The following is a 288,358-nucleotide window of genomic DNA, read 5'->3' on the forward strand; positions in this document are numbered from 1 at the left end:
TGATGCATCTTCGCTCGTGTGTTCCCTTCCCAGCTGAGTACTGTTACAGGTTGCCAAGGGGCACACTCATCCTAACCCACCTGTGTTAGAACCTCTCATGCACCTTCCTTGACTCACTGCAGTGGTCACACCCTTGCTACTAACAAAGTTATCTTACTTGCCTCTGTGCGACATCGCGGTCAAGGCATTTCTTTACAACCCACTGTTGGGACTCCTACACCAAACGATCTGAGGTCTAATTGGGACTTCTTACCAGGGAGATCCCCTTGACATGTTGGCGGGTCTAGCACCGTCAACAGATTCCTTTGTCGAAAAATGAGTAGAAAATCCTCCTTGGCACACAGTTGCATCCCTTCTTTGATAGGAGATCTGCCACTTGATTCTACTCTCTATAGACATTATTAGAGGCCAGTCTTTGAAAGGTATTCATCAAAGATCTTATGCATTACATCCAAAAAGTAAGGGAAGGTGGTCCAAATTTTGTTCTCAATTGTACCCAATCTAGGATCACCTTGGAATCTCCAAACATAGGTAAATCTTCCATTGCAAGCCAGTTAGCACATAGAAGGGCCCCCAAGAATATGATTAGCTCAACTCTATTATTTTACCTTATGCCACTATACCAACTGAAATGGAAGGCATTGTCTGGCTTCAAAACCAAATGTGTCTGACTTCCACAATCCCTGTTGGTGGATGCTCCATAAAAAATAAAAATAAAAAATAAAAAATAAAAAAATAAAGTATGACCATAGTTCCACAAGTCGAAAATGTCTTCTAGGTTGTTCCTCCTTCATTAACCATATCTCCATAAAATATGCAAAGATCTTTAAATATGCATCTCTAGTATCTAGTTTTGTTTGTTCAAAAATATTCTCATTCCTACTTCTCCATATGCCCCACAAAATATAGAAAGGAAAGGAACGATATGTCTTGAAACCTTCAAACCATTGAGTGAGACATCTCTAAATGGAAACCATGTTCTAGATTACATGTATTTTAAGTGTTTGAAGAACCCCACTCCATACCGAGATCGCAAAAGGACATGTTAGAAATAGATGTTCCATGTCTTCTAAATCTTCTTTGCATAAAGAGCATCTTCCAAGATCCTGAAAGCCCCTTTTATGGATATTATCCCAAGTTAAAATATTATTGTGGACCACCAGCCACATAAAACATTTTAATTTGAGAGGTATATCCCATCTCCACGTGTTATGAAACCAAAAATCATTATCATTCAAGCCACATCCATGAGAAATATGTTTATAAATCTCTTTAACCGAGATCTACTCATTATACATAACACCTTCCCATTTTAGCTTTTCTTTCTTCTCAGTGAGTTTTAAACTCGTTAGACTTAACTGTGTTGTGAAACATGCCCATTCCACAAATATATCCTCTGGAAATCCAAGTTCAAATGCATTAAGCCAATAACCTGTAATAGAAGAAGATCCTCAATCAGAAGAGATTTAGTTCATAAAGTAAAGCCTTTTCTTATGTAAATGCTCAAGCATGTGAATAGAAAGTGTATGTATTCCCTCCACTAATTTGATATCATCTAGTCCTATTGCTATCCTATTCCCCATTCCAACCTCGCATCTTAGATTTCGTAGTAGCCAATATTTGTTTCTCATCATGCTTCTCCATATATAAGATAACACCTTCTTCTTTGGAGCCACCTCTTTAATCCATTCCTTAAGCTGTCTATTTTTTAGATATTTCTCTTTAATAACCTATTACCAAATACCTTTGCCTTGGAAAGTTTTCCATAATTTCTTGACAATTAAAGCCTTACTAAAACATTGTGTCCTTTATACCCCACCCTCAATCATTCTCATGTCTCGCAAGCGCCTATAAATAGACCAAACGTATTCTTATTTGTGGATTTAGGCCTAGCCCAAAGGAACCTAGCTATAATATCATCAATTATTTTGGTCTAAAGATAAGGAGGGGGGGGGGAGATACTAAAGCTTGAACCCTCTAATTGCAATGAAATCACCTCCTCCCCATTTTTCATGAAATGCTTTGAAGATGTCAATTGTTTAGGGTTTTGTCAAAGAGTGTAGGAAGTAGGTTACCATGAGCATCTCATAGCTATATTTCCCCTCACCTTGAAGGAAGACAAGATCACCATTGCAAGTGTTAGCACCTAAATCTGCCCTAGGCTAAAGGAAGGCAAAATTCAGGCTAACCACAAACCATGCTCAGTCTGGTAGCTAGCCCTACCAGAACAGGAGAGGGCTCTCTCCGAGTCACGCTCAGTGAATAGATAGGCAAAAAATGGTCTGAGATGACTTACAGTGAAGTATTTATCTTAGGCTAGTAAGTGAATATGGATACAAGAAACAATTTTTATGAATGACTGAGCTTCTGGGATGATATGGGACCAACGGACAGCAATGAACAGAGAATTTAATACAAAGGCGCAGATTACTTCGTGAGGCAAGATAGGCGGAAAGTCTAGCAATTTAGTTTGAAGTAATGCGGAATGGAGGAATTGCTTAGGAGGGTCAAAAGGGCATAAGTACATGAATCCTTTTCAATAGAAGAAGAACACTGAACATGAAATTTTCCCACGGGCAGAGCAATAAAAATGAATTCTACCTTATCTAACTTAGAAAATTTCACTCAAAATGAATATGAAATGAACTTTGAAACATTACGAAATACATATGAAACATAAGAGACACATTTGCTACACTCACAACCACATGAATCTCATGAAACAGAGCCGCTGCCTTTCATTAATTCTCTATCAAAATATACAATGAAGAACTGAGTTTCTCTCCCACAGTCTCCCAGAACTTACAAGCCAACCAACCCTTTGCAAATGGTTTGCATACAATATATAAAATATGCCATGAAGAGATAGAACGCCCAAGGGTTGGGGAGTTACTCGAATCATTACAAAATGGAGGTGAAGAGCCAACCATCAGCTACAGGTGCAGTGTTACAAACATGACAAATGGCTTGGGTGACCGTTTGCCTTCCTTCGCCACTTGGATAGAAGCCAATCTGGAGAGAAAATACTTTAAATGCTGCCTTAGGTGCCAAAAAATTGAAATGTAGATGAGCAGGCCCACTTGGAGAAGTCGCGAATCGAAATTTCGTGAAACGGAAGCAAATTTGGCAATTTTTCCTGTGTGCGTCGCGCCATTTTCTCTGTGCGCCACGCTACTTTGGAGCCTGATTTGAGGCACTTGTAGGTGTCCAAAATGTGCCCAAGTGTGCTTGTTGGAAAGCCTGTCCTGTCTACTTTCTAACCCAACTAGAATTTCTGAATTTGGTGCTCATTTTCCCCTCCAAATCTTCATTCTCCCAAGACTGCTTCCTGTGTGTCAAAAAAGGGGCAGAGAGGCCATTTTTTGGGTGTTTTTGACCTCCTGGAGACTCAGATCTTGCCCAAATTTCTTGTCCAAGCACCAGTAGTCGTGATTTTCCATGCTGAATCCAAAAATGCAAACCATTCTTCATTTGGAGCTTCCAATTTTTAGCGCCGGGAGAAAAAACCTGTGTTTTGCCCAAAAATTTGTCATGTGACCAAAACTTCCCCAAATTCCTTGAAATTTGAGCTAGAGGTTCTCTATGGGGTGCTATGTTGTGCCAAGGAAGCTTCAGCCAAGATTCGAAGCTGATCCTACTCTTTTGCCTCTTTTGCCTTTTTTGTTGCTTTTCTCAATTTTGCCTTCAAGCTCCTTATCCGGGCCTTTGCACTCATGTTTTGTACTCTGTAACGAAAAGCCATGTGTCTCAATAAGGCAAGGTCCTTGTCGGCCTTGTCTAGCAGCCTCTCCAAGTGCATGTTCAGTCTCTCGAGATTGGCCTCCCAATCCTCATTGATTTCTTGCTCCAATGATGTGAGCTCAACTCTTCTCCTTTGCAGCTTGGCGATTCTCATGAATGTTTTGTAGCTCCATAATCGCCTTCTGATCCTCTAGCTATTTGTTTCTCTGCTCCAGGTACTTCATGTTCCACTTGGCCCTCTCCAAGTCAAGGGATAAGGCCTCAATCTCTGATTGCTGCTCTCGGATGATCTCTCTAAGCTCTACATTTGTTGGTTCTGTATCTGTCTCATCATCATGGAGGAGAACGAATTTGGTCTCTCGTTCACCTGATGGCCCTTCCTCCTGCACTGGCTCCTTACCTCTGCCCTGCTCCTATGATGCTGATGTCGGAAACAAGGCCCCTTCCACCCCGGGTAGAGATAACACTCGCTTTGCCGCTGCAAATAAATGTCTACTGCCTCTCTGATAGGTGATGAATACTGGCATAGTAGCAGTCTCATGGTGCTCATACTGATGTGAAGGACCACCTATCGCATGCTCTGCCTTTGATAATACCTGTGGAGCGCTGAAGAAGTCACGGGAGATGAAATCCTCCCAAGAAATTCCCTGCAATCCCAACTGATGATCCACCAAAATCCGTATAAGAGCAAAGTGATAAACACTGTTGAGCTGCTGCTGAGGGGTCTTATGTTGCATGAAATTTTTCATCCGCTCTATGTTCCCACAAAAGAAAAATGGGAGGTTCATCATCCGCACCCTGGTAAAGTACATGAGCAACCTGATGTGATAGGCATATAGGTGAGAAAACCTCCCCTCACAACTGAAGTACTTCATGATCAATTTCATGAGCGGAGCATACTCATCTTTCAAAAATCTGAATGGGAAGACTCTTGTGAGATGCCTCAAACAACTGGCCTTAATGTAAGGCTCATAATGATGCCTATCCACCTTCTTTTTCTTATGCCACTGTTCTCCAACATTTGGTATGCCTGTTGCCACTGAGATAGTTTTGGGTGTCAATGTGAAGGTGACCCCAGCCAAGATAGATTGACCTCCATGTAGGTGAAGCACAAACAGACGGGCCAACTCATGATGAACTCTGACATTTGCCACCCTTTGAAAAAATTCAAAACATGCTAGGTGCTGGAAATATGACATAGCAAGAGGGCATGCCTGCAATTCAGTGAGGGTTTTTGGCTCATCCCAAACATGTTTTCCACTCCTGTGATGTCTCCTGGGGGCCTGTTCTCCTGAAGCTGTATCACTGTGAGTTTCCACCTCATACTCTGATGAACCCTCAGATGCCATGACTGCTATTTATAAACTGTATTTAGGCTTCCCCTTTGATGATGGTGAAGCTGGGTGTTGTTTGTGATATCGGCAACCAAGGGGAACAATGAAACAAAGGGAGTATTAGGAGGGGAGTAATGTAATGGGAATAAGGGTTATAGGGAGAATTTTGTTTAGGGATATGTAGGGGTTTTGGGTATTTTGACAGGTTAGGGTTTGGGGTTTTAATTGAGCAATAGGAGGAAGGGAAAGGGAATATGAGTTTGGTAGTGTTAGGGTAGTGATAATAGGAAAAATGGCATAGGGGAATAAGGAAAAGTGGTAGGGCAGGAAAAATAGAGCCTTGGCATCAACAACACAATGGCACAACCCTAGCAAAACGGTTTTTTGGTGTCTTCTTGTGGTTAACTTTATGAAATTTTTTTCATTTAATCACAGGCAATAAACCACCATATCTTTATCAAATTTGGTGCACAAGTGAGTTTATGGAGCCTACCTTGCAATTTATGTGCTTCAAAAAAAAAATTGAGGGAGTTTGGCAAATTATGGGCGCCGCGCGCAAAACCCAGTGCGCTGCGCTCTGGGTGTGCGCCGCGCTAGTTATAACTTTGCACTGCGGGCGGGCTCTGTGTGCGCCACACCCTGTGTGTGTGCCGCGCCCCTGCCTGTGTGCGCCGCGCCCCTGAAACTTCCTCCAAACTGCTCCAAATTACGCGCTTGCACACCCACGACTTTGCAATGCTTTCCTTCTGCCTTTGATTGCACAATGACTTGGATTTAGGTGGGAGTTTGTATATAAAGATTTGGAAGTGATGGGTTACATTTTTGCTTTTTCAAAAAACCCATTTTCTAATGTTTATGTTTGACACTTTTTCACTGACTTTAAAACAACCCTGATTTTCACTTTTCCTCTGAATTTTGGCTCAAGTGATGAAATTTTTGGCACTCTTTGCAGGGATTGCTTGATAGGACATTTGGCCACGGAAACCATGACTGCACTTGAAGAAATCAACTGAAGACCTTTTTGAAAATTTTGTCACCAATAACACTGTTTGACTTTTCTTCAAAACATAGTTTTGAAGAACAGTCGAAGTTTATCAATATGACGATGAAACTATGTGAATCATTACTTTACAAGGAATCACTCTGGCCTGCATGGCTTTACTGGACATATTTAAAGACCAAATTGATTTAATCCCTAGACCTAATGACTGAAAATGACTTTTGTCCATTAAAGGACTAGACCTTGACTGTCATGGACTTTGGTGATCATTGACAAAAGACCTAAGCCAGCAGGAGCCAGACATGAGGGGAAATGACTAGCATGACCTTCTCCGTCAGATCATGGCATGCCCCTAGCGGAATGCGGTTGAGTGAATGGAGCGGGACACCTAAAAATGAAATGCATAAAGAGTTTTTATCTCTGACGGAGGACTGACCAGACCGACTCTAACAGTAGGGACTGATTTCATGTTTTCAGTGGATACCATCTCTCAAGCTACAAGCATACCAAACCATGGTGAAAACTAGTTCAAAGGAATTAACCTAGACCTAGAAGAGTACAAACCCTACTTGAAATCACAATACAAAGGAGCTCACTCACATGTTTTCCCATTCAGATACTTGTTGGAGAGATATGAACCATTGATGAAGGTTATCATGAAGTTCTTCACATGTGAGGGAAGATTTTCTAGGCTATATCAATACCACATAAGACTACTCATGCACTTTACAGCTCCCAAGTCTCAAAATTTGTCCAGCTACTTATATACGCACCTAACCAAAATGTCTGAAAGGGTGAAATTGAAAGGAAAAGTGCATTATCCTAGCCTCTTTCACCATAGCCTAATAAAGGTTATAGTACTCCATCATTTGAAAGAGAAGAACATGACATGGGACACCTTCATTGAGGAAGCCTTGAAAAGGCATCTAACAACTTCACCAAGCCAGCACCAAACCATGTCAGTACAACCAATGGAGGTGGGGTCATCAAGCAAACATGATGAGCCTAAATTTTCCAAAACCCACCTAACCCTATCTATCTAGCCTAAAATCATTTACATTCCAGTCATCTCTTGGCTGTGATTTCATAGAGAGAGCCCTCTCTGGTTTGGTAGGGCTAGCTACCAAACTAAAAGCTTGGTCTGTGGTTACCTCCATCGATCTCCTCATCAACCTGGGACATTGTGGAGGATAATAGAGGGCATGACAGCTAGGGAGTGTCAAGGTGTTCTAGTGAATGTAAGGTTCCCAAGTCATGGAAAAATGTAATGCTAGTTCTGATCTCATGACTTCCAAGGTGTGTTAGGGAATGCTAGGGCATGCTAACATGTGCTAGATAGTACAAAGACATGTCAAACAAGATAATATGTGCCAAGTGTTAAGGTATGCCAAGATGTAAAAGGGTCTGAAAATGCATACCAGGGACTCTCAAGGCAACAGAAGGGAGGAACAAGTTAAACTACAAGGAAATGAGCACATAATAGGGTTAATAAGTCATCAATTTACCTTTTCCATGAGGGGCATGCTAGGCATACCAGCACTAGGTGCCAATAGGTTCCAAGTTTCAATGCATTCTAAGTGCCAAATCTTCCTCTGTTTCTTCTCATCTAGTTTCCAATAATTGATCTCAAATAACTTTAATATTAAACCATGCCAAAGCATACCAAGTCATCTCAACGCATGCCAAACATGCTTATAAGACTTGCTAAGTGTCAATGTGCATTAGGGAATGTGATGCATGCTATGAAGTGGTAGAGCATATCAAAGAGTGCTAAGGCATGCTAGAGAGTGCCAATGCATGATGAGGAGTGTTAGGGAGTACTAGGAAAACACAAGGGAGAACTAGGTCAAAATACATGGAAGTGAATGAATATGAGGGTGTGTCGGGGGTGTCAATGAGTGCTAGATGTCATGCCAAGGAGGGAGTGACAAGGTATGTTAAGCATGGTTAAGGCATGCCAAGGAATATTAGGGAATGTCAATAAGTGCTAGAGTGTGCTAGGTAGTTCCGGGTGTGCTAGCATGTGACAAATAGTGCCGAGGCATGCTAGGTGCTAAGAAATGCTAGGATGTGAAGGGTGTCAGAGTATGCCAATATGCATCAAGGAGTTTCAAGCAACAAAAGGAATAACCAAGCTAAAATGCAAGGAAATGAACACATAAGAGGGTTAATAAGTTGGGACTTTATCTTTTTCAAAAGGGGCATGCTAGGCACACTAATAATATGTTCCAATACATGCCAAGTGCCAATGTGTGCCAAGTTCTAATGTTTGTCAATGAAATATTATGCCAATGTGTTCCAAGGAATGATAGGGACTACAGGGCATACCAACACATGTTAGGCTAGTGCTATGCTATGCTAGGGCATGCCAACATGTGCTTGGGCGTCCTACTCATGACAAGATGTTCTAGGTACAAAGATGTTCCAAGACATGCAAGGTGCCAAGGAATGTTAGTGCATTGTTCCAAAGCATGTTAAGGTGTGCCATGAGTGTTGAGGAGTGATAGGTATCTATCATTGATAGAATTGATAGAGCTTGATTATGTATTAAATAATATAGTTCCTACACACACTAGTGGAACTTTATTTAAAGGAAATTTGCTTGATAATAAACCTAATAAAGATGAATCATGTGTTGAATCATAGGAAAACTATATTCTTATGACTTGACAGAAATGATACACACTAATTACTTCTTAACAAATTGACTAACTATTATATCCACTATGACCTTGGACACATAATGAAAAAGACTCCACAAAAATGGTCTTAAATCATTATCTTTTGACAAAAAATATAGTAATAGGTACATAGTGTCATAAAAAACGCATTGGAATGATTAATGATGATGAACATTTATTTACCATCACCAAAAGTAACCAAAAATATCATTAGTAACGGTCAATAAAAGATTGTCACTAGAAATGACACCAAAGAGAGAATTAGTGATGGGCCTTTAACGACCCTCACCAAAAGTGTCACCAAAGAGATAATTAGTGATGGGCCTTTAACGACCCTCATCAAAAGTGTCATTGAAAATGGCTTTGGTGACAAACCTTAAAGGACCATCACTATATAGACATACAAACGTTTTTTTAAAGAGCATCACCATATGTGACATTGGTGACAGACCTTAAAGGTTCGTCTGATCTAGAATTTATCCAGGACAAATAATTAAAAGTATTACAGAATCATGTGCATGGATGTGCCGATGTTACTTTATGCCATGGATCGATAAGATTGCGAAATACATAGACACTGAAGCAGTTAGAGAAAACATAACAGGCAAACATGAAAACACAACAAGTTTAATAAGGAGTTCACCCAATGCTCCTGGGCTATATCTCCTGGTCCAGCCTTCAGTGGTGGCCTCTCTATTATGTTTCAAAGCAGAGTTTTTACAACAGTGAGCTCAATTTGAGTCTCACTTCAACAGATATAGATCAATAGGACTAGACTTGGATCCCCCAAGTCTCTGGAGTACACAAACTCTCCTTACTGAAACTCGACCTCTATTGGTCATAGTAGTATGAGCCCAATCTGAGACTCATACATGACAGGCATGTACAGAGGAGTTTGCTTGAACCTCTCAAGCCTTCTCTGGAGTACACAGACTCTCTGACTCTCTCTGGCTCTATCTGGCTCGATTCTGCCTTCAGGTCAGCTCAGCTTCTTCCCTCTGTTTTCTGCTTTCTTAACTCGCTTTTCTCACTACTTGCTTTATTTCTATCAGTTCTTGGCTTTAAAGCCAATCTACGTTCTGGCTGTTCATTTTTGTTTCCTGGCGTTTTGTTTCTCCTACCTCTTGTCCGTTTGAATTCCTTTATTCTGTGTCATCATCACTGTGTAACACCTCACAGCGAGGTGGCCACTTGTTTCATAATGAACTGAGTGTCAATTCTCTTGGAAATGTTTGAACTGTCGTTATTTCCATTTAACTCCCAGATTTCCCGCAAACATGGTTCCTCTACCAACTCATCATTCATGCTGGACTTCAAAGCTTTATACAACTTGGCCTATTTACTCCATTGAATCTGGTCATCCGTCAGATTGTATGTCTGCCGTCGATCTGGAGCCTCCAGATCCTACAGTCTCCATCCATATCAAGTGGGTAAGTTGCATGATGTTTACTCGTCCGATGTGAGCAGTTTTCTCTCTCTTCCACCAGACGTGTGGTGCCAGTGTGTGGCATCGAGTGGGACTCGGTTGAAACTACTTACCGCTCAAAGCCCTTCCGATATCTTGCTGGTTTTCGTGTGGGACCCGCCTCTGACAGAATCACTGAATTCCGTACAGTTTTTGACTTTTCGAGTCCGGGTCGCTTGGGGCTTTTCTCTTCTCTGAGGGGTTTGCCCAACGATATGCGATTAACGATTTGTCACTAATCGCATATCATAAACCTCCCCTATTTCTGAAAAAGGCTTCCCATTTTACTGTTTCATGGCAGCGCGCGTTACGTTGGGCCAACGGTCTGCGTGGTCAACTGAGGGTCCTCGTTGCTCAGCGCTGCTCACAAATTACAACCGTTCAAGGATATTTCTGATACGCTGGACCTTTGTAAGACTTTGAAACTTTGGCATGAATTTTACAGATTTATGAAAACTTAGAGAGTTCTTTAGGATCCAATTTGGATCACAGCCTTCCCACTAAAAATCTTTTGGACCACAAAATGTTGGTTTTTAAGCATCAATCAAGTGAGGGTACAAATTCCTTCTTGCCCAATTTCCACCCATTTCACACTGCTTGGTTTTGAACCTTTGAGTCCAATGCTCAGGTATTCAACATCCCCCCCTACGCGTAGTTTTCACCTTCCTGTCCAGAACTGTATCTTCCTGCAAGTCATTGAGATATTCAAGTAACAGATCATCAATAGAAGGCAATAGAATCTGCTCTTCGGAATCTTCAATCAATGAAGGTTAAAATAGTCTCAAGCTCTCTGCATTAACAACTGAGTAGATGTGCATGTAACCTGGTAAATCAAGGCGAAAAGCATTCTCACCAATTTTCTCAAGTATCTTGAAAGGTCCATACCTTATTGGCTTCAGCGTCTTACCTTCACCCTACATTTTGTCTTTGCTGATATACATCCAGACTTGATCACCAACTTGGAAACTATGCTCAGTCTGATGCTTATCATACCTTGCCTTGTACTTGGCTTGGCTCTTTTCCAGCTGTTCCTGTACTGCCTGGTGAATCTCTTGGATTTGTTCGATGAACTAGGTTGCCTTGTCCACATCACTATGTCCATCAACTGCTATGTCTTTACCAAAGATAGAATCCAAGGGATACCTTGGTGTGAAACCAAAACAGGTCTCAAAAGGAGATCTCTGTGTAGAAGAACGATTAGCTCAGGTGTAAGCATGTTGCACATAACATAAATGTTTATCCCAAATCTTGGGATGCTTGTTGCAATAGCCTCTGAGAAATTGGATCACTGTCCCGTTGACCACTTCTATTTGGCCATCTGTTTGCAGATGAAAAGTTGTGCTCTTCTTCAGTCTAGTTTCCATCAATTCCCACAAACTCGGCCAAAATTTCCCAACAAATCGGGTATCTCGATCAAATATAATGGAAGTGGGTAATCCAAAATGAACCCATACATGCTGAAAGAACAACTTTGCAGTTTGTTCAGCTGTAATATGTTTGTTACAAGGTATTAAAATACACATTTTGCTGAACCTATCCACAACAACATATAAATAGTCATGACCTTTTCTAGATTTAGGCAGTCCCCCAACAAAGTCCATAGAAACACTTTCCCAAGGTTGAGAAGGAACTAGTAGTGGAGTGTACAAGCCAAGTTTTCTATTGCTGGGTTTGCTTTTAGCACACTTGATACACCCTCTTACATATCTAGAAACTGTCTCATTCATTTTTGGCTAATAACAAAATCTTTGCAGCTGTGCAACTGTTTTACTTACCCCAAAGTGACCCAATATTAGAGAAGTGTGTGCTTCTCGAATTATCTTTACTCTTTCTGCCTGAGGAATGCATAGCTTTCCCAAATGATACAAGAGTTGGTCCTTAACATGATAATCAAATTCTTCTACTTGTTTGCCATGACTTAAAGTTGCATATACATCTTTAAAATCTATATCTTGAGCATATTGTTCAATGTAGCTTTCAAGCAATACTAAATTATGCTTAAGTATAGTAGATGCATTTATGATTGGTCTAGACAACATATCTGCAACTTTATTGTGTATGCCCTTTTTATATCTAATGACTAGATGAAACTGTTGTAGAAAACCCATCCACCTATAGTGTCTTGATTATTGCTACTTAGTTTGTGAGTGAAAATATTGAAGTCGTTAATGATCAGTATGTATAACTGTCTCTTTGCCCATTAAATAATGTTTCCACTTTTTCACACTATGTACTAATGCATATAATTATTTATCATATGTGGGATAGTTAACTACTGCAGAATTAAATGTCTCAGAATGATAACACATGGGTTTACCGTGTTGCATCAACACTGTTCCCAAGGCATAGTCACTGGAATCCGTTTCAATCTCAAATGGTCTTTGAAGATCGGGCAGTGCTAGTACTGGTGTTGTACTAATCTTTTCTTTCAAGGTGTCAAAGGCTTTCTGTTGTTTGCCTCCCCACTAAAACACCTTGTTCAATCCTGTTAAAGCATGTAAGGGAGCTGCAATCAAGGAAAAGTTAGAAATAAACTTTCTCCAATACTGTGTTGCTCCTAAGAAGCTTCTAACTTCTGTAGCAGATTTGGGTTTAGGCCAGTTTACAATGACTGCAACCTTAGAGGGATCTATCTTCAATTCACCACCCCCTACAATATGACCCAAATAATTCAAAGATGTTTTGCCAAATTCACATTTTGAGAGCTTAACATAAAGATTCTCTTTTTTTCAAAACATCTAGATTATGTTTGACATGCTTTAAATGTTCTTCCCATGTTTTACTAAATATAAGGATGTCATCCAAATATACAATGACAAAATCATAAATAAAAGGTCTAAGTACATCATTCATTATTCTCATGAAAGTAGCAAGAGCATTAGTTAAGCCAAAAGGCATAACCAACCACTCATACAATCCCTGCTTTGTTTTGAAAGTAGTCTTCCATGCATCTTGCTCTGCAACTCTGACCTAATGATAGCCACTCTACAAGTCCAACTTGGAAAAATAAACAGCTTCTTTCAACTGATCTAATAGATCATCTATGCAAGGAAGGGGATAATGATTTTTTATCGTTATCTTATTTAGTGCTTGGTAGTCAATGCACGTTCTCCATGAGCCATCTTTCTTTCTCACCAAGACAATTCGAGACCCACAAGGTGATGTGCTAGGTCTTATGAGCCCTTTCTCGAGCAACTCCTGTACCTGCTTCTTGATTTCTACATTCTCTAACGCATGCAACCTTTTATACCTATGGCTGCAATTGTTGTTTCATCTCCTGAGTCTGACCCCACATCCTTTTGAATAGCTGCAGTAGTCGTCTTCTTTTTTCCATCGTACTTCTTGGGTTTCAGCTCCGGATGTAGAATCCAGCAGTGTTCATCATCATGCCCATCCTTCTTATAGTGAGTGCATGAATATTTGGTCTTTTGTATAGTATTTGTCTTCCTCTCTTTCCATTTCTATTTTCTTTTCTCCTTATTCTTGCTTGCAGTGGGTTTTGATGGTCCCCCAACTTCTCGGTTCACATTCTTACCTCTAGCCTCTAGATGTGTAGCCTGAACAGATACCTCATCTCTGCTAGTGGGATTAAACATGAGAATAGTGTGCCTTAATTAGCTGTGTAGACCACCAATATACTTCAGCAGAGTTTCGGGTGAGTCTAAAGAAATTCCTAGAATCAAAGCTCTTTTCCTAAATTCTTGAGTGTAGCCTTGTACACTTTTCCCTTTTAATTGGAGAGTTTTCCAGCTCATCATGGCTTTCTGCATATAGGCTGGTGGATAGAATTGCTTTTTAATTGCAAAAACAAATTCACTCCAGACATAAAGAATTTTACCATGATTCTTCATGTCAGCTTGTGTCCTACCTTCCCACCATACCAAGGCAGTGCCTCCAAGGCGTAGGCTGGCTAGCTGAATCTTACTACTATCTAAATCAATGCTCTGCACTCTGCAATAAACATCAATCTATCTAATCCAATTATCCAGCTTCTCTGCATTCAACTCTCCATCATATATTGGTAAATCAAATTTAACATCTAATTTAATCAAAGATGTCTTCTTTTTGTTTTCAGGGCTACTAGGAGGTGTGGGAAGTTTTTCTTCTTTCCCTTTGCCTTTAGAGTGGTCATGGAGGAGAGATTCTTATACTCCATTATCTCATTTGGAGTTTGATGAATCTTCCTCTCTACCTTTCTTAAATTCCCTATACATTTCCTCTACCATGGCTCTCATGGTCATGAAACTATCCATGAACTCAGGGTCTGATTCCAAGGGACTTTCTTCTAACATTTTCCTCTTAGGATAGACTCTTCCAATTTTAGGGTTAGTTTCAACCAACTCTCCTTCTCCTAATTAAAGCTTTGATCTAGTTATCATCTAATAATAAAATCTAGCACAAGCTTGTCTAACCTTAGTAACCTAGAGCTCTGATACCACTTGATCTGGAATTTATCCAGGACAAATAATTAAAGGTATTATAGACTCATGTGCATGGATGTGCCTATGTTACTTTATGAAATGTATTGATAAGACTTCAAAATACATAGACACTGAAGCAATTAGAGAAAACATAATAGGAAAACATGAAAACACAATAAGTTTAATAAGGAATTCATCCAATGTTCCTGGGCTACGTCTCCTGGTCCAGCCTTCAATGGTGGCCTCTCTATTATGTTTCAAAGCAGAGTTTTTACAACAGTGAGATCAATTTGAGTCTCACTTCAACAAATATAAATCATTAGGACTAGACTTGGATCCCCCAAGTCTCTAGAGTACACGAACTCTCCTTACTAAAACTCGACCTTTATTGGTCACAATAATATGAGCCCAATCTGAGACTCATACATGACAGGCATGTACAGAGGAGTTCACTTGAACATCTCAAGCCTTCTCTAGAGTACACAGACTCTCTGACTCTCTCTGGCTCTGTCTGGCTCAATGATGCCTTCAAGGTCAGCTCGGCTTCTTCCCTCTGTTCTCTGCTTTCTTAACTCGCTTTTCTCATTGCTTGCTTTGTTTCTGTCAGCTCGTGGATTTAAAGCCAATCTGCTTTCTGACTGTTCGTTTCCGTTTCCTGACGTTCTGGTTCTCCTACCTCTTGTCCGTTTGAATTCCTCTATTCTGCGTCATGATCACTGTGTAACACCCCACAGGGAGGTGGCCAAATGTTTCATAACGAACTGAGTGTCAGTTCTCTTGGAAATGTTTGAACTGTTGTTATTTCCATTTGACTCCTAGATTTCCCGCGAACATGATTCCTCTGCCAACTCATCGTTCATGCCAGACTTCAAATCTTTATACAACTCAGCCTATTTACCCCGTTAATCTGGTCATCCTTCGGATCATATGTTCGTTGTCGATGTGGAGCCTCTAGATCCTATGGTCTCTGTCCATATTGGGCGGGAAAGTTGCATGTTTACCCATCTGATGTGAGCAGTTTTCTCTCTCTTCTGTCAGACGCATGGCACCCAATGTGTGGCATCAGGCGGGACTCGGTTGAAACTGCTTACTGCTTGAAGCCTTTCCGATATCCTGCCAGTTTTCGTGTGGGACCCGCATCTGACAGAATCGGCGAATTTTGTACGGCTTTTGACTTTTCAAGTCTGGGTCGCTCGGGGCTTTTCTCTTCTTTGAGGGGTTTGCCCGGCGATATGCGATTAGCGACTTGTCGCTACTTGCATATCAGAACCCTCCCCCGTTTCTCAAAAAGGCTTCTTGTTTTACTGTTTCGTGGCAGCGCGCGTTACCATGGGCCAATAGTATACGCACTTTACCGAGGGTCCTCGTTGCTCGGCGCTGCTCACAAATTACAACTGTTTGAGGATATTTCTGATAAGCTCGACCTTTGTAAGACTTTAAAACCTTGGCATGAATTTTACAGAGTTATGAAAACTTAGAGAGTTCTTTAGGATCCAATTTGGATCACCGTCACAGGCATGACCCACACCAATGACCTTTTTTCTTGTACCGTGAGGTGAAAACCACTTGCTGTCAGCCTTTTTGGAATATCTTCTTATCACTACAATTCTACTATTAGAACTATCCACAAATGGAAGAAAAATAATTAAACCTACCAATACTTGCAAATTAACAACACCAAAATCAGTTTGGCACTAACTATGAATATAACCTAAGCAGACATATACAATAAGAGGAACCTCTGCTGCTAGGGTTGCACCCTAACCCAAGAGCTTCACCCCTCTAATTCAAATCAGTGCTGGATCAAGGGAATGCTTCTCATTTTCATTAAAATATCATAAATACATAAGAGTGCTTGGTTACAATCCTTCAACTCGAAAACTACTTAGCTATCTTGAACAAAAAATCTGAATCCTAATGAGGCTCTAGGCCTCTTGATTTATACAACTGAAGTTACCAACAACATCCTGCTGTAGCGGCTACAACCACCCTCCAAAAATTTTGCCTGCACCAAATTTTAGAGCCTCCCTTGAGAGTTTCACTTGATGACTGCACACACTCAGATCACTCTGTGAGCTCATGTGAGTCCTTGCATCCACTTTGCTTGTTTATTTCATTGAAATTTCTGCACGTTGGTGTCTAAGTCATACTTGTGACCATGTTCTAGTTATGCTCAAAGTCTTCGCTTTGTATGTTTATGAAAGCATTTGTCGCACTCACACACAGAGAAATATTCATTGTCGTGCAAGCATCATCTCAATCAATGAACGGTCAATCACGAGTGTCATGCTTGTCACTTGCACCTTTGGTCAGTCATGTTGAACAGGTGTGTCTGGATGGTTTGGGTCGTTTGGTCGTTGAGTCATATGAGTGTGTGTTTGTATGATCACCTATGCATCTTTCGATCATTCACACACATAGTCATTTTTGTTGAAGTTCTGACGATTAAGCTCCCCTCAAATAGCCAAACCATCACCCAGCTTTTGACTCGGTCGACTATCAACCAGAACAACGTAGAAGCACCAGGCTAGTCTTTTCAAGCTGCGTTGCCCTCAAGCAATTCAATCAACTCTAATGCTGGCCACCCAGATAGTTAGACCTGATAGTCATCCCAGGACTGACTACCCTCAAAAATTGCGCAGAGGCCACTGACCTTACTCGCTCAGTTGACCAAGGAAATTGTGCAAAAAGGTTGGACAAACACCCAAGTGCTTGTCCCTGTCTCCCTCAGAAAATTGCACAGTTTTCCCAGTCATTCATCACGAAAGTTGACTAACTGTTCATATCATAAATTGCGAAGTGTTCATGAGCAAGCCTTTTGTTGCCCGTCAGTCATCTCAACTCAGAAACTGCACAAAGATGATCACCAAACTGGCCTCCTGGCCTAAGTGAAGTTTCCCTTTCCAGCAACCCCTAGCAGTAGACTACCAGTTCCCTCCAGGAATTGTGCAATTTCTGCTTGCTAACCCTTCATGCAGCTTGACCCGTTCCTCTGGAAAATTGTACAAATCTGGCTGTCCAGCCCCCACTACCCGTTTGTTCTGAAAATGTGCAGAGCATCCCTGGCTTTCCTTCCTATAGTCTGGACTATCCCTCCCAAAATTTGTGCAATTTTTCCTCCCAGCCAAGCCAGACCTCGCATACAGTCACAATCGACTCAGATTTCCCCTCTCCATCACTCAGTGACTCTTACGCAAATTCCATCAGCAGTGCGTGGAGCCACCATCCCACTTTGCAACCTTGCAGCCTCTCTCATTCACCTGCATCCAAAATGATCATGTTTCATGGTAGACCAGGAGGTTTTGGATTTGATGTCATCTCATCATGAGTGACTGCAGGTACAGGTATACCAATAAACATGGCAAGACGACGAATGGGATGAACGAAGGGAGCACATGAAAAAGGATAGGTTCACCAACAGACGAATGAACTAAGCATGCTAAGTGGATGAATGCAACGAACATGCACCTTCGCGAACATATGAGCCTATCAAGCCTTACAGCATGCAAGAAAGGAACAACATGCTAAAGCTTCATCAAGCAAAACAAGGACCATCGAAGACTCCGCGCACTTCACCATGTGGAGGTGAAGCTATGATACACCATGAAGACATCCATCACCCAGCAGCATTGTAGCTCAACATGGACCCCAGCAGCAGCACGAATGTTCCAGCACTGTCATGTCAAGTCATGCCGAGTCATTTCATGAGTCATGTCACCCACATCTCCACTATGGGCTACGTTGTCAATCAATGTGATGTAACATGGAAGTCCAAGAGACCCACTTATTGAACAAAGAGTCATGTAACGAAAATTCATGAAAATAAAACGGTCATGAGGGTAGTCAAACAGCCACAAGGGTCAGTTTCACCCTTGGCTATAAATAACCCCTCATTTGTACATTCAAAGCACATTTCACCTCAGCTCCTCCCACATAGCCAAGAGAGTCTGTAATATTTTCTTTGAAGAGTAATTAGTGGCTCCAATGCCCCGCACTCGGGGTTAGTGATGTATGGTGTAACGATGTGTCTTGGAACTTTCGCTTAATTCAGAACCCTGCTAACAGGACAACATGTTTTCACACATGTATTGTATCTGTTGTAAGACTAATCTTTAACACTTGTAATGCATGTTGCTTTAACATGTGTTCTACGTCTGAACTGTTTCATTTGTTGTAATGAATAATCTATTAATGGAAATGTGTTGTATATGCTGTTAACGTTGTCTCACTTGTGTAGATTGCTCTCCCGAACATTATACAAACCTTTCACATGAAGCTTGCTATAACAACCGCTGCACTCGTTCAGACTGTTCCGTAACTGTTATACATGTTATCTTACCTTGTATGTTGTGACTGCAACATCTGTGTGGATTGCTCCTCCGGAATTTGTGCATGCCCTGTTGTGTTGTGTGTTCCTAGCCGAGTTGGGACTGATCCCATCCAACCTAGAGCTCACTTTCACCCTCTCCCCTTCACAGTGAAAGAACCATTGACACAAGTACACTTACACTCACCAGGCATGCGAACCTCACTTCCCGAAGACAAAGCAGACCACTCTCCTGTGCTAACAAGCAAGAGTTGAGGCAAATCCTTAAGACAATTGCAACCAGACCATCATACCAGATGAGACTCCCACACCAAACGGTGTGAGGTCTAATTGGGACTTCATACCAAGGTGATCCCCTGAATGTTGGTGGGTCCAACACCGTCAACATTTCTGGTGATAGAAGGAGAGCAATTAGTTGTATATGGTTGAAATTCCCCTCACACTCATTCATCAATCATCTGTTCAAGGTAGTAACTCACACCCCCTCTTATCAACACGTGACTATGTGATTGGTTACTCCTCACCTCCTAGTGTTGAACAGGAGACTCCATATTAATACCTTCACTCTATTCGTCCCATCACTCTCCAGCTCGCAAAAGTAGTCGGACTAATCCGAGACAGATAACATCTTCCATGCGCAGCAAGGAAACCCAAAGCCACTCCCACAGGAGTTGTTGTATCATCGGTAGAAGAAGCATCCCTTGCCACACTTGAAGGTCTAGAAGAAGCTATCGAAGACAGAAAGGAATGTCCAATCATCTAGCAAGGCGAGTAAGACACTCTTGTGATCTTGGGATCAAACTTCAGTGTACGAGGCGGAGGGGAAGGCAGCGGAAGAGCCATAGGCAGAGACGAACCAACAGACTCAAAGTCAGAACCATCAGACTCCGAAAGAGAGGAAGAGGATGAAGAAGAAGAAGAGATTTTTGACCCAAATCTTGAATGGATGACTTAGGGACCATTGGCTCTCCCGACTGTTATGCACAATATGGCGAACCAAGCGGAGAGAATGAACATCAAGTTCAAACCTGAAAGCATGGTGAAGGCAAAATATCATTTGGACAACTTCTACCTGCAATTGCAGACCCTTGAGGTACGACATGATGACATAGCTTGTAGATTGTTCCCATGTACCTTGGACAGTCGTACAGCTATGTGGTATCACAGCCTTCCACCAAACTCCATACAGAAATGGGGTGCATTCAAATGCATGTTCCTTGAAAATTTTGTTGATGACAAGACCCCAACTATGTTACTGAAAGAATTGGGTAGCTTGAAGATGGAGGGGAAAGAAAAGGTAAAATATTTCAACCAGAGGTTTACACGCATATTGAAAAAATTTGCAGTGGACACCAAACCTCATGACTCCATCACTGTTGATTACTACACCTCTGCATTGCCGACCAGCATTGCACAATTCGTCAATCGGGATGCAAAACCAACACTCTTGGAAAACTGCGTAGAGGTTACTGTTGTCTAAAAAGACTGCGCGTGATTGGAGTCATCAAGGATGATGAACCAGCAAAGGACTCCAAAGACGCAAGCCAGAAGTGCCAAGCGATGGTGAGCAAGGGTAGAGACAAGGAAGCAAATGATATTGAAACCCTCACTCGCTTCGTCAAGAACTTAACAGCTGAAGTGTCTAAGCTTAATCAACGAAAAACAGACACATTTGCAAGGAGTTATCCACCTAGATAGAGATAGGGAAGCAACTCATCAAGTCTGCTCAAGAAAATTCGTAGATCTCTACGTCCAATGTCGATTAGTGCGCATATCCCAAGTTTTATTCGTTCCATGAAGAACATCACCCCGAGAACTTCTGTTCGGATCGAAAGCGAGTCGCAAACTTGTTATACAGTCCTACACTAGATGAAAAGAGACATATGTAGAAGCAGCCAGATGATAGAGATTATGATGAAGGTATTGCACCTATTGAAGCATCAAGTTCTAGGCATCTGGTGAATGCATATCAGTGCTCACAAGCAGTGTGAAAGACAGACACCGAGAAGCATCCCCCAAGAAAATGGATCGTTACAATCTTAGGAGTAAAGGGGCTCCCTCTACACTTGGGGAAGTGAAACAGAATATCATACTGCTGATAAGGAAGGTTGATCCACCGGCCACCCCAAAGCAGAAAACACAAAACAAGTCCGGGAAGACAGCCATAGGCGAAAGTAGTTCCATGAGCAGCAAACTGCAAAACACTATGCCAGACAACACAAACATTTATTCTTGATCAGATATTGATACATGACCTTAGTGATAGCTCAAATTTCAAAGTGTTCAAAAGAGTGTTGAACCTGAGCAACCAGATAGATCTCATCTTCTTGATTTCGGTATTGTGAACAGTTCGAAAAACTGATACCATATGAAGGAGTTATTGCAATTTGAAAAGTCCAGTAAACTGCAATTTTTGGAAATTTGACCAAGATTAATTTGGTTTTTGAAAATATTAAAAAAATATTAATATTCCCTGGAATATTCCCTTTTGGGGTAAGCTCTAAACCTTTCCTTAAGTTTTGTATTGAGCACGTGGGTAGTATTCGGAAAGTGGGAAAGAGTATCTTGAGCAGACTAAAAGTTGTAACCAGTATTTCTGAATTCTACGTGATTAACCTCAGTGGACGACACGTAACATGAGTAAACCACTTTTCTCATGCCCTCTCGATCTGATATCATTCAAGCAAGATTTCACGTGAGATTTTGCAACAACCGTTCAATTCGACAGGTCACATCGACGATGGAGATCGTTCGGGTTAGTTGGTGAGCGGATGACGCGATATCCATTGGATCGAGCGGGATAGATTGATGGTGGAAATTATGCTATTTGAAATTCTTCCGGTGAGGATTATGCCTAACCTTCAGGATTATACTACCTCATATGCATTCCCAAATAGTTATTGTAACGGCTCACCTCCAATGATTAGCTTGGTGGAGCGGCTAAAAAAAGGCGTTATGCTATATTTAATGGGATTTAAGTGCAGTTCACTAAATGGAGTAGAGTATCCCTAGGGGAGATTGATTAAATGCACTCCAGGAGAAGTTTTCAACCAGAAAGAGAGGGAGTGAAACAAAAGGCTAACTAGAAAAATTGGAGCCTTCTGAAGCCAATGGAACAATCCAGAGAAGCTGAAGAAGTCATCTTCATGGAGATTTTTATCCAAGGAGATTTTGGAGCTCAGGGCCACCAGGGGTTGGAGGCAGTTGTAGGAGCTACCAGTACTCATTCTCAGCAAACCAACAGTCATTCCTGACTATAATGAGCCTTATAAATCCATTGCAGGGATTTGCAGAATCATTTAGAGACTTCTAGAGGCCGAGATGCTACAAGGAAGTTTCAAGCAGCCTAGTGCCAACCATGGAGGAAGGCCTAGTTTGGGGATGCAATGCTCATTTTGAACAAATGATCAGTCTATTTTCAGTGTCTGATATGTGCTAGAGACAATAGATGAGGTTTCAGTGATAGTTGGATAATTCTAAAGGAGTTAGTGCCATCAAGAAGCTCAGGGTAGCTCAGAGCACTGATTGAAGGAATCAAGTCTAAGGGATCTTAGATCTGTTTCCAGAGTAAGGACAACCATGACAGGGATATAGATGGTATTTTAAGCCCATTGGTTCAGTTAATTAACCTTTGGAGTTAAGTGTGGAACTTGTAAAATAAACTTTTGCATAATCCCAAAGAGCCAAGTGAAGATGACAAAAGCTCAAGGAGACATGGCCCACGATATTCGGGTGAACTCCTATATTAAATTTGTTGTTATGTGTGGATGTTTATTTGCTGCATTATATGGTTGTTATATGTGTTTAATATCAGCAGAAACAAATGGACTTAAAGCACTTAAATAGTTAAAAGAAAACACACACCTGTTTCAAGTATTTAATTTTGCAAATGTCATATATAAGCTAGATCATTTATTTGTTTCACTGAGTGGGAGGTTCTTGTAAGCATAACAAGTTATCGAACCCCAATTTCTAATCAATTCTAGCCGGGACACCTCAGTAATTCTACCACCTCTAGACTACAACATTGTTGATATCACCTCTAGACTACCACCTCGAGATATCCTGATGCGCGCACTGGGATAGACAACAATAGACAGTGCGACCTCTACCAGTAAGGGAGCAAGCACACCTCCAGGATCACTTTCCACTGTGCTTAATACACTCAGGATGGAAGAATCATACTCAAGTTGCCACCCATTCCTGTTGTCTTTTAAAATTTTCAACTGCAATGTTCACAACTATCTGGTTCATTCTGGTGTGGCAGCCAACCTCATGCTGCTCTCCATTGCGAAAAAGATCAATGCACAATGGAGCAAAACATCCACGTGAATCATCCAACTTGATCAAACATCAGTACCAGCCATTGGTGAACTACGAGATGTGATCATCCAACTATCTCGTGATGGTCGAGTCCACCAATGCATCAACACAATGGTTGTAGACATCTCGGAAGCATACGATCTACTACTCAGTAGAGATTGGTCCAGCAAGCTAGACGGATATTTTGCTACAGATTGGTCTCACATATGACTTTCGTATAAGGACAAATGCAACCAAATCTGGGTAGAGTCCAAGAGGTACATGAAGCATAATGTCACTCCCCTCAATGGAGAGAATGAACCGTTGGCCTTCGCAGAAATCATGTTTGGCAACTGCCTTGTGGAAACAACATTGGAGTGTTATCCTGCATGGCCAACTCCAACCTCATCAGACATGCAGTTGGGACTCCTTCCTTTCCCAATTGATAGTAATGAAACTTATATAGCTCATTGTACCGATAGTGGCAGTAGTATTAGAATGACAAATAGTCCGTGTACGGATAAGTTGTGGGACATGGATTTTGACAAATCAAAGACACATGATGGCTCAAGGACCGAGTGTATCTCAGCCATCCAAAACAACAGACAATGCATGATCTCAAGCTGCTTGAAGTCTGAGTGCAAAAACAACGCTGCTAAGTATGAAGAACTGGTGATGAGCTTACAAAGGACCATCAACCTCTATGCATCCACACTCAAAGTGATATTGCACCCCACGGATAGTGTTGATGCTTTCAAGGACATAACAATTGATGAAGCTAAGCACGAGCAGCCCCTGAAAACTGAAGCTAAGGGCAAGGAAGGTAACTTCACTCCCGAGGGTGTGGTTTCCCTCAAGAAGCTCTATGGTTTGCATAATTTTTATCAAAGGTCGAGAAACAATGGGCCCACAGGACCACCACTACAAGCGAACAAAGCAACCTGGAAACCTATCATGATCTGAAGATAGCTAATCTTGTTACAAGCTACATACTACAACAATGACAAATCTTTGACCACTTGACTAAACAGTACCAGGAAGGATCTACAAGGGAAGATGATGAACTGAGTACACACTACACGTGAGAAACTCAACATGGAGGATGAGACAAGCCATTGCGACAAAGACCAGGTAACAAAAATATGTTGTTCACACTCCTTATACAAGAAAAATTTACTAACATTTTGGATGACTGGATTACTTGAAAAGTTCGTCATCATACTTGTTTTTATAATTTAAATTTTTCACGTAAGAAATCCAGGAAAATATGCTTATGCATTGATTTCAGAAACTTGAACCATTCTCGAAATAAAACAACTAGCCCATGCTATCATCCGAGCCCATGTTGCACACAGTACCTGAAACAGTGGTGTTGTCTTCACATAAAGTTATTTTGGAATGCTACTAGGTTCCGGTAGTGAAGCCTGGTGGACTTGCACTGGTCCACGAGAAGCTTGGCCCGCACACATATCACTTGCAATCACTTGATGGCAAGACTGACAGCCTTCCTGTTAATGGCCAAGATCTCAAGCATAACCTTCAATAGGCCGGGCCGCACCCATGCCATGTACATAGTCTGCTTTCTACTTGTTGTCTTCATCTTTCTTGCTTTGCTTATTATCTTTGTTTTACTTTGTTTGATTCTGCTTACTATTTTTGTTCACGTTCGTTTTATTTGCTTAATATATTACTATTTTTGTTTCTGGAAATAAGTGCTCCCAACTACTACGTTCTGGCTTTTGAATCGAGTATGTGGCTGAAATTTGAAGAAACTTATGACACTATAGCACTTGGCCAGTCTTATTTCTGTCTTCTTTGTGCTTGGTTGTAACCTTCGGCCAATGAAGTCTTGACAGAAAATACAAACTACCTATAAGGGAAGTTTTGGCCCAACCATGAATCTGTGTCCGCATTGGGAAGCCCCATGCCTATACTCAACCTTCCGCTCTATGTGCTCAAGCTCATACAACTAGTAGAAATGGAGAAGGGGAAAATCTAAATGAGAAAACCCATGTCAAAGGTCTTACATGCTTCTCTGAAGGAACAACCACTTCTACTCTCAATAAGTCGGTATCCCTCTTCTGCCCCAAAAATAAATAAGTGCCTATGCATAGTCCTCTTGAAAAATAAAAAGCGAAAGAAGAGAAAGGCTTCCTGCGCAGAGAGGTGAAGCATGCAACTCCACCAAGGTACTGACTAGGCTTCCTGGCAGTGGAGCAATGTGTGTGTTCTTGCGTGACTCCCTCTGGGTACTATCCAGGCCTGCTGGCAGTGAAGAAACACTAGAGCTGAAAACTTATACACTAGAAATTTTCAACTCACGAGCTAAACTACCCTTCCTAGATTCGAAACACTGTGATAAAGCTGAACTATTGATTATGTTTGACTGATTTGGAAAAGGGAAAACCATGTATGTCCATGGGGTAAGTGGGGAAGCCGAAGTAACCCACACAGTGATTTAATACTCCCCGAAAGAACAAGGTCCTATGCTAGTAATGAACTGAAACAAAGAAGCCAAAGTTCTACTAGTGTGTCGCCAAGTGTTGTAGCAACTACAACCACCCTCCAAAATTTTGGCCTACACCCAATTTCGAAGCCTCCCTTGAGAGTTTCACTGCACACACTGCACACACTCGGGTTCACTCCATGAGCTCGTGTGAGTCCTTGCATCTGCCTTGCTTTTTCATTTCATTTAAGTTTCTGCATGTTGGTGTCCAAGTCATGCTTGTGACCATGTTCTGGTTATGCTTAAAGTCTTCACTTCATTTGTGCTTGTTGTGTTCGCTATGAAAGCATCTATCGCACTCACACACGTAAAAACATTCACTGTTGTGCAAGCATCGTCTCGATCAATGAACGATCAATCATGAGTGCCACACTTCTCACTTGCACCATCGGTCAGTCATGGTGAACTTGTGTGTCTAGATGGTTTGGGTCGTTTCATCATCGAGTCATGTGAGTGTGTGTTCATATGATCACCTATGCATCTTTCAATCATTCACACACTTATAAATTTTAGTTGAAGTTCTAATGACTAGACTCCCCTCTGACAGCCGGACCATCACCTCGCTTTCGACTCGATTGATTGTCAACCAGAACAACGTAGAATGACCAAGCTAGTCTTTTCAAGTTGTGATGCCCGCAAGCAATTCAATCAACCCTTATGTTGGCCACCCAGACAGTCGAACCCAATAGTCACCCTGGGACTAACTCCCCTCAAAAATTGCGCAAAGGCCACTGAAGTTACCCGTTCAGTTGACTGAGGAAATTGCATAGACAAGCCAAACAAACACCAAGTTCCTGTCCCTGTCTCCCTCAGAAAATTGCACAGTTTTCCTAGTCAGTCATCCTGACAATCGATCAACTGTTCATCTAAAAAATTGCGTAGTGTTCATGAGTAGGCCTTCTGCTACCCATTAGTTAGCTCAGCTTAGAAATTGCGCAGAGATGATCAGCAGGCCAACCTCCTAGCCTCAATGCACTTTCCCTTGCCAGCAACCCTTAGCAACAGACTGCCAGTTCCCTCTAGGATTTGCACATTTTATGCTTGCTAACCCTTCATGCAACCTGGCCTCTTCCTCTGGAAAATTGTGCAAATCTAGCTATCCAGCCCCCACTGCCCATTCGTTCTGAAAAATGCAAGAGAATCCCTGCCTTGCCTTCCTCCAACCTGGACTATCCCTCCCAAAATTTGTGCAATTTTTCCTCCCAGTTGAGCCAGACCTCGTATACAGTCACTATCGACTCAAATTGCCCATCTCCATCACTCAGTGACTCTTGCACAGTTTTCATCAGCAGTGCCCAGAGCCACCATCCCGCTTCACAACCTTACGGCCTCTCCCGATCACCTACATCCGAAATGTTCATGTGTCATGGTAGAGTAGGAGGTTTTGGATTTGATGTAATCTCATCATGAGCAACTGTAGGTATAGGTACACCAACAAAAATGGAAAGACGATGAATGGGATGAATGGAGGGAGCATATGCAGAAGGACAGGTTCACCAACAAACGAATGAACAAAGCATGCGAAGCAGATGAATGCGATGAACATGCACCTTCGCGAACAGATGACCCTGTTAAGCCTTCCAACATGCAAGAAAGGAACAACATGCTAAAGCTTCATCAAGCAAACCAAGGACCATCGAAGACTCCATGCACTTCTCCATGTGAAGGTGAAGCTACAATACACCATGAAGACATCCATCACCCATCATCACTATAGCTTGACATGCACCCCAGCAGCAACACGAATGTACCACCACTGTCATGTCAAGTCATGTCGAGTCATGTCATGAGTCATGTCACCCACATCTCCACTATGGGCTATGTTCTCAATAAATATGATGTAACATAGAAGTCCAAGAGACCCACTTATTGAACAAAGAGTCATGTAAGTCGAAAAGTCATGGAAGTCAAACGGTCATGAGGGTAGTCGAACAGCCACATGGGTGAGTTTCACCCTTGGCTATAAATACCCCCTCATTTGTACATGCAAAGGAATTTTCACCTCAGCTCCTCCGACATAGCCAAGAGAGTCTATAATATTTTCTTTGAGGAGTAAGTAGTGGCTACAATGCCTCGCACTCAGGGTTATTGATGTATAGTGTAACGACGTGTCTTGGAACTTTTTCTTAATTCAGAAGCCTGCTAATAGGACACCACATTTTCACACATGTATTGTATCTATTGTAAGACTAATCTTTAACACTTGTAATGCATGTTGCTTTAAAATGTGTTCTACATCTGAACTATTTCATTTGTTGTAATGCATAATCTATTAATGGAAATGTGTTGTATATGTTGTTAACGCAGAGTCACCCATGTAGATTGCTCTCCCGAACATTAGATAGACCTTTCACATGAAGATTGATGTAACAACCTTTGCACTCATTTGGAATGATCTATGAGTGTTGTACATGTTATCTTACCTTGTATGTTGTGACTGCCACATCCATGTGGACTGCTCCTCTGGAAGTTGTGCATGACCTATTGTGTTGTGCATTCCTAGCTGAGTTGGGACTAATCCCATCCAACCTAGAGCTCACTTTCACCCTCCCCCCTTCACATTGAAAGAACCATTGACACGAGTACAATGACACTCACCAGGCATGCGAACCTCACTTCTTGAAGACAAAGTAGACCACTCTCCTATGCTAACAAGCAAGAGTTGAGGCAAATTCTTAAGACAATGGAAACCGAGCCATCATACCAAATGGGACTCCCACACCAAACGGTGTGAGGTCTAGTTGGGACTTCATAGTGGGGCGATCCCCTGAATGTTGGCGGGTTCAACACCGTCAACATTTCCGTCACTAGAAGGATGGTAGCCAGTTGTATACGGTTGAAATTCCCCTCACACTAATTCATCAATCATCTGGTCAAGGCAGTAACTCGCACTCCCTCTCACCTACACACGACTCTGTGACTGGTTACTCCTCACCTCCTAGGGTTGAACACGAGACTCCATATCAACACCTTCACTTTGTTCGTCCCATCACTCGCTAGCTCATGAAAGTAATCGAACTGATCCAAGACTGACAACATATTCCATGCACAGTGAGGAAGCCCAAAGCCACTCCCATGGGAGTTGTTGTATCATCGGTAGAAGAAGCATCCCTTGCCACACTTGAAGGTCTAGGAGAAGTTATCGAAGATGGAAAGGAACCTCCAATCTTCCAGCAAGGCGAACAAGACACTCTTGTGATCTTGGGATCAAACTTCGGTGTACGAGGCGGAGGGGAAGGAAACAGAGGAGGCAGAGGTGGAGATGAACCAATAGACTCAGAGTCAGAACCATCAGACTCTGAAAGAGAGGAAGAGGATGAAGAAGAAGAAGAGATGGATGACCCAAATCTTGAATGGATGACTCAAGGACCATTGGCTCTCCCAGTTGTTTTTCACAAGATGGCGAAGAGAATGGAGAGAATGAACATCAAGTTCAACCCTGACAACACGGTAAAGGCAAAACATCATTTGGACAACTTCTACCTGCAACTGCAGACCCTTGAGGTACGACATGATGACGTAGCTTGTAGATTGTTCCCATGTACCTTGGATGGTCATACAGCTGCATGGTATCACATCCTTCCACCAAACTCCATACAGAACAGGGGTGCATTCAAACGCATGTTCCTTGAAAATTTTGTCGATGACAAGACCCCAGCTATGTTACTGAAAGAATTGGGTAGCCTAAAGACGGAGGGGAAAGAAAAGTTAAAATATTTCAACCAGAGGTTTACACGCATATTGGAAAAATTTGCAGTAGACACCAAACGTCATGAATCCATCACTTTTGATTACTACACGTCCGTACTACCGACCAACATTGTGCAATTTGTCAAGCGAGCTATGAAACCAACAATCTTGGAAAATTGCAAAGAGGCTATTGTTGTCAAAAGAGACCTACGCATGATTGGACTCATCAAGGATGGTGAACTAGCAAAGGACTCCAAATACGCAAGCAGGAAGTGCCAAGCGATGGCGAGCAAGGGTAGAGAAAAGGAAGCAAATAATATTGAAACCCTCACTCACCTCGTCAAGAACTTAACAACTAAAGTGTCTGAGCTTAAACAACAGAAAATGGACATATTTGCAAGGATCTATCCACCTAGACAAAGACAGGGAAGCAACTCATCAAGCAGCAACTGGTCCACTCAAGGAAATGCACAAAGCTCTGTGTTCAATGTCGATCAGTGTGAAGATCCCAAGTTTTGTTCGTTCCATGAAGAACATCACCCTGAGAAATTTTGTTTGGACTGGAAGCAAGTCGCAAACTCGGTATATAGCCATACACTTGATGCAAAGAGCGGCATGAAAATGTATCAAGATGATAGATATTATGACGAAGGTATTGCACCTATTGAAGCATCAAGTTCTATGCATGTGGTGAACGCATATTAATGCTTGCAAGTAGTGCCGAAGACAGACACCAAGAAGCATCCCCCAAGACAAAATGAATGTTACAATCTTAGGAGTAAAGGGGCTACCCCTACACTTAGCGAAATGCAAGAGAATATCAAACTGCTGATAAGGAAGGCTGATCCACCAGCTGCCCCAAAGTAGAAAAGAAAAAACAAGTCCGTGAAGACAATGGCGGGCAAGAGTACTTCCATGAGCAGCAAACTGCAAAACACTCCGTCGGAAAACACGAACATCTATTCTACCTTTGAAACCTCGGTAAGTCTACCACATTTGGACTACAACATTATTTATGACATGAAGAAAACTCAAGCAAACATTAGTTTGTTCGAGTTGGCTAAGGTCCAGAGTTAGCGAGATATCTTGTTGCGCATACTGGGATAGATAGCAACAGACAGCGCAACCTCGACTAGTAAGTGAGAAAGCACACCTCCCGGATCACTTTTGACTATGCTCAATACACTTCGGATGGAAGAAGCACACTCAAGTTGCCCCCCATTCCTTCTATCTTTTAAAATTTTAAACTGCAATGTTCATAACTGTCTGGTTGATTCTGGTGCAACAGCCAACGTCATGTCGCTCTCCATTGCGAAAAAGATCAATGCACGATGGAGCGAAACATCCATGTGAACCATCCAACTTGATCGAACATCCGTACCAGCCATTGGTGAACTACGAGACTTGATCATCCAACTATCTCGTGACGGTCGAGTCCACCAATTCATCAACATAGTGGTTGTAGACATCCTAGAAGCATATTGTCTACTACTCAGTAGAGATTGGTCCAACAAGCTAGACAAATATTTTTCTACAAACTGTTCTCAGATGTGACTTCCGTACATGGACAAATGCAACAAAATCTAGGTAGAGTCCGAGAGGTACATGAAGCATAATGCCACTCCCCTCAATGGCAAGAATGAACCGTTGGCCTTTGAAAAACTCATGTTTGGCAACTACCTTATGGAAACAACATTGGAGTGTTATCCTACATGGCCAGCTCCAACCTCATCACACACACAATTAGGACTCCTTCCTTGCCCAACTGATGGTAATGAAACATGTATAGATCATTGTAATCACAGTGGTAGTAGTACTAGCATGCCAAACTCTCCGTGTACAGATAAGTTGTGGGCCATGGATTTTGACGAATTAGAGACACATGATGGCTCAAGGACTAAGTCGATCTAAGCTGTTGAAAACAACAGACAATGCATGATATCAAGCTTCTTGAATTTTGAGTGCACAAACAATGTTGCTAAGTATGAAGCACTCATGTTGAGCTTACAGAGGACCATCAACCTCAATGCGGCCACACTCAAAGTGATATTGTACCCCGGAGACAGTGTTGATGCTTTCAAGGACATAACAATTCATGAAGCTAAGCACGAGCAGCCCCTGAAAATAGTAGCTGAGGAAAAGGAATGTAACTTCACTCCTGAGGGTGGGGTTTCCCTCAATAAGCTCTATGGTTTGCAGAATTTCTGTCAAAGGCTGAGAAACAGTGGGACCCACAGGACCACCACTTCAAAAGAACAGAGAAACCTAGAAACCTATCATGTTTTGAAGATAGCCAATCTTAGTAGAAGCTACATATCACAGCAGTGACAAATCTTTTAACACGTGACTAAACACTACTGGGATGGATCTACATGGGCAGATGATGAACTGAGTACACACTACATGTGAGCAATTCAACATGGGATTCTTGGTAAAGGAGGAGATAAGCTATTGCAGAAAATACCAGGTAACACACACATTTTGTTCGCACTCCTTATACAAGAAAATTTGACTAACATTTTGGATGATTGGATTACTTGCAAAGTTCATCATCATACTTTTTTTTAAATCTAAATTATGCACGTAAGAAATTTGGAAAAATCCACTTATGCAATGATTTCAGAAACTTGAACCATTCCCGAAATAAAACAACTACTTGTGCCATCATCTGAGCCCATGTTGCACACAGTACCTAAAACAGTTGTGTTGTCTTCACTTAAAGGTCTTTTGGAATGCTACTAGGTTCCGGTAGTGGAGCCCGGTGGACTTGCACTGGTCTATGAGAAGCTTGGCCCGCACATGTATCACTTGCAATCACTTGACAACAGGACTGACAACCTTCTTTTCAATGACCAAGATCTCAATCATTACCTTCAATAGGTCGGGCCGCACCTGTGCCATGTACATAGTCTGCTTTCTACTTGTTGTCTTCATCTTGCTTGCTTTTCTTATTATCTTTTTTTTACTTTGTTTGATTCTGCTTACTATTTTTGTTCACGTTCATTTTATTTTCTTGATATATTACTATTTTTGTTTCCGGAAATAAGTGCTGCAAATTACTACATTCTGGCTTCTGAATAGAGTATGTGGCTGAAATTTGAAGAAACTTGTGACACTATAGCACTTGGCCAATCTTGTGTCCATCTTCTCTGTGTTTGGTTGTAACCTTTAGCCGATGAAGTCTTGACGGAAAATACGAACCGCCTGCAAAGGAAGTTTTGGTCCAACCAAGAACTTGTGTCCACACTAGGAAGGCACATGCCTATACTCAGCCTTCTACTCTATGTGCTCAAGCTCATCCAACTAGTAGAAACGAAGAAGGGGAAAATATAAAGGAGCAAACCCATGTCAAAGGTTGTTGGCTTAATGGGGCCTGACGTAGGTTCGAAGTTAATTAGCCAAACAAATCCCTACACTACTAGCTCTTTCAGTATCATCCCATAGAGCACGAACTGAAGTCTCACCCGTAGCAATATGGAGGGATGTTGGAACCAAGTTTCCACACCCTTGAGATGTCTGAGGTGTCGATTTAGTCCAACTGTGCCTACCTTTGCACAGGTCACTTCGTGCACTATACTAACCTACGAGACCTTCGCAATCTATTATAATTGTTTTTGTGCAACCTGAACCAGGAGCTGAGGTGCTTTCGCGCTACTATGGCAGTGATTTACGCTATTTCCCCAAACTATACCGTGGATCTCACTTATCTTCTTAAAGATCCTAGTTAACTTCGCGTAAACAAATACTTTATCTCACATTTATTTAATTAACACAGTCACATATGTTCGTGCATCATATAAACAGTAAAAATGCAATTCATACCCAATACATTCAATGCATAAAACAAGAAATGAATACACATAATAGATATGAAACTTCTATTTATTAATACTTCCAACTGTTACAAACTCAACTCACCCTGCGCACTAAACTGCAGGGGTCCACACACTTAGTTGTAGGCTACTACGCCTCTGCACACTCAACTGTAGAGCCTTCTCCTACTCTATGACCCAAACTAGACTTTACACTTCAGATATGACTCAACTCTCCTATTCCATGATCATCCATTGATTGATTTCATTATTGATTTACACTTAGAGCCTCGCTCTATTTATAAAATCCCATGGTCTGCGGACCATGGGTAGATCTCTATAGCTGACATTACATTACAAAATTAAGTGTGGACAGACTTTGCACCTCAGATACAACTCAACTCTTCTATTCCATGATAATCCAATGATTGGTTTTCATTATTGATTTACACTTAGAGCCTCGCTCTATTTATAAAATCCCATCATCCACGGACCATGGGTAGATCTCTACAGCTGACGTTACATTACAAAATTAAGGGCGGACAACCCTATGACAGATTTACAAGATACACGCTCCACACCCACAAAATGTGGAGACTTTAAATCGAATTTACAATTTGTGACCAAAATCTGGGCTCTAAGCCCCAAAACTTTCCTTGGGGGATCCTGCGCCCAACAGGCCCCCAACACAAACATCATGACTCACCCTCGAGTCACTCCGTTGTTGCGGATATCATTGCGTGAAGACCTACTAATTTTTCCTGGACTGCTACAAGATCAGCAACGCACTGAGCGGTTTCTTGCTGCACTTCCTAGACGCGTTGTTCAAAAACCATTGTAGCTGAACTACTTCCCTAAACCTGTTCCTGTGTTCCCTACATCTACACAAGTTTTGCTTCAATAGAGGTTGTAATGAAAAATGTGGGAATTTCTCATGTTCCACGAGATCCCTGTCTTCAATTTTTAATACTGGCACTCACCCCAAGTGCCCTCCGTAAAAAATAATGTCGTCAGGGAGCAGCGAGGTCTACAGAGAGCTTTTACTCTCATCTAGGTCTTTCAACACCATTTCTTTCCCCTTTCGCGATGATCTAAATATCACCCTTTAAGCGATCTCAGTTAAAGAATTAATGAATGAAGGTATTACAAACTCATGTGTTGGTGTGTGTCTATGTTATTTTAGGCAACGGATCGATCAGATTGCAAAATACATAGACACTAGAAATATGGAAAACAGCAGAGAAACATAGTAAGCAAATACAAGAACAAAAAAAATTAATAAGGAGTTCACCCTATCCTCCAGGGCTACGTCTCTGGTCCAGCTTTCAGTGGTGGCCTTCTTTAATTGTGTCTTTAAAGTAGAGAATTACAATGAGGAGCTCAATTTGAGCCTCCTGAAACAAAAATGATGCTTGGCAAGGTGGTTCTTGGATTCCCCAAGCCACTAGAGTACATAGACTCTTTGCCTTACCAGCTCTTTGACCTCTCCAGTCTACAATGGAAGGAGCCTATGTGGTGCTTAGTTCCTAATAGATCCTCTTAGGGATGGCTTGAACCTCTCAAGCTCTCTGGTGCTCGATGCTGGCTGTGGTCAGCTTGGCCCTCTGTCTTTCTGCTTTTTGCTTCACTGTCATCTTCTCTTTTTCTCTCTTTGTCTTTGTTTCCTTCTTTTTCTCTTCTTCATCTCTGGGTGTCCTCTACTTTGTCTGTTCATGGCTTTAAAGGCAGTTGATCTCATGACTATTTGCTTCCTCTTCTTCCTTTGTCGGATTGCCTTCTGCTGCTCGCTTGGAGTTCCCTGTCTCAGCGTCATCATTAGGCTCACAGGGAGTGGCCACTTCTCCTCGTACGAACTGCACTAGCTTTTTCCTCATCAGTTGGGTTCTTTGGTTATGTTGTGGAATGAGTCATCCACTACCTCGGCGATCAAATCAGACTTCAGAATTCTTTATGTAGTGGCTTAATCCCCAGTTAAATCTGGTCTCTCCATTGGGCGTGTTCTCAGCCATTAGATCTGGGGCCTCTAGATCCGATGCCATTTGCACATTTCGCGCGGTTGACTTGCTCGACTGTTAGCACGTGATGAGTGGCAATTTTCTCTCTCCTCTGCTTGCCACACGTCAGGCGCTGAGTGGAATCTCTAGGTTTTGGCCAAATCTGCTTATCGCCCAAGGGTGCCCCCGATAAATATTGTCGGTTTTGGAGCGCAGGTCCCGCCTTTAGCCTTTAGCATTTTCCCCCATGGTTTTCCCGGCTTCCATGCGACTGGGCACCTTGGGGCTTTACTTCTCGAGGGGTTTTGTAAGAGCTAATCGCGCATCAGAAACAACCTCTTTTTCCCGATCCGGGCTTCCCAAGTGCCAGTTTCGCCTCCTGCGCAGTCTCCATGGGCCTCGGTCAGTGCGCTTTGACCGAGGTCCTCGTCATTCCACGCTCGCTGCCAACTACCACTGTTCAGAGGTTTTTCTAATCGCTTTGTGCTCTTTGAATTCAAAGTTTGTCCTGATTTGATATAGTCATGATACTTTGATTTTTCTTTCTGGATCTAATTCAAATCACGACCTTCCCACTGAAAAAGCTTTTGGATCACCAAAAGTTGGTTTTCAAGCATCTACTAAGTGAGGGTATTGTTGTCTCACTTGTCCAATCTCTATCCACTTTTCACTACTCGGCTTTGAACCCTTGAGTCCTACTCTGAGGTACTCAACATATCCTCTATGCGTCATCCTCACCTTCCTATCCAAAACTGTGTCTTCCTGCAATTCATTAAGATATTCAATTAGCATGTCATCAATAAAAGGTAATTGACTCTACTCTTCGGGATCCTCAATTAGAGAGGGTTCAAACAATCTCAAGCAATCTGCATTCACGACTGAGTAGATGTGCATGTAAGCTCGTAGATCAAGGCGAAAAGCATTTTCACCAATCTTCTCAAGTATCTTGAAGGGTCCATACCTGATAAGCTTTAGCTTTTTACCTTCACCTTGCATCCTGTCCTTGCTGATATACAACCAAACTTGGTCACCGACTTGGAAACTATGCTCCATCCGATGCTTGTCATGCCTTGCCTTGTACTTGGCCTTGATCTTTTCCAACTGTTCCTGTACTGCCTGGTGGATCTCTTGGATTTGTTCAATGAACCTAGTTGCCCTATCCACATCACTGTGTCCCTCAATTGTGGTATCTTTACCAAAGACAATATCCAAAGGAGACCTTGGTGTGAAACCAAAACAGGTCTCAAAAGGAGATCTTTGTGTAGAAGAGTGTTTTGCTCTGTTGTAATCATGCTGCACATAACACAAATGTTCATCCCAAAGCTTAGGATGTTTGTTGCAATATCCTCTGAGTAACTGGATCATTGTCCTCTTAACTACTTCTGTCTGGCCATCAGTTTGTGGATGAAAAGTTGTGCTTTTCTTTAGTTTGGTGTCCATCAGTTCCCACAGACTTGACCAAAACTTCCCCACAAATTAGGTGTCTCAATCAGATACAATGGAAGTGGGTAATCCAAAATGAACCCTTACATGTTCAAAGAACAGTTTTGCAGTTTGTTCATCTGTAATCTGTTTATTACAAGGTATTAAAATACACATTTTTCTCAACCTATCCACAACAACATATAGATAATCATGACCTTTCCTAGATTTAGGTAGTTCTCCAACAAAATCCATGGAAACACTTTCCCAAGGGTGAGAAGGAACTGGTAATGGAGTGTACAAGCCTATTTTTCTGTTGTTGGGCTTACTTTTAGCACACATAGTACGCCTTCTTACATATCTAGAAACTGTCTCATTCATTTTTGGCCAATAACAAAATCTTTGCAGCTGTGCAACTGTTTTACTTACCCCAAAGTGACCTGATATCAAAGAAGTGTGTGCTTCCCTAATTATCTTTACTCTCTCAGTTTGCGGAATGCAGAGTTTCCCACAATGGTATAAGAGTCAGTCCTTTACATGATAATCCAATTCTTCTACTTGTGTGCCTCGACTCAAAGTTGCATATACATCTTTAAAGTCTATATCTTGAGCATATTGTTCAATGTAGCTTTCATGTAGCACAAAATTATGCTTAAGTATAGTAGATGCATTTATAATGGGTCTAGATAACATGTCTGCAACTTTATTATGTATGCCCTTTTTATATATGATGACTAAATGAAATTGTTGTAGAAAACCCATCCATCTGTAGTGTCTTGACTGCTGCAACTTAGTTTGGGAGTGTAGATATTGAAGTGGTTGATGATCAGTATGTATTACTATCTCCTTTCCCATTAAGTAATGTTTCCACTTTTTCACACTCTGAACTAATGCATACAATTCTTTATCATATGTAGGATAGTTAACTACTGCAGGATTAAAAGTCTCAGAATGATAACATATGGGTTTACCGTGTTGTGTCAACACTGCTCCCATGGAATAGTCACTGGCCGCATCTGTTTGGATCTCAAATGGTCTTTGTAGATTAGGTAGTGCTAGTACAGGTGTTGTACTAATCTTTTCTTTCAAGGTGTCGAAGGCTTTCTAATGTTTGCCTCCCCACTGAAACACCTTGTTCAATCCTATTAAAGCATGTAAGGGAGCTACAATTGAGGAAAAGTTAGAAATGAACTTCCTCCAATATTGTGCTGCCCCTAAGAAGCTTCCTACTTCTATAGCAGAATTGGGTTTAGGCCAGTTTACAATGACTACACCTTAGAGGGATCTATTTTCAATTCACCACCCCCTACTGTATGACCCAAATAATTTAGAGATGTTTTGCCAAATTCACATTTTGAGAGTTTAACATGAAGTTTTTCTCTTTTCAAAACATCTAATGTCTGCTTAACATGCTTCAAGTGTTCTTCCCACGTTTTACTAAAAATCAAAATGTCATCCAGATACATAATAACAAAATCATCAAGAAAAGGTCTGAGTACATCATTCAATAAACTCATGAAAGTAGCAGGAGCATTAGTTAAGCCAAAAGGCATAACCAGCCACTCATACAATCCCTGCTTTGTCTTAAAATCAATCTTCCATGCATCTTGTTCTGCAACTCTGACCTAATGGTATCCATTGTGCAAATCTAGCTTGGTGAAATAAACAGCTTCCTTCAATTGATCCAAAAGACCATCTATGCAAGGAAGGGGATAACGATTTTTTATTGTTATATTATTTAGTGCTCAGTAATCAATGCACATTCTCCACGAGCCATCTTTCTTTCTCACCAAAACGATTGGTGATCCACATGGTGATATGTTAGGCCTGATGAACCCTTTCTCGAGCAACTCCTGCACCTGCTTCTTGATTTCAGCATTCTCTAAAGCAGACAACCTGTACATTCCAATGTTAGGCAATGGAGCATCTTGATGCAAAATAATATCATGTACTATTTCCTTTTTGGGTGATAGACCTTTAGGTTCTTGAAACAACCTTTTCTATATTAGTTTGTTGTTTAGCATTACAGCCCTCAAATACATTGGTTTTATCAGGTTTCTTTTCCTTACAACCATCAGTAAGAATTGTTTGCATGAATTTATCATTCTTTTCATCTGCCTTGAGTTTATGAGAGTATAATTATTCTTGAGCTTATGAGCTCTTACAAAGTATTCGATTCCATCTTTAAGAAGTAGATACTTGTTCTCAGCTCTATAGAAAATGGCTTTTCTATCATACAAGGACTTCCTAAAAAAATTCCACATATATCCAAAGGAATTATTTCTAACTCAACCTCATCTACAAATGATGACCCAAAAGAAAACTTGAGTTTTCACTGTCTAGTCACTTGTAGTTGTGCTTTATCATTCAACCATCCTAATGGGTATGGTTTCTTGTGAGGTGTAGTTGCTAATCCCAATTTCTTTACAATTTCTTCAAAAATTAAATTTGCTTGTGAGCCACTATCAAACAAAGTATCAATATTTTGATATTTGGAAATAACTCGAATATGGAAAAGCTCATATATTTTTCTCTCATTTTCTTCATTAGTACTAGATTGTGCAGAATTACTAGTAGATGCTCCAGAATTCTTACCTTTTATATCTATGGCTGCAATGGTTGTTTCATCTCCTGAGTCTGACCCCAAATCTTTCTGAATAGCTACAACAGTCTTCCTCTTCTTGCCCTCGAACTTCTTAGGTCTCAGCTCTAGATGCAGAATCCAACAATGCTCATCATCATGCCCATCCCTTTTACAGTGAGTGCATGAAGCTTTGCTTTTTCGTGCAGTGTTAGCCTTCCTTGCTTTCCACTTCTGATTTCTTTTCTCCTTGCTCTTGCTTGCAGTGGGTTGGGACGGTCCCCCAACTTCTGAATTTCCATTGTTTCCTCTCGCTCTTAGATGAGTAGCTTGTACAAATACCTCATCTATACTGGTGGGATTAAACATGAGGATGGTATGCCTCATGTAGTTGTGTATACCACCAATGTACTTCAAAAGAGTCTCTAGTGAGTCTAATGAGATTCCTAGAATCAATGTTCTCTTTCTAAATTCTTGAGTGTACCCTTACACACTTTGCCCTTTTAACTGTCGAAGAGTCTGCCAACTCATCATGGCTTGTTGCATGTAGGCCAATGGATAGAACTACTTTTTGATTGCATAAACAAACTCACTCCAAACAGAGATGGTCTTACCATGTCTTTTCATGTTAACTTGGGTTCTTCCTTCCCACCAAACCAAGGCAATGCCTCCAAGGCGTAGGCTTGCCAGCTGAATCTTGCTCTTGTCTGAGTTGATGTTTTGTACTCTGCAATAAACATCAATTTGCTTAATCCAATTGTCCAAATTTTCTGCATTTAACTCTCCATCATATATAGGTAGATCAAATTTAACATCTAGTTTGATCAAAGATGCTTTCTTATTATGCACAGGGCTATTAGGAGGTGTGAGAAAGCTTTCCTCTTTCCCTTTCCCTTTGGAGTGGTCATGGAAGTGAGACTCATCTTCTTCTTTGTCTTTCTTAGAGCTTGATGAATCTTCATCCTTATGTTTTCTAAAGTCCCTATACATTTCTTCTACCATGGACTTTATGGCTACGAAACTTTATATGAATTGAGGGTCTGGTGCCATAGAACCTTCCTCTGACATTGTCTTCCGAGGATAGACTCTCCCAATTTCAGGATTAGTTTCGACCAACTCTCCTTCTCCTAATTTGAGCTTTGATCTAGTAAGCATTCACAGCTAAACCAACACAAGCTTGTCTAATCTTACAGCCTAGAGCTCTAATACGACTTGATCTGAATACCACCCTTTGAGCAATCTCAGTTAAAGAATTAATGAATGAAGGTATTACAGACTCATGTGGTGGTGTGTGTCTATGTTATTTTAGGCAACAAATCGATCAGATTGCAAAATACACAGACACTGGAAATATGGAAAACAGTAGAGAAAGACAGTAAGCAAATACAAGAACACAACAAATTAATAAGGCGTTCACCCTATCCTCCAGGGCTACATTTTCGGTCTAGCTTTTAGTGGTGGCCTTCTTTTATTGTGTCTTTAAAGCAGAGAATTACAATGAGGAGCTCAATTTGAGCCTCTTGAAATAGAAATGATGCTTGGTAGGGTGGTTCTTGGATTCCCAAGCCACTAGAGTACACAGACTCTTTGCCTTACCAGCTCTTTGACCTCTCTGGTCTATAATGGAAGGAGCCCAATGTGGTGCTCAGTTCCTGACAAATCCTCTCAGGGATGGCTTGAACCTCTCAAGCTCTCTGGTGCTCGATGCTACCTATGGTCAGCTCAGCCCTCTGTCTTTTTGCTTTTTGCTTCACTGCCTTCTTCGCTTTTTCTCTCTCTGTCTTTTCTTCATTCTTTTTTCTCTTCTCCGTCTTTGGGTGTCTTCTGCTTTGGCTGTTCATGGCTTTAAAGCCAGTTGATCTCATGACTGTTAGCTTCCTCTTCTTCCTCCGTCGAATCACCTGTTGCTTCTCGCTTGGAGTTCCCTGTCTCAGCGTCATCATCAGGCTCACAGGGAGTGGCCACTTGTCCTCCTATGAACTACGCCAAATTTTTCCTCGTTGGTTCTGTTCTTCAGTTACATCGTGGAATGAGTCATCCGAAACCTCGGCGGTCAAATCGGACTTCATAATTCTTTATGTCGTGGCTTAATCTGTGGTTAAATCTGGTCTCTCCATCGGGCATGTTCTTAGTTGTTAGATCTTGGCCTCTAGATCCGATGCCATTCACACATTTCGCGCAGTTGACTTGCTCGACTATTAGCACACGATGAGTGGTGGTTTTCTCTCTCCTCCACTTGCCATGAATCAAGCACTGAGTAGAATCGCTAGGTTTCAGCCGAATCTGCTTACCACCCAAGGGTGCCCCCAATAAATACTGCCGGTTTTGGAGCGCAAGTCCCACCTTTAGCCTTTAGCATTTTCCCCCACGGTTTTCCCAGCTTCCATGCGATAGAGTGCCTTGGGGCTTTCCTTCTCAAGGGGTTTTTCCCAATGATGCACAATTAGCGCTAAGTGCTAAGTGCTAATCGTGCATCAGAAACAACCTCCTTTTCCCAATCCAGGCTTCCCAGGTTCTAGTTTCACCTCCTGCGCAGTCTCCATGGACCTCAGTCAGCGCCCTTTGACCAAGGTCCTCGTCGTTCCACACTAGCTACCAACTGCCACTATTCAGAGGTTTTTCTGATCACTCTATGCCCTTTGAATTCGAAGTTTGTCCTGATTTGATAAAGTCATGGTACTTTGATTTTTCTTTCTGGATCCAATTCGGATCACGCGGAGGAACATATGTGGGTAGCCTGATCAGAGGATCTGCACCCTGGGTTTCCACCTTAATCTCTATGCCCTCCTCCTCTATCAGGATTTCTTCAAAGTCTTCCTCCTCATCATCGACTTCCAAATTGATCGCCTTCCCCTTTTCTTCCATAGTAAGCCTAGTTCTCAGTGGGTTTCTAGGGGACACATGCACTGGTACCATAGGTTGCTTGTCTTTCTTGGGTCTCGGCGTGCACGAAGATTTATGGATTTCTGCAACTATCCCCGCACTTTCTGAGACTTCTCCTACCATTATGGCCTGCGCAGCCTCCTCAACAGTCATTGCTCTGGTATCCATGGCTTCCTTAAGCACTGCCATAATGCTATTCCACAATTCTCTCAACGGCTCAGGTAAGTGCTCAAACAATGACTTCGACTTCAAAATAACAAACAAATCTGGGTTCATGAATCTTTGGGCGCGCAACAACTGAATTCTCAAATGGCCAAGTGTTGTTTGCTGGACAACCCTTTGCAATTTATAGCGCCTTTTGAATTCTAATTCGACCGTTCCCCCCACATTCGTTCCATTGATGCTCACTTGGCAGCAGATTTTCAAGAATCTAGCCCATAAAGCTCGCCTTAAATGCCTGTCACCCACTCCATTTGGTCTTAAGCCAAGCATCACATCATGAATGGTGACTGTAACAGTGACTTTCCAGCCAAACCGTGCAGCATCATAACTACCCTCGCGCTGTCACGGACCCTGTGATACTTCACTACTGCGCGCAGTCCTGACATCGTGCAGCTCTCGGGCAGAGTAGTTTATAGTCTCGTGCCTCCTTTCAGCTTCCTAGAGCGCTAAGACTGTGCTTCCTGCAGCGAGTCAAATGGTTGAGCCACCTATGTACGCCTTCAAATGACTTCCATTGACTTCGCCTGGGAAGAGTTCTCCATTTAACTTTACCAACTGCATTGCGCCACCATCTGTGATCTCCTTAATAACATATGGTACCAACCAATGTATTCTAAGCTTCCCTAGGAATTGATCAAAATTACTATCATATAGCAACACCAAATCATTTACCTTGAAGGTGCGCAACTTAATAAGTCCCTCGTGCCAAGCCTTTTCACGCTACTTTTGGACCTGCTAGTGAAATCCAGCCAAAACGCATTCTTCTTTGAGCTCCTCCAACTACACGAGCCTCTCCTCTAGAGCTCTGCGATCCATCATATCTGTGAGCACTGCTATGAACAGACTAGGTATGATGTACTCCATAGGCATGATAGCTTCTACTCCATAGACAAGTCGAAAAGGTGTCTGTCCTGTCAGTTTCTTGCATGTCGTCCTATAATCCCATAATACTACGGTATGTGCAGGTCCCAATCACTTTGTTGCGCATTACATACCTTGCTCAGCGCAGTCTCCAGTACTTTGTTAAACACTTCCACTATCCCGTTAGCTTGTGGTGATACAGTGTATTTTTCTGATGATACACCTGAAACTCTTCTGTCAGTGCGTTGATTGTCTCGTTCAGGAAATTTGTACTGCGATTGCTCATCAAGATATTTGGACATCCGAATCGCATCAATACATGTTCAAAAAAAAACTTCACGACCATTGCAACCTTGCGATCTTTTACCCACTGCGCTTCTACCCAATGAGTCAGGTACTCTGTCGCAGTGATAATATACCTCGTGCCTATCTTTCCTTGAGGTTTGATAGGTCCTAAGAAGTCAATCGCCCACTTTTAAAGGGCTACAATGTCATTTGTGGATTCAAAGGCATCTTGTCCCTCCGCGATGGTTTACTTATTCTTTGACATACATCATAGGCCTTGCAATGTGCTTTCGAATCTTAATGAAGGGTCGGCCACCACAACCCTGCGCGAAGAATCTTCTGCGCAGTTTCTCTCCCTGCATAATGTCCTCCCACAGCGCCCCCATGATCGTCCGCAAGGATATTGCTTCGTTCAAACTCAGGTACATACCTTCGCGGTATCTCATCATTCCCCATTTTGTATAGATGCCCCACAATGACAGAGAAATCTGTTGCGTGCACCACTAGTTCCTTCTTCTGTTGGATAGAGTACCCTTTCAGTGCAGTTCCAGTTGTGATAAAGTGAATTATATCTTCAAAATTTCCATCCGCTATGCGCACATCAAAGAGCTATGCATCGGGTAATCCTTCCTCCAGACTAGTAGGTTCCTCTCCTGTCTTAATGCATGATAGGTGATCTGGTTCCATGTTTAATCGTCGAGGATTCACAACAACTTCAAAATCATAGCCTTGGAACAACAAAAGCCATCCGCATATGCGCCCCCCAACACAGGCTTATTGACCAAGTATTTAAGCACAGAATGATATGTATACATCTTGAAGTGTCCCCCTAGAAAGTAGTGTTGATACTTCTAGAGTGCATACAACATAGCCAGTCCCTCACATTCAGTGGTGGAATAATTCTTTTTGGCTTTAGATAATCTGCGACTTGCGAACGCGATAGGGTGATCCAAGCCTTCTCCACCTTCTTGTGTTAGTACTACCCCCAGCGCTATACTTGACACGTCAACATGGACATGAAACTCTTTCTTCCAGTTCGGGAAGACCAGAATGGGCACAATAACCAATTTTTCTTTTAATACATCTAGGATTTTTTTACATTCATCGTTCCAACAGAACGTGACATCCTTTTTAAATAGCTTTTCCATTGGTGTGGTGATCTAAGCATAGCTTTTGATGAACTTCCTATAGTACCCCATATGCCCCAGAGTAGTGTGCAGCTGTTTCGCACTCCGTAATGTTTGCAAATTTAATATCACCGTGATTTTCACGGGGTCTACCATCAGCCCTTGTCTACAAACCACATGCCCCAACAGGTTCCCAAAAGGAACGAGAAATGTACACTTCTTGAGGTTGAGTGCGATTTGGTATCTTCAGCATGTATCTAGCATCAAGTGCAGGTTCGCTACATGGCACCTAACCAGCCCAAATACAGTCCAGTCATCAAAATAGACCTCCAAGAACTTATGAATATATTCCCTGAATGCCGCAACAACTACACACAAAAAGATAGCAGGGGAATCCTTTAATCAAAATGGCATGATGATTTATTGACAGAAACCCCACTCAGTTGCAAATGTTATCTTACTCCTATCCTCTAGCGCGATTTTAATCTGGTGGTACCCTGAGAACCCATCAGTGAAAGAATATGCTTCCTGACCACCTACATTGTCCAACACCTCATCTGTGAACGGAGTTGGGAATGGATCATGTACACACGCATCGTTCAACTTTCTGAGATCCACGCATATTCTTATTTCTTCCAACTGCTTCTTCTCTTGTACCACCATCGAGCTTACCCAATCGGATTCCTCCACAGGCTCAATGATGCCTGCTGTGAGCATCTTGTCTAGTTCTATGCAGACCTTCTCCTTGTATTTCAGATTTAAGCGATATGGCCTCTACTTAACTGGCTTCGCATTGGGTTTTAACGTGATCTTCATTACCCCTAAATCTCTGATTATTCCCTTCAAATCCATAAACTTGGTCGGGAATACGTCCTGATATTCACGGAGTAATTCAGCGACCTTATCCACCGTAGGGTCATCCCAATAGTCTCCAATCTTCACAATTTAGGTTCCGCTTCCATATCAATATTCACCTGCTTAGTCTTCACCGGCGTAGTTATGTCAATGTTCTCAATCTGTGGTCCTTGAACCTCGTGGTGGCCTTCTGTCTCTGGAATGTTAAATTTCCATGGATCTTCATCTTCTTCTTCGGCAATTACATTATAACATTCCAACGCACAGCTCAACTGAGTAGCCCACTCAGGCTGAATCAATGCTACTGACTCCTATGGTATTCTAAAGATGGTGACTTTTACCTCTTGTAGTGCTTCATCAATATTGTCCCACTCATCCTCAAAACTGAAGTTCATCATGAACCCTTCGCACAAAACATCCCATTCAACTATCCCATGGTGGAGCTCTGTTTCTCTATACTAGTTCATTGGTATAACATCCAAGGTATGACAGAACAGGTGTACCCACTCAGGCTATGGATTTTCCCCATAGGCCTGTGTCCATTTCTCCAGATGAGTGTGCGGATCATCCTACCAATTGTACTTATCTGTCAGTCGCGCCCTAGGCTTCCAAAATCATAAGCACATCATTCCCCTACACTCGCATCAGTCGTCAAAGCTCCCTTTGTGTGTACCCCACCACCTCACGGGTGTAGCACACAATAACCAATCCAGGGCTTGGAAGCGTTGCTTTTATGGCACCTCCCTTTCAAATTTATTCAAGAAGGTATCTATCTCACTGAGGCCATCATAAGTAGGCAAGTCTCTTACTTCTATCGATTCCCAGCGTAGTGACCTTGTCAACATATTACAATTCAATGTAGTTACTTCATGTAACTGAATCTGCCATCGCTCTGTCTCCTTATCTCAATCCGAAGTACAGGAGCTTTCGCGCTCCCATGCAATCTTCCCATCTGCCATGGGATTCACTCAATCCTAGTTTTGCGTTGTTATCTAGTTCAAATCATCATCACTTTCATAGTCACGCATCGGCTTTGTATAGCTTGATCCTTCAACAGGGTCCAAGGGTATAATTACACGTAGTGACTTCTTTTCAAAAATCATCTTGCACTTCTTCAAATTAATCACCCTGTTCATGTCAGTGGCCCAATCAATTCCTAAGAGCACGAGGTATGGATTTCTGTCATCAAAAATCTCTATCACTTCAAAGTCTACTAGCGCGCTCAGTCCTTCAATGTCCACAGTGATTCCCTGCAATCGCCCTAGGGGTATTATCTTCTATTGGTTCACCATTCGCAGCTGAATAGGAGACCACTGCAGTGTAGGTCTACCCATTCGCTCCCATGTCTGCTTCGGCAAAACATTCACATCCGATCCTAAGTCTAGGATAACTTGATCCATCTCATATTCTCCAATCTATGCGGGTAGTCTCATTTCTCTTCCTGTCCTTGTCTTGTGTTTTCCAATCTTCTTGACTACACATGGTTCTCCTGGGGCGGTCCAAGTGCATCTATTAATGAGTTCCTATAACCCTTTTAGCACCTTACTGTCGAATAGTAGCTTCATACATGTCTCCAGGAACGTTGTGAGCATATATGGGTCCATCTCCAGCTCTGGTTTATCCTTTCTTCCTGAAGTGGAGGCCTCAGTGAAGCTCTTCTTAGCTTCCATGAAGGTTTCCCGGGTGCCCTCCAAATCAAACTTTGCTTCATTCACCGGAGCTTTGTGAACCCAAGTATTATCCTATGGTTGTTTGCCTTTGTCATCTCCCATCGCGATACCACTTTGGAGAAAAATGTTTACATTCAGATCTTCCTCCCATGGCTCAGGCCTCATCATCTATAGGTTCTGAGTTGGGGGAGGCGGTAGCACTCCTTTGTCGCGTATCCTAGCTATTAGTGTAGGAAAATATTCGGTCTCATGATCAAACAAGTTGCAATACAAACATGATGGTCACGTTGGATTTGTACAATCGTTGGCATAATGTCCTGGCCCTCCACAATTGTATCATATCAATTGTCTGCGACCTCTTCCAGGTCCTCCTCCGCCTTTGCCTCGTCCGTGCCCCTGAAATCTTGTTTTAGCCATTCTTGCATTCTGGTCAAAGGGTCACGTTTCAACCTGAACTCTGTAGGTGGGAGTTCTATCCATTATTAACTCATAGCTTCTACAAGTGCACTCATCGTGTCCTACTAATCTACAAAAGTTGCAGAACAATTTTTGTGAATTTTGTGTATACTTCTATAACAAATGACAGTTGTCTATGGCATGTTTTCCATCTATTTGACAAATCACGCACAACAAAGTAGGTGTCGCGCTAGGTCCTTCCTGTGCTTCTAGTCTTAAGGGCATCAACCCTCCTCCTACGAGGTAATTTGTGAAAACTGGGTAGTGGTCCTTATCATGACCCTGACCCTTGCATTTTACGCACCATACCTCTTCGCGCACTTCTAGTCGAGTTGTCCTGTCCTGTTTCAGACTCTGCATCTCAAGGCATAAATTCTTCAGTTGCGCATGGATCTGCTGAACTCCCAAGTTAGGATCCTGAATCGGGGTCTCTTGCAGCCTCATCGCGATCTCTAAGGCATCTTCTTGAGTTGTTAATTTCTGATGTGATAGCGCACTCCTTAGATGTGGTGTTAGCGATGCTACAAACCATTCACAATGTTGTCCATCCGTTAGATTCATATTAGCTTCACGAATTGTGCACTTTAGCCTCTAATCCAACTCCCAAGGAGTCTCGCCTGGTAGTATTGTGATCTCTTTGAATCCAATGATCGACTATGCTTCAGACTTCGGCCTGCCAAATTCTCTGTTTAGCACTACTTGGGTATCCACGATTCGTGCATTTGGATTATCATTAGAGTACTTAATATACCAAGTCAGCGTGCAGTCCTGCTGGGTGCTAACTAGTGTTGCTTTCTTTATATTGTCATGTTTAGCTCCTTGTGCTTCCCATACAGCTCTTACAACGAACCAGAATTGGTCTGGATCCTCATTTCCCAATCCCTTGAACACAGGAAACTTCACTGTGCTTTCCATATTGAATCACGGTGGTGGTGCAAGTGGTACAAGTGAAGATGGAGGTGATGGTAGTGAAGCTGGTGGCAGTGTGGGTGGGGGTGGTATTTGCGGAATTCTTTGCCTTATCAGATGGATCGCACTTCACGGCAAGACCTTCATGAGCTCTTCCTCGTCCCCTCTCGGAGGTGAAATCAAGGGGCTAGTTTCTGGTCCCTTATTTCCTTTGTTCCTGTAGGTTTTTCCACTTTGTGTAGCCTCGAACATCAAGATAACTGCATAACCCTCCTTCGCACAATATCATTTTAACCCAAGTATTCAAAGAATTTACATGCTTACCTCGCGGTTCTTTGAGAAAGCATCGCTCTGCCTCAGTGTAGCCAACCGAGGTGTTAACTGCAAACTTAGTAATGAATCCCCCTATAATACGATCGAGCCAATGATCAACATTGTGTGCGATCTTATCATCTAATTCTTCCAACCTTTGCAATAACTCTGGGGTCCACACAACAGGATTTTCGAGTTTCCACCTTCCTTGGCTATCTGCTAGCTTCGCGATCCACTCGTACATCTCAGTAGGGATTTCGTGGATCTTTGTGTACAAGTGGCAATCTAACCACTCTTCTTTTTTCAGTCGCGGGTTCCTGTTCTCCTACGTCGTGAACTCGTGAATTCTTTTGTCCAACTAGCCTTCAATTTCCTTCTTAGTTGGATTCCAATGATACGAAATCAGACATCTTTATGCAGATTCTGGTCCCAGCAACGGAACCATTTGTTAGCTTGATGGGGCCTGACCCAGGTTCAAAGTTAATTAGCTAAACAAATCCCTACACTACTGGCCCTTTGCGACATTAGCCCGCAGAGCGGTATTAGGCGATGCTGGAACCAAGTTTCCACACCCTTGAGATGTCTAAGGTGTTGATTTAGGCCAACTGTGCCTACCTTCGAACAGGTCAATTTGTGCACTGCGTTGACATGTGAGACCTTCGTGATCTGTTATAATCACCTTCGCACAACCCTAACCAGGGACTGAGGTGCTTTCGTGCTACTATGGCAGTGATCTGTGTTATTTCCCCAAACTATACCACAAATCTTACTTATCTTCTGAAAGATCCTAGTTAACTTCGCATAAACAGATACTTTATCTCACATTCACTTAATTAACATAGTCACATATGTTCGTGCATCATATGAACAATAGAAATGAAATTTATACCCAATACATTCAATGCATAAAATAGGAAAAGAATAGACATAATAGATATTAAACTTCTCTTTATTAATACTTCCAACTGTTACAGACTTGACTCGCCCTGCACACTCAGCTGCAGGGGTCCACGCTCTCAGCTACGGACTACTAGGCCTCTACGCACTCAGCTGCAGAGCCTTCTCCTACTCTACGACCCAAACTAGACTTTACACTTCAAATACGACTCAACTCTTCTATTCCATGATCATCCATTGATTGATTTTCTTTATTTATTTACACTTATAGCCTCACTCTATTTATACAATCCCATGGTCCACAGACCATGGATAGATCTCTATAGCCGAAATTACATTACAAAATTAAGGGTGGACAACCCTATGACTCATTTAAAACTACGTGCTCCACGCCCACAAAATGTGGAGTCTTTACATCGAAGTTATAATTTGTGACCAAAATCTGGGCTCTAAGCCCCAAAACATTCCTTGGGGGATCTCGTTCCCAACAGAGGTCTTACATGCTTCTCTGATGGAACAACCTCTTCTACTCTCAATAATTTAGTATCCCTCTTCCACCCAAAAAATAAATAAGTGCGTATGCACAGTCCTCTTGAAAATACAAAGACAAAAGAAGAGAAAGGCTTCCTACACAGAGAGGTGAAGCATGCAACTCCACCGGGGTACTGACCAGGCTTACTGGTAGTGGAGTAATGTGTGTGTTCCTACGTGACTCCACTGGGGTACTATCTAGGCCTACTAGTAGCGGAGCAACACCAGAGATGAAAACTTATACTCTGAAAATTTTCAACTCACGAGTTAAACGACCCTTCCCAGATTCAAAACACTGTGATCAAGCTAAACTATTGAATGTGTTTGACTAAGTTGGAAAAAGGTGAACCATGTATGTCCATGGGGTAAGTGGGGAAGCCAAAGTAAACTACACAGTGATTCAATACTCCCCAAAAGACCAAGGCCCTATGCTAGCAATGAACTGAAACAGAGAAGCTAGAGTTCTACCAATGTGTCGCCAAGTGTTGTAGTGACTACAACCACCCTCCAAAATTTTGGCTTACACCCAATTTCGGAGCCTCCCTTGAGAGTTTCACTTGATGACTGCACAAACTCAAGTTCACTCTGTGAGCTTGTGTGAGTCCTTGCATCTGCCTTGCTTATTCATATCATTCAAGTTTCTTCATGTTGGTGTTTAAGTCATGCTTGCGACCATGTTCGTTATGCTCAAAGTCTTCGCTTTGTATGTGCTGACTTTGTTCACTATGAAAGCATTTGTCACACTCATACATGGATACACATTCACTTTCACGCAAGCATTGTCTTGATTAGTGAATGGTCAATCACGAGTGTCACGCTTGTCACTTGCACCGTCGGTCTATCATGTTGAACATGTGTGTCTGAATGGTTTGGGTCATTTCTTCATCGAGTCATGGAGTGTGTGTTCGTATGATCACCTATGCATATTTTGATTGTTCACACACTTAGTCCATTTTGCTGAAGTTCTGATGACTAGACTCCCCTCTAACAGCCGAACCATCACTCCACTTTCGACTCGATCGACTGTCAACCAGGGCAACACAGAAGCACCAAGCTAGTCTTTTCAAGCTGCACTTCCCACAAGCAATTCAATCAACCCTCATGCTAGCCACCCGAATAGTCGGACTTGACAGTAACCCCAGGACTGACTCCCCTAAAAAATTGCACAGAGGCCACTAACCTTACTCACTCAGTTGACTGAGGAAATTTCATAGACAATTCAGAAAAACACCAAGTGACCGTCCTGTCTCCCTCAGAAAATTACATAGTTTTCCCAGTCAATCATCCCAAAAGTTGACCAATTTTTCATCTCATAAATTGCGCAGTGTTCATGAGAAGGCCTTCCACTGCCCATCAGTCAGCTCAACTTAGAAATTGCATAGAGATGATCATCATGCCAGCCTCTTAACCTCAATGCAGTTGCCCTTGCCAACAACTCCTTGAAACAAACTACGAGTTCCCTCTAGGAATTGTGTAGTTTCTACTTGCTGACCCTTCATGCAACCCAGCCCGTTACTCTAGAAAATTGCGTAAATAAGGCTATCCAGCCCCCATTTCCCATTCGTTCTGAAAAATGCATAGAGCATCCCTACCTTGCCTTCCTGCAGCTTGGACTGTCCCTCCCAAAATTTGCACAATTTTTCCTCCCAGCCAAGCCAGACCTCGCAGGCAGTCAATGTCGACTCAAATTTCCCATCTCCATCACTCAGTTACTCTTGCGTAGTTTTCATCAGCAGTGCCCAGAACCACCATCCCGCTTCCCAACCTTGCAGCCTCTCCTGGTCACCTGCATCCAAAATGATCATGTGTCATGGTAGACTAGGAGGTTTTGGATCTGATGTCATCTCGTCATGAGTGACTGCAGGTACAGGTACACCAACAAACATGGCAAGACAACGAATGGGATGAACGAAAGCAGCACATGAAGAAGGACAGGTTCACCAATGGATGAACGAACAAAGCATGCAAAGTGGGCAAACGCGACGAACATGCACCTTCATGAACAAATGAGCCTATCAATACTTCCAGCATCCAAGCAAGGAACAACATGCTAAAGCTTCATCAAGCAAACCAAGGACCAACGAAGACTCCATGCACTTTGCCATGCGGAGGTGAAGCTATGATACACCATGAAGACATCCATCACCCAGCATCACTGTAGCTCGACATGCACCCCAGCAACAGCACGAATGTACCAGCACTTCCATGTCAAGTCATGTCGAGTCATGTCGCCCACATATCCACTATGGGCTATGTTGTCAATCAATGTCATGTAACGTGGAAGTCCAAGAGACCCACTTGTTGAAAAAAGAGTCATGTAAGTTGAAAATTCAAGGAAGTCAAATGGTCATGAGGGTAGTCAAATAGCCACAACGGTTAGTTTCACCCTTAGCTATAAATACCCCCTCATTTGTACATGCAAAGGACTTTTCACCTCAACTCCTCCCACATAGCCATTAGAGTTTGTAATCTTTTCTTTGAGGAGTAAGTAGTGGCTCCAATGCCTCGCACTTAGGGTTAGTGATGTATGGTGTAGCGATATGTCTTGGAACTTTTGCTTAATTTAGAAGCCTGCTAATAGGCCAGCACATTTTCACACATGTATTGTATCTATTGTAAGACTAATATTTAACACTTGTAATGCATGTTGCTTTAACCTATGCTCTACATCTGAACTATTTCATTTGTTTTAATGTATAATCTATTAATGGAAATGTGTTGTATATGTTGTTAACGTTGTCTTTCCCATGTAGACTACTCTCCCAGACATCAGACAGACCTTTCACATGAAGCTTGTTGTAACAACCGTTGCACTCATTCGGACTGACCCGTGAGTATTGTACGTGTTATCTTACCTTGTATGTTGTGACTATTGCATCCATGTGGATTTCTCCTCCAGAAGTTGTGTATGTCCTATTTTGTTATGTGTTCCTAGCCGAGTTGGGACTGATCCCATCCAACCTGGAGCTCACTTTCACCCTCTCCCCTTCACAGTGAAAGAACCATTGGCACAAGTACACTTACACTCACTAGACATGCGAACCTCACTTCCCCAGGATAAAGTAGACCATTCTCCTATGCTGACAAGAAAGAGTTGAGAAAAATCCTTAAGACAATGGCAAACAGGCCATCATACCGGATGGGACTCCCATACCAAATGATGTGAGTTCTAGTTGGGAATTCATACCGGGGTGATCCCTTGAATATTGGAGGGTCCAGCACCATCAACACTTCCTTAAATTTAGGGAGGCTTGGATCCAATATCGAGATCAACTGGTCTTCAACTATCACTAGCTTGGCTGCCAGTGAACTTCATGACTCAACTTCTTGCAACTCCAAGCTGATGAGATTTTATTGAGGAATCTTAGAGTGAGTGAGGAGTTAAGGGGGGAGATCATGTCTCCTAGAATCCCTCTTGCTTGTCTCCATTAGATTTCCTGCACTTTAATTAGCTAAAATTTTCTCCATGACCTACAATCAATACACATTAGACAACTAGACATGACATCTCATCTTTACTCTCCTCATTAAGAAAAACATAATTAAAATATGTAAAGAATGATGAGAAAAATTGATTTTAGTAAGATGGAGGTGCATTAAGGTCCATATAATTTACCCATTAATGAGCCTCATCAATTCCCCATTAGTTATTTCCTACTGTGCACGGCTGATCCGAAGGGGTCCCTATCATTGCAATTCTAACAAAATCTAAAGTATCATTGCATTTACCTCTACTTGTTTCTCTTGTGCCTATATGATTCTATCATTGTCTACGTTACAACTCCTTATTTTTGCATTTAAGCCTCTCAGTGTGTCTGCCAAATCAGAAGAGTTATCAACACCATATTTCTCATTTGATCCATAGGGAGAGTCTCGAGAACTACAATCTACCATCTTTGTAGTAATCTTTGATATCCTTCCTACAAGGTATATCATGTCAACTAAACCAAATCACAATAAACCAACGTACCTTAGCATAGTTCGAGGAGGATACCTCATCTGAAGGATCAAAAAATAAACATAATACATGTATAACATAATTACGATAGAATATAGAAATATAACACAATCATATAACCATGTAACCATCATTCTAGCTAGAGTCCAGTCATTAATGCATGACCATATCAACTACACATACCTATTAGTTTTTGGTAGCATTAGATGCTCTCTAGCAATGAAAATTGGTGAAGAGGCTAAGACACATGATTTATAAAGAACCCAAAAACCCTTTGGTGAAATTACACCCGGATTGTACTTTATTAAAATAATTAATATTTTTAATGAGGTTCCTAAGTCTAAACTTTCGAAAAATAAAGTATTCATGGGTACTAATCAAAATATGGGTGAGAATGTTCTAGAAAGCTGATCAAGTCAAGTTTTTAATATTATCCATTAATTTGACACTTAATCTCAGCCATTGAAGTCTCAACAAAAAAAGTATAAGAAGGAGGCTTGAGGTTCATTCAAGAACACACCAAGAGAATGAATGGATCTAGAGTTCGAAATTTATGGGGCTATGAAGCTGAGAAATTTGAACTAAGTGATCATTCTGTAGTAGAGGGGTAGGGATAGTTCAAGAATACTTGGCAGAGAGGCAGAGATCCACCAGTGGAGGGAGCGCAACACCTAGAGGGACTGATTCTGGGCTAATCTGGGCCCACGCAGGCTTGATGCAGAGCCAGAAGGGCCAGTGCAGAAGGGAAGTTGCATTCACGTAGAAAAGCGGAATTATTGGGGAGCCACCATAACAGTCGAGAGAGGTTGACGCAGAAGCTCCAAGAGGCAAAAGAGACAACACAGGGCTGATGCAGAGCCTTCGAGACTGACGCAGGGCCAATGAAGGGCCAATGCAGAGATAGTCAGGGGTTTTCCAGTTCTGTTGTCGGATCAGCTGGAAACTTCCGAGTGAAGTGAGCTAATCTCACTCAGTTTACATCATTATATTTTTCTCTATAACTGGATTTCCGGGAGGGCATCCAACATTGTATTCAGAACTACTACTTAATAATATAAGACCCTTAGAGTTGCTGCACTGATTTTCCCACATTGGGTTTCTCCAGGGACTATTTTGTCCAAAGATAACGGTGTCCTATGTATATTGTTCTTTTCTGAGTTTCTTATTTCATGTGATCAAATTAAATTGGTGTAGGCTGCAGAAGCAATTTACTTCAGTATTTTTCAGAAAATAACTTGATAATGTATATGAAAATCAAGTAGGAGAAGTAAATTCAGCTTTTCTACAGTAGGGGTTCCTTGAGTATAGGAATTTTCACATGGTATTAGAACATTGATTTTGAAACAGGAAGAGAAAATCCATCACTGAGCAGAGAGGCCAATAGCTACATTTGGTAGCAATTCAAATCCCCTTGAAGGGATTGTGCAGTCCATGTCGGGAAAGCAGAGATTGTGATGAAATCTCTCTCTGAGAGAGTCAACAGAGGGGTACGATTTCTGGTGCGTGAACTTGCAGAGGAAGAGGGAGTAACGCAGAGCCTCAATGCAGTGCTTGAAGGGCACAATTTTTGTTGGGGAAAATATCCCTCAGAAAAGAGTGAGGAGACATAGAATGGGAATTTTCTCCTCAGATGAATTTTCTCACCAAAAGTTTGAATTTTTCACTTGTCGGGCATCAGGTCAGTGCTACATAGTGACTATAGGAGTCAAATCGATAGTTTGGGTGAGATGGAATCACATGGGCTCAGATATCAAGACAGGTTGGAAGGAGCTTCCAACTATGTCATATTGAAGACCAGAATCTTAGTTGTTATGGAGGAGTAAAATCTCAAAGATTACGTCAAGAGTGTTTTGGTTATTCCCGCAGACAATGATCAGAAGATGAAGTACAAGGCTGATCAGGCAAAGGCGAATAGGTACATACTTGATGGAGTTCGAGATCATGTGGTCTCACACTTGCAAGGCAAAAATACATCCTGAAAATGTGGGAAGTTTTGTCTTCACTGTATGAAGGTTCTTCTGAACAATGAAAGATGTACTTTGAAAAAAAGTTGCAGCAGACATTGGTGAAAAAAGGGAGAAGTGGTTAACTCATATCTTCAATGTCTTAAGGACACCAAATCCCAGCTTGCTACAATGGGATCTACTCCTTAGTCTACCGTGATGGTAAGGATGGCCCTGGATGGAGTCTCGGATGAATGGCAAGTCTTCATCCAAAGTATATTTGGCAGGGAAAGACTACCTTCAAGGGAGGAGATGTGGGCAGCCCTTCAACAAGAAGAATTAAGGATTGATCTGGTTAAGATCAACCTCAAAGGTAGTAGTGGGAGTGACACAAAGACCAAGGAAGAGGAGGAGAATGTAGCTATAGCATCAAAGGGACAACAGAAGTAGAAGCGGAAGAAGTACATTTCGAAGGTGAAATGTTTTAGATGTGGCGAGATGGGCCACTTTACATTCTAGTGTCATTTGAAGAAAAAGGATAAGGATGAGAAACATCATCCTAATGTTGCTCCAGTAAAAATTGATGAAGATGAGTTTGCCATGAGTGACCATGCATCTTGAGGAAGTAAATGGGGCGATATAGAACTATAGTAGAGAGGACTACATGTGGGCAGGATCCTTGAGGAACCCACCACTTCGATAAATTCCTTGCTACGGGAGCCCGAGATTCAGAAGTAGAAATATGGACTTAGTGTCACATGATGCAGTGGGTTGGTTGGAGAGATAGATGTAGTAGCCTGAGACTAGAGACTAATCAGCATAGTGCAAAAATCAGCAGCAATGTAGAAGATTTAGAGGGTCAAAGACTAGTAGCAGTTAGATTCCAACATTCACATGGTATTATGGTTAACACAGTTAGTTCAGTAATTTTGGGTGTTTTTCAATTGCTTCTCTCTGCAACTGAGATGCAGTACGAATGCAGTGTTAGCAGTGGCAGTGCTAGCAGCATAGCAAATGCAACATTTGAGAGGGAGTTGTAGTACAGATGCACTAGTGGCAGTGGCAGTGTCACGGGAAGCAGTACAGTAGCAGCGATAGCACAATTTTGATGGTAGCAATAGTGCGGAACAGAGATGCTTCAGAGATAGAGAAAAGTGCAGTTGGACATTGTTGCTAGAGCACATTCCTCAGTAAGAGAGAGGGTTAGTTTTTGGTAGCATCGAATGTGCTCTAGCCATAAAAATTGGTGGAGTGATGAGCCTCATCATTGGGTAACTATATGGACCTTAATACACCTCCAAACTTACTAAAATCAACTCTTATCATAATTCCTTACATGTTTTGACCCAATCCTTACAATGTGATTAATCCAAAAGACTGTTTTCTAAATTATGGATCACAAAAGTCTTAGATCTAACATGTTTTAATTATATTTTTCTTAATGAGATGAGTAAAAGTAAGATGTTATGCCTAGTGGTCTGATGTGCATTGATTGCAGGTTTTTGAGAGCAAACCGTGGAAATTTTGGCTAGTTAAGGGCAGGAACTCGAATGAGACAAGGAGGAGAGATTATAGGAGATAGATCCTCCTCATTAAAGCCTCACTCATTTGTATATTCCTCAATCAAATCACACTAGCTCGAAGTTGCAAGCAACCGAGTCATGGAGATCATGGGCAGTCGAGCTAGTGACAGTTAAGAACCATTTCATCTTGACTTTGGGAGCCAAGCCTCCTAGATTTAAGGAAGTTTTTGGAGACTTCAGTTGTATAAATAAGGAGTCCTAGAGCCTCATTAGGATTTGGATTTCTTATGTAAGAGCACTAAGCATGTTCAATTTCAAGTTTTGTGGGAAAACATTGTTATGTGATTTTTCTAATATGATACTGAGAATGAGAATTTCCTTGATCTAGCATTGATTTGACTTGGAGGGCTGAAGCTCTTGGGTTAGGGCCCAACCCTAACAGTGAAGCTTCCTCTTCTTGTACTTGTATTCTTAGGTTAATTCATAGATTAAGTGTTGAATTGATTTTAGCATTATTTCATTGCAAGTAGTGATCAGTTGGATTAGTTGGCTTTCATTTGTGCACAGCTTTAGTAGTAGTTTTAGAGAGGTAAAGGAATACCAAAAAGGCTGATAGTAGGTGGATTTTGCCTCACTCCTCCCTTCAGGGACCATGGTTTGAGGAAAAAATCCTATTCAGCCCCCAAAAAGATAGAATTATGCTATCTTATGGAATTTAGGGTTTTCTACTACTTAGGCCGGCATCTTTTCAGTTTCCAAGAATATGTTTCAGTTGTCATTTCTGATATCTCCAACATTGTATTAGATCTCATGGTGTTTCACAATATTCTACAAGTATTTCCTTGCGTGAACTAGGCAACTAAATAATGAAATTCTATTTTCTTATGTTGATTAGAAATCTTCCTTGCTTGACATGATTCATGGGAAAATGCTAGTGATGTATGTATTGCGGGACCTTTAAATAGTGTAGGGAGATCTCATGTCAGCAACCCCAACCTAACCTCATCCATCCATGATCACCAAAATCCACTAAGTCCCTCAACCAACTCATCATTCCATAAGAACAACTTTCCAGGTTTGTTGAGCAAATCCAACCATCTTACAAACTCTGTTTTGAATTTTGAAGAAGTCTTGGCCACTCCCTTAACTTATTTCTTCCACCCTTCACCTTCCCTAAGCCCTATACCACCTTCCAAATCACTCCTATTTCTCTCGGTCGGATCCTGTAGGAGCATTAGGACATCCTGTAGGAAGCATTAGGACAACCTATAGTGGCTTGTTTTGAGGCCGATTTGTGGAAAAAACATCCAGGAAGATAGGAGAAGACCCCTACTTGCCTCCCAAGCCATCTAACCTTTCAACACCATCTCTAACCCACCTACCGCATCACCAAGAAGATTTAGCATTCACATTTTCACAAAAAATGACAAAAACAAAAAAGAGTTGTTGTGTTCATTCATATGCACAGCAGTAAAATGTTTGTTTATTTCAGATTGCATGTCTAGGATGGTTAGGATTACACACATGTTAGCTTAGAATTCTTCTGAAGCAATATCTCTTAGCAATTAGTTAGATGAGTGGTGTGTTTAAAGAATTTAATTAAGTTTTTCATTGCTGTAGTAGACAATATTTCATTTTCCCAATTAGGGTAAAATTCCCCTTTCTTCATTGGTAATCAAACTTCTTATAAATTAATAGAAGGTTGGTTTGAGAAACCATAGTGGTCTATCACCAGCTCAGTGGTGACAAAGAGTGGACCCATTGCATATGCTTGTGTATACAACACTGTCACCTCCAAGTTTGTACAAACACCAGGTTGATAAAGTAAATTTGGTAGCCCCAGGAGTTGCAGCATTCTTGTTTCAATACTGGTACTCATCACTTTTTAGCACTGTTGTCATGGAGATATCTGAGTAAGATGTGATTTCTTCTTTCTTTCTTCCATTTCTTATCTCTTCCATTCTGCTATTAGCTCCATTTCTGCAAAAGTAATTGTGAGTTGGTTTGCTTTCCTTTTCATTCTGCAAGTAAGATTTCATTCAGAAGTTAGCTTCCATTGAGTTTGTTATTTCAATTATGCAATTAGTCTTAAATCTTGAAAAACAAAACAAAACAAAAACAATTCTTTCATGCCTCGTAGGAATAGGGATAACTTAGGGAAATGTCTACCAAATACCTCCACCATTTCCAACAGCCAACCTTCCCCCTTCTTTGGTGGCTATGAATTGGAGGACCCCTTAGGCAAGAAACCAAAGATTTTTGAAGAGCCTACAGGGGGAGAAGAAGAAGGAGAACCCATTCCAACTGACCTAATGGCTGAAAATAGAAATGACAGAGGAGATAGAGAAAGAATTGAGGGTGCTTTTCCTATCAGAGAAACCAATGGGGATTCCAAGATTAAAAATATAAGCCCCTCTTCTCTTCCTCACTTCCATAGCCTGACCTCAGAAGATCTAGATACTTTCCTATTTGAATTCGCTGTCATATGTAGAACTTATGATTACACCACTAATGATCATAAGTTCAAATTATTCACATCCACTCTCAAGGTTGTAGCTCTGCACTGGTTCATGGGTTTACCTGGGGATAACATCAAAACCTAGGCTCAGATGCAGCAAGCCTTCAACAACAAGTATCAGGACTACTATAGGTCCAAAGACAGTAAAGAGGAAAATTTTAGAATGACCTTGGGGCATGATGAATCCTTAGTGGATTATGAGGAGATATTCCATCTTAGCTACAAAAGGGCCAGGTTCACACTTGATCCTGAGTCATTGAAGCTAGTCCTACTCATGGGGGTCAGGGAAGATCTTCTAGATACCCTAAACCTACTAGCAGGAGGGGACATCTACCAGCTACCCTATGAAGATATCAAGAATATATTTAAGAGCCATTCTAGGGCAGCTAGCAAAAAGGGTAGGGGTAGTTAACCAATGTCCAGCTCATCCTCTTCCAACACATCCATAAAAGGTGAAATTGGAAATATGTTGGAAGATTTCAAGAGTGAAATATTGTAAACCCTTGACCTACAGATGGACATTATGCACATCAAGAGAAAGCAGGAGGAAGCAAAGAGAGGATTAGCCATTTTCTTCTCTAGATGCACAAGGAGGCACCCTAGGAATGAATTTCCATTAAACCTTATAGAAATCTTCTCGGCCTGTGAAGAAAACCACTCCACAGACAAGTGCCCTTCTCTATCTAGACTAAAAGCTATGTATCAGGGAACTGAAGGGGTGACTGAAAAACTCTTCTACATAAATCAAAGGAGGCCTCATGGACCTCAACCGTACTAGTAGGGCATGCAAGGGTCATCCTATGCATATTACAATCCTAACCAAAACACATCCATTCCCTCTTGTGGGGACCCTACTCATCCTCCTTGGTCTGCACCTTCTCCTTTGTCATTTGCACCTCAGTACCATTCCCAACCGACCAACCATCCATTTCAGCCATATACTCCTCCACAGCTACAGTGGAATGAACCACCCCAGGGGTGGAGGCCTGCATAAAACAATGCTCCATCTTTATTCCATTCACCTCCTACTCAACGACATATTTTACACCCTCCTCCACCTAAACAACCTCATATTCCTGCCCAACCAAATTCAAACCCGAACAACAGACAGGCACAGCAAGTATACAGTGGAGAGACATACTACCCTGCTTATGCTGTGGAAATTCAGGAAATCAACCTGAGGTCTGGGAGAGTACTCCTAGACATCAAACCTCCATCTCCACCAAGGGAGAGTGAGGAGGAAGTAGAGGAAAGTATATCTAGAGTGAATCCACCACCCTTTCCTGAAAGACTAACTCATCCAGTCTAGCCTACCCCAGAAGAGAATGAACTTCTAGGTGAATTAAAAACTCTATGTGTCAAAATCCCACTTCTCCAAGCCATTAAGGATGTACCTATTTACAACAAACTGATTAAAGAGAAGTGTTTCAAACATCCAAGGAGGGGAAAAAGAGACACCCCTACCATTAATTGCATTGAACAGTTGTCCGATTTAATGCTGGGGCAGGTGATTTTCCCGAAGTATTTAGATCCTGGAAGCCTTGTAGTAGATGTGTACCTCAATGGCACCATTTTCCCACACACTTTGATTGATCTTGGGGTTGCCACTAATGTAATGACTAAGGACACCATGCTCAAGCTAAATCTCTACGGTTCATTACAAAAGACCACAACAGTCTTGCAGCTTGCAGACCATTCCACAGTGGCCTCTGAGGGGATTGTTGAGGATGTGATGGTCTCCATTGACTCCTGGGAGTACCTGGTAGACTTCCTAGTTCTCCAGCCTAAGGCCAAGATTAAAGGTTATCCTCTCATACTTGGGAGACCTTGGTTAGCCACTTCTGATGCCTACATCAGCTACAGGGCTGGAAAAATGAAAATAAAAAATGGGCATATGTCCAAGCAGTTGGTCTTGTACCCTCCTACTCAGTCATCTTTAGAACATGATTTACCTTTATATCTAGAAGAGGAGGAAGAAGATGAATTCTACTCAGCCCAACTCTATACCCCAGAAGCTGCCATGGGAGGAGGACAGTCGGATGAAGATGATTTTATTGAACACATACTCCAAACTCCAACTCCCAACATCTTGTCCTTGGAGCAAGTAGTAAAGGAGACCAAGAGAAACCATCATATTGATCTATTCTTAGCTGATTCAAACCCTACTCGTGTCAAGACAATAGAATTCGGCCCTGAAAGAACTTTGAAAATCAACCCCTCTCTTTATGTACACCAAGAATAAGAGTTGTACAACATGCTAAGGGAACATTTGGATGCCTTTGCTTGGAGTTACAAAGAAATGAAGAGAGTGCACCCCTCGGTGTGTAATCACCACATTTATATCAAAGAAGGATGCAAACCAGTCCGACAACCCCAAAGAAGAATGAATCCAGCTCTCAAGAATATAGTCAAAGAAGAACTCCAAAAGCTATTGGATGTGAGATTTATTTACTCAATCTTGGACAGTGAGTAGGTTTCTTCTTTTGTGTTGGTTCCAAAGAAAAATGGGAAGTGGAGGATTTGTGTTGATTATAGGGAGTTGAACAAAGAAACAAAGAAGGATCATTTCCCACTACCTTTCATCAACCAAGTGTTAAATGGACTGGCAGGGAAAAACAATTTCTCTTTCTTAGATGGGTTCAGTGGGCACAATCAAATCCAGATTAGCCCAGAGGACCAGGATAAAACCACATTCACATGTGCTTGGGGTGCTTTCGCTTCTAGGGTCTTTCCTTTTGGTCTATGAAATGCCCCTGCCACTTTCCAAAAGGAAATCCTGAGTATTATTGTTGAGCTAGTCCATGATGTAGTGGAAATTTATATGGATAATTTTACACCCTACGGGTATGATTTCCAGGAGGCTCTCTCCAACTTGGGTAAGGTGCTAAAAAAAATGCATTGAAATAAATTTGTCCCTTAGTCCCAAAAAATGTGAGTTCTTGATGACTGCAGGGACTATGCTATGTCATTTAATATCCCAAAGGACTGTAGGTGGACCCAAATAAGATAGCCATCATCCAAAGGGTCCCACCTCTGCAAAAAAAAATGGATTTCAGAAGTTTTCTAGGCTTAGTTGGATACTATAGGAGATTTATAAAAGACTTCAGCAAGATAGCTTCTCCTTTATTTGGGTTATTGGCCAAATATTCTGAATTTTTATGGTCAAAAAGTGGTCAAGAGGCGTTGGACACCTCAAAACGACAAGGTGACTACTGCTCCTATTCTCTGAGGCCCAAATTGGTCTCTTCCTTTTGATATACATTGCAATGCCTCTCACAAAGCCATAGGAGAAGCCCTATGCCATATAGATGACAAGCTACCTTATGCCATTTACTTCATCAGTAAGAATCTGTCAAAAGCTGAACTGAACTACAAAGTGATTGGAAAGGAGCTCCTAGATGTTGTGCATTCATTGAACAAATTTAGGCATTACATTATAGGTTACCAAACATTTGTACACACTGACCATGCTACAATTAAATACTTGATGAATAAACCTGAGGTAAATGCCCGGATTATTAGATGGTTACTTTTATTACAACAGTTTGATTTATCTATTATTGATAAGCATGGCAAGGAGAATTTTGTTGCAGATTTTTTTATCTAGATTGACTTTGCCTACAGGGGAGGAAGGAATGGTTGATGATCAATTACCGAATGAACACTTATTCACCATTTCAGTTCTCTCTCTGGGTTTGCTGACATATCAAATTACTTGGTGTCTACACAATTTCCACCAAATTTGTCCTCTAAGGAAAAGAGCAAGATTGTAAGAAAGAGCGCCCCATTCACTTGGATTGGGGGCAACCTCTTCAAACTAGGCCTGGATCAAATTCTGAGAAGCTGCGTCAGGGAGGAGGAAATCTTTGACTTCCTTCTGACCTGTCATGATGGGCCTAGTGGAGGTCACTTTGTAGCCAAAAGAACATCATTCAACGTACAACAAGTTGGTTATTACTGTCCCACTCTTCACCAAGATGTGAGGAGGTATACTAGTCAGTGTGATCGGTGCCAGAGGATGGGGAAACCTACCCCAAGGGATGAAATTCCTCTACAACCTCAAGTGACTTTCGAGACATTTGACAAGTAGGGCATGGATTTCATTGGACCCATTGACCCTCCATACAGGAAAAAGTAGTACTTCATTGTGTGCACTGACTATTTAACCAAGTGGGCTAAAGCCAACGCCATCAAAGCAACAACATAAGAGAAAGTGGTTGAATTATTAAGGGAAAATGTATTCTATAAGTTTGGGTACCCTAGAGAACTGGTCACTGAACAAGGCAGTCAATTTACATTTACATCTCACATGATTGAAAAATTTTTAGGCCAGTGAAAGATAAATCATAAAACATCCACTCCTTACTACCCACTAGCTAATGGGAAAGTGGAGGTAACCAATAAAGCGCTGGAAGGCATTTTGACCAAAGTGATTAGTAGTAGTAGCAAGGATTGGGTAGATAGATTAGTTGAGGCTACTTGGGCCTACAATACCACTTGGAATACCACCACTGGATTCACCCCTTATGAGTTGGTCTATGGGAAGAAAGCCTTGCTAACAATTGAATTTAAATACAACACCTTATTAATGGCATCACAACTGGATCTAGATCTCACCAGGGAACAACAAGAAAGATTGCTTCAACTGAATGGTTAGATGAATTTAGGATGCAGGCCCTCCTACACACAGAGGTCACTCAAGTTCAAACGAGTATTTGGCATGACAAGAAAATAAAGGACAAGCAGTTTCAAGAAGGTGATTGGGCTTTGTTTTATGATTCCAGATACAAGGATTTTAAAGGAAATTTAAGGACTAGATGGTTAGGGCCTTATGTCATAGAAAAATTTCATGATAATGGTTCAATACATATAAGAACCATTGATGTAGAATATATCCCTTTACTTGTCAATGGGTACAGATTAAAGGTCTACAAGAAACCCTTATCAAGGAAAGAATTCATCAATGGCCTCGGCAAGACAGTGATGGTGGTGGAGTTAGTCTCGGCTTCCACCCCATCAAGTCCTTGAAAAAAATAAAAATAAAAATAAAATAAAGAGACTCAGGTGAAAACCTCCATGAGGCACCTGAGTCCCACTGTTGGGTTGAAAACATCTTATGGTGGCCCAATGGTGTCGAAAAAAGAGAGAATAAAAATATCTCTGGCTGAAAACCTCTTTTGAGGCACCTGGGGCAGGTAGCTAGGATGAAAACCTCCTTGGAGGCAGACTAGTTGTTTTCAAAAAAAAAAAAAAGAGAAGAAAAGAAAAATTTGGAAATGTTGTTTGCAGGTCAGCAAGAGGAGGATCAGCACAGCTGTAGAGGAACAAAAGGACCTACAAAATCCATATTTTAATCCCTCCATCTCATATTCTTAATTATTTCATCCATCCTTCCATTTATGAACTCCTCCAACTCAGTTTACACAGGCTCTGTTTTTTCTACAGGAGTCCCTGTAATCCTACAGCATTCCCTTAAAACCTACAAGAGTTTCCTGTAGGAATTACAGTGGATTTTGAATCCCAAGGAAAGTGATCCTAGAGAAAGGGGATGACAAGCCTATGTCAAAAACATAAGATATTAACTCCCCCATATCATCACCTTGCCTTTCATCATCATGTTACCCTTGCATGCATCCAATAAGTCAATTCAAAAAAAAATATACAGTTTTCAAAGAAGAAGAAAAAAACAAATAGAAGAGGGTGAGAACAAAGGATAGAGGGAAAATACCTGAAGGCTATACCTCTCACCTACCATTCACTATAACCCTTCTGTTATCACTCAGGTTGTCCCTTTTGACTCCTAAAGGGATACGGCCGAGGTAACCACAAACCAACTTTGGACTGCAAGCCCTAGCCTGCCTGCAGTCAGAGAGGGCTCTCTCTTTATGATTTAGCTTTGTTGAAAGGGATGATTTTAGGCTAGAAATGGTGCACAGGGGTTTTGATTGAGTTTTGGCGGGAAAACTGACACTTTCAGGTAGAGAGGCTGAGTATAGTCTGGATGTTTCAAACCATTGGGCGTGGAGTCGAGGAGGGGAACTGCTGGTGTCTTTCCTTAATAACAGCGAGGGGAAAATGGAGCAAGATAACTGAAGCAGAAGCAACTTTCAGGTTCAAGGGATGGCAAGAATGCTAAAGAAAGAGAGGCAGTTAAGAATCTCTCCAACAGATTAGCAAGGGAAACAACAAGGCGCTACCTAGGAGCAGTTAAGAATTCCTAGATAATTGGCCAGCACAGGTGAACTGGGGTAAACATGAGCCAGAAGGAATTCAATGTTCATAACCAATTCATTCAGAAGAAAACATCAAGAAACGGCAGGAATTGAGCATAGAGAGTATTTAACTAATTCTAGGCTATTCTTTCTTCCTGCTATTTAGATAATGGCAAACACATAAACAGAGATAAGAGGCACTTATTGCTTCAGGCCGCAGCGCAAGAATTCCATCTCCAACTCTTTAACACGTTCATCAACAACATACAGTTCGCTCTCCAAGCTTTAAGAAATCTTTGATTACAGAAAAATTCAGGTATACACAGCGAGTCTCTAGTGAAAATTATCAATTGACCAACCCTTAGAACTATACAGAGGGTGGTATATATAGGGCAAAACTCTCTGCAGAGTTCCTTTATTACATCTTGACCTAATTAGGTCATAAAAAATGACTACTTGACCTACTCCTATCTAATAATAAATTCAAAGAATGTCTCGGGTCGTGCTCAGGGCCGATGTGTCAAAACTGAATAAATGATGTTGTCCTTGGTGGCTTGCTGCAGTGCTTTCTGCAATAAATGGGTATGGGTTTATGCTTTCTTGATGTCCTAGTGCCTTAAATGTCTTGACGGTGATTTGAAGGCAAGGATGGGCTTATGCTTGTCGATTTGATTTTCTGGGGGCTTCATCAATGTTCAGGTGCCTCGAGCCCCTAAAAAATTATGACTGATTCTTTCTGGCGTCCTTTCTTCCACTGATACTCTCTGACAAAATCTGGGCTGCTGATCTGTTGTGCTGCGTGTCTAATCACCATTAAATGGCTGTTGTTCGGCCTCTGCATCATCTGGAATTGTCTTCTAATCATTTTGGTATGCTCTGTGAGGAAAACTGATCATTTTTGCGCCTTTTCGGGCTTCCTGGGGCTGCATGGAGTGAAGATTCCCTGAATATTCTCCATTTTGGCCCAAAAAATCCTGCGATGAGCGATTTGCGATCAAAAACTGCCTCAGAATTCGATTCCGGGGCTCCGAAGTGCGATTTTCGCGCCTCTACGTCCAAAAAAGGCTGATGACGTCAGCATGACGTCAGCATTGTACGGCGGGTGACATCAGCATGACATCAGCATGGCGAAGTGGCAGGATGACGTCAGCATGACGTCATCACGTATGGTCGATGACATGGCAGGTACGGTGGCGGGACACGTGGCAGTGACGTGGCAGGAGGCCACGCAGGCGGGTGACATGGGCTGGTGACATCACCGAGTAGGGTAGTAAGCGGTATGTGGTGCACCGCTTATGGGGGATGGCGGTTTCGGAGGGAGGGGCTCCGCCACAGCCCGGCGCTTGACGCGTGGCAGGAGTACGGTGGCAAAACCGCCAGACTCCCGTACGTTAAAGGCCGGGTGCGTCGGGGGTAAGGATGCCCGCCAGCCGTAGATCTGCGGGGCTGTGGATCGGACGGCTGGCGGCGGACGCGACGGGATAGGGGGTTAACGGGCGGGAATATTCGCAAGAATATTCTGATTTTAATATGCGCGGCGGATGGGTAAGGACTTAGGGAAAATGGGTTTACGGGGTTAGATACAGGCGCAGGTTAATATTTATGCGCAGGAACTTTGAGTTAGGGGCGGAATGTGGGTTTTTTGGCGGTTTTTGGGGTTAAGGGAGAGGTTACTAGCTGACCAGATGTCAAACTAGTTCCTCAATGACACGGATGGGCTAAAAACAGTCCCAGATGGACTGTGATTTCCCTGACTTAGTAGAATTATGGTTATAGTGCCAGGGATGGGATATTTACATAGGGGGATTTATATACATGATTTTAATAGGGGAAGGGAAAACTAATAGGGAGTTATATAATAAGGGTAATGAGAAAAAGAGAGATGTTAGTGAACTCCAGCCTGAGTACCTCCAACTGAAAAAACTGCCTCAAACCAAAAATGGATTGCCTTATCAAAAATTGGAACATAGCAGTGGCCCTTAGACCAGCCTACTCTTATGGATACTTTTTGGCCATCTGTAGCAAAAATGGAGCATTGCAGCATGCATAGCACGACATATTTGGCATGTAAAACTGTCGATCATGAAAGATGATTAACCTGCTGCAGCAGGAGGCTAACAGTGGCTCCACTTGGGGATGGCTTTTCCTTGTGAAAAGTCAAGAACAGCAGGTCACACTGCCTTGTATTCAACTGTTACTGTGTTCTGCAAATTTCTCTTGGCTGGCTACCTTATTGATCCTACCTACCTACCTACCCTAACCAGCACTTACTTTGCTGTTAGGTGAAGTGAAATAACCAATGTAGCCACTTGAGTAATAATAACATGAGTGGGCTTTGCTGCTTGTGCTTGCTAGTGACATCAACTGAGATTTTGCAATTTGTTATGGCTTTGTCAATCTTTGAGAAGATCAGGAAGCTACTGACCTCCTTTGCGGTGTTTAAATACTGTACAAAATTGTCCTGCAACATATATATACAATTTTTTGGCTGAATTAAAGAACTGTACAAAGGTTCAGGATCACTACCATGCCTTGGAGTCGGGAGATCATTGTCAACTCGATACTGAGCCTTGCAGCCTGTTGATGACGACGTGCACTGATCTCTTTCATCATTCTGCCTGCCAGCGGATAGGTCATTCAGTACTTGCAGAGGTGCTTGCAATTTATTACAATCTAGCTCGAATAGGGCCGGACTGCTCTGTGCGGGCTGCTGGTCTTCTTCTTCTTTGAGTAATACAGATTGCTGAAAACAAAGAGGCAGGGGATCCACTTGGATCATCTGGTCATATGCTTCTGCTTCTGGGTCCTCCTCAATCTGATATTCAATGGCTCTATTTTTGTTTCCTCCTTGACTATATGATGATCTTCAACAACATTTGAAAGCTGCTGCTCTGATGTGCAAGGAGGCTTTTCAACAATCTTTTCCAAAGGAAAAACACAAAAATCTGACATAAAATCGCTTTTAAAGTACAATATGCACAGCAAAATTTGGTGCAAGAGAAAGAACATGGTCTCTTGGATGATCATCCAAATCAAGAGCCTGATCTGCTTATATATTTTCTTCGGGTTCATTTCTCCAATGGAGTCTTTATTATGGGGATGATGTGGAGTCGCCAGGTGGATGATGTAACCTTAAAGTGCCTGATCTCTGTCCACCGTCACAGATCAGAACTGAACATGAAAAACCCTGAAGAAAAGGAACACTTTCTCCAGAAAACGAGGCGAACTGGTCAAAATTGAGGATTTGCACTAATAAACACATGATTCATCTCCCCAGCGGAGTCGCCATTATGTTATCACTCAGGTTGTCCCTTTTGACTCCTAAAGGGATACGGCCGAGGTAACCACAAACCAACTTTGGACTGCAAGCCCTAGCCTGCCTGCAGTCAGAGAGGGCTCTCTCTTTATGATTTAGCTTTGTTGAAAGGGATGATTTTAGGCTAGATATGGTGCACAGGGGTTTTGATTGAGTTTTGGCGGGAAAACTGACACTTTCAGGTAGAGAGGCTGAGTATAGTCTGGATGTTTCAAACCATTGGGCGTGGAGTCGAGGAGGGGAACTGCTGGTGTCTTTCCTTAATAACAGCGAGGGGAAAATGGAGCAAGATAACTGAAGCAGAAGCAACTTTCAGGTTCAAGGGATGGCAAGAATGCTAAAGAAAGAGAGGCAGTTAAGAATCTCTCCAACAGATTAGCAGGGGAAACAACAAGGCGCTACCTAGGAGCAGTTAAGAATTCCTAGATAATTGGCCAGCACAGGTGAACTGGGGTAAACATGAGCCAGAAGGAATTCAATGTTCATAACCAATTCATTCAGAAGAAAACATCAAGAAACGGCAGGAATTGAGCATAGAGAGTATTTAACTAATTCTAGGCTATTCTTTCTTCCTGCTATTTAGATAATGGCAAACACATAAACAGAGATAAGAGGCACTTATTGCTTCAGGCCGCAGCACAAGAATTCCATCTCCAAGTCTTTAACACGTTCATCAACAACATACAGTTCGCTCTCCAAGCTTTAAGCAATCTTTGATTACAGAAAAATTCAGGTATACACAGCGAGTCTCTAGTGAAAATTATCAATTGACCAACCCTTAGAACTATACAGAGGGTGGTATATATAGGACAAAACTCTCTGTAGAGTTCCTTTATTACATCTTGACCTAATTAGGTCATAAAAAATGACTACTTTACCTACTCCTATCTAATAATAAATGCAAAGAATGTCTCGGGCTGTGCTCAGGGCCGATGTGTCAAAACTGAATAAATGATGTTGTCCTTGGTGGCTTACTGCAGTGCTTTCTGCAATAAATGGGTATGGGTTTATGCTTTCTTGATGTCCTGGTGCCTTAAATGCCTTGACGGTGATTTGAAGGCAAGGATGGGCTGATGCTTGTCGATTTGATTTTCTGGGGGCTTCATCAATGTTCAGGTGCCTCGAGCCCCTAAGAAATTATGACTGATTCTTTCTGGCATCCTTTCTTCCACTGATACTCTCTGACAAAATTTGGGCTTCTGATCTGCTATGATGCGTGTCTAATCACCAGTAAATGGACGCTGTTCGACCTCTGCATCATCTGGAATTGTCTTTTGATCATTTTGGTATGCTCTGTGAGGAAAACTGATCATTTTTGCGCCTTTTCGGGCTTCCTGGGCCTACATGGAGCGAAGATTCCTTAAAGATTCCCTGAAGATTCTCCATTTTGGCCCAAAAAATCCTGCGATGAGCGATTTTGCAAATTGCTCATCAAAAACTGCCTCAGAGTTCGATTTCGAGGCTCCGAAGTGCGATTTTCGCACCTCTGCGTCCAAAAAAGGCTGATGACGTCAGCATGACATCAGCATTGTACGGCGGGTGACGTCAACATGGCGAAGTGGCGGGATGATGTCAGCATGATGTCATCACGTACAGTCGATGATGTGGTAGGTACGGTGGCAGGACACGTGGCAGTGACGTGGCAGGAGGCCACACAGGCGGGTGACGTGGGTTGTTGACTGTGCAGGGGGTGACGTGGGCTGGTGACGTCACCGAGCAGGGCGGTAAGCGGTATGTGGCGCACCGCTTATAGGGGATGGCGGTTTTGGAGGGAGGGGCTCTGCCACATCCTGGCGCTTGACGCGTGGCGGGAGTACGGCGGCAAAACCGCCGGACTCCCAGACGTTAAAGGCCGGGCGCGTCGGGGGTAAGGATACCCGCCAGCCGTAGATCTGCGGGGCTGTGGATCGGACGGCTGGCGGCAGACGTGACGGGATAGGGGGTTAATGGGCGGGAATATTCGCAAGAATATTCCGATTTTAATATATGCGACTTATGGGTAAGGACTTAGGGAAAATGGGTTTACGGGGCTAGATACAGGCGCGGGTTAATATTTATGCGCAGGAACTTTGAGTTAGGGGCGGAATGTGGGTTTTTTGGGGGTTTTTGGGATTAAGGGAGAGGTTACTAGCTGACCAGATGTCAAACTAGTTCCTCAATGACACGGATGGGCTAAAAACAATCCCAGATGGACTGTGATTTCCCTGACTTAGTAGAATTATGGCTATAGTGCCAGGGATGGGATATTTACATAGGGGGATTTATATACATGATTTTAATAGGGGAAGGGAAAACTAATAGGGAGTTATATAATAAGGGTAATGAGAAAAAGAGAGATGTTAGTGAACTCCAGCCTGAGTACCTCCAACTGAAAAAACTGCCTCAAACTAAAAATGGATTGCCTTATCAAAAATTGGAACACAGCAGTGGCCCTTAGACCAGCCTACTCTTACGGATACTTTTTGGCCATCTGTAGCAAAAATGGAGCATTGCAGCATGCATAGCACGACATATTTGGCATGTAAAACTGTCGATCATGAAAGATGATTAACCTGCTGCAGCAGGAGGCTAACACCTTCTCTACTCATGTCAACAATCCTCATGCTCTAGAAGTGAAAAAAGTATGAAAGTTTAGGGGAGAGGCAGCTACAAGACGTCTTGTATGTTTCCTGTAGGAAATCCTATAGCAGCCTATCCCACAAAGGAAACTTCAGATGGATGCAGGGTTGCATCCATCTTCAGCACAAAGATTCCAAGGTTGAGGAAACTCCTGCAAATCTCAGCAACAACAACAAGATCACCACATCACTCTCCAATAACTGCACATCAAAGTAAACAAGCATCAAAGGAGGCCAATACAAAAAAGAATATGCAGCAAATACACAGCATAGGGACATCATTCTCCAACAAGCATCTTCATCAAGGCATCTTACCCACACGTATGTCATCTTACTCATGCTCTCTCGTTAGCACGATAGAATAAAAAAATGTAGGATTATGTAAGAGTTTGTTTTATAAGAAAAGGTGTCCAGTTAACTTGGCCACCTTCGGCTGGTCGACGAGGAGAAAACAGTTAGACCACTCCACATGTGGTAGCAGTCAAATCAAAAGAAAAAAGAAGATAAGGCCAAAAATGGTTAAATTACAGAGGAATGAAGTGGGAAATGATTATGAGGTAAGGTGGAATGATGGGCTAATAGTGGGACCGACGGTGCAAAAGGAGGTGCTCGTACTTAGACAATCAACACACCATCCCACACGATCAGCTATATAAGGAAATAAAACACTAATTACCATGCAAAGGGAGCATTAGAAATCTCGAGAATTCATTGAAAAGAGGTTTCTCTCGGCCTTCTTGAAGTAGCACCTACAGGAGACAGTTAGCATTTTGCAGCATAGGAGACCTACAGGATCCTATAGGAAAACCTACAGGATACAGAGCAGTCAATCTACAGGATTATCATTGGGCACTAAGGGAGGAGAAATTAAAGGTTGTCCTCAACAGAACATAACTAGTGAGGTAGGAACTATAAATTCCATGTTTTGTTGTCAAAAAGAAGAAAAATCATCATTTGATTAAGGAAATTGCAGTCTAGGAGAATTGTATTGTAGAGTTAACACTCCATCCTCTCTCACCCACCAGAATTCTTTATTTTTATTCATCCAAGCCTCCACAATTACCAGGGAAAGATGACAAGGGGTTTTAACAAGAGAGAACCCAAAAACATAGTGAGAATTCGCTAGCGTCCTCCTGTAGTAGAAATTTTCACAAGGCACCAACAGATGGGGTTCTTTGAGAGGATGAGAGGATACAATGATGAGGTGGCTAGGGACTTTGCTCTCTCACTCATACCCCTCACTAGGACCCATGCCACTACTGTGGTGAAAGGCCTATCAGTAGAAATCACCCCTGAAGTTATAAGCAGAATCACTACACTCCCTTTAGGGTTACCTTGGAGAAAAGAAGATAAGGGTAACAACACCCTTGCAAAGAAGAAATTCTTTTTGGAAGGGGAGGAGCCAATGGAAGACAAAAATGGGGTCAGAAGAGGAATCATTCCATACCCTTGGAATGAAGTTAGTTACCACCTCATTAAATACATATCATGTGAAGGGAGATACAGTGTGGTGTATGGATACCACTTCAAACTCCTCCAAGAACTGAGATTTGGAGCAAACAAACCTCCTCAAAATAGATTAAGTATACCCTACTTTCTTGTTCAATCACTGATAGATATGAGCATCAAAGTGCAGGAAGGAAAACATCAACAACTAGCCCATCATGGGTTGATCAAACTTATCCTAGAAGATGCTCTACAAAACCTAAGACTCCCTATTACATGGAAAACTTTAAGAGACATGCAGGCAAAAGGAGAAATTCAAGCTATTGAATATGAAAAAATCCCCACTGCTAGTGAAAGGGATGAAGAAACCAAAGGATAAAATGAAGAGGAAAAAGAGGAAGAAAATGAAGAAGAGACAGAAGAAGAAACAAAAGAAGAGACAGATGAGCAGAGTGAAGAACTAGGGGAAGAAGAGAAAGAGAAAGAAAAGGATGAGAAGGGAGTATGGAAAAGAGGAAACAAAATAGAACGAAGAACAGAGGTCCACATTTCAAGGCAAAGAAAGGGAATAATCACCAAGGGTATCTCCAAAACCCACAGAGAAAGAGGCAGCAACTGCTCTTACTACCCCAAGTACACCTATCAAGTCAAAAGGTAAGAGGCAAACACAAACCCGGGTGTACTTTAGGACAAGAAAGAGCACAAGGATTAGGAAAGGAAGACCTCAAACACCCACCAAAACTCCTATTGTTATTGAAGACCCACCAAAGCAGAAAGAAAAGATAGCTCATCTTGAGAAAAATCAAGGAGAAGGATCATCAAGACAAGCCTCTACCAAATCTCCCATCACAAATGTTAGGAGGCCTGTCACAAGGTCTTCCTCATCAAAAGGAAAAGGTCTCCTACAGGAGATACAAAAAGACATAGGAAGCAGAGACCGTCCTACAGCAAACTCTGTTAAACCTACATGAAACTCAGAAAATGGACCATGAAGGTATCACTCAGCAAGAAACAAAGAAGGAAAACCTAGAACTCAGAGAAGCTAATCCACAACCCAACCTCAACTCTTACTACAGGTTCATTGAAAGGGGTAGGATCATCCCACAGAATTTTTCCATCCCCTTATTCTTTGAACTTGAGAAAGAGAGGGCAAGGACACACAGGTGGATGAAAATGGCCAAATCAAAAGGAGTGGAGGATGTAGGCCACATGGAGGATAAATTGAAGGAGATGGGCAGAGAACCAAGAAGCATAAGGGATAGAGAGGCAATGATGAAATCTTAGTTAGAAGTATGTAATGCATGGCTAAGGGGACGGTTATAAGAAATGGAAAGCCAGTTGGCAGTTATGGCCATTTTATCCTTAGAGGCAATCCGGTGCAGGATGCCAGCAAAGTCTTATGCCTTGTATCTCAAAGAACAATGGCTACAGTTCCAAATTAAGAATTTAGCACAGAGAGGCACTATGACTTTCTAAGACTATGGACAATTCATTGATCTCTATGATCAAATCATCTTGGAAGATAGAGCAAAAATTTCTGAGTTTTACCTACACAACTTGGCCTTGACATATTTGATTGTGTGGGACCCAAATTCAAAACTAGGAGACTTACAATTGATGGCCTTAGCATCATGGATGAATCATGAGGAGGCAATAGCTACAAAGATTAAAAGGTAATGGAAAGAGAAGAGACAAAACCCCTTATGATAAGAGTTGAGAAATCTAATCCAATGGATGTCATCAGCACCCACAACCTGATTGCAAATGATCCTAAGCTTGCACCTAGGTACCTTGCTACCCAATAACAGGTAGTCACACACTTTGAAGATATGTTCAAGTTGCTAGGAGATGACAACATGTAATCTTGCCAAAGCAGATGGAACATCTTGCCTTATAGCCTAAAAATCAAAGAATACCATTCTCCTCAGAGAATGAGAGAGGCACTAAAAATAACACCCATGTACAAGCAAGCTCTACAAAGACTTAAAGTAAATTGGATTGGCTTGAGACTCAATCCACCACTACTTTTGGGAATACTAGAAGGAAGGAAAGAAGAAGAAGAAAGAAAGTAGTGGGAAGAGATAGAGAGGAAGGCATGTTTTGATTCACAGGAAGAAGAAACTACAATAGAAGCATAGGATGTCAAGGAGGCCACCAGAGCAATGAAGGACATGGATATAGATTAAGTTTCTCGAAGGACGAGAAACACTTTCAGTAGGAGGGTGATGATGAGCCCCATCATTGGGTGACTATATGGACCTTAATACACCTCCAAGCTTACTAAAATCAACTCTTATCATAATTCCTTACATGTTTTAATTATATTTTGCTTAATGAGATGAGTAAAAGTAAGATGTTATGCCTAGTGGTCTAATGTGCATTGATTGCAAGTTTTTGAAAGAAAATCATGGCAATTTTCGCTAATTAAGGGCAGGAACTCGAATGAGACAAGGAGGAGAAATTATAGGAGATAGATCCTCCTCATTAAAGCCTGACTCATTCGAATATTCCTCAATCAAATCACACTAGCTCAAAGTTTCAAGCAGTTGAGTCATGGAGATCATGGGCAGTCGAGCCAGTGACAGTTATGAACCAATTCATCTTAAGTTTGGGAGCAAAGACTCCCTATATTTAAGGAAGTTGTTGGAGACTTTAGTTGTATAGATAAGGAGGCCTAGAACCTCATTAGGATTCAAATTTTTTATGTAAGAGCACTAAGCATTTTCGAGTTCAAGTTTTGTGGCAAAACATTGTTATGTAGTTTTTCTGATATGATAATGAGAATGAGTATTTCCTTGATTCAACACTGAGTTGTTTCAGAGGGATGAAGCTCTTGGGTTAGGGCCCAAACCTGGCAAAAAAGGCTCTTCTTCTTGTACTTGTATTCTTAGGTTATTTCATAGATTAAGTGTTGAATTGATTTTAACATTGTTTCATTGCAAGTAGTGGTAAGTTGGATTAGTTTTCTTCCATTTGTGCATAGATTTAGCAATAGTTTTAGAGAGGTAAAGGAATACCAAAAAAGATGATAATAGGTGGATTTGTCCTCAATCCTCCCTTTAGGAACCATGGTTTGAGGAAAAACTCCTATTCAGTCCCAAAAAGAGAGAATTCTTCTTTCTTATGAAATTTAGGGTTTTCTGCTACTTAGGCCAACATCTTTTCAATTTCTAAGAATAGGTTTCAATTGTCATTTCTGATATATCCAAATTTGTATTAGATGTCATGGTGTTTCACAATATTCTTCAAGTATTTCCATGCATGAACTAGGCAACTAAATAATGAAATTTTGTTTTCTTATGTTGATTAGAAATCTTCATTGTTTGACATGATTCATGGGTAAATGCCAATGATGTATGTATTGCAAGAGCTTTCAGTAGTGTAGGGATATCTCATGTCAGAAACCCCAGCCTAACCTCATCTATCCATGATCACCAAAATCCAGTAAGTCCCTCAATGAATTCATCATTCCATAAGAACAACTTTCCAGGTTTGTTGAGAAAATCTGTTATCGGGAAATCTAGTGTCTATGCAAAACTGCTAGTCCCACTAAGATGGGTAGCTATCTTAGAAACAAACAGATTAAAGTTACTCTTGTTTTCCTTTACGAGAAGTAGATAGAGAGGGAGCAAAGAATACCAACCTCGATATTTCGCTTGGTTCCTTGCTTATTCCTTCTCCTCTCTGCCAGGTCTTTGCGCTCCTTCCTTGACCACTCTGCTTCAAAGATTACCTGTAAAGTCAAAGCAGCATAATACCTTCAAAGTGCAGAGATCTACAATCATAAACAATATAGGACCAGATATATATTGACCACACAAATGCATATATTATCAGACATACAAGAATGTGGAGGAAAACTTGAATAGCTTTATTGATGTAGAGATTAGAAGATAGGATTACAACCAATTGATCTGACCCAGTGTCATCCTCCCAGCATGAAAGCCCTTCTTCACCTCATGAAAAGCTTAGATCACCCAACACTATGATGTTCCACCAAGAAACCAACAGCACTTCCTTACAAGATACAAGATTCTAGCCTTTGGATCTCTGGGATGAGGGATCCATATATAGATGATTGCAAGGGGGTGAGTCAACTTCTGGGATTTTGATTAGTGTCTTCTCTCTGATAGTTCTTGATTCCACTTGGAGATTTATGATCTCTTACTCATCCCTAGACAAATTCAGAGAGGCAAGTGTCACAGGAGAAGTTTTTGGAAGATTCCATGATCATCCACCTTGTAAACTGTCTCTGCCATTTGTCTATTCTCACCCATCGCACCCTACAGAGGGGATTTCCAGTATGCATCGCACTTTTTGAACTGAGTAGGTGAGATGCATCGCACCCTTAGCACTGAACAGTCTGTATGGTCCAGTTTTGACCAGTTCTGAGCAGTTTTCTATGGAGAACTTCTGGGAGATGATGTAATCAGCTGACCTTGTTCCTTTAGGGCATGAAACAACACTTTTAGGGACTTAGAAGCCCTTGGTTTATGGACATATGTGATTGGGGTTGCAGTGACCAAATATGTCTATAACAGTTGCTCCCTAAAGCATGAGGTCGAAAATCTTTTGATGCCGGGTGAAATGCTTTATCATGAGGATCCGAGGTTTTTCGAACCGGAAGGCAACCTGTAATAAGATACAATACAATACATTATCTTCATAACATTTTCATGATCTAGCGGAGGCGGGAATTCCCATGCTCAGCTTTATAAATTCATTTTCATGTACATAGGACAGACAACCGTCTGTGTGGCAGACTGATGACTCTGATAGAGCCATCATCCTTTGATCCGGATGATTATCTATGCAGCAATGATGTACATTTGATGTCTTTATTTTCCTGAATATATCATAGCCCGGATGGATGAAACTAGATCCAGGGTCTTCAAACTCGTCCAATCTTTGCCCGAAGTACAAGTCGATCCATGTGAAAAATGTTCTGGAGTCGAACATGGAAAGACATCTCCTGATTACCAGCCAATGATGTAAGCCATTAACAGGCGCGAGAGGAATCACCGATAATGATGATGACCCTCAAGGTACTACAGTACAATTCACGTGGTGTGAAAATGAGACTTGGCGTCGAACACCACACAAAATCTTTCGGTCGAAGGCCATTGATGTAAACCTATCACAGGAAGTGAGAAACTTGCCATTGAGGCATGCAAGCTTCAAAGTACTGAAGGGTTGTTCCTAGGTCGACTTCCTAGATAATGAGTTGTCGTCAACAAGAAGTGACCCGTCGTAGGAGGGTCTTAATGAATCCGACATCTACGACATGGAATGGAGAAAATGAATTTGTGGAGGTGAAAATGATCTAATGATACGGTGTTCAGGGTGGCGGTCATGAAGGAATGAAGCATGAAGGTATTGCAGCGGGTGAGACACAAGCTGGATTGGTGAATTCTCTGATTGACTTCTCTTGAACATATCGACGACACTGAAATGGATTGGTAGCTTTAACCCTGAAGATGGATGGTATGGAGGACCAATGGCAGTATGACCGGTGAACGGAATAACCCAACCCGACTCAATCATGGTGATGGAGTGAAAGTGTCATGTTCAAGAGTGACTCGCTACCAATAAAGTTTCTTCAAGTTCTCTTCCCAATTTTCCCCAGTCATTGCTGACCAATACCTCTTTATTTTTATCAAGCTTGAGGAGGATAACGTATGCTTGTTCTATAATTTGCCCTTCGGGCAAACCCATCGCTATGTTTCAACGAGCCTAGCAACAGTGAAACTCGTTCTTGTCTGTATGGAAAAGTTTGTCACTATTGGTTTTAACGAGTTTAATGACAAAGACAACTCGGTCCTTTTTCAGTTTTAGAAAGTTTGAAAAGGAACGGGAAGGAGACTCCAGTTATCCTTTTTCGTCATATAATCCCTCAAGTCCGAAAAAGTATAAAATAATACGAAAGGGATGAATTTTCGATCATTTTAATGAGCCGAACAAGACAAGCGCTCGATATTTTTGTGTAATAATCCCTCAGGTCCAAAAAGATTAAAATCTAGAGGAGGATAGCACTCCCGATAGCTTTAACGAGCTGGAGAGGCCAATTTCTCGGCAATATTTTCATATTTTACGAGTCAGATGAAAAGAGCTTAAAGGAGACTCGGTTTTGAGGAACGAGTGATATTTTTGGGTAGTTGTTAATTCCAAGTAAGGTTTGGAATTTTCCAATCACGGCAGTGTTACAAGGATGGATAATAGAATCACTCTTCGTAACTATTCCTCAAAAGGGGTAAACAATCAAATGGAGGCGAATGATCGGCTAAAACAGAGTGGAGGTGATGGTAAGAACACGACCAAGGCTTAAAAAGTTGATGATAATGCATTCACAATGGTTATTTACCAGAGGTTGGTTCATTTTTTAATGAGCTTAAACTCTGGGGGAACGTTTGCTCATTGCTTAGGTTTAATTTTTAACGAGCTTGAACTTCGCATAAAAACTGCTCGTGATAATGGTCATTGATATTCGACCCACCGTTAACACTATGTTCTTTTGACGGTCGTACTATCTATTCAATTGCTCCATCAAACTAATTAGAAATGAAAATACATGCTTGAAAATGAGTTAAAATACTAATTCCCTACTCGAATTACGTGAAAAGTAATTTAAAAGTAGTTTTTACCCCTCATTTTACCATTTCATTTGAACTTGAGATTGTTGGAGCTTTGGAGGTGTTTTCCCCCTTGATTTTCACTAGCTGATTCCGGGAGATTCTGTGGATGATTCTCGGTGCCGTCTGGACCAGGTAGGAGCTAAACCTGTGCTCTTCAGTTGCATTCTTTCCTTTTTGAATTTTGAGCATGTTTCCTTGCTTTTCTAAGCCTCTGGGGTTTGAACAATTCGTTCTGCCCCCATCGCACCCTGTGTACATCGAAAGGTGCGATGCATACTAGGCTGGCCATTGGCCAGTCAGTATGCATCACTCCCAGTACACAGCTGGGGTGTGATGGGCACAAGGAGGGAAACTTATGCACTGTTTTTTCATGGAAAATTTGCCTATTTTCTGCCAAATCAGGATCCTGACTCTTCTCTTGTTTGTTTTCAGAGATTCATCGAAACAAAATGGTTGTTACATGGCGAGAACGCGAGCATGAAGAAGAGGACATGGTTTCTTTACATGATCCGGGTATGGTAACTGCATTGCGAAACTGTGGTTTGCTCAAGTTCTTCCGCATCTCTAGTATGAGGCAACAAATCAACTTGTTGCAATATTTCCTCAATGCATGGGATCCTACCAACTAGGTGTTCCAGATCAGAGGCAAATCCATCCCCTTGACCGTCGTGGACATCTACTTTTTGACTGGTTTATCGAGGCGTGGCGCCCCTCTCTCATTATCAGGTTCCGCCCGTGGGGGCGAATCCGTGAGGGATTACATTCGCCGGTACTGTAGAGAAGGATCTCAGCCGAGCAGGGACGGCAAGATCAACATCTGAGATGTCACTGACCGATCCTTGAGGACCATCCTGTTCACCTTTGCTAGACTGGCTGGTAGTGCGGCCCTTCACTTGGCCAACAGGTCTTATATGCAGTATGCCTTAGAATGCCTCGAACCGAAGGTGTTCAACTGGTGCGATGCAGTACTTCCGGTAATAAAAGAACAACTTACCAAGGTGAAAAATGGACAATCTAAGAACTTTGGCTATGGTTCCATTTTGACTACTTTTGCCTTGGAGAAGATCCCATTGATACAGCCATAGTATATTTCACTTGGTTTGCCGCCACCGACTGAGCCACAGATGCAGAGATGGGTTGACCTTATGGCTAGACATGTTGGTCAGCCACAGGTTTCTTTCTCTGATGCTTTCTTCAAGTGGTTCAACCGTCAGGAGATGGTTTATGCCAAGTGCCTGTATGCTGGTATGGATTTCTGGGGTGACCCGGATTTGGTGCTGCTGGCTGGTGAGCAGTCGGGTGCTATAGGTAAAATTTCTGACCATATCACTATTTATTGTTTTTATAATGTTATTGTGCTTTCTTTTATCAAGACTAATCAAAACTCATGTGCTCATGCAGATATCGGACCGGTGCGACCAACAGTGCGCCTAAGAGCACCAGTTGTCGTTCCAGCAGAGGAGGCTGTAGGGAGGGCTATCCTTTGCGACCTTGATGTGGCTGAGACTCTTGTAGCATTGTAGGATCAGATCGAAGGCCTCACTCTCGGTATCCCGGATGTGAGGACTGACGAGCTGCCTCTGAGATTACAGTGGCATGCCACATCGATGGACTAGGCTTTTATGCATGATTGCACAGGCAGTGACTTGTTATCATCAACACCATTAGACTAGGGTGCCCCCTAGTATTTTGAGTTTTTGGGTCATTTGACCGATTTTGTCTTGGACACAGAACACTATATGTAAACCATAAACAGTTATATATATATTTTTTATTTTCGGAGCTTCATTTTGGTTAAGTTATATGATCCTAATGCAAATATTGATGAAATGCTTTTCTTTTATAAATGTCGCAAATGTCTATCTAACACATAATTTTCCAATGAATCTGTTAATGTGTTTAAGTTTCTGGAAATATGTTGATATTGGATAGAATCGAACTGTCTTTCCAAAATCTTGACCCTCAGGAACATGCGATAGATAGCTGGATTCTGTACAGAATAGATACCAGTGAGCTGTAGAATGACGAGCTGTGAGTCTAGCCTGACAACAAGTCGGCGTATGCCATGCGCGATGGCATCAGAGAGGAGTTCTATCAACGCGCTGTATTCAGCGATGTTGTTCGTTGATCGACCAAGACACACCCCTCTGAAACTCACTAACTCGCCGCTTGGATCAAAGATGGCCCAGGCCGTGGAAGATAGGTTCCGTGAACTACGACTTGCTCCATCGGCATATCCAACAAATGATTCCAATAGGTTCGACATCTGCAACAAATGCAAAAGTGGATTACCTAACCAAAACAATTACTCTTAGCGAAAACAAAAATGTAACAAAAGCATAGGGGTTACTATACTGAGTTAAGCATAGTAACGCTTAAGGTACAACCCGTTGCAGGGTTGCGCCAGCAGAATCCCATCATAATCGACTAACTCATAGGCTCCTTTTGCTAATATACGCTTAACAATATAGGGTCCCATCCACAAAGACTTGAACTTACCTGCTCCCAACTTATCGGATTCCTAGTCGTAAAGCAAGACCAGGTCACCTTCTGAGAAGACACAGGGTTTGACATTTTTGTCAAACTGCAACTTGACTCGTTTCTTATGGGCTTCGTTAGCCAAGGCGCCATCACGACAAGTTTCATCCATTTGGATTAATTCCAAGAAATGAGCCTCCTCTTCTGAAGTTCTGGGGAGAAGGTCGACTGCCAATTTGACGGACGAGATTTCGCATTGAACTGGTAAGATTGCTTCCAGGCCATACACCAACTGAAAGGGTGTAAACTCGGTCACATTCCTTACTGATGTCTGGTATGCCCATAAGGCAAAGTATAGGATCAGGTGCCAACTTCGTTTATGGACTCCAATCATCCTTTGCAACATGCGCTTCAGGACTTTGTTGATTGCCTCAACTTGTCCGTTGGCTTACGAATAATATGGAGTAGAGCTGTCATGGGACAGTCCTAATTTGGCAGCCAACTCAACCATCATGTGATTGCGAAAATGCGATCCATGATCTATGACTATAGCTTGTGGAACACCGAATCTAGAGACTACATGATTGAAAAAGAAGAGAGCAGCTGTTTCGCCACTGTTGTTTAATGTAGGCATCGCCTCGGCCCATTTCGTAAAATAGTCAACTGCGACTATGATATACCCATGCCCCCCAGCCGAGGTGGGGTTACAAGTCATGAAATCTATGCCCCATTTGGCGAATGGCCCAACAGCGACTACTGGCTGCAGAGGTGCGGGTGGAATTCTGGTTTTGCGATCGAAGATTTGACAAGCATGACAACTTTTGACTGCGGTTATGCAATCCTTGAACATTGTTGGCTAGAAGTATCCTGCTCGTAAAATCTTTTGTGTTGTAGCGTAGCCAGATTGGTGCCCCCCACACGCACCCGAATGATAATCATTAAGGACTTTTTCGGCCTCCTCATTGGTGAGGCACCTCCACAGAACTGTATCGATACCATGACGGTAAAGTGTATTATCGATAATAATGTAGTCTTTTGGTATCGAGTACACCACTGCTCTGAACGAGAGGTATTAGACCTATATTTTTGGGTCTAGAGATAGATGACTATATCTCCATACCAAGGATTTCTTGAATATATCAAAAACAAAGATTCGTCCACGATTATTGTATTGGATTTCGAATCGTTGGATGACGATGGGAGATCGCATAGTAACTCCACGAAAACCAGGGCTTTCTTTGATTTGGATTTTATGAATTCCAGATGAAACTCTTGCAAAATAGCTATCCATTTGGAATACTTTCCCCCCAGTAACTGTCGCAACAAGATATAAGTCATTGGGTTACAATCTGACAAAATGGTAGTTTTTTGAAAGAGGATATAGTGTCGAAATCTCTGTACCACTTGAACAGCTACGAAAGCCAGCTTTTCAACATAGGAGTATTTGGTTTCTATATCATTTAAGTTTTGGCTTAAATAATAAATAGGATTTTCAATTCCATTGTCTCTTGAACTAAAACCATTGCTATAGTTGTATCCGCTGCAGCCAGATACAGGTTAAAGTCTTTTTGATAATCACGAGCATACATTAATGATGCTTTTATTAGGGTACTTCTTTTTTCAACAGACGAGTATAACCTTTAGCAAGTTCAGCGTAATTTGGAATGAACCTCCTCAGAAAGTTTGCTTTCCCTTGGAGTTTCTGAATCTGAAGCAAATTTGAAGATGGAGGCAAATCAATGATTGCCTGAACCTTACAGGGGTCGAGTCAAATCCCGTCTTTCGAAACTACAAAGCCAAGTAAATGACAAGAACCGACACAAAACACACATTTGTGTGGATTGAGTCGTATCTTGTAGTCTCAGCAACGTAGAAATATCGCTCTTAAATGTTGCGGATGATCAGTCCGCTTTCGCGAATAAGCTAGAAGATCTTCAAGATATGGTTGAACGATGTTCTTGATGTCATGGAAGGCATAATTCATTGCCCTCTGAAAGGTTGCCCCTGCATTCTTAAAACCAAAAGGTAGCTTACGGTAAGCGAATGTGCCCCACGGACAAATAAATGCAGTCTTTGACTGGTCCTGTGGGCGGATATTTATTTGATTATACCCCAAAAATCCATCCATAAATGAAAAGATTTCACATCCGGCGCATTCATCAATTATCTGGTCAATGAAGGGTGTAGGGTAGTTGTCCTTTGGACAAGCTTGATTTACATCCCTATAATCGACGCACACTCTTGCTTTTTCATTGCAGGAACAATATTCGATACCCAATCGGTTAGAGGAACGGGGTAAATGAAACCAGCATGGAGAATTTTTTCAACTTCCGCCTTGATGGCAGCGGCTTTCTTGGGGTGCACCTGCCGAAGCCGTTGTCATACTGGTTTGACATATGGATACATCTTAATTTCGTGTTCAACGATACTTGAGTCGATGCCTGGCATTTCCTCATACGACCATGCAAAGACATCTCTGAATTCACGAAAGAGAGTGTAATATATTTCCAGTTCTTTAGGAGAACAAGATTTGTCGACATGAATATTCTCTACTACATCTGGTTTAGTCGAGATATTTATGACGATAGTTTCTTCAATATTGGATAGGTTTCGCTCGAAATCCACCGTATTTACAGTATTCGATAGGAAATAAAATACTGAAGGATGGTCAAGGTCACTGGAACAATCTTCTTTATAATCTGGAAGATGGGAACGATGGTGGTAATCTTCCCATGGTGCCCCGTCAATCATCATTGACTGAACAATTCCTTCGTCTGTAGAATGTACATGTGACCAAGGATCTGAAGGGGTACCATATTCCTTAGACCTATCTATCCAAATGCTTGACGAGCGTTGATTTGGATTCGCCTCCCATGCCGAAAACATTGATTGCTACAATATTTCTATCGGGCTTGGAGGCAAAACCTCGCGATGATCCATGCTAACATCGTGATTGGATATCTTCTGAATGGAAGACACCATATTGCAGGTTCCCACTGTTGCCACTTCCGCCAGATTGTTTGGAGGTGATAGGGAAAAAGTACCCATTAAGGTCGGGTCTTTTAGTAGGCCTACTTCGATGTTTTGAAGCGACTGAGAGCTCCTGTGGATCATCGGAATGCTTCCCATAACTTGTGAACTGTTGGGGAGAAACATTTGTTGGTCGACGATTGTAATTCGTCCTTGGAAAGGAAATGTAATTTTTCTGAAGTATGTCGACACAACAGTGGACATAGCATATATCCAGGGCCTTCCCAGTAGGATGTTGTAATTGAGGTTTCCATCGATAACTTCAACATCAATTTCTACTGTCTTGCCCCCCAGTTCAACTTGCAAGTTACTTAGAATCCCATATGGAGTGTATGTTCGTCCATCAAATGCTTTCAACATCGTTGATGATCTCGACAAAGGTGGTGAGCCCAAAGTTTTCCAGCAACTCATCGACATAATACATGTAGATGCTCCCTCATCAATAATCATTCGATGAACAGTTTTGCTGAGGGCTTTCACTTGAATGAGGAAAGCAAGTTGAGCTGGTAACTGAGGGTCATATCCTTTATGATTAAAGGCCACAAGATTGGAATCCGCTGGGTCGATCCCACCTATTGCTGATAATAGAGCCTGCTTTTGGGAGGGGCAATTTTGCAGTACCTCAAGTGTCGACATAGCGGACGGCGATTGGGCCAGGTCCTCTACTATATTATAATTCTGTGCTGCTTTGGCACGAGGATTAAATGTTGATTTGTGTACTACTCCCTTTGGCAGCTTTATCGTTAGCTCAGGAATGATGGGTGGCACAACTTCGGTCGAAGTTGTCATCGAACTACTAGGTTGATCAGTAGCCTTGTTGTTCGACAGCTGTGGATTCCCGTAATCTTTAGTCCTTGTCGATATTAAAGCATCATTTTGTTGTTTCGAAATGGACAACATAAGCACTTGGGATGGGGAGGCATTGTCACTAGTAACTAGATTGGTTCTCGGGTTTGGAAACGGATCAGTCAATACTGCCGAGGTTTTTGAACTTTTAAAGAGTTTCTTAACTTCAGCTTTATGTGGACAATCCCTCATCCAATGATCCTCATCGCATATCAGACACCCCGCAGGGGGTTTCCTTTGCCCATAAGGGTTTGCAGAAGATTTTCAGGAGACGACTTCTCCTGTTTCTTCTTTTTCCCATTCTTTTTCTTCTTGCCTCCTGGTTGCTTCGGTTCTTTGCCTTTTTCGGTTGACACGGCATTAACCTCCGAGGCTAGAAGTTCTTCATTTGCATTTTGATGAGAAATCTTACGAGCTTTCTTAGATGTAGCCTTTGTCGATTTTGTGCTTGTCGTACCTATCACGCCATCGCAGGCATGAGAGTCCTTGTTTGATTTAGGAGGAGGAGGAACGGAAAATTATGGTCTTGGAGCATCAGGGATTTTGTCGTAGAGCATGCCAGACTGAGTATAGATCAAGTCTAGATATTGTGCGCGAGCAATGACCTACTCTTCAATGATGACTCCTCCCTTTGCCACATCTTCCGTCATAGAAGGTAACAAAGACTTTATAAACCATTTAGCTAGTAGCTGATCAGGGACATATATTTTTACCATTCTACGACGACATCACCACTCATGAATATGATCAGATATGTGAGTGGCCGTTGTCTGTTTTAAATTGGTAAGAAGCTCTATTCCTGTTTCGTACCTTATTGGTAACTGAAAATGGGTTAAAAAGGTTGTGGCGAGGTACTGAAGTTATCGAATGAAGATCTAGGCAATTCAATGTACCATTTTGGTGTCGGACTAGTTAACGTTCACTGAAAAAGGCGAATCCTAATCAAATCATCATTTAGAGTGTTGGATGAACACCACAGATGAAAGGTCATCACATGATTCAACGGGTCTTCACCTGGATTTCCATTAAATTTAGGAATATCTGACGGAAGTTTATGAGGAATCACCGGCCACCAAGGGGCATAAGCAATTGGATCGTTCGTTAGTCGATTTAGATCCAGTAACTCTAAAGTCGCTATGAAGGGCAACTGTTGATTCAGGTTCAGCGAAGCATACCCAGGACAAGATGGGATTGCTTGAGCAGTGGGTCTTTGCATACCAGCATAATGCACTTGATGCTGATAAATTTGGTAAGTTTGATGGGCATAACCACTATGAAATGATTGATGTTGACCATTTTGAATATATGGCTGCCCATTATTTGTAAATATTTGTTGCTCAAATCCTTGGTAAACTTGTTGGAATTGCGGTTGTTGATATTGCACCAGCCATGGTTGTGAAACCATTTGTTGTTGTCCAATACTGGCTATTTGACCAAGATGAGGGGTAATAGTACCCATTTGAACCTGGGTCGCTCCGGTTAGGGAGCCACTAATCGGTGATTGCGGCTATGTCGTGGAGACAGGAGGCTGTTGTATTACGACCTGAGAAACTTGAGGTTGACATACAACAGGCAACGCTTGTACTTGCGACACTGTCACAATGGCCGGTGTAGTGGGGATATTCGACACAGGTAGGCTTTGTTGCGTTGAGTATACAACTCTTGGTTGTTGAGGCAGTATTGGCACCCAACCGCTGGATGTAATTCCAGCATGACCCGAATTCTGTTGCGAACTCCCATATGGTTGTTCTCCCGGAGGAAACAATGAAAGGGTATACTACCCTCCATATGGTGGCAATCCAGTGCTCAAAGGAATGATTGGCCTTTGGGGACAGGACTGCCCAAATTGATACCGTTGCGAAGGATCAATTTGTTGAGACTCAACATAAGAGATTCCAGATATTATTTCGGACGAACAAATGGGAATAGACCATACTATTGAAACAGTCCCTGGATGGACTCCATCTAGCGGTTGAGAGCTAGTTGGGACAGATGGTACATCGGCGAACATTGTTGGAGTAGTAGCAGGAGGTTCTGCTGCTACTGTGTCGGGTGACACAGTCCTAGATGTCGATGGTTGTTCGGACATATCAAGTCTATCCAAAAGATTTCCTAGCGATTCTACAGGAACTTGCGATGAAGGGAGACTAACTTATGATGAAGAAGGATATAGGGCGATCCCGTCTCCAAAATGTACTGGAGTACTGGATGGAGGATCCTCCACAATCTCTTCTATAGCAATCAATCCAAGTGGGAGAGGTAGACCGTCAGGTCCGTAAAATATTTCTGGTGCCGAAGAAGGTATAGACTCTACAGCGACAGATGTTTGGGGGGTAACACCTTCCGAATCAGCTGTAGATGGAGCCGGTTTAGGAATAGAAGTGTTTACCGTTACACTAGGATCAGTTCTAATGTCCTCTTGTGGCTGCGGAACTTCTTTTGTAAAGGCAGGGATACCAGAAATGGTTGGAGTAACCGGAGTCCCTGAGGATGTTGGAACACAAGTTCCAAGCAAACCAGGGGACTTTGATCCGGTTAAATGAGTTCGCTTTGTCTGGAATAGTTTCGTTTCCAGAGTCAAAGATGGTTGACTCATTAATCTCCGCGAACGACGGGGTTTCGATTGACTTTCTTCCACGATTGCGGATTACTCGATCAACTCAAAAAGGGAAAAATCGATTCCGAATTAAATGAATTTTAGATGCTTTGACACAACTTGCTTTTTCAATTTTTAAGAGTCAAGAAAAAGCTAAAGATGACTGTAGTCACCTTCGATTTTTAGTGAGCCTGAAGTGACAAGTGCTCAAATGGACCTTTTCCTTTAAGGAGTCTGAAAAGGAATGAAAGAGACTACTCTGGAAATCTAGACAGAGGGATTACCAAACCAATCACAAAACTACAGAATACTTTTTACGGTACGGCAGTCAATCTTCCCGAATGTTGTGTTCAGTGCATTGCGGTCGATAGGGCGGCAAACACGGCTTCCTGAGGATAAAGGATATAGCCTATTGTGGTCTCCCAAAATATACTCGACGGTACTTGGGAGTACAAGTCTGTACTGGCACTTGTCATCTCAAAGAGGAGGAATCACCCAACCTACGATGAAAGCGATAGTTACTAGGCTTTACGACGCCGAAATACGTCTCTAGCCTAGACTTCTAAATGTTGTGTGTTAGGTTCCAAAGCATTTTTATGTTCATTGAACTTATTTTACAGTTGATCTTTCTTAATAATTTTTCCTTTCAGGTTCACTGGGTGATGTAGATATACAATTCCTAAAATGCAATCTAAGATGATAAACAATCGTTTAATCTTCTTTTTGCAATGAAAATCCTAGCTATTAAGGAAAGAGAAGCGGAATTCTTTCAACATAGAGCAGAGAGCACACACTAGATGCACTATCCTAAATCAACAAGCAGTCTAAATGCAAATGCACATGCATGTATTTGTTTTCGCTTTCTTAATGTGTGAATGACAGAAAGAATGCTAAGTACAAATCTGAATCATTTCAAATGACAGTACTAACGATTTTCTTTTCAAAAGACGAAAACAAGATAATGACAACACTTTGTGATTTTGAATTGAAAACTGCTTTCAACACTTGAAAAACTATTAATTCAAATCAAATACAAGTGTAATCGACCATCAAGAACAGTGGGATTCTTTTCTTTGACTGAAAACGACACTTGCGACACTTCCAAATCAAAAGATGACAGTTTGATTACGCTACTTCTTTGTAAAAGAGAACTGTAAATGGTGCACAATACATAAAAACATTCACAATTATTTATACCATGGAGGTTGAATCATGCAAAGGAAGGGAGTTTCCACAGAGGTATACTGATCACAGACAGCAAAACTCCTGAATAAAGCTGAAGAGAGTGAACAAAAAACCAAAATCTGGAAGCAGAAGAGGTCTTATCTGATCATCGCACCTGTAACACAGGGAAAGAGCGATGCAGTGCACCTACTACACACGGGAGGTGCGATGCATCCAGTTTCCCAAGAGTAGAAGGTGCGTGGTCCAGGGACGAGACATCAACTTGGTTTCGGGTCACAGTTTGCAGCTCATTTCATGGTTTTAGGCCGAGTAAATGATAGTCAGTAAATGAAAATCACAGGGGCTGATCTAATGAGGCTACTTGAGCCACCACTAGGGCAATTAGGATGTTTGCAAATCAATCGTTTAGTTTATAAACAAAACCCGGAGATAGACTGAAGCAGCATTGATCTACTTTGCACTTGCATAGCAAATGCAGTTCGAAGGCTAGCTGGCTTGACTTCAGGCTCCGTTTGTAAGTTTATAAATTAAACAAATATAGACAAGCAAACAAGCTATTCGCTCCCCAGTGGATTCGCCATTTTGCTATCGGGAAATCTATGCAGAATTTCTAGTGCCACTAAGATGGGTAGCTATTTTAGAAACAAACAGATTAAAGTTACTCTTGTTTTCCTTTACGAGAAGTAGATAGAGAGGGAGCAAAGAATACCAACCTCGATCTTTCGCTTGGTTCCTTGCTTATTCCTTCTCCTCTCTTCCAGGTCTTTGTCGCTACTTCCTTGACCACTCCGCTTCAAAGAGTACCTGTAAAGTCAAAGCAGCATAATACCTTCAAAGTGCAGAGATCTACAATCATAAACAATATAGGACCAGATATATATTGACCACACAAATTCATATATTATCAGACATACAAGAATGTGGAGGAAAACTTGAATAGCTTTATTGATGTAGAGATTAGAAGAGAGGATTACAACCAATTGATCTGACCCAGCGTTATCCTCCCAGCATGAAAGCCCTTCCTCACCTCATGAAAAGCTTAGATCACCCAACACTATGATGTTCCACCAAGAAACCAACAACACTTCCTTACAAGATACAATATTCCAGCCTTTGGATCTCTGGGATGAGGGATCCATATATAGATGATTGCAAGGGGGTGAGTCAGCTTCTAGGATTTTGATTAGTGTCTTCTCTCTGATAGTTCTTGATTCCACTTGGAGATTGATGATCTCTTACTCATCCCTAGGCGAATTCAAAGAGGCAAGTGTCACAGGAGAAGTTTCTGGGAGATTCCATGATCATCCACCTTGCAAACTGTCTCTGCCATTTGTCTACTCTAACCCATCGCACCCTACAGAAGGGATTTCCAGTATGCATCGCACTTTTTGAACTAAGCAGGTGAGATGCATCGCACCCGTAGCACTAAGCAGTCTGTATGGTCCAATTTTGACCAATTCTGAGTAGTTTTCTGTGGAGAACTTCTGGGAGATGATGTAATCAGCTGACCTTGTTCCTTTAAGGCATGAAACAACACTTTTAGGGACTTAGAAGCCCTAGGTTTACGGACATATGTGATTTGGGTTGCAGTGCCCAAATATGTCTGTAACAAAATCCAACCATCTTACAAACTCTGTTTTGAAATTTGAAGAAGTCTTGGCCACTCCCTTGCCTTATTGATTCCACCCTTCACCTTCCCTAAGCCCTATACCACCTTCCAAATCACTCATATTTCTCTCGGCTAGATCCTGTAGGAATAGAGGGGATCCTGTAGGAGCATTAGGATGTCATGTAGGACGCATTAGGACATCCTGTAGGACGACCCATAGTGGCCTGTTTTGAGGCCGATTTGTGGAAAAATCATCTAGGAAGATAGGAGAAGACCCCTACTTTCCTCCCAAGCCATATAACCTTTCACCACCATCTCTAACCCACCTACCACATCACCAAGAAGATTTAGCATTCACATTTTCAAAAAAAAGGACAAAAAGAAAAAAGAGTTATTGTGTTCATTCATATGCACAACAGTAAAATGTTTGGTTATTTTAGATTGCATGTCTAGGACAGTTAGGATTACACACATGTTAGCTTAGAATTCTTCTAAAGCAAGATCTCTTAGAAATTAGTTAGATGAGTGGTGTGTTTAAAGAATTTATTTCAGTTTTTCATTGCTACATTAGACAATATTTCCATTCTCCCAATTAGGGTAAAATTCCCCTTTCTTCATTGGTAATCAAACTTCTTCTAAATCAATAGAAAGTTGGTTTGAGAAACCATAGTGGTCTATCTCTAGCTCAGCAGTGACAAAGAGTGGACCCATTGCATCTGCTTGTGTATACAACACTGTCACCTCCAAGTTTGTACAAACCCTGGGTTGATAAAGTAAAGTTGGTAGCCCCAGGAGTTACAGCATTCTTGCTGCAATACTGGTGCTCATCAGAGAGGCTAAGGCACATGAGTTCTAAAGAACCCATAAACCATTTGGTGAAATTCCACCTAGATTATATTTTATTAAAGCAATTAATATTTTAATGGGGTTTCTAAGTCTAAACTTAGGAAAATTAAAGTATTAATGGGTATTAATCAAAATATGGGTGATAATGTTCTAGAAAGCATATCAAGTCAAGTTGTTAATCTTAGCCGTTGATTAGAGACTTAATCTCAGCCGTTGAATTCTCAACGAGAAAAGTATAAGAAGGAGGCTTGGGGTTCAATCAAGAACACACTGAGTGAATGAATTGATCTAGAATTTGAAATCTATAGGGCTAGGAAGATGAGAAATTTGAACTAAGTGATCATTCTACAGCAAAGGGGTAGGGATAGTTTAGGAATACTGGGAAAAGAGTCGGAGAGCCACCAATGGAGGCAGCACATAACCTAGAGGGATTGATGTTGGGCCAGTCTAGGCCCATGGCAGCTTGACGTAGAGCCATAAGGGCCAGCACAAAAGGGAAGTTGCCTTCATGCAAAAATCTAGAACTGCTGGGGAGCTACCTTTACAACTGGGAGAGGTTGACACAAAAGCTCCAAGAGACAGAAGAGACAGCGCATGGCTGAAGTAGAGCCTCTGAGGCTGATGTAAGGCCTATGCAAGGCTAGTGCAGAGATAATCGAGGGTTTTCCAGATCAGCCAGAAATTGTCAGGTGAAGTGAGGTAATCTCACTCAATTTTCAGCCATTATATTTTTCTCTATAAATGGATTTCCTGGAGGGAATCTAGCATTGTATTCAAAACTACTACTTAATAATATAAAACCCTCAAAGTTGCTGCACCAGTTTTCCTACATTGGGTTTTTCTAGGGACTATTTTGTCCAAAAATAATGGTGCCCTATGTATCTTGTTCTTTGCTCCATTTCTTGTTTCATAATCAAATTAAATTGGTGTAGGTTGAAGAAGTAATTTACTTCAGTATTTTTCAGAAAAATAACTTGATAATGTATATTAAAATCAAGTAGGAGAAGTAAATTCAGTTTTTTTTGCAGCAGGGCTCCCTTGAGTATAGGAGTTTTCACAATACCATGACCTCATGCATGACAAAAACCACCACATCATTGTATGTTTGACCGCATGTGAATACTAACATGCATAAACAATGCATAATCAACCTTACACTCATGATGACACACTCCACAATGACACCATCAACTTCCCATGGAGACCTCACTAAAACCATAACCCATACCACACAAATGCAACAAGCACATGGTCTTACCACACAAGAAACACATATGCAAGCGAAATGAATGGATGTCCAACACACAACTCATCCAGTTTGAGGGGTGAACCATGCTCTGATACCACTAAGTAGTATTAGATATGACCCAAAGAGAGCGTAACCCACTCTGATACCACTTTATAACACCCTCCTCCCACATCTACCCAAGTAAAAGGCCAACTAGGGTAAACGTGTGACGAGAAGTTACTATGATATGATTTGACCCCCTATGTGTCAATTAAGGAAGCAAAATCGATGGAAACACACCATGTAGACCTTCCACATCAAGAAACAAAATCCCAGGAGTAATCCCAACCACTCAGGTATCCAGCCCCTAGGTCTCACTGATTTTTTAGACCATTAAACCCTCTGAAGCTCCATTTATATGGACAAGAATGCATCTAGGAAGCTCCAGACTGATCAAGTGCTCAGAATTATGCTCAAGAATCAAATTCATTAGAATGGTGTGGAACCTGAATAACTGCGTAGTGCTCGTCGTCCTAAATCTGACGCAACTTGTTTCACACAAAAAGGACTCTGTATGACTCCAAAAACGAGTTCTATCCACTTTCTCAAATAAGCAAAGTTTCAAAAAAAAGGATAGCCCAGTCAACAGTATGTACTGCTAACGTGGTGCTAACTGGGCAGGTGAGGTGGACGTTGACCTGGGCAAATAATTTCTCAGCAAATTATATTGTGCCAAGTGGCACCTTTGTAATGGTCAAAATTTTATGGTTTTTCATTGGTTGGAATGATGGCCAACCACAGGCTAACACATGGCCCAGCCTAAGACCGCCACGTGGCAGCCAGGGAGGCCACCAAAATGTTGTTATAGTCCGAGTGGAGGTAGCAAGGGTCGAACCTATTGTCGCTAAATCTTGCACCTGCATCACAAGTGCAGCAAGAGGCAAGGAAAGCTCCTTAGAGAGATTCTTTGGGTTGATTGTAGACTAGTGCCTAGGACATATTAAATAGAGGAGTGCATATAAGGTTATATCCGAGGGGGTTGCAGCACTCCAATTGTCACGAAAAAGGTATGAGGGGGCTTGGTTCATTCCTCCAAAGGTATGAGTTATGTACTTCAGGTATTCCCTCACACATACAGTTCCCAAAAGTATCACATAGATATAAGTCTTTCAGATTAATCACATCGTCAAATCCTAATGATGTGATTAATCCGAAAGACTTATATCTACATTATGGATCACAAAAGTCTTAGATATAACAATATCACATAGAACAACGGATGTCGATTACTTCAAAGGGGATTACAAATTAATAGGATATGTTTGGTAAATGACAGAGGATGAGGAGGAAGAGTAACTCATCGTAGGGAGATTACAACATCAAGAACCCTATGCATAACACCTAAAGCTTGCAGCTCTACTAATTCCAATACTTATCTGAGTCAGAAGCATATATAATGGGAAGAAGAGAAGTTGGGTGTTGTGATTCATGAAGAGAAGTTTTTAAAGATATGATTTCAATAATCCGGACAAGCACTAGCATTAACAATGTCGATAAAAATATATTTGTGAGGAACTACAGGCACATGCATAATATATTAATACCAGCAAGTCTGTGAGGAGGTCTTGAGATATTTCTAATAGCAGAAATCACATGAATTTGGAGAAGAATATAAAGAAAATGGAATTAATAGGAGGGTAACATAATATAATACATAGAAGGGGGAATCATCACCCTTTCCTTGCTATGTCTGAAAGATCTGCCTATGTGAAGTAACACGGTCTCTAATACAAGTCATGCACTTATAGATTTATGAGCCAAAAATGGAATCACAGAGTCTAGCCCTCACGGGTGAGAAATTTTGAAACCTTTATTATAGATTTCATCCCCATATTTATAAGAAGAGGGGGAGAGATTTGAGTTAAAATCAAAATATTTGAGCTCGAGCCCCAGCTTTCATGCTAGACTAGCTGCCTCAAATCTGTAAGCCTCTGCTACCACCTACCTAAAGATTACAATAGGGATCGAATCCCTTTCTTGTGAAAAATGAAGAAATAAATTCACAGAGAAAGAAAATCGAGAGAGGAAAGAGGAGGTGTCCCCTTGCTGCCTCAGTGGAGGCCTTAAATAGAGCCACATCCTTGCTGCCTCAGTGGAGGCCTTAAATAGAGCCACATCCCTGCTGTCATCAGGGTTCTTTTTGGCTGCTTGAGGTAGTTCACCTCTGCTCGATCGGTTTCTTTCAATTCTACCTTAACTACCTCAGTGATTTGTTCGGTGGAATAGGGAGCAGAGTGGGAAAGGTGTGTGTCCAAGAGGTCATTTTCTGTGTAGATGGAATGGAGCACCATGTCGTGCCATTAAGTCTTCCTGAGTTCCCCATATACCTCTCTACAATTGTGCCATGCTCCACTAAATTCCTTAGCTTCCAGCCCATTTAAATATATGTGACAATGCTCTCTACGTAACATGGTCGCGGTCCTCTAACATTAAAACCAGACAAACAGGTGGGCGTTATTAATTTCCCCTTTGGCCCACTTTATCATAGCCCCTTGTGTGACATTCCTCAATATAATCAGGGGCTAGGACCAGGGGTTTAGTCCTTTGAGCAGCCGTGGGGGGGGGGGGGCCTTTTCCTCTATAATTTGAATTTTCCTCTGTTTGCCTCTTACACCACATCAGCCGATCTCCCGGAATCGAAAACTTTATGAAATGTGGCTTATGAAATATTGCATCTGGGGCCTTTTCCTTTGTTATCGCAAATCCTACATATCGGTGCTTTAAACCATGATTTACCCTTTTCCTTGGGGTGGGCCGACAGTCCAAATGCAAGGTCCATATAGACCACGGTGTAATACTCTATCACATTGGGGGGAGTTCCCGCATATCGCAATTGCCTACTGGAGGAGAAGGCCACTTACCCTTTTCTTTGGAGCAGGTCAATAGTATGGACACGTGGTCCTTATAGACCCTGCCATACTTCTTTATCACATTCGAAAGGGAAGTCCCACATATCATAATCGCTCAGCACCAATGTATTAAGTTTTTTCCACTTAGCCAGTGCGATTGTCGGTCCACAGGGTGACGCCATTACTGCAATGTGTCACCTTATGAGTGGTGACACGTGGCACTCAGAAATGGCCCCATGTCACCCCTGAAAACACTAAAACTAGGTGACACAAATCCTCTACCATATCATCAACCATACTGCCACGTCACTAATGACGTCAGCTGCCCTCTCAGCTCAGAGAACAAATCAGAGGCTGTCATGTGGCCCTCTGGAGGAAAGAGAAAAGGGCTTGCCTGGCCCTATTTTGTAAGCCTTTCATGTGTTTTTTGGCCCTCTACCGGTGATACAACACTATATCGTAATATCAGCCCTCGCATTGTCTATCAAATTTTGAACTCCGCTGATATGACTATCTTGTGGAATGCAGGAACCTGCCACGTCGAGGAGAGAGAAAGGGGAGTTCTGACCCTTGTTTTGTTGCCCATTTCCTTTGTATTTGGTTTTCTCGTCCCCCCGGCGACGTGCCACTTTATTTCATGATCAGTGGTTTGTGAGTCTTTTGAACTATGAACCATGCCTATCGCCGATATCGCAGGACTACGAGACTGCGATATTGGCCTTCAGTGCCGAGAACCGTCAATAATCCTTAAGTGTGAGCCCTGGGAATCCGCCAATAGCCAATCTGTGATATATGTTGTGCTTAGACCCACTAACTACCGATATATGATATCGGCGATCAGCAGATTTATATTTTTCATTCAACTCGTGTTCCTTACCTACTGGAAAGCCCAATTTGCAATTGCGATTTACCTCGACACTTAGTCATTTTCTTGGTTTGCTGGGATTTTCCAAGGTAGACTTCAAAATGCCTTAACTTCTGCTCCAAGAGTGCAATTTTTGACTTCCATATACCGTTCGAAAGCTATTTCTGAGCATTATGCAATGGAGAGGGGTAAATTAAGATCTGCTAACTTATTTGGCTGAAAATTGGCATTCAATTCACTATTGTTTGGCACTTGAGGCAACAGATAACTTCTGAAGCAATGAGTGACAACATTGGATCCTACTGGGGAATGTAGGTTTTAACCCTGTACAGAAATTACCTGCATACAAATTCTAAAACATAGAAAATAAACAATTCGAGACCATAACACATAAAACACATATACACAGAGATTTTCCCCCTAGATCCCAAAACCGTGACTGCCAGCTTGATTTTTCATTATGTTCCTTTCAATGTTATAATACATATTTATACATGTCGAAGCATCCAATACCATGGACCAAAAACCATCGCGTCCAAAACCATGGACCGAAAACCATCACGTCCAAAACCATGTGCAAAAACCATGCACAAAACCATAGGTAGGTCCACCCAACCTAATATAGGGTCCAAAAAAATTTCCCCAGGGCGCTACCCGAGACCCTATAGAGGGGGACTACTTGTCCCCCTCAAAGCCCTCAAACAAGGGGGGTTGTTGCCCCCCCTGTGACCCCCCCGCTTCACAATCGGCACAATGAAGGGGGGGCTATGCCCCCCCTCTAACCCCCTGGTTAACTACGTAGGCTAATCGTGGAAAGAATATAACACAACCCAATAGACACTTAGTCATTTTCTTGGTTTGCTGGGCTTTTCCAAGGTAGACTTCAAAAAGCCTTAACTTCTGCTTCCGGAGCCAATTTTAAACTTCCATATACCGTTGGAAATCTCTTTCTGAGCGTTGTGCAATGGAGAGGGGTCAATTAAGCTCTGCTAGCTTATTTGGCTCAAAAATTGGCATTCGATTCACTATTGTTTGGCACTTGAGGCAACTGATAGCTTGTGAAGCAGTGAGTGACAACATTGGATCCTACTGGGGAAAGTGCCTTACTAGCAAGGTTCTAAGAACCTGCAGACCAGTATCCTTCACTATTGGGCATGGAGTCAGTAATAAATGAATCTATGAAATCAAGAAAATCTCCATGGGACTTTCCTCCTAAATCTAAAATGCAGAAATAAAAAACTCTAACAACTATAAAGTAAATGCTCAGATGGTGAGCTTATTTATATACACTCCTACTTATGCATATGGTTCAATTCACCTAAGTGAGATCAACGCTCAAATGGAGCCAGGCCAGCATTAGAGTACTAGGCCTTATGCCTTCACATTGCTGAAAAATAAAAATTAAAATGAGCATGCACCATGAAAAAATTTCAAACAAGGAACCTGATACATGCTCTTGAAATGACCTATGGTGCTGACTTAAGAATAGGCTCATGTACTCAACCACAGGGTCATGGAATAGACAAGGAATGTTTGCAGCATCCCCTTCTTTAGATACAGTCTGTTGGCTGATGTATTTTTGTTTATGGCAGCTACAAACACCCTTCAGCCCCTCAACTTCAGTCTTTCCAAGAAAAACTGACTGTTGCTCTTTAACTACACATTTTTCAATGGGACTATTGTCTTGGAAATCTGCAACAGACTCTTCACTGTCAGAAATATAAGAGTCATAAATTGGAGGGTCTGTTGAGAATTCTTGGCAAAAATATTTCTGCAGCAATTCATCTTTGGGCTCTTCTTGAAAAACTTGTTGTTGGGAGATTTCTCCCCACTGACTGGTAAACAACTCCTTCCGTACTTTCATGACCATTTCCTCCTCCTCAGAATCACAAATTGGAGGAGGGTCTTGGTCTTGTTCCCCATGTGAAGGGTGTGCGTTGTGAACTGGAGCCTCTTTGCTAACCTCCTGATCAGCCTCCTCTTCTTGCGCCTTTGGTGATGCTTCCTGATGAGAGTAGATGTTTTCTCGGAGAGGAGCTCCACAAACATCTTCAACAGATTCATCAACCTCAGGACTATTTTCATCATTACAAAATTTGCAGCAATCTTCAAACATAGCATTTGGTAAATAAAATGTCTTGTAATATTGATGGAATGTTGTATGGAAACATTTCAAGGAAGATATGCTACCCTGAGGTAGTGTTTTAAACCAAACCCTAGCATCCCCCTCTAAAGACAATTTGAACAACTTCATTAGTACATCTTCAAGAAGAATACCTTGTTGCTCCATGCATTCATGAAAGTCTTGAGGCGTTGGTGAGGTCTGCTCTCTGAGTTCCCACTGAATTTAGGCAAATAGTTATGCCATTCATGAAATGAAGGAACATGGTTAGGATAACCAACAATGGAAGAGAAATCCAGTGGGGCAAATTGGTTGGCCAAGAATACAGGAAGGGCCATCTTGAAAACCTCCCTATGTGATTGATTTCAACTTCAAAAAAATGCAGAGTTTTCAACTGATGTAGCATCAGAGTGAGTATGGGGCTGCTTAAAATCTAGGATGATCAAAATAGATATATGGACAGTGGAGTCACTAGGATGTTTACCATAGAATTGACAGTGGAGTCGCCAAGGTGAGAGATATTCAACCCACACTTCCCTAGCTCACCTAACAGGGGAAATGTAAAACTTTGTCATACCCAGGGAAAAATATTCTAATCTGTTCCCTGGCAACGGTGCCGAAAAGATGTTGTCACTAAATCTTGCACCTACAGCACAAATGTAATAGGCGGCAAGGAAAGCTCCCTAGATACAACCTTTGGGCACTTCCCTAGCTCAACTAATAGGGGAAATGTAAAAATTTGTCATACCCAGGGAAAAATATTCTAATCCTTTGCCCGGCAATAGTGCCAAAAAGATGTTGTCACTAAATCTTGCACTTGCGACACAAGTGTAGCAGGAGGCAAGGAAATATCCCTAGAGACAACCTCTGGGTTGATTGTAGACCAGTGCCTAGGACATCTTAAATAGAGCAGTGCTTGTAAGGTCATATGTGACGGGGTTGCAACACTCCAATTATCATGAAAAAAGGTATGAGTGGGCTTGGTTCATTCCTCCAAAGGTATGAGTTATGTACTTCAGGTATTCCCTCACACACATAGTTCCCAGAAGTATCACATAGAACAGCAGAGGCTGATTACTTCAAAGGGGATTACAACTTAATAGGATTTTTTGGGTAAATGATAGAGGATGAGGAGGAAGAGTAACTCATCGTAGGGAGCTTACAACATCAAGAACCCTATGCATAACACATAGAGCTTGTAGCTCTAAGAATTCCAATACTTATCTGAGTCAGAAGCAGATATAATGGGAAGAAGAGAGGTTGGGTGTTGTGATTCATGAAGAGCAGTTGTTAAAGATATGATTTCAATAATCCAGACAAGCACTAGCATTAACAATGTCGATACAAATGGATCTATGAGGAACTACAGGCACATGCATAACATATTGATACCAATGAGTCTATGAGGAGGTCTTGAGATATTTCTAACAACAGTAATCACATGAATTCAGAGAAGAATATAAACAGAATGGAATTAACAGGAGGATAACATACTGTAATACTTAGAAGGGGGAATCACCACCATTTCTTTGTTATGTCTGAAAGATATTCCTATGTGAAGTAACACATTCTCTAATACAATTCATGCACTTACAAATTTATGAGCCAAAAATGGTATCACAGAGTCCAGCCCTCGCAGGTGAGAAATTTTGGAACCTTTGTTATAGATTTCATCCCCCTATTTATAAGAAGAGGGGGAGAGCTTTGAGTTACAATCAAAATATCTGAGATTGAGCCCCAGATGTCATGCTAGACTAGCTGTCTCAGCTCTCTAAGGCTCTGCTACCACCTACCTAAATATTACAACAGGGATCAAATCCTTTTCTTGGAAAAAATACAAAAATAAATGCACAAAGAAAGAAAATCAAGAGAGGAAAGATGAGGTGTCCCCTTGTTGCTTCAGTGGAGGCCTTGGATAGAGCCACGTACCTGATGTCATCATGCTTCTTTTCATCTACTTGAGGCGGTTCACTGCTGCTCGACCGATTTCTATCAATTCTACCTTAACTGCCTCAGTGACCTATTCGGTGGAATAGGGAGCGGAGTGGGAAAGGCATGTGTCCAAGTGCTCATTTTCTATGTAGAGGGAATGGAGCACCATGCCATGCCATTAAGTCTTCCTGAGTTCCTCCCATACTACTCTACAGTTGCGTCATGCTCCATTAAAGTCCTTAGCTGCTAGCCCATCCACCCATTTAAATCTCTGTGACAACGCTCTCTATGTAACACGGTCGCAGGCCTTTAACATTAAAAATAGACGAATAAGCGGGCATTTTTAATTTCCCCTTTGGCCCCCTTTATCATAGCCCCTTGTGTGACATTCCTCAATATAATCGAGGGCTGGGACCAGGGGTTTAGTATTTTGAGCACTAAGGCTTTGAGCAGCCATGTGGGGGGCCTTTCCTTATAATTCAAATTTTCCTATGTTTCCCTCTAACACCACCTCGGCCGATCTCCCGGATGCAAAAACTTTATGAAATGTGGCTTATGAAATATCGCATCCAGGGCCTTTTCCTTTATTATCTCAAATCCCATATCTTGGCGCTTTAAACCTTGATTTACCCTTTTCCTTAGGGTGGGCCGACAATCTGGATGCGAGGTCCATAAAGACCACGGCGTAATACTCTATCACATCCGAGGGGAGTGCCCACATATTGCAATCGCTTGCTTGAGGAGAAGGCCCCTAACCATTTTCTTTGGAGCGGGCCGATAGTCCGGATGTTAGGTTCTTATATACCCTGCCATAATAATTTATCACGTCTGGAATGGAAGTCCTGCATATAGTGATCGGCTGCTTGAGTAGAAGGACCCTTCCCTTTTCTTTGGAGCGGTCTGATAGTTTGGACACGAGGTTCTTATAGACCCTGCCATAATACTTTATCACATCTGGAAGGGTAGTCCCACATATGACAATCGCTCAGCACCAATGTATTAAGCTTTTCCCCCTTAGCCATTGCAATCATCAGTCCGCGAGGTGACGTCATCACTTCCACTTGTCAACCTGTGAGTGGTGACACGTGGCACCTGTAAATGGCCCCATGTCACATATGAAAACACTGAAACCGAGTGACAAGTGTCGTCTGCCACATCATCAACCATACTGCCACATCATTGATGATGTCAGCTGCCCTATCAGCTTAGAGGACCAATCAAAGGCCACCACGTGGCCCCATAGAGGAGAGAGAAAAGGGCCTTCCCAACCCTATTTTGTAAGCCTTTCCTCTGTTAAACTTTTTGGCCCTCTCCTGGCGATACAACACTATATCACAATATCGTCCCTCACATGGTCTATCAAGTTTGGAACTCTGCCGATATGACTATCTTGCAGGATGCGAGGTCGTCGGGATGCAAGAATCTGCCACGTGGAGGAGAGAGAAATGGGAGTCCTAGCCCTTGTTTGTCGGCCATTTCCTTTGTATTTGGTTTTCTCAGCCCCCCAGTGACACACCACTTTATCACATGATCCATAGCTTGCAAGTCTTTTGAACTGTGAACCATGTCGATCCACCAATCACCGATATCGTGGGACTACGGGATTGCGATATCAGCCTTTGGTGCCAGGAATTGTCGATAATCCTTAAGTGTGAGCCTCGAGACTCTGTCGATAGCCGATCTGCGATATATGTTGTGCCCAGAGATATGTGATATCGGCGATTGGAGGATCATTGTTTTTCATTTCGCCCATGTTCCTTGCCTCCCAGAAAGCCCAATTTATGATTGCGATAAGCCTCCCAGGTCCCGATTGCGATTTACCTCGACACTTAGTCATTTTCTTGGTTTGCTGGGCTTTCCAAGGTAGAATTCAAAATGCCTTAACTTCTGCTCCAAGAGTCCATTTTTGGACTTCCATATACTGTTGGAAAGCTCCTTTCGATAACTACACAATGGAGAGGGACTGATTAAGCTCCGATAGTTTTTGTGGCTCAAAAATTAGCATCCAATTCACTGTTGTTTGGCACTTGAGGCAATTGATAACTTGTGAAGCAGTGAGTGACAACATTGGCTCCTACTGGGGATAGTACCTTGCTGGCAAGGTGCTGAGAACTTGTAGACTAGTATCCTTCACCATTGGGCATGGAGTCAGTAATAAATGAATCTTTGAAATTAGAAAAATCTCCATGGGACTTTCCTCCTCAATCTAAAATGTAGAAATAAAAAACTCTAACAACTGGAAAGTAAATGCTCAGCTGGTGAGCTTATTTATATACATTCCTACTTATGCACAGGTCTCAATTCACCTAAGTGATTTCAACCCTCTAATGGAGCTAGGCCAGCATTAGAGTATTGGGCCTTATGCCTCCACATTGCTAAAAAACAAAAATTAAAATGAGCATGCACCATGAAAAATTTTCAAACAAGGAACCTGATACATGCTCTTGAAATGACCTCTAGTATCGACTTAAGAATAGGCTCATGTACTAAGCCAAATAGGTCATGGAATAGACAAGGAATGTTTGCAACAACATCTTATTTATATACAGTATGCTGGCTGATGTCTTTTTTGTTATGGTAGCTAAAAACACCCTTCAGCCCCTCAACTTAAGCCTTTCCAAGAAAAACTGACTACTAGCCCTTTAACTACACATTTTTCAATGGGACTGCTGTCTTGGAAATCAACAGACTCTTCACTGTCAGAACTATAAGAGTCATAAATTGGAGGCTTTGTTGACAAGTCTTGGCAGAAATATTTTTGCAGCAATTCATCTTTTGGATCTTCTTGAAAAACTTGTTGTTGGGAGCTTTCTCCCCACTGGCGGGTAAACAACTCCTTCCTTACTTTCATGACCATTTCCTCCTCCTCAAAATCACAAATTGGAGGAGGGTATTTGCCTTATTCCCCATGTGAAAGGTGTCCATTGTGAACTGGAGCCTCTTTGCTGACCTCTTGATCAACCTCCTCTTCTTGTGCCTTTGGTGATGTTTCTTGATGAGAGTAGATGTTTTCTTGGAGAGGAGCTCCACAAACAATTCAACGGATTCATCAATATCCAGATTGTTTTCATCATTACAAAATTTGCAACAATCTTCAAACATAGCATTTGGTAAATAAAATGTCCTTTAATATTGATGGAATGTTGTATGGAAACATTTCAAGGAATATATGCTTCCCTGAGGTAGTTTTTTATACCAAACCCTAGAATCCCCCTCTGAAGACAATTCGAACAACTTCATTTGTACATCTTCAAGAAGAATACCTTGTTGCTCCATACATTTATGAAAGTCTTTGAGGTGTTGGTCAAGTATTCTCTCTGAGCTCCCACTGAATTTAGGCAAATAGTTATCCCACACATTAAATGAAGGAACATGGTTAGGATAACCAGTAATGGAAGAGAAATCCAGGGGGGCAAATTGGTTGGCCAGGAATGCAGGAAGGGCAATCTTGAAAACCTACTTATGTGATTGATTTCAGCTTCGAAAGCAAGGATATTTTTCAACTGTTGTAGCATCAGAGTTAGTATGGGGCTGCTTAAAATCTAGGATGATCAAAATAGAGATATGGACAGTGGAGTCACTAGTGTGTTTACCATACAATTGACAGTGGAGTCGCCAAGGTGAGATATCTTCAACCCACACTTCCCTAGCTCACCTAACAGGGGAAATGTAAAACTTTGTCGTACCCAGGTAAAAGTATTCTAATTCGTTCCCTAGAAATGGTGCCAAAAAGATGTTGTTTCTAAATCTTGCACCTACAACAAAAGTGTAGCATGAGGCAAGGAAAGCTCCCTAGAGACAGCCTCTGGGTTGATTATATACTAGTGCCTAAGACATCTTAAATAGAGGAATTCTTGTAAGGTTATATGTGAGGGGGTTGCAGCACTCCAATTCTCACGAGAAAAGGTATGAGGGGGCTTGGTTCATTCCTATAAAGGTATGAGTTATGTACTTCAGGTATTCCCTCACACACAATTCCCATAAGTATCACATAGAACAGTGGAGGTCGATTACATCAAAGGGGATTACAACTTAATAGGCTTTGTTGGGTAAATAATAGAGGATGAGGAGGAATAGTAACTCAATGTAGGAAGCTTACAACATCAAGAACCCTATGCATAACACCTAGAGCTTGTAGCTCTAAGAATTCCAATACTTATCTGAGTCAGAAGCAAATATAATGGGAAGAAGAGAGGTTGGGTGTTGTGATTCATGAAGAGCAGTTGTTAAAGATATGATTTCAATAATCCGGATAGGCACTAGCATTAAAAATGTTGATACAAATGGATATGTGAGGAACTATAGGCACATGCATAACATATTGATACCAGCAAGTCTGTGAGGAGGTCTTGAGATATTATAACAGCAGTAATCACATGAATTCAGAGAAAAATATAAAAATAATAGAATTAACAAGAGGATAACATACTGTAATGCTTAGAAGGGGGAATCACCACCATTTGTTTGATATGTCTAAAAGATCTTCCTATGTGAAGTAACACGGTCTCTAGTACAATTCATGCACTTACATATTTATGAGCCAAAAATGGTATCACAGAGTCCAGCCCTCGCAGGTGAGAAATGTCGGAACCTTTGTTATAGATTTCATCCCCCTTTTTATAAGAAGAGGGGGAGAGCTTTGAGTTACAATCAAAATATCTGAGCTGGAGCCCTATATGTCATGCTAGACTACCTATCTTGGCTCTGTAAGGCTCTTCTACCATCTACCTAAAGATTACAACAAGGATCAAATCCCTTTCTTGGAAAAAATGCATAAATAAATGCACAGAGAAAGAAAATAGAGAGAGGAAAGAAGAGGTGTCCCCTTGCTTCTTCAGTGGAGGCCTTGGACAGAGCCACGTCACTACTATCATCAGGATTTTTTTTGGCTCCTTGAGGTGGTTCACTGCTACTCGGATGGTTTCTGTCAATTCTGCCTTTATTGCCTAAGTGACATGTTCGGTGGAATAGGGATTAGAGTGGGAAAAGTGTTTGTTCAAGCAATGCTTTTTTGTGTAGGGGGGATGGATCATCATGTCATGCCATTAAGTCTTCCTGAGTTCCCCCCATACTGCTCTGTAGTTGTGCCATGCTCCATTAAAGTCCTTATTTCCCGGCCCATCCGCCCATTTAAATCTCTGTGACAGTGCTCTCTACGCAACACGGTTGCGAACACTTAACATTAAAAAGAAACGAACAGGCGGGTGTCTTTAATTTCCCCTTTGACCCCCTTTATCACAACCTCTTGTGTAACATTCCTCAATATAACCAGGGGCTGGGACCAGGGGCTTAGTCTTTTGAGCACCAAGGCTTTCAACAACCATGCCGAGGGCCTTTTCCTTTATAATCCAAATTTGCCTCTACTTTCCTCTTACACCGCTTCGATCGATCTCTCATATGTGAAAACTTTATGAAATGTGGCTTATAAAATATCACATCCGGGCCCTTTTACTTCGTTATTGCAAATCCCGCATATCCGCACTTTAAAACTTGCTTTACCCTTTTCCTTGGGACTGGCCGACAGTCCGGATAGGAGATCCATATAGCCCAAGGTGTGGGGTGTGGAGCCTAATTATCTTCTTTATTCAGAGGTATCGCCGCATTAGACCCCAGTTCGTAATGTGGCAGCAACATCACCCATAAAATGTACGCCTCCAGGGGGGTCCAGGGTGGGGTGATGGCAATTATTTGGAGCCCCCCTCCCCCCGGCAAGGGATTAGGGGTAGCGCCCCCAAAGCTAAAAATAGAGGTAGAATTTCCTTGTAAAATGTTGTAATTTCGTAGTCAATCTAGGTCGTTCATTAGGTGGAGATCTGATTAGAGAAGTTATGTTTAATTTAGGGTTTTTTGCCCTAGAAGGCAACCCCCTCAAAGACAACAACAACCACAACAGCAACAAGCACCTAAAACACCTGAAAGTGGTGTTAGAAGATCTACCAGGATAATTAGACCCCCTAAACGATACTCTCCTTCATTATATTATGTATTGTTGACTGATCCTGGTGAACCGGAATGTTATGAAGAAGTGGGAGCAAGCCATGAAAGAAGAGATGGACTCCTTAGCACATAACCAGACTTGGGATTTAGTCAGGTTGCCTGCAGGTAAAACGTCATTGGGTTTACAGGTTGAAGGAAGAATATGGAGGTAGAAAAGGGTATAAAGTTAGACTTGTGGTGTAGGGGTTTGCACAGAAAAGGGTATAGACTTTGATGAGATATTTTCTCCTATTGTTAAAATGACTTCAATTAGAACTATTTTAAGTCTAGTAGCAGCTGAATATTTGCATCTTGAGCAATTAGATGTAAAGACAGCCTTTTGCCATGGGGATTTGGAGGAAGAGATATATATGTAAAAGCCAAAAGGATATGAGGTAAAAGGGAAGGAGAAACTAGTGTGCAGGTTGAAGAAGAGCTTGCATGGCTTAAATTAGGCTCCAAGGCAATGGTATCTAAAATTTTACAGGTTTATATCTGAACAAGGTTATACTAGATATCACTCTGATCATTGTGTTTTTCTCAAAAGGCAAAATGATGGCAGCTATATTATATTGTTATTGTATGTAGATGACATGCTTGTTGGAAGTTCTAACATGCAGGAAATAAATGTGCTCAAAATAAAATTGGAAAACTTATTTTCAATGAAGGATGTGGGTGCTGCAAAACAAATCCTTGGTATGAGAATAACTAGAGACAGGAAGAATCACAAATTAACATTGTCTCAGAGTGAGTACATACAAAAGGTGTTGAAAATATTCAATATGCAGAATGCAGAACCAATTAATATACCTTTGGCTAGCCATTTCAAACTAAGTAAGGAGGTTTGTCCCAAGACTTAGGAAGAAATGGCTTATATGTCTAAAGTTCCATATGCATCATTAGTTGGAAGCTTAATGTATGCAATGGTCTACACAAGGCCTGATATTGCACATGCAATGGGAGTTGTAAGAAGGTAAATGAACAATCCATGAAAAGAACATTGGATGGCGGTGAAGTGGATTCTCAGGTATTTGAGAGGTACCACAAATCAAGAATTATGCTTTGGTGGTTCAAATATTGCTTTACACGGATATGTTGATGCAGATATGGTGGGTGATAGAGATAACATGAGGAGCACAGTAGGGTATGTGTTTACTGTAGGTGGAAGAGCTGTGAGATGGGTTTCAAAACTACAAAGTGTTGTTACACTCTCAACAATGGAAGCAGAGTATGTTGCTGCTATAGAGGCTAGTTAAGAAATGATTTGGTTACAAAGGTTTCTGGATGAATTGGGTAAGAAGCAGGAGTTGGGCAGGTTATACAGTGACAGCCAGAGTGCCATACATCTTGCAAAGAATTCTACATTTCATTCCAAGACTAGACATATACAGCTCAAGTACCATTTCATACGATCAGTGTTGGAAGATGGACAGTTGAAGCTGGAAAAGATACACACTAGCCAAAATCCTGTAGATATGTTAACAAAAGTTGTAACCAGGGAGAAACTGAGATTATTCTCAGTTTCAATTGATCTTCATGTATGATGACGAATATGAGAAATAGCCAATTCCAAAGTGGATTCATTCTCTAGCAAATGAAGCAGCAGTGGAGTTGCTATAATCAGTCTCCAAGTGGGATATTGTTGGGTGTGGAGCCTGATTATCTTCTTTATTCATAGGTATCTCTGCATTAGAGCCCAGTTCGTAATGTGGCAGCAATGCTACCCATAAAATGTATGTCGCCAGGGGGGTCCACGAGGGGTGACAATGATTATTTGGAGCCCCCACCCCCCCTAGCAGGGGATCGGGGGCAGCGCCCTCGAAGCTAAAAATAGATGTAAAATTGCCTTGTAAAATGTTGTAATTTTGTAGTCAATATGAACCGTTCATTAGACAGAGATCTAACTGTAGAAGTTATGTTTAATTTAGGGTTTTTTTTTCCCTAGACGGAAACCCCCTCGCTATATATGAGGGAATTGTATTGCATCTATGCAGATCTGTATTCCGAGTGAGAAAGAGAGAGGAGATTGTGTGAGAGAGAAGAGGGAATTATAGTGGATTTGTTGTAGGTTGTATCTCTTCAGTTTGTTGGATAATATAAAAGGAAGGACTCGCTATTTCTCCGTGGACGTAGCCTAAATTGGGTGAACCACGTATATATGTGTCTTTCTTGTTTTAATTGTTTTCTATGTTTATATTTCTGCAATATATTTTATGTGCTCCATTTCTCTATAATATATAATTTTCTAACACACGGCGTAATACTCTATTGCATCTGGGGGGGAGTGCCCGCATATCGCAATCACTTGCTGGAGGAGGAGGCCCCTTACCCTTTTCTTTGGAGCGAGCTGATAGTTTGGATGCTAGGTCCTTATAGATACTGCCATAATACTTTATCGCATTTAGAAGGGAAGTCCCACATATCACAATCACCTGCTAGAGGAGAATCCCCCTTACCCGTTTCTTTGGAGCAGGCCGATATTCTGGATGCGAGGTCCTTATTGACCCTGCCATAATACTTTATCACGTCCAAAAGGGAAGTTCTGCATATCGCAATTGCTCAGCACCAATGTATTAAGCTTTTTCCCCTTAGCCATTGCGATCACTGATCTGTGGGGTGACGTCCACACTACCACGTGTCACCCTGTGACTGATTACACATGGCACCCGGAAATGGCCCCATGTCACCCCTGAAAACACTAAAACTGGGTGGCACATGTCCTCTTCCATGTCATCAACCATACTTCTATGTCACTGATGACGTCAACTGCCCTATCAGCTAAGAGGACCAATCAGAGGCTGCCACGTGGCCCCCTAGAGGAGAGAGAAAAGGGACTGCCCAATCCTGCTTTGTAAGCCTTTCCTCTATTAAACTTTTCGGCCCTCTCTTGGCGATACAACACTATATCGCAATATCGTCCCTCGCATAGCCTATCAATTTTGGAACTCCGCCAATGTGACTATCTTGTGGGATGCAGGAACCCACCACGTGGAGGAGAGAGAAAGGGGAGGCCTGACCCTTGTTTTTTCAGCCATTTCCTTTGTATTTGGTTTTCTTGGCCTCCGACAACGCACCACTTTATCACATGATCAACAGTTTGCGAGTATTTTGAACTGTGAACCATGTTGATCCACCGATCATCGATATCGTGGGACTGTGGGACTGCGATATTGGCCTTTGGCATCGGGCACTGCGGATAACCCTTAAGTGTGAGCCCTGGGACTTCGTCGATAGCCGATCTGTGATATATGTTGTGCCCAGACCCACCGACTGCCGATATGAGATATCAGCGATTAGCGGATCACTATTTTTCATTCCACCCATGTTCCTTACTTGCCAAAAAGCCTGATTTGCAATTGCGAAAAGCCTCCCGGGTCGAGATTGCGATTTACCTTGACACTTAGTCATTTTCTTGGTTTGCTGGGCTTTCCCATGATAGACTTCAAAATGCCTTAACTTCTGCTCTAGGAGTCCATTTTTGGACTTCCATATACCATTAGAAAACTCTTTCTAAGCACTACGCAATGAAGAGGGGATGATTAAGATCTAATAGCTTCTGTGGCTCAAAAATTGGCATCAACTTCACAATTGTTTGAAACTTGAAGAAATTGATAACTTGTGAAGCAGTGAGTGACAATAGAACCCACGACCTCCCAACACACAACGAAGCCCAATGCTAATACAAGACGCAAATATGACTTAACCATATGGGACGTGATGCATATTTAAAGTTTAACACCGCATCGTTTGGGAGTTGGCTGAACTTAACTACCCCATGTGAAACCTTATGCAAGCCACCAGCACTCACCATTAACCATTAGGGGAGGACCGCCATTGCCTAACCGTCGGGGTAATTGCCCACCATGTGAACACTGTTTCAGTTTAACCTCTAGGTTTTTGTGATCGCTGGAGGGAAGGGGCCAGCGCAGGGGGCTAGCCCCTAGGCGAATGGACCCCCCCCCCCATATGAGCCTAATTTCTGTGTTTTTAGGCCTCGGCAGCTAAATTAACTATTCGACGAATCCAACTAGATTTCGACAGATTTGTGGCCCGTTATTGGAAAATGGCGCGAAAATAGGGGTTCGGTGCTAGATTTTGGGCAAATTGTAGAGCGAATGGTGGAGAAACTAGAAGAGGTCATAACTTCTCTAGTTTTCGACCAAATTGGGTGCAAAAAGAGGCTAGTTAGCCATTTTTGGACATTATGGACTCATTGGAGGAGGTTTCAAAAGCGTTTGAGTATTGTAAACACATAGTTTTACACATTTGAGCATAATATAGAGGTGCAAGCCATTGGAAGCTTGACCAAGGAGACGTAACCCAAGAGGCGTGAACTCCTTCATCATGTTCCTATTGCGATGTATTTTTGGTGATGTTTTGTACATTAGATGTTGTTGTTCAGTTTCTATTTTATTTTAAATTGCTCATAACGTTAACATAAAAAACTCATTTTTCACTTGAAAAACTCATGAATTCTTAAGCACATGAATAACATTTTGTTTCTAATCTGAGGAGGATATTAGCACAGCAAAACTAATATTCTTAATCAGATCATTCTAGTATTAGAGCTCTAGGTTTGCTTTGTGCAAGAAGGATTTAACTGTTTGCAATTTTATGTCATTCTTACAAGGTTAAAACTTAAAAGAGGAGAAGGGAAGTTGGTTCAAGGGGAAGGAGAGAAAGTTTTCCACAATCTCCAACACCAGTTCACCCTCAAGTTGCAGTTAAGACTCTAGTGGGTATGAGTCATTAAGGAGAACCTACAAACATGACAGAAGATGAGAAGGTATTTAGGAAGGCTTTCTTTGATATGACAAAGATGGAAAAGGTTCTCTATGAAGAGAGGAATACCAAGCTGCAGGGTGAAAGCTCCAAACCTCCCAAAGGAGGAGGTTCTTCAAAAGGAGGTAATGGAAATGGAGGTAAACATCTAGACTCTCCACCATCTTCTTAATCTTCTTCTTCACAGGCATCTTCACCCTCTTCCACTAACACAACCCTTACTCATAGTCATCAACATACCTCAAAAGGAACTGGTAAGTCACCCTTACTAAAACTTGATGTTAAATTTGAGCTGCCCATGTATAATGGTGAAGTGAATGCAGAGAAGATTGATAATTGGATTCGTCAGTTGGAGGTCTATTGCAGAATTCAAAACCTTCAAGAGGATGACATAAATATTTAGTTAGCTTCCTTGAGAATGGAGGGTACATCACTAGTATGGTGGGAATCATATACACAAGAGGAGATAAAAAAACATGGTTAGCTCTCAATTTCTTTGTCTGATTTCATTGCTGAAATTAAAATACAATTCTACCCTCTAGCTTATATCCAGAAAAGCATCATGAATTGGCAGAACTTTAGACAAATTAAAGGTCAAAATGTGTGAGATTATACCCAAGAATTCAGAAAAAGGTCTCTAATGTTAGGTGTAGATTTGCAATCACAAGACACGTTGTTGAAGTACATAAGGGGTTTACATAGTTATCTTAGGCATACAATCTTAATGTTTAATCCCAATAATCTAGATGATGTGTGTGTGCAAGCCACTCATCTTGAGGCAAGAGGGAAAAACACTCCAGAAGAAGGTAGTAAAAAGCCATTTAAGAGTAAAGGAAAAGAAAAGGCTTTCAGAGGGAAGGGAAATAAAAATGCATCTATCAAGAAGGCAGGAGAGAAATTAACATGAAAACATTGTTCCAAAGAGGGTCACAATGAAGCTCATTGTTGGAAGCTTCATCTCGAAAAGAAACCAAAAAAAAATCAACAACAAAGGAAAACAAAAGACAACTGCAACCACTCAACGGGATTTGGGATCCGATTCAGGTGATGAAAATAAAATTACAGTCATGGGTATAAAATTAAAAGAATCCATTGCTAGCACTAGTACTTCAAATTCACACAATGAAACTCCAAATAAAAAGAAGATGATAGAACTTTTTCACATAAGGGTGATCTCAAAACATAGCAAAATTGATACACTTCTTAACAGTGGTTGTCAAGCCAAGCTTATCTCTGAAAACATTGTCAAAAGTTTAAACTTGGAAACCATTCCACATCATAAACCATATCCACTTGGATGGGTGTGTGACAATGCACAATTGTGGGTTGCTAGAAAGTGTAAACTAAAATTCGCCAATACTGCAAATTTCATAGATGAAGTGGAGCTTGATGTTGTGCCATTAGACATATGTGGCATAGTTTTGGGCAGCTCGTACCTCTATGACAGAAAAGCTATATTCCATAGACATGAAAAGAAATACCATTTGTTCAAAGATGGAGTAGAATATATTGTGAGAGGTCATAGCAAGAAACTAAATCTTTCACTTGTTAATGTGGGGCAGATGAAAAGACTAGTGAATTCAAGCAAGAATTTTCTGCTTCTAATGATCAAACCCAAGAATGATGTTGATAATGAGGCTTTTAAGGGTTGTGATTCAAAACTGAAATTTGAATTGGTTGATGTAGTTAACAAATATGATGAGATGTTTTAGGAACCACAAGGATTACATCCCAAGAGAGGAATCCAACACGAGATACAGTTGCAGCAAGATTGTCCTCTTCCTAACATTGGCGTGTACAGGATGTCAGTGATGGAAAGTACAGAAATTAAAAAGAAAATTCAAGAGTTGCTAGATAAAGGGATCATCAGGCCTATTCCTCGCCATTTGGTTCACCTATTGTCTTGGTGCCGAATAAGGATGGAACATGGCGCATGCGTGTGGACTTCCATGTATTGAACAAAATTACGATAAAGAACCGTTACCCACTGCCTAGAATAGATGATTTACTTGATCAATTGAAAGATGAAAAGTATTTTACTAAGTTGGACTTAAGGAGTGGTTACCATCAAATTAGAATTTTTGAAGAAGACATTTGGAAGACAACATTCTAAACAAAACAAGGTTTGTTTGAATGGCTAGTTATGCCTTTTGGTTTATGTAATGCTCCTGCTACATTCATGCATGTGATGAATGATGTGTTGAGGCCATTTCTTGATGAGTTTGTTATAGTCTACTTAGATGACATCTTAACTTTTAGTAAATCTCATGATGAACATGTCATGCATGTGAGAAAAGTACTTGATGTCTTAAAGAAAGAATAGTTGTACCTTAAGATTTCAAAGTGTGAGTTTGGAAAAACTTCTTTAGTTTACTTGGGTCATATTGTTGGAGGAGGTGAGTTGAAAATAGATCCCTACAAGTTTGATGTCATTTTGAATTGGCCAAAGCCCAAAACAGTTACTAAGGTAAGAAGTTTTTTGGGAGTAGCCCAATATTGGAGGAAATTCGTTGCTAACTTTTCTTCTATAGCATCTCCTTTGCATGCATTGACAAGTATGAAAAAGGTTTTTCAGTGGGGAGGCAAACAGCAAAAGGCCTTTGATGCATTGAAGGAAAAGATCAGTTCAGCTCCAATACTTGCACTTCCAGACTTGAGATAGTCATTTGAGATTCAGACTGATGCTAGTGACTAAGCCCTGGGTGCAATCCTCATACAACATGGTAAGCCTATATGTTTTCATTCAGAAACTTTTAATGGTGCAGTGATTAACTATCCTACATATGACAAGGAATTGTATGAATTGGTGAAAAGTGTGAAAAAAGTGGAAACACTACTTGATGGGTAAGGAAAAAATTATTGACACATGAATATCATTTTGTTTCTAATCTAAGGAGGATATTAACACAACAAAACTAATATTCTTGATCAGATCATCGTTCCCATAGCATGGGTATGAATGTATTTGGGGACTTTTCTCCTCGGACCTATGTCTGTGACTCCGAGATTTGTGCCACTTTTTCAGGGCCAAAGCCCAGGTCACTGCGCAGAACTCAATGATAGGTTTAGAAATGAATTTACACAACAGAACAATGATGAATTTGCAAAAACATTGTCAAGGTCTAGATTGGACCCCTACTAGCCATGGCAGGAGTTTCGTCAAACATGTCACAATTATGTAATCTATAGGTTTAAACAACACATCTAAGCACAAGGGTCTCATACTCATATGAGAATCGCTAAGAAGCATTGATGCCTCAACACATTAGTTGTAGTTTCATCCACTAGACCATAGATACATTATTCATTCATTTATAAGTAAAAACATGATGAGAACCATACATAGCCATTGTCATAATACATGTTCATAACCAACATAATAGCAACATAAATACCAAGGAAACAACAACCATATAATCCACATAAAAACTAGTATAATACTCATGAATTAACAAGGAGAAATAACCTCATATTAATGATGCAAAGACCTACTAGGTTTGGGACTTCCATGAACCACCCGACCATAGACATGGCTGAGCCAAATCTCTCTTCAATTAGTCACCCACGTGTCATATTCCAAGCATGAATGTGGGATCTCATAAAACACATCAATCAAAACCATCAAGGGCTTCGAGAGGCCAAACCACCTCAACCCATCAAATAGTGATTCCACCTCACGGTCGGACATCACACACCATCACCAGATTGGTCTCTACCTAAGCCTTTGAGGGCTCCAAAGAATTCGTTCCAACCAAGGCTCCAAGAATAGTAACTCAACCCACAACTTCCTTCGGGCTTCCAGAGCATTTGTCCAACTAGGGCTTCCAGGGCTAGTAACTCAACCCACCAAGGGCTTCCAGAGCATTTGTCAAACCAAGATTTCCAGGACTAGAACTCAACCCAAGATGTTAAAGGGCTTCCCAGGCATTTGTTCAACCAGGGCTTCCAGGAACTAGTAACTCAACCCAAGCTAAAGGAAACATGAGAACCAACTAGAAAAACAAGGAAATGAACCCACAACACCATGATTATCCAAGAAATGGCAAGGCTAGGAAAATCCAATGTCAATCCAGGAGATCCTCCATGCCAATGACAAATCATGATCAATAAACCACATGCATATGAAATGCATGCCAAACTAGTGAGGAAAACATACATGCAACTCAGTACTTGCAAGCAAAATCCGTTGTAGTTGTTGATCCCGATGTCCTGTTGTGCTTTCCTGCTCTTCATTTGCTTTTTTTCTCCAAAACTCCAAGCATGCCACACTCTCCAAGGGTGCTCCAAAAAAATTTAAGTGTCCAAGAGTATGAGAGAGAAGAACAAAGAGAGTTCCAAAATGGAACTGACAAAAAGTCCATGAACCGATCCTCAAAAGCCTTTTTATTAATGAGGTTTATATTTTCTTCATTTTCCATTATTTTCCTTCATTTTCCTCCTCACATGCAACATGTGACCTTTCACTTCCCTTTTCTCCTAATTTCCATTATTTTCATAAATAAATGTGCCAAAATGTCATTTTGTCTTTGCAAAGCCTTTGTTATTGCCTTTGCCAATTTCCTTACCCATTAATCAATCACCAAGTATCCCCATCAATATGCTTTTCCTCAACATTCAGATTGGAATAAGTGTCCCACCAATCGTGGTTATTATTTTGCCTTTATTAACTTTTATTAAATGGAATTTTCACCAGGGTTGTTATAGTAGCTAATGTAAAACTCTAACCAAGAGGTTCAATGTTACAAAAAGCTCATCTCTTAATATGTTAATGATTTAAAATTAATTGAATTTGTTTTTTTTATTTAATATATTAGTTTGGAAATATATAAAACCTTATGTAATTTATATTATATGACTTGATCACTAAAATTTATAATTGATGCAATCTAACTATTCTACATTTTTGTTATTTTAGCCAAAATCGAGCAATACAAGTTTTGACAAGGTTGTGATTTTTGTTGTTTAAAATACATATTTGAATGCATAAATGGGTTTTCCCTCCTAAAAAACCCTTCCCATACTTGGATTGGACAAATTACATAACTTAAACTTATACAACTTGAGTGGGCGTAATAGTTAAGAAAATGTGTTTTTTCCTAAAAAATCACAAATTCAAAACTAGAGAAGAATAAAATATATATACCTTCACAGACATAGCAATTATTGTCTAATTTAACTATAACCTTAAAATTAGATAATAATAACAATAAAACAAAACCAAATATAAAGGATATTTATCTCATATCAACTATTTACCATCAACATGTTTGGTATGCATCAAACACTATCATTTTTTAATTTTATTATTATTAAAATAACATATTTAATTAAATATGACATTATTTCAAATATTTTAGATCGAAGAAATGGTTAATTCCATTAAATTTTGATTTATGTGTTTGATACAAGATTAAAATAACTTCAAAATAAAGATAAGATCAAGATGACTTTGAATTAAAGCAAAATTGAAATGACTTTGAGCCGTACTACAAAGATTTTTTCAAATTCAAAATAAAGATAAGATCAAGATGACTTTAAAATAAAGCAAAATTGAAATGACTTTGAGGCGTACTACAAAGATATTTTCAAATAAGTAATTTAAAAGCATTGATAAAAAATTATATTAAATATTTATGTGTTATCTAAAGACACAAAGTGTCACGCCCCTACACCTGTGGTGATCTTCCAACCGCTTGTAGCGAGGTGCGGCACCACCGAACGCTTTCTTTTTAACAATACTAACGTTTATGGGCTACGCCTATTCCAACATGGATATACTTAACTTGTGTTCTTATAACCGAATATAGTGTTATCCTTTATACTTTAACAAAGAACATTCTCAATCATTAACCATGTACAATAAACCGAGAACAATACACAAGTATAAAGGGAGGGGCAACTCCCGGTAAAGTCTGCCCAACAATATATTATAACAGCTTCTTCAATTTTACAATACAAGTGTGCTTGACAAACTTCAAGCCAACACTTAGAATAATTTTACAACAGGCATAGAACAGCCTTATACATCATCATATGCACCCTTGCACAAAGAAGAATGCCCACCCGGGCCACCTATCTTACTTTGTCAAGTCCTGCACACAATCTACACACCTCAGCACGCTTGTCTTCACCTAACCCGCACTTAAGTCAAAACTGCACCTTTAGTAGCACTACGCATGAGGTATGCGTAGTCTACTTTTACCCCTGCTGTTTTACCCCTATGCGTATGAAGATGAGCGAAGATGCTTGGTTCGAATGAGGAGCACCCTCCTCATATATATATGCTCCACATCATGCGTACTCTCTTTAAGGCCGACCACTTAACTTATGTTATGAAGCTATTTCACATAATATTATATTTTATTGCCCATCGTATGTCCTTATAATATATACGCATACATGTGATGTTACATGGGGTGTTAACCCATGGCCGACCACCCCCATAATCTTTGTCGTATGCTCCATTATATTTTATGTTTTATTATTCCACGCATATATAAACCTCCATATTGTTTCATAACATATGCGTACAAGTGAGGAATGACACTTAGCCATTTTTTGTGCATTCTTAATGTCACTTTTATCGTCGCATATTGTCGCATCTTGTCGCACCAATGTCGCAGACCCGTCGCACTTCTGCCTGCCCGTGCGCCCGTGCGCCCGCCCGCGCCCTCGTGCACGATCGCCCACCCGGCGCCCGTCGCACCGCAGCTCGGAGGCCTTACATTCTCCTCCACCTGAAATCGTTGTCGTCCTCGACAACATACCATCATCCATGATGTTGACTCCTCCACATAAGGCAAACATCACTGCAACATATGTAGAACCACTGTCATCTGCACTATGTTGTCCATGTGTGTGTCTCCTCCAAAGTGAAGAGATCATCTCATCAAACCGACTCTCGATGTGCCACATCTAGGTCCATGAAGCAACCCTTCATCACATCTACAATGTGTCATCCCTCAAGTCTGCCATCGAAACAAGTATGCACTTGTCTCACCTATCCATGTGCTGCCCATGATCCTTGATCAAATCAGCTCCCATGTATAGAAAGTCGTTGAGTCTCGGCTCAACCCATGCTCAAGTGTATCACCAAAGCATCATCATCATCATTGTAACTCCATCACTCCAAAGTGCCTCATCGATCCTCCACATCAAGTCACTCTTCCAAGCCATGCCCATACATGCACTTTGAAAGTATGCATCCCATACTGCATCAAAGTCATCTGACCTCAGCTCCTCAATGTATTAGATCCCTAAGTCCACCATACATGAAGTCCCTAAAAGTCACAACAATCTCATGTCATCATGAGCTCCATGAGCCATCTCCAACCAACATCTCAGCAAGCATACAATATGCCTCAGCTCCCCATGTAGTAGGAATGCTCCATAGCTGCTCACAACTCCATCCAAGTAATCAACTCTCGATGTGCCCCATTCAGGTCCATGAAGTCCTCTTCATCATCTGCAATGTGCCATCCTCAAGTCTCCAATCTTATCAACTCTTGATGTGCCCCATTCAGGTCCATGAAGTCCTCTTCATCATCTGCAATGTGCCATCCTCAAGTCTCCATGTCACACTAGCAAGTCCTCCTGCATAACATTCCTGTCCTAGCACTCCTCTTTGGATGTCCCTTGACATCTCTACAAGTGCTTCCACACAATGTCCTTGCATAGGTCTGCCATGCTCCATGTCTTCAAGTTTCCAACCTGATGTCCATGACTAAGCTGCTCATGTAGTCCAACCAAGTAGACACATCACAACATCTGGCCATCCCATCCAAGTCTTCAACTTTCGGTTTAGTTAACTCAGTCACCCAACCATCTCATCATCATGTCATCATGTCATGAGTCCCTTCATCATAGCTCCTCCACCAAAGTGTCCATCAAGACTTGCTCTTGGTCTCGGCCATGACAAGTCCACCTAAAATATCACAAGTGTGTGCCCTCCTTAACTTGTCCATGAGTCATGCCGGGCACTTAGCCAATTCTCCATGTGGCTAAAGCATGACCCAATCTTCCATAACGATCATCAAGTTCCACCCTTGTCAAGGGCCTTTGCACCTTCAACCATAAGGTCACAAGTAGCCCCAACAAGCCCTGCAATAGTTGACAATCCTTGCTTCTCCATACAAGGTTCCATCATAGTCATCCATGGTAAGATGTCCCCTTGTCTTGGCAAACTGACTTTGCCCTTTCCTGCACATGGTCCATCTCCCAAATGTCCAAATGAAACACAAGTATCAATACTTACTTCATCATCATGAGGCTCCTCCATGTGAGTGACCTCATCCATACATGTTGACAAACTGCACGATCCTGGTTCAACTTGATCATCCCCAAGTTCATCCTTCATCGTAGTCATGTCTTCAACATCTTTGATCATCACGGCTTCCTCTTCCTTGATGGCACAATCTGCAACTTCACCTTGCTCCATTGTCCAACCGGGTTGAAGAAGTTCTTTCTCAGCTTCCCTCTTCAAGGCTATGAGATGCTCCAATTCCTTCTGTCTCATCTCGAGCTCCTTGAATTCAGCTTCAATCAACTCTCCTTCCTTTGCAAGTCGAAGAGCTTCCTCCATATCAGGAACCCCTTCCTTAACCAAGGCCTGAAGAGCATCCCTTGTTTTAAAGAACCTTTTGCGACATTCCACAAATCCTTGTGTTACTCTCTCTGACTCTTCAAGTAGACTCCTTCTAAACTCTTCCAAGGATGTATAACCCAATTTCTGCAAGATAGACATCTTCACCTGCAAGTACCCTTGTCACTGTCACGTGCAACCGAGCTCTGATACCAACTGTCACGCCCCTACACCTGCGGTGATCTTCCAACCGCTTGTAGCGAGGTGCGGCACCACCGAACGCTTTCTTTTTAACAATACTAACGTTTATGGGCTACGCCTATTCCAACATGAACATACTTAACTTGTGTTCTTATAACCGAATAAAGTGTTATCCTTTATACTTTAACAAAGAACATTCTCAATCATTAACCATGTACAATAAACCGAGAACAATACACAAGTATAAAGGGAGGGGCAACTCCCGGTAAAGTCTGCCCAACAATATATTATAACAGCTTCTTCAATTTTACAATACAAGTGTGCTTGACAAACTTCAAGCCAACACTTAGAATAATTTTACAACAGGTATAGAACAGACTTATACATCACCATATGCACCCTTGCACAAAGAAGAATGCCCACCCGGGCCACCTATCTTACTTTGTCAAGTCCTGCACACAATCTACACACCTCAACACGCTTGTGTTCACCTAACCCGCACTTAAGTCAAAACTGCACCTTTAGTAGCACTACGCATGAGGTATGCGTAGTCTACTTTACCCCTGCTGTTTTACCCCTATGCGTATGAAGATGAGCGAAGACGCTTGGTTCGAATGAGGAGCACCCTCCTCATATATATATGCTCCACATCATGCGTACTCTCTTTAAGGCCGACCACTTAACTTATGCTATGAAGCTCTTTCACATAATATTATATTTTATTGCCCATCGTATGTCCTTATAATATATACGCATACATGTGATGTTACATGGGGTGTTAACCCATGGCCGACCACCCCCATAATCTTTGTCGTATGCTCCATTATATTTTATGTTTTATTATTCCACGCATATATAAACCTCCATATTGTTTCATAACATATGCGTACAAGTGAGGAATGAAACTTAGCCATTTTTTGTGCATTCTTAACGTCGCTTTTATCGTCGCATATTGTCGCAGCTCGTTGCACCAATGTCGCAGACCCATCGCACTTCTTGCCCGCCCGCGCCCTCGTGCACGATCGCCCACCCGGCGCCCGTCGCACTGCAGCTCGGAGGCCTTACACAAAGGATCGAGAGGGAGTCATTCAGAGAGGTAAAAGTTAACGAGCTTGCCATGGGGCATTAAATGCATGTTTAGCTGCAAGCTCAATAGCCATATAACTTTCAGTGGAGACGGAGTGTTTGGAAAGTCACCGCGCGTGTGTATGTTATATGACTATCGAATTTGCAGCTAAGCAGGCATTTAATGCCCTATCACAGACTCGTTAGCTCTTGCCATTGAGACAAGGAGGGCATAAGGAGATATGGTCAGGCGTTAAGTACCATTTCTCGCACTCCGATTCAAGCGGATAATAACCGGTTTATTTTAAATTTATTTTTTTGATTTCAAAGAAAATCTTAAAAGAGATTGAAATGACTTTGACCTGCACTAAAAAGGTTGTTTGATATTTTTCGAATCTACAATTTTTTTACAAATATTAATAATATAATAATGGTTTAAATTTAGCCTTTATATTAAAATTGATATAATATAGAAAAGTGAGGTGCCAAAGTATGTTTTCCCTCATGTAACTTTATGAGTAAGTTTGAATTATATTTTATTTTAATGCAAAAATAATAAAAATATATATTTATATTGTGTTTATTTTGGAATATAATTTTAAAAATTTTAGTTTAATTATTAATAATTGTTAAGAGAAGGGTAAAAATTTAATTTTCATATAATATTTTAGAATATTATATTGGTTGAGATTTATTTCTAAAGTTGATTAATTAAAAAATATGTGAACAAGTGTCATGTGAAGTGAATTATAGTTTTTTGGGATATTCATAAGTCATAGTATTGTAACAAACCCTGAAAATAAATCTACGTGATAAATGAAAGTAAATCTCCATGATTAACAATTTTTTTCCATTTTTTAATTGCATATATTTTTATTAACTATTTTTATAATTAATAATAATTCAAAATAAAACAATAATTTAGTTAGTTAATGGTTAAGAGCATGTCTTTCCTCCTAACAAGTCACAGGGTCAGACTAGAGGGGGTAGAGTATGTATGCCTTCCTAGACTTAGCATCAAAGGGGGATCTCATACACCCATGCGGTGTTTGGTTTGGTTGTGACCTTAAAATTTAATAATAATAATAATAATAATATATTTTTTTTAAATTTAACAATATGAAATAAATCATGAAGTAAGTGTTTTGAAGTTAGTTATGGATTCATCTCTATCAATGTATACCAATCCTTTAATATATATATATATATATATATATATATATATATATAGATATATTTTCTTAGTCAACTTCTTTAACACGCCTTAAAATTTTAGATTTAATGTATGTTGAAAAAATAAAATGAACAAGTGTAATATGCACATTGTTACTTAGTACTTGCCTCTTATGCAAAAACTAAATAATATCATTTTAAATTATATATATATATATATGGGTAGCCCAATTTATAAACTAAATTTTGAATGCATAAATACATTCAACGCCCTGAAAAACTTAGGAGCACTCTAATTCTACGAATTAAACAACTTAAATTCAAGTTTTTAAAAAGTTTTACCAAATTTTGGTTAAAATTAACCAAAGAAATATCGTGAAAAAAGTCATTTTGTCTAGAAATTAGACTATATATATATATATATATATATATATATATATATATATATATATATATTCTAACTTATAAATGAAATGACATTTTTCACGTCTTTTTTTCTGATTAATTTTTACCAAAATCTGTTAGAGATTTTTAAAAACTTGAGTTTAAGTTGTTTAATCTATAGAATTTGACTAACCACAGGTTTTTCAAGGCATTATTCCATTTATGCATTCAAAAATGATTTTTAAGTAACAAAAAACTAGGTTCTTGTATAGCGAGATTCTGGTGAAAAAAAAAGTATTTATATATATATTTGAGAGTTAAAAATACTTTAATATAATTTTAAGTTAATATTAAAATTTTAACAAAATAAAGTCTTAATAAATTTCATATTACATTGATTTATATCTTGTTTCTATCTACTTTTTATGCAATTACTTGCTTAAATTATAGTGGGGAGTTATCCACATCACATTGTGTTGTGTAAAGACTATTATAACAATAATTATTATGACATCTGGCCAATAATTTCTTTTTTAATTTTTGTTTTCTAATATAATTTTTATATTTCGTAATTTAATTTAAACCAACATAAAATTATTCATCAACTAATTAGAAAAAAAAATGTTTTACATTTAAAAAAATATCAAAATTAATTGAAAATCAAATTTTTTTCAACAAGTGCAAAGACTATAATAACAATAATTATTATGACACTATACCAATAAAATTATTTTTTCTAATATAATTATTATATCTCATAATTTAATTTAAACCAACATAAAAGTGATCAACTAATTAGGAAAAAAATATTTTACATTTTAAAAAACCTCAAAATTAATTAAAAATCAATTTTTTTTGAACAAAAAGTCAAAAGCAAGGCCAGTATAAAAACCTATCACCACTGGGAATTATTTGGAAAGAAACGATATCGATAGTTCAAGTAGGGAAAACACAGGGAACCTACAGAAATCATTTCAAAAGAATGGATAGCTACAGATGTGCAAGTAGGGGGAATCCAAACTGTATAAGGATAGGACAGAGCTGCAAGGATAAGACAGAGATGTGAATATGGTACAAGTAAATTTCTAGATTTCTACTTGATATAACAACGTGAAACACACACAAAATGTACACATCGCATATTTATATTAAGAATCCAATCAATTTGTGTGGTATAGATGGATTTGTTCTCATAAATCACTTGTCACTTGAAGAATTTTTATGAAGGCGTTGATAACACATTATGAGGATACAAAGAGAAATACCTTCTTATCCAATTGATAAATCTCAAGAAAAAGGGTTCAGTTGGGAAGCACATTTAGGAATTCCAAAGATTGAATATAAGGGTAAATGATATTCCATAGGAGCATCTAATTAATGTCTTCATAAGGACCTTAAAGGATAACATCAAACATGAGGTTCGCCTTTGGGAACCTAATTCATTAGAGAATGAATTCAAGGTGGCAAGAAAAGTTGAAAGAAAAGTTATGGAAACAAAGAGGTCTACCACTCAAAACTATAAAGATGGAAGTGTTGCTACTCCTAGTATCCCACAATCTACAAGGTTTACACCACAACAAATGAAGGAAAATGGATCAAAAGGGATTTGTGACAGTTGTGATAACAAATACACTAAAGGTTGTAAGTATGATGAGAAGAAATTATTTTACATATATTATGAAGAGGAGGAAGAAAAGGAACAAGAACCATCAAAAGAATAAGCTATACACCAAGAACTGACCCTATGGTAGTTGAACAAGAATAAATGAAATTGACAATATCTTGCAGCGCATTGGAAGGAATTACCACTCCTTAAACTATCAATATATAAGGATATATCAAGAAGAAAAGGGTAATAGTGCTAATTGATTCAGGTAGTATTCATAAGTTTATTCATTGTAAGATAGCCAAGGATTTGAATTACTTTTTATATCAAGCACCAAAGTTTCAAGTGATGGTTGCAAATGGAGGAACTATGAATTTCTTAGGGAAGTTCCATAATATCAATCTAACCATGGGGGAATATGTATTATCAATATTCCAATGCTTGTCATTCCAATGGGTGGTGCATATGATGTATTAGGAGTCCAATGGTTACAATCTTTGGGGACAATAGCCTTTAATTTTCAACAACTTTTCTTTATTTTTTTCTACGAAATAAAGGAAATTGAATTAAGTGGTATTAAGGATGTTGATAATGAAGCTTTTAAAGGTTGTGATTCAAAATTGAAATTTGAATTGGTTTATGTAGTTAACAAATATGATGAGATGTTTCAGGAACCAAAAGGATTACATCCCAAGAGAGGAATACAACACAAGATACTGTTGCAGCAGGATTGTCCTCTTCCTAACATTGGCGTGTACAGGATGTCAGTGATGGAAAGTGCAGAAATTAAAAAGCAAATTCAAAAGTTGCTAGATAAAGGGATCATCAGGCCATATTCCTCGTCATTTAGTTCACCTATTGTCTTGGTGCCAAATAAGGATGGAACATGGCACATGTGTGTGGACTTCCATGTATTGAACAAAATTACGATAAAGAACCATTACCCACTGCCTAGAATAGATGATTTACTTGATCAATTGAAAGATGCAAAGTATTTTACTAAGTTGGACTTAAGGAGTGATTACCATCAAATTATAATTGTTGAAGGAGACATTTGGAAGACAACATTCTAAACAAAACAAGGTTCGTTTGAATGGCTAGTTATGCCTTTTGGTTTATGTAATGCTCCTGCTACATTCATGTGTGTGATGAATGATGTGTTGAGGCCATTTCTTGATGAGTTTGTTATAGTCTACTTAGATGACATCTTAACTTTTAGTAAATCTCGTGATGAACATGTCATGCATGTGAGAAAAGTACTTGATGTCTTAAAGAAAGAATAGTTGTACCTTAAGATGTCAAAGTGTGAGTTTGGAAAAACTTCTTTAGTTTACTTGGGTCATATTGTTGGAGGAGGTGAGTTGAAAATAAATCCCTCCAAGTTTGATGTCATTTTGAATTGGCCAAGGCCCAAAACAGTTACTGAGGTAAGAAGTTTTTTGGGAGTAGCCCAATATTCGAGGAAATTCGTTGCTAACTTTTCTTCTATGGCATCTCCTTTGCATGCATTGACAAGTGTGAAAAAGGTTTTTCAGTGGGGAGGCAAACAGGAAAAGGCCTTTAATGCATTGAAGGAAAAGATTAGTTCAGCTCCAATACTTGCACTTCCAGACTTGAGACAATCATTTGAGATTCAGACTTATGCTAGTGACTAAGCCCTGGGTGCATTCCTCATGCAACATGGTAGGCCTATATGTTTTTATTCAGAAACTTTTAATAGTGTAGTGATTAACTATCCTACATATGACAAGGAATTGTATGCATTGGTGCAAAGTGTGAAAAAGTGGAAACACTACTTGATGGGTAAGGAAAAAATTATTGACACTGATCATCAACCATTGCAATACTTGCAATCTCAATCAAAGTTTCAACAATCAAGGCACTTCCGATGGATGGGGTTTCTTCAACAATTCCACTTGGTAATCAGGTACAAGAAAGGTATCGACAATAAAGTTGATGATATGCTCTCTATGCCTATTGTTAGTGCAGCTACTTCACTCAAGCATAATTCTATTTTGCATGAGAGTTATATTGAGCAATATGCATTAGACAATGACTTTCAAAATGTTTACACAAGCTTGAGTCAAGGTAACGAAGTAGAGGAATTGGATTATCATTTGCATGATAACTTGTTGTACCTTCTTGGCAAGCTTTGTATTCCACAGGGATAAAGAGTCAACATCATAGGAAAGGCACATACTTCTCTTATTGTTGGTCATTTATGTGTAAGTAATATGGTGGCACATCTACAGATGTATTGTTATTGGCCTCATATGCATGAAAGTGTGTCACGTTTTATTAAAGGATGTTCATTATGCGCAGTCAGTAAGCCTAGAAATAGGAAGTTAGGATTGTACACACTACTTACGGTTCCTTAATGACTGTGGGAGAGTGTTGAATCTATGGATTTTGTAGGAGGTCTTCCATTGTCAAAAGGAGGTCATGATTATTTGTATGTAGTTGTGGATAGGTTCATCAAAATGTGTATTTTGATTCCATGTAAAAAGCAAGTTACAGATGAACAAACAACTCAGGTATTCTTTCAGAATGTATGGGTGCATTTTGGATTTCCCACAAACATTGTTAGTGATCGGGATTCTCGCTTCGTTGGGAATTTTTGGTCAAGCTTGTGGGGATTCATGGACACCAAATTGAAAAAGAGTAAAACATTTCATCTGCAAACAGATGGTCAAATAGAGGTGGTGAATAGGACAATGATACATCTTCTTCGTGGTTATTGCAGCAAGCATCCTAAGTTGTGGGATGAACATTTTCACTATATTCAACATGCTTACAATTGGGCCAAGCACTCTTCAACTCAAACATTGCATTTGAGGTATGTTTGGGATACTTGCCTAAATCTCCTTTGGATTTTATTTTTGGCAAAGATGTTGCTGTTGATGGTCATAGTGACATAGACAAAGAAAAAAGGTTCATTGAACAAATCCAATTGGTACACCAAAGAGTTCAAGAACAGCTTGAAAAGAGCCAAGGAAAGTACAAAGCAAGGCATGACAAGAATCATGTAGATCACAAGTTCAAAGTCGGTGACGGAATTTGGCTTCACATTAGCAAAGAGAGGCTCCATGGAGAAGGTAAAAAGATAAAATCAATTAGATATGGTCCATTCATAATTTTGGAAAGATTGGAAAGAATGCCTCCAGGTTGGATTTGCCTTCATATATGAAAATTTATGTTGTTTTTAATGTTGAGAACTTAAGGCTGTATGAGGCTCCATTGATTGAATATCAAGGAGAAAATGTCCAAATTCCTTCCATAGAGGATTTTTCTCCTGAATACCTTGAAGAACTACAACAAGACATCATTCTTGACAGAAGAACAAGGTCTTCAAAACGAGGGAATGTGGATTACCTTTGAGTGGGGATCAAGGGAACAAATACTTCAAAGGCCAAATCGATAGAGATTGGAAAGGTGAGGGAACTGTACCCTCACCTGTTGAAGAACTGAAGATGATATTTTGGGGTCCAAAATCTTACAGTGGGGAGGAATGATCAGGTGCTCAGAATTATGCTCAAAAATCAAAGTTGGAGGAATGGTGTAGAACTTGAATGACCGTGTAGTTCTCGTTTCATGCGAAACAGACTCCGTATGACTCCAAAAACGAATTATTCCCACTTTCTCAAATAGACAAATTTTCAAAAAAAGGGCAACCCAGTCAATAGTCTGTACCCCTGACGTGGCACTAACTGGGTAGGTGAGGTGGACGTTGGCTTGGTCAAATAATTTCTCGGCGAATTATATCATGCCAAGTGGCACCTTTGTACTAGTCTAAACTTTGTGGTTTTTCATTGGTTGGAATGATGGCCAACCATGGACTGACACGTGGCCCAACCTGAGGCCGCCATGTGGCAACCCGGGAGGCCACCAAAATGTTGTTATAGTCCGAGCAGAGGCAGCATGGGTCAAACCCGCAACCTCCTAACACACAACGGAGCCCAATGCCAATACACCACACAGATATGACTTAACCGTATGGGGCACGATGCATATTTAAAGTTTAATGCTGCATCGTTTGGGGGTTGGGTAGGCTTAACCCCCCCAGGTGACACCTTATGCAAGCCGTTAGCACTTACTGTTAACTGTGAGGGGAGGAATGCCACCGCCTGACCGTCAGGGTAATCACCCACCATGTGAACATTGTTTCAGTTTAACCGCTAGGTTTTTGTGACCGCCTGAGGGAAGGGGAAGTGCTGGGGGCTAGCCCCTGGGCACATGGACCCCCCATATGACCCTAATTCTATGTTTTTAGGCCTCGATGGATAAATTAACTGTCCGAAAAATCCGCCCGGATTTTGGCAGATTTGGTGGCCTGTTAGCGAAAAATGGGGCGAAAATGGGGGTTCGATGCCGAATTTTGGGCAAATTGTAGAGCGAATAGTGGAGAAACTAGTAGAGGTCATAAATTCTCCAATTTTCGACCAAATTGGGTGAAGAAAGAGGCTAGGTAGTCATTTTTGGACATTCTGGACTCATTGGAGCAGGTTTCATAAGCATTTGAGCATTGTAAACACACATTTTTACACATTTAAGCATAATAGGGAGGCCCAAGCCATTGGAAGTTGGACCAAGGAAACATAGCCCAAGAGGGGTGAACTCCTTCATCATGTTCCTCTTGTGATGTGTTTTTGGTGATTTTTTGTAAATATATATGTTGTTGTTCAGTTTCTATTTTATGTTAAATTGCTCATAAAATTAATATAAAAAACTCAATTTTCACTTGCAAAACTCATGAATCCTTAAGCACATGAATATCATTTGGTTTCTAATCTAAGGAGGATATTAGCACAACAAAACTAATATTCTTGATCAGATCATCGTTCCCACAACATGGATATGAATGTATCTGGGGACTTTTCTCCTCAGACCTGTTTTTGCAACTCTGAGATTTGTGCCACTTTTCCAGGCCCAAAGCCAAGGTCACTGCGCAAAAATCAATCAGAAATGAATTTACACAATAGAACAATGATGCATTTGCAAAAGCATTGTCAAGGTCTAGACTGGACCGCTATTAGCCATGACAGGAATTTCGTCAAACATGTCACAATTATGTAATCTACAAGTTTAAACAACAGATCTGAGCATAAGGTCTCATACTCATATAAGAATCGCTAAGAAGCATTGATGCCTCGACACATTAGTTGCAGTTTCATCCACTAGACCATAGATACATTATTCATTCATTTATAAGTAAAAACATGATGAGAACCATACATAACCACTATCATAATACATGTTCATAACCAACATAATAGCAACATAAATACCAAGGAAACAACAACCATATAATCCACATATAAACTAGTATAATACTCATGAATTAACAAGGAGAAATAACCTCATATTAATGATGCAAAGACCAACTAGGTTTGGGACTGCCATGAACCACCTGACCATAGACATGGCTGAGCCAAATCTCTCTTCAGTCAGTCACCCACGTGTCATAAAAAAATGATAATGATAATGGTTAACGTCCACTAAGAACAAATTGGTCTATCAAACCTATAATTTTCTTAGTTTTTAATTGTCTGGCTCCTCGTCTTTCTTGGCAAGATTGGTGCTGTAGTTTTCTTTTTTTTCTCTATGGTCTTCCAAGTTCTTTTATCTTGCATCTCCTTCATCTTTTCTGGTTCTTGGGACATTGGTGTCTTAGCTTCGCGATCTACTGTGTTCGTCCTTTTGAAGATAGTCAGAGAATAAGTTTGGTCTAGGAGATCTGCTTTGCTATTAAATGAAGATTTCTTTTGTGCAGTAATGTGGGATCTCATATTCCAAGCATGAATGTGGGATCTCATAAAACACATCAATCAAAACCATCAAGGGCTTTGAGAGGCCAAACCACCTCAACCCATCAAATAGTGATTCCACCTCACGGTCGGACATCACAAACCATCACCAGATTGGTCTCTACCTAAGCCTTCGAGGGCTCCAAATCGTTTGTTCCAACCAAGGCTCCAGGAATAGTAACTCAACCCACAACTTCCTCTGGGCTTCTAGAGCATTTGTCCAACTGGGGCTTCCAAGGCTAGCAACTCAACCCACCAAGGGCTTCCAGAGCATTTGTCAAACCAAGGTTTCCAGGACTAGAACTCAACCCAAGCTGTTAAAGGGCTTCCCGAGCGTTTGTTCAACAAGGGCTTCCAAGAACTAGTAACTCAACCCAAGCTAAAGGAAACATGAGAACCAACTACAAAAACAAGGAAATGAACCTACAACACCATGACTATCCAAGAAATGGCAAGGCTAGGAAAATCCAATGTCAATCCAGGAAATCCTTCATGCCAATGATAGATCATGATCAATAAACCACATGCATATGAAATGCATGCCAAGCTAGTGAGGAAACCATACATGCAACTCAGTACCTGCAAGCAAAACCTGTTGTAGTTGTTGATCCTGATGTCCTGTTGCATTTTCCTGCTCTTCCTTTGCCTTTTTTCTCCAAAACTCCAAGCATGCCACACTCTCCAAGGGTGCTCCAAGAAACTCTAAGTGTCCAAGAGTATGAGAGAGAAGAATAGAGAGAGTTCTAAAACTCAACTGACAAAAAGTCCATGAACCGATCCTCAAAAGCCTTTTTATTAATGAGGTTTATATTTTTTTTCATTTTCCATTATTTTCCTTCATTTTCCTCCTCACATGCAACATGTGACCTTTCACTTCCCTTTTCTCCTAATTTCCATTATTTTCATAAATAAATGTGCCAAAATGTCATTTTGTCTTTGCAAAGCCTTTGTTATTGCCTTTGCCAACTTCCTTAGCCATTAATCAATCACCAAGTATCCCCATCAATATGCTTTTGCCCAACATTCAGCTTGGAATAAGTGCCCACCAATCGTGGTTATTATTTTGCCTTTATTAACTTTTATTAAATGGAATTTTCACTAGGGTTGTTACAGTAGCTAGTGTAAAACTCTAACCAAGAGGTTCAATGTTACAAAAAGCTCATCTCTTATTATGTTAATGATTTAAAATTAATTGAATTTGTTATTTTTATTTAATATATTAGTTTGAAAATATATAAAACCTTATGTAATTTATATTATATGACTTGATCACTAAAATTTATAATTGATGCAATCTAACTATTCTACGTTTTTGTTATTTTAGCAAAAATCGAGCAATACAAGTTTTGACAAGGTTGTGATTTTTGTTATTTAAAAGATGTATTTGAATGTATAAATGAGTTTTCCCTCCTAAAAAACCCTTCCCATACTTGGATTATACAAATTACATAACTTAAACTTATACAACTTGAGTAGGCATAATAGTTAAGAACATGTGTTTTCTCCTAAGAAATCCAAGCTCAAAACTAGAAAAGAATAAAACATATATACCTTCATAGACATAGCAATTATTGTCTAACTTAACTATAACCTTAAAATTAGATAATAATAATAATAAAACAAAACCAAATATATAATAAATTATTCATTCAAAATAAATAAACTAAAAAACATATAACAATATTCTAAACAAAACATCTGATCGATATTTATCTCATACCAACTATTTACCATAAACATGTTTGGTATCCATCAAAACACATCATTTTTTAATTTTATTATTATTAAAATAACATTTTTAATTAAATATGACATTATTTCAAATATTTTAAATCGAAGAAATGGTTAATTCCATTAAATTTTGATTTATGTGTTTGATACAAAATTAAAAGAACTTCAAAATAAAGATAAGATCAAGATGACTTTAAAATAAAGCAAAATTGAAATGACTTTGAGCCGTACTACGAAGATTTTTTCAAATAAATAATTTCAAAGCATTGATAAAAAATTATATTAAATATTTATGTGTTATCCAAAGACACAAAGGAAGGGGAGGGAGCCATTGAGACAAGGAGGGCATAAGGAGATATGGTCAGGCCATAAGTCCCATTTCTCGCACTCCGATTCAAGCGGATAATAACTAGTTTATTTTAAATTTATTGTTTTGATTTCAAAGAGAATCTTAAAAGAGATTGAAATGATTTTGACCTGCACTAAAAACGGTTATTTGATATTTTTCGAATCTACAATTTTATTTAAAAATAATAATAATATAATAATTGTTTAAATTTAGCTTTTATATTAAAATTGATATAATATAGAAAAGTGAGGGTACCAAAGTATGTTTTCCCCATGTAACTTTATGAGTAAGTTTGAATTAAAATTAGTTTGAATTATATTTTATTTTAATGCAAAAATATTAAAAATATATATTTATATTGTGTTTTTTTAATATATTTTTAAAAAATTTAGTTTAATTATTAATAATGGTTAAGAGAAGGGAAAAAATTTAATTTTTATATAATATTTTAGAATATTATACTGGTTGAGATTTATTTTTAAAGTGGTTATGTTTTTTTATTTTTTAATTAAATTGATTAATTAAAGAATAGCATGTGAACAAGTGTCATGTGAAGTGAGTTATAGTTTTTTGGGCATATGATATTCATAAGTCATAGTATTGTAACAAACCCTAAAAATAAATCTTCATGATAAATGAAAGTAAATCCCATGATTAACAATCTTTTTCCATTTTTTAAATGCATATATTTTTATTAACTATTTTTATAATTAATAATAATTTAAAATAAAATTATAATTTAGTTAGTTAATGGTTAAGAGCATGTGTTTCTTCTTAAGAGGTCACAGGTTCAGACCAAAGGGGGGTAGAGTATGTATGCCTTCCTAGACTTAGCATCAAAGGGGGGTCTCATACACCAATGTGGTGTCTGGTTTGGTTGTGACCTTAAAATTGAATAATAATAATAATAATAATTTTTTTTAAATTTAACAATATGAAATAGATCATGAAGTAAGTGTTTTGAAGTTAGTTATGGATTCATATCTATCAATGTATACCAATCCTTTAATATATATATATATATTTGCTTAGTCAACTTCCTTAACATGCCTTAAAATTTTAGATTTAATGTATGTTGAAAAAATAAAATGAACAAGTGTAATATGCACATTGTTGCTTAGTACTTGCCTCTTATGCAAAAACTAAATAATATAATTTTAAATTATATATATGTGTGTGTGTGGGGGTAGCCTAATTTATAAACTAAATTTTGAATGCATAAATAGATTCAACGCCCTGAAAAACCTAGGAGCACTCTAATTCTACGAATTAAACAACTTAAATTCAAGTTTTTAAAAAGTTTTACCAAATTTTGGTTAAAAGTAACCAAAAAAATATCGTGAAAAAAAAGTCATTTCGTCTATAAATTAGACTATATATATATATATATATATATATATATATATATATATATAAACTTGAGTTTAAGTTGTTTAATCTATAGAATTTGACTGACCATGGGGTTTTCAAGGTGTTATTCCATTTATGCATTCAAAAATGATTTTTAAGCAACAAAATATCACGTTCTTGTATAGCAAGATTCCCGTGAAAAAAAGTGTTTATATATATATGAGAGTTAAAAATACTTTAATATAATTTTAAACTAATATTAAAATTTTAACAAAATAAAGGCTTAATAAATTTAATATTATATTGGTTTATATCTTGTTTTTATCTATTTTTTATGCAATTATTTGCTTAAATTATAGTGGGGAGTTATCCACATCACATTGTGTTGTGCAAAGACTATAATAATAATTATTATTATGACACTTGGCCAATAATTTTTTTTTTTAATTTTTGTTTTCTAATATAATTTTTATATTTCGTAATTTAATTTAAACTAACATAAAATTAGTCATCAACTATGAGATATCATTTTTTGGGATTCAACTGCTTTAAGTAAGTCATTCAAACGTATGACCATTTCCATGAGTCATACGTTTGAATGACTTACTTAACGCAGTTGAATCCCAAAAAATGATATCTAATATAATGCACTGCGTAAATCCCCCATACTTACAGTCATCAACTAATTAGGAAAAAAAAATTATTTTACATTTTAAAAAAATCTCAAAATTAATTGAAAATCAAATTTTTTAAACAAGTGCAAAGACTATAATAACAGTAATTATTATGACACTAGGCCAATAAAATTATTTTTCCTAATATAATTATTATATGACATTAGGGAAAAATATTTTACATTTAAAAAAAACTCCCAATTAATTAAAAATTAAATATTTTTGAACAAAAAGTCAAAAGCAAGGCCGGTATAAAAACCTATCACCACTGGGAATTATTTGGAAAGAAACGATATCGATAGTTGTTCAAGTAGGGGAAACACAGGGAACCTACAGAAATCATTTCAAAAGTATGGATGGCTACAGATAGGATAAGACAGAGATGTGAATAAGGTACAAGTAAATACTTACACGTAGGTTGCACCCCAAATAAAATAATTGAGGACATTAGCATCAAGATATGGAAAATTTCCAAATTGATTCAACGGATTCAAAAACCCAATGAATTCATTGAAGGCAGATTAGTAATATAATCCTGAACTCCAACATTGAGCCTCTGCCATTAAAATTATGGCCATTCCCACAAACATTTGATGGACAAAAATTGGGCATATGACCTTCAAAAAATCAATGAAATCTCTAAAATTGTTCACAATTTCGCAAAACTACCTGTGTGACACTCAATAGCCCAACCCCCCTCCCGTATTAAACTTCAGACGACGAGGGGAAGAGTCTGCTTTTGAACCTCAACTATCGATTAAATTTATTGGTAAGATGCAGTGGCCACTAGTTTACATGCTACTGCGTTAATTGTTTTTATAATAAATAGATTGATTTTTTTTATATATTATATAATAAAGACTAGTTATTATATAGTAGGTAGTATCGGTTGCTTAATTCAATATAATTTAATTAAACTAAAAAATAATAAAGATAATTATTTTATCACAAAAATAAAACAATTAATAATAAAATATTGTATTATTGAATGACATCATTAAAAATTAAGAAATATTATAAATTAATATTCTTTCTATTAACATGTATATACTTCAATATATATATATAAAGAAAGATATGTATTATAACTAAATTTATTAAAATATGTTTTTAATATAATAATAAGCTATTTTGAATATTACACACAGACACGCGCACACACACACACACATATAGATATAATTCATGAAAATGGAAATAATGGAAAAATGAAAAAAATAAAAGATAAAATAAAAGCAAATAATACTAAAAGCAAAAAATTAGTAACTACCAGAAATGGAAATTATTAAAGAGCCCATAATAAGACCTCAACTAATCACCTTAAAAATAAATAAATTTAAATAATAATAATAATAAATGAATTCCAAAGTTAAATTATGAATAAACTACAAAACGTTTTGGTCAAAAACAAACTAATACACGCTCAAAGCAAAACTAAACGTGTAATACCATATGTACCACAAGTATAATAATACAAAAAATATTAATAAAATTTTATTATATAATATAAATTCCTTAAAAATGTACTTCCAAACTTACAAAAGCATCGTAAAAATCAATTTGAATATAGAGTCAAAGATCGTCAAAGATCAATTCGAATATAGAGTCAGTAGATCCGATGAGTTTGTGAAATCTTTGCAAAATATGACCTAAAATTGGCAACTCCCATGTATAACAAGCTTGCCTTTGAAGTAGAGAGGCCAATGACATTATCAACTTGGTTCATCATGATATTTTGCTCGAGAGTAGGAGGTGCTTCAAAGTAACCACTGCACTAAAAAGAACTTAAAATGTTTCAAATAAGTAGTTGAAACATGAAATCTCTTTTGGCCCAATATCAATTGCCAAGGGGATGAGAACACCCAAAGGAAGATGGTAGATTTCCAGCAAATCTTAAAAATTTTAGTGTGTCATTTTGAGCTACAATAGGTTCCTCAGGTTGCTATTTAAAAAATCAAACTGCATAAAGTCACTCAAGTAAAATTTTAGTGTGTCATTTTGAGCTACGACAAGTTAATAAAGTTGTCATTTAAAAAATCAAACCACACAAAGTCACTCAAGTAATTTTTCACATATCACTGCAGTTGTTTCTTTCATAACCACTAGGATCTATAAAAGTAACATCTCATTACTTCATACAACAAATCAACTTAAATGGGTAACCATCAAGTGAATGGACGAGGTTAAGGAGTTCAGTCTTGAGCCACTACATCACTGAAGTGGATTTAAGGAGCCTCCAAAGGACTCCTCTTGTCTACTTCAAGCTCATTCAAAGATAAAATATCATTAATGAGCCAAAGGGAGGCAAGGCATGAGCTTTGGCCTATAAATATCACTGCATTTGAGACCATTAGAAGAAAGAAGTGTTATTTTGTGTATCAACAGATAGGTGTTCTAGTCTCAAATTGTGTCTAAGAGGCTAAGGAACAAGAGATCTCCAAAACCCAAAAAGAGGTTTCACAAGATAAGACTCAGAAACACTTTAATTAAATTAATTTGCCATAATTAAATATTTCCTAAGTTTAACTTAGGAAAAGTGGTAAATTAAAGTGAATTAATTAAGGTAGATCGATTTTTCTCTAGAGGCTTCTATTGATGAAGAAAAAAAGATCTTATACATCAATTGAGCACTAGTCGTGGCTATTGAGACTCCAATGTGATATTATAAGAGCAAGTCCAAGGGATTGGAGAAGACACAACTTATAGTTTGAGTTGAGCAGTTTGAATCTAACAGCCTCGGGTTAAAATTTCATGTAATAAAGTTAATAAAGGAAAAAATAAGACCAAGGTCACAGGACATTTATTCCAAGCTGAATGTTGGGAAAAACATCCTAGTGTGCATCACTTGTTGTTTATTATGGCTAAGAAAAAATTGGAAAAGGAATTGACAAAGACATTGAAAAGACAAAAAGGCATTATTGGCATTTATTTATGAAAATAAAGAAAATTAGGAGAAAAGGGAGATGAAATGTCACATGTTGCATGTGAGGAGAAAATTGAATAAAAATAGAGGGAAAATGAAGAAATTAGAGGCATAAATATTAAAAAGGGTTATGAGTATTAGTTTACAGCTTTTGGTCAGCTTTTTGTCAGTTTGGCTAAATTGGATTTAGTTTCAGAGAGGAGAAGAGCACAAAGAGGAGAAAACAAGCAAGCAAGCAAGCGTAGGAAGGACAGAAAAGAATAGGAAAGCAAGGATCGAGCATCTACAATGAGATTACTTGTAGATATCGAGTTGCGTGTATGATTTCCTTGCTAGTTTTGGCATGCATGGTACATTCATGTGTGTATTTATTTCATTTGTTGTCATTGGCATGGGTTTTTCTTGGTTTGACAGTGGTTTCATCCTTGCCTTGACAATTCCAAGATATCCATGGTGTGATGGGATTCATCCTTGGTTGATGTCTGGATTATCGGAAGGTTTTGGATCCAAGTGAGGTGGTCTCAGGAAAATTCCAAGGGTTGGGGGTGGAGATAGTTTTCTCTAGGAATCCCTCAACAGCTGGGTGGAGATAGGAAAATTTCTCAAGGGACGGTGAAGAAATTTTGAGGCATCCAAGATTTGTTTGGTTTCGTGATCTAGGGACTTGTTTAGGTGAGGACACGGTAGTGTGAGGGTGGAGGTGTTTTAACCTTTAGATTCCCTTGGTTGTTTATGTATTGGTTTATCCCACAAGATCCCACATTCACACTTGGAATATGGCATGGGGGTGATTGGCTAAAAGAAAAAAAGGTTTGTTCAGCCCAATCAATGGTCGGGTGGTACGTGGAAGTCCCTATCTTGGTTGAATTTTGCATCATTTAATGAGAGTTATTTCTTTATGAAAGTTTATGAAGCATTTGTACTAGTTAATATGATGTTTTAAGGGTTATTATGTCATGGTTACTATGATGAATATTTGTTGGTTATAAGCATGGATCTGTTATATACTCTAGCTATGGCATGTTCATGAATTGATATGTATTTGGTTGGTTGATAAATGCATGAGCTAAAAAATGTTATTGCATCTATTAAGAGAGGGTCTTGGACCTTCTTAGTGAATCTCTGATAGGCTTCATATCTCTATGTTCAGATATGCATTCATGACCTGTAGATTTCATGTTCACCATATGTTTGATTAAATGAATGTCATGGGTAGGCCTGATTAGGTCAAGTTCTTGAATAATTTTTGTATTAATGGATTTTTCCTTGTGTCATTCATCATTCTGAAAAGTTTCAAAAAGTTCTGGGCAGAGGTCTAGAGATTAGACATGAAAAGTGGCTCAGTTTTCAGGGTCGCATGCTCTGAACTCATAAATCTAGAATGTAGTCGCTAGGAGGCAGGGTAAACCATGAGACTAGAGAGTCACAATCATTGCCTTGCCTTGTTATGCAAGTGATTAGGAGTCCATATCACTAAAAATTCAAGTTAGATCATGGCTTGGGAACCTGGAGTGGTTGTTTTACTCCTAGAGGTCCTGTAGCTCCTGAGGAAGGTCAGTAAAGTTTCGTTTTGTCGATTCCATTTCCTTAACTGTACTTAGGAATTTGAGTCTTGTCATAGTATCCCTAAGATCATGCTTACCCTGAAAGGCCAGTGAAAGTGGGTAAATGTGGGAGAAGGAGGTTACTGATTGGTATCAGAGCATGGTTCAAAAACTTGGACCGAATGGGCTAGATGCATGATGTTATGCATGCATTGTCATGGTTATGGTTATTGTACATGAGGTCATGTTATGAAGTTGGTATTGTCATGCATGATGTCGATATATTGATATAATTATGATTATATATGTATCATGTTAATTTGGATTGATTTTGCAGATGAGATAAGCCTCCCTTGAACGTCATTGATGTATGATTTTGATTATGGTATCTATTTGGTTTATCTAACATGGCATGCTTGCAAGAATAAGAGGATCATAGATGACGAGAAAAATGGTGGACTACAGTTCACATGACTCTCCCTACAGATCAGTTGAGCAGCAAGGAGATGAGTATTCTCCTAATATAGCAGATACATTGAGGAGTTTAAAGGCATAGATCAAAAGTTGCAAGGAACACAATGGCAGGTTGGTAGAGGCTAAGGAAAGACTTGCAAGGGCTCAGGAAAAGAAGGTAGAGGTCAATGTAGTGATCCTTTAGAGTTTTTTATACTTTCATAGACAAGGAAATTTGAGAATTAGTCAAGAACAAGAAGAGAAGACTAATGGGGCATATGGTAGCAGGTCTCGGTCACGACACAGGTTGGATAAAAGGGACACAGCTAGAGGTGGTAGATCATTGGATACACTTGAAAGGAGGACTAGTATGTATGGGTTTCATTCTACTTCCTCACCTAGGAGACATCATCACCATCATCACAACCATCATCCTTATAGGAGGAGTGAGTACTTTCCATAGGATTTAAAGAAAGTCAAGTCTCCTACATTTGATAGAGAGATGAAGAAGTCAAAAGATGTAGAGGCATGGTTGCCTGGGATGAAGAAATTTTTCAGATTGCATAACTATTCAGAGAACATGAAAGCCAAAATAGTTACCTTCAGTCTTAAAGGGAAAGCATATATATAGTGGGAAGATGTGAAGAATTGCAGAGGCATTCGAGAAGAAGAGTTAATTTAGGATGAGTTTGAAAGACTCTTCAAGAAGTACATATTTGAAATATATTACAATGATAGAGCTAAGTAGTTTTATGCGATGCAGATGAGTTCTATGACATATGATGTGTATACTAGCAGGTTCCTGGAGATGTTGATGTACGTTCCTTACCTCGAGGATTATAAAACAAAGATTCAAAGGTTCATCAACGGGTTTCTAGTAGCATATAGAGACCAGATTGAGTTTGATGAGCCTCAGTCACTGGAGGAAGCCATCAAGAAAGTGAAGCATTGTTATGAGTAATCAAAGCATAAAGTTGAGTCTGAGCATGACTTGAAGGGGAATGAGAAAACTAAAGGGAAGTGGCCACCGAAGTAGGGAGGACCTCAGGATGCAGGTGAGAAAGAAAATGTTGCTCCTTACAAGAAGCATAATGAAACTGAGAAGGGACATGGGCCTCAGCTTGGAGAGCAACAGAATAGAGGTGATGGTAGAGGACCATTGCAGTGTTGGATTTGTGGCAAAGATCATTGAAAGAAATAATTTCCATTGTACTATGGTGGCAAGCCTCATATCTATAGTGCTCAGGAGGTGTAGACATTTGGGGATGTTGGCCATAACATTCCTCATATTTATGCAGTTGTGGACAACAAGAAGGAGAATCACTAGGCATCCATTATTGAGATGGAAGGTAAGCTTTGTGAACGAGTTGTCTCTATTTTTATTGACCCTCCATCTAATTACAATTATGTTAATCCTGGCCTTGTGGATAAGTGTGGTTTGAGAAAAGAAGTGCATGCAGATTCTTAGTTGGTATAGTTGTCTACAGGGACTAAGACGAGATTTCATCATTGGGTAAGATCTTGTGCATTTGAGTTGAATGGTATGCCTACATCATCACATCTAAATGTGCTTCCATTGGGATCATATAGTATGCTTTTGGGTATGGATTGGTTTTACCTCCACAAGACCAAAATAGATTGTTATGAAAAGGCTATTGAGTGCCTCAATGATAATGGGAAAAAGTGAATCTTGTAGGGAAAGAAGAACCCTACATTGGTGAGGATGGTTAAATCTATGCAGGATAAGCGCAATTGCAGGAAGGGGTTTATACTGTTTTAAATTCATATTTCTTGTGACAACGATAAGGATGTTGAGGATGCAGAAGTTGTCAAGAGGTACCCTATCTTGCAGCAATTCCAGTATGTATTTCTAGCAGAATTTTCAAAGTTTCCTCCTTACAGGGAAGTGGAATTTTCTATTGATTTGGTACTAAGAGGAGCACCAACATCAAAGGAACCTTACAGGATGAGAACTCCAGAGTTAGTGGAACTAAAGTTTCAGGTCAAGGAAATGATTGATAAGGGATATATTAGACCAAGTGTATTGCCTTGGGGTGCACCGATATTTTTTGTGAAGAAGAAGCATGGCACTCTCACATTGTGCATTTATTATAGGAATATGAACAAGGTGACGATTAAGAACTGATATCCGTTGTTGAGGATCAATGACTTGTTTGATCAGTTGAAGAGAGCATCAATGTTCTCAAAGATTGATCTGAGATCAGGATACCATCAGGTGTGCATCAAAGAAGAGGATATCTACAATACTAATTTCCAGACTAGGTATGGGCATTATGATTTTGTTGTGGTTTTGTTCAGTTTGAATAATTCTCTAGCTACTTTCATGTGCTTGATGAACAATGTGTTGCATCCATATTTGGACAAGTTTGTGATTGTATTCATTGATGATATATTGATATATTCTAAGAATGAGGAAAAACATGCAAAACATGTTGCAGTAGTGTTAAAATTGCTGAGAGAACATCAATTGCATTCTAAGCTTAGTAAATGCAGCTTCTTTTAGATAGAGATACATTACTTAGGACATGTTGTTTCCAAGGAAGACATAGCATTGGACCTGGAAAAGATTAGAACTATCATGGAATGGGAAACTCCTAGGAATGTGGATGAGGCTAGATCATTCAAGGGGATAGGAGGTTACTACAGGAAATTCATCAAGAAATTATCATAGATTGCATATCTTATTACATCATTGCAGAGGAAAGGAAAGAAATTTGAATGGACAGAGGAATGTGCAGCTAGTTTTGAGTAGTTGAAGAAGTTGCTTACAAATGCTCCAGTTCTAAAGATTGTAGATCCAGATAAAAAGTTTGTTGTGTGTACATATGCTTGCAAGAGAGGACTTGGTGGAGTCCTAATGCAGAAGGGATATGTGGTGTGTTATGAGTCTATTAAACTAAATGAGCACGAGCAAAATTATGTGACTCATGATCTTGGGTTGGAAACTATTATTCATGCCTTGAAGATGTGGAGGCATTATCTTCTTTGAAAATGGTTTATTTTGATGAGTTATCATAGTAGACTGAGGTATATATTTGACCAACCTAATCTGAATGTTAGGTAAGCTATATGGTTTGCTACCCTCAATGAGTTTGACTTCGAGATCAAACACATCAAGGGTAAGGAGAACATGGTTGCAAATGCTCTTAATAGAAGAGTGCAAGTAAATCACAAAAACTATGATTTCATATGGGACAAATTTATAAGAGTGGGTCTTACAGGTTGGGCAGCATGTTGACAGGTATTAGCAGCTGAAGCACATGTTGCAGCAGCAAGTTGAAGGTGATAGAGATGAGGAGTATTACCTCATGGAAGACAACTTGTTGAGATTTAGCAACAAGATTTATGTGTTGGATGACAATGAGCTCGAGAAGCTTATATTGAGGGAATTTCATGTTAAGTCATATTCAGGTCACCCAGGATATCAAGAAAATTTCGAAATTATGAAGAAGTTCTACTATTAACCAAATTTGAAGAAGGAAGTCACAAATTTTGTTTCTAGATGTATGGATTGTTAGTAGGTAAAAGAAGAGTTTCAGCATCTAGGTGATTTACTACAACTAATTTCGATCCTATAATGGAAATGAGAGGTCATTTCCATGGATTTCATCACAGGTTTGCCAAAGACATCTAGAGAGCATGATTCTATTATGGTTGTGGTTGATAGGTTGACTAAGGTAGCTCACTTCATTCCAGTGAAGACTACTAATTCAGCCAGCAAGGTAGCTTAGATCTTCATCAAAGAGATAGTGAGATTGCATGGTATTCCTAACAAGATCATATAAGATAGAGATGCCAAGTTCACTTCCATGTTTTGGAAGGCATTTTTTACGGGTATGGGTACAAAGTTGGTCTTCAATACAACTTATCATCCATAAATAGGTGGAAAATAGAGAGGGTCAACAGGATTCTAGAGGACATGTTGAGAATGTATGTTATGCACCAGCAGAGGAGGTGGGAGGAGTATCTTCAACTGGTGGAGTTTTCTTATAGCAATGGTTATCAGGAGTTACTGAGGATGAGTTTATTTGAGGAAATTTTATGGGCAGAGTTATAATAATCCCATTAGCTAGAGTGATCCAATGAAGACAATATTGATCAGACCAGACATGTTGATAGGGATGGAACAAGAAATGCAAGTTATCAAGAAGAATCTAAAGGCAGCACGGGACAGGGAAAAGAGTTATGCAAATCATCATAGGGTATTTAAGGAGTTTCAGGTTAGGGAGCATGTGTAGTTGTGCATCAAGCCCAAGAGGATCTCCTTGAGGATTGGGTCATGTGCAAAGTTGGCACCTCGATATTGCGATCCTTGAGAGGATTGGATTAGTGGCTTACATAATTACACTGCTCCAACAACAAAAGTCCATGACATTTTCCATGTTTCATTGCTTAAAAGATATGTGAAGGATGTTGATCATGTGATTGATTGGTCTATATTTCAAGTGGAGCCAGAAAGAGAATTCCAACCGGGACCTCAATGCATATGGCAGCGGAAACAACTCATGCTCTCAAACCGAGAAATAAGGCAATTTGAAGTGTAGTGGAAGCACTTTGGGCCCAATGAAACTACATGGAAGATGGCTAATCAGATGAAGGCTATGTATCCTTCATTATTTGATGGTGGAGGCAAATGACTTTCTGGTATATGTACATATTTATGTATGGTTGCTATTGTAAATGCAACGATGAACCATGTTATAAATCTCCAATAAGCGGTATGGTTTTCAGGTTGTCATGTTTGTCATGATGGTTTTGCTTTTGAGTAGCTTGTTCATTGTAAATACTACATCAAGCTAAGTTATAAAGCTCCATGTTACACAACATTTTGCCACTATCCCTGTAATCCCCATTCCTTGATCCTGGACAACCTCTACAGCGTACTCTTGAATTTGTTGAAGAATTAATAAAGCCCTCATCTGATGCACTGGTTTTCCCTTCAGGGTTTTTCTTAGGAAATTTGTCTAAAAACAACGATGTTATATTTTTTGTGTGTGTACATATATTTCTTAGTTCTAGTTTTTATACTTCCATAACCTTTTTATTGTGAATAATCCATCAATGAATAATCGTTATTTTCCAAATAATAATTTAGAAGACAATTAAACTGCTAATAGTTATAATATAAATATCTAGTTGTTGCATTCAAGAAATTTTAACGTGGTATTAGGTGTAATTTGACATGAAGAATTTGGGTCTGATGCATTACTTCCTAGGCCTGGAGGTATGATAGAGGAGTGATGGGATCTTCCTTTGTCAAGGGAGATACACTACAAAGATCATGTAGAAGTTTAGGATGCAGGATTGTAGGCCTATGTCCATGCCTATGATTACTAAATAGAGGAAGATCGATGCATTGAAGGATCAGGACCTTGATCCAACCTTATATAGGCAACTAATCTTTTCATTCATGTATCTGATCAACACTGGGCTAGACATATGCTTCATAGTCAACACCCATTCAGTTTATGGTGGGACCTAAGAGATTGTACTAGATAGTGGCGGGGAATATACTTGCATGGCACAACCGATTATAGTTTAAGGTATACTTGAGGTGATGGTGTCAGGTTATGTGGTCATACAGATGTAGACAGTGCAAGTAGTTTAGTAGGTCAGAAAATCACATTAATTTGTTACTTCAGAGTTGGATCATGGGTTGTGTCTTGGTGTAGCAGGAAGTAGAAGTCCATGGCACTGAGGTTTGAAGAGGAAGAATACATGTCAAATTGCATGGTCTCATGAAAATATATTTGGTATTGGTATCTTCTACTAAGTTTGTTCGATCAGAAGATGGAGGCGACCAATATCCACTACGATATTCAAAGTTGCATCAGGCTCTCTGAGAATCCAGTGTTTCATGACAAGTTGAAACGTATCAACATATGATGCCACTTCATTAGATATGTTGTGCAGTGTGGATTAATTTGGCTGCAACATGTTACCACATAATAGCAGGTAGCTGATATACTCATGAAATCCCTATAGAGGGCTAAGTTCGTCTACTTCAAATAACATATGGGTATAGTGGAGAACACCTTCCTCACTAAGAGGGAGTGTTGGTTTGTGTAGTAGCAAACATATTCTTGAGTCTCAAATTGTGTCTAAGAGGATAAGGAACATGAGATCTCCAAAACCCATAAAATATTTCATGATATAAGACTAAAAAACACCTTAATTATATCAATTTTCCATAATTAAATATTTCATAAGTTTAACTTAGGAAAAGTGGTAAATTAAATTGAATTAATTAAGGTAGATAGATTTTTCTCTAAAGGCTTCTATTAATGAATTCAAATTGATCTTAGCCATTGGTTGAGAGTTAATTATGGTCGTTGAGACTCCTATGAGAGATTATAAGAGAAAGTCGAAGGGATTGGAGAAGACACAATTTATAGTTTGAGTTGAGCAGTTTGACTACCTAGTTGCAAGTATTCAACAAGGGCACAGTGGAAGCTAAGGAAAGAATCAGAGTAAGGGATCAACAAATATTTTTGAGTAGAGATTCTGGAGGAATTTTTCCTCAATATTTACAGTGTCTGGGAGACAGGAAAGAGGGAAGTTGAATTATATTCAGAGGAGGTCGAATACAATGGTGAATTAATCAGAAACCCTAGTGTGAGTTGTCGTAAAAGATCATTTCAGTTTCTAGTAGCCATATATGTGTCCCATAGGTAGAGATAGTAGGTTTCATAGGTAGAAGGAGGCTAGACGCCTAACCTTGAGGCATTTATGGGTTTTTATGAAATTATATGCGCAGATAGTGCACATTTATGGACTACAAAGTGAGTAGCAAGGGAAATGCAAGTTTTCTGGAGAGTGCCAATTCAGTTGCAGAGGGAGATGAGGATTTTTTCCAATTAGTTTTTCTAGTTGAATATTGTTGGAGCCTTGCTAGTTTTGAAGGAAGATTATTATACTCCTGATTTGCTAAAGAATTAAAAACCCTCATTTGTTGCACTGGTTTTCTCTTCAATGTTTTTCAAGGGACATTTGTCTATGTGCACATTTATTTCTCAGTTCCAGTTTGTATACTTCCACAATGTTTTTAATGTGAAGAATGTGTCGGTGAATTTATCGTTATTTGTTGAATAATAATTAAGAAGACAAATAAACTACTAATATTCAGAAGATAAATATCCAGTTGTTTCATTCAAGGAATTTTCATAAGATGTTGAGGATAAGGTTATTCTACCAAATTGTTTTACAATTGGCTTCGATTTGTTTCTTGCATCTCACCATTAGAGAGTTTTTAAGGGACTTTTGTGAAGATATCATTCTTGCAAAGAGAGGGAGAAAAGGGACCTTCCTTTAGGAGATTCATTGGCTCCACTTACCTATCAACTACCTTTCTTATATTTGGGATATATTATAACTATTTTCATCAAGAAATACAAATATTTTTTGCTTCCCAATCTCCATTTTGTTGTTTTCTTTGCTCTAATATTGTAACTTATGATCTTTCTTAAGTATAATTTCTTCGTTCATTTATTTGTGGGTTTTTCTTTCTAAGGATTTGCCTGTTTGTTCTATGAAGGAACAACAACCTTGAAATACCATATATTTTGGGAGATCCTTTCTCTAAAAGGCACACAAAATTTAGTCCCTTTATTTTCATAATTATAATTTTTGAGAATTATATTAAAAAATCCATAGTAAAATTGTATTACATTGGGTTACAATATGGGGAACGAGATAAATGTTTTAGGAGTGCTTCATAGTATTGCTTAGATTATGTTAGGTCCCCATAATACTAACGTAGCCCCCATATTTCTATTTTTGTTCCCCATAGAAGCCCATTATTATTATTTTTGTGCTCTTACATTATTATTGTTATCTAGTCCCTAGTTATATTTTAACCCTTTAGAATCCTATATATACCAACGAGGTCTTGTCATTTGAATCATCCAATAATTGTTCATTTATGTGATGTAAAAGGAAATTTCCCCATGAAGATTCTTATTTTCAAGTCATTGATCTATATTTTGTTCTCTTTTTGTGATATAGTTACGTAATATTTGGTATTAGAACTCTGGATCCTAGGGTTTTGCTACTTCAAATGAGTCATTGTGGAATTTTCACTATAATCTTTCTTATGTGAAGCTTCAGATGTTGAAATTGCTACAACGTGGAGCCAAGATCTTTATTAACATCCAGTTATAATTTTAGACCTTGGTTCACTATATTTTCGGAGATATGGTTCAAAGAGGTTAGGGTTTTTCCAGGCTCGAGAATTCAATCTCAACTGGTGTCTCAAGAAAAAATGTCATAACTTTTTGTTCATGCATCAAATTTGAATTTTGTAAAAAGTGACTAAAATTTCACATTTTGTAGTTTTTTGTATCAATTTCAAGGTTGAAGGTTAAAACAGTGACGCATGACATACCATACAAGTTTGATCTACTAAACCAATCCTTAATCACATCATGGTGGGATATTTGTCATAAATTCATATTGAATAATCGAATATTGATCTAACTGGTGGGGTTAGAAATAAGATATAGAGGGATACCATAGGATGTAATTTCAGACCTTGGGAGCCAAAATCACAAAGATATAACAGTTTCAAATTCATCCTTATCAACAAGCTCAAAATCAATCTCTAAAAGTTGTGTATTTTTAAATTTTCTTAAATTTTGTTTGAAAAATCCATTTGAAGTGATTCAAAGGGCATAATGAAGCATATATATCATTAATTGGTTCCAAAATTCCTCCAAAAAAAAAGAATTCTACACCCATTAAGCCCTCAGAAAGCTCTACTATAACACATGAAGAAGAATAAATGCAACATGATATATTGAAATTATAAGACCAAGTGCAACATATTTTTCTCTCACAAAGAGAAAATAACAACGCCATGGATGGTTTAAAAGTAGACAAGGAAGGTTTAAAAGTAGACATGGAATGTTTGAAGGAAGGTTTGACAAAGTTGCTACAAGAAATGCTTCTTAATGGTGACAAGGTAGTCCATGAAACTCATAATGAAAACAAAAGGAATCTGAATCATGATTTTAGAGACTCCAACTTTGGGATGAAGGTTAACCATATTTCAAATATCGATATGAGGAAGTTTTATGGTAAGGATTTTGTAACATGGATACTACAAATGGAGTAGTTATTTGATCTACACAACGTGAAACACACACAAAATGTACACATTGCATATTTATATTAAGAATCCAATCAATTTGTGTGGTATAGATGGATTTGTTCTCATAAATCACTTGTCACGTGAATAATTTTTATGAAGGAGTTGATAACACATTATGAGGATACAAAGAGAAATACCTTCTTATCCAATTGATAGATCTCAAGAAAAAGGGTTCAGTTGGGGAGCACATTTAGGAATTCCAAAGATTGAATATCAAGGTAAATGATATTCCATAGGAGCATCTGATTAATGTCTTCATAAGGACCTTAAAGGATAACATCAAACATGAGGTTCGCCTTTCTGAACCTAATTCATTGGAGAATGAATTCAAGGTGGCAAGAAAAGTTGAAAGAAAAATTATGGAAACAAAGAGGTCTACCACTCAAAACTATAAAGATGGAAGTGTTGCTACTCCTAGTATCCCACAACCTACAAGGTTTACACCATAATAAATGAAGGAAAATGGATCAAAAGGGATTTGTTACAGTTGTGATAACAAATACACTAAAGGTTGTAAGTATGATGAGAAGAAATTATTTTACATATATTATGAAGAGGAGGAAGAAAAGGAAGAAGAACCATCAAAATAATAAGATATACGCCAAGAACTGGCCCTATGGTAGTTGAACAAGAATAAATGAATTTGACAATATCTTGCAGTGCATTGGAAGGAATTACCACTCCTTAAACTATCAATATATAAGGATATATCAAGAAGAAAAGGGTAATAGTGCTAATTGATTCAGGTAGTATTCATAAGTTTAATCATTGTAACATAGCCAAGGATTTGAATTACTTTTTATATCAAGCACCAAAGTTTCAAGTGATGGTTGCAAATGGAGGAACTATGAATTTCTTAGGGAAGTTCCATAATATCAATCTAACCATGGGGGAATATGTATTATCAATATTCCAATGCTTGTCATTCCAATGGGTGGTGCATATGTTGTATTAGGAGTCCAATGGTTACAATGTTTGGGGACAATAGCCTTTAATTTTCAACAACTTTTCTTTATTTTTTTCTACGAAATAAAGGAAATTGAATTAAGTGGTATTAAGGATGTTGATAATGAAGCCTTTAAAGGTTGTGATTCAAAATTGAAATTTGAATTGGTTTATGTAGTTAACAAATATGATGAGATGTTTCAGGAACCAAAAGGATTACATCCCAAGAGAGGAATCCAACACAAGATACAGTTGTAGCAGGATTGTCCTCTTCCTAACATTGGCGTGTACAGGATGTCAGTGATGGAAAGTGCAAAAATTAAAAAGCAAATTCAAAAGTTGCTAGATAAAGGGATCATCAGGCCATATTCCTCGCCATTTAGTTCACCTATTGTCTTGGTGCCAAATAAGGATGGAACATGGCACATGTGTGTGGACTTCCATGTATTGAACAAAATTACGATAAAGAACCATTACCCACTGCCTAGAATAGATGATTTACTTGATCAATTGAAAGATGCAAAGTATTTTACTAAGTTGGACTTAAGGAGTGATTACCATCAAATTAGAATTGTTGAAGGAGACATTTGGAAGACAACATTCTAAACAAAACAAGGTTTGTTTGACTGGCTAGTTATGCCTTTTGGTTTATGTAATGCTTCTGCTACATTCATGTGTGTGATGAATGATGTGTTGAGGCCATTTCTTGATGAGTTTGTTATAGTCTACTTAGATGACATCTTAAGTTTTAGTAAATTTCGTGATGAACATGTCATGCATGTGAGAAAAGTACTTGATGTCTTAAAGAAAGAATAGTTGTACCTTAAGATGTCAAAGTGTGAGTTTGGAAAAACTTCTTTAGTTTACTTGGGTCATATTGTTGGAGGAGGTGAGTTGAAAATAGATCCCTCCAAGTTTGATGTCATTTTGAATTGGCCAAGGCCCAAAATAGTTACTGAGGTAAGAAGTTTTTTGGGAGTAGCCCAATATTCGAGGAAATTTGTTGCTAACTTTTCTTCTATGGCATCTCCTTTGCATGCATTGACAAGTGTGAAAAAGGTTTTTCAGTGGGGAGGCAAACATGAAAAGGCCTTTGATGCATTGAAGGAAAAGATCAGTTCAGCTCCAATACTTGCACTTCCAGACTTGAGACAGTCATTTGAGATTCAGACTGATGTTAGTGACTAAGTCCTGGGTGCATTCCTCATGCAACATGGTAGGCGTATATTTTTTCATTCAGAAAATTTTAATGGTGCAGTGATTAACTATCCTACATATGACAAGGAATTGTATGCATTGGTGCAAAGTGTGAAAAAGTGGAAACACTACTTGATGGGTAAGGAAAAAATTATTGACATTGATCATCAACCATTGCAATACTTGCAATCTCAATCAAAGTTTCAACAATCAAGGCACTTCCGATGGATGGGTTTTCTTCAACAATTCCACTTGGTAATCAGGTATAAGAAATGTATCTACAATAAAGTTGTTGATATGCTCTCTATGCCTATTGTTAGTGCAGCTACTTTACTCAAGCATAATTCTGTTTTGCATGAGAGTGATATTGAGCAATATGCATTAGACAATGACTTTCAAGATGTTTACGCAAGCTTGAGTCAAGGTAACAAAGTAGAGGTATTGGATTATCATTTGCATGATAACTTGTTGTACCTTCTTAGCAAGCTTTGTATTCCATAGGGATAAAGAGTCAACATCATAGGAGAGGCACATGCTTCTCTTATTGTTGGTCATTCATGTGTAAGTAAGATGGTGGCACGGTTCTTTCGACCCTTCTTTCTTTTGCGAGTGGAGAGTGATTGAGCTCCGTCTCCATGGCAGGAATTCATCTGGATCATGTGGCGAGGTCAACAACAGACGTCCAACGCCTTGCACGGTTTTACGAGGAGTTTTTCGAGTTTCAGAGAATCGATGTGCCCAATTTCGGGTTCGAGGTTGTATGGCTCAGTTCTGTTCCGCCCTCATTTTCTTTGAATCCCAACTCAAGTCTATCTGAAAGCCCTCATAGCGCAAGCCCTGATGTCGAGAAGGATCTGGAACGTCTGCCACGCAACCATCATATTTCTTTAGGCGTGCCTGACTATGATGTTTTCGTCAAAACCCTGAAAGGGATAACAAATGTCGCCGCAACGCGTTTAGAGGCCAGGTCGTGCCATCCCCAGAACGCGCGGAGCAATGGCAGGGGGGGAAGAAGAAAAGAAATCTGGGACGCGGCAGGGTTGGGATCTGCAGGTTTTCACACTGGATCGGTCGTTGAAATCAAAGAAGGGGGACTGCATGATGCAGATCTGCTCCCTCCCTCAATGGATTGGCCCAAACATTGCAGATCCGGCCTGGATCTAACCTTTTTGGCCAATATTCGAGAACAAACAGAACCCAGGCAACAGGTAACGTTACTATGTTTTCCCCTGAAAAACTATGCAGATCTGTTTTATATTGTTGTGCTTCTGGACACCCATAGGCTCAAACATACTTCATTGAGTCCCGATCGGGCGATATACCCACAGATCGGTGGCAATGAGCATAGATCGAGCATTGGGTTTGTAGATCTAGACCTGCAAATGGAAGAACGACCTTATATGAGGTCAGATCTGGAAGATCGTTTACAGTCAAAGCACACGGAAATTAGCCGTGACACCGGTTTAGGTGGATCAGGAACTCAGTCAAAACCCAGGCTACAGGTAACAACAACTCGTTTTCAGATTTTTATTAAAACCCCTGAGGGGAAAACCAGTTTAGTGTGGGTACATGCAGAAAGCACCATCATGCAGCTGAAACAGCAAATATGGGCATTGACGGGATACCCTGTTCAGATCCAACATTTGGTCAGTGGTAGGTGGTCCCTCCAGGATAGTAGAACCCTGAAAAACTATGAGATTAGTCCAGAAGCAACCATTGTTTTAAACCTTAGGCTGAGAGGAGGGGCTCTGCCTCAGGGACAGCCAAGCTCCTCAGGAGGAGACAAGGGGAACAAGACAACACCTCAGCATCAACCCAAGGGAGGCTCCTCCTACAAAAACATTAACAGAGATCCAGGGTCCTCTCCAGATCAAGGCGGATATACACCTAGGCCATACATAGTAGATCAGCTAGGGCAAACTCCAGCCCTTAATTTTGATTCTACAGGGCTTGATGTTTTCGCTAAGTCCTATGAAACGCAAGCCCTAATTTGCTGTTTTAACAGTTTTCGGCCAAAGCCAATGGATCTATTTCACTGGATTTTCACCAATTGGACCATGGAATGTGATATACATTTATGCTCCAAGGGGTTTTTTATAGTTAGATTTGCATCCACGGAAGTCAGAGATACAATCATCAGTGCTGGGCCTTGGTTTTGGGGAACATCGGGGCTGTTTATGACCCCATGGTTTCCATATTTTGATCCAAACAAAATGACTGTCTCCAAAGTGCCGGTCTGGGTCCGCCTATATAACCTTCCCCATCACTTTTGGAGTGAACGAGTATTGGAAGGAATTGGGAACAACATAGGGAAATATATCAAAACAGATCTAGAAAGGATTGATGAAAGGGTCTACACTTTTGCATGCATTTGTGTGGAAGTAGATCTAAGTAAAGGACTGTCGGACAATATAAGGCTGATCTACAAACAACAAAATTGGCTGCAAGGACTAGAATACGAAAACACTGCTTTCAGTTGTAGGCTCTGTAGGCTGACAGGACACTTGCAAAGTACATGTCCAGATGCCAAGAAAGCAAACAGTAAAAAGAAGCAGAAAGGGAAGCAGAGGAAAGGATGGAAATTTCCCCCTCCTGACTCAGAGGACGAAGAATCAGAAGCAGAAGAGGAAGATACCCCCGCAGGGAATACTGAGTTTTCCCAAGAAAAGGAGACTCAGAAGGAAACCGCATCAGACAACAAGGCTTCACAGTTCCATTCAAATCAGGCAGAGAAGGCAAGCGAGGATCTGAGTATGGGAGGGATCAAACGGCATCACCACTCAGATACTTCAGACTCAGACAAGGAAACAGCCTCACAGAAAGCAGAAACACAGTTAGTCATAGCTTCGATCGAGCCCACTCAAGGAGAGTGGTGCAAGGTCGAAAAGAAAAAGGGGAGAAAAACATGAAGTGTGAGTCCTTTACTCACTACTGAAATCCAGTTTTTCTGCCTTTTTCTCCTTTCTTATTTCTTTTTCCTTTTTATTCTTCTAAATGCACGTTAGTCTTGTAACGTTGCATGGGGTGCGAAAGCACTCGAGCCCAATGGGAAACTTATGGAAATGCTTCAATGCATCTGCTTGTGTAACTTTTCATTTTTTAAATAAAAGGTTACCGCTTTTTTCCTGTGGAAAAAAAAAAGTAAGATGGTGGCACATCTACAGATGTATTGTTATTAACCTCATATGCATGAAATTGTGTCACATTTTATTAAAGGATGTTCATTATGCACAGTCAGTAAGCCTAGAAATAGGAAGTTAGGATTGTACACACTACTTCCGGTTCCTTAATGACTGTGGGAGAGTGTTGAATCTATGGATTTTGTAGGAGGTCTTCCATTGTCAAAAGGAGGTCATGATTATTTGTATGTAGTTGTGGATAGGTTCAGCAAAATGTGTATTTTGATTCCATGTAAAAAGAAAGTTACAGATGAACAAACGACTCAGGTATTCTTTCAGAATGTATGGGTGCATTTTGGATTTCCCACAACCATTGTTAGTGATTGGGATTCTCGCTTCGTTGGGAATTTTTGGTCAAGCTTGTGGGGATTCATGGACACCAAATTGAAAAAGAGTAAAACATTTCATCTGCAAACAGATGGTCAAATAGAGGTGGTGAATAGGACAATGATACATCTTCTTCGTGGTTATTGCAGCAAGCATCCTAAGTTGTGGGATGAACATTTTCACTATATTCAGCATGCTTACAACCGGGCCAAGCACTCTTCAACTCAAACATCGCATTTGAGGTATGTTTGGGATACTTGCCTAAATCTCCTTTGGATTTTATTTTTGGCAAAGATGTTGCTATTGATGGTAATAGTGACATAGACAAAGCAAAAAGGTTCATTGAACAAATCCAATTGGTACACCAAAGAGTTCAAGAAGAGCTTGAAAAGAGCCAAGGAAAGTACAAAGCAAGGCATGACAAGAATCATGTAGATCACAAGTTCAAAGTCGGTGACGGAGTTTGGCTTCACATTAGCAAAGAGAGGCTCCATGGAGAAGGTAAAAAGATAAAATCAATTAGATATGGTCCATTCATAATTTTGGAAAAGATTGGAAAGAATGCCTTCAGATTGGATTTGCCTTCATATATGCAAATTTATGTTGTTTTTAATGTTGAGAACTTAAGGCTGTATGAGGCTCCATTGATTGAAGATCAAGGAGAAAATGTCCAAATTCCTTCCATAGAGGATTTTTCTCCTGAATACCTTGAAGAACTACAACAAGACATCATTCTTGACAGAAGAACATGGTCTTCAAAACGAGGGAATGTGGATTACCTTTGAGTGGGGATCAAGGGAGCAAATACTTCAAAGGCCAAATCGATAGAGATTGGAAAGGTGAGGGAACTGTACCCTCACCTGTTGAAGAACTGAAGATGATATTTTGGGGTCCAAAATCTTCCAGTGGGGAGGAATGATCAGGTGCTCAGAATTATGCTCAAAAATCAAAGTCGGAGGAATGGTGTAGAACTTGAATGACCGTGTAGTTCTCGTTTCATGCGAAACAGACTCCGTATGACTCCAAAAACGAGTTATTCCCACTTTCTAAAATAGACAAATTTTCAAAAAAAAGGGCAACCCAGTCAATAGTCTGTACCCCTAACGTGGCACTAACTGGGCAGGTGAGGTGGACGTTGGCTTGGTCAAATAATTTCTCGGCGAATTATATCATGCCAAGTGGCACCTTTGTACTAGTCTAAACTTTGTGGTTTTTCATTGGTTGGAATGATGGCCAACCATGGACCGACACGTGGCCCAACCTGAGGCCGCCATGTGGCAGCCCGGGAGGCCACCAAAATGTTGTTATAGTCCAAGTAGAGGCAGCATGGGTCAAACCCGCAACCTCCTAACACACAACGGAGCCCAATGCCAATACACCACACAGATATGACTTAACCGTATGGGGCACGATGCATATTTAAAGTTTAATGCTGCATCGTTTGGGGGTTGGGTAGGCTTAACCCCCCCAGGTGACACCTTATGCAAGCCGTTAGCACTTACTGTTAACTGTGAGGGGAGGAATGCCACCGCCTGACCGTCAGGGTAATCACCCACCATGTGAACATTGTTTCAGTTTAACGACTAGGTTTTTGTGACCGCCTGAGGGAAGGGGAAGTGCTGGGGGCTAGCCCCTGGGCACATGGACCCCCCATATGACCCTAATTATATGTTCTTAGGCCTCCATGGATAAATTAACTGTCTGAAAAATCTGCCCGGATTTTGGCAGATTTGGTGGCCCGTTAGCGAAAATGGGGCGAAAATGGGGGTTCAATGCCGAATTTTGGGCAAATTGTAGAGCGAATAGTGGAGAAACTAGTAGAGGTCATAAATTCTCCAATTTTCGACCAAATTGGGTGAAGAAAGAGGCTAGGTAGCCATTTTTGGACATTCTGAACTCATTGGAGCAGGTTTCATAATCATTTGAGCATTGTAAACACACATTTTTACACATTTAAGCATAATAGGGAGGCCCAAGCCATTGGAAGTTGGACCAAGGAAACATAGCCCAAGAGGGGTGAACTCCTTCATCATGTTCCTCTTGTGATGTGTTTTTGGTGATTTTTTGTAAATATATATGTTGTTGTTCAGTTTCTATTTTATGTTAAATTGCTCATAAAATTAACATAAAAAACTCAATTTTCACTTGCAAAACTCATGAATCCTTAAGCACATGAATATCATTTTGTTTCTAATCTAAGGAGGATATTAGCACAACAAAACTAATATTCTTGATCAGATCATCGTTCCCGCAACATGGATATGAATGTATCTGGGGACTTTTCTCCTCAGACCCGTTTTTGCAACTCTGAGATTTGTGCCACATTTCCAGGCCCAAAGCCCAGGTCACTGCGCAAAAATCAATCAGAAATGAATTTACACAATAGAACAATGATTCATTTGCAAAAGCATTGTCAAGGTCTAGACTGGACCGCTACTAGCCATGACAGGAATTTCGTCAAACATGTCACAATTATGTAATCTACAAGTTTAAACAACAGATCTAAGCATAAGGTCTCATACTCATATAAGAATTGCTAAGAAGCATTGATGCCTCGACACATTAGTTGTAGTTTCATCCACTAGACCATAGATACATTATTCATTCATTTATAAGTAAAAACATGATGAGAACCATACATAACCACTGTCATAATACATGTTCATAACCAACATAATAGCAACATAAATACCAAGGAAACAACAACCATATAATCCACATATAAACTAGTATAATACTCATGAATTAACAAGGAGAAATAACCTCATATTAATGATGCAAAGACCAACTAGGTTTGGGACTTCCATGAACCACCTGACCATAGACATGGCTAAGCCAAATCTCTCTTCAGTCAGTCACCCACGTGTCATAAAAAAATGATAATGATAATGGTTAACGTCCACTAAGAACAAATTGGTTTATCAGACCTATAATTTTCTTAGTTTTTAATTGTCTGGCTCCTCGTCTTTCTTGGCAAGATTGGTGCTGTAGTTTTCTTTCTTTTCTCTATGGTCTTCCAACTTCTTTTATCTTGCATCTCCTTCATTTTTTCTGGTTCTTGGGACATTAGTGTCTTAGCTTCGCGATCTACTGTGTTCGACCTTTTGAAGATAGTCGGAGAAGAAGTTTGGTCTAGGAGATCTGCTTTGCTATTAAATGAAGATTTATTTTGTGCAGTAATGTGGGATCTCATATTCCAAGCATGAATGTGGGATCTCATAAAACACATCAATCAAAACCATCAAGGGCTTCAAGAGGCCAAACCACCTCAACCCATCAAATAGTGATTCCACCTCACGGTCGGACATCACAAACCATCACCAAATTGGTCTCTACCTAAGCCTTCGAGGGCTCCAAATCGTTTGTTCCAACCAAGGCTCCAGGAATAGTAACTCAACCCACAACTTCCTCCGGGCTTCCAGAGCATTTGTCCAACTGGGGCTTCCAAGGCTAGTAACTCAACCCACCAAGGGCTTCCAGAGCATTTGTCAAACCAAGGTTTCCAGGACTAGAACTCAACCCAAGCTGTTAAAGGGCTTCCCGAGCGTTTGTTCAACCAGGGCTTCCAAGAACTAGTAACTCAACCCAAGCTAAAGGAAACATGAGAACCAACTACAAAAACAAGGAAATGAACCTACAACACCATGACTATCAAAGAAATGGCAAGGCTAGGAAAATCCAATGTCAATCCAGGAAATCCTTCATGCCAATGATAGATCATGATCAATAAACCACATGCATATGAAATGCATGCCAAGCTAGTGAGGAAAGCATACATGCAACTCAGTACCTGCAAGCAAAACCCGTTGTAGTTGTTGATCCTGATGTCCTGTTGCATTTTCCTGCTCTTCCTTTGCCTTTTTTCTCCAAAACTCCAAGCATGCCACACTCTCCAAGGGTGCTCCAAGAAACTCTAAGTGTCCAAGAGTATGAGAGAGAAGAATAGAGAGAGTTCTAAAACTGAACTGACAAAAAGTCCATGAACCGATCCTCAAAAGCCTTTTTATTAATGAGGTTTATATTTTTTTCATTTTCCATTATTTTCCTTCATTTTCCTCCTCACATGCAACATGTGACCTTTCACTTCCCTTTTCTCCTAATTTCCATTATTTTCATAAATAAATGTGCCAAAATGTCATTTTGTCTTTGCAAAGCCTTTGTTATTGCCTTTGCCAATTTCCTTAGCCATTAATCAATCACCAAGTATCCCCATCAATATGCTTTTGCCCAACATTCAGCTTGGAATAAGTGTCCCACCAATGGTGGTTATTATTTTTCCTTTATTAACTTTTATTAAATGGAATTTTCACCAAGGTTGTTACAGTAGCTAGTGTAAAACTCTAACCAAGAGGTTCAATGTTACAAAAAGCTCATCTCTTAATATGATAATGATTTAAAATTAATTGAATTTGTTATTTTTATTTAATATATTAGTTTGAAAATATATAAAACCTTATGTAATTTATATTATATGACTTGATCACTAAAATTTATAATTGATGCAATCTAACTATTCTACGTTTTTGTTATTTTAGCCAAAATCGAGCAATACAAGTTTTGACAAGGTTGTGATTTTTGTTATTTAAAAGACGTATTTGAATGTATAAATGAGTTTTCCCTCCTAAAAATCGCTTCCCATACTTGGATTATACAAATTACATAACTTAAACTTATACAACTTGAGTGGGCCTAATAGTTAAGAACATGTGTTTTCTCCTAAAAAATCCAAGTTCAAAACTAGAGAAGAATAAAACATATATACCTTCATAGACATAGCAATTATTATCTAACTTTTTTTTTGTAAACTGCGGTATTTCTATTATCTACAAGCAATCATATAGTACAAAACTTAGGAGCCTCAACCTGCCCCGAAGGGAAACCAGATCTGTTGGCTCCTATACTTCCAAGAGTCAATACATTTATCAAACTGAACATTGTCAAACATCATAACAACAAAAGCCCTCTTTCTACCCGCTTACCCCACAAAACTATCTGATTCTCAATCCTACTTACCCAACCCCATAATCTACTGCCTTTATGGCATGCCATATATTGTTCCAAAAAACAGAGAATTGACTTTCAAAACAGAAAAGGAAACAGAGATCAAGCCTCTCAGTCCGCTGCATTTCCTCTGTCGGTGTTGCTGTTATCGTCTCCTTTCCTCATCTCCATCAGCAGTTCTTTGATCTCCTTGAGATGCTCGTTCTGCTGCCTTACCAGCTCCTCCACATTTGCCACTTCCGCTTTTGCAGCTGCAGTTTCTTGAGCCATCTCCAGCATTTCAGACGCTACTTGTTCCATGGCCTTGGCCAGGAGATTTTTCATGACCCAATAAGTATGAAGCGCACGGCGATACAGAGTGAGTCTCCCGCGCGTGTTGCCGGGGTCCGGCAACTGAGATGACCATTCATCCATTTCCGGATCAGAGGGCTCCTCAAGCACCCTTTCCTCCATGGCATCGATTATAATCCTTATATCTGCATTAGTTTCCTGGTTATAGGCTTGCTCAGCTTCGTGCATTGCCGTATTGATTGTTCTGTGCCCTCTTTTCCTCCTTTTCTGCGTTTTGCTGCCCTCCGTATTGTTTGTAGGTTGACGGGGGCGGCCTCTTCCCCTCGGTTCCTGATACTTCTGGTCATCTTTTTCTTGGACTTGCTTCAGGCCTCTGCTACTTTGCCCAGTTTCAAACTGCTTACCTCTGATTTCTTCGCCCTGAGTGAAATCCATTTCCTCCGAGCTTTCAATTTCAATTTTGACCCTCCCCTGGTCGAAATGTCTGTCCTCATCCCCTGCCTTCTCCTTCAGGACTGTTTTATTTCTTCGCTCACCCATCTTGGACCGTTCAAGGCGCTGGTTCGGGATTCTCAGCCAGGTCGTCTCTTCTCTCATTACCTTTCTGTTTCCTGTCATTCTTCTTGTGTTCTCCCTTATACTCTCCTCTTCCCTTCTGATCTTCTGATGGGAATTCTCTCCACTTCTATTGATACCCCTCCTTTGAATGATGGTTTCCGTATTGATATTCGGATTTTGTTTTGGGCCTCGTCCCTGTCTCACTGCCAAATCATTTAATGCTGATGTCGGGTGGTTAAGGGCGCCGCCCTTCTGTCCTCTCCAAATTGCCGCCGGGTCTTGCTTAATTATCCCGCTCCCGCTCCACGCGAGGTTGTAATTAACCTTGTTCTGCATCATGATTATCACTACTGATGAGCTGTTTAAGGCCGTCCCACTTTGTCAGCATTACCTGATTGGTCCAGCTGTCGTCGATCCGATCCAGAGGTTCTTTGCATCCCCAATTCGCTAGGCAATCGGCGGGTTTATTGCCCTCTCTCCTAACATGTGAAGTAATCTTGTAGTCGATCTCTTTCAACAGTTCCTCTATGTCTCGGATTATGCTTGCATTTCTCCAACTTTTTGCAACCTTTTCCCATTTCTTTCCTTGGATAAGTTTCCTTATCGTTTCAACCACAAGGGTGGAATCACCTTCAATTTCTAGCTTCCTGTAACCAATTCTTCTGGCAATTTTGAGGCCTTGATATACAGCCGTGAATTCTGCCTCATTATTGGTCATAGTTCCTCCATTTTCCGCATAAATCCACTCTGTTTCCCCTTGCCTATTTCTGAAAATTTCGCCGAAACCAGCTGGTCCGGGATTTCCTTTCGCAGCGCCATCGAAATTGAGCTTTACAAAACCTTCAGGAGGCTTTCGATATACTGCATGTCCTTGATTTGCTAATGGTTGGTGTTGCTTTGTTTTGTGATGATAAATCATCCCCTGATCGAGGTTCAGCTTCTTTAAAATCTCTGTTTCGGTTTCAGAGGTTTTCCAATCCTCCTCCGCCCAATTCTCTGCTAGGATTGATTCTCTAATTTGGCTTAGAGTTCTCTTCCATATTTCCTCCGGCCCTGATGATTTCCCTTTGAATATTCGACCGTTTCTTTCCTTCCACAGGTTCCATACATTGAATCCAGCTGTAATGCTCCACGCTCTACTAACTATTTTACTTTGAAACTTGCCTTCCCCCCAGTCACAAAGGGTTTGAATTATATCATGCGGGTTCCTTTCTGTAGTTGAAAATAGATTTCTCGTTTTTTCCCACTGGAATTGAGCAACTTTACATCCATTAAGCAGGTGTTCCTGATCTTCCTCCTCTGAATAACATAGGCTGCATCTTGAAGGGCCTGAGAAACCCCTTTTTAGGATTCTATCCCATGTTAGAATTCGCTTTCTACCTACCAACCATGCAAACAGTTTTATCTTTGGCCACCATTTTGTTTTCCATATCTTTTTCCATTTTTGATCTTCCTCCCCCTGATCTTGCTGAGTTTTTACTTTGTAGGCTTCTTTTATTGTGAATGTTCCTTTCGTTTCTTTGCCCCATCTCAGGATATCTCTGCCTTCCCTCTTTTTTATCTTTCTGGATTCCATTTCCTTTCTGAAAGTAGTTTTTTGGTCCTCAGTTGCATTCCTCTTCCATTCCTCCAGAGGTTTCCATTCTCGCCATTCTTCATTTCCTTGTGCTTCAGCCCAATAATCCTTAACTGTAATGAGATTTCTCTCCAAGCCTGATCTGTAGAGATCTTGCAAATCTTGTCTGTTTATCAGTCTCTCCCTTTGTTGCCAGGCTTCATCCCAGAAACTTGCAACCTGGCCTCCTTTGATTTCCCAAAATATATGTCTGTCCACTAAGTCCCTGCTTTGAATAGTTAAGTTCCATATATCTGATCCTCGTGGCATATCTTGCTCCCTTAAAATTTCTTCTGGGGTGAGGGGCATATTATATTTTGTTGTCCAAATTTCTTTCCATAGATCTATCCCCCCTTGTATCCATCTCCATCTCAACTTGGCAGCTAAAACTTGGTTTAAAGTCCATGGATCTCTGAGGCCTAAACCACCTTTTTCTTTCGGTCTTATTAGACTGTTCCATGAGCAGAGGGCCCACTTCTTTTGTTGTTTTGGCCCTCCCCACAGAAATTTTCTATAGATCTCTACTAGTTTATTACATATTCCTTTCGGAGCAGCCATCACAGATAAGGGATATATCGGGATTGCCTGTATAGTGGCTTTTAACAAGACTACCCTTGCAACTAGATTAGCTCTGAAAGTCCAGTTTTCCAATCTTTTCCTGATCTTCTCAAGTATATTCTTCCAGTTTCCTAGTTTGAGGGAAGAAGAGTCCAACATTGTTCCTAAATATTTCGTAGGGAGGTCCCCTTTCCTATATCCCAGTACTCTGGTTAGATGGTTTTTAATGGGCTCCACCGTGTTGAAGAAAAAGGTCCTAGATTTCTCATTATTAACCTCCATCCCTGAGCCTTCCATAAATATCTCTAGGATTTTCTTTATCCTTTTCACTTCTTTTAGGGTTGCTTTGCAATATATCATTATGTCGTCCACAAACTGTTGGTGTGTAACAGTGGTTTGATTTCCCCACAATCTAAGGCCTTGTATCTTACTCTCTCTTAATTCCTTTTTAAAGTATCTGCCAAGCCCTTCAGCTGCTATTATGAAGAGGAAAGGGGATAAGGGATCCCCTTGTCTGAGACCTCTTGTTGCATTGAAAGAGGTTGTTGGAGCCCCATTTAACAGAATAGAGAAATTCGGGGTAGAGAGCATACTCAGAACCCAATTCACCCATCTATCACAAAATCCAAAAGCTTTAAGGATCGATTCAAGATACTTCCAGCTTAGCCTATCATAGGCTTTTGAGAGGTCTAATTTAATCAGCATGCCTTTTTCTTTTTTCGTTTTCAGTGTATGGATTACTTCCTGAGCCACCACTAACCCATCCAAAATCTGCCTCCCTTCAACAAACCCAGTTTGCTCTGGGGAGATGATGCTTGGAAGGATCAATTTCAATCTCTGAGCTACTATCGATGCCACTATTTTGTAAATGAAATTACACAGGGCTATAGGGCGAAAGCCTTCAGCTTGATCTGCCTGATTAGTTTTAGGGATGAGAGTCAGAAGGGTTGAGTTTATTCCAGGCCATATCCTTTGATTTATTCTGGCCTCTTCTACTACTTCTAAAACTTCTTCTGCAAGGAAATGCCACCCAGCTTGGAAGAATTCAACTGTATATCCATCCGGTCTGGGAGCTTTGTTCCTTTTCATGTTTTTGACAACATCCTCCACTTCTTCCATCGTAATTTTCCTCATGAGAGCCAGGTTTTGATCTCTTGTAACCATATTTGGGATTTCCCTACTTATCTTTGAGATAGCTTCAGATCTGTCAGTTTGTGGTTCTCTAAGTATATTTTTGAAATGATTAACCAGCACTCTTTCAATTCCTTCATGTTGCAGGATCCTTTGACCTTCCTGATTTTTAATTGAGAAAATTCTGTTTCTTTGTCTATGTTGAACCATTGCTTTATGGAAAAACTTGGTATTCCTCTCTCCCTCCCTCAGCCACTGTACCCTTGATTTCTGTTTCCATAAAATTTCTTCTTGTTTCCTTCTTTCTTCTAGTTGATTTAATATAGTACCTTCTTCTTTTGATCTTTCCTCCTGGATGCCTTCTAAGATATCTATCTGCTGAAGCTCTTCCATTCTCTGTTCTAGTCTCTTTTTTTCTTCTATAATATTGCCAAATTCATCTTTGTTCCACTTCTTTAATTTATTTTTCATATCCTTCAGCTTGAGTTGGAAAGTATGCATCTTATTCTTCCCTCTTTGATCACTCGTCCTCCACCATTCTTCCATTTTCTCTAACAAGCCTTCATTTCTTAGCCAGAAGGCTTCGAATCTGAAGGGTTTGTTAGGAGGTCTTTGTTTTAAGTCGATTTCTAACTTAATCGGCCAATGGTCTGATCCTGCTACCGGAAGTATGGTTGCTTCTATGAATACATCCTTCATCATGATTTGTTCTGAGATTAGGAATCTGTCAAGGCGAGAGGCTATTTGCTTATCTCCTCCCCTTCGGTTATTCCAAGTATGCTTACCATTTATGGTTTGGATATCAATCAGCTTTTGTTCCCTTATCAGATCTCCAAACTGTTCCCCTGTCTTATCCATTCTCCTTACTCCTCCTCTTTTTTCACCTGCGGCCTTGATCAGATTAAAATCTCCGCCTATGATCCATTGTTTTCCTGGAATTAGACATCTTAAAGCTTTTAGATTTTGCAAAAAGTTTTCTTTCTCGCTTTGGATATGCGGTCCATACACCCCTGTTATAAAGACCTCCTCTGCCGTTCCTATGATGCTAGTTGTTCCTGTTAAGATTCTTGGAAAGCTCATCCAATTACTAAATTGTATTTCCTCTGGATTCCAGATTATTACCAGACCTCCTGCGCTCCCAACCGCATCTTGTCCCATCATGTCATATCTACTCCTGTTCCTGTTTAATATTTCTCTCATTTTCTCTGTACTTATTTTTGTTTCTTGTATAATCATTATACTGGGTTTTTCTTTTTTCAATCTCTCATTCAAATACCTTTGTTTGCCTTTGCTGCTAAGGCCTCTTATATTCCAGCTTGTAATAATCATCTTAACAGTTTTGGGGGGGATTGGAATACCTCTGAGAGAGGTATCACTCTTCCAGAGCTGACAAGCATTTCTCCCACATCTTGTATCGTTTCGCTCATTGTTCTTCTTCCTCGTTTTTTGCCTCCCTTGCCAATGTTGCCCACTCCTATGATTTGCGCCTCCTGTTTCTCCGTTTTTTGGTGTTCCTTGTCTCCTATTAGTCCCCTTTTTTCCTTATATCTTTGGAATGCTTCTTTGTACCTCTGTTTTTGTTCTTCTGGGATGAATCTTTCGTCAAGCCGTTTCCATTCCTGTAAGAGTTTCGCCATTACCTGTTCCTCTTCTTCTCCTTTTGTTTTCTGTGGGTCTATCTCCATTTCTCCTTGATCCTCTTGGGTATCTTCTATATTCTCGACTCTCTGGTCTTTATTCAGTTTGTCAATTTCTTTATCTGCATTTTCCTCGTTTACCTCCATTCCTTCTAGTTCTTCTTCCTCGCTTGCTTCTGTTTCCAGACCTTCTCCTTGTAGGACTTGAAACTTATTTGTGAATTCTGTTTTCTGAGTTTCTTTCTGCTTTCCCATTGGCCCCTGTTTATTTCCTCTTCTTCTCCTTCTTTGAACTTCTTTGAAATCCTCTTCTTCTTCCCCTGTTCTCCTTGTTGCATTTCTCCTTTCATTTTCTGCTTCCTTTTCCTTCTCAGCTAGTGTAATGGGGCATTCCCTAAATAAATGACCATACTCGTGGCATCTTCTGCAGCGGAATGGAATATGCTCGTAGTCTATTGGCTGATTCCATATCTCATCATGATATTCTAGTTCTATGGTATCTGGGAGAGGCTCTGTGATGTTCATGTATGCACAAATTCTGGCATATGTGGTGTATTTTCCTCTCTTTGTTGATTCTGCAACTTTAGCAAAAGACCCTATTGAGTTACCGATGCCTTTGAGGATCTCTGGATTCTAGAATTCAGATGGTAGGCCAAAGAGTCTTATCCATATCGGGGCAGCTAACATTTTTTCCTTATCTGGGTTATAGCACTCCACCCAATCTCTCATGAACAGGCCAGCATTGTTCATGAAATAAGGTTGTTCCTCAAAGATCCGTTCTCTGTCTTCTAGGTTGGAGAATATGGCTGTAAAAAACCCCTTTGCCCCCAACTTAACTTCTACGTGACCCTTTGGTTTCCACCTCTGTTGAATCCATCTCATGAGGTTTTTCTCAGTTGGCCAATATCCTATGAACTTACAGATTAAAGCATAATCTCTCATGTAGCTTCTGTAGTTTTCTAAACTACTAGGCGAGATTACAAACCTGGGTTTGTTCGTTGCTCTTGGTAGACATTTGCTTGGAAATCCTGCTCGCCTTTGTGCTCCAGCTTCTGAAGTTTCTCCTTCATTGGTCTGCTCTCCATCACTCTGCCTTTCCTTCCTTGCTTCTCCTGTTATTACCGCTTTGTAGGAGGGGATCTCTCCCCTCCCATGCTCCGTACCCATCGTTTCTGGTCAGCCCCTGCTCTCTCTTGTTTTCGATTTACTCTTCTCCGGTGGGAAATGATTTGATGAGTTTCGCTATTCTGGGCTTGTCCTTATGCCCGGACCCTCCCAACGCTGCGAGCCTCTTCCCCTTGTCAGATCTGGCCTGCAGCCTTTCAGTCGACCACCGTTTCCACCGATGAAACCCTAGCTCCCGCTTCAGCCATCCTCTGAAAAACTGTATTTCAACACATTCTATTGTTTTTTCGCAATTATTATCTAACTTAACTATGACCTTAAAATTAGATAATAATAATAATAATAAAACAAAACCAAATATATAATAAATTATTCATTCAAAATAAATAAACTAAAAAACTTTATCCATAACAATATTCTAAACAAAACATCTAATCGATATTTATCTCATATCAACTATTTACCATATTTACCATAAACATGTTTGGTGTGCATCAAAACACATCATTTTTTAATTTTATTATTATTAAAATAACATTTTTAATTAAATATGACATTATTTCAAATATTTTAAATCGAAGAAATGGTTAATTCCATTAAATTTTGATTTATGTGTTTGATACAAAATTAAAAGAATTTCAAAATAAAGATAAGATCAAGATGGCTTTAAAATAAAGCAAAATTGAAATGACTTTGAGCCGTACTACAAAGATTTTTTCAAATAAATAATTTAAAAGCATTGATAAAAATTATAAAGAACTTCAAAATAAAGATAAGATCAAGATGACTTTAAAATAAAGCGAAATTGAAATGACTTTGAACCGTACTACAAAGATTTTTTCAAATAAATAATTTCAAAGCATTGATAAAAAAAAATTATATTAAATATTTATGTGTTATCCAAAGACACAAAGGAAGGGGAGGGAGCCATTGAGACAAGGAGGGCATGAGGAGATATGGTCAGGCAATAAGTCCCATTTCTCGCACTCCGATTCAAGCGGATAATAACTAGTTTATTTTAAATTTATTGTTTTGATTTCAAAGAGAATCGTAAAAGAGATTGAAATGATTTTGACCTGCACTAAAAACGGTTGTTTGATATTTTTCGAATCTACAATTTTATTTAAAAATATTAATAATATAATAATCGCTTAGATTCAGCCTTTATATTAAAATTGATATAATATAGAAAAGTGAGGGTGCCAAAGTATGTTTTCCCTTTATGAGTAAGTTTGAATTATATTTTATTTTAATGCAAAAATAATAAAAATATATATTTATGTTTAGTTTATTTTGGAATATATTTTTTAAAATTTTAATTAAATTATTAATAATTATTAAGAGGAAGGTAAAAATTTAATTTTCATATAATATTTTAAAATATTATACTAGTTGAGAGTTATTTCTAAAGTAGTTATGTTTTCTAATTTTTTAATTAAATTGATTAATTAAAAAATATCATGTGAACAAGTGTCATGTGAAGTGAGTTATATTTTTTTGGGCATATGATATTCATAAGTCATGGTATTGTAACAAACCTTGAAAATAAATCTACGTGATAAATGAAAGTAAATCTCCATGATTAACAATCCTTTTCCATTTTTTAAATGCATATATTTTTATTAACTATTTTTATAATTAATAATAATTTAAAATAAAACTATAATTTAGTTAATTAATGGTTAAGAGCATGTGTTTCCTCCTAAGAGGTCACAGGTTCAGATCAGAGGGGGGTAGAGTATGTATGCCTTCCCAGACTTAGCATCAAAGGGGGGTCTCATACACCAATGTGATGTCTGGTTTGGTCGTGACCTTAAAATTGAATAATAATAATAATAATTTATTTTTTTAAAATTTAACAATATGAAATAGATCATGAAGTAAGTGTTTTGAAGTTAGTTATGGATTCATCTCTATCAATGTATACCAATCCTTTAATATATATATATATATATATATATATATATATAAACTAAATTTTGAATGCATAAATAGATTCAACGCCTTGAGAAACCCAAGAGCACTCTAATTCTACTTAAATTCAAGTTCTTAAAAAGTTTTACCAAATTTTGGTTAAAATTAACTAAAAAAATATCGTGAAAAAAGTCATTTCGCATATATATATATATATATATATATATTCTAACTTATAAATGAAATGACATTTTCCACGTCTTTTTTTTAATTAATTTTTACCAAAATCTGTTAGAGATTTTTAAAAACTTGAGTTTAGGTTGTTTAATCTATAGAATTTGACTGACCACAGGTTTTTCAAGGTGTTATTCCATTTATGCATTCAAAAATGATTTTTAAGCAACAAAAAATCACGTTCTTATATAGCAAGATTCCGGTGAAAAAAAGTATATATATATATATATATATATATATATATATATATAAAAGAGAGTTAAAAATACTTTAATATAATTTTAAACTAATATTAAAATTTTAACAAAATAAAGGCTTTATAAATTTCATATTATATTGGTTTATATCTTGTTTCTATCTATTTTTTATGCAATTACTTCTTTAAATTATAGTGGGGAGTTATCCACATCACATTGTGTTGTGCACAGACTATAATAACAATAATTATTATGACACTTGGCCAATAATTTTTTCTTTAATCTAAATTTTAGATTTTATATATTTTCTTTAATAACTTATATATATATATATATATATATATATATATATATATATATATATATATATATATAGTTCTTGGATACATCATTAAGATCTGGAGAATATCTATTGACGCATCCCCTGATGATGGACTCACTTGGTAGTACGAAACGTTGGGTTCACAAAACTTTATAACAAGTCATTCCTCCTCTATCTAAAACTATCCTCACCTGTATGGATTCATTATTTAACAACTAAAAAATAGATCAATTTCAGAGTATATCATTAAGTGGAAGAACTTCCCTACTAAGACTCCACATGGGAGTGCTTAAACAATGTTTTTTTAATATAATATTTTTAAAATCCCAGTTTACATGAAAAAAGGTAGATAAATTGAGAGTACGATTTGAATGCATAAGCAATATATATCTAGAAGAGATGTTGATACTAGCGTTTTGTTTCATATAGGTCATCATACATTGGAGTAGATAATTTTTTCTTTGCATTGACTTTTGTCCATTTCTTTCACTAGTCCTAGAGTGGTGTTCCTGCCTTCTTGGGAAGGCAGTAATCCTAGATATGAATGATTTTGCGAGATTATTCGAGTTGTGATAGGTTGGATAAACATTTTAGGTTCCTCAGTTGATCAAGTGATGCACATTGGTTTCTCCATTCCACCATGTGGGTTTTCGATAATTTTTTCTAGAAAACTTGAACTTTTTTCCTTAGTACAATAAGCATCTACTCGCTTTGTTTCACACTACATTCAAAGACAACCTATTTATAATATAGCATTGATTCCAAGTGTAATCCTTTGTCGTCACTACGATGTGAGGAAGCCTTACTAAAATTCATATCTACACACATGAGCATATCTAGTGGTGCACCATTTCTTTGTCTCTTCACTCTTGAGGTGAAATTTTCTTATATCACTTCCTTCAGTGAATCATAATCCCATAATTATAGTAGAAGGTTGAGTAATTTTACCCAAATTGGAGTAGTGGAGAGGGAATCTGATGTAGGGATGAAGGTGGAAGTCCAAGGCATCATGTAGTGTCTAGATTTAACCCAAAACGATGTGCTCGAATTAAGGATATGACCTTGATTTTATGTGAGGTCAAATTATTCTATGAAGAAACCTATTACACATCGGTAAATGTAGGACTATTTCCTTTTTTATAGTTTCCAAGTGCAAGAAATCCATTGGTTAAGGCTTGTTAGCACTAGCTAGAGACCTTTAAATTTGCATACCTCTTTGTGAAAAAGAGACTATTTAACTACATCCTTTGCTACTTATAAGGATGGAGTTGAAACTTTATTAAGAATGTGAATTCTAGGATACTCAAAAATATCCCTCTAAGGCTCCCCTTTAGCACTATGTCTCCAAAGTACTTATTTGGGGCAATTGCATTTAAGGGGGGATATATGATACATCCAAAAGAGATCTTTAAAACAAGTCTTGAGGAGAAAGGCTTCCACATGCGCAAAGGACAAGGCAAGGAGGCCACCCATGAGGTTGTGGATTCAGAGGCTATTAGCAAATCTAGAGCTATTGTCCTAAATGAAAATGGACACTATGATGAGAGAAAAGAACTACAACCTTTACTAGGAAGAAGAAAAAAATACGTAATCTAAAGAAAAATTAGAAAAACCATTAAAATATATTAATAGGTACTCTCTCACCAAAAACTTCAATGTAACAAGGAAAAAAATATTAGTTGCTCTAACCAAAAACTTCAATGTAACAAGGAAAAAATATCAACTAATATGGTAATGACTTAAAAATTAATTATTTTAATTAATAAAACCATTTAAAAATACTTAAAACCCTATATAATTTAATACTCAAATTCATAATTTCTTTAAAAATCAAATCAAATTATATTTTTTTATAAAATAATTTCTCATAAAAAAAAAACTCAATAATTTTCAGTGTTTAAAATAATATAATCAAAGTTTATCAAACATCAACTTTACACATAAATGCGCTACACATCAACTTTTGCAGGGTCATAAAAATAATATTTTTAATTAAAATGAGATTATCAACCATGCTTTTACGTGAAGAGATGCTTATTTCCATTAAAATTTGATTGATGTGGATTGATATTGATGTGGATTGATAGCATTCTAAAAGAAAAATCTTTAATTTAAAAAAAAAACTTTAAAGTAACTTTAAAATAAAGTAAGATTGAATTGACTTTGAGTTGCATTTAAAGGTTTTTTAAAATAAATTATTTATGAAAGATTGATAAGAAATAATTAAATATAAAAAATATATTAAATATATATGTATTATTTTTATCAAATTTCATATGGACGCGTTTTATTTAAAAAAACACTATCTTTCAAAAAGGGTTGGCTTTGGAAAGCATTCTTTAAAAAGGTTGGAATTACACTGAGTAAAACTGGATGAGAATTTATATTTATATTATATTTTATATTTAAGAGTTTTGGGTTATAATTAAAATTACGAGTTGAAAATTAAATTAAAATTGAGGTATTGTTTTTTGTTTTTTTTTATTGGTATGGTTAAGGCTTAAATCTCAATAAGAGATCTATTCTATAACTTCGGAGTCAAAGTAGGATTACTTCTTTGCACTAGCTTACATTTTTAATCTCTTGATTTCATGTCGAGTTTTAGGTGGCATTGCATTAAAAAATATGTAGTTGTTGAGTCTTGGGCAAAGAGTCGATCCCTCCCTTAACGCTACGAGCTATTTTCGCATCTGTACTCCTACATCGTATGAATTTCCTGGGAGGCATTACAAGTTGGCGGGTTTCCCACCGCTGAAAAACACTCAAGCAACTATTGCTAGACACTTGAAAAGAAAAAAATACCAAAATAAACAGTGACAAAATGAAAGTTAATCGAAACACTAGCGCTGCCACCATAAAACATGAACTAAATAGAACCATTGGGGGGACCATCACTTTTAGAGGCCCTAATACAAACTATTTATAATCTAGCATTTGATTCCAAATGTAATCCTTTGTTGTCATTGCGATGTGAGGAAGCCTTACTAAAAACCATACCTACACATATGAGCATATCTAGTGGCACACCATTTCTTTGTCTCTTCAATCTTGAGGTGAAATTTGCTTATAACACTTCCGTTAATGAATCATAATCCCATAATTATAGTAGAAGGTTGAGCAATTTTACCCAAACCAGAGTAGTGGAGAGGGAATCTGATGTAGGGATGAAGGTGGGAAACTAAGGCTTCTTGTAGAGTCTGGATTTACCCCAAAACCATGTGCTCGAATTGAGGATATGACCTTGATTTTATGTCAGGTCAAATTCTTCTATGAAGAAACCTATTACACATCTGTAAATCTAGGATTCTTTCTTTGTTTATAGTTTCTAAGTGCAAGAAATCCATTGGAGAAGGCTTGCTAGCACTAGCTAGAGGCCATTAAATTTGCATACATCTTTGTGAAAAAGAAACTATTTAGCTACATCCCTTGCTACTTATAAGGATGGAATTGAAACTTTATTAAGAATGTGGATTCTATGATACTCAAAAAACATCCCTCTAAGGTTCCCCTTTAGCACTATGTCTTCGAAGGACTTATTTGGGGCCATTGCATTTAAGGGGGGATATATGACACATCCAAAAGAGATCTTTAGAGCAAGTCTTGAGGACAAAGGCTTCCACATGCCCAAAGGATAGTGCAGAGGAGGCCACCCATGAGGTTGTTGATTTAGAGGCCATGGAAAAATCTAGAGCTATTCTCTTAAATGAGGAGGGAGCACAATGATGAGAGGAAAAAACTACATCATTCATTAAGAGGAGGAAAAAATATGTGTAATCTAAAATAAGTTTAAAAAACCATTAAATATATTAATAAGTAAATAATTAAAAATTTAACTAAGATCTTCAATGTAATAAAAAAAATCATCTTCTAATATAATAATGACTTAAATGATAATTAAATTTGTTAGTGTAATTGGTAAATTAATTTAAAAATACTTAAGTTAAAATAATAATGCCTTAAAAGTTAATTAAATGTATTATTTTAATTAATATATTAATTTAAAAATACATCAAACCTTATATAATTTATATTATATAATTTAAAGAATTATTTCTATATATATAATTTTAAAATAAATTTGAAGTAAATAAGATTGAATTCACTTTGAATTATATTTAAAAGTTTTTTAAAATAAATCATTTATGAAAGATTGATAAGAAATAATTTAAAAGAAATAAATTTAAAATGTTATTATTTAGTATTTTTTTTGGTATAAAAAATAATGGATAACAATTATTGAATAGTTGAATAAATTTATACATCTAATAATGAAACACAGTTGAATATGATGGGGTAATTAAAGTAATGGATAGTTGAATATGACGAAGGAAGGACGAAAGTAATTAATGGAGTAGATAACTTTGGAGAAAAATAGAGATTAGTGCATAAATACTTTTGGATGAAACATTAGCCCCAACATTATTGTTTGTTACAGAAGTTAAGAGTTTGTTGAAATGTTTTGGTGCACATTTTATTCCATCTTTAACTTATAAGACTAAATAAAGAAAACAAATTACAATGTTTGAATATCTTTATATTAAATAATATAAATGTATATATAATTACAATAATTAGTTTTTTAAAAATTATATATATATATATATAAACAAACTATTTATTTAATTTTAAATTTATAGTCATCCCAATTTAGCATCAAATAAATAATTTAAAGTAGAATTTTTATGTGGAAAAAATCAAATTGATATGAAAAGATTCTTAATTTTTTAATTTCATTTTATATTTTTAAATTATGATTAAAATTGTGAAGACAAAAGAGAAATCTTATTTATTGTAGCGTTCACTCAATTTTTATTTTTTATATTGCATCATAATTTAAAATTGATTTTCTAAATTATATAATATAAATAGATTTTTATTGAAGAAAATGATTGAACCAAATCTATTAAAAATCAAAATCAATATTTTTTTTTAATAATTAATTTATAAAAACACTTAATAATTTTTTTTTTTTTCTCAAAATTCCATTAGGTTACAGAGTACTTATCTCCGGCAAGTATAAAAATATAAAAAAATATAAAAATTATATTAAATATTTATGTATTATTCCTATTAAATGAACACTTTGTATTAAAAAAATATACTCTTTCAAAAAGGGTTGGATTTGAACACGCTTTATTAGAAGAGATTAGAAAGAACACTCTTTAAAAAAATGTTGGATTTGTATTAAGTAATAGGCCATTTTCAAAAAGTAAAGTAATACTGGATGAAGTTTATATTTATATTATATTTTATATTTAAGAGGTTTGGGTTATAATTCTAATTATATAATTATATATATGATGATGATGATGATAGTGGTTACCGTCCACTGAGATTAAATTGGTCTATCGGACCTATAATATTTTTAATTTTTAATTGTCTCGCTCCTCGTCTTTCTTGGCGAGATTGGTGTTGTAGCTCTCTTTTTTTTTCTCTACGGTCTTCCAACTTCCTTTATCTTGCATCTCCTTCATCTCTTATGGTACTTGAGACAATGGTGTCTTAGCTTCGCGATCAATTGTGTTCGTCCTTTTGAAGATAGTCGGAGAAGAGGTTTGGTCTAGGAGATCTACTTTGTGGTGAGAGGTGCTTTTCAATTTAATATAGAAAAGATGTTGTAATATTTGTCTTTTAGCATAGTGTGTTTTGTATTATAATTTTAAGTAAAAAAAATATAAATGAAAATATAAATAACTATTTTAATATAAAAATAATGTATTGATTGATGGTTTATTGATTCATGATATTTATGTGGAATATAACCTATTTAAAGGGGAAAATACCACTCTAGATTCATCTTAACTCTAAGCACCAATAGGAATCAAATCTCTTTTCACTCTCCGCACTTGGTAGGTCTCTAATTAAAACAGATCTACACTGTATTTAAAAGTTTCAGTTTATAATTAAGAGCTTCTACTTTTAAATAAAGATTAGAATGACTTCCATGGGCACTATAATAAAACATTACTTGATATCTTTGAATTGATAATTTTGAATTTTAAGTTAATTTACATTCTCCGAATCAATTTAGATTGTGTATTTATATTAGAATCAAGTAGAGAATCCAAAAGCATGGAGTAGAAACTCGTTGTTCCTTAGTTGAGCAAGCGGAACAATCCAACCATCACATCTCTATTGAGAAGTCTTGGGTTATTACTAAGATTGATCACTTCCATCACAGGAAGTTCAAGGGGAAAAGTCCAACCATCACATTTCTATTGAGAAGTCTTGGGTTATTAACAAGATTGATCACTTCCATCACAAGAAGAAGTTCAGGGAAGCTAGAGAAATTGAGAAACATGCTAGCAATTTGAATAGGGACTAGGGGTGGAAGATCAGTAGTGGATGGATTTCAGCCATTTCTACCTAAACATTTAATCATTATTATTATTATTTATTTATTTTGTTCAATTTCTCATATTAGCCAATTATCTTTTTTTATTCAATTTCTTATTAAATTGATTTTACTTCATATTAATCCCTTATTATTGTTTTCCTGTTTTTCATTGTTCTTCTTTTAGGTGTAGTCTAACTTATAGATGAAATGACCTTTTTCAGGTCATTTTTTCTCGTTAATTTTAATCAAAAGATTTTTTAAAACTTGATTTTAAATTTTTTAATCTACATAATTCGAGTGCTTTGGGATTTTTTGAGGGCGCTGAATCCATTTATGCATTCAAAAATATATTTTAAATGATAAAAAATCTTGAAATTGTATTTCCCAATTTTGGTGAATTCATGTAAAAAGACTATTTAATCTATAAGTTACACTACGCCCTCTTTTACCTTTTTATTCTTTTTTTCCTTTGTATTATAATTTATTTTTATTCTAAAATTATATTATTTCCTTTATTTTATTAACTATATTATTATTGTTATTTGTATTATTAATAATTGTTATTAATATTACTTTCCTTATTTTAACTTTCTTAATTTTTTATTCTTTTTTCCAATTTATTTTTAACTTTAGATTTTTTTTATTTTAATTTAATTAAATTGCAAATTTTTATTATTACTTATTTCATTTTATTATTTATTTTGAATCTATTTTAATTAATTAATTTGGTTAATTTATATATTTTCTTTTAACTATATTCTTTTCTTTATAATTATAGCTTATTTCGTAAATTTCTTTTTAATTTTTCCACTTCAATAATTATTTCTGTTATATTTTTAATAATTATTTCTGTTATATTTTTCTAGTTTAATTTCATTTGATTATATATATATATATATATATATAAATTGATTATCTATTTATTAAATTATAATTTTATTATTTTCTAAAATATTGTTGAATTTCTTTATTATTCTTTAAAACATCTCCGTATTATTTATTCCATGTTAAATCGAACTTTCATCTTTGTCCTCGTAATAAATCACAATTAAGAATTCCAAACTTTAACCCCTAAATAGTGATGTGATTAGTCAAAATAAGTAATCATTCATCATTATGAATTAGACAAACGTGAGTTCTGAAATTTAAATTTCATTAAAAACTTTAAAAGAAAGTGAAATTCAAATGATGGGATTGTTATTAGAATTAAACCTTTGAAAAGAACGTTCAGAATCTTTTGAAAAGTAAGGATAGGACTGAGATGTGATTTATAGATATTATGTGTTTATTATTAGGTTACAAAATTTGACACACACATCGTCCAGAAGAAATGCATTTGACTTGTCGCGCATGGGCTAAGGACGAATTAATAATGGTAGGTTAAAATAAAAATAATGTATTAATTGATGATATTGATTTATGATATTTATATGAAATATAGTTTATTTAAATGGGAAGATTTTTTTAGAAAGGTTATCATTATTTTAGATTTTTTTAATTTTGATTTATTAAGACAGAGATGCATTAATTTATTTTTCATTCTATAAGAGATTTATCATTAAGAGATTTGATCCCTCTTAATACTTGGTAAAGCTAGTGTTAAAATGATCTAGCTTAATATTTAATAATTTTGATTTATACTTAGGAATTTTTATTTAAAAGAGACTATTAAATAAAGATTGGAATGAAGACACTAAAGTAAAACATTATTTGATATTTTGGAATTGATGATTTTGAATTTTACATTGATTGACATTTCAAAAATTTATATTTTGTAATTATATTAGAATTTATATTTGAGAGTTTTTATTTTATTAAGAACGCTAAAATAAACTAAAATGGAAATGATTTCATTGTTATTAAATTTAATTTTCTGATATATGCATTTTTAATTTCAATTTCTTTTAATATAACCATACAACCTGTCAGAACTCAGTTGTCAAGCCAGTAGTGGGGACAACCATGCTACTATCTTTGAATGTTGTCAAGCCAGTAGTGGGACTAGGGAAAACCATGCTACTATTTGTGAATGCAGGTTGACTCGTCATTATTATTCAAGGAAAACCACAACACCTTGAATTATCTGCTGGTGTTCCGTAAGGTAAGGGGGCAAGCTTTCCATCTTGCTAGATGCACCTTGGTCTTTTGCCATTAGCCTATTTACTTATGTATGAGGAAGACAAGCTCGATATTTGGCCATTAGCCTATTTACTTATGTCTAAGGAAGACAAGCTCTCTGTTAAGTAGAAGAAGTTTTAAGGGATACTCTGGTGCAAGTAAAATACCCGCACATATCCATAGTATGCATAAATATGCATCCACACTTCTATCCCAGGTGTTTGACTCTTTAAAGGAGTCAAAACTTCAATCTCATAAATGTCAAATGGTTAAGGCCCTTTTATCTTGGTTCCTTTATATCGAAACCCAATCACCCCGCCAAAACCTCCTATTGGGACTGTTAACATGCCTCAAACCTTTGTTTATGACTTTATTAAAGTCTTCCCTTATATCCTTCTTATCGGGAATTAGAAACAATTCAGAACCTTTATATAAATCATAATTCATATATAGAGAACCGTTCCCCTTTTAAACATTGGTTACGTATGGTTTAACATACGAAAACCCTTATCGGTGTTTTTTCCCTTATGACTCTTTTACAAAGGAATTAACTACAAACCATACCTTTTCCGCCTTCTGTATGACTTTTGCACAGATTCTGAGACTTGTTCCCCTATCACAATCACTATCGGCTATCGAGACTTCCGCAGGCCACTTTACACATGCACCTCATCACCTTCCGATATGCGATTAACCTTTGCTAATGACCGCATCACTTTAACGCAAATATAATGGAAAACGGGAAAAACCTGCTCCGAACACATCTAACGGATTTCAAATCTTATAGATTCACATTCATATCATCGTCGGGTCCGCCTACTACCTCCACGCTCTCCGAACTCCACTTGCCCAATCGCCGACTAGCGCTTAATCATTATCGGCATATCGACCATTAACGATTCCATTGTCACTTAGGCCTTTGGCTTCTCTGATATGTGATAGGCGATCAGATCTGGACTGTCGATCTAATGTTAGATCCGATGACTGTCTCTTAATCACAATATCGCAATCGCTCTTATTCAAAGGCCCATTCTAGTCCTCGTCTCAATGGTTTCCACCGATGCGATAACATCTAGGCCATTTATCCCACAGATCTAACGGCTCCTGAGCACTTGATGCTTTACTCCTCGCTATCTCTTTACTTTTGGTTTTTCCACCATTTCCTTCAATATTCTCTTTGTGGTTCAGTTCTTCTGAAGGTTCTGACCCTTCCCTGTTTCTGTTGTGCCATCTAAACTGAGCTTAACTCTGCATGCTCTTTGATCAATGTCCTCTTAGATCCTTCAGATGGACTCGATGTTCCATTTCGATTCCTCTGAATCATTCCTCTCTTGTGTAGTTCTTCAGAACTCCACCTTCCACTGTTCAAGTTCTTTGAGCTTAAATCTTAAACGTATCCTTACTTCTCCATTCTTCCAGAGCTTCCTCTGTCTCTTCAATTGGATTCAAAATCCATTTTGATTCCTCTAAATCACTCCATTCCTCTGCGTCCTTCAGAATTCTGCCTGCAACCTGTTGCAGAGCCTACGAATTCACAAGTAACTCATACATGAAATGCTTCTTCAACATACTGACACAGTGAGGAAATAACATCTCCATATATTAATATAAACAACGAATTACATATCTGAGACTCTGAGTCTCGCACAGGCCAGTTCTTCAATGTTGTGGCCTCTTTTTCGACTCTGCCTGTAGGCATATATTCTATATGTCTCACTCTCTTTTAATTGAACGCGCAGGTTCACTATTTATAAGAATACATTAGATCGGATCACTATGAAGGATCTGATCAATCCTCTCCTTGATTTGCTCAACAAACTCGTAAACTCGCTATACGTATACACATGGCAGATTTCATTTAATCAAGTCTTCTAGAGACTTATCCATTCCATCATTTAAGCTTTGTTTTAAATAGAAAGTCCCCTTATTTAGCTCGATGGTCCACATCTAGGTTCAATTAATTCCTCAAATCATGAAACTGTTTAAGAGTCCTATTTGACTTCTAACTCTTGTCATTTATTCATCACTCAGTTCTCATTTATTTGAGATATTTTACAAATTCCTCCGTTATCTAATTAAATCTCACTTAAAGGCCTAAATATTGCATTAGCTTGAGACTTAGGAAACTACTTCTCTAAAGCTACATGACCTCCTATGTCTACTTAATTACAATGGTTTTTCTCTTGGGTGAATGCTCCTGCATTAGACTCCCAAAGTAGAAAATATTAATGATCTCCTGATCATGTGTCTTCTGGTCTTTGTCTTCCTGGATCCCACACTTTGTTCTGTAACTATCCACATGCTTTGTTCCCTTGTTGCTGCTGCACTTTTGCTGTCTTTTGCTCCATTTTCTTCTTCTTGTCAATCAGATTCAAACTCTGATTGATCTTGCTTCCTGTTGCTATCATTTTCCTCCATTTGAACTACTTCATCATCAGTTGCCACATTTCTTCAATCTCTGTCTCCAATGCATCTTTGGACTGGTCCATATTTTGCTTCATATTTTTGCCTCCTTCTTTTTGTTTCAGGTTGTTGTTGTTGTCTTCTATGCTGACTTTTTCTTTGCTTGCTCCAACTTTTGGTTTGCTTGCTCTTGCTTCAACGCTTGTTGTGACTCCTATACTAACTTTAACTTTGCTTGTTGCCTTCCTATCATCCCTACCCTCTTGTATTGAATCATGACTGTTCAGCACTCTCTCCAACAATTTAACATTCCTACTCCATGGATTGAATTCTTCCACAGAATCTCCTTCTTCCATATTTAAGTGGCTAAGCTTTGCCGAATCTCCTCCAACATTTGCAACAAAACCTACACTCACAAAACACTTGTTAAAATTAAAAGCACAAGGTTGTTGTGCCTTGTTTTCCTTTGGCAACAATTCAGTTTGCTACACTGTTTTTTCCTCCTCTGTCAGCACATCAGTATGCTGATTTGAACTCTCAACCGAATTCATGAGACTGTCCATTAGTCTCTCTTTCATACCATCTTCTTCAATGATATCTCTCTGCTTTTGTCCACTGTAGTGAACTCCTTCTTTTGTAGTGTCAATCTGTTGAATTCTCATTATCACCTCCTTTCTCTTGTGACTGTCATTCATGACAATTCTTTTGTCTTCCTTCTTCAGCAATCTCTCTTGAACATCTATCCTCTGTCTTTCCAACTCCCTTCTTTGAAAATCTAATTTTCTATATAACTCAACAACTTCAATTGGAGTAGATTTTGGAAATTTTACACAATTCTCCATACCTTCCTTTGTTATGGATAGATCATCAGATGTCCTTTCTCCTTTTGATAAGTCTTTCCCATAGACTTCTTCTTCCTTAACATCTTTTAGTAGATGTTCTTCTTCTTCACTGACTGTCTCAACAACTTTCATGGCTATTTCAACTGTGCCTATCATCATGGTGAATTTCTGGTCCTTTACTATGTTTTCAGCTAACATAGTTTCTTCTTCTTCAGTACATTTTGCCTTGCTGTCCCTCTGTAACTCTTCTCCAAGAGTTATCCTTGTCTCACCATCTGCATTAACATTCTCTTGCATTTGCTTTTCATCAATAACATTAATCAAACTTATTTGATTACCTTTCTGAGACAATATTTCTTCATTCTTCATCAGAATAAGATCTTGATTCCTCATCTCCATGACAGCTTCTATAGACTCATCCATAGATCTTTTCTTTTGTATGCATTCAAATTCCTCCTCTTTTGAAAAGTTTTCTCAGTCACCTTTTGCTTCTAGATCTTCATCACCTCTAAAGATATCTTCAAAAGGCTGCTTTTCTCCTGCAATACCTGCCATCATATACAAACTATCAGTTTTAAAAACATAAGACCCTGTGGTCTCACTTGATGGTTCAGCCATCATATCTCCTTGCTGTTCTAAATCCTTCATATGATTCAGAAATTCTTTGATAGTCTCCTCTTCAATCTCTTCAAGCTCTTCACTTGGTTGCTTGATATTTTCCGCCAACTGCATATGAGATCTATCTATCTCATTTTCTTCCAAAACAGAATTTGGATTCTGCTAGTCTTCTTTCTGCTTCATGACAATATCAGCAAATTGTCCTTCCTTAGATGTTTTACCTGTAAACATACACAAATTGTTAGATTTAAATCCATGTGACCCTTTGGCTTCACTTGAAGTTTCAGTCTTCGAGTCTTCATCTTCACTCTCTCCCAGAATTCCTCCTTGTTCTGGTTCACAAATGGATTCTTCCATTTCTAACTCAACTTCCTTGAGTTTTCCCTTCAACCACTTCACTTGAATTTGATGTAGCCTTCTTTGTATTTCATGCCACTTCACTGGATTTTTCCTCAAGACCCAACCTAGTCTCTAGCTTTCCTCAAGCATTCTCCTTAAATTTTAATGCACTAAATTGTTCTTTTAACTCTGCAACTTCCTGGTCAATTTCCTCTTGACTCATCCTCTTGCCATTTTCCTTGGCATCCTTCTTCTCATATCTTATGTTGTGGCTTCTCTCTAAACCTTTGCTATGACTATCAATAGTCATCTTCTTCTCCTCTTTCTTCATGAGCTCCTTTGCAACAAGCCTCTACAACAGCTAGTCCTCCTGGCTGCAATCTTACCTCACTAAGCTCTCCTCACTCAGTCTTGTGGTAAGCACATGTCCTCTGTCTGGAACCTCCTTTTGAGCAACACCATTGCTCCCTCTAGGCTTCTGCAATCTCTCATTCTCTCTTGAGGACACCTCAATTGTCCTCTCTGTCCAATATCTTGCTGGATTCTTCAGGTTCACTGCCACTTCTTCTTCAGAGTGTTTTCCTTACTCTGTCTTCAAGAACACATCTATTCTTCTCACACAACTTCTCTTGTTGTCAATTGTGCATTAGTATAAAAACACACATTCTCAATTTAAAATAGAACATAGCATATTACCTCTCCTTAAAGATCTCAGCATGATCTTGTTTCACCCATTCTTCCTACACTTTCAATGGATTGTCCTTTGTTTTGTCCCTCAAGTCCTCTTTCCTTCAAAACTTGCATTAAGCAATCTTGCTTTCTCTTTCCTTCAAGGAGTCCTCTGTTCCTGTCTACTCCAAGCCTCTACTGGAACTGCTACAATCTTCCACTGCAGTCTTTATCATTCAGCACATTACCTTCTTCTATGTGCAAACTCCCTTTCGCAGAAATCTTTCCTCACTCTGATTTCAATTCTAGCTCTAATTACAGATCTTCTCTGATACCACTAATGGTGCAAGTAAAATACCCGCACATAGCCACAGTATGCATAAATATGCATCCACACTTTTGTCCCAGGTGTTAGACTCTTCAAAGGAGTCAAAACTTCAATCTCATAAATGTCAAATGGTTAAGGCCCTTTTATCTTGGTTCCTTTATATCAGAACCCAATCACCCTACCAAAACCTCCTATCAGGACTATTAATAGGCCTCAAGCCTTCGGTTATGACTTTATTAACATTTTCCCTTATATCCTTGTTATTGAGAACTAGAAACTCTTCAAAACCTTTATATAAATCATAATTCATATATAGAGAACCGTTCCCATTTTAAACATTGGTTACGTATGGTTTAACGTACGAAAACCCTTATCGGCATTTTTTCCCTTATAACTCTTTTACAAAGGAATTAACTACAAACCATACCTTTTCTACCTTCCGTATGACTTTTGCACAGATTCTGAGGCTTGCTCCCCTATCACAATCGCTATCGGCTATCGAGACTTCTGCAGGCCACTTTACACATGTGCCTCATCACCTTCCGATATGCGATTTCCCTTTGCTAACGACCGCATCACTTTAACGCAAATATAATGGAAAACGGGAAAAACCCGCTCCGAACACATCTATCGGATTTCAAATCTTATAGATTCACATTCATATCATTGTCGGGTCTGCCTACTACCTCCACGCTCTCCGAACTCCACTTTCCCAATCTCCGATTAGCTCTTAATCGTTATCAGCGTATTGGCCCTTAACGATTCCACTGTCGCTTAGGCCTTTGGCTTCTCTGATATGCAATAGGTGATCAGATATGGACTGTCGATCTAACATTAGATCCAACGACTGTCGCTTAATCGCAATATCACAATCACTCTTATTCAAAGGCCCATTCCAGTCCTCGTCTCAATGGTTTCTGCCGATGTGATAAGATCTGGGCCGTTGATCCCACAAATATAACGTCTCCTAAGCGCTTGATTCTTTACTCCTCGCTATCTCTTTACTTGTGGTTTTCCACCATTTCCTTCAATATTCTCTTTGTGGTTCAGTTCTTCTGAAGGTTCTAATCCTTCACGGTTTTTGTTGCGCCATCTAAACTGAACTTAACTCCACATGCTCTTCGATCAATGTCCTCTTAGATCCTTTAGATGGACTCGATGCTCTATTTCGATTCCTCTAAATCATTCCTCTCTTGCGTAGTTCTTTAGAACTCTGCCTTCCACTGTTCAAGTTCTCTGAGCTTAAGTCTTAAACATATCCTCACTTCGCCATTCTTCCAGAGCTTCCTCTGTCTCTTCAATTGGATTCAAAATCCATTGTGATTCCTCTAAATCACTCCATTCCTCTGCGTCCTTCAGAATTCTGCCTGCAACCTGTTGCAGAGCCTACGAATTCACAAGTAACTCATACATGAAATGCTTCTTCAGCATACTGACACAGTCAGGAAATAACATCTCCATATATTAATATAAACAGTGAATTACATATCTGAGACTCTAAGTCTCGCACAGGCCAGTTCTTCAATGTTGCGGCCTCTTTTTCAACTCTGCCCGTAGGCTTACATATATTCTATTTGTCTCGCTCTCTTTTAATTAAACGTGCAGGTTCACTATTTATAAGAATACATTGAGATCAAATCACTATGAAGGATCTGATCAATGCTCTCCTTGATTTGCTCAAAAAACTCTTAAACTGACTATGCGTATACACATGGCAGATTTCATTTAATCAAGTCTTCTAGAGACTTATCCATTCCATCATTTAAGCTCTGTTTTAAACAGAAAGTACCCTTGTTTAGCTCGATGGTCCACGTCTAGGTTCAATTAATTCCTCGAATCATGCTACTGTTTAAGAGTCCTATTTGACTTCTGACTCTTGTCATTTATTCATCACTCAGTTCTCATTTATTTGAGAGCTTTTACAACTTCCTCCATTATCTAATTAAAGCTCACTTAAAGGCCTAAATATTGCATTAGCTTGAGACTTAGGAAACTAATTCTCTAAAGCTACATGACCTCATGGCTACTTAATTACAATGGTTTTTCTCTTGGGTGAATGCTCCTGCATCATACTCCACACCCACTTTTTAATTTCAATTAAAATTTAATAATTTTTTTAATTTAAAATTATATTTAAAATTTTGTGAAAAACATATATATACAAATGTATTCTAAGTAATTTATGAAATGAAACTAGTGATGCTCGCACAATCAAGGAAGCTCTTTCTCTCCTTGAAGCAACCACAAGAATGGTAATCAATATCCAAAAATCAACCATATCTCCCTTTGGTCTAACCAAAGGAGAGTTGAGATCCTATATGCACTATTTTCCTTTCAATGAGGCTAATATCGAGAATGGATTCAAATACCTGGGGTTCCTCTTAAAACACAATTTTTACACAAATCCAGACTAGAAATGGCTCTTAACAAAGATAGAAAAGAGACTCAAGATCTAGAGCACGAAATGGTTATTAAGGGCAGGTCGTTTAGTCCTAATTAAATCAATGATGGAGGCCATCCTAGTTTACTGGATGTCACTCTCCTAGATTCCGAAAGACACCCTCACCAAAATTTAGAAATTTTGCTATAAATTTCTTTGGGCAGAAACCTATGAACAATGTGCATCACCATGGGCTAAATGGTCCAAAATTTCCATGCCCAAAGCATGGCGAGGGTGGGGACTGAAACAACTTCCTTTTTTTTCTCAAGAAATGGAAGCCAAAGCAGGTTAGAGGATGAACGCTTCTCAAAGTCTATGGACTTCAATGGTCTACAGGAAGTACAATTTTCCACTATCCTTTGAGGATTGGATTCAAAACTCCAAAAGAAATAGACCAAATGCCTCCATCATATGGAGGGCCATTGTCAACTCCTTTCCCTTAATTGAAATCAATCTTGCTTGGAAAGTTGGCATAAGCACCAACCTCACCCTGGGCATTGACCCTTGGACTAGAAGTAGTGGAGGTCATTGCCTTCCCTCATAAACCAAAAATGGTTTTTAGGCAGACATCTGAACCTTCTGAGTATTATAGTGGAACTTGGTCAACCTTCACTAGATCCTTGCGAGAGTCACTCATATACATCTTTTAGGACCCTGATGAGCTAGTTTGGACCCTCTCCTCCTTGGGACATTACACTCCAAAAGAAGGATATCTAACCCTCATCTCTGACCAAGCCCCTGAACCCCTCGAGTTGTGATGGCACCACCTTTGGAAGCTTAAGTTCCCAACGAAATCTAGATTGTTAATGTGGTGTGCTCTAGAAAAAAAATACACACATGGGATTTTTTGCGCATAAGAAAAGAAAAAGAGGGGCCAAATTGGTGCAGCCTATCAAAATAATCATAGGAATCAGTCAATCACCTTCTGATCGAATGTTCCTATACCAAAATCCTCTAGCATTACTTTTCTTGAAAGTTGGGATAGGCATGTAAGTGGGAAGGACCAAATCTTAAGGTAGCTTAGCAAGTGTGTGTCGCAAATGAGGGAATAAGAGACTTCATGGTTCTCCCTCTTCTATCTAGCTAGGGCATTTGGTTAGCAAGAAAAAAAGTTATTTTCAATGATAAACCGACTCCTCCTGAAATCACAACTGCTCAATCTCTTGTTCTCTTGAACTTCTTGCCTAAGCTGCCCTTTTCTCCTTACATTTGAATCACTTTGTTGTCACAAATCAATCAAAATAGGCCTTGGGGCTTCTTTGACAGAGCCACACATGGAGATCTAAAAATATGTGGTGGTGGAGTTGTCCTGAACTTGGAGGACAACCACTCTTTCAATATGAAAATGGGGTTCAAAGAAGGGTCAAATAACTTAGCAGAGCTCTCAGCTCTAAAACTATTACTAGTCTTTGCTATGGAAAAGAACATCACTTCTATCCAAATCTATGGAGATTCACAATTCATCATCAACTAGTCTAAAGGTCTAAATAGATGTTACAACCTTAGACTTCAACCTCTGTTGAATGATATTTCATGCGCCAAGTGAACTTTCATATATTTTTACTATTTCTCACATTTATAGGGAACACAACACATGTGCAGACACCCTCTCTAAGGAGGCTATTCCATTGGCTCGCAGACATGGGAAGTAACAAAATATTTTGAAGATGGAGCCTATGAGGTCTAGCACAAGACTTTCATTGAGGATGACAACACCGACTATAGATGCAGACCAACAATCTTTTGTTTTTATGTTTTTATGTTTTTTGTTTATTTACACTGATATTTATATATCATCCTCACATTTGACATGACCATGGGGCTACTCACACAACCTAGTTTTCCATTTTATGCAACACTCTAGAAGATCAATACTCAAAGGACTCTTATTTCAACATTATTTTCATATGATACTCTTATAGTTATCTCAAATATGAATTGTAATCAACAACACCATCAACATAACTTCATTTTTAAAGATTATTATGTATCAAACAAATACATGCATAACATGTATTAGCAAAATGTAATTTGTTTTCTAACTCCGTGGAAGAAAAAATAAATGAAATAACCCTTTTCTATAAAAAAATTAGTCAATTTTATCTAAAATTTAGTAGACATTTTTAAAAATTAGACCAGCCCCTCTCTCCCTATATAAATTAGTGTACTCCTTTATTAAAATCTATATTTACAAGGTTCAAATCTCATTGAGTACAGTGTCCTCTTGTGGTGGCGGCTCAAGGAGTAGATTCCCCATGTCCGTCTTGGTGGCTACATGAGTCTCGCCACTTGCCAAAATCATAGGATATTTAGTATATCTGACTTGCAGGTTGTTGGATGTACTCTTGGTGTTATAGTGGCAACTATGAGGATTGATCTTGGATCTCCCTTAGATTAGACCTAGACAGTTATTTGTGTGTCAAAAACAAATATATATATTTACAAGTTTGATTTGATTTAACACATCTTAAATTTAAAATAAGTCTCAAAAATTAAAATTGAAAACCATGAAAACCAACTCTCACTCCACTAACTTTTAAGAATCATTTCAAAAGCAATAGCGATTGATGTCAAGTAGACCCTTTGGAAATTATTTTAAGACCCTTTGGAAATTATTTTAAAAGCAAAAATAGCGAGGGGGAACGAAAGGACCCTTGGAATCTTTTGAAAAGTAAGGATAGGACTAAAATTAAAATTGAAAACCATGGAAACCAACTCTCACTCCGCTAACTTTCAGAATCATTTCAAAAGCAATAGCGATTGATCTCAAGTGGACCCTTTGGAAATCATTTTAAAAGCAAAGATAGCGAGGGGGAACGAAAGGACCCTTGGAATCTTTTGAAAAGTAAGGATAGGACTGTGAGGTGATTTATGGATATGTTGTGTTTTATTATTCAGACATACCGTAGAGAAAAAATGCATTCGACTTTCACAGAAAGCTCGCGCAGAGGCAAAGGCCCAGAAATCCCTTGTAAAGAGTAATATCAATTTCTTTCGAAATAGGCAACCGTTTGTTCGAATCCTCCTCCATTCAATCTACTGTGAGAGAACTTTATAAAAAATGGGTGTCACTATGGACAAAATTCGTCATGGCAAATGGAGCGGTTGGATGGCGCTAGTCGGAGTGCTCCTGAGTTTATTGCCTCTTATGACTGCTCAAACAGGTATGTACCATAAGAAACGTGTCATGAGTGCCGTCTTACCCGTTGGAATTTCTCTGTTTTGTCTACTTTGCGTACAGCAATTTTATATCTCGTCATATTATGATATTCACGGATAATTTCTGGTCGTGTGTAAGGATTTTTGAGTATCGACTGCGGAGGGAAAACGAACCGAACCGCAGAAAACAATATAATGTGGGTCACTGATGATAATTATATAGACGTGGGTCACAGAGGAGAGATCGGGAACGCTAGTGCTTACGGTTCTTACTTGCACACCTTGCGAGTTTTCCCAAAGCCTCTCAACAAGTCTTGCTATCAGTTGCCTGTGGTCCCTGATGTGCCTTATCTCTTAAGGTTATGGTTTGAAGTTGGAAATTACAGTGGATTCAAACAACTTCCAAGCTTTGCTTTCTCTATTGAGACAGAGGGTATGTTAGCTATGGGAAACGTGACGATCTCAAACTGTGGCACACCATGTTATAATGAAACAATATTTGTTAGTTCTGGCAGAGTCCTGTACATTTGCTTGATCCGAACCTCGGTGTCTGATGATCCCTTCATCTCTGCTATCGAATTGAGGACGCTCCGTCCAGGCATGTATGGAGAGGCTAAACCAGGAACAATGTTAATATCGGTATGGAGATATGATGTTGGCGGAAATTCTACTGTTAGGTGAATATTTTGAACAGTATATATTGGTACTTCTTATTTTGAACTGTATATATGTTGGGGGAAGTAGTGGTAATGATGCTTCTAATACGGCCGATACTAAATGAAGTTTGACATGCGAGACCCAATTTTGATGCATTACTGTTGACCAGTTGAGATTTTTTTTGTTCAAGTAATGATTGAGCTGAATGGTTTTGTGTGCTTAATAAAGCAGGTTTCCTGTAGACAAGTTCGACCGGATCTGGCGATATAAATCTGAGTTACTTGTTTCTAATTTTATTTCTGTACGGTTTGTAAGTAATGAAGAGCCCATTTCAACAAACGATACCAAGGAACTTCCTCCACCTGCTGTCATGCAAACGGCCGAGGTTTTTGTGAAAAGTGGTTTTAAATTCCTTGTAGGACCGGCCAATGGTCACAAATTATTACTGCTGTTATATTTTGCAGAGATTGAGAAACTAAATATGTCTAAACGGAGATCTTTTTACATCGATATAAATGGTGAACAACGATCCGAAACCATTACTTCTCTGAGCAATTATTCTACCCGGGAGCTAACTTTATTAACCAACCAAACAGATTACATGTATTTTGCCTTGGAGAACACTAATGACGCTACCAGCGATCCCATTATCAACGCTTTTGAGAGTTACGAAATAGTTGACACTCAACCAGCAACATATGTGCATGATCGTAAGTTATCTCATCGATGTTTTGAGTCTCGAAATGTTGATATAATTATGATTCAATTTCTAACCAACTAGTTTTTATAATGCAGTAAAATCTCTTGAGGTTATCAAAACCAAGTTTGGCATAAAGGATTGGATTTCCGATCCTTGCTTTTTGATTCCGTGGAAAGGACTTGTCTGTGAAAACAGTACTTCGCCCATAAGAATTTCGGGAATGTAAGTTCAATTTTTCGATTTGTTCACAGTTGAAATCATAACATAATACTGATGAGATTCATACCGTGAAATTGTATGTTGACGAAAATCGTATCGTTACCAGCGATTTGTCAGGAAGGAATCTTGGAGGATTGGTGCCTAATGATATTGGAGAGTTGACCGCATTAATTAAAGTGTAAGCAGGTTTTGACTTGGAATAAATACTTATGAATGGGATGACAATTTGTGTTTGAAGATTATGTGAGATAATAATCATGTGTGAAGCATTTTACCCACTGGTTTGAAATTAGCAGGTCGTTTGACAATAATCATTTGATAGGGCCGTTGCCAAATTTGTCGACTTTAATCAAGTTGGAGAGACTGTAAGTTTCTTTTCAAGATTCAACTTTTAGTTTTCTGCCTTCTTTTTTTGTGTTGAGCCAATGCATTTTCAAAAATTGAAAATTTAATTATAATTTGTAAATTATGTAGATATTTACAAAACAACAACTTGAGTGGTACTCTTCCCAGCTGGCTATGTGAACTTAAAAATCTAAAAGAATTGTACGTCCCCTCTTTCTTCCCTTTCTGTTTATCTTTTCGCCATTCTTCTTCAAAGTTTAGTGAAATTAATTAGTAAATTTCATACCCTAATTCATTTTCACAGGAATATAGAAAATAATAATTTCAGTGGTGTAATTCCTGCCCAACTTCTCAATGGTTCGTTGAAATTCAGGTAATCATATGTCATTTCGTATTACTTATGTTTTGACACAAATCCGATTTGAGATTTCATATTTTTCTTTCCATTTTCTATAAGAAAAGAAGACAATAGTAATCAATCCAGTTAAGATTTTGATTAATCTTGCTGGAGGACGGTCTTGAAAAATAATTTTCTTTGGCCTGTTGCAGCTACTGTGGCAACCCTTACTTACTTATACATAAAGGGGAATGCATAATACATAAGGGGGAACGGATTCTACACCACACAAACAAGAATAAATTGAAGATCATCCTCGGAATAACGCTCAGTGGATTTCTAATCCTCGCTTTAGCGTTGATAGTGGCTATCGTTGTGTATCGCAATAAATTCAAGAGAAATGAACACGGTGTTGGCAATGAAAGAAGTGGGACGGAAAAGGAACGAAGTTCTGTTTTTTCGCAAGGTTACCAAATACTATCAAATAGTAGATTTGTTGTAATAATATAAAATATTATGGCCGTAGTAGTCCCTGTCATGAAATCATGTGAATGATTTTTGAGCTTTGATTCTCATGAATTTGACCTCCCCTGAATCGATTGCAGACCACTCAATGGTTGTGGTGCCAAATCCAACAAAATCTCGTGTGTTCACTCTGGAAGAGATGATAGCGGCCACACAAACTTTTAGTCGGGAGATTGGACGAGGGGGATTTGGATCGGTGTTTCTGGGTAAATTGCCCCAGGGAATAGACATAGCGGTAAAAGTACTGTCACAGTTCTCCCATCAAGGAGTTCACGAGTTCTTGAATGAGGTGATTCTCATATCTTGAACTCCAATCATGTAATAAGATTGAACTAAGATCCAATGTAAGAATGTATACTCATGAATATTATATCTATGGGAAAATTCATGCTAATGATTTTGCTTATAAACAGGTTGATCTTCTTTCCAGAATCCATCATAGGAATTTGGTCTCTTTGCTAGGCTATTGTAACGAATCAAGAGAAGTTATGCTTATCTACGAGTACATGTCAGGAGGCTCCCTAAGGGATCACCTTTATGGTAAATACTTCTGCTGAGAGATATATGTTTATTTGAGTTGATAAAATAGCTAAGATAACCAACATGGGTTCTTTTCCAGGTCCTAGTGCACATCATTCCAAACTAAATTGGAGAACAAGGCTCAAAATAGCTTTAGATGCAGCACAAGGTAAGTCTTTCTCTTAATTTCTTTGATGCACATGAAATTTTTATGATCTAAATGTGGGAAGTTAAATAGTCGTTACATCAGGGCAGAAGTAAATTTCTAGATTTCTACTTGACATTACAAAGTACAAAGAATGCGTAACCACATGATATCTCACGTTATCCATCTATGGTTTCTATTGAAGGACTGGAATACCTGCACGTCGGTTGCGCCCCAAAGATAATCCACAGGGATATAAAAACCGCTAACATCCTTTTAGACAGCGACTTGAATGGTAAATTAGCCGATTTCGGTCTTTCGAAGATGACAACCGATGGGGAGGCTACTCATGTTACGACTGCCGTAAAAGGAACTGCGGGATACTTGGATCCAGAGTATGTCAGACATATAACTTGCACTCTCTTTGTAATATTCTGGTGTTAAAAGTTTCAATACAGTATATGGGCAGAGGCAGTTTCAATTAGCTTTTCCATGGTACTTTGCTAAAATTTTGTGAGGCACTTTGACAGGTATTTCCACACTCAAATGTTGACAGAGAAGAGTGATGTGTATGGTTTTGGAGTGGTTTTGTTGGAGATCGTATCCGGTAGGCAACCCATAGATCTAAAACTACCTGTAGCGGAAGTAAACATGATTAGATGGGTAAGTAATGTGATCATTCATAAATAATTCATAAATAGTTCATCTTCTCCTCTTAAAAATTAAATTAAGAATATGTTGTAGTGCATCTTCTCCAAGATTAACCATATTTTTGGTCATATTTTATAGGTGAAGCCCTATTTAGTAGACAACGATAATCCTAGCAAAATAGCAGAAATCATAGACAAGAAGTTGGGCGGAGGTTACGACATGACATCTATCACTAGTGTTGCCAAAGTAGCGATGAGATGTGTTGAGGCTGAACCATCGTCCAGGCCGAGCGTGAGTGAGGTAGTTGCAGAGCTGAAGGAGGCAATCAAACAAGAGGATCATCGTGCTTCCGTTTCAATTATAGAGGAAATTGGTAGTGTAAGTAGCGATGTTTTGTCAGGACCGGTCTCCAGATCCGTGGATTCGAGTGGAGGTGAAGGAATGAGTGGAATGACAACAACATCAACGTGTCTCACGTAGGAATATGAGTTCGCGCCCTTTTGATTGGCTCATTGAATGAAGATGGGCTAAATCAGACCTAAAAGTGTACACAGTGTACATTATGGTTATAGTGTTTATTAAAAGTGTACACAGTGTACATTATGGTTATAGTGTTTATTACTTTTGAGTTGTTTTTACTGACTTTGTTTTTTAAGTCTTTTTTAGTGGGTTTTGTTTTGTTTTGTTTTTGTTTTGGTTTGGTCTAATTTTTTTTAAATTTAGCATACATTTATTAAATTATAAAATTGATAGGTAATCCTTATTCAATAAAAGTGTCTTACAATTTGTTTAAAGTGCTAAATCTATATATACAATAAAAAACCAATTTATAAATATAGTGTATATTACTTTTACCAAAATAATTGTGGTGTAACTAATAGCTAATCTTAAAATCATGGAACTTCTCCTCTCTTGATTAGATGAATAATTTGGATTCTAAATTCATAAAATATTAGTTAGTTTTAAGATTTGGTAAATCAAATCCATATGGAATATAATCTAAAATAACTTTTTTAAAATATATTATTTTTTCTTAAAAATTACTTTTAATATTGCACAAATATATCATAAAAGGGTTACGGGAGAAAGAATCTCATATTTAACTTATGTATAATCGTGAGGAGGTAATAGACAAATTAGGTCTCACCATGGAAGAGACATAATGAACATTGCACAAAAATTTGAAAAGATGAGAATCTCAAGAGCAAAACACCTGTCTAACCTCATTTTTATCATTAAACCATCAACTATCAACTATTAATCGCTCCATGCATCCACGCTCTCTCTTCTCAAACTTGCAGTTGACAGCCCTGATGATGGACTCACCTAGTGAGTCCGAAACATTGGTTTCAAAACAATAACAGGTTCTTCCATAATTTTCGAAATTCAACCAACCTGTAAGGAGTCACTCTTTAACACCATTAGGTCTCACCATGGAAGAGACATAATGAACATTGCACAAAAATTTGAGAAGATGAGAATCTCAAGAGCAAAACACCTATCCAACCTCATTTTTATCATTAAACCATCAACTATCAACTATTAATAGCTCCATGCATCCACGCTCTCTCTTCTCAAACTTGTAGTTGACAGCCCTGATGATAGACTCACCTAGTCAGTCCGAAACGTTGGTTTCAAAACAATAACAGGTTCTTCCATAATTTTCGAAATTCAACCAACTTGTATGGAGTCACTCTTTAACACCATTAGGTCTCACCATGGAAGAGACATAATGAACATTGCACAAAAATTTGAGAAGACGAGAATCTCAAGAGAAAAACACCTATCCAACCTCATTTTTATCATTAAACCATCAACTATCAACTATTAATCGCTCCATGCATCCACACTCTCTCTTCTCAAACTTGCAGTTTATAGCCCTAATGATGGACTCACCTAGTGAGTTCGAAACATTGGTTTCAAAACAATAACAGGTTCTTCCATAATTTTCGAAATTCAACCAACCTGTATGGAGTCACTCTTTAACACCATTAGGTCTCACCATGGAAGAGACATAATGAACATTGCACAAAAATTTGAGAAGATGAGAATCTCAAGAGCAAAACACCTTCAACTATCAACTATTAATCGCTCCATGCATCCACACTCTCTCTTCTCAAACTTGCAGTTGACAGCCCTGATGATGGACTCACCTAGTTAGTCTGAAACATTGGTTTCAAAACAATAATAGGTTCTTCCATAATTTTCGAAATTCAACCAACCTTTATTGAGTCACTCTTTAACAAAATTAAATACATGTCATATTTTGATGAATGATGAACATATTTCACATAAAACACTGATTTTATAAAATTTCAATATGATTTTATAAAATTTTGATATGATATTATTTAAATATTTGATTAGAATATGTTAATAATTATTTAAATAAATATTAATTTACAAATAATTTATATTAATTAAAGAAAAAAAAGGTTGAATAATGTCAAAATATGTAAATATATTATATAAAATATTATGTAAATTTGAAAATAAAAAAATTTAATAACCAAATTTAACTAGCAAAAATTAAATAGCAAAATTTTGAACATATTATTCTCTCTATTTTACGTGTTTTTTTTGACATATTTTCCATGTTCATAAAAATATTCATGTACTATTTTTTAATAAATTTAATAATTTTTAAATATTAAAAGAATACAAGTTAGTTAGTTATATCTATATATCTATCTATATATATATATATATATATGAATGAGAATGATAATAATAATATGTAGGTTATTCTCTTTATTTTATGTGATTTTTGACATATTTTCCACATTTATAACAAAACACTAGAATAAAGGAACACTGCCCTGGAAAAGAAGAAACAAGATGTCAAGACAAAAATGGAGGAGGAGCTCAAGCAATCACAAGAGTCAAGTGACCAGGACCAACTCGAAAAGAAGAGGCGACAGGAAGAGGAAGAAAGGAAGAAACAACTAGAAGAAAAGAAGTGGGAAGAACAAAGGGCCCAGGAAGAGGCAGAAAAGAAAAGACAACAAGAAGAGAAGATAGTCAGGGAAGAGGAAGAGAAGAATAAATGAGAACAAGAGCTAAAGGAGCAAGAAGAAAAACTTAAGCAGGCCAAAGAGCTCAAGAAGCAACAAGCACTAGCAGAACAAGAGAGGAGGTGGTTGGAGGAAGAAAAAAGGAGGAGTAAAGAAGAGGAAAGCAGAAAGCTTGAATAGGGAGAAACTAGTAAGACATATGAGCCGGACACAGAACAAGGCGAACTAGCCCCATTAGATGCTCCTCCTTCTACTCCCCTCACTAGAGGACACCTTCCCTTACAAGAGCTAGGATTCCTGGAGGAGTAAGAAAAGGGAGTCCTAGACCCCACTAAGCTCACCTTCGACAAAGTCAGCCTTAAGATCATGTAGGAGAGGAAAAAGTATTATGGTAGAAAACCACTGGAGCCCTCATTGGTAACCACAACCAAGGAGATTATGCCTGACACCACGGTGAATCTTGAGATGATCGCCTCAGCTCGAACGACTTTTGTGACCGCGACGGAACATAATGTGGCTCGAATGAGAAAAAAAATCACAGAGCTCCAGAATAGGATTTACGCATCGAAGCAAAAGTCCACTAGAGAAAAACACGAGAGAAAGAGAGTAGAAGAAGAGAATGCAACCCTCCATTTAATTAACTCCAACATTACGGAATTCCAGGCAGCAATCAAGGGAGAGGCAGAGACGCTCGGGGAATCCATGGAGATGGTCTATGAAGAGATGTCGAAGCTACATCACATGGTGGCCCTGATCTTGGCTATACAGGCTCACACAAAAGAGAGGGTTGCTATGCTAAAGGAAGTTGTTGTTGCCCTAGATAGTATGCATGCATGGTCCGTCAAGTACCTAGGAGCATTGACAGTAGTCCCGAAGAAGGATTGGATCACCATGCAAAACACCAAGGTCCAGCTATGCATCAAGATCCAGTCAAAGGACAAACTAGCCAAAGATGTGGATAGGGTGTTTGCTTCATATAGACACCTTTTCAGCGTCTGGAGTCTATGATCGAAATTCATGGGGTTTCGTCCATCGGGAAAGTTGGGCATGTGAGAAAGCAAGAAGATATCTCGTGAGAAGATCAGGAATTCATCGATACATATAGAAAGGTAGCCCTCGTAGAAGAACTGGTGTTTACAAAGGAGAATATCACATGTTATGTGGTGGAACCAGTGAGAATGTACACCAAACTGGTAACCTTGGGGAATCAGGTGAACGCCAAAAGGACCACTCTCATACCGGATGCCCTGGAATGTCTACACATACATCATGAAGAACAACTGCATATCACCCCCATTGTAACCAAATACAAGTTGTGGCGCACATACCTAATGGAGTAGCTCCACCTGGACATTCCTGAACTTTCTATTGTTAAATTGATAGATTAGATTATCAACTTATTTTGTGATTTTGGCAATTAGATAGGATAGGACATTTTTGGAATGTAAAGAGTCATAAGGAAGTCCAAGAGTCACCAGGTAGTTGAAAAGTCATGAGGAAGCTCAAGGGTCAGGGGTAGGTCAAGAGCCACCCTCATTTTATAAATACACCCTCATGACACATTGTATTGGACTTTTAGCTGAGGACTTATTTTGGGACAATATTGTTTTGAGAGAACTTATGCTCTTCTGATATATGCAAGGAGTAATTGTTATTTTCCACTATTGGATTACACAAATCTTTTATGCCGTGGTGCCATGAGTATTCTTTGCTTGATGGATCGGATGTTCCTGAGAGTTCTTTGATACACATTCTATTCATGTGTTGTCTTGTGCTACAAACTTTGTTTTGCTACGCATGGATGGTATATGATTTGCTAACTCTATGCTTGTATTTGTGAATTGTTTCGTTGATATTGGCGTAATCTTATTGTTGATTGTGTGCTTACTTACGCTTATAGATGCTTTATTACTGTGAACTAATTTACAATTGTTAAGCACTTTCTTTTATGGACATGAGTCTTATTTGAAGTCTGCTAACAATTATTTTATGTAAGGTTTATGTTGTTTACAATATTTCTATTCATGGTATGCATGTTATAAAACTTTTGTCGGTTATTTCCTTGTATTTATTGAAGTTCATGCGTTCAATTGAACCCACATCCCACCCTTGTCCGAAGCAAGCTCAACTCATCTAAATGGAAGTTGGGCCTACATACCGAACGAGATCCCTAAATCAAATGGTCCAGGGTCTAATTGGGATCCTACATCGGGTCGATCCCCTTTACTGTTGGCGGATAATGTCAGCCCGTCAACATATTTGGTGCTAGAAGGAGGGCCTGATGACAGGTACCAATGCATGCCCTCACACTGAAACTTCCCATCAAGCTAGTAACCAATCCCATCCCCCCACCACTCTTGAAATACCGTACCATCCCCCTTTCGGTCCACATTTCTAGAAACCCCAGTAAGGGGTTTCCCTCCCTCCCCCTCTTGAAGATGCACCAGAAGGATAGGAACTTCCCTTGTTTGAAGTCACCAAGAACATCTCAGGGCCATGTGCCCTATTACTTGTCAGTTTTCCAGGGTTTAAAATTCATCCCTACCACTAACCCCCTATCCAACCGTTGCACCTCAATACCTCATCACATGCATCAAGGAATCCTAGTTAATTCCATATCACAGTTAATTGGGCTAGCACTCGATGGCTATGTAGATGTCGTTGAAAGGCTCTCCATCGAGGGGTTGGAAAGCCCCCCGGCATATGAAGGAGAGGACCCCAAGAGTACATTCACCGGGGGAAACAACTAGTCACGACAGGGAGGAACACAGGGAAACAATCAATTCCCCCTAGAAGATACCCCTATGAAAAACCAACCTCTAAGAGAGAATACTGAAGGGGCCCTGGGGCAGGGGCCGAGGATAAACTTAGAGGCCACATTAAATTCTACAATAATGAGTGGCTTCTAAGATTCCCTGGGAACCTGAGGAACTTCAGGAATGCGAGAAACACTAGAGACCTAGGACACCTTAGAGTTCCCTGAGGGAATGGCAAGCACCCTCCCCACACCAGCGGAGGGTCAGGCATGGAGAGTGAGTCGAAGGGGAACAACAACCGCCTCATTTTTCCTCCCCCACCTAGAGGCAACCGTCATCAACCATTGGACTGGATGGCTCAATATCCATTAGGCATCATGGGCCAACTCCATGACATGCCCCGCCATCTCGAGAAGAACCTCCCGAAATTCGACCCCAAAAAGGGAACCTCGACTGATGATCATATTAACAATTTCTACTTAGCCTTGCAAATGATGAGGGTGCAACATGATGACGTGGCTTGCCACATTTTCCCTCACACTTTCAAAAATAAGGCCGCCACCTGGTATCAGTCATTGCCTGTAGCTTTGATTCGAACATGGGAAGAATTCTAGAAGACCTTTCTTAATAAATTTTCAAAAGACAAGATGCCTTCTATGCTCCTCACCGAGCTCAGTACGTTAAAGTGCCATAAGAAGGAGAAGGTGAAAGATTTCAACTAATGATTCACCACCATTTTGAATAAGTTCTTGAAAAATGTGGCCCTTGATGACTCCATCACAATCGATTATTAGACCATAGACCTTCTGTGGGACATTGTCGTGTTCGTTAAACGTGAAGCTAAACCCACTCTGGTAGAAAAATTTGCAACAACCCTAGAAGTGGAGAAATATCTACTCTCTATAGGCGCCCTCAAGCACGACTTGCGAGAGGAAGAAAAACCATCCGCTAAGAAAAATCAAGCCTCAACCAGTAAGCCTGTTGACAAAGACAAAGATTCCTTTGATTTCGAAGGATTAGCCAAATATTTAAAGCAACTGACTAATGAGGTGTTTGAATTGAAAAGGAAGACTAGTGACACCTCTGCAGGAGGGAAACCCGCTAAACCTTTTTTTTGAAAGACCAACAATCCACCCACTAAGACACCTCAGGGATCCAGTACGAACTTCAATGTGGAAGAATTGGGAAAGGAAAATTTCTGCACTTTCCATCAGGCCTCTCATTCCGAGAAGACCTTCCCCAGTGGCTCCATAACATGACCGTTGTAGTAACCCAACTCTTAGAAGATCATGCCATAGGAGAGGGTGAGGATGAAACTAACGACCTTGAAGAGGAAACCTCGCCCCCAATGATGATTCTCCCTCTGCTATGCTAGCCTTCGAAATCATCCACGGAGGAGGTTTTGACCGCTCAAGAGGCCATCATGGGGGACACCCCTCCCCCGAAGCCTCCCAAAAGTTACAGCCTCAGGAGTAAGGGACCTGTGTCAGACTCCACACTGGAAGATAAGAAAATGGCTTTGTTAAGAAGGATTCTTCCACCCACTAACACTAGCCAGCCATCCACCCCTTCCCCCAAAGGGGCACCTGGCCAAATCCCTAAGGAATCCCCAATGAGTGGCAAAGGAGACACATCCGTACCCAAAAGTTCGACCAAAGGGGTTGTAACTAAAACCACCTCGTCCTCACAATCCTCTTTGGAAGACACTTCATCCGTAGACTTGGAATATAATATCATCGAGGACATGAAGAAGACGCGGGCCAACATCTCATTGTATGAGATGTGCAAGTTGATCAGCCAACACGAGTTGATAATCAAAACCTTTTTCGCCTCTCCCACCGCTTCAAAACCTTCCTCATCATCAATGTTGGGTTGTGTTATTCTTTCCACGAATAGCCCACGTAGTGAACCGGGGGGTTAGAGGGGGGGCAGAGCCCCCCCTTCGTTGTTCTGATTGCACAGCGGGGGGTCACAGTGGGTTTGAGTGGGGTGGGTAGCCCCCCTCTACGGGGTCCGAGGCAACACCCCGAGAAATTTTTTTTTGGATCCTATATTAGGTTGGGCGGACCTACCTATGGTTTTGTGCATGTTTTTCACACATGGTTTTAGACGCGATGGTTTTCGGTCCATGGTTTTGGACGAGATGGTTTTCGGTCCATGGTATTGGATGCTTCGGCATGTATAAATATGTATTGTAACATTGAAAAGAACATAATGAAAAATCAAGCTTGTAGTCCCGGTTTTGGGATCCAAGCGAAAATCTCCGTGTATATTTGTTTTATGTGTTATGCTCTCGCATTGTTTATTTTCTGTGTTTTATAATTCGTATGCAGGTAATTTCTGTACGCGGTTAAAACCTACATTTGGTATCAGAGCTGTTTTGGCTTCAAGGGGACGCCTTTGTTGCTGAGGGGTTTTTCTCGGGCCTGTGGTAGACCCTGTTCAGTGGGAGATCTGCAAGATCGATTCTGGTGGTGAAAGAAGATGGCAAGCAGTGGAAAGATCGAGATCGAGAAATTTAATGGTCAGAGTTTTGAGTTGTGGAAACTCAAGATGGAGGATCTGTTGGTGGATAAAGATCAGTGGATTGCGGTAGATCCGGGTACTAAACTAATGGGAGTGTCTGATGAAGAATGGAAGAAGTTGGATCGGAAGGCAAAGAGCACAATACGATTGCGTGTCTTAGATTCAGTATTGCTGAATGTATCAGGGGAAGCTACGGTGAAGGCTTTGTGGGACAAGTTAGGGACTTTGTACCAATATAAGTCTCTGGTGAATATACTGTTCCTACTAAAAAAGTTATATAACTTGAGGATGAAAGATGGAGACTCGGTGACAGAGCATTTGAATGCGTTTAATACTATGGTAATTCAGTTATCGTGTGTTGATATCAAAATTTTAGATGAAGATAAGTGCATTAGTTTGTTGTGTTCTCTACCAGATTCGTGTGATAGTCTGGTTATTGCAATAGGTAGTAATGCAACTGCCTTGCAGTTTGATGAAATAGTCTCATCCTTTCTGATGGAGGAGATGAGAGGGAAAAATATGGAGAGCCCGAATTGTGATGCCTTGTCTGTACAAGGACGGTCCTAGAAAAAAAACAAAAATAAGTCATCGAGTAGGAGATCTAAATCTAGAGGGAGATCTAAATCTCCAGGAAAACATGTAAAGGTGGTGTGCTAGAAATGCGGAAAGGAAGGGCACTACAAATGGGACTGTAAATCTAAAGCTCCTAACAAAGGAAAGGGATCTGATGATGCTCCTTCCACAGAGGTGAAAACCACTTCAGATGAAGGTGGAGATATGTACTTGGCTTCTTCAAGTACACATGTAGAGCATGAGGCATGGTTGATTGACTCAGGTGCATCCTTTCACTTCACTCCCCATAGAGAGCGGTTCTGCAAGTATGAGAAATACGATGGTGGTGATGTCTTCTTAGGGGATGATAGGAAGGCTAGAATAGTTGGTCGTGGAAAAGTAAAGTTGAATTTTCAAGTTGGAAGGGTTAGAACACTTATGGGTGTTCTACATATCCTTCATTGGCCAGAAATCTGATTTCTGTAAGCAAGCTGGATGATGTAGGTGTAAAAACAGTGTTTGAGAAGGATACCTGCAATATGGTTTGGGGAGCACTGGTATTGATGCGGGGAGTTTGGATTGGAGCTCTGTACAAGCTGCAAGGTAGCATTGTTGTTGATGGGTGCAACAGTTCTGTGGTTTCTAAAAGTGGAGCAGAAAATCTTGTGGTCTCTAGAGAGAAGACCATGCTGTGGCATCAAAGGCTTGGACATATTGGAGAGAAGGGCCTTCGAATACTTCATGGTAAAGGTATGGTAGAAGGTATGAGTAATAGCTGTCTAGATTTTGATTTCTGTGAAAATTGTGTATATGGGAAGAAAAATTGGGTGAGTTTCCCCTCTGGTGGTAAGAGGGCGAAACAGATATTAGAGCTTGTGCACAGTGATGTGTTTGGCCCTGTGAAGGTTCCATCACTGGGTAAGTCTGTGTACTATGTATCATTTATAGATGACTTCTCAAGGAATACATGGATATATTTCCTTAAGAAGAAATTTGAAGTCTTTGACAAGTTTAAATAATTTAAGGCTCTGGTGGAAAACCAGACAGAGAAGAAGATAAAGGTGCTGAGGACAGATAACAGTGGAGAGTTTTGCAGTAAAGAATTTGAATAATTTTGTAAGAAGTGTGGTATAGCATGGCAGAAGACTACTCCATATACACCTCAACAAAATGGAGTTGCAGAAAGAATGAACAAGACATTGATGGAAAGGGAAAGAAGCATGCTCAGTGGTGTCGGGTTAGGACAGGAATTTTGGGTAAACGTGGTGGAGACAACATGTTACCTGGTCAATAGATCACCTTCATCAGCGTTGGGGGATAAGACTCCACAAGAGGTATGGACTGGTAAGAAACACTCTCTTTCACATATGAGGGTATTTGGATGTGATGCATATGTACATGTTCCAAAGGAGAAATGAACCAAGTTAGATAGTAAATCTGAAAAGTGCATCTTTATTGGGTATAAGGATGCTTTAAAGGGTTATAAGCTTTGGAACCCAGTAACAAGGAAGGTTGTGTACATCCGAGATGTGGTGTTCAGAGAGGTGAAAGATGTTATTAAACATGAAGTCCAACCAAAGGAACATGAGAAGATAAAGTTTGAGCTAAAGGAGGAAGAATCAGACTCTACAACATAGGATGAATCAGAAGATGAAGAGCCACAAACTCTGGGTGTGAGAAGATCAGTTCGAGAAAGAAGGCAGCCAGAAAGGTATAGTCCATCTACTTTTTGTTTAAATTTTGCTTTATCTATTATTGATGATGATCCCAGAAATGTGAAGGAAGCAGTAGATTTAGAGGATGGAAAACTCTAGAAAGAGGCCATAGTTGATGAAATGGCATATTTGCACAAAAATGAGGCTTGGGATCTGGTGGAGTTGCCGGCTGGAAGGAAACCCATTGGTAGAAAATGGGTGTTCAAGAAGAAGACAAATGCAGAAGGAAATGTGGAGAAATACAAAGCTCGGTTGGTAGTAAAAGGTTATTCCTAGGTGTTGGGAATTGATTTTGGTGATATTTTTTCTCCTATTGCCAAGGTAACTTCTATTAGATTACTTTTATCTATTGCTGCTGCTTTTGATTTTGAGGTAGAACAGATGGATGTGAAGACAACATTTCTTCACGGGGATCTGGAAGAGGAGATCTACATGAAGCAATCTGAAGGATTTGCGGTGAAGGGTAAGAAAGAACTGGTATGCAAGTTAAAGAAGTCTCTGTATGGGTTAAAACAGTCACCAAGGATGTGGTATCAGAAATTTGATACATTTATATGGGGACTTGGCTTCACTAGAAGCAAAGCAAATCACTGTGTGTATTTTAAATTAATTGGTGACCGTGTTATTTATCTAGTCTTGTATGTGGATGATATGTTGCTGGTTGGAAATGACAAAGAAATTATCTATGATTTGAAGACCCAATTGTCCTCCAAATTAGACATGAAAGATCTTGGTGCTGCAAACTATATTTTGGGACAAAGAGGAAGCTTTGGTTAAACCAAAGGAAGTATGTTGAGACAATATTGCAGAGGTTTAATATGCAGGATAGTAAACCAGTGAAGGTTCCTATTCCTGTAGATCGAGCAAAGAGGAAGCTTTGGTTAAACCAAAGGAAGTATGTTGAGACAATATTGCAGAGGTTTAATATGCAGGATAGTAAACCAGTGAAGGTTCCTATTCCTGTAGGTGTAAAGTTATCTCTTGAACAGTGTCCCAAGACACAAGAATAGGAAGAGGATATGTCCTGTGTTCCATATGCAAGTGAAATAAGTAGCCTGATGTATGCGATGGCATGTATTAGACCAAACATTGCACATGCAGTGGGAGTATTGAGCAGGTTTATGTCAAAACCAGGGAAGGAGCATTGGACAATAGTGAAGCGGGTTTTCAGGTATTTACGTGGCACTAGTGATTATGGTTTATGCTACCAAGGAAGACCAGGATTGGACAAAGTTTTGGATATCTGTGGCTTTGTTGATGTAGACTGGGCTAGAGATCTGGATCAGAGAAGATCTACAAGTGGATGTGTGTTTAACCTATTTGGATGTTGTGGGGAAAAATGCCTATGCAGGACGATCCTATCCACCTAAGGTGTGACAGTGCCTTAGCAACAAACAGATACAGCTATTCTGGTTTCTTCCTTTATGAAATGTGAAAGAGGGGAGATCGATAGACTTACCGTTGTCTTCCGTTTGTCCCTCAATCTAGATCCTCTTCTCTTTGGGTGTTCACAGCTACTTGCCTCCTCGCTTGCTCAAGAGAACAGCTACTTGATTCGCACGAGATCACAAGAGAACAGCTACCTGTGACAAGAGAACAGCTACTTGCAACAAGAGAAGAACACAACACAAAGGCAGATATTCATATTCACAAATGATTCAGGATTAGAAGTAAATCAAATACACTAATGCAATCATACAAATACACCAGTATATAGGAGAAAACCAAGATAGCTTTATTGATTGATAACAAGGTTCAGGAAGAGATACAACCTAGAGGGCTCCAATCCAGCATCTCCTTCCCGGCAGAATGGAATTCCTTCTTCAGCTCCCTTCAAAGCATTAAGCACCCAATGTTTCCAGTCTCAAGCCAACAACAATTCTTTGCAATAACAAAATTCCAGCCTCTAGATCTCATGGAGGTGAGATCCATATATAGATGTTTGGAGAGAAGATGAGTCAGCTTGAGATCTGACTAGTGTCCTCTCCCTCTCTCAGTTCTTGAGTCCACTTGGAGGTTCTTGCTTCCACTTGGAGATTTGGAACCTCTTACTCATCACCAGTCGAATTCCCTGAGGCAAGTGTCATTTTGGAAGCTTCCTGAGCATTGACACATTGAGGAATGAGCCTGCCACTTGTCCAATCTCGCTCAGCGCAGGTAGCCTTTTTTGGAGTTGACATTCAACGCAGGTAGATAGTGGAGCAGTTGACATTCAGCGCAGATGCTCAGTGGAGCAGTTGACATGATCCTGAATTGACTTGTTTTTGAGTGGTTTCAGGTGGAGAACTTCTGTGAATTGCTGTGGTTAGTTAGCCTTGTTCCTCTAGGGGTAGGAACAACATGTTTTAGGGACTTTGGATCCCTTAGATTATGGACATTTCATGCTCAATACTGTAAGGCACAAAAATATCTATAACAGTTGCCCCCTAAAGTATGAGGCCGTTTATCGGGTGAAATGCTTTATCCAGGAGGGTCCGAAGTTCATCCATTTGCTAGGAGGAGACCTGTAATAAGATACAATACAATACATTATGATTCATATTGCTTTCATGATCTAGCTGAGGCGGGCATTCCCATGCTCAGCTTTATAAATTCATTTTTGTACATAGAACAGACGATCGTCTGATGGTAGACTGATAATTTTGGCGAAATTATCATCCTTTGAGTAGGATGATCATCTGCTGCAATGATGTACATGTCAAATGTTTTTATTTCTCCTGAATATATATCGTAGCCCGGATGGATGAAACTAGATCCGGGGTCTTCAAACTCGTTCGATCTTCACTCTAAGTACAAGTCGATCCATGTGAGAACTGCGCTAAAGTCGAACATGGAAAGACATCGCTTTATTACCGGTCAATGATGTAAACCGTTAACAAGCGCGAGAGGAATCACCGATAATGATAATGACCCTCAAGGTATTGCAGTACAATTCACGTGGTGTGAATAAAGGACTTGGCGTCGACCACCATGCAAAATCTTCTGGTCGAAGGTCATTGATGTATACCTGTCGCCGGAAGTGAGAAACTTGCCATTGAGGCATGCAAGCTTCAAAGTACTGAAGGGGTTGTTCCTAGATCAACTTCTTGGATAATGAGCTGATGTCGACAAGAAGCGATCCGTCAAAGGAGGGCCTTGATGAATCCCACATCAGTGACACGGAACGGAGCTAATGATTTTAATGGAGGTGAAAACGATCTGTGACATATGATTCAGGGTGGCGGTCATGAATGGATGAAGGATAATGTATGGCAGTGGATGGGACCCGGTTGACTCTTTCTGAACGACTTCTCTTGAACATATGGCGACACTGATGCGATGGATCGGTAGCATTACCCCAAATATGGATGGTATGGTGAGACCATGGTGATGTGATCGGTGAATGAAACAACCCAACCCGATTGTGGTACGGAGGAAAAGTGTCATGTTCAAGAGCGACTTGCTACCATCAAATTTTTCTTTAGTTTCTCCCAATTTTTCCCCAGTCATTGCTGACCAGTACCTCTTTATTTTTGTCAAGCTTGAGGAGGATAAAATATGCTTGTTCTATAACCTGCCCTTCGGGCAAGCCCATCGCTATGTTTTAACGAGCCTAGCGATAGTGAAACTCGTTCTCGTCTAAAGACAAGTTTGTCGCTATTTAATGATTTTAACGAGTCTAACGACAAGGATAACTCGGTCCTTTTCATTTTTAGAGAGTCTGAAAAGGTACATAAAGTCAACTCCAAAATTCCTTTTTCGTCATCTAATCCCTTAAGTCCGAAAAAGTATAAAACAATACAGAAGGGATGAGTTTTCGATAGTTTTAATGAGCCGAACAAAACAAGCGCTCGATCTTTTTGTGCAATAATCCCTCAGGTCCAAAAAGATTAAAATCTAGAGGAGGGATAGCTCTTCCGGTCGCTTTAACGAGCTGGAAGGCCAAAACTCGGCAATCTTTTCATATTTTACGAGTCAGTTGAAAAGAGCTTAAAGAAGACTCGTCTTTTGAGGAACGAGTGATAAACAGGGTTAGCAGAAGATTCCAGGTACATGTTGGAATTTTCCAATCACGGCAGTGTCACAAGGATGGCTAGGTGAAATCACTCTTCGCAGCTGTTCCTCAAAATGGGTAAATAATCATATGGAGGTGAACGATCGGCCAAATGAAAAGTGGAGGTGACAGGTGCAAACACGACCAAGGCTTTAATGGCTGATGATATTACATTCACAGTGGTTATTTACCGGGATAGTTCATTTTTTAACGAGCTTAAACACGGGTGGAAACATTTGCTCGATTTAACGTTTATTTTTTAACGAGCATGAATTACGTGCTAAAACTGCTCGGATCTTGCGTTTATTTTTTAACGAGCATGAACTTTGTGCTAAAACTGCTCGAATTTATATGGTCAAATTTTTTATTTTCACCATGACTAGCTTTGCCCTTTTCAAAGATAGTACTGTATCCTCAATTGCTGCATCAAACTTAGTTAGAAATGAGTAATATTTGCATGAAAATGAGATTATAACCCTAATATTTCGCTTTGAACTACGTAAAAATCCATTAAAAGGTGTTTTTACCTCTCATTTTACCATTTCATTTGAACTTGGTTTGTTGGAGCTCTGGAGGTGCCTCTTCCCCCTTGATTTTCACTAGCTGATTTCGGGAGATTCTATGGACAATTCTTGGCGCTGTCTGGACCAGGTAGGAGCTAAACCCTAGCTCTTTCTTTTCATGGTTTCATTTTTCCATTATGTGCCTGTTTTCCTGCCCCCATGAGCCCCTGGGGTTTTGCTAGGGCGCTCTGACATCAGCGCAGGTAGTCCATTCGAAACCTGCGTTGAATGTCAAGCTGCCTTAAGGCAGTTTGACCTTCAACGCAGGTAGGACACTAGCCACCTGCGTTGATCATAGGAAAGCAGTTCTATTGCACAGTTTTTGATGAAATTTTGCCAGTTTCTCATCAAATCCAGGAACTTACTCTTTCTCTTGTTTGTTTTGCAGGGATCTTTGAGCAAAATGTCCCTTACATGGCGACGAGAACATGAAGAAGAAGATATGATTGCTCTCCATGACCCTGTCACGGTAAACGCGCTGCGGAACTGTGGCCTGCTGAAGTTTTTCCGTATCTCTAGCATGAGAGCACAGATCTCTTTACTGCAGTATATGCTTGATGCTTGGGATCCCATCAACCAAGTATTCCAGATTAGGGGAAAATCCATCCCCTTGACCATAGTGGACATTTACTTCTTGACTGGGTTGTCAAGGCGGGGTGCCCCCATTTCTTTGTCAGGTTCGGCCGGAGGGAATGACTCCGTGAGAGATTATGCCCGCTAGTATTGCAGGGAGGGGTCCCAGCCGAGCAGAGACGGCAAGGTTGTTATCCGTGAGATTACTGACAGGTCTCTCAGGTCCATTCTGTATACTATTGGTAGGATGGCCGGTAGCGCATCTCTACATGTTGCCAACAGGTCCTATGTGCAGCACGCCTTGGAGTGTCTCCAACCGAAAGTATTCAACTGGTGTGATGCAGTAATTGTTCAGATGAAAAATCAATTGACCGAGGTAAAGGACGGGAAGCTGAAGAACTTTGGATTTGGTTCTGTTTTGACTGCCTTTGCCTTGGAGAAAATACCACTGATGCAGCCTCAGTATATTGCACTCGACCTGCCTTCTCCTACCGAGCCACGCATGCAGAGATGGGTTGACCACATGTCTAGGCATGCTCCAGTCAATCTCAGATTACTTTCACTGATACCTTCTTCAGGTGGTTCGAGCGCCAGGAGATGGTCTATTCCGAGTACCCATATGTTGGCATGGATTTCCGAGGTGATCCGGATTTGGTGTTACCAGATGGCGAACAGTGGGGCGCTGTTGGTAAAATCTTTGACCATATTACTGTTTACTGTTCTTATTTATAATGTCCTTGTGCTTTATTCTATCAAGATTTAATCAAACTCATGTGTGCATGCAAATGTTGGTCCTGTTCGTCCAGCAGTTCGTCTGAAAGCGCCAGTTGCTGCCCCAACAGGGGAGACTGCTGGGAGGGTTATTCTCCGTGACCTTGATGTGGCAGAGACTCTTACAGTTGTGCAGGAGCAGGTTGAGAACCTTACTCTCGGCATTCCCGATGTGAGGATTGATGAGTTACCTTTGCAGTTGCAGCGGCATACTACTGGCGTGCCTAGACGATGGACTCGTCTCTTGCGCATGATTGCACAGGCCGTGACGTGCTATCATGAGCATCACTAGACTAGGGTGCCCCCTAGCACTTTTGAGTTTTTGGGTCATATGACCGATTTTGTCTTGGTTACAGAACATTATGTATGAACGATAAACAACTTATATATATTTTGATTTTCGAGTTTTATTCTGGTTGAGTTATATGATCCATATGTACAATCATTGATGATGTGTCTCTTTTTATAAATGTCGCAAATGTCTATCTAACACATAGTTTTCTAATGAGTCGGTTAATGTGTTTAAGTTTCTGGAAATATGCTGGTATTGAATTGAATCAAATTGTCTTTCCAAAATCTTAACCCTTAGGAACATGCGATAAATAGCTGGATTGTGAACGGAATATATACCATTGAGTTGTAGTATTACGAGTTGTGAGTCTAGCCTGACAATTAGTCGGCGTATACCACGGGTGATGGCATCAGAGAGTAGTTCTATCAACGTGCTATACTCAGCGATGTTATTCGTTGATTGCCCAATACACACACCTCTGAAACTTACTAACTCGCCGCTTGGATCAAAAATGGCCCAGGCTGCGGAGGACAGGTTCCGCGAACTACGACTCGCTCCGTCGGCATATCCAACACATGTCTCCAGAAGGTTTGACATCTGCAATAAATATAAAAAGGTGGATCACTCAACCAAAACAAATACTTTAGCGAAAACAAAATACAACAAAAGCATACCGGTTACTATTTAAGCATAGTAACGCTTGAGGTACAACCCATTACGGGGTTGTGCCAGTGGAATTCCGTCATAATCCATTAACTCGTAGGCTCCTTTTGCTAACACTCGTTTAACAATATAGGGGCCCATCCATAAGGAATTAAATTTACCTGCTCCCAATTTATCGGATTCTTGGTCATAAAGCAAGACCAAGTCACCTTCTGAGAAGACACGGGGTTTGACATTTTTGTCGAACTGCGCCTTGAATCGTTTCTTATGGGCTTCGTTAGCCAAAGCAGCATCACGACAGGTTTCATCCAATTGGATTAATTCCAAGAGACGAGCCTCTTATTCTGAAGTTCCGGGGAGGAGATCAATTGCGAGTTTAAGCGACGAAATTTCGCACTGGATTGGCAAGACTGCTTCCAGGCCATACACCAGTTGGAAAGGTGTGAACCCGGTCGCGTTCTTTACCGATGTTCGGTAAGCCCACAAGGCTGAGTACAGGATTAGGTGCCACCTTCTTTTGTGAACCCCGATCATCCTTTGCAACATACGCTTCAGGACCTTGTTGATTGCTTCAACTTGTCCGTTAGCTTGCGGATAATACGGGGTAGAGCTGTCGTGAGATAGCCCTAGCTTGGCAGCTAATTCAACCATCATGTGATTGTGAAAATGCGATCCATGATCTGTAACTATGGCCTGTGGTACGCCGAACCTGGCGACTACATGATTGAAAAAGAAAAGGGCAGTTGTTTCACCAGTGTTATCCAATGTAGGCATCACCTTGGCCCATTTGGTAAAATAGTCAACGACGACTATAATATACCCATGCCCCCCGGTCGAGGTGGGGTTACATTGCATGAAATCGATGCCCCACTTGGCGAAAGGCCCTACAACAACTATTGTCTGTAAAGGTGCGGGTGGTCTTCTGGTTTTGCTATCGAAAATTTGACAAGCATGGCAACTTCTGACTGCGGTTATGCAATCTTTGAACATGGTTGGCCAGAAGTATCCTGCTCGTAAGATTTTCTATGTTGTAGCATATCCAGATTGATGCCCCCCACACGCGCCTGAATGACATTCATTCAGGGCTAATTCGGCCTCTTCATGGGTGAGACACCTCCTCAGAACTGTATCGATACCGCGACGGTAAAGTGTATCACCGACGATCATGTAGTCTTTCGCTTGGTATCGTATACGTTTCTATCCTGAGTGAGTGGTGTCAGGCCTGAATTTTTGGGTTTGGAGATATATTATTATATCTCCATACCACTCATCGCTTGCAGATATCAGAAACAAACTTTCGTCCACGATTGACTCTTCTGATGTTTCATCGTTGGACGACGATGGGAGATCGCACAATAATTCTGTGAAAACTAAAGCTTTCCTTGATTTGGATTTTACAAATTCCAGATCAAACTCTTGAAGGATTGCTATCCATTTTGAATATTTGCCCCCCAGCAACTGTCGCGACAGTATATAAGTCATGGGGTTGCAATATGATAGAATGGTAGTTTTCCGAAAGAGGACATAATGTCGAAATCTTTGTATCGCTTGAACAGCAGCGAGTGCTAGCTTTTCAACATAAGAATATTTACTTTCTGTATCATTCAAGTTTTTACTTAAATAATATATAGGATGTTCAATTCCATCGACTTCTTGAACTAAAACCATCGCAATGGTCGTATCCGCTGCAGCCAGATACAGGTTAAAATCTCTTTGATAGTCTGGGGCATACATTAATGATGCTTTTACTAGAGAATCTTTCAGAGCATCAAAGGAAGCTTGCGCCACTTGGTCCCAGACTAAAGTTACATCCTTTTTCAAAAGACGAGTATAACCTTTAGCAAGTTCTGCGTAATTTGGAATGAACCTCCTCAGAAAGTTTGCTTTCCCTTGGAGTTTCTGAATCTGAAGCAAATTTGAAGGTGGAGGCAAATTAATGATTGCCTGAACCTTGCAAGGATTGAGACGAATCCCATCTTTAGAGACTACAAAGCCAAGTAAACGACCAGAACCGACGCAAAACACACATTTGTGCGGATTGAGTCTTATCTTGTAGTGTCGGCAACGTAGAAATATCGCTCTTAAATGCTGCGGTTGATCAGTCCGCTTTCGCGAATGAGCCGGAAGGTCGTCGAGATATGGTTGAACGATGTTCTTGATGTCATGGAAGGCATAATTCATTGCCCTCTGAAACGTCACCCCTGTGTTCTTTAAACCAAAGGGTAATTTTCGATAAGTGAATGTGCCTCACGGACAGATGAATGCAGTCTTTGACTGGTCCTATGGGCGGATATTTATTTGATTATACCCGGAAAATCCATCCATAAATGAAAAGATTTCACATCCGGCGCATTCATCAATTATCTGGTCGATGAAGGGTGTAGGGTAGTTGTCCTTTGGACAAGCTTGGTTTACATCCCTATAGTCGACACACACTCTAATCATCCCTTGTTTCTTCATAATAGGGACAATATTCGATACCCAATCGGTTAGAGGAACTGGGTAGATGAAACCAACATGGAGGAGCTTTTCAACTTCTGCTTTAATGGCAGCGGCTTTCTTGAGGTGCACCTGCCGAAGTCGTTGTCTTACTGGTTTGACATCAGGATACATTTTAATTTCATGTTCAACGATACTCGAGTCAATGCCTGGCATTTCATCATATGACCAAGCAAAGACATCTCTGAATTCGCGAAAAAGAGCGTTATATATTTCCAGTTCTGAAGGGGAACAACCTTTGCCGAAATAAATATTCTCTACAACATTTGTTTTAGTCGAGATATTTATGGCTATAGTCTCTTCAATATTGGATGAGTTTCGTTCGGAATCCACCGTATTTACAGTATTTGATAGGAATTCAAAAACTGAAGGGTGATAAAGGTCTTGTCGAGTATCTTCTTCATATTCCGGAAGAAGGGAACGATGGTGGCAATCATTCCATGGTGCCCCCTCAATCAACATTGATTGTAGAATTCCTTCGTCTGTCCCATGTACTTTCGACCAAGGATCTAATGGGGTACCATATTCTCTAGACCTATCTACCCAAACGCTTGACGAGCGTTGATTTGGGTTCGCCTCCCATGCTCGAAACATTGATTGCTACAATATTTCTATAGGGCTTGGGGGCAAAACCATTGCATTATCCTTTTCGACATCGTCTTCTGAGATCTTCGTGGAAGATATCATGTTGCAGGCTCTTACAAATGCTACTTCTCCTATATAGAATGGAGGTGGAAGTGCGAAAGTTCCCATTAATGTGGGGTCTTTCAGTAGGCCTACTCCGATGTCTTGAAGCGAATGGTTGCTTCCATGGATCATGGGAATGCTTCTTGTAACTTGTGATCCATTAGGGAGGAAGTTTTGTTGGTCGACGATCGTAATCCCTCCTTCAAATGGGAATGCGATCTTCCTAAAATAAGTCGACACAATAGCTGCCATGGCATAGATCCATGGTCTTCCCAGTAGGATGTTGTAGTCAAGATTTCCATCGATGACTTCAACATCTATTTCTACTGTTTTTCCTCCCATTTCAACTTTCAAGTTATTAAGGATACCGTACGGGGTATAAGTCCTTCCGTCGAAAGCCTTTAATGTCGTCGAAGATCGCGACAAGGTTGGAGATCCTAAAGTTTTCCAGCAACTCATCGACATAATACATGTAGATGCCCCCTCATCAATAATTGTTCGGTGAACAGTTTTGTTGAGGGCTTTCACTTGAATAAGGAAAGCTAGTTGAGCTGGTAACTGAGGATCGTATCCTTTGTGATCAAAGGATACAAGATTGGAATCCTTAGGATCAACCCCACCAATAGCCGATAACAAGGCCTGCCTCTGGGATGGGCAATTTTGTAGTACTTCAAGAGTCGACATAGCGGATGGCGATTGTGCAAAATCTTCCACTATGTTATAATGCTGTGCCGCTCTGGCGCGAGGATTAAATGTCGACTTGTGTACTACTCCCTTTGGCGGTTTTATTGTTAATTCAGGAATGATGGGTGGTACAACTTCTGTCGAAGTTGTTGTCGAACTACTTGGTTGATCTTTACCTTTGTCGTTCGACAGCTGCAGATTCCCGTAATCTTTGTTCCTCGTCGAAATTAAAGCATCATTCTGCTGTTTTGAAACCGATAACATAAGCACTTGCGACGGGGAAGCATTTCCACTATCAACCAGATTTTGACCTGGGTTGGGAAATGGATCAGTTAACACAGCTGAGGTTTGTGAACTTTTAAAGAACTTCTTCAACTCAGCTTTGTATGGACAATTCTTTGTCCAGTGATCCTCCTCGTCACATATTTGACATGGATAATTTGGTTTCCCTTTCCCAGGAGGGTTTGAAGAAGTTTTTTGAGGGGATGACTCACCCTGTTTCTTCTTCTTCCCTTTGTTTTGCTTCTTCTTGCTTCCTGGTTGATTGGTTTCTTTGCCTTTATCTGCTGATACGGCATTTACTTCCGAAGCAAGAATTTCTTCTTTTGCATTTTGATCCGAATTCTTACGGGCTTTCTTAGACGAAGCCTTTGTCGATTTCGCGTTTGCCGTGCCAATCACGCCATCGTCGGCATGAGAGTCACTATTGTATTTAGGAGGAGGAGGAATTAAAAATTCCGGTCTAGGGGCGTCAGGTATTTTGTCGTAGAGCGTGCCAGACTGAGTATAAACTAAGTCTAGATATTGTGCACGAGCAATAACTTGCTCCTCTGTTACGACCCCCCCCCCCTTTGCCACATCTTTTGTTATAGTAGGAAGTAATGACTTTATAAACCATTCAGCTAACAGCTGATTGGGAACGTATGTTTTAACAATCCTACGACGACGACGCCATTCATGTATATGATCGGATATATGAGTGGCAGTTGTCTGTTTGAAGTTGGTTAATATTTCTGTTCCCGTTTCATACCTTATCGGTAATTGAAAATGGGTTAAGAAAGTCGTGGCTAGGGAGCTAAAATTGTCAAACGAGGCTCTAAGTAATTCAATATACCATTTTGCCACTGGACCCGTTAACGTCCTCTGGAAAAGGTGAAGCCTTATCGAATCATCATTCAGGGTGTTTGATGAACACCACAGATGAAAAGTCATCACGTGATTCGATGGGTCTTCACCTGGATTTCCATTGAATTTAGGAATGTCAGATGGAAGCTTGTGAGGAATCGCTGGCCACCAAGGGGCGTAAGCAATCAGATCGTTGGTTAACCGGTGTAAATCGGGTACCTCTAAAGTTGCCACGAATGGTAACTGTTGATTCAGGTTAGGTGAAGCATACCCAGGGTACGACGGAATCGCTTGAGCAGTGGCTCTTTGCATACCGGCATAATGTAATTGATGTTGGTATGACTGATACGGTTGGTGGACTTGACCACTATAAAGCGGTTGGTTTTGACTGTTTTGAGTATACGGTTGTCCACTGTTCGCAAAGATCTGCTGCTCAGAGCCTTGGTACACCTGCTGGAATTGTGGTTGTTGGTATTGCACCAGCCATGGTTGTGAAGCCATGTTTTGTTGCGCTATACTAACTGTTGGACCAAGGTGTGGGGTAATTGTACCCTTTTGGACCTATGTCGACCCACCAGTTGGCGATTGCGGTTGTGACCCAGGGTCAAGGGGTTGTTGCATTACAACCTGAAAAATCTGAGGTTGACATACAACAGGCATCGCTTGAACCTGTGACACTGTTACAATAGCCGGTGTGGTCGGGATGTTCGACATAGGTACACACTGTTGCATAGAATATACAACCCTTGGTTGTTGAGGTAGCATAGGTACCCAACCACTTGATGTAATTCCAGTATAACCTGAATACTGTTGTGAACTTCCGTATGGGTACCCTCCCGGAGGGGGTAATGAAAGGGCATACTGCCCCCCATACGGTAGCAATCCGGAACTCAAGGGGATTGTTTGTCCTTGTGGACTGGATTGCCCAAATTGACCTCCAAATGGATCAATCTGGCGAGTTTCAACATAAGAGTTACCGGATGTTATTCCGGATGAACAAACTGGAACGGACCACACTGTCGAAATAGTCCCTTGGTGGACTCCTTCTAGCGGTTGTGAGCTAGTCGGGACAGATGGTATGCCGGCAAACATTGTCGGAGTGACGGCAGGGGCTTCTACTGTCGCTGTGTCGTTCGACACAGCCCTAGATGTTGACGGTTGTTCAGACATTTTGAGTCTATCCAATAGATTTCCTAGCGATTCTACAGGAACTTCCACTTGTGGTGGATTAACTTCTGATGAAGGAAATAGAGTGACCCCGACTCCAAAATGGGTTGGAGTACTTGCTTGCGGGTCCTCTGCAATTTCCTCTATCGCAATCAAACCCGGTGGAAGAGGAAGACCGTCAGGTCCGTAAAATATTTCTGGTGTCGAAGAAGGGGTTGAATCGACAGCGACAGTTGTTTGGGGAGCAAGACTCTCTAAACCGGTTACAGATGGAACTGGTTCAGTAACGCAAGTATTTGCCCCCAGACTAGGATCAGTATTACTGTCCCTCTGTGGCTGTTGAACTTCTTCTATAGAGGCAGGGTTTCCAGAAATGTTTGGAGTAACCGGAATCTCAGATGTTGTCGGAACACTTGTTCTAACTTTGATAGGAGATTTTGAACCGGTTAAACGAGTTCGCTTTGTCCGTACTGTTTTCGATTCCGGAGACAAAGACGGTTGACTCGTAAGCCTCCGCGAACGACGGGGTTTCAATTGACTTTCTTCCACGATTGCGGATTACTCGATCAACCAAAATACAAAAGGGGAAATTGGTGTTTCCGAATTGAATGAATTTTATTAGACGCTTTAGACACAACTTGCTTTTTCACTTTTAAAGAGTCGAGAAAAAGCTAAAGATGACTCTAGTCTCCTTCGTTGTTTTAACGAGCCCAAAGTGAAAAATGCTCGGATGGACTTTTTCTGTTATAGAGTCTGGAAAAGGCCAAAAGAAACTGCTCTGGAGTTCTAGGCAGAGGGTGTGCCAAACTTTTCGCAAAACCGCAGAATACTTTTTAAGGTACGGGCGGTCGATCTTCGTGAATGTTGTGTTCACTGCATTGCGATCAGTAGGGCGGCCGACACGGCTTCCTAAGGATAAAGGATATATGCCTATAGGGGTCTCCCAATATATACACGACGGTACGTGGGAGCACAATCCGTACTAGCGCTATCGTCCCTCAGGAGGAATCACCCACCTTCCACGAGATCGACAGTCACTAGGCTTAACGACGCCGGAACATGTCTCTAGCCTAGACCTCTATGTTGTGCGTTATGTTACAAAGCGTTGTTAGGTTCATTCAGTTTATTTTAAGTTGATCTTTTTAAAGTTTGCCTTTCAAGGTTCACCACGAGATGTATGATACAAATTCCTTAATGCAGTCTAAAGATGATAAGCAAGCTTTATAATCTTTTCAACTTTGAAAATCCTAGCTACTAAGGGAAAAGAAAGACACTATCTTTTCTCAAAGAGCAATCAGCACACTCTAATGCACTCTTTCCTAAATCAATCATGCAAACTTATCAAAATGAAAATGCAAAATGCAGGTGTTTGTTTTCCACTTTCTTAGTATAGATGCCTATAAAGAAAGCTTTTTGTACAACTTTGAATTTGCTTTTAAATGACAGATACAAACAAGTTTACTTTTTCGAAAACAACAAGGGTAGAAGAGATTACAATCACTTTGTGACTTTCGAAATGAATGCTTGTTTCGACACTTAAAAAAAAGACAAACTCAAACCAATAAGCAAAAGCAAATGATAATAAACTGTAAACAGCCAATGAACTCTCTCCTAAGATCACAATCAGATCTGAATCAGGGGCTACAGGATGACTATTTTAGTCATGCAAAGGAAAACTGTAAATGACGCCACAAACACATAAAAACACTCACAGTCTTTTTGTACAAAAGGAGGCGGAATGTAAGCAAAGAAAAGGGGTTTTCAGACTGGTACCTATGCTGGTTAAAGGCTGCAAAAAACAGAGATCAAAATAGGGCAATAGACAGCAGAGAACCCCAGCTGCACAAGGCCAAACTGGTTCAGCGCAACCTCAACACTGTGGGTTTGACATTCAGCGCAGGTGGCCTTCACGGGACCTGCGTTGAAATGCAGACTGCCTTCACAGTGTCTGCGCTGAAGGAGAAACTCTCGTTTCTCTTGGGTTCTGGGTCACAAATTGCTCAAAAATCAACAGTTTCAGGCCAAATCAGAAACACAAGCAAGGTATAATCAAAGGGATGCTTTGAGAGGGTACTAAAGACTATCACAAAGGATCATCAAATCATTTGTGAGTCCATTGTTCAGATCATAGACAAAATCCAGTGAAGGATCAAGGCAACAACAGTCTACTTTGCAGAAGCAGTTCGATTGTTGCTGTTGAGTCTATGAAACAAACAATGATGTAAACACAAATAAAATGACTAAAACAAATCTCCCCAGTGGATTCACCAATTTGTTGTGGGGAAAAATGCCTATGCAGGACGATCCTATCCACCTAAGGTGTGACAGTGCCTTATCAACAAACAAATACAGCTATTCTGGTTTCTTCCTTTATGAAATGTGAAAGAGGGGAGATCGATAGACTTACCGTTGTCTTCCGTTTGTCCCTCGATCTAGATCCTCTTCTCTTTGGGTGTTCACAGCTACTTGCCTCCTCGCTTGCTCAAGAGAACAACTACTTGCGACAAGAGAAGAACACAACACAAAGGCAGATATTCATATTCACAAATGATTCAGGATTAGAAGTAAATCAAATACACTAATGCAATCATACAAATACACCAGTATATAGGAGAAAACCAAGATAGCTTTATTGATTGATAACAAGGTTCAGGAAGAGATACAACCTAGAGGGCTCCAATCCAGCATCTCCTTCCCGGCAGAATGGAATTCCTTCTTCAGCTCCCTTCAAAGCATTAAGCACCCAATGTTTCCAGTCTCAAGCCAACAACAATTCTTTGCAATAACAAAATTCCAGCCTCTAGATCTCATGGAGGTGAGATCCATATATAGATGTTTGGAGAGAAGATGAGTCAGCTTGAGATCTGACTAGTGTCCTCTCCCTCTCTCAGTTCTTGAGTCCACTTGGAGGTTCTTGCTTCCACTTGGAGATTTGGAACCTCTTACTCATCACCAGTCGAATTCCCTGAGGCAAGTGTCATTTTGGAAGCTTCCTGAGCATTGACACATTGAGGAATGAGCCTGCCACTTGTCCAATCTCGCTCAGCGCAGGTAGCTTTTGTTGGAGTTGACATTCAACGCAGGTAGACAGTGGAGCAGTTGACATTCAGCGCAGATGCTCAGTGGAGCAGTTGACATGATCCTGAATTGACTTGTTTTTGAGTGGTTTCAGGTGGAGAACTTCTGTGAATTGCTGTGGTTAGTTAGCCTTGTTCCTCTAGGGGTAGGAACAACATGTTTTAGGGACTTTGGATCCCTTAGATTATGGACATTTCATGCTCAATAATGTAAGGCACAAAAATGTATATAACATTGGAGGTGCAATCAGTTGGATGAGTAAGAAACAATCTGTAGTGGCGCTATCAACTACAGAGGCAGAATACATTACAGCCATTCATGCAAGCAAGGAAGCAGTTTGTTGTAGAGATTGTGTTCAAGTATGGGGTTAGTACAGGGAGCTATAAGGATAGACTATGACAGCCAAAGTGCAATTTTCTTGTCAAAGAACCCTGCTTACCATTCAAAGACAAAGCACATTGATGTTTAGTATCACTTTATGAGGGATATGATAGAAGAAAAAAAGGTGGTGCTGGTAAAGGTGGACACTTTGAAGAATACTGCAGATGCATTAACAAAATCTGTGAGCTTTGAGAAGTTCTCTTGGTGTAGAGAAACAATGGGGCATTGTAGGGCTGGATAGATGGTTAAGCTCTCTTGTGGCACCCTGTGGAAAGAAACAACAAGTGGGAGAATGTTGGGTTGTGTTATTCTTTCCACGACTAGCCCACGTAGTGAACTAGGGGGTTAGAGGGGGGGCAGAGCCCCCCCTTTGTTGCACCGACTGCGCAGCGGGGGGGTCACAGTGGGTTTGAGGGGACCAGGTAGCCCCCCTCTACGGGGTCCAAGGCAACGCCTCGGGAAATTTTCTTTTGGACTCTATATTAGGTTGGGCGGACCTACCTATGGTTTTGTGCACGTTTTTTGCGCATGGTTTTGGATGTGATGGTTTTCAGTCCATGGTTTTGGACGCGATGATTTTCGATCCATGGTATTGGATGATTCGACATGTATAAATATGTATTGTAACATTGAAAGGAACATAATGAAAAATCAAGCTGGTAGTCCTGGTTTTGGGATCAAGGGGAAATCTCTGTGTATATGTGTTTTATGTGTTATGCTCTCGCATTGTTTATTTTCTGTGTTTTAGAATTCGTATGCCGGTAATTTCTATACGGGGTTAAAACCTACAATCCAGGGCTAACTCCTTAGGCCGATCTTAGGCCGTGATTGACCTTCAAGCCATTGTAAATGCCACCAACACAAACTCAAGAGGTTCAACCCCTCCTTTCCTTCTGACCGTCGAGATCTTCAACTACAATGTGCACAACTACCTCATCGACTCTGGTGCACCAACAAGCGGCATGCCCTGGTTGGTCTACAAGAAGATAAATATCTAAACCAAAAAACAAATGTTAAGATCATCCAACTGGATAGGTCCCAAGTCTTGACCATAGGTGAATTGAATAACGTTATAATTAGGTTGTCCTTCGATTCTTGGGTGCATCAGTTTATCGACATAATTGTAGTTAACATCCTAGAAGCCTATGAGTTACTCCTTAATAGGGACTGGTCCTGCAAGATTCAAGGCTACTTTGCCACAGACTGGTCCCACTTATGGTTACCCTATAAAGGAAAGAATAATCAAATCAGAGTAAACAACAAACCTTGCATGAAACACATTGTTACTGGTCTTGAAGGCTCTAACAAGCCGATCAACTTTGCCCAAGAGGAGCTAAGGGTGTGTTTTATCGAGACATTATTGGGTTGCTATTAGTCCAAAACATCAACCATTCCCCCTGGTACCCAGCTGGAGCTCCCATCACATTCCCCAACCAATGAAAATGAAATTTGCACTCTAAATCTACACACTCCAGACCCACCCGTGCTCAGTGATGGAATTTGGATGTTATATTACAACGGATCCAAGACTCATGATGGAGCTGGAGTGGGTTGTGTCTTGGTGGATCCCAAAAGGAAAATATTTTTGATTTCTTGCAGGTTAGAGTTCCAATGCACCAACAACACCACAGAGTACGAGGCATTGATCCTTGGCCTCAAGAAAGCCATAGATCTAAAGGCGGATTGTTTGAAGGTAATCAGGGACTCTGAAATTATTACAAGATAGGTACACAACACAATTCATTGTTTTTCACCGCACCTAAAGAATTACCTGCAAGAGGTATGGCGTCTGATAGGCTCTTTTAAAGCTTTTAACATTATTTATGTTCCTAGATTCAATAATGTCATTGCTGATACTCTAGCCAATGTAGCGACCAGATTTACACCCCTTAGGGATGGATTTTCAATTGAAATTATTTATAAACCGGTTGTCCCTGATAATATAACTAACTTATGCATTTTCAATGATGGCCAACAAATACTGGAGTTCATGATGAATGCAGAAGTGTTTAAGGATGTAGCTATCGAGGAGGAGGAACATGAAAGGTCCCTGTGGGAAGAGGCGGGCTCACGTAAGGGGAATCCTATACCTAAAGGAGTGGTCACGTTAGAAAAATTATTTGATTTATAAAATCACTTCTGGGGCTCACCGAACACCAAGGCCCAAAGTTCCACCCTCTCGCACGAGCAAATCAACCTTGGAACCGAGTCTGATCCCAAATTCGTCAACATAGGACTGGGATGCTCTCCTATGGAAAGACAAGCCCTCATCAACCTGTTTAAGAGGTATCACGACATTTTCTCTTGGACGTATGACAACCTAAAAACCTATGATATGTGGATCATCCAACATGTTATTCCTATGAAAGAAGGGGCCAAACCATTTCAGCAAAAGTTGAGGAAAGTGCATCCCGCATTAGAACACCTTATCTAGTGGGAACTTAAGAAGCTGTTGGATGCCCGCATTATCTTCAAGGTTAGACACCCTATGTGGGTATCCAATCTTGTCCCAGTACATAAAAATTTTGGAGAGATCCATTTATGCGTCGATTTCCGGAACCTCAATTGGGCATCAAACAAAGACAACTACCTGATCCCCTCTATGGAATAGATTCTCCAAATCGTCTCAGGATCGGAAGTATTATCCTTGATGGATTCTCTGGCTACAATAAAGTCTTAGTAGCTGAACCAGACTTGATTATGTTGACCTTCAGAACAAAGTGGGGAACATTCACATTTCCTCGCATGCCATTCAGGATTATCATTGCCGGGGCAACGTCCAAAGAGTGATGGACATTGCTTTCAGGGGTTTAATGGGCTAGAGTGTTGTGGTCTACCTTGACGATGTCACTGTCTTTTCAAAGAGGAGGTCTGATCACCTTCACCATTTGAAGTAGATTTTCAAATGATGGTGGAAATATGGAATTTTGCTCAACCCTAAAAAAATTATATTCGCGGTTTCCGAATAAAATCTCCTTGGGCATATCGTCACCAAAGATGGAATCACTGTTGATCCCGATCCCGATCCCTCCACTAAGCACAAATCCCTCCACTGAGAAACAAAGAAGGTATGCAGTCTTTCCTTGGTAAAATCAGTTTTCTCTGCAAATTTACTTCATATTTTGCACAAATTGTTAAACCTTTGCAGAATATGATAAAGAAAGATTCGGTCTTCAAATGGAATTAAGAAGAAAAGGAGTCTTTTGATCACATCAAGAGAGTAATCGCTGAGGTCCCCTCCCTTTTCAGCTTGGACTTCAGTAGGGACTTCATCTTATACATTTTCACCTCATATTTGTCCTTAGCTTCAGTCCTCACGCAAAAGGATAACAACAATGATGAACATCCTATATCCTTCATGAATACAGGGTTGCAAGGTGCCAAACTTAATTACCCTGACATATATAAGTAGTCGTACACAGTCTACAAAGTAGTGAAACATTTCAGACCATACATTCTCAAAAACCATGTCACAGTAATGGTCCTGCACCTGATCATCAGATCACTCTTCGTCCAACAAGAGCTAGGTGAGAGGAGAGCCAACTGGATGACTTCTCTTCAAGAATATGATTTGGAGTTCAAACCCTCACATACGGTGAAAGGGCACGAGCTTTTTAAAATAACCATCGAGGCTGCAGATCAAAAGGGTTCGGAGGTAGAAGGCTGGAAGCATGAGATCAAAATGTACCAGAATGAACTACTTGGCTTGCATGATGCCTCGTCATGGTACTTTGACCTGAAACAATACCTAGTGTAGGGGAACCTACTACATACTTTGTCCGCAAAGAAGAAGAGAGCAATAAGTCTCATGGCTGCTTCATATCAAATGTTCCATGGAAACCTATTCAGAAAGCACCACCTCGGAGTGCTACTAATATGTTTGGAATATGACGAGGCTTAGAGAGTGTTGAAAGAATTGCACGATGGACCCACGGGAGGCCACTATGCGGGCAACACCACCGCCCACAAGATTATGCGAGTAGGTTTCTACTAGCCCACACTCTTCAAGGACACACATGCTTACGCTCGAAAGTGTCCCATCTGTCAGAAGCACGTAGGAAGACAGGTTCAGTCATCTGCCCCGCTCCAACCCATAGCGGTAGAAGATCCTTCCGAATAATAGGGGTTGGATTTCATTGCATAGATCGTGTCAAACTCATCAAAGTAGCACATGTATATACTCACAACCATCGACTATTTCACCAGGTGGGTGGAGGCAATCCCGTTACAAAAAATCAACAATGATGAGGTAATATCTTTCATCAATCAATACATCATGGCCAGGTTTGGTGTCCCAACCTCACTTGTGTTTGATAATGCTACATATTTTTCATCCTTAAAGTTGTATGATTTTTCTTTGGAGAACAATATTGTTTTAAAACATTCAGCCAACTATTATCCACAAGGGAATGGCCTAGCAGAATCTACCAATAAAAACCTCATCTGCATCCTCAAGAAAACCTTTCTTTCCCACCAAAGAAACTGGCACAATGCACTCAACAATGCCTTGTGGGCTGATCGGGTCACACCCAAACCATCCCTCAGTACATCCCCCTACTTCCTGGTTTATGGGAAAGAATCCATCCTACCTCCTAACCTTTATCTCCCATCCCTCAAACTGTCGCAAGAATCACAAGGCTCCCCTTGCCCTACCATTCAAAGCCACATTGACACACTCCTTAGATTGGAAGAGGAGAGACTAAAGACCAGGGAGAAATTTGTTATTCACCAAAACCGGATTAAGAGGTGGTTTGACAAGAAGTCTGCGGGAACTTGTGAATTTGGTGTGGGAGATCTAGTTCTTAAGTGGGATCGGGCCCATGAGGACAAGGGAAAACACACCAAGTTCCAAGCCTTGTGGATTGGTCCTTTCCAAGTCAAGGAGAAAATTGGCTAGCATACCTATAAGTTGAAAACCCTAGGAGGGTGGGTTGAACCCCTTCCTATGAATGACCAAGACCTCAAATTCTACTTCACCTAGCGACCCTCGAGGTTGCTAGGCCCACCCTGTACTATAGTTCCCCTTTTGTTTTCCTTTCTCATCAATTTGTTTTTTCAGTTTAGTTTGAGTTTCGTTTGCTTTGAAATAAAATTTTGGGATGTTAGGTTGAGGTTGAAGTGGCCCTGCACTCTGTCTCCCATGGGTGCTCTATGGAACCACCTTTTGACTAAACCTTAAGTCGCGACCAAAATAGAGTATTGAAAATTGACAGTACTGGGGAACTTGATGGCACACACGGTCATTTTTGCTCGCGTCAGCCTATCCCAGCTGCTTACTTGGCCTGAATTTTGCATTGTTCTAGCTCATCCATTGGGTTGGGAATGAGGGGAAGCTGAAGAAAACTTTTGGGCACACACATATTTTTGGAAAACAATAAGGTCTCTGAAAAACCAAAAATAACCTCTTTTCAAGCCAAATAAGATGGGATCCCTTGTCCGCCTAGGCTTACATATCCATGTGAAATAAGTGAAAATAATCACAGATGAATAAGTGCCAAAGAGCACATCCATTAACTAATAAGGGCTAAAGGACTGAGAAAGGCTTCCTGCGCAAAGAGGTGAAGCAACGAAACCACTAGGGTACTATCTAGGCTGCTGGCAGTGGAGAAACATTTGTGATTTCTAGGTAGTGACTCTGTTGGGGTACTGTTCAGGCTCACTGGTAGCGGAGTAACACCAGAGTATGATTACTATTATACCAAAATTCCTTAAAGATAATATCATTACTTCAACTTCATTTTCCTTCCCGAACCAACAGGAATTAATGCCTTATTCCATGTGTTACAGATTGAGCTTTCACAAATCAGGGATAGCCAAAAAATGTAAAGGAGAGACATAGGGACCATCAACAAGACCCACAACTCTATTGAAACAACACTAATTGAGGTCCCCCTTAAGTTAGGCCATAAGGCATCTCGAGATACTGGAGTTCTCGCAGTGCATCACCAATTGTTGTAGCCACCGCAACAACCCCTCCAAAATTTCAAGCTCTTCAAAATTGAGGCACCCTTTTTACCCTTTCGAGAGTTTCCCTCATCCTCAGAGTCTATTTAAGAGCTTGAGAGGCCAAAAAAATCTCATAAGAACCCAAGGATTTATTCCAAGTCAAGTTAAGTTCGTAATTCGATCCAAGCCATCCAGTCGCAGCCGCATGATGCGACCTTTCCTTTGCCTGTGACTAGTGCGACCCATGTGACCCGGCCAACCCAAGTCGCATAGGTCACATAAGTCATATCTATAAATTGCAACCCTCTCGACCTATGTGACTGCATAACCAAGAGGTCACTGGGTCACATAGGTCGCAAGGGCCCAATCACCCATCCATGATACCTGCGCGACCCTTGAGACCTAGTGACTGATGGGTCGCAAGGTCGCATAGGTCGCAAAGCCCAATCACCCTAGCCATGCGACCCTTGTGACCTAGCGACCTTGGGGTTGCATAGGTCACAAGGTCGCACTCTTTCCCGATTCAAGATTAGCGACCTATGCAACCCCTCACACGTACGACTACAACTATTTATAGCTCATTTCGTAATGGTTCTTGGGTCACACAAGAGATGAGGGAGATTTTTGACCAGGGCGCGCGCATCGCCAGAGTGAAGGATCTATGAGAGGTGGTTATTCCATGTTGCAAAACACATGGGGAGAGTTTGTTTATCCAATGTCCAACAATATCCCCCCCAACGCGAGCCGAGTGTGTATTGAACTCATGACCTATGCTCTGATACCACTTGTTGTTTTTAACCTTGTATAGAAATTACCTACATACGAATTCTAAAAGTAGAAAATAAACAATGGCAAGAACATAAAACATAAAACATAAAACATATATACACAGAGATTTTCCCTTGGATCCCAAAATTGGGACTACTAGATTAATTTTTCATTATGTTCCTTTCAATGTTACAATACATATATATACATGTCGAAGCATCCATAAACCCCAATCCATTAACCCTAAATTAGAACATAACTGTAGTTCCCTTGACCAGATCTATAGGATACCATGGACAGAAAACCATCATGTCCAAAACCATGTGCAAAATACATGCACGAAACCATAGGTAGGTTCGCCCACCTAATGTAGGGTCCAATAAATTTTTCCCGGGGCGCTGCCCTAGACACCATGCAGGGGGGGAAACCACCTCCCTGTGAGCCCCCAGCAGTACCTGATGCAACATATAAGGGGGATACCATCACCCCCACGCGTGGGGTAGTCATGGAAAGAATATAACACAACCCAACATTCTCCCACTTGTTGTTTTATTTCCATAGGGGGCCATGGGAGAGCTTAGTCATTGGTCCAGCCCTGCAATGCCCATTGTTTCTCTACACTGAGAGAAATTCTCAGTGCTCACAGACTTTGTCAATGCATATATAGTATTCTTCAAAGTTTCCACCTTTACCAACAACACCTTTTTGTCCTCAACCATATCCCTCACAAAGTGATACTGAACATCAATGTGCTTTGTCTTTGAATGATAAGCAGGGTTATTTGCCAAGCAAATTTCACTTTGGCTGTCACACTCTATCCTTATAGCTTGTTGTGCTAACCCCATACTTAAGCACAATATCTACAACTAAACTACCTCCTTTCTTGCATGAGTGGCTGCCATATATTCTTCCTCTGTAGTTGAAAGTACCACTACAAACTATCTCTTACTCATCCAACTGACTGCACCTCCAAATAGGTTAAACACATACCCACTCATAGATCTTCTATGATCCAGATCTCTAGCCCAGTAAGCATCAATAAAGCCATGGATGTCCAAAACTATGTCCAATCCTGGTCTTCCTTGGTAGCACAAACGATAATCACTAGTGCCACACAAATACTTGAAAACCCACTTCACTGTTGTCCAATGTTCCTTCCCTAGTTTTGACATAAACCTACTCAATACTCCCACTACATGTGCAATGTCTGGTCTAGTAGAGACCATTGCGTACATCAGGCTACCGACTGCACTTGCATATGGAACACAGGACATGCCCTCTTCCTCTTCTTGTGTCTTGGGACACTGTTCAATAGATAACTTTACACCTATATGAATAGGAACCTTCACCGCTCTACTATCCTACATATTAAACCTCTGCAGTATTATCTCGACATACTTCCTTTGGTTTAACTAGAGTTTCCTCTTTTCCTGGTCTCATTTAATTTCCATGCCCAGAATATAGTTTACAGCACCAAGATCTTTCATATCAAATTTGGAGGACAATTGGGTCTTCAAATCCTGGATAATATCTTTGTCATTTCCAACCAGCAACATATCATCCACATACACGACTAGATAAATAACATGGTCACCAATTAATTTAAAATACACACAGTGATCTGCTTTTCTTCTAGTGAAGCCAAGTTCCCCTATAAATGTATCAAATTTTTTATACCACATCCTTAGTGACTGTTTTAACCCATACAATAATTTTTTAACTTGCATACCAATTCTTTCTTACCCTTCACTGTAAAGCCTCCAGGTTGCTTAATGTAGATCTCTTCTTCCAGATCCCCGTGAAGAAATGTTGTCTTCACATCTATCTGGTCTACCTCAAAATAAAAAGCAGAAGCAACAGATAAAAGTAATCTAATAGAAGCTACCTTGGCAACAGGAGAAAAAATATCACCAAAATCAATTCCCGGCACCTGGGAATAACCTTTTCTACCAACTGAGCTTTGTATTTCTCCACCTTTCCTTCTGCATTCATCTTCGTCTTAAACACCCATTTATTTCCAATGGGTTTCCTTCCAACTGGGAACTCCACCAGATCCCAAGCCTCATTTTTGTGAAAAGATGCCATTTCATCAACCATGGCCTCTTTCTAGAGTTTTCCATCCTCTGAATCTACTGCTTCCCTCACAGTTCTGGGATCACCATCACTAATAGATAAAGAAAAAATTGAACAGAAAGCAAATGGACTATACCTTTCTGGTTGCCTTCTTTCTTGAACTGATATTCTCACAATTGGAGTTTGTGGCTCTTCATCTTCTAATTCCTCTTCTGCTATAGATTCTGATTCTTCCTCCTTTAACTCAAGATCTATCTTCTCAGGTTGCTTTGGTAGGACTTCATGTTTAATAATATCTTTCACCTCTCTAAACACCACATCTCGGATGTACACAAGCTTCCTTGTTTCTAGGTTCCAAAGCTTATAAACTTTTAAACCATCCTTATACCTAATAAAGATGCACTTTTCATATTTACTATCCAACTTTGTTCTTTTCTCCTTTGGAACATGTACATATGCATCACATCCAAATACCCTCAAATGTGAAAGAGAAGGTTTCTTACCAGTCCATACCTCTTGTTGACTAGGTAACATGCAGTCTCCATTAGCTCTACCCAGAATTTCTATCCTAACCCCGCACCATTGAGCATGCATCTCGACTTTTCCATCAACGTCTTGTTAATTCTTTCTGCAACTCCATTTTTCTTAGGTGTGTATGGAGTAGTCTTCTGCCATGCTATAACTCACTTCTTATAGAACTCTTCAAATTCCTTCTTGCAAAACTCTCCACTGTTATCTGTCCTCAGCACCTTCTCTGTCTGGTTTTCCACCAGAGCCTTAAATTCTTTAAACCTATCAAATACTTTAGATTTATTCTAGAGGAAATATATCCATGTATTCCTTTAGAATTCATTTATAAATGATACATAGTACATAGAATTACCCAGTGATGGAACCGACACAGGTCCAAACACATCATTATGCACAAGCTCTAATATCTGTTTCACCCTCTTAGCACCAGAGGGGAAACTCATCCGATTCTGCTTCCCATATACACAATTTTCACAGAAATCAAAATCTGGAGAGAAATTAGACATGCCTTCTATCATACCATTACCATGAAGTATTCGAAGGCCCTTCTATTCGATATGTCCAAGCCTTTTATGCCATAGCATGGTCTATTCTCTAGAGACCACTAGATTTTCTGCTCCACTTTCAGGAACCACAAAATTGTTGCACCCATCAATAATAGTGCTACCTTGAAATTTTTACAGAGTTGCAATCTAAACTCCCCGCTTCAATAGCAATGCTACCCGAACCATCTTGTGGGTATCTTTCTCAAACACTGGTTTTAGACTTGTATCATCCATCTTGCTTACAAAAATTAGATTTATGGCCAATGCAAGAATATGCAGAACACCCGAAAGTTTTCTAATCCTTCCACCTTGCAACTTCAACTTGAATTTTTTGTGACCAATGATTCTAGCCTTGCTATCATCCCCTAAGAATACATCACCGCCAACATATTTCTCATACTCGCAGAACCACTCTCTATGGGGAGTGAAGTGAAAGGATGCACCTGAGTCAATCAACCATGCCTCATGATCTACATGTGTACTTGAAGAAGAAGCTAAGTACACATCCCCACCTTCATCTGAGGTGGTTTTCACCTCTATAGAAGGACCATCACCATATCCCTTCCTTTCTCAAGAGCTTTAGATTTACAGTCCCTTTTTAAGTGCCCTTCCTTTCCGCATTTCCAAAACACCTTTATAGGTATTCCTAGAGATTTAGATCTCCCTCTAGATTTAGATCTCCCACTCGAGGACTTATTTTTGTTTCTATTCTAGGACCCTCCTCATATAGACAAGGCATCACCATTCTGGCCCTCCATATTTTTTTGTCTCATCTCCTCCGTCAACAAGGATGAGATTATTTCATTAAAGTGCAAGGCAGTTGCATTGCTACCTATTGCAACAACCAAACTATCCCACGAATCTGGTAGAGAACACAACAAACTGATGCACTTTTTTTTTTGCTAAGGCAAGAGACGTTCCTTCCATCACTATTAATCGAAAAATAATTTACAAAATTTACAATAGTCCATCATACCCTATGGACCCCAAACAGGGTTGCTCGCCCCCCGAGGCAAGTCCCTTAACCTATGAATAAGACTCGACAAGGAAAGACGGGCCCAAGAATAACTAGCCAAAGCTTTCCTCAAGACCCCACCACCAACCAAAAAACCGTGACTATCCCAGTCACCAATGGACCCAAAAGTGGAAGAGTGATTTGTTTCTCGAAGACGTGCTAACTTTACCTCCCCGTCCCCACACAACTGCATCTAAATCCGACAGCCCAAAAACATATCGCTCTGCCCCATAAGCCGGAATTCCATCTCGGCAAAAGTTTACTTTTCCAAAAACCCGTACACTAGATAACGCTCCTCCCCAACCAAACTGCTCGGTAAAATCTGACCATTGATCAACGCCGCGACAATCAATGGACGAGCCCCACATTGCACCACGGACTTGCCCGAGCTTTACTGTGCGATGAGGGTCATTTCTCTCCTCCTCTCTCCTCCACGTGTCTTCTGATGTATGGAGTCACTTTCGATTGACATAAACCGCCTTACGATCGACAGTGGTGCGATCCCCCTTAAACCGCTTGGGACACGGTATTTCCTTCCTCCTAGCGGACCCATGGTAAAAATAGTTGTCTTCATAATCCTGAGCCCCATTCAAGACCACAGGAAAGTTGAGCGCGCCGATCCACTCCGCCTTGTCGTGTGTAAAGTATCTGCACCCGAGATTCGTATTGAACTTGTTGGAACGAAGCCAGTTGCCTGGCTTAAGCTGGTGAATCCTGAGACTAGTATTATCTGTGCAGCTGAAGCCTGCCTCCATATACCTTCCACCTGCCTGCTTGATTAAATAGGGGAGATCCAACTGAGGATATCTCATTGAGTCCCTTCTATTTCAGTTGCAACCCGAAACACTTCTTTGTCCTGTTTTGCAAGTTTGAGGCTAAGAGTTTTCAGGTTGTTAAAAGGCATTACTTGCCACCCTGTTACCACTCTGGTTTCCTTGCAGCTGACCCCTTGGTTGGCCAAGAAATCTGCCAGCTTATTAGCCTTCCTGCTCACATGATTGAACCTGAAAAAGAAAAGCCCCTGAAGGTGACTCTGTATTCTCTGGAAAACCTGGATTAACTTAGAGTGCTAAGAGAATTTCTCCGGATTTGAACCACAATTGATTCTTTTAACCGAGTTAATAACCATCTCCGAGTGAGCTTCGATGATCATGTTGTGGTGGTGTTCTTGCTTCAACAAATCTAAGCATTTCTCCATCGCCAGTAATTCCGCCATGTTATTGGTTGCTCTTCGTAAATGACAATGGAACAGAGAGAGGATGATACCTGCTTCATCCCGAAGAGCTCCCCCAAAGCCCACTGTTCCGGGGTTGCATTTGGAGGCTCCATCTATGTTGAATTTAAAAAAACCTCTTGGAGGAGGTTTCCAGTATTCTTTTTCAGACTCCCTTTTTCTTACACTTCTATATTGGCTTAGAGGGGTGATCCCCTGTAGACCTAACAGCCTGAGAGTTCTCAAGTCTCCTCCTGTGGGGGGATTTTTAGGAAGATTCTTGACTGTTGAGCTGACTGTCTCCTTGATCTTCTTTAAGATCTGATCAACTAGATGAGAAGCAAGATTCTTTTCATTTCTAAATATTCTCTTGTTCCTTTCTTCCATATGTTCCAAATAATAAAACTTGGCATGAGAGTCCAAGCTAGCTTGAGACCTTCATTATCTGAGAAATTTCTCCTCCATCTATTAAGGGTGTTGGTAATACTCTCTTTATCCCTGTTAGACTATTGAAAGATATTGGCAGAAGCATCCCATAGTCTGGAAGTGAACTTACAGTTGTTGAGAAGATGTTCCATAGTTTCCTCTTGGGCCTTACAGAGCTAGCATATAGGACCAAATATTCCCCTCTTTCGAATGTTGTCCCAAGTCAAGATTTTCCTTTGCAGAATCAACCACATGAAGAGTTTGATCTTCATCCAAACTTGATGCCTCCAGAGGTTTAGCCAGGTTCTGTTCGGAGCCTGGGTAACCAACCCAAGGAGAATACTCTTAGCCTCCTTAATGTTGAAGATGCCTTTACTGTTGTTTCCCCATCTGAGTTGGTCTTGCCCTTTAGACACCAAGATCATACGTTGTTCTGATATTTGTCCAAGAGCCTCAGCTTTTGTTTCCAACATTCTATCATTCCTGTATTCTATCTCCTTCCAAGTCCTCCATTTCCCAGTGTTGTGGGTATAATCCCAAAAATCTTTCACTCTAGTCAGACATTGGGTATCCGTTTCATGCTTAAGGTTATGAAAATCCTCTCTTAACAGTTTCAGTTCTTGTTGTCATTTGTCCTCCCAGAAAAGAGCAAGGTCTCCTTGTTTGATTTCCAAAAATCTATTTTGTTGAGCTAAACCTTTGTTCCCACAGGCTTTATTCCAGATGGCAGAGCCTTTAATGTTACCGGACATCCTTATGAGATCAGAGTGATGCCAGGAGTTAGCGTATTTTTATTTCCATATGCTTGCCCATTGTGCCTTGGGATTTTTGACCCAACTCCATCAGAGTTTGGCCCCTAGGACTTTACTTAGGATCTCCTGATCATCTAGGCCGAGACCCCCATGATTCTTGGGTTTACAAATTTTTTCCCAAGAGACCAAGGCCCACTTCTTTCTAGCTTCCTCCCTACCCAAGAGAAAGTCTCTTTGGATATTTCTGAATTGCTGCAGAACTCCCTGAGGGGCTGGAAGTGCTGATAGCATGAAAACTGGAATTGATTGGAGCACCGCCTTTGTCAGCACGAGTCTGCCTGCCAGGTTTAAGGATCTGCTCGTCCAACTTTTGACTTTATCCTGCATTTTGTTGATCAACGGTTCCCAAATGCTTTTGTGCAGGGGCTTTGCCGTGAGAGGAATTCCTAAATACTTTGAAGGGAGGGAGTCCCTCTGAATGCCAAGAATTCTAGAGATATTTCTCTGAATAGAAATATGAGTATTAAAGAAAAAAAAATTAGATTTGGAGAGGTTAACTTCCATACCTGAAGCCAAGGCAAAATCATACAAAATTTGTTTGTATGCCCGAGCCTCTTTGACTGTGGGGATACCTTGTAACATGGTGTCATCAACAAATTGTTGATGAGTCAAAGCCTGACCATTCTCCTTCAGTGGAAGACCTTGAATTTTGCCGTAACTCTGGCATGCTTGATATACCGGCCAAGACCTTCCATCATGAGTATGAATAGGAAGGGAGAAAGCGGATCCCCCTGCCTCAGCCCTCTTGAAGGAAGAAAAATCTCAGAAGGAGAGCCATTAACCAAAATTGAAAAGCTGGAGGAGGTTACCAAGGCCATTACCCATCTGATCCAGTTGTGATCAAAACCAAACGCCTTTAACACTTGCCTGATATAGGACCAGTTCACTTTGTCATAAGCTTTTGCTATATCCAGTTGCAGGATCATACCAACTCTCCTTGTGCTGGTTAAAGAGTGAACCACCTCATGAGCTTGAATAATATTGTCCAGAATTTGTCTGCCTTCAACATATCCTGATTGTTCCCCCGAAATCAGAGCAGGCAACAGAGGTTTAAGTTTGTTGGCCACAACCTTGGATATTATCTTGTATACCACATTGCAAAGTGCTATGGTCTATACCTATCTGGTGTTTGAGCATTTTCCTGTTTAGGGATCAGGGAGATGAAGGAGGTGTTGAGAGCTCTCAAGATAGTTCTGTTTGTCCTGGAGTCTTCCACAACATTCAAAATATCCATTTTTACAATATTCCAGCAAGCTTTAAAGAAATCAACATTGAAGCCATCCGGGCCTGGTGCTTTGCCATTCTGCATTTCGTTGAGAATTTCACTGACCTCCTCTTCAGTCACTGGTCGGTTGAGGTTGAAATTGTCCTCTCTAGACACCAGCTTAGGTATATGCTTTATTAAGTCCTTGATATGATGATCTCTTTCTGGATTACTTTCCCTGGCTATTTCTCGGAAGTGTTGAACTAGCTCCGCCTCTATCTCCTCATGAGTTTGTAGGAGCTGTCCATCCTCCTTTCTTATTGCAGAAATTCTGTTGTGTGCTCTATTCGCCATGGTGGATCTGTGAAATTTTTTTGTGTTACGCTCCCCTTCTTTTAGCCATTGGACTCTAGATTTTTGTCTCCAGAATATTTCCTCTTGTTTACACAAGTTTTCCCAGTCTTGGTGATGTTTCTCCACTAGATCATTTTTGTCTTTATCGAAACCTTTCAAGATCATAGCTTGGTTGAGTATCTGCATTTTGATTTCGACTGATTTCTTTTCCACAAAGATATTGCCAAAATCTTTCTTATTCCATTCCTTGAGCCTCATTTTTATGTGCTTTAATCTTTTATGAAGCATGAACATTCTGGTTCCCTGAATCTGAAGATCTTCTGCCCACCATTTTTCAATATTACTGATGAAATCTGGGTGTGAAAGCCAAATATTTTCAAATCTGAAAGGTTTGTTTCAGGGGGCACCTATACCCTGGATCACCATTTGAATTGGCCAGTGGTCTGAGCCTCCAACGGGAAGAACACTTGCTGCTATTTCCTTTTCTAATAGCATTAGATCCTCAGAGATAATGAATCTATCTAACTTGGATGCTACCTGAGACTCCCCACCTCTCTTGTTATTCCAAGTGAAGAGGCCATTGTTGGTTTCCACATCCACTAGTTTCATATTCTCTGAAAAGATTTGAAATGCTAAAGAATCTTTACTAAGTGCTCCACTAGTTTCATATTCTCTGAAAAGATTTGAAATGCTAAAGAATCTTTACTAAGTGCTCTAGGTTTTTATTTTTTATTTATTTATTTATTTATTTTATTTTATTTTACACTGAAAGTGATTTTATCATATTGAAACCTCCCAAGATCCAGGGTATTTCAGCATGTCTCTCCCTGAGATTCTTAAGGGAATATGTTAGCCTGAGTTTCTCCTCTATCCTTTGAGGGCCATACACATTCGTGACTAGATAGGTACTCCTATCCCCTACAGGCTGAATAACTACTGATAAATAGTTCCTTGCAGCCTTTGCATCAATTATTTCAATTCTTTGCGGGTTCCAAAGAGTGAGAATACCTCCTGCCATATTCTTTGCTTTAACTTCTAGATATTCAAACCTACTGAGCCATTTGCTATGTAGTTGCCTTAACTTTTGAATGGAGCATTTCGTTTCCTGGATGAAAATTATATCTGGAGCCGCCTGTTTCATTCTATTGCTAAGCAATCTCTGTTTTCTTTTACTGCCTAGTCCTCTAATATTCCAAGAAATAAACTTCATGATTAAATATTTGTGAAGAAATAACTGATAAGGTATTTCTTCTTACCTGAATCTATCATGAGCTTCCCACACTCCATCAGTAGCTCATTCTGCTTTTTTCTGCCTCTCTTTTTTCCTGGATTTCTGGGTGCTAAACCCGGAGTAGATTTTAACGTTTTCACTCCTTCGCTACTCAGCCTGCTCCTGTTATTAGCTCCCTCTGAACCCTTTTCCTGAGTTTTCCATAAATATAATTGTTGTATTCTATTGAGCTCCTCTTGAGGTAATGATTCTACCCCACCAGAAGTACCCTGTATTAAGAATCCTTCTAGATCCAGGTGCTCTCTTTCTAGGATCTCCTGTAGCTCAGTTTCCTCCAGTTCCATCTCACTCTGAGTCATTTCTTGGTCCATCTCTGGTTCTGTATCACTCAACATGGTCCCTGTCTGCTTATCATCTTCCTATGTTTGGTCACGATTTTCACCTTTTTCCTTCTCTCTCGTACTTCCTTCAGTCGCTTGATCTTCTGCTGTTCTTTCTTCTTCCTCTTCCAGAACTTGGAACTAGTTCTACCTAACCTGTTGTCCCTCCTTTTGCTGTAGCTTTTGCCCTCTTTTGCTGCCTTTTCCTTTATGTACCACCTTGTGAAAGCTATCCGGGTCTTTCGTTGCATTAGGTTTGCTCTTATTCTCTGTTTTTCCTAGAGGGCAATCCCTGAGAAGATGGCCATGTTCATGGCATCTATGACATCTGAACGGGATATGCTCGTAGTCCACCATTTGAACCCATTCTTCATCAAAAACTTCCAATATAACTTCATCCGGAAGAGCTCCTGATAGATCCATTTCAACACATATCCTAGCAAAGGAAGTGTATTTTCCCCTTCTGGTGGCTTCTGAAGCTTTGACAAACCTACCTATTTTATTGCCTATGGCAGCAAATGATTCAGGTTGCCAGTAGTCTAGAGGTAGAGAATAGAGTCTTACCTAGACCGGGACTGAAGTGAACGTTTCTCGTTCTGGGACAAAGTTCATCTTCCATGGCCTCATATAGAGACCTGCTGCAGCATAGAAGTAGGGCCCTCCTTCAAACACTCTGTCTTTATCCTCAAGACTAGTGAACACCACGGTAAAGAAACCCTTTGACCCAAGGTGTAGCTCAATGCTCCCTTTAGGTTTCCAGTGGTATTTGATCCATGTTTGTAAAGCTTTTTCTGTGGGCCATAGTCCCATGAATTTGCAGATGATTGTGTAGGTTTGCATGTGCTCCCTGTGCGCTTGCAGAGCTGGATTATTTAATACAACTCTGGGTGTTATGTCAGCTTTGGGTTTACAAGGTCCCTTATGCTTTTTCTCTTTTGTTTCCTATTGTTTGTCATCTTCCTCCTTGTCTTTAGTGCTGCTGTTCTGTTTTATTTTTGCAGCTTCTTCCTCCTTTTCCCAGTTACTCGTTCCTTCTCCCGAGACCTTTCTGACTTTTTCTGGGGGCTTCTTGCCCTTGTTGGCCACCACCTCCTTGTAGGAGGGAGGAGATCTCCCTCCTGGGCTTCCCTCCATGGATGAAAACTCCCTCTGCAACTCGAAACCCTGGTCTGTCGTTTATTTTCCCGCTCCCCGGTGCCCAACAAACTGATGCACTTATCTTCATCTAAAATTTTAATATCAATAGATAATAACTAGCTTACCACAGTATTAAATGCATTCAGATGCTCTGTCACTGAGTCTCCATCTTTCATCCTCAGGTTATACAACTTTTCTGTAGGAATAGTTTATTCACCAGAGACTTATATTGGTACAAAGTACCTAACTTGTCCCACAAATCCTTCGTCAAAGCTTCCCTTGATACATTTAGCAATATTGAATCTGAGAAACACAATCATATTGTGCTCTTTTCCTTCTGATCCAACTTCGCCCAGTCTTCAGCTGACAATGTTTTTGGTTTAGTACCTGAATCCACCACAATCCCATGATATTTATCCACCAACAAATCCTCCATCCTGAGTTTTCACAACTCAAAACTCTAACCATTAAATTTCTCGATATCTATCTTTTCACTTCTTTCCATCTTCTTTCACCACAAGAATCGATCCTGCAGATCTCCCACTGAGCAGGGTCTACCACGGGCCCGAGAAAAAACTCCTCAGCAGAAAAGGCGTCTCCTTGAAGCCAAAACAACTCTAATACCAAATGTAGGTTTAACACTATACAGAAATTACCTGCATACGAATTTTAAAAACATAAAATAAATAATGGCAAGAGAATAAAACATAAAATAGATATAGACATAGATTTTCCCCTGGATCCAAAAACGGGGACTACCAGATTGATTTTTAATTATATTCCTTTCAATGTTATAATACATATATATACATGTTAAAGCATCCATAAACCCCAATCCATTAACCCTGGATTATAACATAACCATAGTTCCCTTGACCAGATCTACAAAATACCGTGGACAGAAAACCATCATGTCAAAAGCCATGTGCGAAATCCATGCACAAAATCATAGGTAGGTCCGCCCACCTAATATAGGGTCCAAACAAATTTTCCCTGGGTGCTTCCCTGAACCCTGTGTAGGGGGGCTACCACCCCACTACATACCCCCCGACAGGGGGGTAGTCGCCCCCCTATGACACCCTGACAATGCTCGGTGAAACGTATAGGGGGGCTTACCACCCGCCTATGACCCCCCATGTGTGGGGTAGTTGTGGAAAGAATATAACACAACCCAACAAACCAATCACCCCAACCATGGGACCTTGGGGTTGCATAGGTTGCACTCTATCTGGATTCGAGACTTGCGACCTATGCGACCCCTCACACGTGTGACTGAAACTATTTATAGCTCATTTGGTAACAGTTCTTGGGTCACATAAAAGACGAGGGATATTTGTGACTAGGGCGTCTGCATGGTTTTCTCCAGGTAGGTGACCTTTCCTCTTCCCCAGTAATCATTTTTTTCCGTCTAGGTGTTGCCCTCTTCCACCCTGACCCTGCAAATTCCAACCCTAGGGGTTTTTATTTGCATTTCGACCCAGTTTGCACCATGAATCTCAAATCAATGTCGTTTGGCCTCATGAGCCTCCATTTCTTTTACTCTCATCCATTCCTCGCCCTTAGCCACCCCTTTTTTTCCCGTGTGCCTAACCATTTGGCCCTAAGGAGTTCTAGAGACCTCTCTTAAGTCTCAGTCTTCCTTTCAGTTTGCCTAGTGCACAGGTCGTGTGGCCAAAAGCTGCGATAACCGAGATCTTGTGACCCGTGCGACCTTGTGACAAGCACGACCTCGTGACTGGCGTGACTCTGTAACCCACAACTTTTCTCAGCTTACTAAGTCACTAGGTCACACTCCTCTCTTTAAAACCTCTTTCCCTTGCGACCTGCCTAAAAAAAAAACCTCCTCACAGCCTTTGAAACTGATTTTGTTTTTTAAGTGCTCTCTTTTATTTTCATGTCGTCACTCTCATTGTGGGATTGTTTGTTCAACATGCCAAGTGACGTGGACCTCGACTTCATCTCCATCTCCTCTTTTGAAGACGAGATGGCACCCCTGACTACAAAGGCTGCCCGTAAAAGCTCGAGGAGAAGTTCACTGGAAATCTATCAGTATGAGGAACCACCTATCTATGGAGACATGACCTGCAATATCAATAAGAACACGAGGCTCTCTTGGTACAACATTTATGAAGATTTCACCAAGCCGAACATACCAAAAACCCAAGAAGACTTCCCAGTGTACCTGAATGTCAAGAGGTCTAAGCTCCACAAGATAACGTCACACCCTCCCATTTTCCCGTGTGCTGAAACCATTGATTGGATCTTGCAAAGCATAAATAGAGATTCATGGACAGTGATGGACCATACTGGCACACCCTTAACAATGATCTCTTCTAAGGAAATTGCCACTTACTACAATCTCCTTGAGAATCAGGAAACTTTCAACACCCGATGGCTCTCCAACTTCATGACGCCTACCAAAGACATCCTGAGGGAATGGTGGAAAGACCCGTCTAAATTTCGGGTTAGGACAGATCAAGTGTATAGGAAAAATGATCTAAGAAAGGTTCATCAACTGATCGCCACCATGATGTGTTGCTTGTATGGCAAAGTAGATTGTGATGTTTTCCATGGTACCTAGGTCCCTCTCATGTACGTCGTCACCACCTGTGGAACAAACTTCAACTGAGCGAGCATTCATGTGTTGGTCCTGAGGATGAACATCATTACAACAAAGTAGCTAGAGCTAGAGCAGCCACTAGAATTCTACATGGCCTCATACCTCCTAGATGTTGTGTGTGCAAGATGTTAGTTCAACAACTGGAGCTATAATTGGGATACGTCCGTAGCCAGCCCGTGCACCACCACTATAAGATCTTATGGGACACCGCTTATAAGGGTATGATCGATGTCATTTTTGAGTCTTTTATCGCCCCACTATACTAGTGAATATTCGAAGAGGAGCCACCATGCATGTTGAAGAGGGCCATGGAAACCATTGTCAAGGTGGCACACTAGTTCGTCACAGATAAAGTACTCCTGTGAGAAGCATGCTATAAGATGACGCAAGCTTTCTCGGAGGTACTAAGCAAAGGCAAGAAGAAACCATGACTGGATTTCCCACTCGTCATCATAGCATATGTAGTTGAGAACTTCAAGAAAGTAGAAGCAGAGGTCGAAGCTTTAAAAGGTAGTCACTTACAACCCTGAACTATAGTACGTATGACCTTGAGAACTCGGCCCCCATGATCAATAGGCAAGAGACGAGGAGTTCCTCGAACGCTCCCAGGAGAATGTTAGTCCGCAAGAGAGGTCCTCCACCTTGAAGAAGAAACAACAGGAGAAACAAAAGGCCACTAGGAAACCCAAGAAGCAGAAGGAGAAATAGATCGAAGATGTCCCAAGTGACCTAGAAAATGGGGATGATAAAGAAACATTGGAACAAAGGAACATCGCCCTGGAAAAGAAGAAACAAGAGCTCAAGAGAAAAAGGGAGGAGGATCTCAAGCAATCACAAGGGTCAAGTGACTAGGGCCAGCTTGAAAAGAAGAGGCGACAGGAAGAGGAAAAATAGAAGAAATAGCTAGAAGAGAAGTAACGGGAAGAACAAAGGACCCAGGAAGAGGCAGAAAAGAAAAGACAACAAGAATAATAGATAGCCAAGGAATAGGAAGAGAAGAATAAACAAGAACAAGAGCTAAAGGAGCAAGAATAAAAACTTAAGTAGGCCGAAGAGCTTAAGAAGAAACAGGCGCTAGCAAAACAAGAGAGGAGGTGGTTGGAGGAAGAACAAAGGAGTAAAGAAGAGGAAAGCAGAAAGCTTGAATAGGGAGAAACTAATAATACATTTGAGCTGGACACGGAACAAGGTGAACTAGCCCCATTAGATGTTCCTCCTTCTACTCCCCTCACTAGAGGACACCTTCCCTTACAAGAGCTAGGCTTCCCAGAGGAGCAAGAAGAGGAAGTCCTAGACCTCACTAAGCTCACCTTCGACCAAGTAAGCCTCAAGATCATGCAGGAGAGGAAAAAGTATTATGCTACAAACCTAGCGGAGCCCTTATCAGTCACCACAGCCAAGGAGATTGTGCCTGACACAACGATGAAGCTTGAGATGATCGCCTCAGCTGGAACAACTTTTGTGACCGCGACAGAACATAATGTGGCTCGAATGAGAAAACAAATCACAGATCTCTAGAATAGGCTTTATGCATCGGAACAAAATGCCACTAGAGTGGAACAGGAGAGAAAGAGAGAAAAAGAAGAGAATGCGGCCTTCCATTTAATTCACTCCAACACAACGGAATTCCAAGAATCAATTAAGGGAGAGGGAAAGACGATCTGGGAAATCATGGAGATGGTCTATGAAGAGATGTCGAAGCTACATCACATGGTGGCTCCAATCTTGGCTATACAGACTCACACAAAAGAGATGGCTATTATACTAAAGGAATCTATTATTGCCCTAGATAGTATGTATGAGTGGTCTGTCAAGTAGCCAAGAGCATCGATGGTAGTCCCGAAGAAGGATTGGATCACCATGCAAAACTCCAAGGTCCAGCTACGCTTCAAGATCCAGTCAAAGGGAAAAATAGACAAAGATGTGGATAGTGTGTTGGCTTCATATAGACACCGTTTCAGTGGTTTGGAGTCTATGATCAAAATTCATGGGGTTCAGTCCATCAGGGAATTCGGGCATGTGAGAAAGCAAGAAGATATATCGTGGGAAGTTTAGGCATTCCTCGATACATATAGACAGGCAATCCTCATAGAAGATCTGCCCGTTGCAAAGGAGAATATCACACACTATGTGGTGGAACTAGTGAGATTGTACACCAAACTGGTAACCTTGGGGAATCAGGTGGATGCCAAAAGGACCACTCTCATACTGGATGCCCTTGAATATCTACATAGACATGATGAAGAAAAACCACAGATCACCCCCATTGCAACTGAATACAAGATGTGGCACACATACCTAATGAAGAAACTCCACCTCGACATTCTTGAACTTTCTATTGTTAAATTGATAGATTATATTATCAGCTTATTTTGTGAATTTGGCAATTATATAGGATAAGAAATTTTCGGACTGTAAAGAGGCATAAGGAAGTCAAAGAGTCACTAGGTAGTTAAAAATTCATGAGGAAGCTCAAGGGTCAGGGGTAGGTGAAGAGCCACCCTCATTTTATAAATACACCCTCATGAGACATTATATTGGATTTTTAGCTGATGACTTATTTGGGACAATATTGTTTTGAGAGAACTTATGCTCTTCTCATATATGCAAGGAGTAATTGTTATGTTCCACTATTGGATTACACAAATATTTTATGTCATGGTGCCATGAGTATTCTTCGCTTCATGGATCAGATGTTCCTGAGAGTTCTTTGATACACAGTCTGTTCATGTGTTGTCTCGTGCTACAAACTTTGCTTTGATATGTGTGGATGGTATATGATTTGCTAACTCTGTGCTTGTATTGGTGAATTGTTTCGTTGATATTAGCGTAATCTAATTGTTGAATGTGTGCTTGCTTATGCTTATAGATGTTTGATTAATATGATTTGATTTACAATTGTTAAGAACTTTCTTTTATGGACATGAGTCTTATATGAAGTCTATTGACAATTATTTTATGTAAGGTTTATGTTGTTTACAATATTGGTTGTTGGGATGGGGTCCCCTGGGTCAATTTTGGGGCAAAAGCCCAAGTTTGGGACAAAAGCCCAAGTTTTGTTGTAAATAAATGTAAAGTCTCTGCAAATTATGGTCACGGAGCATGTAGATAGTTAAAAAGTCATAAAGGGTTTTACCCTTCTTTATGTAAGTTAATTCAGCTTTTGAAGATCTACCCATGGTCTGCAGACCATGGGATTGTACAAATAGGTGTGTTTTAGGATGTCTAAGGAAAGTAATGAAGATTGTCTATGGGAGAAGTCTAGAGAGTTAGCGCAGAAGAGTAGGAAGAAATGCTTTGTAGCTGTGTGCGCAGAGGCCTAGAGTAGATTCTGCAGCTGAGTGCGCGGACCCCTACAGCTGAGTTGTTGCGTCTATAAGCTGAACTGAATATTAATAAAGAAGATTGTTACAAAAATTCCTGTGTTTGACCTATTTACTTCTATTATGTATGAATGCGCTTATGCTATGATGAATAATGGTTGTATGAAATAATGGTGTAGTGATGCGTGACTTTACTTAATTTATACTATTATATGAACGTAATTGGCATTAAGTGTTTACGTGAAGATTACTGTTGCATGATAAAGTTATCAAATACTTAATTAGATCTAAGTAAATACTGGGTTAAGAATAATCTTTGATGCACGTAAGTAGCTGAGTAGCTTGTTCAGGGTCCGCAAAATCCAGTCGTAGACCTTCGCGAGGTCTAGAGGTTGATTAAAGGAAGTTATATCGATAAGCCATAAAGGCTTATCAATCTGCACGAAGGAAGGTTTAGGGCATAAAACGACATCACGCTGATCTCTGGGTGCAGAAACTTGGTTCCAGCATCCCCCATACTGCTTCAGGTAAGACTTCAATCCATGCTCTACGGGTTGATGCCAAAAAGGCCAGTAGTGTAGGGATTTGTTTGGCACAATTAACTCTGAACCTGGGTCAGGACCCACTAAGCCAACATTGCTATTCATGGTATGCATGTTATAAAAATTTCGTGAGTTATTTCCTTGTATTTATTGAATTTCATGTGCTCAATTGAGCCCACATTGTGCCCTTATCCGAAGCAAGCTCAACTCATCTGAATGACAGCCAGGCCCACATACTAGACGAGATCCCTAAATCAAATGGTGTAGGGTCTAATTGGGATCCTACACCAGGGAGATCCTCTTTATTGTTGGTGGAGAATTCCAGCCCATCAACACTTAGCTATTCCACTCTATGACAATTACAAGAAACAAAGCTTCGAATTTAAACAAAAAAACATTAAAATCAATTGCATTCATAATACATACAAAAATCCTTTAATGGGTGTATTTCTTAGGCAATGTTGGAGATTTAGTAGAATATAGAACACTTGATTATGTAGGCTACACTGAGATAACATGTTTTTATCACATTTTCAATGATATCAACATGGGATGGTGTTTAGGAGGTGCAATGGGGCTAGGTCGTGAAACCATAGTAGATGAAATGGCGGTGACTACAATATGGGGAGCTAGTGGGTGGTGTATGGGTACAACCATTGTGAATGGATGGGATGACAAAGGTGGTGGGGGTGGGCAGTGATAAAACTCCATGGTTTTTACAAGGGATGGAAATACCAAAGTTGTGGAAAGTGGTATCCCAAAATCTAGGTTAATGTCGCCAAAGACAGGACCTAGCATGTACCCTCATATATATGATGGGTGGAAAGTGGGTGGAGGTGAAGGGTATGATAGTGATATTTCAAACATAAAATAAAATGAAACAACCTAAATAAATATTTATAGTATTTTAATTAGTTAACCAAAATAAGGTAACAAAATTAACATTTAGATAAGATTGAACTTGACACATGACATCTGGGAAATGGATGATATGTCCATCCTAGGTATACATGGTACGTAACTAGATGACACAACTACCTCTAGAAAATTAAATGAACGTTGCAATTATACCCAAACTAAAATCACATTTAAGTTAAAAGCATCTTGAATATGGACTAAAAAAATATGACAAATTTTGAGAGGGATCATTTTAATTCACTATACTTGAGTGTGTGATACACCAAACAAGTAGGTTACTGTTAGTACTACATGACTGGCGTAAACTAAAACTAATGCATCTATTATTTTCGAAGGTATTTTATCTAAGCATAAGAAATACAAAAATCATATAATTAGATATAGAAAGAAAATATAGTAAAAGAGAGGAATTCAAACCCTCGGTAAGCATAAGCATACATGATAATTCTAATCGTACTCTTTGAACTATTTGGCTGTCTTCCCTATAAGGTCTCTTAGTTCTGATTAAAAATGTTAGTGAATAAAAACTTCATTACAAATTATATATATATATATATATATCTATATATATATATATATATATATATATATATATATGAAGAACATAGAGATGGTCAAGGCACAACCCCTCCCATTATATCATCTATACATTTTTTGTGGTGGGATAATATCATGAAAGTGCTATGTTGCACTAGACTATAAATTAAGGTGGCTATGACTAGTCATGTTTTGTTTATGTCTCCCCTAATGAAAAATGTTGGGTAGGGGGTTTAGGCCTTTACTTAGGGAGATAATGACCAAGTAATGGGTCATTCCTAGCATCTTCTCTATCTTATGTGGACCCACAACCCATCGTTTGGAATTCACCAATGTCAAAGTAGTAGAGACCTAACACAAACTATGCCCATAATTTCCTAAGGAAATACAAAGGCATGCCATTATTATTGGAAGGAGGTTTGTCAAATATGATAAGAAACCAATCCATCCAATGGCCCATAAATGGTTGGAAGATGCACCAATTCATGCAAATGTGTTTCTTTGTGGTTGTTGGTTGTAACTGTGTTCTTGGGTCAATAAACAACATCATCAATTGTTGTTTGTAAATGGTTAGGGCTATAACTTAGTATTTGTTCATGTCCATTCTATAATATTCAAACATTCTGGCCTTATAATTAGAAATATGAGTGAATAGGCCTTGGACATTTGCAATGAATTATATAGTTTTGTCTAAGGAAGTAGCTAGCAACGAGGAGGAAGCTATAGTATTTTACAAGTCACATATTTATTTAGGTGGATATTGGTGGCCAACCACCTTTCCACTTGAACCCCCACCATTGTTTCTTTCATTTTTTTCAGTTTCCTTAATTGTAGCACAGTTTACTATTTTTGGCAGCTTTTGGTCCTAGACTTCTGGAGCTGTTTTGAGGCCCTAAGCAACAGTGAATATGAGTTTTCAACTCGTCATTCATTGTCAAAAGTTTTAGTCCTCGGATATATGTTTCTAAAGAGGTATCGTGTATGTCAAACGAAGATTGTATGCCAAAGTTACAACCCCGGGAAGTTGATGTACCAATTTACCCTAATGGGGTCCATAGTTTGGCATTTCATCTCCTAGGGTTAGGTTTTTGGATGTTTGGGGTTTTCCATTATTTCTGAATGATAAATAGGCCTTCAAGACTCATTGTAACATAGTTTAGAGGCATGTAGCCACCACATCTCTTCTCGGAGATAACCTACCATTGCCCGAGCTAGTCTTATTTCCATTATGTTTGTAAGCATATTTCAGTTTCTGATATTAATGAAATGAAGTGTTATTTTTGTTGCATTTCTATATTTATGGTTATATTTATAATTTGTTGCATTCCTGATTAAATTCATATCAGTGGTATAAGAGTGGTCTTCTCTTTCTCGATCCTTCTTTGCATGTCCCCAGTGAGGTCGGGGTATTAGGAGTTAGGGCTCGATCAGGTTGAACCTTTGTGAGATCAGCCTCGCAAACCCTAATGGCCACCCATGGGAGAAGAAAATAAAGATGAGGGAGCAGGGGATCCTATCAAAATATTTCTCGAAGAGGCCCTCATGAGACAAAGGAACGCGATGATGGATAATGTTTCCTAGATCCTTCAATAGTTGCCCACTAGCAGTGCATCCACATCCAACAGCCACTCCTGAGAGGTGCCACTCCTTTTAAGGTACAAGTAAACTTTGACATTCCCATATTTGAGGGCCAAATAGATGTAGATGTCATAGATAAATGGTTAAATATGCTAGAAGGATATTCTTTTGTTCATGATTTTTCCAGCCAGGAAAATATTACTTTTTCTCTTTTCAAAGCCGCCCCCCACGTCAAGGATTGGCGGGAAGCCTACTGTGAGTAGAAGGATGAAAGTATGCCCTCACTGTTTTCAGATGCACCCACTTGGAATTCGTTCTAGAATTCCATCAAGGAGTATTACTACCCTATCAGGAGTTATCAGGATAAATACATAAAGTGGACCATGTTGTGGCAGGGAAGGGACCAAGACGTGACAAAGTTTACCAATGTTTTTCATACTCTTTGTTAGAAAATTATATATTACGGAGCAATGGAACACATAAAATATTGCAGAAATATAAACACAGAAAACACACAAAACAAGAGAGACATAGATATACATGGTTCACCCAGTTTGGGCTACGTCCACCCCGAACAGCCAGTCCTTCCCTTTTTATTATCCAGCAAAATGAAGAGACACAACCTACAGCAAATCCACTGTAATATCCTCTGTTTTCTCTCACAGTCTCACCTCTCTGTTTCTCACTCACAGAATACACATCTATCACACAGCCTCAAATACAATACCCTCATACAAAGAGAGGGATTGCCTTCTAGGGCAAAAAACCCTAAACTAAACATAAGTTCTACCGTCAGATCATTCGCCTAATGAACGGCCCAGATTGACTAGAAATTACTATACTTTTACAAGGCAATTTTACAGCTGTTTTTAGCTTCGGGGGCGCTGCCCCCGAAACCCCCCGCCAAGGGGGGGCTCCCAAAGGTCGCAGCCGCCCCCCCCTGGACCCCCCCTGCAGCGAACATTTTACGGGCAGCGTTGCCGCCCCCATTTCGAGCTGGGGTCCTATGTGGTGATACCTTTGAATATAGAAGATAATCAGGCTCCACACCCAACACTCTTCGCACGAAGTTGGGTATCAAGGATTCTGAGAAACATTTGGTACTCAAGTACCATGGCTGCCTACACAGGTACATCTAGGATGAGATGGAGTTCCTAGACATCTCCTCACTCGGCACGATGTACCGATACATTGTCAAAATCCAGCAGAAGCTTAAACAAAAAAAGTGGGAATTTGGATCTATGAATTTGAAGCAAGGGAAAAGTACCCCTAAATCGTAGAACAAAGGACAAAGTCAAGGCAAGGTGACCTAGGACAACCTACCAAACCTACAAGAAAATACCAACACCGTGAAGGCAAAGAAGGAGTGTCGGGTCGCTCACAACACAAGTGAGTGCTGGGCCAAGCAGTCACTAGTGGCCAAGCTGAAGGCTTTTGAATCAGATGCATGTTCTGACTCTAAGTCAAAACCCAAAAAAAGGAATGACAAAGGGAATAAAATTATCGATGTGGAGCCCAATGCCACGGTTGCCACCACAAAGATCTAGAGGAGGAGGAGTGCCTCTTCCACTCCCTGATGTGGGTAAAAGGTTGCTCGCTATAGCTCATTGTTGACAGTGGGAGCCAAAAGAACCTCTTTTCAGTAGAGGTCGTGAAGTGGCTGGGCTTACTGACCACATCACACCCACAACCGTACACCATCCGGTGGCTTCACTAAGGATGCGATCTTCGTGTCAGCCAACAGTGTCACCTTCCATACAACATCAAGCCCTTTAAGGATGAGGTATTATGTGACATAGCTCCTCTGGATTTTTGTGATGTATTATTAGGCTAGCCATACTTGTGGAAGAAACATGTTGTGTATGAGTTAAGGCCTCACGCTGTTATTGTTACCTTGGGAAATAATTTGTACAGGATACCAGGGGTAGCACCACCTACTGCCATATCTTTGGTTACTCCAAAACAATGTAGTAAGCTCATTTCCAAAACCAGGAAATTTGTTTTCTTGATGATACTCTCTCAGGGAAAGAAGAAGATGGTGGCTACGACCTCTATATAATGCCCCTCCGCATGACAACAACAGATGGACAAGGTCATGGTGGAGTACGAGGACATCTTCATTCCCCGTAGGGGTGCCTCTGCACTGTCAGGTCAAGCACTCCATCGATCTGACCTGAGGTGCGTCGTTACCCAATGGACCAATCTATCAATGCTATGTTATGGAGAACAACAAAATCAAGAGGCAGATATAGGAGTTGCTGCAGAAAGGTTAGATCCGACGGATTTCGTCATTCTGTGGGAGCTTGATCGTGTTCGTACAGAAGAAATATGGGACTTGGAGACCCTGTATTGACTATCAGGTGCTGAACAAGATCACTATCTGGAATAGGTACCTGATCCCATGGATTAATGACCTTCTAGACCAACTCAATTGGGAAAAATATTTCAGCAAGTTTGACTTGAATTCCAAATATCATGAGCTACCATTCGAACCCTCTCATGTGTGGAAGACTGCCTTCAAAGCCAAGGAGCGCCTTTTCGAATGGATGGTTATGCCTTTCGGGTTGACGAATGCTCCTGCAACCTTCATGAGGCTGATGGGTGACATCTTATAGTAATTCACCAAATCATTTGTAGTGGTATACTAGGATGACATCTTGATCTTCAAGCAGAGCTCAGAAGAGCACCTCCACCACTTTCGACAGGTTCTCCAAACACTGTGGCAACATAAGCTGTGTGACAATTTAGAGAAATTCACTTTTGGCATGACCCAGGTTCAGTATCTGGGATACATTATTGATGAACGGGGAGTGCATGTGCATCCAGCCAAGATCTAAGTCATTCGAGATTGGCCAGCCCCAACCACTCTGACAGAGCTCTACAGCTTTCTGGGTCTTGCCAATTTCTACCACAGGTTCGTGTTGGGGTTCTCTCATTTCACTTGGCCCTTCAATCAAGTCACCAAGGGAGGAGCGAAAGAAAAAATATTTTTCTTTGAATCTCAATAGAAGGCATTCATAGAGTTGAAACATCGCCTCTTCTCTGCACCGGTGCTCACATTACTAGACTTGCAACAACCATTTTAGATCGAGACAGATGCCTCTGACTATGCTATTGGGGCAGTCCTTACTCAACAAGGGAATCCAGTGGCATATCATAGTTAGACACTTTAAGACACAATCCGGAAGTACCCCACTTATGACAAAGAGATGTATTCCATTGTGCAGGCTTGCCGACAATGGAAGCATTACATTTTGGGGAAGGAAACAATCATTCACATAGACCACCGACCCTTGTAGTTCATACAGACAAAAGGGAAGTTTCAGAATGATCGCCATCATAAGTGGTCCACATACCTGCAACTATTCCATTTGAATATTAAGTACAAGAAGGGAAGCACCAATAATGTTGTAGACTGCCTCAGCTGACCACCGATCATAGCATTAACCACCATGCTCAACTCTTGTGGGCACGAGACTTCTGATTGGACACTTCTCTACAAAAGCGACCTAGAATTCAGCCACACATAACAGACGCTCTTGGAGGGTCAGCAAGTTCCATATTTTCATCTCCAGGATGCATTGTTATGCCACCTAGGACACCTTTGTGTTCCTTCAAGCGAGCGTGCAAAGATGATTTGGGAAGCGCACTACAGTTGGGTCGTTGGGCATTTTGGGTTCCAGAAAACAGTGGAAGTGCTACATAAGTATTTCTATTGGCTGAACCTTTGATAGGATGTCGGGCAGTACATGAGATCTTGCACTTCCTTTGCCATTGCCAGACCGACCATCAAGAATCAAGGTCTCTATACTCTGCTGCCTACCCCTATCAACCTTGGGAATCCATCTCCATGGATTATATCTTGGGCCTTCCTTCTACTAAGCATGGAAATGACTGTGTTTTTGTGGTAGTCACCAGATTCTTGAAGATGACCATTATCGCGGCCTGCAAGAAGAATATCACAACAGAAGCCACTGCTAAATTCTTCTTTGAATGAGTGTGGGTACACTTTGGGATCCCACAGTCTATCATCTCATATCAGGATAGCAGGTTCCTAAGTACATTTTGGTCCAGTCTCTGGTCGATGTTAGACACCAAGCTCACTAAGTCCATAACTTTCCATCCCAAAAATGATGGCTAGACATAGATCATCAACAGGATGATTGTACACATTCTGTGCATATACAACTCAAAGTCTAGCATAGCTATAACTGCGTTGTCCACATCTCGACTTGCCACAACCCCTTTCAGGTGGGCTTGGGATTCTAGCCACTATGTCCCATTGATGCAGCCATACCATTTGCATATACTTAGACATATTTGTCTCATGTCTAGTCTGAAGTCGACAAGGAAAACAAATTCATTGAGCACATTCAGCACATCTGCCAATAGGTCCATGACATATTGGACAGAGCCAATGTTAAGTACAAGAAATGGCATGATCAACATCGGGTGCCACACAAGTTCCAGGTGAGCGACAAAGTTTGGCTATGTTTGCAGAAGGAGTGCCTCACTGGGCCCCACCACAAGCTTCAACCACTTTGATATGGGCCATACACCATCACCAAGGTAGTAGGGGACAATGCCTTCGAGCTCATTTTTCCACCATTCCTTGGTCTTCAGCCAGTGTTCAATGTGGACCGCCTTTGGCCCTACTTTCCACTATTGCTGGACACATCCGACATTGCAGAACAAATCAGACCAACAGAGTTAAACCCATACTACATGGCACAAGCTACAACTGAACAGATCATTGACACACAGATCAAGAACACCCGACAACAAAAAAATCCAACTATATCAAGGTTCCAATGTAGGCCAAATCCTTCACTAGGGCAACTGGCTCACTAGGGATCAAGTTCGGCAGAAGTTTCCTCATCTCATGGAGGAACTCAATGAAATGGTGACCATTGCTTCCTATCGGGGGAGGACTGATCCAGGTGGATATTGGTGGCCAACTGCCTATTCCACATGGACCCCCACCATTGTTTCTTTCAGTTTTTCAGTTTCCTTAATTGTAGTACAATAGGTTCTAAACTTCTGAAGCCGTTTTCAGGCCCTAAACAACATTTTTTTTGGAAAATCACTGGCTAATACAAGTTTTGAACTCAATGTTTTCTATTATTAATTGTAGTCCTCAAATAGATATTTCTAACGAGGTATCATGTGCATCAAGTAGAGATCGTATGCCAAAGTTACAACCCTGGGAAGTTGATGTACCAATTTACCCCAACGGGGCCCATAGTTTGGCGTTTCATCTCCTAGGGTTAGGTTTTTGGATTTTTGGGGTTTTCCATTGTTTCTCAAAGATAAATAGGCCTTCAAGCCTCATTGTAACACAGTTAAGAGGCATGTATCTTCCACATCTCTTCTCAGAGATAAGCTACCATTTCCCAAGCTAGTCTTATTTCCATTCTATTTGTAAGCATATTTCAGTATCTGATATTAGTGAAATGAAGTGTTATTTTTGCTGCATCTCTATATTTATGGGAATATCTATAATTTGTTGCATTCCTATTTAAATTTGGATCATGTATGAAGGTTCTAAGAGAGTTCAAACTCACATCAATTCCCATGCTAATGTTTGGCAATTGTTGTTTGGGATTTTCTGTGTCCTCTTCTGGTGGTGTTTTATTTGGGTTATCTCCAAGCTCAATATGAATTAAGTTTGTTGCAATTTAATAACAAAAATTACATTTAGGTATTTTTTGTCCATCTTTTTAAATTATGAAAATAAAAGAAAAAACAAAATCATTTCAAATTCTTACCTAGAATCAAACCAAGATAAATATTGTTTGTGGTTCTTTGATTTTCTCTCCCAATTCACTCCAGTTCACTCTAAATATGCTCTTAATTTTCTCAATGCCACCTAAAAATGCATGGTGAAATTTATAGGATAAATAAATCGCCCACAACCTTATCTAATTAGGAAAAAAGTAGGACCATGCATATGCTCTTAAGAGGTTTTGCACATGCTCAAAAGCATATACACTCAATAGTGAAGTTATGCTAGAGATAGATGTTATGAAACCAGCTCACAAAAAGATGGAAAAGATAAATCAACGCCTTAGAAATAATCCTCTTCGAGGGGGCAACCTCCTTTACATTACACAGATGAACAATTCTTGGATGATACAAATGACAAGACCTCCTTTCTATATATAGGAGTCTAAGGGGTCATAATATAATTAGAGCCGACATAACAATAATAATATAAGGGTAAAATAATAACAATAGTGGGCTTCTATGGGGCACAATAATAACCATATGGGGACTACATGGGCACAACAATATAATAAGGGGGTTTTACTAATAACAATAAGGGGCTACACTAGTAGTATAGGGACCTAACATGCCCCTCTCCTTCAAAAAGTGTTTTCCTCAACGCTTGAGTAGTTCTTGATGATTTTGTATAAAATTATTGTCCTCCTATGTGGAATCTTTAGCGGGTAAGTTCTTCCACTTGATGATATACTCTGAAATTGATTGATTTCGTAGCCGTCGGGTTCTTATTTCTGTGATTGCTCGAGGTTCCAATATGATTTTTCCTTCCTCATCAAGTTCTAGCAATATTGTTTGAACTGGGATATTCTGCAACTTTTGAATGAGTTGCCACACTTCTTTGTCCTTCTTCCATTCATCTCTTGCTTCATTATCCAATCTGGATGGATAGTAGAAATAGCACAAAGCAATGCTTCCACATCCTCATCCTTTCTTGAGAGTGCATCTGTAACAACATTTTGCTTCCCTTTTTTGTAAATGATTTCAAAGTCATAACCCAACATATTTGTGACCCATTTATTATGTTCTTCTACAGATAATATTTGTTCTAAAAAGTATTTAAGACTATCATGATCCATTTTTACCTTGAAGTGTCTTCCCATTAGGTAAGGTCGCCATTTCTTAAGTGCATGTAGTATTGCCAATATTTCCTTCTCATAAATAGCTTTCCTGAGATGTAGCCGTAAAAATACCCAATCGCCTCCATCAAAACTTCTTTCACTGTGATGTTGATATGCTTATTGCTTCATTTGATTTTGCACCAAAGTGGCATTATCCTTTAAAAGTTGGAGAACTTGTTGTTGATGCTTGATGTGGTCTTTCACTGCTTGAATCTTTTGCTTCTTGATATGTCCTTCTATCTTGAGAGTTTGAGGAGTGGTAATTTCTTCCAATGCATTAAAAGATATGGTCAGATTCATTTCTTGATGCTTGATGTGATCTTTCACTTCTTGAACATTTTTCTTCTTGATATGTTCTTCTATCTTCATAGTTTGAGGAGTGGTAATTCCGGCCAATGCATTACAAGATATCGTCAGATTCATTTCTTCTTTCTCGATGTCATCTTTCACTTCTTGAACCTTTTTCTTCTCGATATGTCCTTCTATCTTGAGAATTTGAGGAGTGGCAATTCTTTCCAATGCTTTACAAGATATGGTCGAATTCATTTCTTGATGCTCGATGTGATCTTTCACTTCTTGAACATTTTTCTTCTTGATATGTCCTTCTATCTTGAGAGTTTGAGGAGGGTAATTCCTTTCAATTCTTTACAAGATATGGTCGGATTCATTTCTTCTTTCTCTGGGGTTGGTTCCTGGTGTATATCCTCTTCTTTTGACATTTCTTGATCCTCTTCTTCCTCCTCTTCACACTCAATGTAAAATAATTTCTTCTCAGCACACTTATGACCTTTAATGTATTCGTTATCACAATTGTAGCAAAGCCCTTTTTCTCTTTTTTCTTCCAATTGTTGTGGTGTCAACCTTGTAGGTTCTGGAAGGCTAGGAGAAACAACACTTCCATCTTTATTGTTGAGGGGTAGACTTCCTTGTTGCCATAATTTTTCTTTCCACTTTTCTTTCCAACCTGAATGCATTCTCCAATGAATCAGGTTCCCAAAAACGAACCTCATGTTAAATGTTATCTTTTAAAGTCCCTATGGAGACATCAATCCTTTGCTTCTCTAGAATATCATTTTACCTTATATTCAATTTTTTAAAGTCCTCAATGTGCTTTGCCATTGAATACTTTTGTTTGAGATTTATCAATTGGCTAAAGAAGGTGTTGCTCTTTGTATCATCATAATGTGCTATCGTTTCCTCTGTGAAAATTGACCATGTGACAAGTGGTTTACGAGAACAAAGCCCTTTATACCACAAAAATTGATTTGGTTCTAAATAATTAGATGCAATACGTACCTTTTGTAACAGTGGGACATGATGTAGATCAAAATATTTCTTCATCTGTAGTATCCAATTTACCGGATCCTTGCCATCATAATTCCTCATCTCGCTTTTTCTTGATTTTAGGAGCTCGATTTTAAAACGACTGTAACTCTGTAATTTCAGATCTTAAGTTCTAAAATTTTGGCCTGTAATAGCCCTCTTAGCCCTCTTTCTAACTCCGCAAGTCTGATCACAATTGGATTCCCGAATAAGGATTTATTCCCAATCTCCTGTGATGACCTAATTATAGGCCTTTTCAGAAGAGAGAATTTGTACGATGTGTCACGTGTACACTAGTAGTTTAGGCTCCTAAAAATAGATGTGGAGCGGGAATATATTATAATTATAGGTTCTAAAGACTCAAGTATGTTATATTTAACATATTGATATTATAATTATAAAATATAATATTATATAGGGAAACATTAGGGGAATTTTGAGGTCTAAAATGGGCCTCCTAAGGAAACTATAAAATAATAGTGGAAATAATAAAAAAAGATTAGAGTACATCATCAAATTTTAGAGAGAAAAAAGAAAAAACTATTTTTTCAACTCATATTATCAACTTATCTCCCTATGGGTTTACTCAAATTTCAAGTGGCAACACTCGTTGGATGCAAAATTTGATTCCTCATCTAAGGAGTACCCATGTTGCATACTTTTGATGGACCCTACTTCATGAAAAATGAGAAATACATAAAAAGTGTGATTGCAATCACGTTTTTTTAATGTATTTCTCATTTTCCCATCGAAAGTATGCAACATGGGTACTCCTTGGATGAGGAAATAATTTTTTCATCCAACAAGTACTCCCACTCAAAATTTGAGTAAAACCTTAGGGAGATAAGTTGAAAATATGAGTTGAAAAAGTAGTTTTACTATTTTATTATTTTTTATTCTTTTTACTTTTTTACTCCAAATATTGTGAATCTCGCCCCCATGGTTGACACCATCACCTTGAATCCTATTGGTTCTTATAAAGTTTTTTTTGGTTGTACATTTTTCTTAAGAGGCCCATTTTAGACATCAAAATTCCCCTAATGAACATAAATTTAAGTTAATATTTTATTCAAATATATATTAAGAAAGTTTAAATATTTATGGAAAACAAGTAAAACATCATTATAAAAAATTTCGATGAAATGAAAAATTTAACTTTTAAAAATACTTTAGCGAAAGAATCGTGAGAAAAAACCAATTTCCTATAAAAATTGCATCAATTCCAAATAATTATGATTAATAAAAATGTTGTTTTATATTAAATTAAATAATTTGAATTATAATTTGAAGTGTTGCTTTTCCCATATTTGTGGCATGCACGTCATGACCTCGATATTATCAAAACTTATGTATTGAACGTTGCAGAGCTCATTCCTCACATCGATATTGCAGCTCTGACATCCCATGTAACATCTAGGAGTCGTCGGCACATTCAACTCGGTTGTTTCGAGGTAAGCCCACTTTGCATGTCTTGCATTGCGCTTCTATCGGTTTTTGTGTTTCAACTTGTGTGAGGGAAATCTACTTGATTTTAATGAATGCTTGTTGTCTTTTTAATGTATGTTAGCTTGTACAAGCAACATTTCAGCTTCCGTTCGAATCTCATTGCTGCCGCATGCATGACACTGTTTTTGCACTGATGGTCTCCATCGCGGTGACCGTTGCACACGCATGCATGTTGTCTTGTCTTCTGAATCCTGCACTCATTGTTTGCATGCATGATCGTTCACTCTTGTTTATACTCAACTTCACCATGCATTCAAACTTCTCATGTTTCAGTTGCCCGTTGGCGGGTCTGTGCTACCTTGGCCCAGACTCTGCCTTGCCCAGACAACATTGCACAATTATGAGAGGGAAGGCCCTGCCTTCCTCCCAGAAAATGTACAAATATGGCCAGTCACTGCCCTCCAGTCTTGCTTTGCGCAATTATGAAAGGCAGTGATTGTTGGCCCAGAAAATTGCGTAATGTAGTCCCTGTGCCCGCATCACTTGCCAGCTGAAATTGCACATCGCACAATCTCAACATCCAGCATGCCAGGCTAGACTATGCATTGCGTAGTTCCAGTAGTCAGTAAATCTCCCGATAGCCCGAACTATGCCTTGCGTAATTTTGGCAGTCTCCCAACCTCCCGGTGAAAATTGCGCATTCTTCATAGGCAGTCACACAGGTATGTTGCATGTTAGTCCTTCAGTTTGTTTTGGTTTTCCAATGATAGATTGCTTTCCATTAGTGTTGCTATGTCTCCAGGTATCACAGGTGTTTGTCTGCTTCTCAGCAACACAGGTATAATTGCTTCCAGGAGTGCAGAGTCAAAGAAACCATTGAGAGCACAACTGGGGATGCAGTCGATCAAGTGTCTATGAACTTTCCTATCTATGAAGACATCAAGTTGTTCATGGACAAGGATATCAAGATGAAATGGCAGTGGCATCACAACGAGCAACACCATCAGCAGCAGCAAAAGGTAGCAGACCTGCGTGCGACAAATGCAAGAGGAAGGTTTTTGATAGCGTAGAAGTGGAGCAAAGTTTAAAGTTCGAGCAGATCCAATTGTGATGAAAGAAGCTTTGGAGATTGAGGCAATGAGGTGATAGCGTGACAAGAGGATCGCGAGAAAGGAAGAGAGAGAAACAAAGAAAGAATTGCATGTGCTGAAGCAGCAACTCAAGGAAGAACAACAACTATATAGATGAGAGAAGGGTTGCAGCAAGAACAGGTATTGTTATCACCTGGATTGAACCTCAGGCTGGAGGAAGGCAATGCCAGGGTAACCACAAACCAAGCCTAGCCAAGTAGCTAGCCCTACTAGGTCGAGAGAGGACTCTCTCCGTAAGGATCTTACTCAAGATGACTAGATCAGGTAAAGGATTTTAGGCTAGGTATAGTAGCACGAAATTTTTGATTGGATTTTGTAGGGGTTTTGTTGGATCAGGAGGAGCTGGCAATTTAGGTCTAGGAAATTAGGTCAGAAATACAGGGTGTTCTATGGGGCAAGGTAGGCATAGGCTTTAGCACTCTTGGGCTTGATGGGGTGAGATGTTTTAGACTGGTGAGAAGCTAAGAAGCAGAAAACATGAAATGGTGAATGGTTTCCTAAGGTAGAGCACTGATGCAATGGATTCTACCTATCAAACTTGAAAACATTCAACTAGAAACAATGAAATGATTAATGGTACATAAAACACATAAACATATAATCACAGAAGAATAAACTGTACTAGAACTCCATACCACAGGGATCCCATAAAAATAGCTGCAATTCTTAGTAATCCCCTGCCAAATTGCTTACAAAGGTGTACAATCAAGCTCTGAGCATCCAACTAAGTCCAACTTGTAAAATGATTGAGAAACTACATGAAATAGGCCTCAAAACAACTAATCCTAGCCTCAGGGGTCGAATCCATGAGAGGAGGAGCAGTTTCACAAAAGATTGAACTAATAGCTAAAGACTAGGGTGGTCAAACTGACTCATCCCTAATATGAAGAAAACTAATTCATTACATGCCACTTAGGCCATTCATCTGATGTATCTACCCAAGGTAACAAAAAAACACTTTAATTACATCATCATTATGAATTACATCAGTGAAAAAATCAAAATCCCACAGGTGAAAAGTATTTTCTGAGAGAAACAATGAAAAATTTGGCTACCTATCAAATGCGCAGTGTCAATGTCAAACATGCAGCGCCTGAAAGAAGTGCGCAATGCCATCTTCAGGGTGAGTTTTGACTATCTTCCTGATGTCCAAATCTAGCTCAAGATAGCTCATTGGAAAGCTTATCCTGTCTGGTTTCCAAAAATGCCCCTAGTTTCCAAATTGAGCTTGATTTGCCCCTCCAAAACTGCAATCTCCCAATACTGCTCAAATGCGCAGCTCCTGGCTTAGAAAATAGGCAGAAACATGATTTTAGGTGGTTTTTTTCCCATTTCCACCTAGTAGTTTTGACTTTCAAATATGGAAACATGGTTTTCTTGAGTGTAAATGGTCTTCTAAATCCAATGGAGGTGCCCATTCCTCCAAAAGATGTCACGTTTGACCAAGGGACTGATACAAAAATTACCTGAAGAAAATAGGAAATGCTAAAAGCAAAAAACTGAGTTTAGGGTCTTCAAAAATGGTTGACATAGCTGATGTTAAAGGTGACTAAGCATGGAGTGAAGCCTCCACCAATAGGTCAAGCTTGTCCTTCTCCTTCTGCCTTCTATGACAAAACCACTTGTGGACTTGCTGTTCCGATAACATTAATTCTACTGCAAGTTTGCCTTTCATAGCTTCTGTAGGATATTTTTCCTCCTGAGTAGCTACAACCTTTTATTGAGTGGATTTGATCTTGGATCACTGGAAAGATAATGACATTTGTGTCCACATGGATGCAAGCTTATCATTCTCATCTTCATCACTTTCACTCTGCACATTTCTCTGCCATGGTAAATCCATTTGGGAATCATCAACAAAATCAGGTTCCAACACTATACCCTCTGCAACCTTTACAAGTTTCCCCATTTTACTCTCAACTGATTTCTCCATATTCCATCAATATTATAACAGAAAATACAATAGATACTGCAAAAAAGGAATCCAACCTCCATGTGGAATTTTAGTGAGCCCAGAAGAAATATATAAATTTTGCCTTTGCATCTTTTGTCATCAACATATACCCCAAGATTAATACTTATAAATCTCCAAGTAATTCCTCTCTAGAACCATGAGACCAACAGCTGTAAACCTTTCACCCGCAATATCACTGTCATAGGAGAAGCTAAGAGCTCTTTGAGATCTATGGGCTCAAACCTGTGAATTTTCCCTCCTTTATGTGGCCTTCTCTGCTCTATGTTTCCCTCTCTGTCTGATCCCTCTTCTTCATTGTGTGGCTTATATTTGGTTTTAAGGCTGAGGAGGTATTAGGAATGTTGAAGAATCAATATGGGCAAAATTGGCCAAACGCGCAGCGCCCAAAGGAAGTGCGCAATGCCAAGAGGAAATGCACAATGCGACTTTCAGGTCCCTTTTGGCTGTCTTCCCGATGTCCAAATTAGGCGCGGGATAGATTTTTGGAAATCTTGTTGAGTATAATTTCCCGAAAATATTTAATTTTTCAATTTGGAGTTCATTTTCCCTATCCAAAGCTCAATCTCCCAAGACTAGTCAAAATGTGTAGAGAGAGGCTGCCAAAATGGAGAGTGCTGTTGCAGTCAACTTTTTAAGGTCGTCCTCAACTCCAAATTGAACTCATGATAGCTCATTGGAAATTTCTATGTGTCTAGTTATCATTTGACTCATCAATCAAGTCATTTGGTCACTCCAGCTAGGAGAAATATTGTTTTTCCGAGGGTCACTCTAGAAGTGCATCAACTCTCCTGAGGCAATTGTATTTTTGACATTTCTCTAAAACCATGACACCTGTGTAAAAAGTGAAAGAGTTTTTTCTTCCTTGGCCTATTATGGACAAAACCCTCTCTCACGTTTTCCAAATTCTTCCCTATTTGTTCTGAAACATAGTTTGAAGAAAAACCGGCCCTATGTGTGGTAAATGATTTGTCCCTTGGAATGACACATTGAAAAATGATGAAGACATGATGTGTATGAGTTGGAATGGCCTCATACTCGCTGAAATGACCTCCCTTATGCGTCATATACTTAGATGTCTTTGATTCCATAACCAACCCTAGCTCAATGGGTGAGAAAATTAGGGTTTAGTGCTTGTGGAAAATGATGATTTGGAAACCCTTGGGAAAAAACAACTCCCTTTGGCATGCACTTAACCCTTTGAAACTTTACCCTTTCACTTGACTATTTCCTTTGAAAAATTGATCTTTTGATGGTCTAGCATATTTGGAACACTAAGTTAACAGCTTGGGATGGTGAAATTATTACATTTAAAAGACATAAAATTACATAATGAAATAAGCATTTCTCTTTACAAGTCATCTTCACATGGTGAAGGGATGTTATTTGATCACCCTTTACTTGCTGGTCTTATGCAATAGAATGGAACCTTGGCAACCCTAATGACCTAATGAAACCTTGAAAAATCCTAAAGACCTAATGAGACCTTGAAGGACCGAATTTCAAGATGAAATAATGACCTCATGACTGATACAAATGGCATGATAAAAATAACTTTATGGATGATGTATAGTCAACAAGATATGAAACTATGCCAGCAAGTAATCACATTTAGGGAAGAGTGATGTTTTTGGACTAGGACTACTATCAGTGACTAATTTTTTGCATGACCTAGTGGAATGATATAAAAATTGCTTAATTGGACCCCTAAAATGACATGAAAAGAGGATTTTTGATCATTGATGGCAGGATGCAAATACTGACACTAATATCAGCCTTATTGGATATGGCAGCTCCTTGGAGGTGTCAAGAACACCATAGACCAAGTGCCTAACCATGTGGGCCAATACAGTCAAAAACTTAAATTGAAATGCATGACTGAAAACTGACGACTTGACGACACAAACTAACTTTGAAACTGACTGAACCATGCTCACTTCTGTGAGCTTATTAATCACACCCTACTCTAAGTGATCCATTCCTCACCTGATCAAGTGAAATGAAACAACCAATGCAACCAAGTAAGCATTATGGCTGCTGTTTTAATTCTCTGCAAGTGCTTGCTTATGAGCAACAAGAGAGAACTATTGAAATGCAACTCCCATGAAAACTTGTAAACAGATCCAAATTTTCCCAGATTGAATAATATGGATGCTCTATCTGACTCCAAAAATATTGCATGAGGATATTTAAATTCATGTGCACTGGGACTTAGTTCATCCAATGAATTAATTTGTTTCTCCTCATACCATGAATGAAAACTTTCATCTGAGCTTTGTGACGAGACTCCTACTGAAAATGACAAAGAAACCGGTTGCCGGATCAAGTTTGTATGAATACCTTTTTCAAGCTCACAGTTAGCTAATGGAGAAGGACTTTTACTGCAGATATCATCTAACACATTAGCTATTGGATCATGAAAAAATTGAAAAGACTGTTGCAACCCATTTTCTTTTGGTTCCAATGAGATTGCATGATTTTCTACAGGCTACTCATTTGAAGATATACTATGCAAAATTCCCTTCAAAAACTGAAATGATTCAAAACATAATGGTATGGAATCATCTTGCATCATTTGATCATATGTTCTAGCTTCCAAGTCTTCATCTGCAACCGGACATTCAATGGCATTCGGGGCTGAAAATCTAGATATGAGAAGTCTTGAACAAGGATTCCATTGCCCTAACAATGTAAACTTTGAAACGGGAACTACAAACTCAAAAAGGGAACTTTGGCAAAAAAAACGCCAAAAAAACATCAAAAACAGTGCTAAAAACGAAAAGTGTGTATACTGGAACGTTGGTTTTTTTTTTTGGGACAATTTTAAACATGTTTTAAAAATGGCAATGAAAACGAAATTTTCGTGCAAAATACGGCTTGAAAACGAAAAAGTTATTATATTGGAACGATGATTTTTTTTTTAGGGTCAATCTTCAAAATTAAAAAAAAGTGCTAGTAAAATGATCCAACAACATAAAAATGACTCATAACTTCTCATTTAACACCATATGGAAATCAAAAATTTTATTTCAAGATACGATGCATACATCAGTTAGATAAACTGTCTTAAACAATTATTCAAAATCACTCATATTTTCTTGCACACCATCAGAATTCACATCTTCATATGAGTGATTGGATGCTGACGAAGATGTTCCATATTCTTCTCTTTCATCAACTAGTGCCCCATCTGAGTCCACATGCATGCCCATCATTTTAGGTTTCAAAATTCTTCTAGATCTACGACTGGTTTCAGCAGACTCCCATCTCAACATTGTTCCTTCTGGTAACAACCTTTTCAGAATCTCTATCGTCTTGAAGTGAAGAGTTCCTCTCTTTGTTAAATTGAAGTCATAAACAAGTATGTCAACATCCTCTAATTTTAATATGTCTGTGCGGTGACGATTTATATTCGTACCCTTTCTTTTTCTCTTTCTGCCATTTTTTTTGTCAACTACCATCTCTGGCTTATACACACCATTGAATGGGTGTGTATTTGTGGCATACCAATGTACTTCAACACTTGTAACATCCTCATTTTCTGTAAAGACCTTTATAACTTTAGCAACCCAGAATGGATAGCCATTGGGATCTCTATCTGCTAGCACTACGATCATGCAACCCTCCTTAATATCTTGTACTGAACCCCTGTAAAGATCTTCCATGGCTTCACGTTGTGCACGAGATCTTCTGGAACCAATATACATCTCTCTTTCCTCTACTTGTGAAGAATTAATAATACCTTGAGATTGTTGTTGTTCAACAATGTTTATTTCCTCATGTGCATTCGACACATTTTGTGGCCAAATAAATGGATTTTTCAAAGGTATATCTTCATTTTTTGTTTTTGAAATGATATCACTTTGATTATTGAAAAATGACTCCCACCAAACTGAATCAACAATGTCAAAGTACTCATATGTATATCTAATACATTTTTTAATTTCTTCTAGGCAATCAGAATAATTTATATCTCTATTTTGTCTGCGTGCATTATGAACTTCACCAACTGATTGTAATAACAATATTTTTGATGCAAATATTGGATGATATGGAATGAACTTCAAAAATTGCAAACCTGATGACGGTGCCCATTCTGCAGTAGTTGAATACTTCTTGCCCCATATTAGTGTTTTCCCATCAATTTTTTTGATATGAAATTGATGTTGGAAGCTAATGTCATTAAGTTGTTCAATGCATTTCCCCTCACCATATGATCCCATAATAAACCTTCGCATGTCAACAGTTTCTTCCAACACATCAAAAGTAGGCTCTGGCATGTATGATTTCTTAATACATTCAATTAATGATGGCAAGCTCCCAACTTCCTTCCTCCTCAATGTGATTGAAAAACAACTGAACATCTGATCAATATGGTCATGAGTGTGCCCAACAAGAAGGAAACCAACCTTTACCTTCTGAAAAATTCTCAATTCAACAAGCATGTTTAGATATCCAAAAACAACCTGATTTTTGTTTTCACGACAAGTGTTGTCCAATTGTAGATACAAAACTTCAGGAAGATTACCAGACCAATGAGAAAGCACATCATGAATTATGGTTATGGTCATATTTGCATCATTATGAATATTTGGAGCTATGAAGTACACCTTTGGCAACATTTTCTCATTGAAGACCATACAACCGACCAAGTGATACTGAATAAAATTTTCCTCTTGTAAATTTTTGGGTGTGCAAACAAAATGTGGTAAAAGTGTTTTCTTCTGGTCCATACCATCAATTATCAAACCCAAATATTTATTCGGATTATCATAACACTTCTTTCGATGCTTGTACAACTTTTTCCTTTCATTTGTTTGTTGTTTGTGATGCTCCTGAAGTTCTTTGAAAATTGAATCTACACAACATAAAAGAAAGCCATTAAGAAATATGTTTTCATACTTGATGAATATACAATTTTAAAAGTTAAAGTTATGAATGCTTACCTCTTTCTGACCCTTCACATTTGTCCCTTTTTTATTTAAGAGAAGCACATGTACTGCAAATCCCCATCCTTGTCTTGTTAGGAATACGGACATTGTTGAATTCTTTCTTCCATACCTTCAAAAAATATTGATATGTAATAAACTGACCATGTCCCTCAGCACCTTCTGCATATTCTTTGTATAAGTTGTAGATTTATCATCTTGAAAAATTATCTGGAATATATATTGTCTCTCTATTTGGCATACACTCTCCATGCTTTGAAAAGAAATCTTTCATCCATGACATTGCAGTATTTGATAATGGCCCAAACTGTCTTTTATGACATACTTCAGAATAAAATGTGGGATCCTTTTCCAAATTTTATTGAATTCTCGAGAGACGAAAATTCCCAATCGAATGAAACATTTTGAAAGCTTTTCTATAGATAAATAAAGTCCTAATATGATAATGATAACCTGACAATGTAGATTGCATGCACCCAACTAAATATGAATTTTGCAGGCTTTTATTCACTGACAAATATCTCTTCCTGCTCTCTAATGCAAAATTGAAATCCATATGTTTCAAGTAATCTTTTTGGCAACATTCACTTGAAATGAGTGCGCTGATAGAACTTCTTCTCGTCATATATTATGCTCTACCCCTTGTATAACTAGAACATCTTGCATTGATACAAAAAGGTCTGTTCCTACTCCTCGATACAATATTTCTTGGCAACATCTCCATCATTGGATCATCATTTGTATAAGGATTTTCATCATCATTAAGAGGAATGTTATCCACACTATGATCAACTATGCTTTTCAAATACTGACTTGGAGGATATTCTTCATCTTCCTCTTCTTTAGTGCTACTGTCATAGTCCTTAGAATTCGGACTCAATGGAAAATTTGACTCGATGTTTATTAGATATTCTTCCTCATGTGCATTTTCAGTGCTGCTGTCATAGTCCATATAATTAGGACAAAGTGCATCATCCTGCCCTTCATCACTGCTACCTTTATACTCATTAGAATTAAGACTAAGTGCATCATCTTGTCCTTCATCACTACTGCTCTCATAGTCCTTAGAATTAGGACTAAGAGGACATTGTGACACTCCATTCTTTTGAAATTCATCATCACGCTCTTCATCACTGTTGCTCTCATAGTCCTTAGAATTAGGACTAAGTGGACACCATGACACTCCATTCTTTTGAAATTCATCATCCCGCTCTTCATCACTGCTGCTGTCATAGTCCTTAGAATTAGGACTAACTGGACACCGTGACACTCCATACTTTTGAAATTCATCATCCTGCTCTTCATCAAAGTTGCTCTCATAGTCCTTAGAATTAGGACTAATTGGACACCATGACACTCCATACTTTTGAAATTCATCATCATGCTCTTCATCACTGCTGCTCTCATAGTCCTTAGAATTAGGACTAAGTGGACACTCTGACACTCCATTCTTTTCAAATTCGTTATCGCGCTCTTCATCACTGCTGCTCTCATAGTCCTTAGAATTAGGATGGACACTGTGACACTCCATTCTTTTTAAATTCGTCATCATGCTCTTCAACACTGTTGCTCTCATAGTCCTTAGAATTAGGACTAAGTGGACACCGTGACACTCCATTCTTTTGAACTTCACCATCATGCTCTTCATCACTGTTGCTCTCATAATCCTTAGAATTAGGACTAAGTGGTCACTGTGACACTCCATTCTTTTGAAATTTGTCATTGAGCTCATCATCACTGCTGCTTTCATAGTCTTTCAAATTTGGAATAAGTGGAATCTGTGACTCTTTATTTATTTGAAATTATCCATCCCCTCTTTCATCAGTGCTGCTCTCATAGTCCTTAGGATCATGACTAAGTGGAAGAACTGACTTTCTATTCATAGTGGAAGAATTCCCGCTATATTCATCCATATGAATAGAGTTGTTACGCGATGAAGATGTTGATGCTGTATAAATCGAAACTTTACTATCAGGACAATCCATCCCTTTCAAATAGAAGATGTTGAATGATACTAATGGAGACTCTCCTAAAGATATTATATAGCTTAGAGAATGAAATTTTCCCTCCAAAAATCTCCCCCCCCCCCCCAAAAAAAAAGTTTCACGAAAATATTTCCCTCCTAAAAATTTGTGAGATTTATTTCTCTTCATTATTTTATTCTACAATTTAATGTAAAATGTAAGCTAATTTTTTTTATGACATAAATCATTAAAGTTAAAATTGTAAACTACAACTTCTACCTAAATTATTTTAATAGTCAAAGTATATAATATTTACTAAACAATTGAATGTTTTTTTAAATTTTTATAGTACATTCTGAAATAAATTAATCCCACATTCACCCCGCTGTAAAACAATTCCATAATATTCGCTTTATCATATTTTCCTTCGTCGCCATAAAAAAATTAACATGTTAAATTTTTTTAAAACTAATTAATCTCGCATTCACCGTACGGTAAAACATCTCCGTAATTTCACATATATACTAAATTCCATTATCACCATTACTCACATTACATCAAAGTTTTCTGAGGTTTGTTAAAAGAATTGGAGTGAATTTGTGGAGCAGCTACATTGCTATCAACAACATATTCAACGAAGAATTCTCACAATTAAAGGTCAGTTAAATTTTTTTCCTAGAAAATTTTCATATTAAATTAGTTTAATGAAGTAGATTTTTTTTTTTTAAGATTAATACTTTTTGTCAGCCAAATTAACCAATATTTCCGTCGTGAGCATGGTGGGCCTAGCAAAGCTGGGCACCCCCATCCTGCAATCGGCTGGCCACCCACCCCCTCCGCACACCCTACCAGCCCCCTCCCCAAACTCCCCCCTACCCCTATCCACCCTCCCCCCCCTCACGCCCGTCCACCCCCCGTACCTCACCCGACCACACCCCACCCCGCAATCGGCCGGCCACCCAATCCCACCCTTACCCCCCTTCTCCCCCTTGCCTCTTCCCCCCCTTCCCCCCTACCCCCAATGCCTCCTCCACCCCCCGCCCCATAACCTCCATCCCATCCCACCCCATCTCTACCCCCACCTTCCACGCCTCCCCCACCCCACCCCACGCCCCCCGTTCCCCCACCACATGCACCCTTACCCCTCCCTCACGCCCCCTCCATCGACCCCAGCCCATCCCTCGGCCACCCCTACCCTCACCTTCCCCCCCCATGCCCAACCCACCCACCCACGCCTCCCCTCCCTCGGCCACCCCTACTCCTGTCCTACCCCCCCTCCCCACCGCACCCTCCGCCCCCCCTTCCCCCACCTGACCCAACCAACCACCCCCACCCTCGCCCCCCTACCCCACCCCTCCCTTGCCCACCCCTACCCCCGCCCTCTGCCCCCACCCCGCGCCACCCTAGCGGCCCGCCCGCCTATTCGAGTCGCTGACCGATTCTGGGAATTGGCGAATTGGCTGGCCACTTCGGCGGGCTGGTGAGGTGGTGTAGGTGGGGCACGACTGCCCCACCCCGCGCCACCTCGGCGGCCTGCTCGCTCGCCCGGGTAGCTGTCCGATTCCAAGAATCAGACGGCCACCCTAGCAGGCGGGCGAGCCATCGGGGTGGCGCGGGGTGGGCGACGGTGCCCCACCCCGCACCAACCCAATGGCCCGCTCACCAGCCCGGGTGGCTGTCCGATTTCGACGGTGGCGCGGGCAGCACCGCCCACCCTGCGCCACCCTGGCGACCCACTCGCCCACCCAGCCGAGGGAATCGGATGGCCACCCCGAGAGGGCGGGCGGGCCTTCGAGTGGTGCGGGAGGGGGCGGAGGGCAGCGGTAAGGGTGGGCGAGGAGGGGTGGCAGCGGGCAGGGGAAGGGAGGGATGGGGTGGGGCGAGGCGGGGAGGAGGGGGGGAGGGTGGGTGTAGGGGTGGTCGAGGAAGGGGGGGGGAGGTTCGGGGTAGGGTGGCCGAAGGAGGGGGGGGCGGTTGAAGTGTGGTGGGGGAGGTGGGCGGGAGTAGGTGTGGCCGAGAGGGGGGGCTGGTGGAGTGTGGTGGGGGGGGGAGGGCAGAGGTAGGCGTGCGTGACGGCAGGGATAGGGGTGGGAGAGAGAGGGGAGGGAGGGCAAGGATAGAGGTGGGCAAGGGAGTGGAGGGGTGAGGTGGGAGGGGCATGAGGGGGGGGTAGGGGTGGATGGTTGGGTGGGGTGGGTGAAGGGGGGCGGGGGGTAGGGGGTAGGGGTGGGGTGGCATGGGGGTGGGAGGGCGGTGTGGGGTTTAGGGGGAAGGGGGGTAAGGGTGGGGTAGGGTGGCCATTCAATTGCAGGGTGGGGTGGTATGGAGGTTGGGGAGTACGGGGGTAAGGGTGGGGTGGCCGTCCGATTGCGGGGTGTGGTGGGAGGCAGGGGGTCAGGCTGGGGCATGGGGGATGGGATTTGGGGGGCGGGGGATGGGGGGGGTTGGGGTGGAAGGGGGGTAGGGGGTTGGGGGGCATGGGGGGAAGTGGGGTAGGGAGGGGGCATGAGGGATAGAAGTGGAGTGGGATTGGAGTTGGGGGCCGGGGGGTAGGGGGGGAAGGGGGGGTGTGTGGGGGGTAGGGGGAAGGGGTGGAAGGGGGTAAGGGTGCGGTGGGGTGGCCGTCCGATTGCAGGGTGGGGTGTGGTGGAGTCCAGTGGGTCGGAGGGGCATGAGGGGAGCGAAGGGTGGCTGGCGGGTGGGGTGGCCGGGTGCATTGGGGGGGGGGCAGGCAGCCGGGGGCGCGGGTGGGCATCGGGTGGGCCGTGAGGGGGTGGAGAGGGGAGTGTGGGGGGAGGGGGCGAGTAGTGTGGGGAGAGTGGGAAGGTGGGAAGGGGCGAGCGTGAGGGGGTCGGGTGAGGGGTGGGGGCGCCCGGGTGGGGCGTGAGGGGGTGGGGAGGGGAGTGTGGGGGGAGGGTGCGGGGAGGGGTGCGAAGGGGAGGGAGTGGGGAGATGGGAAGGGACGGACATGAGGGGGTGGGGTGAGGGGTGTATGGGGTGGAAGGGGCAGGTGTGAGTGGGTGGGGGGAGAGGTGGCAGAGGGGAAGGGGTGGGTGAAAGGGTCGGGGGAGAGCGGTGAGGTGGGGGATGTGGGGAGGGGAGTTGGGGAAGGGGTGGTTAGGAGGGGGGTGAGGGGTGTGGCGGGTGTAAGGGGGCATGTAGGGAGGGGGGAGGGGTGGGTGTGTAGGGAGGGGTTGTGGGGGCGGAAGGGGCAGGAGGGCCGCCTGGGTGGTGTGGTGAGGAGCTGCCGCAACCCCATCCTGCGCCACCATGGCAGCCAGCCCATCCACACGCAGAGGTTGTGCAATTCTCGGAATTGCCCACCACTCTGCGGATGGACGGGGTGGTGTCGGTGGGCTTCTGCCATTTCTTAGTGTTAATATTTTTTTAATTTCAATTATCTGATTATAAAAATTAAAAATTTATGATATATTTTTGTTATGGATTTAAGTTAATATGTTTTCATTATTTACTGATTTATGTGTTTCTATTTTTAATGAAAATGGAATCAAAGAAGATTTCTGTGAATCTTTCTGGACCAAAGACTCTTAAAGGTGCATCTTCAAAAAACATTGGTGAACGAACTCCACCTGAGCTCATGGCTACAAATCTTTCAAGTGCCTCAAATGATAAGAAGATGATTTCAGACTGGAAGAATTCAAAAGAGGTGAAATTCCCATCAAGAATTTGGTATGTGAAAGAAAGAGAAAGCCAAAATGTGAATATATCTCTATATATTGATATACCGAATGATAATTGAATTTTTGAGCTGATGGGAAGAGTCATAGATATGTGTTCGGTACCAGACACTGAAATTGTTTACATACTTACAAAAGCTCCCAAGTCACATGAAAGGATTAAATATCGACTATCATATTCATTGTATGACATGAGAGAGGTATCTACAAAGTTGTGTAAACAAATCGTAAATGAGATGAAACAAAACGTCGTAAGTATTGTTATTTATATTTGTATTTTGCGTTCTTGAAATTGTCTTGCTATATTTTTTTAACTTTTTTTTTATTGACATATGATATTTTGTTTGGCAGAATTTTGTTGAAAGTTGTTCAATTAGGTTGTGAGGCATTCATTTCATAAAGCATGATATCATGAAAGTTGTTAGCAGCTTTTACTCAGTGTCAGAAGAAGATATGGAAAACAAGCAAAATGTAGTAATTAATGATGCTACAAAACTACATCCAAAGAATCAGAAAAAAGGCCTCTAGTGGATAAATCTAGCAAGAGTAGACAAGTTACTTTTGGGGACGATGAAGTTGAAATTAACAGTGAAACATATGTTTTCGTTACTAAAGATGACATTGGAACTGAGAAGAGCCATAAAAGACCAAAAGTAACAATGCCCAAGAATAAATCTATTGAGAATGTTATGACGAAGAAAAGTAAAGTTGAAGATTTTGAAGTAGTCATTACCAGCAGTCAAGAACTTAGTGAAACTTCAAAAGAAAGAAAAGAAATCGTTACACCAGGAGCTGATTTAGAGGATGGCATTATCAAAACAAAACAAAATGCCATTCAACAGAATTTGACAAAGAGAAACTTAATTGATGGTGGTTGTACATTTCAACTTAATGTCAAACAAACCTATAAGGAAAATAAAGCACAATGTCAATATCAAGTCAGAAAGCCACACCATCTGCATGTTCACAACTTGAAGGCATTGATGAGGTACAATCCATATGCTCATGTGGTTAATTATGTGCTTCTTGTTGATCCAGTTCAAGTTCCCAACAAAGAAGCATTTGATAAGTCAAAATGTTTTGAATACAATTATTATGTGCTTGGGGGGAACCATTTTGTAGAAGCTCAAAAACAATTGATGGAGGAATATCCAAATAACCCACGTTTTGAAATAATGAAATGTATCATTTATGCTGGTTTATCAGATACAGAAGCAAAGTTAGTGGTAAGGAATCATAATTCAGATAATGAATATAGGATGTCTATGACTTTTATCCAAAGGGTTAGATTTATTCATAGTGAATTTCAAGAAAAATTTGGTGGGGATAGGATAAATGTCACTACAGATTTCCGAAGGGAATGTTATATGGAAATAGGCTATCAAATTGAAGAGAAACCCAATTCAAAAGGTGGAAAAGGAAACCTTCCTAGTGATATATTCAGAGGTGTTGATAACATTTTCCAATTGGCATTTAGAACTGGAGATGTTTGGAAGTTGATTGATGAGATTTTTAGCAAGTGGGAAAACATTGGCATTAAAAACCAGAAGGTCAAAAAGTCTAAGCCATTGATATGTGGTGGCAGTAAATCAACTCCTTAATTGAAGCAGCTTCGAGAAGATATGACTATCACACCTTGGAGAGAAATGCAAGGAGTGAAAGATGAAAAAATTGTCAAAACAATATTATCTCGTGTTTAGTCAGGGGAATTATCATTGGAGAAAATGTCTAAGGAATTTCAAAAGTAAGTTTGTTGAATTATTTTTATTTATTTCTAGATTATAATTTTCTTTTAAATAAAACATGTTGTTTTCGGTAGTATTTGTTATACATATTATTATATTAACTTTTTGTTACTTTATCTATACAGTCACAAAGTTTACATGAAAATTCAAGAACAAATGGTTAAATTGTTGAATGAAGATAGTTGGGATGATGTTGTACGCAACTATCCAGATTCAAGTTCTACATCAACATTAAAAGCTTTTTATCTTGCATTTAAAAAGGTATATTGATTTACGCATTCATTTTTATTCATCTGTGTACTATTTTTAATTTATAATTTACACATATTTTTTTTATTTTATAAAAGATGAAGAAGGATGGTAATGGAGCACCAACTAGCTTCAGAACCTTTATTAAAAAAATAAAGATCGAAAGACTGAGGAAGCAACGTATTAAGAATGTTGAACTTGATCCAACTCTTACTCATTTCATTTGGAATGGGCTAGGCACTATTCAATATCAAGTAATACAAGGCGACTGTGAAGACATTTCTAAAATCATAACTAAAAGGGAGTATGCCCTAGTTATTGCAGATATTCCCCATGGTTTCAATATTCCAAACATTGACTATGATAGTGACCCTTATATTTATCAAGCTCTTAGTAAAGTGGTTGCGGTATTTGTAGAAGTCACGTCATCACCATTATGGAGATTTGTGACATTTCATTTAGACACACAATTGGCAATGATATTGTTAAGCTTCAAGGGGAAAACAAATTCAAGGATGCAGCTTACATGGTAAGACGTTTAAAATGTATATTTGATTAATGTTGAAAATTTCATTTATGTACAAGTTGATTGAACTTTTACTATTTCATGTTACACGCAAAAGTCAAATCTTCTTAATCGTGAAGATCAAGTATTTATAAATGATTGTGAGTTCATTCATATTGATAGTTGGGCAAAAGATGATAGCTATATGTCTATGATTTTTAATCGGGTAGACGGAAAGAGTCATAGCCAAATACTGACTTATGCTGCTGTTGTGAGAAAACTAACATATGAAGACAAAGAGAAAAAGGAGAGATAGTTAACATTTATCAAAAACCAAAATTATTGATTAACTATCTTATAGACATATGTTCAAATGAAGGAGAGTGGGTTCTAGATTTATTTTCTGGCTCAAGTAAGTTTTATTATATGGAATTGAATTTCAATATGTTATTTTTTAATTAACATGTCATTGTACTAATTTACTTCATTATTTCTTTTGTGCTTGATAATTAGGTACAACATTAGCATGCTGCTTGAAAAAGGAAGAAATTGCATTGCAATTGAAAAAGATCCATTACAGTGCAATTTCATTCAGCAAAGAATTAATTCTCTTCAATTTCTTCCATATGCAATGCAAGAAATTGGGTTGAAGAAAGGGGACTTTAGTGAATCACGTGTGGCAAAAAAGGAAAAGGAACCTCAACCACCATTACATGGGATGTTTGTAAATACATACATTGGGAGATTTGCAGACATCAAAGATCCATTAAAAGACGAAAATGAGTAAAAGGAAGCAGAAAATATTGTGGAAGAAGACAATGATGAAACTCTAGAGGATGAAGAGTTTGGATTACGTGATATTGCTAATTAAATTTAAGTTATGCTTGGAAATCAAGCTCATTTTTTGTAATTATTAAGTAGTTATACTTGCAATGTTTTGACTTTGACATTTTATGAGAAGAATATACACTCAATTAAGGTTGTTATGCGTTCAATATTTGTAATATGTGATTTTCGCATTAATTTTTAAGTTAATCATTATTTTTTGAAAAAAAAAAAGTGATTATTATTATTTTTTTGACATGAAATTCATAAAAAAAACTATTATTTAACTATTTTTAGTTAAAATTTTCGTATAAAAATTGTGATTTTCGCATGTCAATTGTAACAAAAAATTATCAAACATGTAGTTTTTTAGTTATATTTATGTTAAAAATGGCTATTTTTATGTCCATTGTTAAAAAATATTGTTTTTTAGAAACAATTATTTCTTGTGGATTGAAAAATTAATTAACGATGTATAAATATGTAGAATATCGAAAATTCAAAATATCGACCTTCTTCTTTAAATATGCAAAACAATAGAAACCTCACTACAAAAAGAATAAAATTAAAATAAAAACAAGAAAATATGAAGAAAAAGATCACTTCAAAAATTATTAAATTTACAAAATAATTATTTACATTTCATACATTAGAAAAAAAGGCCTTTTAAAAAAAGGGCCTGGTGTAGAATTACCACATTTTTAAATCAACATAAAAACCACTACCATTCTAAAACACAATGTACATAAAAAAAATTATAGTGCCAAAAAATAAGCTCTAAAAAACGCATGTGTGTTCTGCATCACCCCTTTTCAAAATCGGGTCACTTTTTTTGCTATCTCTACAAAATAGGTAACAGTATGAGTTCCCGTTTCAATGTTTACATTGTTCCCTCTAGATGGTCAAGATCAAAACTTATCGACGATTGATTTCTAATTGCACGAAAGTTGTCTCTAATGAATTGAAATGAAGTAAAACAAAGAGGCAAAGATCCTTCACTTCAAAATTTTCTGCACTTTCCTCCTCACTTCCATAGCTTATATGCATCGGCTGATCACTGTATTCGAGTTGTTGAAAGTGAATTTCCTCCTTCCACAAACCAACTGTTGATTTTTCTGCAAGATTAGCTTCTATTTGGAGAACATAATCATCATCATACTGATCAAACTTAGGCAAATCATCAATATAAAACACATCATCAAGCATACATGTCAGATCAATAGATCTCTCTTCTCCAAGATGATCTATAAAACAATCATTATCAGATCTATGACAACTGGGATAAGAAAGGAAATGTTTTGGATCAGCCGCTTGTCTTTCCTCAATTAGCGAGCCATGGTCTTGAACATCATACTCATTCTTTGTGGTGATCTTTTGCATCATCTCTTGCATTGCACTTACCAAAATATCGAGCTTTACCTCTAAAGATGTTGATTCCTCTGGTTCTATGTTCTTCCTATCTTCTTCCTTCAACTTTGCCCTTCTTATTAGTAGATTAGCCTCAACATCTACTGCATTGTTTTGCATCTCTTCAAGTGTTGCAAGGTTCCTTTCTCTTAGATAAAACTCCATTTCCAGATCAAAGGCTTCTGTATAATTCAAGAGAGCTGAATCAGGAGGAGGTCTTATATTAAGAGGCATCGAACAATAGACTTGGTTAAATATGCCAGAAAATTGTTGTACTATCTCCCCTGGCTGTCTTTTTAGCTGGTTATACTCTTCTAGAATCAAGAAAGGGTTCTATCAGACCACCCACTTGTCGAGGAAAACTTTGACGAACTGCTGAAAATCTGAGATGCTCGCATCATGCAGGGTTTTGAACCAACTCTTGACTTTGCCTTGCAAAGAAAGAGAAAAAAGCCTAATACTGACATCCTCTTCATCAACTTCAAAAAGGTCAAGAAAAGACTCAAAATTCAGTACATGTCTCTCAGTAGTGATGTTGTCGCATTCACCATAAAATCTTGGTAGATATAGGTAATGATTTTTAGGGAAATCATGGGATATAGGAGGTAAAATCAGAGGCTTGTATCTATCCAGAATTTTACAAGGTATAGGGGTATATACAAAAGCTGTAGAATCAGTCTTGGTCTCTTTAGGCTCATCAGTTTGAAGATAGTCATCATAAGATTCAGAAGAAGGGTCTTGATCAAGATCAAAGGCATGCGAATATTTTGTATTCACAATCTTCAAAGGGAAAGAATCACATGCAGGTCTAGGATATTTTCTCAAATACAATATACTTTGTAAAGACTTCTTGAAATTCTTGGGAAACGAGAAGAAATAATTTATAACAAAGAACATAATGTCTTGGATGAAATTCCAACTTGAATACCTGATCTTTCCATATTGTCCTTTCATGTTTATGTTGGTCGAGTTCATCCTCCAGTGGAGTTATTGGATCTGATCTCGAAACTGAATTGGAGTCACTAGGTGAATGATTTCAGCTTTCGCATGCATCTGACTGCTATTCACCATCAACAATCAGATCTGAACTTGATACATTTTGCTGAGGAACATAAAACTATGTTTCCTAGTATGGTCGCCACTATGTTATCACCTGGATTGAACCTCAGGCTGAAGGAAGGCAATGCCAGGGTAACCAAAAACCAAGATTGGCCAAGTAGCTAGCCCTACTAGGCTGGGAGAGGGCTCTCTGTGTAAGGATATCAGTCAATATCATGAAAGTTTTGATTGGATTTTGTAGGGGTTTTGCTGGATCAGGAGGAGTTGGGCAGTTTAGGTCTGGGAAATTAGGTCAGAAATGCAGGGTGTTCTATGGGGTAAGGTAGGCATAGGCTTTAGCACTCTTAGGCTTGATGGGGTGAGATGTTTTAGACTTGTGAGAAGCTAAGAAGGGCACAGATCCTTCTTGGACTGCAGAAAACATGAAATGGTGAATGGTTTCCCAAGGAAGAGCACTGATGCAATGGATTCTACCTATCAAACTTGAAAACATTCAACTAGAAACAATGAAATGATTAATGGCATACATAAAACATATAAACATATAATCACAGAAGAAGAAACTGTACTAGAACTCCATACCACAGGGATCTCATAAAAATAGCTACAATTCTTATTAATCTCTTGCCAAACTTCTTACAAAGGTGTACAATCAAGCTCTAAGCATCTAACTGAGTCCAACCTGTAAAATGACTGAGAAAATACATGATATAGGCCTCAAAACAACTAATCTTAGCCTCAGGGGTTGAATCCATGAGAGGAGAAGTTGCACAAAAGACTGAACTAATAGCTAAAGACTAGGGTGGTCAAACTGACTCATCCCTAATATGAAGCAAACTAATTCATTACATGCCACTTAGGCCATTCATTTGATGTATCTACCCAAGGTAACAAAAAAACACTTTAATTACATCATCATTATGAATTACATCAGTGAAAAAATCAAAATCCCAAAGGTGAAAAGTATTTTCTGAGAGAAACAGTGAAAAATTTCGCTACCTATCAAATGCGTAGTGCCAGTGTCAAATGCACAACGCCTGAAAGAAGTGCGCAACGCCATCTTCAGGGTGAGTTTTGACTACCTTCCTGATGTCCAAATCTAGCTCAGGAAATCTCATTGGAAAGCTTATCCTGTCTAGTTTCTAAAAATGCCCCTAGTTTCCAAATTGAGCTTGATTTTCCCCTCCAAAACTGCAATCTCCCAAGACTGCTCAAATGCGCAGCGCCTGGCTTAGAAAATAGGCAGAAACATGATTTTTAGGTGGTTTTTTGCCTTTTCCACCTAGTAGTTTTGACTTTCAAATCTAGAAACATGGTTTTCTTGAGTGTAAATGGTCTTCCGAATCTAATGGTGGTGGCCATTCCTCCAAAAGATGCCCCAAAAAAGGACACTGCACGTTTGACCAAGGGACTGATACAAAAATTACCTGAAGAAAATAGGAAATGCTAAAAGCAAAAAACTGAGTTTAGGGTCTTCAAAAATGGTTGACATAGTTGATGTTAAAGGTGACTAAGCATGGAGTGAATCCTCCACCAATAGGTCAAGCTTGTCCTTCTCCTTCTGCCTTCTATGACAAAACCACTTGTGGACTTGCTGTTCCGATAACATTAATTCTACTGCAAGTTTGCCTTTCATAGCTTCTGTTGGATATTTTTCCTCCTGAGTAGCTACAACCTTTTCTTGAGTGGATTTGATCTTGGAACACTGGAAAGATAATGACATTTGTGTCCACATGGATGCAAGCTCATCGTTCTCATCTTCATCACTTTCACTCTGCACATTTCTCTGCCATGGTAAATCCATTTGGGAATCATCAACAAAATTAGGTTCGAACACTATACCCTCTGCAACCTTTACAAGTTTCCCCATTTTACTCTCAACTAATTTCTCCATATTCCATCAATATTATAACAGCAAATACAACATATACTACAAAAAAGGAAGCTAACCTCCATGTGGAATTTTAGTGAGCCCAGAAGAAATATATAAATTTTTCCTTTGCATCTTTTGTCATCAACATCTACCCCAAGATTCATACTTATAAATATCCAAGTAATTCCTCTCTAGAACCATGAGACCAGCAGCTGTAAACCTTTCACTAGAAATTTCACTATCATAGGAGAAGTTAAGAGCTCTTTGAGATCTATGGGCTCAAACCTGTGAATTTTCCCTCCTTTATGTGGCCTTCTCTGCTCTATGTTTCCCTCTCTGTCTGATCCCTCTTCTTCACTGTGTGGCCTATATTTTGTTTTAAGGCTGGGGAGGTATTAGGAACACTGAAGAATGAATATGGGAAAAACTGGCCAAATGCGCAACTCCCAGAGGAAGTGCGCAGCGCCTAAAGGAAGTGCGCAACGCTAAGAGGAAACGCACAATGCCCCGTTCAGGTCCCTTTTGGCTACCTTCCCAGTGCCCAAATTAGGCGCAGGATATCTCGTTGGAAACCTTATTGAGTCTTCTTTCTAGAACATCTTGAATTGTTTAATTTGAAGTTCATTTTCCCTATCAAAAGCTCATTCTCCCACGACTGGTCAAAATATGCAGAATGAAGCTGCCAAAATGTAGAGTGCTATTGCAGTCAACGTTTGGAGGTCTTCCTCAACTCCAAATTGAGCTCATGATAGCTCATTGGAAATATCTCTATGTCTAGTTATCATTTGTCTCATCAAGAAAGTCATTTGGTGACTCCAGCTAGGAGAAATAAGTATTTTCCAAAGGTCACTCCAGAAGTGCATCAACTCTCCTAAGGCAACTGTATTTTTTACATTTCTCTAAAACCATGATACCTGTGTAAAAAGTGAAGGAGGTTTTTCTTCCTTGGCCTATTGTGGACAAAAAATCTCTCACTGTTTCCAAATTCTTCCCTGTTTGGTCAAAAACATAGTTTGAAGAGAAACCGGCCCTATGTGTGGCAAATTATTTGTCCCCTGGAATGAATTATTGAAAAATGATGAAGACATGATGTGTATGAGTTGGAATGGCCTCATACTTGCTGAAATGACCTCCCTTATGCCTCATATACTCATATGTATCTGATTCCATAACAAACCCTAGCTCATTGGGTGAGAAAATTAGGGTTTAGTGCTTGTGGAAAATGATGATTTGGACACCCTTGGGAAAAACAACTCCCTTTGGCATGCACTTAACCCTTTGAAACTTTACCCTTTCACTTGACTATTTCCTTTGAAAAATTGATCTTTTGATGGTCTGGCATCTTTGGAACACTGGGTTAACAGCTTCTGATGGTGAAATTATTACATTTGAAAGACATAAAATTACATAATGAAATAAGTATTTCTCTTTACAAATCATCTTCACATGGTGAAGGGATGTTATTTGATCACCTTTACTTGCTAGTCTTATGAAATGGAATGGAACTTGGCAACCCTAATGACCTAATGAAACCTTGAAAAACCCTAAAGACCTAATGAGACCTTGAAGGACTGAATTTCAAGATGACATAGTGACTTCATGACTGATACAAATGGCATGATAAAAATAACTTTATGGATGATGTACAATCAACAAGATATGAAACTATGCCAGCAAGTAATCACATTTAGGGAAGAGTGATGTTTTTGGACTAGGACTACCATCAGTGACTAATTTTTTGCATGACCTAGTGGAATGATATAAAAATTGTTGAATCGAACCACTAAAATGATATGAAAAGAAGATTTTTGATCACTGATGGCAGGATGCAAATACTGACACTAACAGGTACAACAAGGGGCGGGACATGCATAGACTGATGAAACTGCACTCATACAAATTATAGATCCATCCCAACAGCTGGCACGGAGCAGACAGGGTGAACAGTGTTGTCGACCACATGCAAGGGAGTTCAACAACATGCATGTCATTGTACACACGCATGCAATCCCACCCATTAGCACACTCACCAAGGCAAAGACATGAACTTAGTTCGATTGGGGCTGAACATGCAGTTTGATAGTTGATGTGCATAGCCACCAACACACACTTGGAGATCAGCACAGACACTATGCATCAGTGTGTTGCTAGTCCGACCACACTCAACATGACCATGCACATGCTATCAGACGAGTTGGACAAGGGAGCCATATCAGTGTACCGGATGCAGCACAGGTAAGAGTTCGCTTTCAACAGGATGTCACCATTGAGCGTGCAGGCACCATCATAGACCACCAAACTTAGCATCATCTTGTCACGGTCGACCACCATGAGTATGTAGAAGATTTGGTCATCTCACAACGTCCGAGTCTTAGTGATTTCTTGCATGGCTTTCTTAAGCCTATTTTCTCTCACATGGATACATGTGAAGATTGAATGTAACATCTTGTAAAGTGGAAGTCCAAGTGTCGATGGTTGAATGTAACAGTCTTACAGTAGTTGAAGAGTCATGAGGGTAGGTGAACAGTCACAAAGGGGGAATGTCAAGGGTCACCCCACCCTTTGTTATTTATAGTACTTCATAACTCATTGATAGTGCTTTTTGTCAGCCAAGCTTCCGATAGGGGTATCTTAGAGAAAGATTGGAGAGTATTTTAATGAGCCTTGGCTTTGTAGGTTTTAACCCTGTACAGAAATTACCTGCATACGAATTCTAAAACACAAAAAATAAACAGTGAGAGAGCATAACACATATACACAGATATTTTCCCCTGGATCCCAAAACCGGGACTACTAGCTTGATTTTTCATTATGTTCCTTTCAATGTTACAATACATATTTATACGTGTCAAAGCATCCAATACCATGGATCGAAAACCATCACATCCAAAACCATGGACCGAAAACCATGCATCCAAAACCATGTGCGCAAATCATGCACAAAACCATAGGTAGGTCCGCCCAACCTAACATAGGGTCCAAAACCAAAATTTTCCAGGGTGCTGCCACGGACCCCATAGAGTGGGGTTAACTATGTGGGCTAGTCGTGGAAAGAATATAACACAACCCAACATTCTCCCACTTGTTGTTTTCTTTCCATAGGGGCCAAAAGAGAGCTTAGTCATTTATCCAGCCCTGTAATGCCCATTGTTTCTCTACACCAAGAAACCTTCTCAGAGCTCATAGATTTTGTCAATGCATCTGCAGTATTCTTCAAAGTGTCCACCTTTACCAGTAACACATTTTTGTCTTCTATCATATCCCTCACAAAGGGAGACTAAACATCAATGTGCTTTGTCTTTGAATGGTAAGCAGGGTTCTTTGCCAAGAAAATTGCACTTTGGCCATTAGAGTCTATCCTTATAGCTCCTTGGACTAACCCCATACTTGAACACAATATCTGCAACCAAACTACTTCCTTGCTTGCATGGGTGGTTGCCATGTATTCTGTCTTTGTAGTTGATAGTGCCACTATAGATTGTTTCTTACTCATCCAACTGACTGCACCTCCAATAGGTTAAACACATACCCACTTGTAGATATTCTTTGATCCAGATCTCCAGACCAATCCACATCAACAAAGCCATGGATATCCAAAACTCTGTCCAATCCTGGTCTTTCTTGGTAGCACAAACCATAATCACTAGTTCCACGCAAATTTCTAAAAACCCGCTTCGCTGTTGTCCAATGCTCCTTCCCTGGTTTTGACATAAACTTGATCAATACTCCCACTGCATGTGCAATGTCTGGTCTAGTACAGACCATCGCATACATCAGGCTACCGACTGCACTTTCATATGGAACACGGGACATATCCTCTTCCTCTTCTTGTGTCTTGAGACACTGTTCAACAGATAACTTTACACCTACAGGAATAGGAACTTTCACCGGTTTACTATCTTGCGTATTAAACCTCTACAATATTGTCTTGACATACTTCTTCTGGTTTAACCAGAGCTTCCTCTTTGCCCGATCTCTTTCAATTTCCATGCCCAAAATATAGTTTGCAGCACCAAGATCTTTCATGTCGAATTTGGAGGACAATTGGGTCTTCAAATCCTGGATAATTTCTTTGTCATTTCCAACCAGCAACATATCATCCACATACAAGACCAGATAAATAACACAGTCACCAATTAATTTAAAATACACACAGTGATCTGCTTTTCTTCTAGTGAATCCAAGTCCCTGTATAAATGTATCAAATTTCTGATACCACATCCTTGGTGACTGTTTTAACCCATACAGAAACTTCTTTAACTTGCATACCAATTATTTCTTACCCTTCACCGCAAAGCCTTCAGGTTTCTTCATGTAGATCTCCTCTTCCAGATCCCCATGAAGAAATGTTGTCTTCACATCCATCTGTTCTACCTCAAAATAAAAAGCAGCAGCAACAAATAAAAGTAATCAAATAGAGGTTATCTTGGCAAGAGGATAAAAAATATCACCAAAATCAATTCCTGGCACCTGGGAATAACCTTTTGCTACCAATCGAGCTTTGTATTTCTCCACCTTTACTTCTGCATTAGTCTTCTTCTTTAACACCCATTTGCTGCCAATGGGTTTCCTTCCAACTGGCAACTCCACCAGATCCCAAGCCTCATTTTTGTGCAAAGATGCCATTTCATCAACCATGGCCTCTTTCCAGAGTTTTCCATCCTCTGAATCTACTGCTTCCTTCATAGTTCTGGGATCATCATCAGTAACAGATAAAGCTAAATTTGAACAGAAAGAAAATGGACTGTACCTTTTTGGGTTCCTTCTTTCTCGAACTAATCTTCTCACACCCAGAGTTTGTTTCTCTTCATCTTCTGATTCCTCCTTTGCTGTAGAGTCTGATTCTTCCTCCTTTAGCTCAAACTCTATCTTCTCAGGTTCCTTTGGTTGGACTTCATGTTTAATAACATCTTTCACCTCTTTGAATACCACATCTCCGCTGTACACAACCTTCCTTGTTACTGGGTTCCAAAGCTTATAACCCTTTAAACCAACCTTATACCCAATAAAGATGCACTTTTCAGATTTACTATCCAACTTGGTTAATTTCTCCTTTGGAACATGTACATATGCATCACATTTAAATATCCTCAGATGTGAAAGAGAGGGTTTCTTACCAGTCCATACCTCTTGTGGAGTCTTATCCTCCAACGTTGATGAAGGTTATATATTGACCAGGTAACATGTTGTCTCCACCGACTCTTCCTAGAATTTCTATCCTAACCTGACACCATTGAGCATGCTTCTTTCCCTTTTTATCAACGCCTTATTCATTCTTTCTGCAACTCCATTTTGTTGAGGTGTATATGGAGTAGTATTCTGCCGTGCTATACCGCAATTCTTACAGAATTCTTCAAATTCCTTATTGCAAAACTCTCCACCGTTATCTGTCCTTAGCACTTTTATCTTCTTCTCTGTCTGGTTTTCCACGAGAGCCTTAAATTCTTTAAACCTGTCAAAGATTTCAGATTTCTTCTTAAGGAAATATATCCATGTATTCCTTGAGAAGTCATCTATAAATGATACATAGTACACAGATTTACCCAATGATGGAACCTTCACAGGTCCAAACACATCACTGTGCACAATCACTAATATTGTTTCGCCCTCTTACCACCCGAGGGGAAACTCACTCAATTCTGCTTCCCATATACACAATTTTCACAGAAATCAAAATCCAGAGAGCTATTACTCATACCTTCTACCATACCTTTACCATGAGGTATTCGAAGGCCCTTCTCTCCAATATGTCCAAGCCTTTGATGCCACAACATGGTCTTCTCTCCAGAGACCACTAGATTTTCTGCTCCACTTTCAGGAACCACAGAATTGTTTCACCCATCAACAATGGTGCTACCTTGCAGCTTGTACAGATTTCCAATCCGAACTCCCTGCATCAATACCAGTGCTCCCCGAACCAGGTATCCTTCTCGAACACTGTTTTTACACATGCATCATCCAACTTGCTTACAAAAATAAGATTTTTTGCCAGTGCAGGAATATGTAGAACACCCGAAAGTGTTCTAACCCTTCCACCTTGCAACTTCAACTTTACTTTTCCGTGACCAACGATTCTAGCCTTCCTATCATCCCCTAAGAAGACATCACCACCATTGTATTTCTCATACTCGTAAAACCACTCTCTATGGGGAGTGAAGTGAAAGGATGCACCTGAGTCAATCAACCATGTCTCATGATCTACATGTGTACTTGAAGAAGCCAAGTACACATCCCCACCTTCATCTGAGGTGGTTTTCACCTCGGCAGAAGGAGCATCATCAAATCCATTTCCTTTTTCAAGAGCTTTAGATTTACAGTCCTTTTTGTAGTGCCCTTCCTTTTTGCATTTCCAGCACACCACCTTTACAGGTTTTCCTGGAGATTTAGATCTTCCTCTAGATTTAGATCTCCCACTCGATGACTTATTTTTTTTTTTGTTCTGGGACCGTCCTTGTACAGACAAGGCATCACCATTTTGTCTCTCCATATTTTTCTGTCTCATTTCCTCCGTCAACAAAGATGATACTTTTTCATCAAAATGCAAGGTAGTTGCATTGCTACCTATTGCAATAACTAGACTATCCCACGAATTTGGTAGAGAACAAAACAAACTCATGCACTTATCTTCATCTGAAATTTTGATATCAACAGACGATAACTGACTTACCACAGTATTAAATGCATTCAGATGTTCTGTCACCGAGTCTCCATCTTTCATCCTTAGGTTATACAACTTTTTTTGTAGGAACAGTTTATTCACCAGAGACTTAGATTGGTACAAAGTCCCTAACTTGTCCCACAAAGCCTTTGCCGTAGCTTCTCGTGATACATTCAGCAATACTAAATCTGAGACACATAATAGTATTGTGCTCTTATCCTTTCGATCCAACTTCTTCCATTCTTCATCAGACACTCCCATTGGTTTAGTACCCGAGTCTACCGTGATCGACTGATCTTTATCCACCAATAGATCCTCCATCTTCAGTTTCCACAACTCAAAACTCTGACCATTAAATTTTTCGATCTCTATCTTTCCATTGCTCGCCATCTTCTTTCACCACTAGAATCGATATCGCAGATCTCCCATTGAACAGGGTCTACCATAGGCCCGAGTGAAACCCCTCAGCAACAAAGGTGTCCCCTTGAAGCCAAAACAACTCTGATACCAGATGTAGGTTTTAACCCCGTACAGAAATTACCTACATATGAATTCTAAAACACAGAAAATAAACAATGCGAGAGCATAACACATATACACAGAGATTTTCCCCTGGATCCCAAAACCGGGACTACCAGCTTGATTTTTCATTATGTTCCTTTCAATGTTACAATACATATTTATACATGCTGAAGCATCCAATACCATGGACCGAAAACCATCACGTCCAAAACCATGTGCGCAAATGATGCACAAAACCATAGGTAGGTCCGCCCAACCTAACATAGGGTCCAAAACCAAAATTTTTCGGGGTGCTACCCTGGACCCCATAGAGTGGGGTTACCTGCACCCCTCAAACCCCCTGTCACTCCCCCCGCTATGTAATTGGTGCAATGAAGGGGGTGCTTCACCCCCCTCCTAACCCCCCGGTTAACTATGTGGGCTAGCCATGGAAAGAATTTAACACAACCCAACAGGCTTCTCCACAGTGTAGAGCTAGTACATCTCTTTGGAGGAGCAGGCAGCAGTGATTGTAACGTTCCACTGTCGGCACTAGTATTGTATGATTGGAACTTTCACTTCTTAATATAATAGAGCCAACATGTTTCATGCATATGTTGTTATTGTATTTCAACCAAATTGTTTACTCTAATGGTATATGTATTTGTTTGCTTACACATGCATGTATGGAATTTTCTGTATAAGTATGTATGAATGTTACTAAAATGTGTTGTTGGTTTAACCATCACTTTGGATTCCTAGCTTACTTGCTCTCCAATTTGTGATGCATATTTGATTGTTTGTTCCCTTCTTATCCACGTGCTTCCACAGGTTTCCAAGGGGCGCACTCACCTCACTCTCCGTGTGTTAGAACCATTCATGCACCTTCCTTGACTTGCTACACATGTCACACCCTTACTACCAACAAGGACATCTTACTTTCCTCTACCCGCAACCACCGTCAAGGCGATACCATACGACCCATTGTTGGGACTCCCACGCCAAACAATCTGAGGTCTAGTTGGGACTTCTTACCGGCGAGATCCCTTGACATGTTGGTAGGTCCAGCAACATCAACATTTCTGGCGCTAGAAGGAGGCCCAGATGACAAGCTGTGTCCTCTCATCCTATTTTGAACCTTTTCACATCTATCATGGATTCTATTACACTCATCCCTCCACGATGTCTTTCACCTGTAGAACCTCTCAACATCATGAGGGAGTTTTTTGATCTCTTGTCTGAATTCACGTATGATGGTGAAGGCGAGGTAGCCTTGCCTGAGTACTTAGAAGACTTATGTATTCCTTGAGACTGTAGATGAGTTCTATGGAGAAGAGGTCAGTCTGCTGCTTTCATACACACTTTACGAATCCCCACAACGATAGTGCTGGAGTCTCCCTCCCGGCAGCGTGCACTCACTTGACTAGTTTTGTGATCTCATTGAATCTACTTTCCATTATTTTGATCCAGAACCTCTTGACAAAAAAATGTTACAACAACGGAAGGCCCCGCATGAATCACTTGTGGAATTTTGGGAATGCTTCCATGTGTTTCAGTTTCAAGCTCTAAAAAGTCAGATGAAATTCCAGTATCTCATGGACAGATTTGAGTACTATCTTACTAGATCTGTTAATCCTAAAAGAAAGTTTAATCCCAAGCCCCACTCGGCATACTTCGGTGATGGAGCTGTGCAATCACAGATGGACATGGTCACTATCACAAGTGACTCTCCACTGTCCCCTCATCAAGGAGCTCCACCACCGCAGAGTGATGTGGGAGAACATGCACACACATTCGTTCAAATGTCACATCCTCCCAACATCACTGCTCTCAATTTTCGTGTAGATTTGGTTGCGAAGCCCATGGGTTGTCACATGAATGTTTTACCTCAACATCCATCTTCGTGTTTTGTTGATCCTCCAGATTTCATTGTCTTGTGTTCTTCCATTCCAGACTCTCCACTTGTTGTGAACGAGGATCAATCCATCGACATTGTTGGTGTTTCACAACCAACTTGCGCTGTCATTCACGAAGAGTATGACTGGGAGCTTGAGCATCAGTCCTCGGTGAAGGATGATTCCCTTCAGTTCGAGCCTCCTCCGTTTTTTCCTAACATCTTTGGTGATTCTTCCATCCATGATTTTGCATGTGTATCTTCGTCTATGGATGCAACCATTGTTGATAATTCGCATAAAAAACTGGATAACAGTCCATCATCCGACAACGAAGAGGACAAATGAATCATTGAAAATCCAATTGATTTTTCATCTGCTTTTTCTGAAAACACAGAGGGTGAATTTTTCGCTTCTCATCTGCCCCTCTGTTTGATTCATCAGATCATGAGGATGCCAATGAAATCATTGATTTTGTTGATCATAGTTGTCGTGATCTATTTACTCCCGTATTAAATCATGGTTATTATTCTGTCATAGTTGAGTTTTCCAAGCCACCTGTTT

At 39.8% G+C, this 288,358-nt stretch overlaps 1 protein-coding gene across 2 annotated transcripts; it reads left to right on the plus strand.

The window, feature by feature from the left end:
* The first annotated feature begins 189,070 nt into the window (after positions 1-189,070).
* LOC149188786 (putative LRR receptor-like serine/threonine-protein kinase At5g48740) lies at positions 189,071-193,991 on the plus strand. Of its 2 annotated transcripts, XM_089413096.1 has the most exons (15): positions 189,071-189,350; positions 189,485-190,022; positions 190,234-190,712; positions 190,798-190,924; positions 191,028-191,099; positions 191,218-191,286; positions 191,396-191,467; positions 191,571-191,639; positions 191,816-192,069; positions 192,209-192,417; positions 192,542-192,668; positions 192,748-192,816; positions 192,998-193,187; positions 193,323-193,455; positions 193,582-193,991. In XM_089413096.1, exons 1-15 carry the CDS (start codon positions 189,248-189,250, stop codon positions 193,921-193,923), a joined length of 2,853 nt encoding a protein of 950 aa, XP_089269222.1. In that variant the 5' UTR covers positions 189,071-189,247; the 3' UTR covers positions 193,924-193,991. The 2 variants fall into 2 exon arrangements, with proteins under 2 accessions (XP_089269222.1, XP_089269223.1); XM_089413097.1 differs by lacking the exon at positions 191,396-191,467.
* The last annotated feature ends 94,367 nt before the right edge of the window (positions 193,992-288,358 follow it).

Source organism: Pinus tabuliformis, chromosome 3_1, assembly GCF_031772625.1.
Source record: "Pinus tabuliformis cultivar Carrire ecotype Pingquan chromosome 3_1, CPIR1, whole genome shotgun sequence".
NCBI lineage: Eukaryota > Viridiplantae > Streptophyta > Pinopsida > Pinales > Pinaceae > Pinus > Pinus tabuliformis.

Bases quoted from the DNA above. Each gene is read 5' to 3' on its own strand.
- LOC149188786 (XM_089413096.1), top strand. From the start codon at position 189,248: ATGGGTGTCACTATGGACAAAATTCGTCATGGCAAATGGAGCGGTTGG. The intron at 189,351-189,484 runs GTATGTACCATA...GTCGTGTGTAAG, and splicing joins TCTTATGACTGCTCAAACAG to GATTTTTGAGTATCGACTGC. The intron at 191,100-191,217 runs GTAAGCAGGTTT...TGAAATTAGCAG, and splicing joins TTGACCGCATTAATTAAAGT to GTCGTTTGACAATAATCATT.